The 288,358-nt window shown below is 39.2% G+C and overlaps 3 protein-coding genes and 1 long non-coding RNA gene across 12 annotated transcripts; 2 read left to right on the top strand and 2 right to left on the bottom strand.

Annotated features, from left to right (window-relative positions):
• Positions 1-2,243: 2,243 nt before the first annotated feature.
• Positions 2,244-39,340, bottom strand: BDNF (brain derived neurotrophic factor). Of its 5 annotated transcripts, none has more exons than XM_048307868.1 (2): positions 39,221-39,340; positions 2,244-3,218 (listed from the first exon to the last, which is right to left on the bottom strand). In XM_048307868.1, the coding sequence occupies exons 1-2, from the start codon at positions 39,221-39,223 to the stop codon at positions 2,457-2,459; spliced, it is 765 nt and encodes a 254-aa protein (XP_048163825.1). In that variant the 5' UTR covers positions 39,224-39,340; the 3' UTR covers positions 2,244-2,456. The 5 variants fall into 5 exon arrangements, with proteins under 5 accessions (XP_048163825.1, XP_048163827.1, XP_048163828.1 ...); XM_048307870.1 differs by lacking the exon at positions 39,221-39,340 and adding an exon at positions 38,329-38,543; XM_048307871.1 differs by lacking the exon at positions 39,221-39,340 and adding an exon at positions 20,781-21,038.
• A 144-nt stretch (positions 39,341-39,484) lies between these two features.
• LOC125327866 lies at positions 39,485-71,014 on the top strand. 2 transcript variants are annotated; one of them, XR_007204405.1, is made up of 5 exons: positions 39,485-39,744; positions 69,495-69,572; positions 70,039-70,127; positions 70,316-70,469; positions 70,830-71,014. It is a non-coding gene; the product is annotated as an uncharacterized LOC125327866 (long non-coding RNA). The 2 variants fall into 2 exon arrangements; XR_007204404.1 differs by having other exon boundaries at positions 70,039-70,469.
• Positions 71,015-147,482: 76,468 nt separating this feature from the next.
• On the bottom strand, positions 147,483-179,665 carry KIF18A (kinesin family member 18A). 3 transcript variants are annotated; one of them, XM_048307035.1, is made up of 17 exons: positions 179,302-179,378; positions 178,189-178,575; positions 177,365-177,522; positions 176,340-176,444; positions 175,265-175,375; positions 168,489-168,686; positions 167,064-167,237; positions 166,095-166,169; positions 165,736-165,845; positions 161,847-162,009; positions 161,110-161,274; positions 160,557-160,678; positions 160,140-160,375; positions 153,145-153,628; positions 152,528-152,632; positions 149,782-149,891; positions 147,483-148,075 (listed from the first exon to the last, which is right to left on the bottom strand). In XM_048307035.1, exons 2-17 carry the CDS (start codon positions 178,514-178,516, stop codon positions 147,927-147,929), a joined length of 2,793 nt encoding a protein of 930 aa, XP_048162992.1. In that variant the 5' UTR covers positions 178,517-178,575; positions 179,302-179,378; the 3' UTR covers positions 147,483-147,926. The 3 variants fall into 3 exon arrangements, with proteins under 3 accessions (XP_048162992.1, XP_048162991.1, XP_048162990.1); XM_048307034.1 differs by lacking the exon at positions 179,302-179,378 and adding an exon at positions 179,572-179,665 and having other exon boundaries at positions 147,484-148,075; XM_048307033.1 differs by lacking the exon at positions 179,302-179,378 and adding an exon at positions 179,504-179,630 and having other exon boundaries at positions 147,484-148,075.
• A 56-nt stretch (positions 179,666-179,721) lies between these two features.
• Positions 179,722-274,128, top strand: METTL15 (methyltransferase like 15). 2 transcript variants are annotated; one of them, XM_048307037.1, is made up of 6 exons: positions 179,722-180,427; positions 181,102-181,381; positions 220,254-220,390; positions 265,495-265,686; positions 267,748-267,926; positions 273,570-274,128. In XM_048307037.1, exons 2-6 carry the CDS (start codon positions 181,118-181,120, stop codon positions 274,013-274,015), a joined length of 1,218 nt encoding a protein of 405 aa, XP_048162994.1. In that variant the 5' UTR covers positions 179,722-180,427; positions 181,102-181,117; the 3' UTR covers positions 274,016-274,128. The 2 variants fall into 2 exon arrangements, with proteins under 2 accessions (XP_048162994.1, XP_048162993.1); XM_048307036.1 differs by having other exon boundaries at positions 179,723-181,381.
• The last annotated feature ends 14,230 nt before the right edge of the window (positions 274,129-288,358 follow it).

The raw sequence follows: 288,358 nt of genomic DNA, 5'->3' as shown, positions 1-288,358 counted from the left end.
CTAGATGACTGATTTGTTATTCCCACATGAGCATCATCCTTTCCTTAAAAGCAACCAACCCTTGTTTTGAGAGGAGCCAACATTATACCGCTTCTCTGCTGCAGATTAGGAGTATTGCTGAGAATAGCTCCTGACTCACGTTGGGTTTACTAAATGCAAATTACAATACACACACAGGTACTGGCCCCAGGGGAATGAAATGGTCTAGTGGAAGGTGTACTTGCCCATGATATAAATGATCTTTAAGGTCCCTTCCAACACAAAACATTCTTTGATTCTATGATTTAATTTGCACGAAGAATATCGTAGATGAAGTTTTGATAATATCAGTAAGGTTTGGGTTTGTTTCTGGTTTTTTTTGTTGTTTTTTTTTTTTTTCCTCCTGTGTGGGAAATCCCCATCAGCAATCGATGGGGAAGGCTGAACTTTGAAGTTCAGGTGGGTCACACAACCCTCCTCATTCACAGTCCAGTGTGCACATGGCCAAAGCCACTGGCACTTTGACAGCCAGTTATTCTCAGGAAGGGGCTGCCCTTCTACCTGAAGTAGAAGAAATCACTAATGTGAAAGTGTCTGTTAGCTTCTAGCATGGGTTTCTACCAGTGATGACATAAAATCAGTGCTAAATATGCTCTTCAAAGAGCATTACTGAGGGCAACATATTTCAGTAAGCTTTGCCCAGTCAAGGTTTTAATAAACACAGATTCTGCAACATTCAGAAGCAGATTATATTTTGCAGTATTTTCCTACTTGTTCAGCTACTTTTTTTCTTGTCTATGGGAATTACAAATATAGCATCAGCCTTCAGTGAGCTTACTAACAAGCTATTTCTGTTCTCAGCCCACTGTAGCCAGTGCAAGTGCTATGCAGAGCTCCCAGCCTTACAACCCGCCTTTTTAGCAATACTTCTGTCAGGGAATGCAGAGCTAAACATGTCTCTCAGAACCTAAGCAAGTTAAGCCAACTCCTCCAGCGCTTGCTCTTCATTTACTTCAAGAGTGGTTTTTTAGTGTCAATATTTGTTTCATAAAATAAGTCTGACAGCAGAGGCAGAGCCACATGAACACAATGCTAACTGCTTTCTACTAGAGGCAGGGCTCCTTTCTGTCTCATTCCCAAGACAGTTTCCAGGGCTCCTTCAGGCAGAAATGCCCACCAGCTTTGCAGGCCTGGGGCCACTGGCACGCTGTGGAGGGGAAGGGCATCCATGTACATGGCCAAGCTCTCGCTCTCTAACATAATGCACAGGACCATGTTCAGTAATGACTGCAATTGGGATAGCCTCAGTCAACCCAAATCACTGTTATTTGTTCCCAAACTGGCTGAGCTATAAAGTCCCACAACCAATCTGATTTCAGATCCACCATCATCTTCTCTAGACCCTTTTTCTAGTGACACTCTCACCGTGCTTCACCAAGACATTTGATCCAAGCACAGTCTTTTATTATATGAAAATCATTGCTCTCAACATTATAGAATATTCTCTATATGACAAGCTCCAGTTCTATGGTAAGTGAAATACTTAAAGATCACAACCAATGTCCCTCCAGAGGGAGAAAAGGGGGAAAAAAAAATTTCAAACACATGCAAACATGGTATAAGCAAATGCATGTCTCAAAAGACTGAAAATTGAAAAAGAAAAACCAAAAAAACCCCCAACAACAGCATCCCCCCCCAACAACCAAAAAAGCATGTTGTCATACAGTTAAATAAGTGTTGTCTTTAAGCCTGAAGTTCAACAATGTGAAGTGGAACATCACCATTCTTTTTCAGTTGCCTCTTTTTATTATTTTTTGTCAGTAGTTGGACTGCTATTGCAAACACCTTCACAACATACAAAAACCAAATTTGTTTCTAATCCAGAATAAGGTAATGATCTTTTTCTTTTTCAATCTGATGGGAGTTCAAAAGTAAAAGAGAAACAGTAAAACTATGACAACAGCACCTTGACATTGTTTTAATTTCAACGCTATCAGAAGTTAGAAGCAGTAAACATATATACTAACAGACTAAAGATACTTACTGTTTAAAATGTAAACAGAATGTTTTGGTTCAATTTATTTTTCTGAAAGAGGACAGTTTATCATTAATTCACAATTGAAGCAGCATGCAATTTTATCCTTTTTTTTTAAAAAATTTTTTATATTTTCAATTCTTGGCAACGGCGACAAACCACAATGTTATGGAGGAATGTAATGCAGACTTTTTTGTTTGCTTGATTTTCTCTTTTTTTTTTTTTTTTGTTTGTTTGTTTGTTTAAACTTGTGCGCAAATGACTTTTGTTCCCCTTCTGGTCATGGATATGTTCAATAAATAGACTGTGTAACCACTGTACTGTATAAACTTCAGTCATACATGCAGTCCATAAAATTATTTTTTACCGAATAATTTACCCTGTTATGTATATATACAAATAGATAATTTTGTCTCAATATAATCTATACAACATGAATCCACTATCTTCCCCTTTTAATGGTTAACGTACATACACAAGAAGTGTCTATCCTTATAAAGCGCCAGCCAACTCTCTTTTTATTATCCATGGTGAGAGCTCTCACGTAAGACTGGGTAGTTCGGCACTGGGAGTTCCAGTGCCTCTTGTCTATGCCCCTGCAGCCCTCCTTTGTGTACCCCTTAGGGTTGCATTTGGTCTCATAGAAGTATTGCTTCAGCTGGCCTTTGGGTACTGGAACTTTTTCCAGGACTGTGACAGTTGCCCCAGACATGTCCACTGCAGTCTTTTTCTCTGCTGCTGTCACCCACTCACTCGTGCTGTCACATACACTCAGTTCCCCACGGCGAGCTGGATCAGAGTGGCGCCGGACTCTCATGGACATGTTTGCAGCATCCAAGTAGTTTTTGTACTCCTCGAGCAGAAAGAGCAGTGGGGGTTCCAAAGGCACTTGACTGCTTAGCATGACTCGGGATGTATACAAGTCTGCATCCTTGTTTCCCTCACTGGGCTGGATGTCCTGGTCCTCATCTAGAAGCTCCTCTATGACATGTTCAAAAGTATCTGCCAACGATGTCAGTCCTCTTGAACCAGCACTGGGCCCATTTAGGCTCTCAAGAGTCCCGTGGGTCCGAAGACCTGGGTAAGCCAAGCTGCCTTGTCCTCTTAGACTAGCTTCTTTCATTGGGGCAGCTTTCATGCAAGTGAAGTATGAGATAACCATAGTAAAGAAAAGGATGGTCATCACTCTTCTCACTTGGTGGAACTGTTAAAACCAAGAAAAATAAATTAACTTACAAGATTTGGAGTAATAAAAATTCACCCAAGTTGTCACAAGACTATGTATTTTCTACAGACATGTGCTGCATGCAGTTGCAACTCATTACCAGTGATAAAGCATCCTCTTTTAAAAGAGTGTTCTTTCATTTAGAGTTTCAGAAAAAACGTATGCTGCAGCACAGGCAACATTGATCCCAGCAAGTCTGTTCTTACATGCTAAAACCTCTCTGTAGCAAGTATTATATTAGATGCTATGCAGAATCCTTATTTATTGACCAATTACACCTATTTCAAGTAACAGCAAAAGCAGAACTGCTATTTAGCAGTGCAACATTTCAGCAGTAAAAGACAGCTTCACAGCTGTGAAAGCCAAAACTTCCATTTCAAGTGCAAATGTAAATACTTGATTTTGAAGATCTCTTTATGGCAAATAATAGTTCGTCATTCTGCCCACAAAAAAACTGAGCAGCACCAGGATAAACTACATTTGTATTTTGAAAGTAATCTTCAAAACATAGAAAGAAGCCCTATAATTCTGAGGTCTCAGCAGGTCAGTTTCTCATCTAAATGTAGAAGGTATATATATACATAAACAAAGAACAAGAAAATGGCCTGGAACAGTTTACTAAGCTTGAGCTGGACAGATAGCTTGCATCATGTGAACAGCACGGAAAGGACATGCTGGATTACAGAGCTGGTAAGAGCTATACTGAAGTGACAGTAGCAGAACCACTGTTTTTTACTTTTCCAGGGCCCCACACCACCTGTTCTCAGGTGGGCAAAGCATTTATTTATGCCTAATTAGAGCCCAGAGGCCATCATGAAACCCAGCACAACCAGGTCATCTGCCATACTGAAACACAGCAGTTTGCCTGTTTCTCTCACATTCTGCCCCAAATTCTGGCACATGTTAAGGGTCATGCTTTGATGTTTATGTGTATGCTTATTTCTGCCCTCAATGAGAGAGGAGGGGTAGCACCAGAAAGGAGTGCTGGTAAGGAAATTCCTCACCAGGCTTGGAATCAGCACAACTCACTCCTATCAGGACTCCCAACCGCTTGGAGCTCATATGAACTCCTTCCCAAGCGCTTTGCTAAGTCTCCTCAGGGTAGAAGTTGTTTCCTCTTGCACTATCTCAGTGCAGAGTAGATACTTTAAGTCCTGTTACAAGAACCTCCCCCCAAATCCTGCAGTGACAGAGAGCTATGCTTTTTGTCTGATCCAAAGCACCACTACAACATCTATCACATGCAGTTGTTATTTTTTCATCTTTTGATCCCTGTTCTCACCAGTTCTGTTTGCTAGAAAGCAATGGCATTGTTCACATTTTTGAAAAAGCAGCTAATGTATGTTTCAGAGCTTTTGAAGTTCATTTGGAAGTACCTCATGCTTGGCAACATTCATTGGAGTAAATGCTATTTCTGTTTGCCAACAGGGTGCTGTGTGAAAATACTTACTTTATCTTCTGCAAAAATGCTGTGGGAATCTAGTACTCTTATGACTTAACACGGAAAGACAATTTATCATAAAACATACAAATAAAATGAAATGTGTACTAGAAAGGCAATGCCCAAAATGTAGGTCTTAAAGTACTTAATGAAGGCAGGGTGGGAAGTGTTCAGGTTTATGTCCATGCTCCCCTCATCTCCAGGCCCCCACAAAACAAGATTTTCGCCAAGAATCCTTTCTAACCCAGCACAACTCTTCCTTCATCCCTTCATCTCTCTTCCTGTTTAATAGTGTTGTTGTGGCATAGATTTACTAAGATTAAACAAACGTGACATCTATGACTCACAGGAGAGTAGTGTTTGCTCTAGCAATGCAGAACATTAATATTTTGCAGTTTTTTTCATGTTGGGATTTTTAAAACATTCTACAGGGAGTATCAGATTTCTTCCTCAAGGGGAGGAAAAGAGGCATTCCAGAGGTGATTTACAAAACAAGGAAAAAGATTGCTAGTCTTCCTTTATCAAATGAGAGACAAGACAACTAGTCTTGAAAATGGGTGGCTCAGCTAACATACAAATGCAGAGCCAGTGGAACAAAAAAATAATATTTATACACTCTCTTTTCAGAGAATTGTTTAATACAAAATCTAAAATGAAAAGAACCCCAAGCACCCACATCACACTTTGTGGCCACCAGAGCAGTGAAGAGAAAACAGATCTTCTGGCTCCTAACCAAGTTCCTGTTATTTTTATTGAAGCAGTGCCCAGAGGTCCTGGCCAGTTCTTGACTCTGGTGGACTCTGAGCACATAGGCCCCCCAAGACGCCTTCCAGAGCAAAAGAAAGAGGGCATGAGAGGCACCAAGACAAGCACAGAACAGGGAGAAGTTTGCACCCATCAGATAAGCACACCAGCTGGAGTTGATCAGTTGCTTTTCAAGTTAGATAGGCGAAAAAAGGAGAAGAATCCCTGGACCAGGCCACATCCTTTGGTACTGTCATTGGGCTGTTTACCTCTCAGGGATGTGAAAACAAAATAGTGGCTGTGCAACTTCACTCATGTGGGTGCTTTTCTTCAAAGGAAGACAACAGAGGACAGATTGACTTCGATAAGCCCTCAGCATCCTCCACCAATAGCTGGTTGGTAACCAGATTAACAGTACTTTATATATCACATTAAATCTTCCTTAATCAATTCTGCCTTCCATTTAGCAAGGAAACTGCTGTCAAGTTTGATCAATTTACATCCCATCTAATGACACAACCACCACTATTATCTGGGATGGCAAGAAATTGTGTACAACTGGACTCTGAAAACCAGCATTTTTTAGACAGGCATTACCCACGTAACATACTGATGATACACAAGAAAACATATCTGTTTAAAAGCCAATCCTCTTCCTCCCATTTATAACTGTAGAAGAGTATGTCAAAGTAAGCTTTAACAGCACAGATACAAGGAATATTGCCAGCAAGCAACCACAGATCAAACATCTACTACTCTGCAAATGAGTCCCAGACTAAGCTGAACTCCAGAAGCAGGATGTAAAAACATTCTTCTCTCTTTCTTGACAGTGACATGAACACTATACACAGTCCTTATCTTTGGCAGCAAGATTATATCAAGTGATTTAATATAAGGATGTAATATTTTATCACCTGGGAATTATCTTCATTTTAGATACCGTAGCAGTTTTTATTAGCAGTTGCTCAAAATCAACTAGTTTAACATGCTATAGCAGAATAAGATATCTCACTTCATGGGTAGAATCACACAACCTTTCAGCTATTGTTGAACTGACACATGAATGCATGGTTCATCTCTTTCTTAGTGAGGCAGGACTAATATCCCAATGTAGCACCAATACGGTCATTGGAAACACTTTGGATGGCAGCCTCCAGTCCTTTTCCTCTCTGTTCCCCAACTACCAAATCTTCATTATATTGCAAAGATTAAAGGTATTGCCTGTCCTGTTACAATAAGTGTCTTGTAAGCACCAAACCTTAACATATTATTATACATCCTTCTGATTATGAGCCAGTCAGTGTGACACCCTGTGTGGAAGAGGAACTGGGCTGGGAACATGGGAGAAAACTATTTTCCTATTTTCCTAGCCTGTTACTACCGAGCAAGGTATTGACCCTTTCTGTGCTGGGCATATCCACCACTATGAGACCTTGCACGGAGATGCCCCAGCATTTCTATGTACATCTATGCCTGAGGCTACCCTGGTAGACTGAGAAACTATTTCCCATGGAGGCTCACCAGTGCTGAGTTTTTCTTAACTGCAGCAACCTGGTTGATAATGCACGTTCTGAGGGTATCAATACAACTGAATACCAGACAAACAGAGTAGCCATGACTAGCTGTAGTAAGATATGCATACAGAAACATACAGAAAAAAAAAAAAAAAAAAAAAAAAAAAAAAAAAAAAAAAAAAAATCACTGATGTTCCAGCATGTGTAGTCCTATAATACACTCATTCCTTCCCTTCTCAGTTGTAGGAGGTTCAGGTCTCTACTCTACACCTTCTAGGAACAACAAGTAAAGGCTGCAACCCTTTTGGACTCCTGTTCAGCCATATCTCTGGACATAAAAGATTGAAGACCTTTCTAGGAGAAGAAGTTTTGGTCCAATTGTTGTCCCATACACTGTACACTCACTAACTTGTACAACATAGATATACACTAGCCTCCCTGAGAGCAAGCCTTAACCTATTCCCTCAGGACATGAGACGTGTCTGTCAGAAATCACGTTTGAGACCAGCTTCGTGAACACCATCCATTCTCACGGCCGCAAGAATGCCTCTTCTGCTTTCATGCAGCAGAGTGAAGCTGTAGCAATGAAAAAGAGGTCACCCAGAAGATCGGATCTCAGGAAGACGTTACCTACTTCGTACTCCAATAAAGTCCATAAAATTACAGCTAGAGTAAGGACACAATTGTGGCAGTCATCTCCACTAATGGGAAGGAGGCTCATTAAATGAAGGTTATGTCAATTATCTACAGCTGTTTACATATGCAGTCAATTACCTTGCTGTACTATTTATTTCAGTATTTGTATTTAATGAGGATTGACCAGTTAATTGTTTTATTTCATTACTTTTAGTTATTTTAAACAGAAATCCAGTAGCTTAACAGGTTGCATTTCCAGCAGACAGACCCAAGGAACAGCTGAGAACATGTACTTACTTTTCTGCATCCCGATATGTGCCAAGCAAGTTGAAGTAACTTTCAGTAGTGAATAGATTCATGCTTTATTCTCCAGAAAGGAGTGTGTGGAGGAAGATAAAATTAGCAGCAAGTGACATTCGTTTTGTGCCTTGCCATTTTCTAAGATCTTTACACAAAAGTTCAATTTAGTAAATACTACTGAATGCCACAGGCATGAGTTTCTGCTTTATGCATCATTACCAGAGTGTGTGAACAGATATCAAAATGGGATGCATGTCAGCACATGATTTGCAAAGACTAAATGTACTGCGAACAAATAGTATTAACCTTTATCACATGCATAACTGGATGTCTGACACACGCTAGTTATCCTTGAGGCTATTTATGCAGCAAACTATATAATTATTTTTTATTACTGCAAATAAAGCACCCACTCCCCAATAGATATACATGCACACCCATATCCAATTTGTATTCTTGTAAGCTGTTGCTTCACGTCAGAAAGAATAAACCTATTTCATTTTTATTCTCATGTTGGTTTTCCCTGAGGTAATGAAATCTACTTAGTCTTAATGGCAGAGATAGCCGAGACTATGAAGTATTTTGAAGCCCAAGATAAACAGCAAGCAAAGTTACAAGTAGTGTTAGCTTTAACTACAACTTTTAGCATGAGAAATTTGCTTTTATCTTATGTTGCTGAATGTTGTCTGAGGTACAGCTTCTGAGAGCAAAGAAATGCCAGCAATGGCTCTGGAAATCATGCATCTGTCTAAAGCACTAAAAGGCATTTTTGGTGGGGTTCCAAGGTTTTATCGGACTCTCTCCCCAATACATACAGAAATCACAGCTTCTTCCTCTCACCAGAGGTGAGAAAGAACCCAAAGAAAATAATGGCAAAATAATAATGCCATGACATCACAGTCCTGATCTTTCACAGAGCTGTGTATCACAGTTTCCTACAAACTTTGCTCACACCTTTCTAGACACTCAAACAGCCTGCTTCAAAGCTCTGAGTGGGAATTCAGTTGCTTTAATGGGTGCAGAACAGACTCATTGTAAACATGCTTATATTATACTTAAATTGGCTAAGTTCAGGACTACAAGGTGTTCCCAGCAGGTTCTCTGTTGGACAGATCTCAGACCCAGTCTGCCCATACCAGTAAACAGGAAAGATGAGTTTTGACAGTATGTACAAGTGAAGAAATAGCAGACCAGATTCACAGATGGTATCACAGATTTTCAGAGAGACAATATCTTTAGAAGAGATGTGCACTATTTTTATACTTTGATAATCGGAATTGATTGTTGAACTAGTGACACACTCACTGCCTTTCCAGCTGTTCATACAGCATACCACACTCAGGGCACTCAAACTACAGCTGGAATCACAACTTCCCGTGCAAACAAAGAAACTTAGCTCCCAAAGGAGCTTGTGTGTGTGCTACCATTCATATCAAACACAGTATGCTTCACCACAACAGTTTTCCCCAAAATTTCACGTTGAAATCCCAAGATATGCAATGAATGTCCTCCACAAATAAAAGCACTACCAACAGGTTTATTTCTGCTTTTCAAAATATCATGGGTAGAGTAACATGCTGCACTTCTATTGCCATATCAGAAATACTGTACAGTAGGGATGATACTTCTAACCCCAAAACCTGTGCATTAGCAAATGCCAATTTCAAAACTGACTTCATAAAACTGCCTGAATCTTTTTAGCATATACGTCAAGGTATGTTCATGCCATTACTGTGGTCATTCAGAAATAACATTAAAGCAACCTCTGTGAAAGGAAGGCTCACCTATAGAATAGAGTACATACTCCCGCCGCCCTCCCCCCACCCCCCCATGAAACTCCTGAAACCAATCCATTAAGTAATTACTCCATGTCAAGATACTATCTGGTTCCTCCATGGGGGCAGATAATTACAGTTCTCTGAAATAATTTGCTTCAATAGCCACTAGAGCTTTATAAAATGCTAATTCAACCTGTGTGCAAAACAACAGTAAGGCAGAACCTCAGACCTTTGAGCAGCATCTGTGGTTTGTCTTCCATTTCACTATGGTTCTTTGGTATGAAACACTGCACTGAATCATCACAGGACTAAGCTATTCTGCCAAGTACACACATGAAGCTCACACTGAAGTAAAGGATAATTGGCACCCAAAAGCAGGAACAGATCATGTTGCGTGCAATCTAGTACGAGCTGGATCCCTTGAACAGTGACATGTGTCCAGCAGCCCTGGAACAACCCAGAAGTTCCTGCACCAGCTGAGGTTGGATCTCACAGACTGCCTATAAACTATTGAACAGCATGTAAAGCATCACACACATGCATCAGTTCTGCTGTAAATGGCAGCTTCCTTAGGACCTACAGAACATTATGCACTCAACAGAAACATAAGTGAAGATTTGCCAAGGAAAAGCAATAGTTAAAAAGCATAATCAGACGGTGCAGTTACCAGCGGTTTGGGCAGGCAGTGTTTTCAAGAGGGTGAGGGGAGGAGAGCAAGGGCTACACCTGCTTGTTGCAAGACTCTTACCTTTGCCAAGACCCTGACTGTATGTGGCACTGCTGTAAGAGAATACCTTACTTTTAGCCATAGCCAGTACTTGAAATGCAGCAGATTAGTACATTGTGATGTGCATGAACCAGAAACCAGAAATGCTTGTTGTAAGAGCCCTGACAGGTATTAACAATACTCCTGCATTTGCCAGTGGTGTTTCAATCATCTTTTGGCTGTCTGCCCTTGTGTGTGGATTTTTCTTGACACATGCTCAGTCCAGCTGTCAGCACAGCATCTCCACGGAAATAATTTCCATACACAGGGCAAAGAATAAAAGCTTCCACTGGGAGTATTCAAGTCCTAAGTTACATGGGAGCAGAACCAAAGCAGAAGCAGAAATTTGTAGGTTTGCAAAGTCACCTCAATCAACGTTAACGGAGTAATGAGAACTTTGTATAAGGATATGCTCATTGGGAGTCTAATCCAATTCACTGGGCAGTCAGCCCTGCATGTCTCTTGCTGTGACAACAGCTTTATCTTTGGAGATAACACTATTGGAAAATTATGTCAGTATGTTAACACAACTGTATTGAAAACACTTTGGCAAGAAGTGCTCTTTTACCACTGATATTTTATAACGACAATGCAGCTTACCACAGATTTCAAAGCATTATAGATGTCAGCTTTTTTTTTTTCCCCACCTTCTAAGTGGTTTCATGCTGAAACAAGACTTTTGCACTTGCTATGGCTGGTACTCTATCCCTAATCTATTTTAAGTCTGGGGGCCAACTTCAACCAGATTCAATAGAGGGATACACAGGGTCACATTGTATAACCAGCATGCGACTGACCCAAATAAGCTCCTCTCCTCCTCCATCCTTAGGTAAACATCAGTAGACTTACGGACTTACAACACTTTTTTTGTATCTTTGCTTTCATTCCACAAGCTCCACAAAGGGAAAGGGTTTGGAATCACAAGAAGGAGTAAGGAGGTACATCTGGCAAAGATGCAAGGGTTTGAAAACAAGCTTCATTAGTTGTACTGCTCAAGGTACAAACATTTAATGGAACAAATAGAAAAAAAAAAGCCCCTGCAGTCTTACAGGAAAAAATAATTTATCCAACTCCTGCCTTCTCCCAATTGTATAATGGCGTAATTTCTTTCACCAAGGAGTGTTACACTGTGATTTCTGTGAATTACATGGATATTAGGACCTTCCCTTCCCTAATTAAAAATGAAGTTATATGGTTCCTGACTTTTCATACTTGCCACCAGATACAACAGATTGTGGCATCATGGGGAATTATTTCCACAAAAATTACTGAAGTTCCTTGAAGCAGTAAGTTCCAGTGGACCTAATTCTGGTGGACACAGTCACTGCCTGGTATAAATCCACAGTGTTCTGTTCATAGATTTCTATCAGTTGCAAAGGTGACCCAGTATTTATGTGGTCAGAAAATCAGATGGGGTCACAACCTAAACTATAGCTAATAGCTGTATCAGAACAAAATGTGACAGGTTTCAGCAAAACAGCTTCCTCAGGACTCCTGAGGAATACACGCATATTTGGTAATACAGTTTAAAGAGGAAGGAAAAAAGCTTTCTAGGTGTGCAGGCTAGCTCCTCTCTTCCCTCACTGATATAAACACACAAACAGCCCAGACATGTCTATAACGAGAAGTATGCAAAATCCAGCCCAACACCACCTAATGTTTCTCACTTGGGTGTCCTGTTTCATGCACAACCCCCCACTGAAGAAAGTGGCTTTGCTGCCAGCAAAGCACTGTTCTCTCTGTAAGAGCCCTTAAGCTCCAAAGGGTAGGTTTCTATATGAGATTTCAGTCATTAAATAAACACGTCTCTAGAAAAACTTCAATACCTGTCCCTTCATGTAAGCAGATCCTACTATGCTGCAGGGAAGGACAGCTTCTCTTCTAATAGCTGGGGGTGGGGGAGGAAAGAGAAAGTTAAAGCAAGAAACATTAAATTACACAATTAGTCTTGGAAACAGCTAAGTATTCTCCCTTTCCAATACCTCTACAGCATAACAGACTAGCTAGAAGTCACCATCTTATTCAAAATCAAAAGCAAAGCTGTCTTACCAGAGATTATTAGTAGTTATGGAGAGGAAAAGAGGTTGCAAAAGCTAAGAAATCTGGTACTTAAGCTGCTATGACTCTCCAATTGTACAACACTGTTTGGAGACCATGCTATCAAAGCCTCCAAAATGCTTTGCAATCATTTGCAACATGCTTAGGTGAGGAGGAACCACATCAGAAACCATGTTTTCCCCCTGGGTAGCCTAAAGCCCACAAGTATGTTAAACATTTTACCCTAGACTGCACAGCAAATCACTGCTGAACCAGAGGAGAACAGGGGAGTTCTTGCTCAGAATCCCTCAGTTCAGCCACTACACAAAACTGTCTTTACCATGTGTATCCTACACATATTTTGCAAATCACTCCATGGCAATTTAGATGTCTACCACAGAAAGATGCTGATTAAAACCTTAGGGGTATTACTTTGAATACATATGCTAGCTCGCTTCCATCTGTGTCATTAATTAGTTCCTGACTGTAGGTTAACTATAGGGCATGTTGTCACGAGCCTAAAGGTGGGCTGGCAGGAACTCCTGCTATTGCCATATGGCTTTTCGTTTCTTCTTTCATTCTTCAGCTTTTAGCCTCATGCTTCCAATTTGTGGGCTCAACCACTACATAACAAAGAGCAACAAGGAAAACAAAACTAGTGTTAAAATACAAATATTCTTCACCATTAAAACCTCTAAGTTTGATTTGAAATGCAGCACAAGTTTGTACCTCATCCAGACCAGAGTCTGCTTTTACCTGCAGCAAACTTGTTATGAAATTCGGGAAAGACCTATTCCCATAAAGAAGTACTATTGCACAAGTAGGTATTTACCAGCCTGACAAACACAAATCAGGCAGCTTTCCAGGTACCAAGGGTCATCCTTAACTTGGATAAAATGGAGACGAGCAAGGCTATACCTACTTGTAATATGGGTAGCAGCACCATCGCCATCAAAACAATAAAAGGAAAAAGGATGACTAAGTTCTGGTCATCTTTTTTTCCAATGCATCTCCACAGAGCCATCTTTATGTTAAAATACCAATGGCTCAAGACTGTCCTTAAAAACTGCAGGTCATGTTTTTTACATACGCGTGAACCTGACAAATTACAAGATACGCAGAATATCAGCAGTTCCCCTGTAGTCATTTTCTAGCATTTCTAAGCGCAATTTGAATACTACAGGTCTGGTGGTGCTTTGCGACTGAAGACTCGCTCCAAAGTGTTGAATTTAAAGTAGACATGGAAGTTATTTACTGTGTTTTCTAGGTCTCATTGCATACCTGTCCTTCCATTAGCTAAAAGCAGGGGAAATGATTTCCAAGCATAAGAGTCTGTAAGTTTCATAACAGTTACAGGAATCAGAGAAGGTTAAAAAATATACAACCATTTCCATGTTGAACAAAATTGATTAAGAACTAGGTGATATGACTTCATGCTTGAGGCTTATGGACTTCAAGATGTTTGTCAATCTCAAAGGTAGACTTCTTTGGAGGCTTAGACTTCTAACTAACTTCTTAAACAGTATTTTTGCCTTTTTTTTTTTTTAAATGGAGGCATGTGGAATTGACTCACTTATTCTTTTTCAACAACCTTGTTCATTGGTGACATTCCTCCTACTTTTGCAGTTGCAGTGGCAAAAAAGTTTTGCACAGGGGATAGCAGAAATTTAGCATTAGTGCAAAATCAAGAGAGAAAATGACTTAAATGAGTCTTTCAAGGAAGGCAGCTTTATTCCTTGTTTTAAATTCCTGTGCCAATCATTAACTTTTAAGGGGAAAACTCATTTTCAGATATCCTCTTGCTAGTCAAAAAGTTTGTATGTCTGTGAGAAGATGCAAAGAAGCACCTGCTTCTTCTCCTTGCACCTTTAATTGGCACCAATTTGCCAATGCCACACCAGTAAGTACTCTGCTGCTGTAATGACATGTGAAGCATCCTTCTTTGCCTCCCATAAAATAAAAACAATCCTTCACCAGTCTACAAGACATAAGCTGGCAACAACAAAAAAAATCATGACATTGACATAAACGGTAGTGTTTATATCTGGGAAAGCAAAAATGAGGAACTTCAGATGTGTTTATTTCTAGTTTTGGTTCAACCCATTATAAAGATAAAGGGTGGTCATGATGTTCAGAAGGACAGTCATAGCTCACCACAGTTTCCTGGCATGGGTTCTGGTTAAGTCACTCTTGCCAGCTTGAACTTGTTATTGAATTTGCTTCCTCCTCACACTGGCTCTCAGTACAAATTCTATCAAATAGCATTTTTCTCTCGGCATTTACAGCTCAGTCAAACTGGATTATCAACTCAGAAGGAATGTAAACAGCAAGTGAAGATCCAAGTCTTAATGGAGGCAGCCAGCAGGCAGAATTACCTAGAAATACTTCAGAACAAGTCCTGTCACTCATCCCAACAATATCCATACACTTCTGTGGTACAGTGACAGCTGTGGCTAAGGGGAAAGGTTGGTTTTACTAATCCAGCCTTTCAATAAAGTTTAGATTTAATTTCTTTTCTTCTCAGTGACTCATATACTGAACACTCAGTGAGAGCACCATGGCCATTGTAAAGATGGATAAACTAAACCATATGGATTCTATATGTTGCATCAAGCTTAAAAAGTAAATGGCATAACAGACTAAGGAATCCAGAGATCATAACCTTTAATTTCTTAATCTAGATGAAACAGCTTTTCTCCAGGAGCCATTATGTTTAAAGAAAATAGTGTTTAGATTACATTAGATAAGGCACAATATGCACTAGAATTAGCACAAGATTAAGCTTAACTCACTTTTAAAAGGTACGTAGTAGAGGATTCTGGGTCGAGTCTTTTACATGCTGAACTAATAAACAGCATATAACAGCATTTTGCTCAAGGTTTTGCCTAGTTCAATTTTTTTCCAGATTCTTCCTTCTATGCTACATTCATGCTACTTGTAACTCAGCGCACATACCAGAAAGGCTGAGACTGATGTGGAACTCCACTGAGCCAAGGATAATTTTTGAAACTCTACTTTGGTATTACAGCTCTCATGCACCCTGATATAAGCAGTTTGCAGTTGCTTCCTGACTTGCGGCAAATATCCCTGAATCATAGCTCCTCAGTTTCCCACAGGAAAATTCTGTTCCCTCAAAATTTTTTGATTAACCTCTTATCCCAATATAATTTACAATGACAGACTTCAAATATCTTAGGAAATTTAAAAAGCCATCACCTAGAAAGTTATGTAGTACGTGCAATTAGCTAGTGGATTGCATTTTCAGGGCTCTGTGAGATGATGTTATCAACTCCAGGTTTAGTTGTGTTGCCTTTCTTATTCCACTAGGCATTTGATAGCTGAGAGCTAGCAGTTATTATAAAAGCCCCAAAACATACTGTGTCTCTAAGAGTCAAACAGAAATAATTGAACGTGAGATTATGAATTCAGGGGGTAAAAAAGCTCACTGTTTCCCTCTGTAATCAGTTCCTCACAAATTAAGCAGGGAACACTGGTTCTCCCTCAAATGCAGAGGAAGAAACTGCTATAGCAGGTTGATGTACAAAACAAAAAAACGAGCTAGTTTATTTCATGTTGTTAGATTTGAGGTAGCAACAAATAGCTACATATTCAACTTAATTTTGATACTTAATTTTTAAATTGAGAAAATTCTGAACCTAGTGAAACCAATCTAAAGGCTGCGGAGTTGATACATCTGGGAAAATCAGAAATTTTTTTTCTATTCCAACAAGTATATACTAAAGGACAGTCCCCAACAAGGAGACTTCAAAGATGGGATAGGGAACAAACCTTCAACCCAACTCAAATCCTTAAGGGACTAATTCTACATTGCATATTATTAGTGTAGGCTTTACAAAGGCTATGAAGTCTGAGCAATAGTTGTGCAAAACCTGTATAAATTTGATTTGCAAATACTTCTTTAGGTGTAGTATAAATTAAATCAACAAACGATTTACTACAAGTGATGGTTCTTTGCTTACCTATTTAAGCCACACAAGGAAGACTGTATAAAATTTAGCTACCTGCATTGCTAGAACAGGATTCACAGGTAATCATCAATTACAGGGCTAAAAAAGATCTGCACTCATATACTAAATTTAAACTGTGGAGTAAGGACTGGGATTAACTCATTTTAATGGTGCAGGCTCCCTTGCCAGAGACAGCCCGAGCAGCCTATGTGGTTCGTCCATCTCTAGGTGGCAGTAGCTGCTCAGATTTTGAGATACTGTAAGATGCTGATCTCAAATTTAGCAACCAGTATCCTTCCATCCTCCTAGAATTGCCTTTCCTAACGTGAAATGTGACCCCCTCCCCCATTTCTTCATAATTTATAGTAGTCTGTAGCTGAGTCACAAGGATTTCTGCATTTTCCTAACCAAGTACACAAGAAAAGAAATGAACTGCCAAAGGATTGAGGTAATTTATAGCGTAAAGCATTGAGAGTTTCTAGTCGATCAAAGGACTCAGAGAAACAAATATAAGAACAATCATGCCTTCTGTTCTCTACAAATGCCACGGCCAGAAATAACTGTCCTAATTAACTGGTTTCAGAAAATGACTTCTCTGAAAAATACAATATTCTTACCAAGGAAAGTATACAACTGCTACAGCCTTATGGCAGCTGTCAGCAGAGCATGAAAAATCACTAAATGAAGTTTCCTTTTGCTTCCTCTGGGTGCGCATAGTACCCATCTTTAGACAGCTGTATCCATTCACGATGCCTAAATTATGCTGTAATGGGACATTCTGTTACCACTAGTATCAGCGTTACCAAGAATTACAATCACATCAGGTCAGTATCATCCCAGCCAACCTTCTGTTCACTAGTTATAAAGGGTAGACATCGTACTTGAGATGACGTTGGCTTTTTTTGTCCTTTGTAAGACTGTTGCCTGGTCAGACATGTCCATGGCATTTCCAGTATTTCAGACTGTTTCATGTTCATTGTTGCTGTTGGGTATAGCAGTTGAACTCCACCAGTCTACAGATGCCTGATAATTAGGTCCTGAATGTTGAAAAGGAGGAAAGGCTGAGCCTAACCCTACAGATCACCTACACTTTACACATAAGACTGTTTGCCCTGTTCTGCATGGACAACTCTTGCAAACAGTGTTCCTCACTGGACTGCTCGGCACCTGGAATTGATAACATGCAAGTTTAAGGTACCATGACAGAGTTGCCTGTATGCACTGCACAGTTATCTGTTATTTATTGTTTGTATTACAAAAGCAATGATGAGTTCTTGTTGGGTACCAGAAAGAGAAGACAAGCAAGACTGTCTCTGCCTCAAAGAACCTGCAGTCAAAGATAAGACTGAATAATAAAGGGATAAGGAAACAGTAAGATTTGTAAGTTGACAGACAGGGGACATAGCCTACCAGCCCCATCCCAACTCATATATCAGGCAGTTCACTCAGTACACACCTGTGCTGCTTCCTAATGGCGTATCACAGCATACAGGAGTTGTTACAGAACCTTCCCAACTGGAACTGAAGATAGTAGGTTATTGGTTAACACTTCATTTCAGCAACACACAAAAATAGCTTAGCTTCAGTGCCCTTAAAAGCTTCCTTTTAAAGGATGTTTACAACTAAGCATTACCAAGAATGCCAGTGCATGAACTGATCTAAGAAATGATTGAGAGCTTCCCAATTAAGCAGCGTTTCAGCTGTTTAGGAGGAACCAAGTGCTCACAGCATGTGCTTAAAAACAGGTCAAGACAAGTTAGCAATTAACCTATTAAAAGCACATATCCTTCTCTAGTTCTCCAACAATTCACACAATGCCTAATGTGAGATTTCTAGTGTAGGCATGGGGTGCATTCTTAGAAGAACTTTTCAGCCTTTTATACAAACCAGGAAGGCAGGTATGAGAAATAACTTTTTTTTTTTAATAGGACCATACTTATTACACAAGTCACTCAGTAGTTTCTCCTCTTCATGCAGTGCTTACCCGTAGAAGGGTTGAGAGGATCTCCTACTTCCCAGTTTCTTGTGACCTGCTTTTATATGTGCACTCCCTCAGAGAATTATTATCTGAGCAAAACATGCAGCTTCTTGTGTTTTCCTTACAGAAAAAGCAGAGTAAGAGTTGCACAAAGTGCTACAGCTACTGCAAGGACTTTTAAGCGCAGCCACTTTCAGCTCAGCACTATCATGTATACAAAGCTTTTACGCAAAAGCACAGAACCTTTTTTTCCCCTATATTTTTTTCACATGTTAACGAGTCTTTGAAAACCTTTGCATCTGTGCACTACGTTTTGTAGTATTCCAGCATACTGCAGTACTTCCCAAGCACTACTGTTATAACATAATGCCTTGGTGCCTAAGAGCATGCTGCTTGAAGTAACACTTTTTTCAGTTTAGTCTTACTCCATTCAAGATAAAGGTCCTTTCCCATCTTCTTCCACCATTATATCTGGATTATTCAGATAAATGTTCTTCATGTTTCTGACTTGGTTTACTCTGATTTCACAGCCATATAATAACAGGATCTACCCTGCAGTTCCAGAGAGCACTTGCAACATGAACAGAAGGCACACTACTTACAAATGGGTTTTCCCAGACAAGGTTCAGTGAAGCTGAACATTAAGTGGTAGTACTACAGCAGAAAATACATATTTTAGAGTTGAAACAGAGTTGTTGCTTTACTCTGAGACCCAGGTGAGGGATGGCACTCATTCCTGCAGAACATCACTGTCTGTCTTCTCCCTTTCCCCGGGTCTGTTTACACAGCCAGTGCCCTGGAACTCTGCACACAGGAAGCCGTAGCATCCCCCTGACAGCTGCCACCTCCTCTCACATGCCAAACTACAGGATTTGCAGCATGCATGAAGCCAAGAGCATCCCCTCTGCTTATGTTCTTTTATACCCACACTAACTCTGGGCCATCACTGGGGTTGAGTGTTCACTTGAGGGCTTGCAGACAGCAATACAGCTTTGTAAGCAGGGCCTTTGATTTACACGAACGCACTACCCAACACCAAAGACCAGGCAATATGACGATCTTCTTACTTAGGACAGCCATCCTTGTGTAAACAGAGCAAAGTCTTCACTTTTGTGACCAAAAAGCCATTAAAAAGTGATGTGAAAGTTCCTCCTGCCCACAAGCAGGCAGCTCATTATCCAGCCCTTTGCTCATATCTACAGACAACCAAGGAAATTCATTTTATCTATTTATCACCATGAATTAAAGATTACAGAAATACTGGCTGAAGAAAAATGTATTGCCAGGATAGATTCTTTGCATTCATTAGAACTGTGTTACTAGAAACATAAATAAGTAATAACTATTGATCTTGCATAACCTCAGAACAGCAAACTACAATAAACTGAGAGGAAAAGGACATATCTTAACTGGAATGTACAGACCAAGACACCAACAGCACCTCTTAAAAACAACCAAGAAAAGCAAGCATGGCTCACAGCTGTAACACCTCATGCTTTTAATCCTACGGAAAAAAAAAAAAATCTGTGGGACAGGACAAGGTTTCCAAGGTATTAATTAAACCTCTGCCAACCAAATTTACCATTGAACCCCAGTTTTTTTCTGGGTGAAGACGTGTCTGACCCCCCAATACGAATCCACAGCCGGTGGGTCGAGGCCAGTCGCTGCTCTTTCCTAAGCACCGACACCTTCAGCCGCTCAAGCCGCCGGACTCCCTCTTTGCACCGCCTTCCCTTCCCTCCCGGCGACACCCGGCGGGCTTCCCGCGCCCGGCGGGTGGTGGAAGCCGGACAGGCAGAGGAGAAGGCGCCCGTGGCACCGGATCCCGGTGACGGTGCCCTGCATGCTTCACATTCCAGCGACGGTCCAGCTTCAACAAGTGCATCGCGCCCCTCCCTGACGGCACCTCGGCCGCCAGCGCCGGGCAGCGCCCGGCCCCCCCCCGCACCCCGGCTCCTCCGCGCCGCCCGCCCCGCGGCCGGGCCCCGCCGCCGCCGCCGCGCACGGAGGGAGGAGGCCGGGGCCGGGGCCGCCGCCCCGCCGCGCGCCCGCCGCCAGGGGGCGCACCCCGCCGCCCAAGGGCCGCCCGCCGCGCCCCGCGCCCGCGCCGCCGTCGGGGAAGCGCCGCCGGGTCCCGCGCTCCGCTCCCACTCGCGCCGCCGGGAGCGCGCTCCTGCTCCCGCCGGCCCCAACAAAAGCCCCGCCGGGCACCGGCTGGACCGACAGGTGCGGAAACAAAGGGGCGCGGGGCTGCCCCGGCCCTCCCCCGCGCTTAACCGCTCCCCGACGCCTCTCACCGGCCAGCGCCCGCCCAGCCCCTCAGCCACCCGCACCCCCTGCCCCCGGCCCCTTAAGTTTCCTTGGCTGGGTGCCGCGTACCTTGTCGTCCACACAAAGCCTGTCCGGGTCTCCTCCGGGAAGTCACATCCTCTCCCGGGCGCCCAGTCCCACCGACCGCCTCCCGCTGCCTCGACAACACAGGCGGCGTCTCAAGTGTCTCATCAAAGCTTTATGAGGGGCGGGAGGGCAGCGGAGCCGGATCCCCCACTCCCGCCGCCCAACCGGAGCCTCCTGGCCCAGCTCCACGCCTTCTCCTCGCCGAGCGGCTTCGCCCCCGGCCAGCGGCTGCAGCGGCCGTAGGCACCGCGCTGCCCCGCTTAGAGCCTCCGCACCGCCTCCCGGCCCCGCCACCGCCCCCGCCCCGCCCGCCCGGCCCCGCTCCGCTCCGCTCCGCTCCCCTGGCGCTTCCCGAGCGGGGAGCCGGGCGGGGGGGTGTCGGTCCGCCCGCGGCGGGATATTGGTTTACTCCGCCGGGTATTAAGCAAGCCCGATCCATTTAAATATCGCTCCCGCGCTGACCTCTCCGTAGTTCGCCTATTAAGAATGCAATCAAGATAATAACAGGCATTGCTTATTAATGAGCGCCCCAGGTAACGTTACACCGGTGACTTTCTGCAGGCGCCCAGCGGGAGCTCAGTCCCAGCGGTCCCGAGGCGGTTCTGCCCAGCCCGGGAGCGGGACGGGACCGAGACCGAGACCGAGACTGAGACCGACAGCGGGACCGCCCGTCGCATCAGCGCCCGCCGGCGGAGACAGGGGCAGCCGCGGAGCCCGGGGATCTCGGACGAAACGCCCTGCTCGGCTCTGCCCGGCAGCCCGCGGGGTGGATTCTGTACCCCTTGACGAAAATCTGTTTGGCCATCTACTCCTTCTCCGCGTGCAGCAAATACAGTAAATTATTGATAGTGGAAATTGAATGGTGGAGGCAATAATGGTATCCCCTGATTGACTAGCTCCATTTGATCTTGGTAAAGACAGAGAGATGGCACGCTCCCTGGCTGGGCTGGCTGCGGCAAGTGGGAGTGCACGCGTGTGCTGGCGGGGCATAGCACCTTGTGCCACATCCCACGGCAAGAGCCAGCTGTGGGAGAGGCACTGGCTTCACCCCCTTCCTGACCTGTCACCTCTTTCCTTCCCTCCTGCCTCACAGGCAAAATTGGAAGCAGTTGATTTTCTGAAGAAGATAGCACAACTCTTTTATGAATCTGTTAAAACACGTATTTTTCTACACCTCAAAGCCTGACTGCCATCTAATTGCAATTAATGCCAAAGGCCCGCCCATTCACTCCACGCACTTGTGAAAATTTATTTATACTAGGAAAAATGTGTGCAACTCATTGCTGCCCTCAGACAGTCTGATTGCCTGTGTGCTTTTGCTATGAAACACCTGCATTGATCAGTAAAGAAAATAACCCAGGTGTTTGAAATTCGAGTACACCCAAGGCCTTCCATATAAATCAGCTTTTAATATATATTAAAGGAAAGATTCCTGGTGGTTAATAACCTTTGCAGCTTTAAGAACTTTTTTAAAAATCATGCCTAAGTACCACATCACCATCCTTCTGGCACTTGGGGGTTTAGCTTTGCGTGGTTGAACTAAAAATGTCAGCGCGTATGAAGACAGTTCTACCTCTTTTGTCTCAGTGTTTTCCAGTCCAAATCTACCCAATTTACGAGAAAGGAGACATTTTCAAAGTCTTCACTAACAGCCTGGGCCTATTTCTGTATTACTCAAATTCTGCCTTTACGGATATATCAGCCATTCCTTTTCCCACTCTAATATACCAATATAAGTTTATATCTCTCAGCAATAATGCCAGGTGGATGTTCCAGAGGTATTTCAAACACATGATTGTACCTGGAACTTGCTAAGTGAATGTGTGCATTTTATTTATCAGTTTTAGACTTCACTCCACAATACCATTTAACTTTCCAGATACAACTGTACCTGATTTCACTAAGGCAGCATGTTTTCAGCAGCCTTTTTGTGCAGTCATAAAACAGCACAGTTTCAATATTCTGTGTTTATAAGACGATGCCTGCAAGTATTTGGATGATCTACCAGACAAGTTAAACAGTAGCAGGAGAGGCTACTTTAATCAGCTGTAATATGATACATTACACACTTGTTATTCCTGGAGGAAAGACTCTTCTGCTAGTACACTAAACATGCAGATGAGCAGAAGCAAGTATCATGCTTTAGAAACACTGCCGGCTTTTTCTCAGGAGTGAAGGAGAAGGGATATACTCTGAAAAAATCTGCTTGCAATCAGAACAAGTTTTTTAATTTTTGAAAGGAAGCATGTTACATACTGCCTGACAAGTCCTCACTCTGTGGGTAAGCACTTCAGCTCAGCTCTGCTAAGAACATAGGAACCATTAATTCTGTGCAACCATGAAATTGCCATTTTTCTCTGCTACAAAAATGCTGCCTTTTGCATCTGTGTAGAGATTTTCCCGGGGAAGAGGTGTGGTCAGAGAGCTGCTGTTTCTTGCTGGTATAATCAGCCCTTTGGGCATTATTACCAGCCAGTGCTTGATTACTGGGAAAATGAAAAAGTAGTATAAATAATTACTTGTTTGGATTTTTAATGCACATGCAAGCTGGGCTCCATATTTTTCAATCAGACCCTGACTTCCAAGAGAATTTTGTATGAATGAACCCCAAAAAATTGGGTCTTCAAGGTATTAGTTTGTGAAGCGACTGATAGTCCTCACATGGATTTTGTGGGAGACATAGGATGCAAAGATCAGGCATCCTGATGTTTTCTTGGTAGACCCAGAAGGAGTTTTCTCTTGTTGTGTCTGAAAAAAGACATCTTCCATCCTGTCTCAGGAGCAGCTACGTTTTCCCCACTTGGATTGTACAGATGTCAGAAGTAAGAGGCACTTGAAAGGAAAATCACACCATGATGGCATGGGGAAGAAAAGGGCAGACAGTCCCTTTTCTGGTGGTTTCAGATAATTCAGTGTATCAAGCCTCTTGGTGTTGTCACAGTATGCCCACTTTATAGCATTTACCTTAGAACCAAATGTTTTTTCTATACATGACTAACTAAAATTATTTTTTGCATACACAAATCAATCTTCACTCTGTCTTAAACAGCAACAGGGAAAGAGTATGCGTTGTCAATCAACAAAATGTTGATTTATTCCTGCAGTAATATTGCTTGTAGGAGAGTAAGACCATTGCCTCTTGCTCAATTCAATTTAAACTGTAGCATAGGCACTAATGATTCTGTAGATACTATAAAGAAGAAAGCAGAAGCACGCACATCTGGTTTCTGTCTCAGTGGAGGTTATGCATTATAGTGATTGATGTACGAGGTCCAAATTTACTGATAAACTAATTATATGATAAAGTAGTTTGTGGGGCTTCTAAATTCCCCCATTGCAATTGTAAGAGAAGCAATAAAAAAGTCAATATTTGAAAAGAGTAGCATTCTTAAAAGGTCCATAGTTAGACAAAAGGTAATGGGTGATTGAGTCTCCCCTCCCCCAAACTGTGTTTTTACACTCCCCATTTTATTCACGTAGTATCTTGACCTGTTTTTGAATGAGAAAAAGGTCAAGAAGCTACAATTTGGAATGCTTCTCACTTGGCTGTCAGGAATAGAAACTAATTCTGGTTACAAAAAGGACAATGCTATTGATGTACTTGGGTTTTGATGCTACAGGGTTTTTTCTGTTAAAAATTTTAATTGGCTGAAGTCAGTTCCTATATCATTACAAGCATTTTATGTTTAATTATGTTTATTCATGTTTCCTACTTACCTATATTTGCTATTTTTTTCACATTAAAGGGATGAAAAATTAATGGAAATAAACTTTTCCAACTCAAGTAATGCTAAAAATTGCAATGGATTATATACACAAGTTATATACACAACCAGGGTTGCAGACATGGTGCATTTGTAAGATGACTGGGCTGTGATGCCGCTCTACAATGATTCAGTGATTGCAGCACACACAAGAGAGCCCCTCATGCTCCACACTAACATCAGTGGCACTAGAAAAACCTCAGCATCTTTGAGGACCAAAGCCAAATTCTGCTTAACTTTGTAAAATCTTTACATTGTAGGGGCTTTGGCTGAGTGAGATGTTGAGAGAAAGATGGTGGTGATCACTTCCCCAGCTTACCCCTTGCATCCAGGGGTTGGCCAAGCTGTGACCACAGCCTCTCCTAGGCATCCCTGTTGTATGTTAATGCCCTGGGGTTGGTGGTTCTTGGATCTCACAACCTTGAGGTTTACATTGTGTTCAGCCTACAAAGAGTTGCTGATGTTCTGGTCTGCAAGCGCTTGCTGGGTGACTAGAATATACCCTGTGCCTTAAATAGTGCAGTGTAGTTGATCTAAATTTCAAGCATAATTTCACCTTCAGTGAACAACATTTTTTAAGAGGCCTTTCATCCTCATTTTAGCAGGGAAAATATTAAGCAAAACAGCAAAGACGGGAACACAAACGCAAAGATCTTTCATTAGACATGGTTTGTAGGCTGCATGTACATAGGATAAAGCAGGAAAACCTACTCTTTGAACCACAAGCACCAAAACCACAACATTTTTCCTGAAGAAAATACCACCTAATAGCTCAGAATTGCCACCCTGCAGCTACAGCAAAAGTGATTTTAAAACTCTAGCAAACAATTAAAATAATTGGTTTCTTCTCATGACTGCTAGAGGTATGCCAGCTTTCCATCACATGGCAGCATCTGTACCCTGAATCTTGTCCCATGCCTTCCAGTCAGGGATTTCAGCACAATTTATGTGCATGAAACTACCTCTCTGACAGAGTTCTGTGGTAGGTGCAGATTAGCCTTTTGCAAACAAGGAAATGCATGGATCTATTACACATGAATCTATTAAGCTGCTCATGAACATACTTGTCTGGTGAGCATGCCAATTCTGGGTTTGTTCCTTGCCACTACTCATATATTTGTCTCTACTGGCATCAAGTGTTGTAGAAATAGAATGTATCATATGTGGCAATTGCCATATGCAATGATGTGCACAGACACACACATGCACACACACAAAATCCTTCTAATCTAAACCTCTAGGCTTTTCTTTTGGGGTTTTGCATCAACTCCATGCACTGTTTGGTCAGTGGGACTCCTAAACCACACATGAAATCCCTCTTCCCTGTGCTGAAGGGCTGGGGGAAGCCAGGAGGATAATTCACCCTTCATTCTGACACCTGGTCCCATGGCCAGTGTCCAGCCATGCCAGGCTTGCCCCACGCTGTGGGGTGCAGGGCAGCTGTTGAGGATGGTGGCACAGAAAAAAAGGTGAAAATAAGAAACAAAAGTAAGGAGAGAATGAATCCAACCCAGCAGAAACATTAAAAGCTTGGTTTGTCATTCCCTGATGCTTCGACATTCACTAAAACTGGCAATTCATCTCCTGAGTGTCTCTACCTTACTGCTGTTGTTTTAGAGGCATTAAACACCCATTACCTGAGCAGAGAGCAAAGTATCTGGGTTGTGCCCAAGAGTATCCTGTGTACCAGGTGTCTGGTGTATGGTGCCTGAGCCTTCCTCACTCACATCTGACCTTCCTGCTAACAGCCCAGCCAAGGCTCCATCACAGCAGACAGAAAAGAGGGCATGGTACAACAAAAATGCAGACTCTGAGGGAGAAGCAGACATGGGAAGGGAAAAGAAGATCCCCTCTTCCCCAAAGAGGTTGTGTGTGATTCCTTGGGATGGTGGAAACCTGAGCTGAGTGTGGAAAGATTAGATGGCTGGAGATGCACTCCTGTGACGAATCAGGCCATTGGAGCTCTATGATTAAAGAAGATCAGAAAACTGTCGGTGCACTTGTGGGTGAAAGGTGTTGGGATTGACTCATCTCTCCTTTCCTCTAAGTATTCAGTGGGTTTCAATTAGATGCAATATAGTGGATTATTTTTAATATTTAAAGGGATCAGATTCCAGGGGGCTTATAAACTTAGCCAGGCATCTTACTGGAATAGGTATATGCCTTACCAAACCCTCCTCAGTGCATAACTTTGGAGAGCTTATTTTGAGTGTGTCCTAAAAATAAGCAAGCCCCAAAATCCCAGGTCCACAGCCCTGTGAATGCCCTTTTGTAGTTTATTTCTATTTAAGCAACTAAAATCTCCTCTGACATCAAGCTCAAACACTCCATTTGCCAGGTGCAGCAGCTCAGCAATATTGCCCAGAGAGTGATGGGCGATAAGAGATCCAAAGCAAACAGTCGGGGAGGGGAGATGGAAGATGGTGTTTGGCACCAGGGCCAGCAGCTGTTCTGGGGTGCCCACCACCCACAGGATCCCACTCTGGCCAGGAACTGGCAGGAGGGATCCTCCTTGGGTACACAGAAATCCTTGGGAATGAAAAGCATGTGTAAACATTAAATAGTTCTTCTGGCTCTCCTGCCCTTCAAGACTTTCATATTAATATATTTTACACTGCACTTAGATAGTTGTCTTCATCTTCCCGAAGAGGTTAAGGTACTTTGGCTCCATCCTTTTTCAAAGCAGAGCCACATCAATACTTTTAACAAGCTGATGTGTTTAAAGATGAATTCAGGATATTTTTTCTTTAAATAGCGTATTGAGCTATTTCACCTAAGAAACAAAACATAAGAGTTCAAAACACTTTCCATGTTAACCACCTAAAGCATTAAAGAGAGAAGTATCTGCAAAACAGTAGATATTTTTGTTAATTGCACACTAAAATTATCAGTGCAGCAATAAAAATTAGAGTTCTCAAAATGAAACCCAGACCCCATCATGTTCTCCTCCTCCAGTTACTGTGACTTGTGGCTCAAGAAACAAGTACTGGATTAGTCACATTAAAGCAAAAATTTCCCTTGACTAAAATGTTTCATTTGTATGGTGTCATTTCTGTTTACTGAATACTTGGGATTGCTAATCCTTCAGTAATTTAATGACTGGAACCAAGTTGTGTGTAAACTTTACTACATTACACTTTGGAGATTAATAGGCAGACATGTGTCTGTCCAGTTTTCACTTGTCCAAATAAAAGGTATGGTCTGTTCATCTATGACAGTGGGATGCCCAGGTGGCATGTGAGCACTGACAGCAGCAAGAGTCATTATTGGGTTATGTGCTCACCTATTCCTCAGGGTGCGCTAATACACAGCAAAAGATGCCAACAAAGAGGGTACTGTCCTCACTTCCTCTTTCCTTCCACTGTGACACCCAGCCCCAAAGAGTGGGAATTGCACAGGGGCCATTATTACTCTGCATTGGCCAGATGAAATTATTTCATTGATGTGCATGGCAGAATTGCTTTAAATGGTAACTAGTGCCAGATCAGCTGGTTTTTTGGTACTACTACTAAAATATTATTTTCCTCCTCGCTAGTACAGTATGGGGGTAATTGGATGCATAGCTGGTTCTCTACAGCATATGATGTGCTCAGACGATCATTTATAGATGCAGAGAGATGGGAACAAAACATAGGGTGGATGTATGACTACTTGGGAATTCAAAAATCCTGAAATATTGATTCAGAAAATCAATATAAATTTAAGCTATTTTAAAATAACTTCCCTCACGTTCTACACCATTTCTCAAATGGGAAAACATATTGATTTCTCTGCCCCAGCCTGCACAAGGTCAGGGTGGCTCTTGAGGGGTGGTTGGGCAGGAGCATCCAGCAATGGAGCCATGGCCACCACCACAAAACCCATGTGAACATAACCTTAAGCAGGATGAAAGAAATCCCACATTTTCATGCTCGAAGCCCCTGTATTTTTAGGGTTGGATATGACTCAAAGAATACCAAGTAAAATCTACCCCTGGCTTTGGCAAGACATTTAGTGGAGCCTTGGTGGTTCAGGACTTGTGCCATTAGAGTATAAATTCATAAACAACATAATATACATTTATTTTCTGGACAATGTTTATTTTTCATGTAGTTTATACATCTGAAACATAAATGCTTACAAGGGAGTGTTTTAAACACCTCTTTGTATTTCATTAGTTAACTGTTTAATCTGCTATAATTTATTGCAAATTGCAGTTGTACTATATGGCCTCATGGTGCCTTTACTTATTTGAACATAAACACCACTGAAGTCAGCAGGAATGCAAAGTTTTTAAATCAAGGGAGCCAAATGCTAGATTTTCAGCAAGGACTTTGCACCAAGGCATTAAACCCCTTATTTTAGACTTTTTTTACATTTCTGTTTGATGCTTTACCCTGCTACGTGCTTCAAGCAGAATCATTTTCCCTTAAAGGCATGCATAGCTTCTTCCCCCTTGGTTTCTTAATTTGGGTTAGACCCCGTAATACGAAAAATATACTCAGATATTGCACCTAGAGCACATTGATGAGACCTAAAGAGCTCTTCTGTGAAGGGAATTAAGATCAAAAAGAACGTGGAATTTAAATATTCAACATTTCTTCTTGGATATGAAATAGAAAAATTGTTTTGATGCAAAAGTTCTTGTGACAGAATACGTTACTTAGACTCTGAGACCATATTAGGATAAAATGGCTTTTTTATATAGGAATTGCACTCCTTCATATGGAAATTATGACATTTTGTCTATTGCCTCTTACTACAAATGTTTAAAGAATCTGCTAAAAATATTCTTTTAAGAAGCTGTATCAAGATAAAAGAAAGTAAATAAGAGCCAGTAAATTTTCAGGCTTATTTCTGATCACTTTCTTGATTTAGACCCTGTTAACCACCTGAAAATCGCACCAAGTACCAGAGTTGTGGAAGCATAACTGACAACAAAGTTTATTTTGCAGTTTTGGTTTGCTGTGCTTTTGTCAGACCCTCACCCTCACAGTAAATGAACATTGTGTTAATTCCAGGAACTGATGGGCTTTACAGAGACTCAGGAAAAAAGGCTCAGCCTGAATGCTAACACAAAAGAATGACAAGCAGATGAAATACACATTCTCATTGTCTGACAAACTGGTACTAGACCTCCATCTAAATTTAGCTGATTGATTTTTAACTAACCATTAATCTTTACTAACACAACACAAAATGCATGGACTTGGAAGGCAGTGGACAGCTTCCCTCATCAAGGCCTCAGATAAAGCCGGGCAGGACACGCTTGCAGAAGGCTGAGGGATTGCCAAACTAGCTTGCTGGGACGGTAGACCTTTCACCCTGTGCTCTTCCACACTGGGCAAGACTCATGGCTATTTCTATTCCATCCAAGCACAGCTCCCCTAATGTGGGCCAGCCTGGGCCTGCCAGGACTCCAGCACTATCCACCGCTTCTGGTTGCCCTTCACCTTGGGGTGCTCACACACCTTCTCACTGGTAGAGGCCCCATGGGGGTCCACAGGAGCCATGCAGGGCTTCCCTGCAGGGAAATTCTGATGCTAATTAGAGCCCCAGGCAGCTGTCACACAATGGCCTCTGGTGGCTAAGGAGGCGAGTCAGTACCTTGGACAGGCTAACAGATCCAAAAGAAAAGAATTTGGAAAGGTCCATCATCTTTGGCTTTTCTCCTGGCCTGAAGTGTATGCCTCACATTAGTCTGAATTTCTTCTCTGTTTTGTCTGGAAAATCCCTACAAAAAATGAATAGGAAATTCTGGCCCTTTCAAATTAACTTTCTAGGTTTGTCTTTGTAAGGACTTAGCCTCTTGTCAGATGTTTTGGCTTCCTTAAAATTTGGGAGCCAGCAGAATTTTCTTTAGGGATTGCTGCAGAAATACTTTGATGGGAAAGTAGATGATAAAAATAACTATTTGGTGTCAAAGGCAGTAGACTGGGAATTAAAAGCTCTTCTTAACTCAGAGACATTTGGGTATTTAAAAGAGTTCAGAAAAAGAGGTGAGAAAAGCAGTGGGTATCCAGGGCTATGACCATGGTTGGGCAGCTGAGTCTAGGTGAAGGATTTGGGAAAACAGGTGGTGGGCAGAAAAACCATGAGAATCATATCTGCCTGGGGAATAAGAGGTGGATAGAGTGACTGACTGCTGATGTAGGATCAAATGCGACACAGAAAGAAAAGAGGTGAATCCATGATTAAACCTCTACCTCCTGCCACCACCAGGACCTTTGTGAAAGACTTATGCACAACAATTAACCCCCCAAAAAACCAAAACTAGGGAAAAATCCTAGAATTAAGTACTTGTTCCCTCCGAAGAGGATGAAAACAAAACATGTGACAGAGGTTAGTCATGTCACTTAGAAAGGTGTTCAAAAACCATGATGAATGATGAGTGTGGTGCAAGAACTTAAAATACCTTAGTCGATAAACCAAATTTGGGACACAAAAAGAGATTCATATGGAAAATACTGTAAGAGTCACTCCTTCTGTCGATGACTCTATGACCAATAGACACATTAGGGTTTTTTTCTCTCTGATGCAATAAATTTTTGGCAATAGAAAAAAGGGTATCACACTTCAGGCTACAGCAAAAGACAGTAGCAAAAGACATTTGAGATGTATCATCATCCACTGGAAGATTTCAAACCCAGAATTTAGCCTCATTTATAAACTGCTAAATCTTTTTGTTTTCCTTGTCAATACTATTTTATCAATTTTCAATTTTATCAATTATCAAACTATCTGTTTTCAAAATTCAGCCACATATTCTCTCAAATGGTGTGAGTGAACATGTATTTGACAGAGCAAACCAACACATGAGCAGCTCCAGTCTCTTGACTTCTGCTCATGTCTCTCACTTCATCCCATTCTCAGCAGAGTTGGTTGGGTTTCAAAAGGTATTCACTGTTAGAAATCAGCTGCTTTTTTTTTTTTTTTCTTTAGTAACCACCTGTTTTCCTGAAATCCATTACATCCATTGTCTTTTCACTATATAATTTGGGTTGGAATCTGAATATTTTATCAAACGTCATTGTCAGACTATTGATGATAGCTTTAGAGGGAACTACTGAAAACCTCTTTGAACAACATAGAACTGAGTTTGTGTTGAAAATACTAGAAAAAAATTAATTTTAAAATGTCAAATATTTTCCCAACTCTGTCCGCCTTGACAATGTGTGGCCTTTTCTGATTCCTGAGAGAAAATCTGAATGGGAGCTAAGTGACAGATAGAAAACTACTTGTGGGCCACCATACAACCTCCTTCTATTGCTGTTGTTTCAAGGGGTGAAACATGTAAAAGAATAAAGAAACCTGAATGCAGGATCCGGGCTGAAGTCAATATTTTGACATTTCCATAGCTGTACAGGTTTAGTGTCTCTAATATTAGAATAAAACACTGCAAGAGTTAGTATGTTAAGCTATACTGTTATGTCTTGTCTTAGACTTGAGCAGTAACCATCTAAACAGTCTCCAGCATTCTCTTTCCATTCAGAAATGTTTCTTAAAAACATATCCTTCAGATGAAGAACCACAAACTTTGTGGTCGGGTTTTGCTTTTTTTTTTTTAATTTATGGTATATTTCATCTTATTCAGTGCTCAGAAGGGAGCTTGGTAACATCTCTGTATTGCTGATGAACAAACGGAGGTAAAAGAGTTGGGAAGATCTGTCACACAACACCCAGCCTGCATAGGAACTAGGCTTTACTGTGGGTTATCAATGGAACTAGCCTCACTGGTCTTCCCTCCTATCTGCCTTTAAAAAACACATACACAGAAAGTGAACCCCCAGACCATGTGCTTCTACTCTTGCGAAACAGGTGAGAAAAAGGTTAATGCTGAAACCTTCCCACTGCCAGGGTCCCTTCCTCCTCAGCAGGCCTCACCTTTTTTTTTTAACTGCTTCAATTTGTATTTTACCAATTGTATAATAATGGAGTCTAGTGAGAAGCTTGTGGCCCCATAAACTTTGGACATAATTTTAACTGTGTCAGCTTTAAAAAGTCAGTATCTGCCTCATCAAAGGGCAATCATGTCCAATGTGGGTGTCTCTGTCAATTGTGTTTTGAACTGCAGCAATAATCCAACTAAACCATGCGAAGAGCTTTTCTACACCCACATTTCTTAATTATCATCATGAGACTGAGGTAGCTGAGACCAGATCTATAATGTTTTCTGGATGTCAAAATGCCCACACACCTTCTGTAATCCTTGTGCTACCAGCCCCCTTTCATATTGCTTTTAGCTGGTCCATCTAATTATCTACTACCATAACTTTTTACTGCATTATTCCCAAATCCCACAAAGGCTCTGTTTAAGAAAAAAGAAACAACTGGTCTGATGAGACCTCTTTAACTGAACAATTCTATAAACATTCTAGCAGATGATAAACTCCTCCTCACCCCTTTCAGAAATGAACCATTTTTTTACAGTCAGGTAAGACCTAGGGCCTTAAAAGTCTCTGCATACATTGTATCCATAAACAATGCAATTTCTTGGGAGCTTTGGGGTCCACTGTCCATTTGGAGAATAACTAAATTCATTATTTTCACATGTGCTATAGTTAATAAGGATGTGGAATGGGAAAGTAGCGAAAATGTTATGACTTAATGAACATATTGCATAATCATTCTTGCCAAATGTCAAAATAAATTGGAGGCCACAGTGTATGGTTTATGCTTGTTAAATTGGGGGTTTGTGTGCTATTTTGGGATGGGGGAAAAAAAAAAAAGACAGACCAAACCATTAAAAGGCAGGGGGAAGAGAAAATATACACTTGGGCACTTATGGCAAGACCTTGGTCCATTACAGTCCCACCACTAGTGCTCCCCGCAAGAGACAATACAACAGCCTGTGACTGTGGAGAAACCACTTACTGACAGCAGAATTGGCTCTGTGGCAAGGTACTGGCCCCAAGGCTCTCCACTAGATAAGGAGGGGAAAGGGCCAAGCCCCCACAGCCCAGTTATTTCACAGACCAGACATGGCTAATCCCTGCCTCTCCGGGAAGCACCAATCTGTGCCAGGGGTGAAAATGCGTCACATCCATTAGCAATTTCAAAAGACTTTTTCCTTCAGGGGACTATGAATTTGCACTCTGCCATGAAGTTCAAACGACAACAGGAATAACATGACTGGAACCAGATGCACTTTTTCTGGACACTCCTGTGAAATGTCTATTCATTTCCACAGGTATCCCATTGATTCCACTTTTGACATAGAGGTACTGAGAAAAGCAGGTTTTGCCTATATTGCAGAGAGTTTTCTGTTTGTCCAAGTGATGAGTAGCTTGAAAGGTCTAAGTTTAGAATATCTACACAGCTGAGGACCTGATCCTTTGAACACTAAAGCGTGTCACAGCTATTTTCCCCTTGAGACTGCCTCAGGAAAAGATCAATTAGGATTACATGGTAAGTAAAATTATTCCCATACTTACACGGTTAGGAAAATAGGTCTCTCCAATTGCATATTCAAAAGGAGATCAAAGCAATATTGGTCTTTTGCAGTTAGAGTTTGACTTATTTATGGTTTTCCCCATTACGTACATGTTCCAGCAGCACCAAGAGGCCACAGGCATGTGCTTCTTATTCACCTCTACATCTAGTAATGGGAGTGCCATGAAAGTGACTGTATTTCTTGCTGCTTGCATGAAATGTGTGGATACATATATGTGGCTTTCATTTATTTTGTTTCACGACACAAGGAGGAGGGAAAAATCCTTTTCATACACCTACATATATCACAAAGCAACTAAGAATAGAAGCAATATTGAGACAGATGGAAATGTTAATGGTGACAGCTCACAAGCAAGAATCACACATTTGTGAAATAATGAAATGGGTGGGCAGTTGTTATATGAACTCCATGTCAGTTGGTATGTTTTCCTGGCTATAATTTTGCAAAAGCATGTCTCAGAGATATTTTCAGTTCATGGGAGAAGTCAGTGCCCTACCCTACACCTTGCTCACACGTGGGTGTAGGAATTCACCAAAGGTGATGAGCAGCTTGCAAGCGAACCTGCTCATTACGTGCCTTGGGGGCTGCAGGATGTCCCCTGACATTTCCCTGCCAGGGCACTTTACTATTCCTAACAATGTGGTGGGAGAGATGCAGAAAGGAAGCGTAAAAATATTTGGAAACCCAAACATGAGAGAAACATGGAATACTCACACGCGTTTCAAAATCTTACTTCCAGGCATACAAGCACTACCTTTTCTTTTACATTTCATCTGCCCATATTCTGTAGTCCTTATTATTAGCTGGACTTGCTGACCACAAATGAAAATGAGCATTACAAAACCACTCCTGCATTTCTCCATTCTTTCTTTCTAGTTCTTCATGCCCCAAAAGCCATCAAATCCATTTTAAGAACCACTTTCACAAGCCTGTTTTTGCTAGCCCCAGTTTCTTAGCCCCAATCTAATGTTAGCTCAAAGGGGAGGGAGCCGTGAAAGTGTCTATTCATATGTATTTTACCTTGCACTACCTGTCTCATTCCCAAGGTCTAGGGAATCTACTGATTTTCAACAACTTTCATAGGTACTGTTTCTTGCAGATGCTGTTTACTGCACTTGATGTTACTATTTTTTGCCAGAGTTCTCCCAAAATCTTATGGATGCTCTCTTTGTTTGCATATCTGATTAAAAAAATTCTAGCAGCTACATCTTCAAGTGCTTAGTGGTGATTTACTACAATGATTCATGGTAAGACTTACAGCTCCGAGGAAAATCTGTCCCTTGGGATTTATCCACCTTTACAGAATTTCTCATGGCAGGGCAACCATATGCCACTGTATTTAGGAAGCAACTTATGGTTACTGAAGGGCAGCCAGTCTGCATTTTCTTAGTGCATTTCTAAAAGCTCAACAGCATTAATGTGATAAAGGAAAAAGAAAAGGACTTGCCAAATGTATGCATCCAGCCACCTTGGATTAATGAAATGCTAGACATTAATCCACCAGCATACATGCCTGTGAATGCTGGCCACTAAAAATAAATAGTGAGAAATATCAGACCATTTGAAATAGGAAATTTTTGATCAATCCTGAAAATCAAAAGGTTATCCAAATGGTGAGCTGCTGAGAATGGCAAAGTTGCATAGAGATAATGCCTGTGTCAAATACCGTATTATAAAAACCATCTGCTGGACACAAACACCTGACAGACACCAAACCACTGAAGACAACACTCATGGTACCAGGTAAAATAAAACTTAAAAAAAAAAAGGAAAGAAAGGCTGCCATGTCAAAACTTTGGAGGATGAAGAGATATTCAAAGAAGATCAGACATTTTACAGTATCATAACTGTAAGAGATGAAAGGTGGCGATGAACCGCCACCAAAGCAGTGACAGCTCGTGGAGAAACAGTAGATACTAAAATCAATAAAACTACTTGCAGATTAAGGTATGAGTCACCATAATGCGACCAAATATGGCCCATGTCATTTGTTAGCAGCCGTCCATCCCATGCGTCTCTGCAGAGAATGATTAGAATTCAACAGAAACATGGCAACAGAGGCAGAAAGGGAAATGTTGGGAGTTTTTTAGGACTTGGTAAGAAAGTAATGGGTGCAAACTCAAAATACAGAATATATATAAAATTACGCATGAAGTGGAAAATTCATATAACTAGAAACTCCTTGACAACCTCCTAGATAACAGAAAAACTTATTTTGGGAAGTGGATAGATTTTTAGTAGGGCTCATCAACCTCTAGTTCACAGTGGATGTACTGAAACATTAGCTTTACTGCATAAATTTTTCCTAAGTGAAAAAAGGTCAGAGGACGTTTCATTATGAATTTAATGAAACCAATACTGCAAATCATGAGTGTTTGAGTTTCACCCAGCCCGCTGACGACGGATGCTGCTGAGACCTGGCTCTTCCCGGGCTCCTCTCTCCTCGCCTTACAGCTGCTAAGAACTGCCTCATACGGCACCCTGACAGGTATCCCCAGCAAACGCAAGTTCTCCAAGTGGAAATGAAAAATCCACGAAGGGATCCTGCCCGCTCCCTTCCCCGGCCGGCCTGGGGGCTGGGGGGTAAAGGAGGGCGGCGCTAAGTCAAGGCCGCCTGTAGCGCATCTCCTGGAGAGGAGAGCGGCTGCTTTCCTTTAACGATAAAAACCCCAAATCTAGCCACCCCAAACAGATACGACCGCAGCAGAGGCGACAGGTGACCGACTTTCGTGCGAGCCCCGCGCCGGCGCCCCTCCGGTGCCGTCCTGCACCACCTCCATTTTGGCTGTGCGCGCGGCGCCGGTGTCCGGTCCGGCTCCGGTGCTGCAAGCGATGCCGTCCGGGGGCTGCTGACGAGGAGCGGAGGGGGCGGGAGAGGGGCGGCATCCCCGGCGCCCCCATCCCCGAGGCACCGCGCCCCCATTTCCGCAGGACGGTGCCTCCTGGGGGAGGCGGTCGCCGTAGCAACCACGGTGGGGAGGGGGGGAGGGAACACAGGGGGACGCCGGCGGGGGGAGGCCGGCCCGGCCCGGCCCGGCCCGGCGGGGCGCGCGGTGCTCTGCGCGGCGTCTCCGCCCTGCTGCGCGGTGGGGACGCCGCCCCGTCCCCCGCGGCGGGGCCAGCCTCCCGCCTGCCGGGGGTTCCCTATTCGGCGGCGCTACGTGCGAGCCGAAGCGGGAGCCCGGCGGGAGGCGGGGGCGGTGGGGCCCCGGGATCCGCCCTCCCTCCCGGCGGGGCCCCGGCACCGCAGCGGGGCCGGCCGCGGGGCGCCGCCGGCTCTGCTGCAGGGAGGGCCTGTCGCCCCCGCGCCGTGGCTGTGGTGGGGGGCTCGGCCGGCCTCCCCTCGGATCCGCCGGGACGGGGAGGAGGGGTGTCTCCCCGTGGCCGGGATTCCCCGGGTGGAGGAGCGCAGTCTGTTTGGAACGGGGCGGCGGAGACAGCGCAGCTCCGTGTGGACTCTCCTTCGCAGGAACTCACTCCCCCCCAGCAGCGCGGGGAGCGGGGGAGGGGGGTGATGCACAGCCTCCGTGCAGAGGAGGAGACCCCCAGAGCCTCTCTACCTGCGAGCACTGCTGCTACCGCCGCTGCTCCGCCAAACTGCTGACTTTCCAGAGCTTATTTTTAGCCCGGAGACTAAATATTATTAGCTACATTTCTACGTAGGAAGAATCGGAAGCGCGGGGAGGGGTGGGGGGAGGCACTAGAGATAGGGAGGGAGATGAGCAGAAAGCTTATCCGAATGATCTCCAGTTGGGGGGGCTGCGTTTGGGTTTCAGGCTTGCCAAACACACACACACGCACGCACGCACGCACGCACGCACACGCACACACACCATTAATTATAGCAAAGTAGATGCGGATATTGGATCATCAGCAATACATGCACGGCTCTCCCTTTGAGCCGTAGGTTGCGTAGACAGAGGGGTCAGTTAATCTCCGTGTAGGTAAAGATCAGCTGCGTCCCTTTATCTATGAAAGATCAGTCGTGCACAGTGCCAGCTAGAGCTCAGCTGCATTTCTTGAGCTATGCAAAATCAACTTGCATCGTTAGCCAGGAAAAAAATCCGTCGCATCTGCTTCTCTAGGTAAAGATCAGTTGCATCTCTGCCCAAAGCATGCACACACACATAGACGAGATTCCCAGGTTAAATCAGGCACAACTTAACTCGTAGTTAAATCTCATCTAGCTTTTCCTTCCTTCTCTAGCCCTCGTATACACCAAGCAGCCAACAAGGTAACAAAACTAGGCAAAGACCAGGCACCCATCCCCGCACCACAGAGAGGGAGAGGCAGGAGCCAAAGGGGCCGCAGGGGGGGTCCCCCCTCCGCTTACCTTGGTTACAGCTAACACCACGAGCAGTGGCTAGATCGCAGAGATAAATACTGGCATTTCCCAAAGTTGACACCGTCAAACCAACCCCCGGAGCTTGCAAGACTCTTTTTTTTTATCCCTCCTCTCTTGTTCCTATTCCAGTCCGCACCGCTAGGAATTCAACTTAGCCCAGCTCCAGCGGGGCGAGAGGGCGGCGGGCGGGGAGGGGAGGGGAGGGGAAGGACCGGGGGCTGGCGGGGGAGGGAAGCCGGTACCCAGTGCCAACGGCTCCCCGAGCCCGCTGGGTCGCGGAGCGATGCGGAGCGGTGCGGAGCCGCCTCCGCCGGCCCCCCGGCGCCGCTGTCCAGGGTGCTGCCACCGCCTCCCCGCTTCGCTTCGCTCCGCCGCCGCGCCCGCTGCGCGCCCGGGCCGCTCCTCGCCCCGGCCCCCCGCGCTGTCACGTGCCGCGGCCGCGCAGCTCCGCGTCTCCCCCTCCTCCGGGGCAGCCCCGACCCTCGCTCCGCAGCGGGGCGCGGAGGCGCCCCCCCGCCTCCAGCCCCCCCGACGGTAGGCGGCAGGCGCCTCCTGTGCCCGCCGAGGGAGAGGGCAGGAGCGAGCCGGGGAGGAGAGGCGAGCGCCCGGCGGCAGCCCGGCCGCGACAGCTCCAAGTTTCTCTCTCAGACGCGCTGTTTCCATCGCAGCCCTAAATCAAAGAGCGTCGCAATTAAAGTTACACTGTCTAAAACACAATTCTCCCGGCCTCCGCGGGTTACGCTCTTTGGCGTATTAAGTACTAGAAAGCCGAGCCCGTGATATTACATACTGTCGTTAAGCAACATCTCAAGCTTTTTGTTGTAGTTGTTTTGTTCTTCTCTCCAGGTATTAAAAACAAGCTTTTTTTATAGGTACTTACCATTGTTTCTTTGCTGTCCTGGAGACAGAAGTGGTTTAAAATCCAGTCTCTCCAACAGATGCTGGAAGGTAATGTGTCTTGTTTGAAGTCATCATGTGAGAACTTCTGCTTTGCTCAGTGGATCGCCCACCACTTGGTGTGACTTATGAATCTAATAACCCTTTGCAATATCCGCAAGCTTAAACTCTCCACCACCTTGGTGCCTACAGAAGACAGAAAGCAACTGGCAGGGAGTTTTAAAAACCTATAGATTTACGCAAACGCCTTAGCTCAGAGTCACGTTTCCCTCTGAGTTCTTACGTGATCTTAATGAATGAGAGGGGTTACCAACCAACTCAGTATAAAACGTGATCGCAGCCTCCTCCCAGGAAACCGGAGCGGGACAGTAAGTTCCCGAGGAAAGTCCTGGCCGGACGGGCGCACTGTGCAGTGAGCCCTGATTCCCACCGCCCTCCTTCCACCTCCCGGCTCGCACCTGGGGCCGTGCAAGACGAGCCGGCTCTGGAGATTTACGTTCGGGACAGGTAAGTAAGCATTTGTTTTTGTTTGCTTGTTTGTTTGTTTTTAATGTCACGTTCACTGCGCTCTCACGGGAAGTGCTGCAGGGACTTGTTGCATACTAGGTCCTGCCACAAGAGGAGCATGGCACAGTTGCTAATCCAAAACCCCTGCCTTTCCGGAGCCGCAACTTCCCGGCACACTTTCCCCCACCCCCTCCCTCCACCCTCACCGGGAGGCGCATCCCGGGGGAGGGCTGCTCCGCCGGCCCCGCACTGAGCCCCTACTGCCGACAAGGCAGAGGGGAGTGGAGCGCATCCCCGGAATTTGCCTTTGCCTTCCCCTTCTCCCCTTCTCCCTTCTCCCCTCCTCCCCTCCTCCCTCCCCTCGGGGCCCCAGCAGCTCCCTGACTCCGCCCGTGATTTCTATCGTTAATTCCGGTCTCCTTGCGTTGTGAGAACACCCGCACACCTGGGCGCAGCTGCAGTCTCTTTCCCCGAGATAGGTGGCCGAGCCCCAGTATTACTACTGCCAAGTCTCACAAAGTCCTCGTCCCCATTTTTTCTTCGTATCTCGGGTTTATTCTCAGGGACTGCCCCGCCTCCCCGGCTCAGAGAACCCCGCGGGGAAGGGGTGCAAGAAGGGATGTGGGAGATGGTGGGACGGGTTTCTTCGCCTTTGAAGGCGAATTGCAGTCAAGTGAACCTGGACTTGCCAAAATTTGTGAGTGCTGCCTCTCGTAAGAAAAAGAGACCAAGACTGAGAAGCTCCTTGTCCACTCCCGTTCTCTCCTGATTGACTGTTGGAATTGCATTTACGGGTCATTTCTCTCCAGAGTGCCCGTTTCTCCCGCCCTCCGAGTCCCAGGTACCTCTGCCTGGGAGCCAAAGCAAGCAGCCTCTTCCATGACAACCATCTATGTTGATCCATGCAATAACCAGCAGATGCTGCCCTAAGACTGGTACAGCTGGTACTTTCCTGTCTTGGCTGTCCTGGGGACAAGGTGTTAGAAGAAAAGTCAAGTGGTATCCAGCAAAGCTGCCCTGAGGACAACCACTGAATCCCTTCACCTGCATCACATACTACCTGTATGCTATGTACAGGCAGAGCTTGTCAGAAAGCCTGTTGCTGATGTAACACTGCACCCAACAGATCACCCTATCACTGATAGGGTGTCACCCAAGATACATCCTTAAATACTGATCTTCAGTTAGGAAACTGAAGTTTTCTTCCAACATTTGGAAATATTCATAGTTAGTGTTAACACTGGTCAGGAATACCAGTTTTAAGTGGCATTAAAGTTTAAAAAAAAAAAAAGCCTAAGTGTTTCAACAAGTGGACTTGCAATGAGTTCTGCTTTCTCCCATTCTTCTAAGCAATTTGCTCCTGCCTCTTCCTCAGGGGAATAAAATAATTTGGTAATACCTACTTTGGGTAGTAAGTTGCACAATTCATGTTTTGACTACATAAACACATATCTAAATCTTAAAGGTTTCTGACCCTGTGGAGTCCTCAGATTTGGGGTTTTTTTTTAATAGAGAGAACTTTACAAAGATGCAATATAATTTAAAACATATTTCTACATACTTATTTTATAGCTCAAGAAACATAGTCTTTCACTGAGAAAGTAATTCCCTCTGTAGCACTTGTAAGAAAGTACTGTGTTGCAGCACTGTTCCTCCCCTACTTCTCATTTCATTAACTTCTAGATATCTTCATTTTCTGATGAAGGTTTCAATTGTTAGAGATGCCCAGGAGAAACCTTTGGTGGGTCATAGTATTATATTGATGTTATAATGTTAAATTTACAACAAAAAAATCCTTCCACAAAAGCTTCCCAGGAGATCCACAGCTGGAAGCGGCATGGTGTAATTTCAGCCCTGTCCAGATGCATTTTCTAGAGGAAACTGATGGGGTTTGCCAGCAGTAATGAGGCAGGGTCATGCTGACAGAACCACAAGCAAAGATACTTCTTTAGAGTGCTAACTAGAAGAGCTCCTGGTCAGTATTTCTGCTTAAGAACTGGACTCCACCCACCTCACTGGGGATAGGTGACAATTGATAACCCACCTCATTCTCAACAGACCAAATTAAACACATGTTTGCTGAAGGGATAGTTTGCTTTAGATTACTTCAATGTAATTAATGGAATAAACAGGCACAGTAATCAAGGAAATGATACAAAAGTGTATGAAAAAAAAAAGGTCATTGGTAGGGTAATAGGGGATGCTATGGAGAATGGGAATTATCTGGCAGAAGACGAGTAGGAGGAGGTAGTATAAAACGATCACAGTTATTTCCCTGTAGAGACATTCACAGGTGAGAGAATAGCCCAAGTCATTCTGATGGACCTGAGGTGAAGTTGAGACAAGAGTCAATGCACAAAAATGGTAGAGGAGATTCACTCCTTTGTCAGGGATTCCTGAAAGAAAGGCATTAGAAAGGGGATGGACTTGAATTAAACCTAAATGTCTGTTGAGTTTCTAGACATTTTCTTTCCCTGCATCTTGTTTCCAGCTATGTAGCTATGTTTTTTATCTCTAGAAGAGCTTATCCCCAGGCCATGGGAGACCCAGCCATGAAAAATCACTTGATGTGAGTCGGTGTGGAGGGTTATTTTTTCTTACTACCATAGAGGGGCACAAGTGACTCAAAGTTACTCACTTGACAAGTCATACACTTCAGTAAAAGCTGGGACTAGTGAGTAGAGTTTAGCCTATTATTTAAAACTAATAATCAAGTGGTCCATTTACAGGGTGTTGAAATAGGATAGCTGTTAGCATTTGCCAGAATGACATGGCACAGCATTTGCTGTTTGCAGGTAGTTCATACATATAAGGCAATGTACATCTCTTGTTCCAAGTCTGTATACATTGTTACCAGATGAAGTATACAGCTGCAGGACTTGACTTCAGTGGGGACTACTCATATGTAAATAGTGACATAACTGTTTAGCAGAGGAGGCCTAATTAAGTGGGAATCAGCCATACATTTTCCCTCCCTTAGACAAAACAATGTGAAGAATACTGCAGGAGCATTGCTAGAAAGTCACAGTGCCTTAAACCAACCTGTGAAACACCCAGAAATCCTATGCAAGCTGCAAGTGTTCTTTCCCTGCCTTAAAATACCTTAGAAAATGATGAGCTGTTACTGGTTGGCTTTTTCTCATAGTTGAAAGACTACCAAAATGCATGGATAGCTACTAAACATGTGCGAAAGGCATCTTCCATTCATTATGTACAGCTGCTCCTTCAGAGACCACTGAAAACCCGCCTCAGACACCAACATTAGCAATCTGAGCAGAATCAGATGATAGCAGTAGCTGTCAACTTTACAGAGATGCTTCTGAAATAAGAGCTATGTGACATCATTGCTAGTGTGAAATGGGGTTGCCAACTTCTCTCCATGCCAGCAATCTAATGGCGTGTTTGAAAGAAAGGTCCCCCAGGGTTATGGTGTGCTAGTTTTGCTGGTAACCTCCTGCTTCTTCAACAGGCGGATTTGGCACCTGCCCTGCTACTGCCTGGAGGGTAAATACCAGCCTCCCAGTACGTATTTAGGGTAGCCTCCCATCAAGTGTTGATTTTCTGTGCCTGATTTCCTCCTCCTGCAGATTAGCTTGCTCTGATATTTCCATCTTTCCCCTGATCTTCGCGCTGCAAGTGTTAGCAGTCTTTCACTCTGCCTCCTCCCTCCCTGAAAGTTTTCCTTTCTTTCTGAGCCTACTTGTCTTCAAACTGCGTATATTCCATGCTGGTAACATGCAGATGAACATCGTAGTCATGATCCCACTCAGATACTAAACAAGCCTCCCACCAATGCCTTGTCCTCCTTTAAAGTGCTGGAACATTTCAGCTTGGTTTCAATCTCCTGAAAGTACCAGGAAATCCTCTGGAGTAGACAAGCAGCAGCACATGTGCTTGTTGTGGTTGTACCTCAGAGAACAGCTTGTCACGGGCTCATCTCCAAGCACATGTTTGCAGGGAAAAGAAGGTGAGACTCCCACAGGAGAGTGGTGGTCCCATAGCCAGCATAGAGCTTAGGCTCCAACCCACCTCAGCCCACAAGAGAAGGGCTTCAGTGGCAGCATCAACAGGAGGTATTTTGCACATTGACTTCTTTTAAGATCACAAATTGTGCCAAGCTCATATTCATTCACATTTGGTAAAACCAGGAGAGAGACCCAAGGGCATCTCAAGCTCGGTATGCTTAAGGAAACCCAGCCCTGCTACAAGTCGGGATAAATCAGGGCTTCCATCATCCAGATTTGTCTGAAGTAAATACCTTGAGACAGATGCCTTGGCCAGCATTCCTAATCTGTAGAGGTAATAGCTCCCAGTTACAGTGGGAGGACATGCGTCAGGGCTAATAGGGGGTCTGTCAGCATTGGGTCACCCACCAATTTGCTGATCCTGGGGAAATCCTCTACTCTGCACTTTCAGCTGTCTATAGGTACCTCCACATCCCTCTCACAGTGCAGTGGGACTGTAGCAGGGCTTCAAGAACAGGTCTGAGAGTTTTGCATTAATTATTTATTTGCCGTCAACTATGGTAAAAAAGCACTATTGTAAAAAAGTTTTGCTTAAACTGTTTTCTGTCATTTATGGAAAAGGTGTATTTCAGGAAAACTTCTAGAATTAAGGTTTTGTTTTTCTCAAACTACCTCACATGCAAATGTAGTTCAGTGCTTGCATGGCACTCATTTAGGTTAGCTGGAAAAGACAGGAGATTAGATAAATGTAATGGAAACTATTGGCCCATGTAAGTTCTCCTGCCTGACCTGAGCAAAATGAGACACCGGGTATCTCTTACTAGCAGAAAACCAGAGATAGGGAGAGAAATCAGAACCTGGAGAAAAAGAAACATGACAGCTGTAATCTGTTACTATTGCAACCTGATTATAGGATTCGTTGACAAGGTGGGGGACCCTTTCTTTTGGCATTGAAGTCTACACCTTGCTTCATGTAACCACAAGAAAATATCTCCAGGCATGTCAGCCTTTAAAAGAGATTATTTCTTCAATCTTCTTTGAAAAGAGAAAACATACAATGTGACCATGAACAAAATAAGCAACAGCCCTGCCTCATCATATTTTTAAATGCTGTTATGTGCAGTCCTGAGTTAGTAAAGAAAACCAGCACTTCCAGTACAGAAATACCCTTATAAAACTATAGGGGATTAGCCTTAATTGTATTACAAGTGAAAAGTAAACACATATTTTAATTCCTTTCTAAAGTTAATGTTTACAAGAAAACTGCCTTCCAAACTATATTAATCTACTTCTCAACAGTCAAATACCCTATCAGCTTCCATGGAAGCTTGCAGTAACAGCTTGATGTTTGAACCTTGTGGAGCATGATAGAAACATGTTATTGTTAAGAACAAACTATCTGTTGGAAAAATTATACACTGACTTAGCAGAGAGCAAGAGGAACTGGAGGCATATCATATAAGGATTATTAGGAGATGCTGGCAAGCTCTGAGTAAGAGTGACCCTTGACTTTGTCTCTGCATTCATATGATGAACTCTTTCAAATATAACTGCGTTTTCTGCAAGGCGCCTGTGTAAAAGAGGAAGAAGGTGAGATGACAACAGAAGAAGAGAGGAACAGGGAAATAGTGATATAGGGTAAAAATGCTGAAGGAAAGTAGAAATACAGAGAAACTCTTATGAGGCTACCACTGAACTGAAGGCATTTAGTAAAATAATAACCTCCATCCAGGCTCTTGCAACAAGTTAGCTAAAAACACCTCCGTACCAGTTATGTATGAAATTATCCTGTCTATTTTTATCCTGTCATTTTCAGACTAAAATGACAAATTCTCCCCTGAGACAGTATTCACAACAACCAGGAAATAGTGCTAATGTTGACCTAAATAAATAAAGCTGCTCCTATGTAAGAATTCCTGCAAGGATCCTTTAAAACAAGATACTTTAAAAACATTTGCTGCAAAATGCATATGAAACCCTGGGGGACAAACAGCCTGCTAGACACTATGGTCTCACCATCCCAGTTTGGCAAACAAGGTTGAGAGCTTTATAAACACACTGCTGAAGAAAACAAGGGTACTTAGGGTAAGACTTCGGATGCCGAAACACAAGGTGCTGGTACACCTTTCAGTTAGGGCACAAATAAATCTTCATAGAAAAAGGTATTATTTTGTGGAGCTGTACACGTGTTTTTGAGCTAAGGTGCACATGAAGTTTCAACTATGTCTTATGACAATTTGCATGATGCTTTCTGTCTCAGGTGGTGCTATTACTCCATCTTAACTTTTTGATAGGGTTATTTATTGCTGTTAAAGAGAGCAATTACACACTTAAGCAAACAGATCTCTTTAGATGCACTGTTTATTGAGATGAATTAGATCTATTGTCCTTATTCAATCTGCAGCTGTAGAGCTAAGATCCATTTCCAAAACCAAGCTTCGCAAAGATAGGGGCAAGTGTAGGTGAAAATTTTGTGGAGGTTTGCTTAGGATTTTGTGGAAAACTCATCAAACGCAGCAGTGTTAGAGGTTGTTGGTAAAAATATTATTGCTACTCCTGCTTCGTATTTGCATCACAGGTTTGAAGACATCTTTTCCATTTGCAGCCCACATACCGCTGCAGCATCCTTTCCTTTGCTCTACCTGATAACCTGTCAAAAAGGTGGGCCATTAGAAAAACCTCCACTACATAGCAATTAGCAGGTCTTCTGTTCCAGCAGAGATGAAAAAACTGACTTTTTTTTCCCCAAGACCTGAAGTTAGAATGGCAAAAAGGGGCCATTATTTTCATTTAGTCCCGCTTGTAATGCTGCCCATCTGCCTTAAAGAAGTTCTGCATGTGCTCTATGAGTCAGTACCTTTCTTAACTGCAACGCATATATGGAGACTTTGGATGCACAGATGTCATTATGAATTAATCCACTTCAGCCAACAAAGGCCTTTCTACCTTTCCCACCTCCACTGGAATTGAACTAGATATAATCTATACATTTTCTCTTCCACTTTCATTCCTGATGTGCTCTCCTGTTCTAACTACTTCTCATAGGAGCCAAAGTAACTTTTGTTTTTGACTTGGGGAACTTTGAATAAATATATCTAGAAGTGTTCCTAACACTGAACAGCACACAAATTGCATGATTACTTTTAGTGTCTCTTATTGAACTGAAAATATTTTAATAACCTGAAAGATTCTTCAGTGAACCATGCTGGATCTGTGCAATTTATAGCATATTTAAATATTTCTACATTGGTACCCAAGATTGAATTCCAATATTTCTCTTTTGTATCTCTGTGCATTTTAATACACTTCTGGGAACACTTACCTTTTATGATGAAACCAATATTTTCTAACATAAAGTGGTGATTTCAGCTTAAGTGGAACCATATGTATCTTAGGGCAAAGGCTTTTGGTTCTAAATAACTGGTTAATGTTAAGCATCTTTCACAATGAAAATGTCACAAACTACCATATACTAGCTTTCTTAAAGAAACAAAGATAAAACACAGAAGAGTAGAGGTTCTATAGTTAAGGATAAATACTTTGAGGCATAACTACAAATCAAGATTTTTTTTCAGTGAAAGTGGTATAACTACAGAGTTATGGGGGAAACACAAACCAAGTCTGCTTGATTTTATGAGCCTGTCTCTCTTGGTATGAATTAGATGATGTCCTATTTTAGTTTACCAGTCTGATAAATGGTGGGTAATAACACCACTAAACATAATTCTCCAAAACTATGCATATAACTTATTCCTGAATCTGTACAGCATATATCCCTTATCAGTAGCAGCACCACATTTGATTATTTTGTTTCAGGCACAGATCTCAAATCTCTGAGAAACTTTGAGGGACATTTTTGTGTCCATTTTACAAAAAGACAAACTGAGGCAGAGACCATTTAAACTGCCAGTAAATGACTCTGATAGTGCAGCTTGGTCCCTAGGCAGTTTACCCACAATAATAATGCCGGTCAAGATTTGGCAGTCCCAACACTTTTTTCTAAGAAATATATAATGACTCTTCTCCTGTGCCTGCTGAGTATATTACTTTGACACTGGGAAAAGATCCATGTAAAAATATTTGTATCATAATATCAAGGATATGCCATATCATTCATATGGCCTAACAGCAAAACACTGGCGAGGAGTAATTATTAATTTGTGGTAAAATTACTTCGGTTTTTTGAAGTGCACATAAATTAGAAGAAAAGGCAGAGAACTTGAGAGAACAGTGAGGGAACAGCAATCAGATTTTCCATCTCTTATGCCTTCTCAGACTCACACTGTCTATCCTAAATGTTAAGGGTCACCTGTGGGTCACAACATGTTTCTTGTGCATTTACTACATGGCCTGCACCCTGGGGTAGTGAATTTGGAAGTTTTATGGAGGAGCTGTGAAATCGTAGAACAGAATCCTAGAATTGTTTGGGTTGGGAAAGACCTTTAGGGTCATTGAGTCCAACTGTTAACCCAGCACTGCCAAGCCCACCACTAAACCATGTCTCCAAGTGCCACATCTACATGTCTTTTAAACACCTCCAAGGTTGCTAACTCAACCACCTCCCTGGGCAGCCTGTTCCAAGCCGTGACAACCCTTTCCATGAAAAAGTTTTTCCTAAAATCCCATCTAAACCTCCTCTGGTACAACCCAGGGCCATTTCCTCTTGTCCTATTGCTTGTTACCTAGGAGAAGAGACCCATCTCCACCTTGCCACAACCTCCTTTCAGGTAGTTGTAGAGAGCCTTAAAGTTTCCCCTGAGACTCCTCTTCTCCAGGCTGAGCTCCCCAAATCTCTTTCAGTCACTCCTCCTAGGACTTGTGCTCTAGACCCTTCCTCAGCTCTGTTGACCTTCTCTGAATGTGCTTCAGCACCTCAGTGTCTTGTGATGGGCCCAGAAGTCAACACATAATTTGATGTGTGACCTCACCAGTGCCAAGTACAGGGGGACAATCACTGCCCTGATCCTCCTGGCCACATTATTTCTGGTACAGGCCAGGATGCCATTGGCCTTTTTGCCCACCTGGGCACAGCTGGCTCACGTTCAGCTGCTGTTGGCCAGGAACCCCGGGTCCTTTTCCACTGGGCAGCTTTCCAGACAGTCTGACTCCAGCCTGCAGCACTGCGTGGGATTGTCATGACCCAAGTGCAGGATCCAGCACTTACACCTTGTTGACCCTCATACAGCTGGGCTCAGCCCATTGATCCAGCCTGTCCATATCCCTCTGCAGAATCTTCCTACCCTCCAGCAGATCAACACTCCCACCCAACTTGGTGTTGTCTGCAAATTCAGTGAGGGTACCCTTGATCCTCTTGTCCAGATCATCGATAAAGACATTAAACAGAACTGGCCCTGGAGAACATGACTTGTTACCAGCTGCCAGCTGGATGTAACTTCATTCACCATCATTCTTTGGCCTCAGCTGTCCAGTCAGTTTTTACCAAGCAGAGAGTGTATTCATCCAGACCGTGAGCAGGCAGCTCCTCCAGGTGTCAAAGGCTTTACTAAGGTCCAGGCAAACAATATCCACAGCTTTTCCCTAATCCACTAAATGCATCACCTTGTCATAGGTTAGACCTGTAGACCACGTTAGGCAGATGGTCTGGGAGCACATGGTCATGGAGACAGGATGTTGTTGCTTGTGAGCCAACAGCAGTTGTGCTCCTCACCTGGTGCCTTCTTTCCATTCGTGGCTGGGTATCCTTCTGAGCCCTACCTTGCCTCAGAGCTACAGGAGCCTAGTAGCAAGATGAGCACAGGGCTCATCCCCCAAGTGCCTATGGAGCTGGGTGCTGCTGTGCTGGGTGGCTGGAAGCATACATGCCTGGGCAGGTGCTGGCAGCAAGCCTCAGCTGTGAAGCCCTGCAATGCTGGGGGCCTTCCATGCCACAGCAGCCATCCCATGCTGTGCCACCAGCCTGCTCTCTTTAATCAGGCTTTTTATCAATCAGCACTTGGGTCAAAGCACAGGTCTGAAGAGCAGATAATGCATGCTAATGTTTTCTGATCTTTTATGGGTGAATCATTTTCTGGGCAGCCTGCCTTCCATGAGGAGGAGAAGGCAACCCAGATACTACCAGGGAAGGAAGGTGGGCAGATTCAGATAACTAAAATAAATATAATTCCAGATTATTTGTTGGGGTAACTCAAGATGTCTATCGTTATTAATAATTGGAGGTCTGTGCAGTTACGTGAGAAAAAAATGAAACTTGGCCTAAGGTTCCTCTGGCTTTCAGTGGGTTTGATTTTTGGCTTAAATATGCAGTTCCTGTGAAATTGCTGTCTTTCATAATCTCATATTTATCTTTTTTCTTGTATTTCTCACAAGTCTTTTGACATTCCTTGCTCAGGAGTAATCCCTACTAAACCTGAATTATGTGGCAATACTTCGAAGGAAAAAAAAAGTGACTAAAATCTAGGAGATAAACCATAAGGTGAAAAAGAAATTATTAATTTCAAGTAAGTAGGTAAGAAGAATGTAATGGAATACTAGTACCTCTCAATTACTTATTCAGGAGCATATAAATCACTGCATCTAAACATGACACCTTCCTGTACTACCAAGTCTCTCTAAAAAATATATATTTTGGTTATTGGTCTAAAGAGCATTCTTAGAGAGTAGAGCAACATAAGCCAAAACAATAGCAAAATGAAATGATTCCAACAAAAATTATATAGTTAATTAACAACATAAAAAGCTTTGAATGTAATTTGAAAAGTGCAGCCCAGATTCTTAGTTGCTTAAATTGAAATAGCACCATGGCTTTGTGGAGCTCATCCACCTTGCACAAAGCATCTTGCAACCTTAGATCTGTCTGATGTACCTTGGGCCTCTTAAAGAAACAAGTCAAGAAGAAAACCAAACAAAAACTGTTCAAATCACTCCAATGATGGTTTGACTATATTGGTTACTAAATGAAGCTAATTAAAAACTTTCCCACCTAATTCTTTATTATGATAAAGACTTTTTATTTTGAAAACTGATTAGTAGAGCTTATTCTCTGTCATTTATATTTACTAATATAAATAGGCAAAAAGTGCTGATAAATAACTCACAGGCTCTGAAATTCATCAGTATGGTGAGGCCAGTGTTCACAGTTGTGTGAAGTAAATAAGTACAGTGTGCTCTGCTGTCAACATTGCCCATTCTTACAGGTGCCATCTTATAAATTTGATGTCTTTAGTTATTCTTTCCATTGCAGCTACATTGGCACCACCTGAAATAACTGTTCCTGATGTCAGAGCACACACTAAGCCCTGGGAGGTTGTCCTGTGTTTTATGGAGGGTGGTAGGAAATTGGCTCTTCCTGGACCAGCCAGAGATACTGTTGACAGACTGCAGGCTCTCTCTAGCAGATTCTCTGGAGGAAATAGGGTAGGATTGGAGCACATGGAGCCAGAAGGGATTAGGTACAGGTGACACCCTCCCTGCAAGTTTGTGTCTGGAAGGCAGGAAATGCAGATAGGCAAGGACGTGTGTTTGTTGGGGGTCAGCAGGCAGGGCATGATCCCCCTTCACCACTGCATATGCCTATCAGTGCCCAGGATGCCAGGCAGAGGAGTGGATGGGCTAACATCTGCAGAAGTGGCAGAAGGGCTCTGACAAATGAAAAGGCTGAGGACTGTGGCTGTGTAAAGGAGTGTCATATCCCAGAGTGAAAGGTTGGGCATCATATCGACCATACTGCTTCCCAATCTTTTTTGTACGCATATGCATAGATGAGTAATGTAAAATTTACATGCACTTCTATGTTTTTTACATGCAGACCAAGACTGACTAGAAACCAGAATAGAAATATGGCAAGTTAGAGAATAAAAATTAGACTTTGGAGAATGACTGACAGCAATGGCACAAGAAATGGTCCTCCTCAGCTCCTGATGCCCTGTAGGTTGAAAAGAGCTATCTGAAGACTTTTCCCTGGAGGTACACTAAAGGACCACTGCCAGCATGGGTGCTGCAGTGAAACCATGTTATTTGTATGAGATAGGGTGAAAAACAGTCAGGAGGACTCCATGTCTCAGCCATTCTCTCTTACAGATGTGACCTTTTCACATGCAAAGCTCTTGGTTTACAGGCATAAGTGAGATTATGAGAGCAAGATCTGAAATGCTCAGTATTTTTCCTCAGTATTATCAAAAGCAAAGCAACTTCAAAAACCAAAGTTGGAAAAATAATTTTAATCCATTATCATTATTTCCTACACATAAATTATGGCTAGATTGGTAAAAACATTCTTACTTATCCACTCTCCCATATAATGCATAGTTCAAGGGCCAACTGCTAAGAAGTGCCAGTACTTCTCCAAATAAATTTAGAGCAGTTCAGGGTGTAAAAACCGTTGTAGCTATGCAATCTCAGACTCCATTACCTTCCCCTCCTAGACATCCATGGTCTATAGAGGATACAGGTATTGGTGAGACTGGCAGGAGCATGCAATGTGAGGCTAGATACCCCAGGAAAACTCTAACCTCAACCTACTTCACAGTTCCTCATACCCTCCTGGACAAGCAACCTGATCCCTCCTCTGAGAAGGCACCGAGAGCCATGTGAGCTCCTTACCTCCTGGAGATATTGGGAGGATGTAATCTTCTGTCAGCAGGGCACACAGGTCCTGCCACCATGGAGATTCACTGGTCAGACACACCAGTGAACGGAGCAACAAATTTGTACAGATGTAAGGTGCTGGTTGTGTAACAGCCCAGGTGATTTACATTTTCTATCTGCAGATAGGGCTGAGACATGTTGCCTGCAGTATGTTTGCACGCTCATACATGTACACCCAGAGGGAGAGTAAAGTGGAGCCCTTGGAGCTCAGTCAAGGGAGTGATTCAGAGGCAGAGCAGCACATGTGGGATGAGTAGTTGCTAGACAGGTACTTGTTGGGTGGGCTTGGGCAAATTAAGCTGATTGGAGAAAGGAATCAAAGACTCAAGAGTGAGAAGAGAACAAAAATGCAAGTAAAAATTCAGTATCCATTAACTTGATGTGTAATTTTATGGCAGTTTACAGACCTGTGCATGAGAACAAAGTGGAAAGCATCTATTTTTATGTTGTTGAGGGATGCTGAGCTGAAGATGAGACTTAGTTCATGAAACATAGTTTGGCTTTTTAGTCTTAATCCACCTCCTGTTACACACTCCTCTGTTCAAAACACCCCACATCTTCATAACATTCCTTGCATGCAGGGTAGTCTTGTTTTGTTACAGGACTGGGGTCAGGGAGTAAATTGGTTTCTGATGCTTGGAACAGCTTTGTAAATGAATGATGAATGAAGATGCAGGCAAACTGCATATAGGGAAGAGAATGCTGTGGAAAAAACCCCAAGAGTATCTAAATTACTTACACAGAAGACACTAGTAATTTGTGTGCTTGTTATTAGGTATCAATGGCATCTCTCTCCCTGCTGCACCGAAACATGCTTTATGTGCACAAATAAAGGAAACTGCCATCCACTCCAGTGTTTCTGTTAGTTGCAGAGAACCCCCATATTTAATTTTCAAGCTTAAAAGGAAATTAGAAATCTGGAGCTCTAGAAATCATTGCTGTTTCCTTTCAGAGCAATTCTACATGTTTGACATCTTATCTGTTGTTTATGTCAGGCAAACAGAGACTGGACAACACAGAGCGGGCTGAAGCAGTAAGATGATGAGTGAATACCTATGAGCCTTGGTGATTCATCGCTCCAAGGAGCTCTTGCTTTAATCACAGAGGGCTACCAGATGAGGTAAACCATGAGGATTTATGACTTTGGGGCAGAATGACAGCTGTCCTAGGCATTTCAACTCAAAACTACAAATCAATGCTTTTATTAGAAAGTGATGGCATTAATGCTGAAGGATTGAGCAGCAACCAAACATTCTCCAGGACAAAACTTCCATGTGAAAGAGCAACACTGTTTGACCCATGGAAAAAATCAATCTGAAATTAAAGCTTTTCAATGGCTGAAGGATCCACCTGTAGTATTCTCTCTAGCTAAGGTAATCTTGCCTTTCTTACTGTTGGTCTGCCTGTTTTGTTGGAGACACAAAGAAGCATAAAGTTTAGTGCTAGGACCTTGTAAGCAGCAGTTAACCATGGAGCATCGCTCAGCCCTGCCAGCATCCCTCCATGGCCACTGCACTTAACTGCTCCACTTTCACAGAGACCTTTTTATCCCACTCTGCTGTTTTAGATGATGTCTATATCATGTTTTACGTAAGACTGATGCTCCCTTCACAGCTGCACTTCTCTACCACAACGAGATATGTCCTGTCTGCAAGCAGCAATCGCTACAGGTCATGGAAAAATGAAAGCTCCCCTTAAAACTTGTGGCTGGATTGTATAGCTAGAAATTAGGAGAGCTGGGCTCTATCATCCCTTACAACACTCACATGTGCAGGTGAATAATTTTGTTATCTATGTGACTTGGTTTCTCCATCTCTGAAATGGAAAATCTGCCTTTCTGGAGGGATTTTTCCCAAAAATGGATTTGAGTCTTTCAGTCAGCAGGAGACATAAAAGTACAAGTATGGGTAGCAGTCATAGCCTGATTACACGCAGAAATAAAGAGAATGAACTAAAGGACGTACATAGCAAATTCCTTCATATGCCTCCTACTGCACAGCCTTCTACCTAAACCAAGAAATGCATTTTATTTTAGCAGAGGGACCTGCCCTGGATAGAGCAGGGAGGTACAGGGGAACCTTATGCAGAGCCTTCTCCCGGACTGACCCACTCCAGTAAAGGTGATACCTGATTTCTAGCCTCAAAGAAATTTCCACAGGAATCATGTCCCCTTTCCAGTCCTATTTTAATCACTTAAAACTGGGAGACTTTCCTGCTTGCAAACACTTAAAGATCAAGCCCATACCTGCTGTGAGGACTGAGCCACGCAGTTGCTGAGGTGGCCATCAGAGCTCCATCAGGGTAGTTTAGGGCTGGTTGATCTGTCTGTTTGATTTCAGTTTTCAGTAGCTGTGTAAAACAGCACAAACAATCAAAAGGGGGGGGGAGGGGGCAGAGAAAAGACCTCAAATACTTGCTTTCCAACTGTACTTGTTTTCCTGCAGAGTTATTTGTAGAAAGCAAAGTCAAGAGCAATTGTGTTCACAAGCCAATAACCATTTTGCCATCATGAATCTGTGGAGCTGAGAGCTGATAACAGGATAATGGTCACCTAGTACTGCAAAGGCAATGCTTTTCTTCAGAGAGAACATGAAATCTTACGTGAAGCCCATTATGACACTGTGGTGTCTGCCTAGCCATCTCTGAAGAATGCTTAGAAAGAGGAAGGTCACCACTCCCAGAACTTCTGGAGGCTGTCACTTCTCACTCTGCAATAGCTATCATTACCTGGTGGGAGACCAAACAACACACTCACCTCCTTCTGAGAAAGACAACCTACTCAAAGCCTTAGGGCTGTTTGTAATAACACTCTCCTACTAGACTCCATTTGCTTTCAAGAGTGATAAATGTAGCACTGGGAGAAGAGAGACTTTTGAGAAATTCATTAAGCACTTGAGATTTTGTTTGTATATCATCCTCATGGTATATGTTTACCATTTTATTAGGAAATACTGCTATTTTTTTCTTGAACTCTGATCCATTAGAGAGGTAACATCAGTATCACAGAATCACTGCTCATGTTTCTGTATGGAAGTCTCCTCACCTGAAACTTTCAAAATGTTATACCAAAATGTTGGCATAACATTTTCCTACTTCTACTTTCTCTTCTGCAATAGGTCACTCTATGCACCACACATGCAAGATCAAGTGTTATTTCTGAGGATGTGATTTTTTCCATCATTGATGGGAGAGATGAGAACTATATTCCAAGTCACTACTGTGTCTATACTCAGTTATCAAGGAAAAAAATTAAAAATATTCTGACACATATAGAATAGAACAGTATCAAACAACTTATTTGAAATGAAGAGAAAGTAAAAATAACAAGTCAGCAGCACATTTGAAATTCCTACAATAATGTGAAATACTATTCTACCATTTCTTTGGAAAAGGATTTTCTGTGATGTTGCCTCTGTATGTGCAAGGCAACTGTTTACATGACTAGTTCCTAAACTCTATGTTTCCAGCTAAAAGATCAGAAAAAAATGGACAAGTATGAGAACGCACCTCAGGTGGGATTTTTGATCACAGGAGGTTCTTAGTAACAACGATGGTTCATAGGATAAGATGATGGAGTGCTTGAAAGAGAGGAAAAGGTGATATTGTCAAGGTATTCCTGTTGACTTGAGGAGAGTTTTGCAAAGATACAACAAAGCTGATATTGTTGTGAGCTGTGATGCTCCAAACCATCTATCTGCTTAGCACTTCTGGTCTGGAGAAAATTTGAATTATGACTGTTTTCCTGCTCTCCAAAAGGGGATGAATAAGCAAGCTTGGAAAACAACAGATTCCAAGATCTGCCATTAGAGTATTTCTAATGTTTTGAAGACCCGGGAGGCAACAATTTTTTTTTTTCCTTCTTTTTTTTGGCGGGAGTGGTTGGTTAGTATTTCAGTAACATGCCTCATCTGTTTTGCTTCACTCCTTAAGGTCCAACATGGTACAGCATAGCCAGATACTTGCAACACATATTGTCACAGACAGGCATGAAGAGTGCCGCATATACAATGGAAAAAATGCAGCAGAGACACATACACGTCTATAGCTATATACACACACTTGTTACCATTCAGGTGAGCTCAGGCATCCTGAATTATCCAGGCTGACATGTTATTTACTCTTCTCTCAACTGTGGAAAGTTTTTTCCCAGAACTCATGACCTGCTCCTTTCTACCAAGCCTGGGTCTGGAGAATAGACCTTCCATGAGTTTCTTCCAAGAGGCCCCCAGCTCACCTCCCATCCCAGGTGATATTAAGTAAACATTGGGTTTTAACCCCTAGAGAACTGAACTTTGTAACCACTGCAAATACCTTCCTAAATAAATGCTTGAATGACAAGGGAGGAGCAAATGACGAAGGATTCAGGAGAAAAACAGCATATGCAAAACTCAATTGAGATGTTTGGTCACTACATCCTTACACAAAGGTGATTGGGGAGGTTTTGTGATGGATGGCATGTCATTCACAAGAGCTCTGTCTGTAGTTGTCAGCACAGAAAGAGATCCTTAAAATTCCAGCAGCTATAGCCTCGCAATCCATCAGGAGAGAACACAGACATCCACCCTCCCCCTTGGCCAGCACAGGAGCTTAAATGGCAAGCGTAAGTCACAGTCATTTTGTTTGTGCAAAACTCCCTGCCCATGAATTCACAACCAATGCCTGGGTTACTGTGTGCACACTCCTATTTGTACTGACAAGTACATCTGTACACAGGGGCTCCGAAACACCCTGTGTCCAGTACTTCTCCCACCTGGCAGCATACTGGTCAGAGGGAAGATTCTGCTGCTTATGGTGGGATCACTCAGTCATGGGAATACAGTACATTCTTACATGTGAGAATGATTGATTTCATAAAACATCTTGGAAATGAGATCACTGTTGTTCAAGTTTCCATTTGTAGGCATAAAAATACTATTGTAACCCAATTAATCTTTTTTCCCTTTTGATTGTCAGCCGTCACATAGTGTGCAGAGTGGTTGTTAATTTTTAATTGAAAGCCATGCTCCTACACCAAAAAAAACAGATGAAATGGATTTGAACTTCAGTCCTTTGACTGAGCTTTGAGTACCTTATATTAGTTTACACTGAAGTAAAAAAAAGGGGTCTATGCAATGCACTCCCTCTTCAGAATGCTTGGGGGGTTTTGCAGATTTTCCCAGCTTTTCCCCCTGCAGCTCTTGGTTACTTGGTCTGGTTCCCATACTGCTCATTCTGGCTTAATGCAGACTAATTTCTATCAGAATAAATAGCATTTCTCAGTCGGTACAAAAGCATGTAACTTCCTTGCCTGAATTCTAAATTCTCCACAGGTTACACCTGTGTCCAATATGGCCTGAGGGATAAAGCAATATGAAAGCTGATCATTACTTGGGTAAACATGAGATGATGCCATGAAGAAGTATTTGGCTCTCCAGGTGGCAGAGAGAAACAACAGCATTAGTCTGCTGCTCTGCACTTCTTCATCAAACTGGGCACCACTGGCCATTTTTCATATCACACAGCTGTCTTCCCTCATCCCCTATGACTGAAGTTGTGGTTTCAGGAGTGTTATAATCCAAGCAGGAATCTGATCTCGAAAGCTTTTTCTCTCATTAGTTTGAGGCACCAGCTGGAGAACACCTGTGATTAATAGGACGAGCATTTCAATACAGAGAACACAGGGCAGTTGACAGAGGATGGTACATCTCATCATCCTCATTTTACACAGGAGTAACCAAGGTAGAGATGTTCAAAATGAGGCAGATACAGTGCCTCAGCTCAGAGTCCCTATCATTTAATATTGACTTTTCTGTGTGGAAGGGGAGCCACCTGATGAAGGGAGAGGACTGGGGTTGGTTACCAGTCCCCCTCCCACAGCCAGCCCCCAGGCTGGCAGGATCCGCTCGCTGACCTTTCCAGGAATGAGCTGCATGTCTGAGTGAAGACTCACTCAGATCAACCCCCGTGACTCTGGATAAATGAAACACTTTGCCGTCTGGCATATCACTCAGTTTCCCACGAATGGCACAAATAGTCACCGCGGCATGTACAAACACAAGGAATCTATTATTGGTGCCTCTTCCTTGGCTCGCCATCATGACGTCCAACCTGGAGGCAAGTGTTAATGCCCTTATAAGGCTCCTTGCATACATTTAAATATGTTATCCTTTGGCCGATGATACAAACTGCTATCTCAGTAGCATACGGCATGGGGAGGTGGGAGATTTTCTTGGCTCTGTGGTGAGAGAGAAATTAAAAAGGAGCCTACAATGCTGAGTCACTGTGACAAATAACTTACTATGGAATGCATTCAGGCTTTAGCAAGGAGGCAGCTGATAGTGAGTCAGTGACTGACTAGTGCCTCCTAGATTTTCCTCCTTGGGAAAGATTCAATTTAATGGGATGAAGTGCCAACAAAAAGTCATTCTCACTGTTACTGAGACAATATCACTAATTATACACATGGTTAAAACTGTCAAGTTGTGTTATATGTCACATAAGATGTGCATTTTTTTTTTTTTTGTGAGTACAGCATCACCCTGTTATAAAGCACTTCAATGTCTCATTAAAAACAGTGAGTTTTAGGAGCTGGAAATTTTGCTAAACTTCAACTCTTTGGCTGTGTTAATTCAAGAATCGCCTCTCTTTCGGTTCAGCTTGGCAGGCTTATGGATGTCCTATTTAGTGTTCTGGTTTAGCACTGCATGGCACAATTTAAACCAAAATAGATAGTATAGTGTTAAAAAAAAAAAACAAACCTTCTAAGTGCAAAGTGGGTAAGGATTTGAAGCAGAAGGTAGAAGAATGTCACAATTCTTTTGTTACCAGTAAAGTCAAATTTGTATTTGTTTAATCAGGACCAAATTATCATGTCTTCTTTTCTCCTCCCTCCAGTCTGACAGACCTACCTGCTGTCAGGGAATCAGGATCTTGCCCAGAGAAGGAGCTCACTCAGGACCATGGATCCTAGAGGAGGGAAAAAGAAAGGAGGTCTGGGCAGCTTTGCTCTGGTCCCTTTCCCCTGGACCCCTAGTTGTGTACCTGCCAGTGAAACAGCAGAACCATCAGGAAACAAAGCCTCTCAATATCTGAAAAGCTGCAACCAAACCCCCTTCCTATTCACACACCTTTCTGTTTATGCTGCCTGGCACAGCTGCCAATTATTCTCAAATATTCACGCAATCTCCTACCCTCACTTGGCTGAGGCTGCTCCCTATAGGAGACAACTTGCTGTCTTGATGAATGTAAAAAATATGGAAAAAAAGTTAAAAGGCAAAGCTGTCACCCCAGAACCAAGCATCAGATCCTTTTTAGCCAGCCCATCCTTAGCAGCAGGGGATCAAGGGACCAGAACAACATGATCCCTTCTGTGTTTCCATCAGGCTGCTCATCCAGCTGATGTTCCCTTCTTATTTGCCTGTGCTCTTGCTTTCAGGGAGACCCCATAGCATCAACCCTGAAATTCCTAAGATACCATGCTAACCATTACATTATGGGGATTATTATAACTATTCCCAAGCAGACCACAACCAGATGGAAAGAATCTTCTGCTTCCACCTGCACTCCAGGAGGAGACATGAAGCTCAGTCTGGCAAGGGGAACATTTTCCCTGAAGTAATTCCAGCTCAGACACTGCAGTCAGGCTGCCCTTTCTGAGCACACGTATCATAAAGGCATAGAACAATCTACTGCTTGCTTAAACTGTTAATTGGCAAGTGAATTATACTAATGCTCTTCTATGCTAAAGATTGGCTGTTGAAGTGTAACATCTGTTGCCCAGCTCAAATGAGTTACAGTGGTCCACTTGCTAGTGAATAGGGTTCATAAAACTGGTCAAATATTTTTGCATAATACTTTTGTTTCCTTCTTGGACAAAAGTGTATTTTTTTGCCTCCTAAAACAAAATTTTTCTTGCAAAATGGTGATATCATCAACAATTTCACTGTCTTTTTTTAGCCCGGTGCACCTCTCTCCAACCCTGTGGGACAAAGGGCCTCCTTATTTCCACCACAGCTCTATTAAATCCAACTATTAAAGCAATTGGCATTCTTGATAGAAGAGCGGAAGGGCAGCCAAGGGCTCTTTCAGGCCAGGGGAGAGGCACATCTAACAGGGCTGCAGGGAACTACTCATTCCACCAATGCCAGTGTTAGATCATTTGTGGTTGCTGAAGGACTTTGGAGTGAGGCTGTCACTCACCCTGAGATGGTGAAGTGGTCTTGAAGTGGATGTGAGCATATAGTTATGATCAAAGGAGTCTTCTTCTAAGGAAGAATTATCTCTCTGTGAAAAATCACACACAGACTCTGCTTTTAAAAGGACCAAGTTCATACAGTTTTAAAGAAAAAAAGGTAATCATGTGGTTCTTGTATACTTGTCAGGAGAGGCTCTCAGATATGACCTTTCCAAAACACCTGTCAATGATCAGCTGTAAAACAAGAGATCTCAATAATATTTTTTCTAATGCAGAGTAAAGAGCAGCCAACTTCCCATAGGAAAGGAGGAGGGTTTTCTCCAACTAATTTTATTTCCTTATCTTTAGTCATCTGTTGAAAAGAAAACACTAAATATATTCCTCAGTCTACTCCTTCCAGTGATAGCTCGAAGGAGTAAAGAACCATATGGTCCTTCAGCTGATCATACTGTCTCCATGACAATGCACATTTACAAAGTTTGCTTCTAACAACTTGGTAGTATGACATCCAATTGCTTGTAATTAAGGGTACGAGGAAGCCTTTTGGGAGGGAAGAGCTGCTTGCTTCTCTGGCTGGGTTCTCTTCCCACCCCTGCTGGAGGGGGCTGCCTTTGGGCAGAGGGCTTTGGTAAGGCGACTATGCTTCTGTACAGAATTTCCCAGCCCTTCAGCTGGAGGAAATTAGTTTATCTTCAGCTTTGTCAGTTCAGTTTCAGCCAAGAAGCTGATATACTTAATTCCTTCAAGTTCCATACAAGTTTTAATGCACAAAACACCTTAAAAGAACTTTTATTTCTCAGGAAATCTGGGATTTTCAGAGTGTCCTCCTTGTTAATGCTTATGCATTGTTTTAATTCAGTGAAACCAGATTTCCCAGAAGTTCCCCACTCTGGGCTACAGTGGGATCTTGAAGCCATGACCTCCAGGAGCAGGACAGAAGAGTGGCACAGCAGGGGCTGAGCAGGGGTACCCTGCACATGGGCACCCACCACAGCTGGGACACAGGCAAGGGCAAAGGTAGGAGCTGGTTGGCAGGGAAGGAAAGCAGCATACCAGAAAATAAATGGGCACGATATTCTAGACATAGAGATATTTTAAACTAGGGGGAAAAAAATTACATCCTTGTTCGATCATCTTTCCTTTACTTAAGGCAGAGTGAAAGTTAGAAAGCCCTGTATTCATGTTTTTACTCCTCTCTCTGGGCCAGCCCTCCTCACCCCAGTACAGTGGGCCAGCATTTCTTCCCAGGCTTATTGGGAACATCAGGAGAGGTGTTCCTAGCCCAGGAAGCAGGTCACACCACTCCAAGGAGAGAAGATGCTGCCTGCCTGGCCATGCCACCCTCTTTGCCTTGCAGGGAACGGGTACTATGAACATGATTTGGGGTCCTGTCACAGCCTGCTCAGGATCCAGATCCCAACAGTCCAGGATGTGTCCTGAGACCTGTGGCACTGCAAACTCATCCCAATATGGATTTATTTGGCTTATTGACATTTACTGGTGTGCCTGTGGTTAGCAGCATGCTCTGTGATGTGAACAGCCATCCACAAAGGGCTAGGGAGCCAACCAGCAGAGCACTTAGGTTGGGGCACCTCTAAAATTTAAGGATCTTTTCCAAAACAGCATTTGGAGTGGCCAGGTTCAAGAAATCACTTTACTGCTCCAAATATCTCATATCAGGTATATCCTGTCAGTATATACATAACCTGCCAGTAAATACAGTAAAGGCCTTTTTGGTCCTTTACCCTTTGCAAAACACTGGGCAATATCTGTTCTGGAATATCTGAGAGCTATCCAGGAAAGACATCAGCCAACAAAAAGTCAGCCAGTAGCACTCTTCCTGCCCCACAGCAATGTCAGGGCAATGCCAGGGAGAAATACAGGAGACGTGGCGACACAGTGGCAGATTTTACATTTTGGCCCCTTAGACCTTTTGTATCTTTCTTAAAAAGAGTAAAGAAAGGATCTGAAGTGCTAGCAGGTGGGCAGTAGCATGAAACCGACTGATGCCATATTTATGGGCACAAAGAAGCAGACTGCCCATGACCGGGACCCCCTGCACCTGGAGATACAGGTGACCGAGCTGAAACAAGGTCTCACCACCAAAAGTGTTGTGGACCTCTTCATTCTCCTTTAAATCCATTCTGTTTTTTCCCAGCTTTCTTGGGTTTTATTCTTTTTAAAAAAAGTAGTAATATTTTATTGTTTTATATTTTTCATCTGCATTAAGAGGGGTTTTTTTTATCACAACTGCAAAAATAGCTTCCATTTGAATACATCATTTGCCAGAAGGTGTTGACTTTCAGAATACTTACAGAAGCCACTTCACATACCAAACAGTGTACAGTAGTTTGGATTTACTTCTAACCAAGCAAGCCAGGATGTCCCACTATTTTAACGGACAAAAATAATCTTACACAGCAATATAACAGCAGAAAAGTGTTCAGGCTGCATCTGGGCCACAGGCTGTCCATTGGCAGCCTCCACATAAACAAGTGCAGAAAGATGTTATATTGTTATTTTCAGAGCCTGTGTATTTCACTATTCCTCGATCGGTACAATAGCTGTCAACACTCCCGTTTTGAATTTCACACATTTGCTTATAAGAAACCAATAGAAATATACAACCAATTGAAGTGGTGCACAAGACAAATGGTTGGTTTTTTTTATCAAGGAGTAGCCCAAAATATGGGTTGCAGATCAGGTTAGCCCTACAGTTTCAAATGGACCTATAGTACATATTTCTACTCAATAAAAACTCCAGCTGGCTAAGATGTGACTGTAATAAAAAAAGTATTCAAGAATAATGATACAATTATTTTGAAATAAACCTGACACATTTATTTGATTTGTCAGAATGAAACATTTAGAGCTTTTTCTCTTTCTGTAGTTTGCTACCCCATAAACTGACCCAGGCAGCAAATTCCTATGAATTTATCAGGTATTTGGATTTTTTCTAGACTGGCTATTTTCATGAAGAAACTTCTACCATTAACATTTTCACTGTTTGTATATCACATTTAAACACAAACAGGACTTCAAGGACCTGGCAAACCCCTACTCCTTTGAGCAGCTTCCTGCTGCTCTGCTCCTCCCACCACTGGCCCTCCCAGTAGTCAGGCTCAGGACACTGCTCACAAATCATCACCGCATCCCTTTGACACCTGAAAATACATGCCAAGTTCTAATTATGCTTGACAACCCTCTAGAAATTCAGATTTCTTTCTGCCTGACCTGAAATTGCCAGATTCCTCCTGAAGTCTATTTAGGAGTGAAGTTAAGGCTTTTCTAATTAGAGCTGAATCTCCAGATCTCCCTTCACCCCATATATCAGCAGTGAAGACAAAGCTTGCCAGAAAGGAGTCACATCTAGACTAGTCTACCATCATTATGCAATGAAAGGAGGCGTACTGTGCAAGGAGGAGTTTCTGCTGGAAAGAAAGACAGCTCGGAGTCACAACTTCCTCTTTAAGACTCCAAAATTCATGGATTCAGAAAGATTTGGTTTCTCTAGTAAAAAACACCCTTCTTTTGGGGAAAAAGACAGCCCTGCTTGGTCTTTGCTAATCTCCCCATTTAGTGCGAAAGCACACAAGATCTGGTGTGCCAGGAGCTTAGGAAGCACCACTTAAAGCTATTTGGTGCCTCTGAGAGCTCCCTGGTGAATGACAACATAAGGGATTCAATGTGTGCGTCCAAGTGTCAAGCAATTGCTGCCTATTAAAGGCTTTAAGGACAGGAAATACTTTCCAGACACACAAGCCTTTTCTAAGGGAACTGCTATCCTGTAGGATGTCAGACACATAATGCCAATGCCATAAGTGTCACCATACAGCAGTTTTCTTTCAGAAAATATGATTGATGTCAAGAAAATCCAAAGAAATATATCTCCTTTTTAATTCCTCTTACCTCTGCATTTTTCTCCAGAGATTTGGGAAACAGGCTTCAGGAGAAGCTTTGAGCAGTCATGCAAAATCAATTGTCTCCAGATTTCAAAGGGTGGAAAACAGCTAAAAACTTTCCACATCTTTTTTGGGCACCAAGAAAGGGGTGCAGAGCTAGCATATAGCTCCAGCATAGGCCTGGTGCCTTCAGAGCCTGGTGCCCTGGCCCACTGAACACCACAGAGCTGCCAGCACAGCCTGCCCTTGGGAATGAGGAGCTGGTGTGTCCCAGGGATGTATGAGAGTTTTTTTGCTAGGAAGGATTTCAAAGCAGAAGCCTGGTAGGGAAGGAAAGTCCTCAGTGCAGGCAGAAGAGTTGCTTACTTCCGGCAAGATTATTGTACTTTAATAAAAAACCAAACAAACACAAAGGTATTTTTTCCTATCCTGTTTGGGGCATACACACAACAAAGAGCAGATGGAGCCAGGGGCATCTTACAAGACTGTGGTCAGACAAACCCCAAGGAGTAGGAGTGCATGGATGGCAGCAAACCCTGAGCCCTGTGGTCAGCAGCACCTCTTGGCTCCTGTAACACTGACTTCAGGCTGGGACTGGAATGCTTTTCCTCACCTTCCTTAGGTTTGGGAAACCCAATGGGCACTCCCTTTCCCATGTTTAGAAAAGCTAATCTATTTTTCTCATTCCTATTTCCTAGTTGTTTGCTTTACATTTCCATAAGCCAGAAAGCACTTCTATATTTATTAACTTTGATCCCAGAGGAGTTTCCCTGGAGGCGCAAGGTAGGTGGCTATAGATACGCTGCCATAGCAGTGAGAGGAGCAGCTCTCTTTGTAGGGAGGTTAAGATCTTGGTTAAGTTTATTTAAATGCCTCCAGCTCCTTTTGTCAAGAGGGAAAGACAACTCCAGGGGTGGCCCAAACCAAGACGGACTAAACCCCCTGGAGGTGAGTCTATATAACACATTATAGCAATGACCCTCCTGGTTTAGATGTGTTAGAGAAGTAGGGTTGCTTCAGGCTTGACCAACAGCTCAGGGCTGCATCCAGGCTTGGGTTCAAGCTGAAAGCTGGCATCTAGAAGAGGAGTTGTGCCCATATCCTTGAAAACTCAGACCAAGGTCTGGATTGAACTATCACCCAGTCCCTACTTTTTACTGTTACTGTTGCATTTTACAATCACCAAGGTGACTTTCTCCCCCCTCACTTCCCAAGATGTGACTCCCCAAGTGGGCTGTTTGTCCCCCCAGCAGAAAATAGAGTCACACCAGCAGCAGAGGGTGTGGGGGCAGACGCTTTTTGGGCATAAGAACTGGCAGTTTTTAGAGCCTCCAAAAGAGTAGGCGACTGTGCTGAGGCTCTTTCTCCCACCACAAATCACGAAGCCAAATATCTCAGTTGCACTGCATGTCTGCAGCAGTTCCTTCTCCAGTGCTGGCTAGTGTGGGAAGGTCTCTGTTGGCACACAGCTTGCCCAATCACTTGCCTATGTGTGGTCAAACTTAAGGTGACCATGTGTTCAAGATGAACATGTGGGCAGAGCCCTTCTGCCACTTATAGCCTGCCTGGCTTCACAAGGACACCCAGAGCACACCAAATATCAAACTACATGCTATCAGCCAAATCCTGCAGGGATGTTGGCACCTGGATTCAGGGAGCAGGCAGGGCAGCAGAGTGGATATCTTGTCTGCTTCTTAGAGAAGGGAGGGCAACAAGTTAACTGAAGGTAATAGGAACAGATAAACTTATGTATCTTGTACCCTACAAAAGAAAGGCCTTTCTAGTGAAACAGATGGGTTTAAGTGCCATTTAAAGCAACTCCTGCTTTACCCAAGAAAGCCTCACAAACTCTGAATGTGGATTACACAAGCAGTTTATACAAGAGAGAGTCTGGCAACACATCTCCAACATCACAGAAAGCCTTCTTAAGCAAAGCTGAACCAGAGGAGTCAAAACCAGCCCCTATATCCTTGAACTTCAAGCAGTGCTACTGATTTAAGCTACCTGTGGTTGGGAGCTGAACTTAATTCTGAAACTGCTGCTTCTCCTTCTTTTTCTCCACTCCCATTCTTGATAGCCCAGTCACAGGGAGACAATTTTTAGGAACATGTAACAGCATGGCTCCATTGTTTCTCATGAATTGTAAAGACCATCACAAAAGTGCATAGGCAAAAAGTTAAGAGGTTTCAGAAAAACAATCACACAAGCAGAAGTTGTCATTGGTGTCATGACTCTAAACTTTTGATTCGAGCCACTGATTTAGCATGTACTGCCTCAGTCTCTTAGCACCTTCCTCTACATAACTTTTCTTGAAGGACCTGAGCAATGAGAGCTAAGTAATAGCTGTCAGAGACTTCCTTTTTCTTCCTCCTTTCTTTTGCAATTATGTACTGAATACCAGAATTATAACCAACATGTACATTAAACCTGCAAATGGTCAAAAGTGCAGAAGACAGGTAATTTCTCATCATGTTTAGTGAAAAGGCACTACACAGAGAAAAAAGATGGAATTATTTGTTCCCTCCTAGTCAAAGCACTACTTAAAAGAGAGAACCTCAAAAAATCAAAGCAGTGAAAGTGATAAGACAGACTTTGTTAGAATAATCAGTATGGACAGACTAAAGATTAGCTTGAATGAAATTTAGAGAGAAAAATATCCTCTCATCCTTCCTCCATACAGAGTAGCACAACCACTCAGTTCACACTGCTGCGGCCATTTCAGAAGTGATAGCTTTGGGAAGAGCCAGGGCTGCTTTTCAATACTAAACTGATGGAAACACATGTATGCAACAGGTGAACACAAAAATGCAGAGTTTTTAAAAGGAAAGAAAAATTAAACCCAGGGATATAAAATAGAGTGGAGGAAATAGAGTCAAGCAAAAGGCTTCCAACAGTGAAAGAAAGGCTGAAGTTTTGGCTCATTGCTTAAACTTAAGAAAGTTTGGTACTGACAAAGGGACATCTTCAACTACACCACGTTGCCCAAAGCCCCACCCAACCTGGACTTGAATGTTTCTAGGGATGGGGGGGCATCTACCCCTTACTCTGGGCAACCTGTGCCAGTTTTTCACCACCCACACTGTAAAAAACTTCTTCCTCATATCTAATCTAGTTCAACTCTTTTAGTTTAAAACCATTATCCCTTGTCCTATCATAACAGGCCCTGCTAAAAAGTTTGTCCTCATCTTTCTTTTAGGCCCCCTCTAAGTACTGAAAAGACAGGATAAGATCTCTCCAGAGACTTTATTAAGTGAGTGCAAACCACAAGGGTAAACATGAGTAAGTCAGCAAAACTGATGAAGCAAACTGTTCTCACACATTTGAAAGCAAAGTGACTAAAATGTAGCTGCTGTAACAGGATGGGACTATACTTTAAGGTATTTTCACGGGAGAACAAATTTTTACAAATTTTCAGTCTTCGTATTTCCCGTTTCTCAGACCAGATTTTTGGTGGCTCTTTCTTGGACGGCATGTTTCCACAGTTGTTCTTGATCTTTCCAATCTTCCTGTGACAGACACAAGGGAAACAGTGAGATAATGGCAAATAAAGAATTTTTAGGGGCAGAACTCTTCTTACCTTAGCATGGCCACGTCTGACTTATACCCTAGTGAACTGGGGCTGGACCTTCGTTACTGGTTACGGGATGCGGTCAGTGCTTTGCACAAGGCTCTGAACAGCATTGCCTCCTTCCAAGAGAACAGGAAGAGAGTCCTTTCGACACCTGTGTCTCGTGCCATGCAATTCAGAAATGCATGCAAAAGTGCAAATACCCAACCACCATTTAAACAAACTGGAGGACCATTCCTGAGGAGGTATAGGGTAAGGGAGGAGCATAAAGATGAGGGCAGTGAATTTTGTGACTGTAAGCTTAAAGTAAATATTGAATAACAAACTGGAATTCAGACAAGTCACGCATTTTATTCAAAAGGAAGTATCTTAGGGATAGCTGAAGCTGGCATCAGGGTGATACAGAAAATTACAAAGGAAAGACGATAAAATATGCAAGGCTATTCACAATGGAAAGAAGGAGTTATGAACCCCCCTGAAGCTCAGAGGAAAATCAGTTGCAGATACGTGGGTATTACTTAGTGTCTGGCTTGAAAATAAATGCTGTTGCAATGACTCCGTAAGAAGATGTCATGGTTTAGGAAAGGTATTTCCCAATTTAATGTTTCCCACTGTAACACCCCAGGCCACGCCCCCTTCCCGTGCTCCTCCCCTTGTACTGGGGTAGAAGGGGGAACTGGAGGCACAGAAAGGAAAAGACCACAATTTGAGATAAGGACAACTTACCAGAAACAGCAACAAAAGAGGGAAATGATCAGTGACAACAGCAGTAGTAATAGCAGAGTGTACAAGAGAGGTGAAGGATATGCACACAGTGCTCACCTCACAGAACCCAGTACCACTGACCCCTCACCCTGCAAAACCAGAAAGAACCCTGATCCCGCTCCAACCCCCCTGGTGCAGTGGGAGGTGGTATCCTACAGCCTCTGACCCTGACCCTCCTGGCTGGCAGAAGAATTAACCACGTCCTGGCCAGACCCAGGACAGAAGGGTTTGGGCAAAGCCAGGGAATGACTGAAACTAAGGTATGAGGAAGGAAGATACAGTCACAATTAGATGTCACTTCAGGATGATGCTGGTATTCAGACCAAAAATAAAAACAATGAATCTTCCAACTGCGTATGCACAAAGCATAAAAATATTAGAAAAATGTTTAGGCAACAAAAATTTATATGAAGGCAAAAGAAGACTTCATTACAAATTAAATCTATGTTTCTCTGAAGGTAGTTGTATAGCACCAGTGGTTCCAGTGGAGCAGGCATTCAGGCTATTTGTTTTAGCCTGAGGGTCCACGGGAACAGGAGGATGTGGTTTTCATGTTAGGGAGTAATGAATGGGTGATCTGTTCCTAGAGCCACTTCACCTCATCCCTTCTAGGGAGTCAAAGAGAGAAAAGCTGGTTTTTTTTTACAGTTGAATTGGAAAAAAATGCCGGTTTTGGGCCATAGGGATGGTTCTATTTTGTGTGCTTGTTCTCTTTGGTTTGAAAAGTAGTGGGGAAACAATGTTCTCTGGTTTTTGGATGCATTCCTTTACAGGTGTAGAAGGATGGAGCTTGCAGCCTTTGACAAGGAAGACAAACAGAACAGAATCTACAACAGGAGCAGGAAACACTTGTAAGTTTTTTTCCTTCCAGATGTTCATTCAAACATTTCAGCTAACATTTAAAAAAGCTTAAAACAGACTAACCAAAATCACTTTTAATCAGGTTTTGTTTCCATGGCACCTTTGATGTCATAAGCTTAATAGCTCTTCAGTGATCCATAGAGTCTTCCAGGAAAAAAAAAAAAAAAAAAAGGCTAGACAACCTGAGTGCCAAATGTTGAATACACCTTTAAAAATATCCTGTCTGAAAAGTTTTCAGGCCTCCCTTCTCTTTTAATAGCCAAGAGAAACCAAAAATCCAACCAGGAATTTCCCCCTCCCATAAACCCCCACCCGGCATATCAATGGAAATCTTTGAAGAGCAGTTGGAAAATATGGAGACCCAAAAATATATTATTAAACTGCAATGGAAATGCATAAAAAAGGCTGTTATAAAAATAGCCGTAAACCTTTTTTTTTTTTTTTTTTGTTCTATAGATGCAAACTCTCAAGAAACATCTTTCTGTCAAAACTGAAACAGATTGTGGTGTTCTGCAGCACATTTCTCTGCTAGGGAAACATTCTTGGTACAGTATTTTTGCTCTTTGTATGATGTTTTTTCCAAGGATTTTCTGATAAAACATGGTGATGAGGGGTGATAGCAGTCATGTTATGGTTGCTACTAACACACACAAGTCTTACCAGAGGTGAAGTAGATGTAATTTGCTTTTATTTAAAAGCTTTTGCTCAGTAATACTTTCATGTCTTGATCTAGCACTTGTAGTCAAGCAACATTCCCAGTCTCATCAGCCCTTAAGATCCTGGTCTGATTTTATATGAAAAAAAAGGGGCAGATCTTTGGCTTGATGGTTTTCTGAGATCTCTGCAACAGTTTGGAGAGCAACATATTCCTCTACCTCGTGGTTTTGGTAAGTATAGGAAAGGGAACAAATCTTCAGATGGCTTGCTGCTGGAGAAATGAAATATCATGAAATATACTAAAAAATCATAAAAATCCTAATCCTGATTAGAAGACTTGCTTCTTTGAAGGTAGAGTGTAATGATTTTTATATGCTGATAGTAAAATACACAGCAAAGGTATACTGTACTAACTTTAATGGAAAGAACAACTAAAAATTTTGAATTTTAAAGGGAAAACTTGATAAAACTGAGTAAGAGATGAAAACATGCATATCAAGTGATACTCATACAACATGGTATGAACAAAATAAAATAGTTCTTTGAAATAAAAGCCACTAATCAAGTTACTTTTTAATTTACGTTTCTAGAACAGAAAAAGGAGAAGATACTGTATTTTTCATACATCTGGACTTGAATTCTGCAATATATGTACTAGTGAATCTGGATGCTGTCATATGAGCCAAGATACTAAGCAACCATAATTTCTAACTCATTCAGCAAAATAAGTAAGCTTTTCATATTGAAATAATTATCATATTTTAGAAGGATAAAATCTAACAGAATTTTAAGCATAACTTAAAAAGTGGATGTTCCCTCTGTACATGGAAGGATTTGAACTCAAATCCCAATACTGGTGAATTACTCCAGACTTTTGGTGATCTTAACTGAGAGTGTAACAGAGTCTATGGTACCTTAAATAACCTGTGTACATTTCATAATTTGGCCCCATTAAACTTTCTCTGTTACAAAACATAGTGAACTGTCTATTTTTGGTCTAGGGAAGCTAATAAATAAAACCACAGATTTAAAAAACCCTCAAACAACAAAACCCCCACATATTCTTCCAGATGCAGTAATCACATATTTGGGTTTTTGTTTGGGTTACTGGCCTGTTTGTCTCTCTAACCTTGTTTAATTATGGAATAAAAGAAGTACGTAGCTACAATGTATTAAAAGACAGAAAAAACCCGTTCTTATATTTTGATAATACATCTTTCTTAGCTATCTTGTGTGGCTTGTGTTTTGCATAATGGGACAGATTTATTTAGATATATGTTTATTTACTCATGTATGTATATGCCCTTTTTGAAAATTATGTTCTATGAGAAATACCAGCAATTTTCTCACTGGGAGTTCTTCTAGGTAAAGTTCCCCAATGAACCATGCAGACATTCATGTACAGAGTCATGTTCAAATTTTAATATGTTTCTATTTATCCCGTTTAAAACCAAATATTTCCAGACAAAAGAGACTGACAGACACATTCAAGACCCAATCAATGCAGATATATGAAGTGTTGTGTAAACTGGAGCATGCTTAACTCACACTGCAGAAAGCCTTAGAAAGGTGCTTTCCAAAATACTCTTGGATATGAGAACATGCATTATAAATTACTTTATAAGAGAAGGAAAATGAAAAATTATTTTATCTCTGTACCTGATATTGGAAACAACTGACAGCTGAGCTGGGTGAAAGCTGGTTGCTGATATGCCTAAAAGCTCTGTTAGATATGGCACTTACAAGGCAAAGCCAAGCAAAACATGCCTCTCTATTAAGCTAATAAGAAATGCATATAACTATAAACCTTGTGAAGTTATACGTATCTATCTTCTATTTGGAAAGTGGGTCCCTGATTAAAGACGGGGGCCAGGACCTTGAAGGATCCAGATCCATGACTGGAGCAAGTGGAAACCCCAAATAATCCAGAATTTTTAAGAGCATGTTGTTATCATCACTACACACACCCACTTATACTGACTTTGTTAGGATTCTTTACAGGTAATTGGAAATTAAAAAAAGGGTATTTTAAAAGGAAAAAAAAATAAGTCTTACTGAAAGCTGTTAACTTTTCCATCTTGAAAATATTATCCTCCTTTTTTTCTTCTTAGTCATGATTTCTCCTTCCTCAGACTTGTCTTAGCCACTCTCTCGCTCCTGCTTTCTTTCTGTCTTGGAGATGAATGGATTTCAGAAATGAATTTCAGAGGAGTCTGAAAGAAAAAATCTCTTCCAGATTGGCTATTTTTTGATTAAATCCAGCAAATGCATATTGCAGGCAATTCAGAAAACTGGCCATAAAATACACAGTCTTTCATCTCTGTGCTACCTTTTCAGCTGCAGCTCCAGTCAGATCAGAAGTAGTTGGTAGACTTCAGTCAGTGAGTCAGAGAGTCCTTGAGGATCCAGGACTTTTTGCAACATAAGTTCACCTTTATTAAAAGATGTTCTTACAAGCATGCCACTTTTTCCCATTCTTCCATCACTTATTTGTTTCTGCTGGTGTTTTGTTTTTTTCCTTAAGAGTATATTAATTTTTTTCTGTTTTTAAATCCTCTCTAAAACAGAGCAGAGTCAACCACCCTCTGGTTTCATAGTCAGTGATGGGATTCCAGCATCTTTTCTCTCTGCATCACTCATGTAACAGCACTTTTTGTCTCCCATAGCATGCTCCTTTGAAGACCCCAACTTGGTCTGCAGTAATGCTTCACCTTAAAAAACCCCCTCCTTTCCTTATCCATTCTCCACCCCTTCCTCCCTTCCACCCAATCAGGAGACTAACTCCAGTATTAAAAGCAACCTGTTTTTCTCAAACCCACTCAGCATTTCTGCCCAAGTTAGTTAAACAATATAGGTTTTCTGTTCCCATTTTTAAGTTTTTCCTTTAAACTACTATTTACAATTTCTCTTATGTTTAATTACTTTCTGTCCTAAAGTTCAGTATAAGACCAAATATTCAAAGGTACCATGTAGCTCCCAGTTATCCCAGATTTACATCACAGTAACAGAGAAAAATCTGAACTTAAAGCCCAGAGAGATGTCTATGCCACAGCTGTCATTGTTATTTGCATGTGTCCCTGATAAAAACCACACGTCTCTGATTTACGCAGTAACTTCAGAGTTAGCTTTTTCTTCCCCAGACACATAAAATGCACATAAGGAGAAAATAAGGGCAAGGCTAACATAAAGGCAAGCAGAATGGCAGCAGCTTTAGGCTCAGCAGTTTCTGTTTGTTCCACTTTTGTAGGAGATCAGTGGCCAAGTGAAAGACAGAACACACCAACTGCACCGCAGCCCAGCCAGGAGCTCAGGAGTGCCAGACTGTCATGCAGATTTTTGCTTGTTTGTTTTGAAATTAAACCCAACAGAGCAATAAATGCTCAGCTTGATACACCTCAGATCAAATACTTCATTGTTCTCCATATATATCATGTACAGGACGGATCCCACCACAGCACTTCACCTTTAGAAGAGCAACTTGTGTAATGATTACAGCAAGGAATGAAGAGCTGAGAGCCTTAGGTTATGGTCTTAGCTCTGTTTGAAATTCCTCCACAAAAAAGAAAAAAAGAAAGGGTTTGGAGAGTTTGCTGGCAGGGTACTCCACTGACTCCTGGAGCAGGCTGTGATTTACACTAGCTAGTGTTGTGACCAAGGCTCCACTTCTCCTGCTTCACAAGCCCTGTTTTATTTACTTTCCTAGTAAGAAGAATCTCTGTGCTTCTTTGCTTAAACTTGCTAGTTTGAGAAAAAGTACAAGCTGGCCACTCTCCTGGAGGAATGAGACCACAAACTCCTGTGAGATAGAGGGGTCAGTCTGTGCTTCTAGCTCATGCCTGCAGTATTTGTCAGGATGAAGAACAGGATGATACATCCTGCAGGGAGCTTCCTTTTAATCATGGAACTTGAGCATGGTGACAGAATTCTTTTGAGCGAGACCTTTACACAGGTACTCAAAACTAACCATTAATAATGGACTAAATTGAATTGAACATTGACTGGTGTACTATCGCAGTTCTTGTGCTCGAAGCACGAGCTCTGGCATGCCCCAGGTCAGAGAGAGTCCAACTGCGTTCTTCTGTGCATCACAGAAGCCACTTTGGGATCAGGAAAAGGGCTGCTGGCTGAGCTAGCTAGCTGGCTTCTTTGCAGAGGGAACAGGCAGGAGCCGATGATATCGGCTCACATTAGCCCGGAGACAAAGGAGGAGAGAGGCTGTTCAGGTCTGACTTCTAACAGGTTTATTGTTAGAAGTTTCACAACCCGCACGAGCTCGAAAGGGATGGAATGCGATGGGATATGATGGGATCCTCCCCGGAGGCTTGTCCTCAGTTTTATAGGGAGTTTGAAAACCGTGGGGAAAGGGGGAAACAACCAGTGAGTTACAAGCCAAGGGGAGGATACAATTTAACAAGAACCACTGAGGGGGGAAACCGAGAGGTGGGAGTTATAACGAAGAACCAGTGAACAGCTGAGTAACCAAGAATTTTCCCGAACCGGGGGAGGTGGCTTGGAGCTGGGCACAGCCCAGGGGGTGCAGCTTAGGCTTCTGAGCCGCCCCTCGACCCACCCTCTGAGTCTGCCTCTTCGGGAAACTCGATCCAGGGGATGGGCTGGGATTGATTGGCATCACGCTGCCCCAGCCCCGCAGTGGGCTGGGTCACCGCAACATCTTCCCCTTCTTTGTTACCTTGAAATGAGGGGGAAGGCTTAAGGGATTTCAAAACCAAACACTTAAAAATGGGAAGGGCTAATAAAATTACCAACTCCATAAAGAAACCCCATACAATGTCCTTGATAATGAAAGGAATCCAGCTGCTGGAGCTCCTAGTGCACAGGAAGATCTTCAGCAGCAGGTAGGACAGCAGCATGTAGGATGTCATCACGTTGTCATGGGTGGTAACTTTAGGAACAGTGTAACACAAATAAAACTAATACAAATACAATTAACTTAAATAACAATGGCTCCCTTGGACTCCCCCTCTTTCAAAACAAAACTGAGGGGTCATTTTGGGAAGGGAGACACATTTTAAGGAGACTGGGAGGTGGAAGGTTTGTTTTTCAGGCCTGGAGGAGGAGTCTTTTTTCCAGGTGGCTTGGTTTTTCTTCTTTTCCAGGCTGTGGCAGCTTTTTTCCTTTGCTTGGTATCCGCAGGTGGTCTCAAAAAGGGTTTGATCCACTTCCCAGGGATCCATCTTGGACCCTCTGGGGTGGAATCACACCCGTAGCCTCTACCCCGGGTGACTAGGGGGTACGGGCCACGTATCTGTAAAGTGTCAGGGTCTTTTATTAGGACCTCAGGTCTCTCAGTCAGTTTATGTTTGGCAGAGTTTGTGAAGTGCCTCATTATGGGAGGATCAGGTTCCTCACAGGAACAGTTTAAAAGGTTCAAAGTGAATGCTTTGGACAGTCTTATGATGGGGGCAGCGATCTTATTGCCGCCTTTTTGTTGTTCTAGCAGTCTTTTTAGTGCTGATGTTTCCTCTCCACAATGGCTTGGCCTGTGGGTGAGTGAGGGATGCCAGTGATGTGATCCACACCCCACTCTCATGAATCTGTTTAACTCTGCAGAGGTGTATGCTGGGCCATTGTCAGTTTTTATTTTATTTGGTGTCCCCAACACAGCGAAGGCCTGTACCAGGTGGTTGATGACATCTTTGGCCCTCTCCCCACGGTGAGCTGAGGCAAAGGTTGCACCAGAAAAAGTATCCACAGAAACATGAATATATTTCTGGCTGCCAAATTGGGGGAAGTGGGTGACATCTGTTTGCCATACCTCACAACTGCCTAGGCCTCGGGGGTTAACCCCTTGACCTAATGATGGAAGCTGATGTGTTGGGGCATGTCGCCACAATGGCTTTCGCCTGGTCTCTAGTGAGGTGGAACATTCGAACGAGATCTGGAGCATTTTGATGGAACATTGCATGGCTCAGCTGGGCTTGCTGGAATCTGTTAGGCAGATTTGCTAACTCGATGGGCATAGCTAGGGCATCTGCTCTCCTGTTCCCTTTGACAATAAATCCTGGCAGGTCAGTGTGTGATCTCACATGCATGACATAGAATGGTTGCTTTCAGTGGGAGATCAGTTGAATCAATTTTGAAAGCAAGTTACAAATTTTTGGGTTTGCAACCTCCTTTAGTAAGGCTCTCTCTGCACTGGAAACTACACCTGCTACATAGGCTGAATCAGTTATCAAATTAAATGGTTCACTGAACCGCTCAAATACTCTGACCACGGCTGCAAGTTCTGCTACTTGTGGGGATCCTTCAACTACCTGCACATCAGACTCCCACTTCTGAGTGCGAGAATCCTTCCATGTGATGACAGACTTGCGAGAACAACCAGAGGCATCTGAAAAGATAGTCAAGGCATTTAATGGTTTTCTGCTTTGAATTTGTTTTGGAATCAGTTTGAAGACTGGAATAAACAGTTTGTGTTGTGGATGGTGTATAGAAATTTGGCCTGTGTAGCTGTCTAGGGAGTATTGGAGGTGCTCATTGTTTTGAAGGAGGTTATCAAGTGAATCGGTTGCCAGTGGTAGGTAGATGCATGTAAAGTCATACCCTGCAAGGGTACGGAGGCAGGATCTAGCTTTCATCACCAACTGAGCCATGAGCTCCTGTGGCATTGTGATACTTTTGGACAGCTGGTGCGAGAGGAAAACCCACTCGATGATTAAGAGGGGATCACTCTGCACCTTGTCCCACTGAAACATCAGCCCGTGAAGGTATGGCATTTCCCCTAATACAATAAATTGAAAAGGTAGACCTGGGGTGCAGCGGTGTGCCTGCCAGGATGACAGCGCTTCCTGTACCTTACAGATGGACTGTCTCGCCTCCTCTGTTAGATGCCTGGGTGATGTGAGGTCATCTTTCCCTCACAGGAGGTTGAACAGAGGAGTGAGATCTTCTGACGTCAGCTCTAGGAGCGGCCTCACCCAATTTATGGACCCGCAGAGCTGATGGAGTTCTTGCAAGGTCTTAGAGTTATCATTAATTTTCACTTGTTGGGAAACCACAGTCTGTTCATGGATTTTCAGTCCAAGGTATTTAAATGGAGGGGGTTTCTGGACCTTTTCAGCCTGGATCTCAAATCCATTTGCCTCTAAGGCCTTGATTACCTTCCCCAATGTCCAGTCTAAATACTGCTGGTTAGGAGCACACACCAAAACATCGTCCATACAGAGGAGTACCATTGCCTTTGCTGCTAACTTTCTGATAGGGGACAGAATGCGAGCAACATACCACTGGCAGATGGTGGGTGAGTTCTCCATGCCTTGCGGCAGAACTTGTCACTGGTAGCGCTGCATGGGAGCCTTTCGGTTGATGGAAGGGACCGAGAAGGCAAACCTGGGAGCATCGTCTGGGTGGAGAGGGATCTGGAAGAAACAGTCTTTAATATCAATGACTGGTACCTTCCACTGCCTGGAGAGCATGGAGGGTGAAGGCATTCCGGGCTGCAGGAGTCCCATGTCCTCAATGACTGCGTTTATTTTCCGCAAGTCCTGTAGGAGGCATCACTGGTCTTTCCCCGGCTTTTTGATTACAAATACCGGGGAATTCCAAGCGCTATTGGAGGGCTCAGTGTTACCCTTTCTCAATTGCTCCTCCACGAGTGCGGTGAGAGCCTTTAATTTGTCATTTTTCAAAGGCCACTGATCCGTCCAGATGTGCTTGTCAGAGATCCAATTTAATTTCTGGAAGGGGTGCTCCGCAGTGGCCTTTACTAAAAATTTTGGGGTTGAGATGGAATTTCGACTCCAGCCCCCCACTGGGACATGAGATCCCTGCCCCACGATGTAAATCCAGAGTCAATTACAAAAGGACGGACTGATGCTATCTGTCCCATCCCCCTCCAGATGCTATCTGGACCCTCAATTTGGACAACTGCCTCGCTTCTCTGGGCAGATATAGATCCCACCACACCCGTCACGATACGTTCTGCCAGCTGCAGCTCCCAGTGTGATGGCCAATTGTGGGAAGAAATGACTGTCACGTCTGCTCCTGTGTCCATCATTCCTGCCAGGCTGATGTCTGAGCCTTGGCAAGACAGTCTGCAATTAAGCATGGGTTTGTTGTTCCCAACTACCTCAGCCCAGAAGACAGAGGGGTTGTAGTCCTGTGGTGGACTACTGGGCATGAGAATAGCTTGGGCTGCAACCTGGTTATCAGCAAGCAAATAGGGAGGGTTAACACACTGGATATTGACAGTAAAGAACCCTTGTGGACCCACTTGAACAATTTCTGGTGTAACACAAATGTCAGCTGGTGAATGTACAACATCTTTTAACACAAGCAATATACAGTCTCTCAGATTCTCGCAACTCACGATGATTCTCTGGGGTGTCACCAAGTCCATTTGAATTGCAGAGGTTGTGGTGACCATTTTCCTGGTGGCAGTTTCTTGATTCATTCTCCCGCGTGGCCCTGCCACTCCACGTGGTCCTGTCAGTTTTTTGGCTGCATCCCATCGGCAGTAGGCAATGACATTTGCCCTGGGGAGACACCTTGGGAACCCTGATTAATTGGGGCCGGAGCTCTGCAGTTTCGGGACAAATGCCCTGGTTTGCCACACCTGTGACAGACCCAATTAGCATTTCTATTGCCCTGAGATGCTGTTGCATCAGCAGCGGCTGCAGTTTCTATTAAATTTTTCCCTGTTTTTAAATTTGGCTGGTTAATTGGCACCAATGTCGTGCAAGCATGAAATCATTTGACTTAGGGTCGGTGGAGGTTCGAACGGAAGACCCAAAATTACTCTTTTACAAGCATCACTGGCATTAGTTTTTGCAATTTGCGTTATAATATGCTCTCTTGTTTTCGGATCTTCCACTTGTCTTTCCACTACGAGCCTCAGTTTATCCACAAAATCAATAAATGGCTCATTTTGTAATTGCTGAATCTCGGTATAATTCAACTGAGGTGCTAATTTAGGAGGCATCATTAAGAATGCTTGCTCAGCTGCTTGCTTTACAGCATTCAGGACTGGCTCTGGTGTATTTTGAGCCTGGTTCTGGGGCTTGGCTAATAACCCCTCACCGGTAAGGTGATCCATAGAAACCCCCGTGTTGTTTGGATCCTGCAGTAAAATCGGGAGGACCTCTCCCAGTTGCTTTCTCCAACCTTCTTCCCACATTTGAAACTCGGATGGGGAAAGCAAGCAGAAGAAAATGCTTTTGAGGTCATGTGGCACAAGAACTGTACTGGAGAGAGTTATCTTAAGAAGGTTCTTAAAATACTGACTCTCCCTCCCAAATTCTTTCTGGGCTTTGAAAAGCTCTTTGAGCCCTGCAGAATCAAAAGGTTTCCATGTGGGATTATTGCCAGTTCGATCATATGTTACAGGAGCAGCAAAGGGATACGAAGGGGCTGAGGGGACTCCCGGACGCGATTTCAAGATGGCGCTGCTTCCGGTCTCTGCCCCATGGAAACCGGCATAGGAGGCATGGGAACCAGGAAGTCCTCCACAGGGGGTGGGGTTGGAGGACCAGGAGGTGTGGTCACAGGATGGGCGGGGATTCCCAATGCAGGGGCCGGTACCCATTGCATGGGAGGAACCCGATGACATCACGCCCAGGGGCGGGGATAGGAAAGGGTTGGGGGTAGGAGGGCAAAAGGGATTGTGGGAAGAAGAAGAGCGGGGAGGCGTGAACTGTGCCATGCGGTCGGCGCCATTGTTCAGACACGTGGAGTGGGGGGGAACAATGGCAAACAGCATTTAGAACAGTTTTCTGGGCGTACAAGTAGGGAAGGGTCGAGGCAGCCTGGCCAGGCCTACCCCGACAGGGTGGCTGAAGAGACCAAGAGGGGTCAGAGAGAAGGTAGCAACTCTGCGCCTGTGGGTGTATCACCCCATTTGGTTTTTCCCACGAAGGGGAAGTGGGATGAGGAGCAGGAGGGAAGGAAGGAGGGATATGGGAAGAACTGCGAGGGGATTTGTGCTTTTCTTTTACTTTCTGATCCATTTTATGCAAGTCCCAAAGGACTAGAACTAGAGGAAAGAATTTTTCTCCAGAGGAGTCCCCTTTTCGCTTTAAATCAGTAATCTTATCCCCCACAGCCTGCCAGAAGGCAGGAGATTTTAAATTTGCAGGAGACACTTGAGGAAGGTAAAAGAAAAGCCAGCGACTAAACTCTTTTAACAGACCCTTTGAAAATTTAAAACCACTAACTTGAAGGGATTTCACAACTTGGAGAAAAACCTCTCTTTGGGGCTGAGAGAGTTTTGATCCCATCTCTCTCTCAGCACTTCTTCCACCCGCCACCCATGAAACAAAAAAAGAAACAATGTATCAGGGACCGGGGATACTCACACAAGTTTCAAATCAGCACACAGTCATCCGGTCACAAAGTAAAAGGCACAGGTGGGGTTCTCCTCCGCACGGCTTTTCTCCAAAGTCAGTTTAGTGCAGAATCAGTGGGAGTTAGCAGCCTTCTCTCAGGACACTGCTCCTAAAACAGAGCAGACTGCTCCGAGAGACGTCGGCAGTCCAAAGTCGCTTCTTATCACTGTCCACCGACAGCCACGACGTCGCAGGGATCCACTTGCGTGAGTCCCACGCTTGGTGCGCCAACCTAACGCAGTTCTTGTGCTCGAAGCACGAGCTCTGGCGTGCCCCAGGTCAGAAAGAGTCCAACTGCGTTCTTCTGTGCGTCGCAGAAGCGACTTCGGGATCAGGAAAAGAGCTGCTTGCTGGGCTAGCTAGCTGGCTTCTTTGCAGAGTGTGAAAAACGAGGTTCACTCTCCTGTGAAATTTAAAGGGTTTAATATAAAGACAATAAAAGACACATAAAATAAAGCAAAGGGATAACAGCCGGGTGCCTTGGCACTCTGCCAAGAGCACACCTGATGCTCGAGGTGAGTCCTTTTTATACCATTTTTACTGTCTGTTCTCTGTTCATATTAAAACTTTTCCTGGAGCTGTTCTGCATGGCCACTTCTTGGGTCCGCCTTTTTAGAGCATGTGTAGTCTTCTGCCTTGTGGTTTTATTTCTTTTGATTCTTGGGGTTGGGCCTGCTAGGTAAGAGTCGATGGTAGGGTGGATCTCTTAATTCTCCAGACAGTCAGGGCTGATGGCAGCTTTGGGCCTCTTTGCCCCCCGGGCAGAGCGGTGATAGCGGCTCTGCCCCCCCCCGGCCTCCCCGTTCTCTGGGCAGAGTAGCCTTTGGGCCCTTTTGTTCTCTGGACAAAGTGTTGATCAGCAGCTTCTTGGGCCTCATCCTCTGTTCGCTTGGAGGTTATCTTACTTGCTCACACTTGCTAACATTCTTGCTAAAAAGAGAGAAAACTACATCCACACAGCAAAAAAGCATTTCTAACATTATATAATATCTATTCTACTATATAATATCTATCTACTTTATACTTTGCGAGAAGCCAATATTATAATATATGTTTATAACACAGAGGGAACAGGCAGGAGCCGATGATATTGGCTCACGTTAGCTCGGAGACAAAGGAAGAGAGAGGCTGTTCAGGTCTGACTTCTAACAGGTTTATTGTTAGAAGTTTCACAACCCGAACGAGCTCGAAAGGGATGGAATGCGATGGGATATGATGGGATCCTCCCCGGAGGCTTGTCCTCAGTTTTATAGGGAGTTTGAAAACCATGGGGAAAGGGGAAAACAACCAGTGAGTTACAAGCCAGGGGGAGGATGCAATTTAACAAGAACCACTGAGGGGGGAAACCGAGAGGTGGGAGTTATAAGGAAGAACCAGTGAACAGCTGAGTAACCAAGAATTTTCCCGAACCGGGGGAGGCAGCTTGTACCCAGGCACAGCCCAGGGGGTGTGGCTTAGGCTTCTGAGCCGCCCCTCGACCCACCCTCTGAGTCTGCCTCTTCAGGGAACTCAATCCAGGGGATGGGCTGGGATTGATTGGCATCACGCTGCCCCAGCCCCTCAGTGGGCTGGGTCATCGCAACAGTCTACTGCTACTAGTTTCACACTCCCAGCACCTTCTAAAAGCTAGAGTTTATATAAATCCTCTTTATCTGACTCATGATGGCTACAGATCGATCCCAACAGCCTTTACAATATTTGAATACTCTAATTTCATTAGTCTGGCTTTTTTCATAGATGTGTTTGCTGTGTTCTGATGATATTAGAGTAAATCTTGCAACATTACACTGGCTTTTTGGTGATGACCATCCAGCAAGTAAAACAACAACAAAAAAAGAAAAAGCTGAAGGTAACAGACTGTGGTTGCTGCTTTTTAAAGTTTTTCTGTGCACAGGATGTCAGCCGCATAACTTCTACCCATTTCAATGGCCTTACGTAACTAAAGCCCTTTTCACATGTTTGGGCTAGTATTTATAGCACTGTAATGTATTTGTGGGACTGTTTGTCCACACAACAAATATTTCCTAAAATATGCTTAGGGGTCTGAATGACAAAAGGAAATTATTTATTTTATGATCCTTTTTTGTGGCTGCTGTCTCCAGTTGTCCTTTGAACATCTCTGCAGAGATGCCTCAGATAGTCACCAATTTGCAGTGAAAGAAATCTAGACTTGGTACAACTTTACCTCAATGCAAACTCCAGACTGTGAGCAGCTGCCACATGGAGAGATGAGACAACACCATAGCAAGTGTGGGAAGAAGGGCAGCATGGACCTCTGCCTGAGAAATCACTATTCATCATAGATTGAGTCATCTGTGTTTATCAGCCACAGCCCTTTGGGTCTAAGTTGTCATTTAACATACTTTTACACAGGTCCAGAGGTCTTTGGGTAACTATAAATAGGATTTGTAGCTATGGTGAAGCCCCTTTTCTTTGCTAAAGAGGTGAAATGAGGTTTATTGTAAATAAACATTCAGGTGAAAGCTTTTCAAAAGCCACAGTCTTTGGGATTTTTGACAAGAGATATAATTTAAATAAAGTGGGTATTTTCTAATCACAGTATTTTGTTCTCTGTGTAAGGGGCATGCAAAACATGAGTAAGTCACTGAATAATGGTAGATTTGGTGGAATTTGCTTTTTTTGGATGTGTGCCCAAGTAGTCTAAATGATGTGTACACATACTGGCATCACTGGATGTGAGATGACAGAAATGGCGACTTAGATCTGCCTTTTTAGTAATTAAAATTTCTATTGTATTAGGTATCCTTATTAGGAGTCCCTGATCCCTTTTAATTCCCATTGTTAGAGTCCCTGTTGCCTATTTTTAATATTCTTGCAATGTAATTACATTTTCACTTTGCTTTAAGGACCTTATGTGAATAATACCCAAATAAACAGAAAATAGTTAATCATATAATTTCTGGATATTCCACATGCAAGTAGTATGAATTCAGGTCATGGAGCACAGTGAATTTATGGGGATGCACACTGGCTTGTAAGACCAATTAAACAAAAGGGCAGAGTAGATTGCTTTAGCTGGTTTGCAAAGAAAATTTTGAGTATTTCATTTGCATTTTGTTTACCAGGAATTCCAAGTGAGTTTCAGGCAGACGTGTCCTCATGAGCTAGGCTGTCTCGTTTGCATTTTGGCACTGCCATGTTGCTGTGGCTGGGACAAGCAGGAAGAAGAGACCATTCATGTAAAAAAGGCAAAATACAATCTTTTGCAGAGATGGCAGTGGGCTGATGCTGTCATCTGCTCCACTGCAAAGTGGTACCTGCAACCTCTGAGGGCTGGGTGAGGTCATTAGCAAATGACTAACTGACTAGGTGAATAATGCACCATGGTTCTAACACCATCTTACCTTGCTAAACTGTCTATGCACCAATCTGTCCATGCAATCCAAGAGGAAGACTGCACTGTGGCTTGGCTCCTACTTTTCCTGTGATTGAACAATGCCCCAAGCAAGAGCCTTGATGTTCCTGGCTTGGTGGTAACTATGCTGGATGCCATTTTTAATATGATTTCTATATATCAAACTGACATAAATCTAAAATCTCATGATATTACCAAAAGTAGGATCTTGGATAGGCAAGAAAGGAGGAGGAGCAAGAACTTTGTATATACTGCAGTTGCATATCCAGCTGTACGTGATACTAAGTTCAAATTAAATATCACTATTAACTAACACAAATGAAGTGTTTTACTGATATTTTGTATTTTAGTTCCATTCCTCTCACATTTTGCTTGGCAGATATCTCAAATGTCTATCAGACTAACTTGTCTTTTGCACTGGACCACTCATTATTGTGTTTTCACCAACAAAAGCCAGTAGTTGCCATAGTAAATAAACCTTCTACTATCTCTGGAAAACATCCGTCCTAGTTATTAAGCATTGACATGTTTATATTTTACCCTGCAAAACTGAGATGTGTCATGAGAGGTGAGGTGAGTACTGAAATTCTTTGCCTTGTAGTTTTAGGAGCAGGTGCTCTTCTAAGTCTTTGCCTGCAATTCCCAATAAGATGGGGCAGGCTCAATGCTTCTTCTTGGCTTCAAGACATTACAAATGTTTTGTCACAGTGACCAGGACATACCTGCCAACAAAGATGTGACATCATATATCTTTCTTTCAGAAAAGCTCCATTCGCCATGTTCAACAATAACTCCTGGAATCTGACATATTCCTGTGAAAAGAAATTGTCTTCCCTGGTTTATAGATTCCCCCAAATATGCTGTATATATGCCTCAACAATGAGTACAAAATTTCAGTTACGGACAAAACAATTCAGAATACTGGATGAAAGCAAAGACATTGAGATTTCCCAAAGAAAAAATCCTGTGATGTTTTCTTGTTTCGATCAAAGCAAAAGTATTTTGAGGAACACTATTTTAAATAATGTGGGGGAAAAAATATATTACTAAAATCTCCAATATGCAAAACTTTTTTCTGCCCCCAAACAGTTGCATTCCTTTTGGTATTGGCTTACTTTCCCAAAGAGTTAGAAGCAATACCAAACAATGTGAGTGCATGTTGATCATATTTTTTCTGGGTGTCTACAGAAACAGCATCATCTTGCAAAGTGTTTTTCTGGGGAGGTTTCAACACTGCATGTTTCTGCAACAATTTCAAGCATCTGGCTATGGATCATATGGCCAGCTTCCTCAACCTCCTGATAAAGGCTGGGTGACATTCCTGGTTAGAACTTCTATTGGTGAAAACTGCAGGGCTGTGTTCCCACAAGGCTTGCAGATGACTCTCACTTCTGTCAGATTTTTCATCCAAGTTCAAAAGAAACTATTCCAGGGGCAGAGAATTTTATTTGTACAGGCTTTAGAAAGCTCAAAATAAAAATGAAAATTTTCTTGTTGAGAGAAATATTTTGTCCAGTATGAAACATATTAATTATTAACTTTGCTGCCCTTCTTTTTTTTTTTTTTTTTTTTTTTTTTTTTTTTTTTTTTTGTGAGTGAGCCAGCAACTCTAGAATCAACCTCCTTAAGGTAAAACTTTCCCTTTCCAAAAGCACTTGAGAGGCAGAGAAGCAAATCAAGTGCTCCCAGATTGTTGAAGTGACTTAGCAACATTATTTTTCTTTACCTCAGGCAAAAGTACAAACCAAAACACCTGCATATATGCCTTTGCATACCATGCAAATGGTTTAGGGTCAGGTGAGGTCTCTCCAGAGAGACAACAAAGTATTTTCCTTAAGTCCTTCTCTTTGATGCAATTTGTCTTCCTGCCTCACCCATACCTCTCTGGTCCCCTCAGCATAAATGACAGGGAGAGCTGCTGCTGTAGTCCTCTTGAGCAGTCTATGTTCTGATTAAATTTAAGAGATACATTGCCATGCTCCTTGAATATTCAAGAATAAGGGGAGAAATGAGCTTCTTATTACAGAGATTTTTATATAATAGAAGACTGTCTGGCTTTAGTCACTCCTTGCTCTTTAGCATGACAGTTCACCATGGAAATGAGACTTCCTCAGCACATGTGGCATCTGTTCCTACCTCACAAGACTAAGCTGCCCACAGGTGGTGTGCCTGCTCATCACACAGCACCAGTAGAAGCACAGGAAAAAGCAGAATCAGGAAAAGTGCTGACACAGAGCTATCATTAAAGAAGAAAAAAGAAACATGCTGACCCAAGTCATTAGATGACTAGGCCATTTAAGATGAATGGAAATAAGTGTATTGCTTACACTACCTGCTCACCAAGGTTCAGCACTGGCTTCCCATGCTGTAACCAAACTGGAAGTGCCAGAGCTAAAAGAGACATCTCCCAAATTGTGGTAAAGGAGAAAGACGGTGCTGCAATTTCAAAGCAACAGCACATTTACCTTCCTCCATCTCCTTTACTCTATTCAACTTCTGTATTTCCTCACAAATTGGAAGCAAGGTTGTGCATTAAGCAAATTCACTTCCCTTGGATGTTGTTCTATGCAGACTTCCACTTTTTCAGATATTACACCAAAGTAGTCCCTTATTATTGGCCAGCAGGACTAGGGAAGTGATTTTTCCCCTGTACTTGGCACTGGTTAGGTCACACCTTGAGTGCTGTGTCTAGTTCTGAGTCCCCCAATTTAGGAAGGATGTTGAGATGCTGTAGCATGTCCAGGGAAGGGCAACAAGGCTGGTGAAGGGTCTGGAACACAAGCCCTGTGAAAAACCACTGAGGGAGCTGGGGTTGTTTAACCTGGAGAAAAGGAGGCTCAGGGGAGACTTTATCACTCTCTGCAACTCCCTGAAAGGTCAGGGTCAGTCTCTTCTCCCATGCAACTAGCAACAGGGTGAGAGGACACAGTGTTAAGCTGCACCAGGGCAGGTTTAGGTTGGACATTAGGAAGAAGTTCTTCACAGAAAGAGTGATTGGGCACTGGAATGGGCTGTCCAGGGAATTGGTGGAATCACTGTGCCTGGAGGTGTTTAAGAAAAGGCTGGATGTGGCACTTAGTGCCATGATCTAGTTGACAAGGTGGTGTTTGGTCATAGGGTGGACTTGATGATCTTAAGGGTCTTTTCCAACCTAGATGATTCTGTGATTTTCAGATTTGTATCCCTTACCTATTGCCATGACATCTGATGAGATAATCCAGTGGGCAAACTTGATCAAAGCTCAGGTTTTTCCCTTCCCCCAACACAGGGGAAGAAGCAAATATAACTGCTTCCATCTCATTTAACAACAAAAAAGCCCAACATTTTACATGTAGGATCTGGAACCATAATTTTCTAATGTCAAAGTTCACATGAAATATCTCTAATGTTGTCTCAGCCTATTTCCTGGCATAGAGTTGTAATCTCCGAGAACACATAAATGTTTCAGTGTTAGTACTAAGAAGCCACATGAGGGAGCATTCAGAGAATTGAAATGCTTTCCTTGTATCATTGTAAATAAGAGAGGGAATCAAACTTGATCCCTCTGGAATATATGGAATTCAGACAAATCTAGATGTTATTATTCATTTCTCCATTCATACTGGGATGCAGAAATTGTGATTCCCACTGAAGACAGACGGGTTTTTTCTTGAAAAGCCCATTAATGGTCTGAAACAGACAATTTCTTACTCTGGCCAAGGTACGCTGTGACTGGTATACCTGAAAGGGTGCACAGATAAATGGGTTTGCATTTCAGCTAAATGAAATTATAAGACACTCTGTATAGGTTATTCCAGGCTGAGTGTGACAGTAGTGCCAGTTTTCCCAGATTATCAGCAGCCTCGGCTGACAGTGGCAGGCAGTGGTAGCTTTCCCAGTTCCTGCAATATTCTGACTGAGCAAATAGCTCAGCCTACATGCTTCTAAATTACTTTTACACCTAATACTTTTGTATCTTAGAGCTTATTAAAAAACGAAATCCACAGGTATACAAAATTAAATTAAACCCACTATTCTTATAAACTGACTCATAATTTTTTGAATATTTGGGGTTGGCAATAGTGAATCAAAATGGGAAATAAAAACAATGTCCACGTGAACTGTAATGGGAAATGTGTATACATTTGTGCTCTGTACTCTTATCCCAGAAAAAAATCGTCAGCTGCAACTTGGGCTATCCTCATTGACAGTCAGCTCAGTCAAATAAGATCATATGACTTTACCAAAAACATTTTTGTCAGTAGTGCTAAACAGGTGTTCAATAAATAAAACATTTAGCACTCTACCTCAAAAGTCAACATTCATAGGACTTGTTGTCAATCAAAGAAACTCATATTAAAGGTAATTTTGAAATCACTGGAAAAGGACTCCACCCAGACCCCATTTTTTCCTTCATTATTTATACCTAAAATTGGCTAAAGAGCAAGTATTAATGAATTGCATAAAAATCAGGTTTCAGCTATGATGTTATGATCACACATTGTTGTGAATATTTGACTGCAAAATTTGCAACTCTTTTTAAAGGGCAGAAGTTCCATTAGTCTCTTTGTTCCTTCTGCCTAAATTATATCATCAACTCCAGGCTTGGCAGAAAGGTGAAAGGGAAAGAGGAAAAAGAAAGGTAAACACAAGCTTTTAATCAAATATGTTTGCTTGGACCTTGTGGAGGAGTTTGGGAGTCTCCTCACTGCAGTTTTGGTGGAAGGCATGATGGATGCCAGCTGAGCCATGCCAGGTCCAGGGAGCCTGATGGCTATCTCCAAGCTGCAACAGGGCTTGGCTGCCTGTCTGCGGGGTGGCCCTGCAAATCACAGTGCAAAACTGATCCACACTTGAAATAATCCCTGTTTTTCTGAGGATTAAACTTAACCCAGATCACTCCAGTGAGCGGTTTACAGCTCTGTCCCCTGCCAAGTCTTTTTGTCGCAGCCAAGGGGGGAGCAATCTCTTGCACAGGAGCATACATCTGAGGGCAGGATCTCTGCAAGTCTCCGCTGCCAAACCCAAAAACCTGGACATGCACAGCCTGATGATGGAGGAGAGGCTGTGCATTCATCTGCTCTAATTTTTACCTCTCTCACTGCTTACTGATTTTCTTTTGCATGAGATCATCTGACCATTTTTATTAAACCAAAGAAGCTCTGAAAGTCTGGTGCTTGCCGATATCCTCATCTCCAGAGAACAATTCTTTCCAGCTCCAGTAAATAGGACTTTGAAGGTAAATGGTATTCTAGTGTTAATTTCAAAGTGAATTATTCAAAAAGTGCTCCATATGTCAACAAGCATCATTTTGTGGAACTATATTAATGTCTTAAATACAGTTCTCCCTTTCTAAAAGCTGTTTTATAGATCCAGGAAATATGTCTGGTATGAAGAAGTGCCTATTGTAAAGGATGTTTTAGCAGTTGTGTCCAATTAATGAGGAAGGCAGGATGTAGTCCTATATAAGAAATAGCACAACAGAAATAATTCCTTGGGGCTTGAGAATCTTCACACTTTCAGATACTGCACAGTTATCCATTCATTCAAGATACCAGATCAGTTTTGTTTCATAGTCTTATTTTAACTAAAAAAAAAAAAAAAAAAGAAAAGAAAAAAAAAAAGAAAAAAGATAAGCCCTCCTTTCAACAAAGGCTCCATGTACAGAATTGAGAAGCTGACAATAAGAAACTGTTGCTTTTCAGCAGAGATGCCTGAAAGTAAATCACTCAGAAAGGACCTCAAAGCTTCCAGGATCAGCTGAAACAAGCAGAAGACTCCCAATGATGACAGCAATGGCCATTCAATAAGGAAAGGACCAGACTGCAAGATTCCATTTTATCCCTGCGATTCAACCATGAGCTCCCTTACTTCAATTTCTCAAGTTCAAAAGATGGAAAGAAGACATATGAGCTGCAGAAAGCCCCCTCCTAGATTTCTCCATATTGGCATGTTATTGAACACTTCTCAGCAAACAAACTATAGCCTTATTTTAAGGGAGAATGTATGTTCTTTGAAATTGTATAGCCATAGGGAAGTGCTAGGAATCTGAGCATAAATCTTGGTTTTCTGGATTGCTCCCATTCAGATGAAAAGGCCAAAACTTCCCATCTTTTATGTCCCACATCCGTTACATGAATTCTATGGCACTGAGGATTAAAAACAAATAAATGCAAATATTAAGAGGATTTAAAATGTCTGTGAGGTGGCTGTGCCCCTGTTATCTTCAGTACATAATGGCTGAATCTATCTTTATTTGTTACCAAATTGCTTAGAGGCTCAGCCAGGCTAGGAATCCTACAGTGAGGGCCAGTACAGACTGGGACATGAAGGTGACAGCAGGCAAGGATTGTTCTCATCCCTATTGTACTGACAATAATTGCGGCGTGGGGAGATTACACCCAACTGAGCGCCAGAAGCAGTTGCTACCAAAGGTAGTTCAAGGGCATGGCAGAAAGCTGAAACTGTTACCTCTGTGTCTAAACAGTGTCATAGCTATAACTGTAAAAATCAGTAGGTCCCCCTTAAAAAACAACCTGCCTCGTTTAATTCATGATTATACTCCCTGAGCCTCCTCAACGCACTTCATTTTCTTCACAAAAGAACTGGTAACTGTGATGTAAATGCTGGGAGCTCAAGCTTACTTGGGAGGCTGGATTTAAGATCCAGGGTTTGGTCTTGGCTCTCCATCTCTTACTATGCAGGTGAAAAATCTAGTCAGAGTTTATTTATATTTTATATACGGTTATATTTGTATCAAACACTATCTGGATTATTGCATTGTATTACTGGACGAGTGCTATTATTCCTGCTATTATGCTGTTTCTGCTCCTCACTCTCAAATTTTCCTCTCCTGAAGTGTTGAGTTGATCTACACTGTTCATACTTAAAATATAGAGGAGAGAACATTTGTGGTGACACTTTTCAAATCAATTAAAGCCCTGTAATATTCGGCTGTCTTGCGAACTGCACACACCTGCCAGTTCCTGTAACCACAAGCTCCTGCAAATCGCACTGGCTGTTTGTGACGGAAAACAAAAGAATGAGATATCTTCTGTTCAGTGGGTTTCAGGCCTTTTTTTTTATAGTGACTCTTATGCATGACATCTTATGCATTTGAGCTGACCACAGTGTTGTCCTTTCACATTGCCAGTTAATATTAATAAGATATTAGTGCAATATTTTGTTATTGGTGATGACTTGACTTTAAATCCTCAGGTTTATTAAAAAATTTAATACCTCTCAAAACTTATGGTCAAGTCAATAAATCTTAAACTGCTTTTCTTTGTGAAAAACACCCATTGGCATATTCAGCTACCTTACGAAAATCACCTGCATAGCAAGCAGCCAGAAAGCAACAAAATCTTAAGACATTTTCTTGTGGACAATTAAAGGATGAGAGCTTAAAATCCAAAATTCATCTTGTTGGCTAGCAAGTCAAACTGATTCAGAAAAGGACTTGTGCCACACATTCACGCCTGGGTTATGCTAGCATTATGGTCTCCTGACCATAACTTTACTGCCATACTGTCAAAGCCTAACTACTACTACTACTACTACTACTACTACTACTACTACTACTACTACTACTACTACTACTACTTCTGAATATTCTATAGGAGAACTTGATGGGGGAAAACTGGAGGACAGCCCACCACAACCCTGTCTGCCCAGAGTTAGAGGTGCTGTGGAGAATTTCACCACTGCTCACACATGCTGCTGAGAACAAACAAACAGAATTTTTTCCCTGGGATTTACAAGTTGGCCAAGTTTCAGCAGATTTTCATAAGGCTGGCTAAAAGAGCATCATCAACATGAGGCTGACAGACCTGCTTACTTACCAAATAACACTTAGCCAATTTTTGAATTCCTGTTCTCAAGCAGGAAGACACAATAAATGAAACAAGTTTTCCTAGAACAAAAATAAAGTCCTAAACCAAAATATTTCTCACTATCTTAACTCCACAGGTTATTCTGATTTCTTTCTCACAAATATACAAGTCATCTTTACATGATCTTCAGCAGAGAAAATACTATTCCCAGTAACAAAACTCTACCAAAGTTAAAAAACAGATAAAGATGGTCCTTATCGGGCCATGTCAGGCAACTTTCATCATGGTGCTCCAAGCTGAGCCAAAAAAATTTGTATGTTTAAACAATGTAAGAGAGAAAACTAGCAGGAGAAATATATCTGAGACATGTCTGGAGGTGAGATTTGAACAAGACAAAATTGCAAAGAGCTTTGGCTCTAAAGGTAATGTGTGGGCTGAATGATGTATGATAATCATACCTTTCTTTACTTTTTTTTTTTTAATCCACACATGCTGCTTCTTATGAGCTAACTTCTCTGGAATGAGCATAGTTGAAAATATAATTCTTACAGTTTTTAGTGATACAGGTATTTTTAAGCGGCTACCATGTCCATGCTGTCTGACTGAAAAGAGGCGACTGCTTTGTAGGCTGACTATTTGTATGGCTCACCAAAACAGGTCGAAGTGCCAAACATAATTTCAGTTAATTTGTACAAAGCCAGTGAGAAGTCTAACTCTTGCTGTCCCTCCAGCCATGTCCTGGCACATCTGGGGAGGGTACAATAAGGGCTGCTGGAAGGTGTATTTATGAGTGCCAGGGTTTGTTGCTGTGCCTTATTCCATCTGGTTTGCTGGCATAGTGGAGGCCCACAGCCCATGATGGCCTGCAGAAGGCTATGTGTGGCACAAATTGTAGGTGAGCTAACTGGTGCAGGGAGGGACTTGGTCGCAGGCTTTCACAAGTGCATCCACTTTGCTCAGGAGCAATTTGCTCAGGGGCACTCTCTGTGCACTGCAACTGCACAGGCTGGCTTTGAAATTCCATAGAGAGACTATAGTATTTTCTTCTTTCTTTGGGCTTCCTTTCGTGGGAGCATTAGAAAGGGTCTGGGGAAAGATTTCCTGAGTCCTTTTCCTCAGCTTTCTTGGCCCCTCCTGCAATCAGAGGTGTTTGGAACCTGTTTTCTATCTCCTGAGTGCCATCCCCCAGAATGTTTGCTCCCACACATGCTTTTATTCTCCCAGCTCTCTACCTCTACCCTTCTAGGAGTAATAGTGACTGGCACAGCAGCCAACCTGGGTTTTTTCATAGCTCTTGGCTGCTGAGTTACATACTCAGACTGGCCCAACTGCACTTGCTCACCAAAGGTCTGCTCCCTCCTCACTAAATGCAGTCATTTCCATGAAACTTCTAGAGGGAAAATAGGTTTTTCATGGTGTTACTTGCAGTCTCTCCACCAAAGCCGTAACATATGAGCTTAGTATCAGCTCTTCCACCACCACTGAAGAAAGTTGTACTGACCTGGTTAACCTGTGTCAGAGGCTCTGTCCCTTACTCCCACAACAAACTCTTTTGGACTACAGGAGAAAATGGATAAAAGCAAAGCAGAAAGAAGGAAAACATGTGCTGTAGTCTTTAGTTTTCATGATCTCTCTCTTCCTCCCTTGCAAAATAAATGCAAAAAATGCGTTGTCTGTTCAGCAGGTAGGTCAGCAGAGGCACTCTCTGCCCTGGACGTTCTGCATGAAACAGGGTATGAGTTTACATTTACTGCATGTGAATCTACATTTTGAAGTGAATTCACAAACTAGTGCAGTTACAGTACCAAAACCAACCACATTAAGTAAACTTCTGTCCCAACAGTGTGAATACCAGTGTCGGAATCGTAATTGTGGTTGTATTTTCAGTTGCCAAAACCCAGCAGATTGAGAGTTTTATAGATCCTGAAATTGTCATGCATGTACCAAACCAATGGCAGGTCTTCAGTGATTTTCTATCGCGCATAGCTTGCTCACAGGATAGCATGTTTAACTGGAATTTGTCTAGTAGCTGCTTAAGGGATGTAAAAAAATGACTGAAGAGCACAATGGCAGCTGATCAAAAAAGTGACAGCTGATAACATCATTCTCCACTTTATTATAAATATATAAACCCGTATGGGCTCACTGGGATTAATATCTTAAAACCCATACACTGTTTTTTCAAAGATAGTACAGATGGAGTCTGTTCTATTTGTCTGTGCTCTATTTATCTGTCAATGGCTATATTCTAGAAGGTCACATTTCCTTTCATTTTTTTCTCTAGATTTTCAGATTCTAATTAATGAAAAATTGGTAAGAATTTTGTTACACCTTTTTTTTTTTGTTAGCTGTCTCTTCCAACCTCAGAATTGCATACCACCAAGACAGCCCAGCTGCCATTCTAAATGCACTGTAAAGTACTGAAAGATGTTGCTATGTCAGTTCTAAATTAATTTGGTTTTGTCTGAAAGTCCATCATTTTCCTCTTTCATATCTAAATCACTTCTACTTCAGATGTCTCTTTTTTCGTGTTTGGTGTAGTGACAAGAAATAAAAATGACACTTTCGAAAAAAAAAAAAAAGGAACTGACTGATTTCTAAAATAGAATCATATATTTATACTTTTCCCTCACATGATTTATATTGCCTGTTTTTCTCATCCCTTTTGGGCACAGCTTGCCAGGTTTAGATTTAGAGCAGCTTCTAATTTTTGGCCACTAACCTCTTTCAACTGAACAGCACTTTACCTCTCATTTCATGCTTTCTCTACTTCCTTAACAGTCATTTGTGAATATAAAAAATCAAGATATTAAAGAGGCACATCTTTCCTCCAGGCAAAAAAGAGGCTGGTTTTCCTTTCGGTTCATATTCCCTGCTAAGTGTTTTGAACATCCACATGATTGATTTTACAGGTTTTCCTAGAAGTAACAAAGAGCAACTTGTACTTCATTGGGGTGATCATTCCTTTTACAGGACATTGAAAAACACAACTTTAATTTCCATTATAAATGCATCTACTACATGCAGATACATGTAGTACCATATAGGTACAATATGCATCCAATACATATTGATACCCTTACATGGTAATGTTTTAAGGCTTTAAACCTAGGCTTCTCTGGAGTCAAAGTCCAAGTCCTCAGGTATTTCACTGACTAGCTGTGGCATTTTGTTATCCCACAGCTGATCTACTTTTTTTCAAAATGTATAAAGCAGCACCTCAGTCCCAGAATGTGTCATCTTTGTTGCCTGAGGAAAATTGGTGCCTCTCCGGAGCCTCCCCTGAGAAGATTGACAGAAGTACATTTGTGAGGTCTTTAGCAATATGGTTTAATTACCTCTCACCTTTATTTTCTGTTTTTTATTTTCTTTATTTTCAACCTACTTGTCATGATATGATCTTTATTTTTCTCCTCCAAAGAGTTCCTTGTTTGTTTTCACAGTTTGACCACCTATTTTCCACATCTGCCCTTATCAGTCAGAATTTGAACGCTTTATTGGCTCCACAGTCTGCCCAAAGTACCTTTGTGATTTAACCATGAGAAAGTTTTTGTTTTGTTTGCTTATTTTTGTTTTATGTGCCCAAATACATTTGCGGGCCAATTAGTGGCTAAACATTTGTGTTGATAACTCTGCTTCACTCTCCCATCTTCTCTGATTGTTTTTCATCTTTCCCATTCTTTGTGGCTTTCTTTCTGATGTTTGCAGCTTATTTGTAGACTGGAATTCCTGGTTCACACCCAAAAATAAAAATATTGACCTATTTTTGCCTGCCCCAATACTCTCTTTCTTCTCTCATGGATCACTCCCCTCCTGTTTTCTGAAGATACCCGACATCTACCTATACTGTAGAGTTCAAACACTTCCACACCTGCTGTCTTACATAGTCAAGTTTCACATCCACAGATAAAAATCTTTAAAGGCAGATTAACACCTAATAACAAACTCTGAGGAATGGACCAAGTCCCAGACCTTTGATGTCTTCCCCCTCCATAGTAATGAAATCTTTAAAATGATGCTAACCTTACAAATCACATTTGGAGTTACAAACAAGACAAAGATAACTTTGTGCACAGCTTGATCGAATGGATTTCTGAATAAACAATAAAGTTATGGGATATATTACACAAAGATCAAAATTACTGAAGTTTTCTCGTTTATCTTCAAAACCCAGAAGCAAATACTAAGCTCATCCAGGATTCATTCAAGGTGAAGTAAAAATTTCTCTGCTTCTGAAAATAAAGAGCTAATCAAGACTGATATGAATCTATATGATTTCCAAAGAATTAGGGAGTTCTCAAAGTATATTACAGACATAATGGATATCCAATTCTATTCAATGTACATCATGAACAAAATAAATTAATGTCTCTAGTTACATATAGACAGAAGTGCTGTTGATGTCCTAGATGTTTTTACCACATAAGATTTATAGGACGTGTTCCTATTAGACTGGGTTAGAGAGGCCCTGGTATTTAAGATATATTTCTAGATTGGAAGACAGTACAGAATCTGAAAATTTTATTTGTCTTCAGGCCAACCAGAAACCAATGGAATTGTTTTAATGCTTTAGTAATTTCTCCTGACAGAATTTGATCCATAGGAAGTTTTGCAGAGTAAATTGCATGGGAAGAAGAGTAAATGATAGTGTTAATTAAGAGGGATGGGGACATGGATTATGTTGACTGTTGTGTATATATCACTGTGCCATGTGCATTAGCTCAAGCATCTACAGTTACCAATAGGTGGCAGAATATTAAAAAATAAAAAAAATTGAACTCACCTTTAAGCAGAGATTCAAATGTAAGCACATTTTCTACATCTATCCCACATCTGCATGGAATTAGATGCAAAGAGAAAAATATTTGTGAAGGTGACACATGACTTGCTCGGATTTTCCATATTTTTAAATAATCTCAGCAATTTCCCTAGAGTGTGTGAAAGCCCACAGTGCAAATTATTTGATCCTTGTCACTGTTTATCTAATAAGCCATAAATTCCTCTGAACTTTTGGAGGGTTTAGCTCACTCTGGATTCTGAGAACACTATTCTTCTGCCATGTGATCCCAAACAACACCCTTTCATACTTCCAGAGGTGAACAAATCTTGTAAACTGTGAGATGTTAACTGAAAAGAATTACTCCAATAGAGGATACTCAGAAGACCAGCTGAATTCTCAATGAAATAGATTACTAATGTTTCTGAAGAAGGAAAACGTATAGAATTTTAAAATTTCATGTGTAAAATAATTCATGGAAGTAAAATAAAGTCATGGTAGCCTGTTATGAAGTTTGAAATACTGATCATATCAGCAGTTGGTATATCTTACCAGGGGATATCTGTTTTAGGTAACATAGTACAGTGGCTCTACAGTTTTCTACCTTGTTATATCAACCAAGAGATCCAGAAAATTTTTTAAAAAGGAGGAATATGTAGTTAATCAAACTTAAGTCCATCAGTATTTCTGATTTATTTGTTTCCAAAAATGTAATTACAATCACCATGTTCTTCATTTCATTAGTGGTAGCTATTAGATTTGGATAAAAGAAACAGAGCCAGATGTACTGATGAGAGAGGTCTAGGATATCTGGTTGCAGGTAAAATTGCTAATGCAACATTTTTAGCACTAAAATGCATTTATTAAAGTTCTTTTCACATCTCCTATCTGTTCCCATCACAGTCAAATGGACAAAAAAAAGAGATTGGGCTAATAGGATTTAACATTCAAATCATCAAGAACATTGCCATCAACTATAAAAGTAAATGAAAATATTTATACCCACAAATGTAGGCTAAATTTTCTTTTTTTCCTGAAGAAAACAAGACTGTTCTGAAATTTCCAGTACTTTATATTTCTGAGCAGAAATTGACTATGTGTTTGCGTCAGCTGTTGGAAATCAAAATACAGATCCATAAACTATGACTGGAATGAGAACTGCTCTGAACATAATATTTAGTACCCTGTGCACTTTGTGTCCAGGATATGAATGAGACTTTATATGCACTTAGAGCTAATTTGAAGAACTTCTACTTTAAGGCACGTTGGGCCAAATAGATGTTTCCCAGGAGAGCTCAGACTCAAGTATTTCAAATATTTGTAATGTGCACATCCAGTTGCGTCCGCAGAAACTTGCCACTGACACAGCTCAAACCCCACTGTCTTCACTACAGGCATCCTCTAACACAGCAGGTCAAGGAACGGCTTTATTGCATCAATGTAGTGAATTCTTATAAATCTTATGGATGAGCTGCAAATGGAAAAATATGATGCACCCAGCCATCTGAGAGGAAGTAAAAGAAAAAAAATATAATGTTACAGAGTTTAAAATATTTTTTTTAATTCTCAAAACAGTTGGAGAACCCCATGGTTTTTCTATCTGCTTCCATTTCTAATGGGGGATTATTTCTATTTCCTACCTAATTGTTTAACAGCTAACCTAAGAAACATGAAAAATGGTAAAGGAAAAACATATTTAACTCTGCTTCAAAAGTTGGGGTTCTCTGATGGTGTTTTTTGTGTTTTGGGTTTTTTTTTTTTTTGTTTTTTTGGGGGTCTTTTTGGTTTTTTTGGGGTTTTTTTTTGTTTTGTTTTTGTTTTTGTTTTTGTTTTTTACTTGGTTTCTGTTTTGTTCTGTTTTAATTTTAGAAAAATTAATATAAAGAGAATTTTCTCACCAGGACTGTTTTTCTAAACTCTTGCTGCTTTGTTACTCACAAAAAAGAAAATAAATAGGGTAATTCATAACGTTATCATGTCTAGAATAAAATAAGGCCTGAAGATTTTTCCCTGCATGGGCTTCATGCTCATTCAAAGATCTAAAGCTGAATAAATGTCATGCAGTTAGGACTAAATAACCCCTTAGGAGCTGAGGGGATGATAGATATGCATGTGCCATCCAAAAGCCTCCAGTAAGCATGGAAAGAAGGAAGATAAGAAGAGCACTTTTCAGCTCCAAAAATCTTCTAGGCCCAGGCACAGAGATGTTTAATGATCTTAAAATAGAGCGTAGTCACCCTCCACCTAACACTCACGCATGAACACTCAGCCAGAGGCCACCCCTTCTCTTTTCCACCAAAGCCCTAGGATCCCAAGGGGTGACCTGAGCCCTGAGCAGTGTTTTGGGATTCATACTTGATTTATGAAGCTTGAGTACAAAGCTGAGCCAAAAATTGGTGGTACTGTTGGTGTCCTTTACCCAGGTTTCCTTTTTTTCTTCTGAGTTGTTTTGAGTAACAGTATGGAGTTGGGATGAACAGTTGTAAGTGACCAATGCCAACACAGAAACACACTAAAACAGAGGGGTAGGTGATACTCTGTTAGCCTGATTCTGACATTCTTATTTCTCAAATTTTTCCCTTAAGGTCAGTAGGTTAATGTAGTACTCCTTTCTGAATGAGTATGTCAATAGTTTACTCTAGGATCCAAAGTTTTCCCCCATCTACAATTTTCCAAGCCTTTAAGAATTATTGGGCTACATTTAATTTCTTTGGATATGCTCAATTGTTTAATCTGATTTACCAGACTGGGGCATTAGACATTTATTCTTCATTATTGTCTGGTTAGAGCAGTCTGGAAGTTGCTCTCGACTGGGGGGAAACAGCAACTGCAATCTGCTGCTCTAGTAATAGTAACATTCCCAGGCAGACACTGAGAGAAAGAGGGGAATAAGAGATGAAGGGTGCCACAAGTCAGACAATAATGTCTCTCCACACGCTTACAGTATTAAATTTCAGGAACAAAATGCTATCATTTTGAGATGTTGTTTTAAGAGACAAATATTTAAATAGAAGAAAATGGGCTAGAAACCATGCAGTGTAGGCTTTTAGCCACATTAGCAGGCAGTTTGATTTTAGCACAGTATCATTTTATAGAATAAGGTTAAAGCTGCCACAGGTGACAACAAGAGGCTGTAAATAGCTAATAGGTGTGCTTGATGAAACAATAGCATACCTGGAGGAAGGACATTAATATACTGCTAGCAGCTTTTTTTTTCAAGTGTCTACAGTTCTCCCCCCAGCTCCTGATGTTCTCATCTAATTTCCAAGTCATGCTTCTGAGGCCTTAGCATCCTTTTGCAAATGTCAGTGTTAGATTTTCCTCCTTGCAGAGGAGAAAGGCACTAAATTTGAGGGCAATGCAATGTGTTTGGATAACACCTGTCATAGAAAATAAAATAATAATGCTAAATTATAAAATCAGTAATGCCAATCTATGTTACCTGTAGCACCAAATATCCAAGTATACGTGTAGCTTATAATGCCTAGGGTAGGTTTTACATCTTTTCAAATTGTACAAATCCCAAGGCAAAAGAAAGTATGAAGGCAAGAGGTCTCAAATCAGGATTTTTTTATAGGGTTCATCAGAATCAGCATTATTATGTGGGTTTGGCATATGCAGCCTCTTGTGTCTAAAAAAAATTCCAAGATTCTTATCACCAACTGAAATATTGTGCCAAGAGAAGTTTCTATCTTATGTGTAGCTGTGATGGAGACACTCATGGCACGTAGCTAGTTACAGCAGTAAGGCAATAACAGAGTGTATCTTCACCTCTATTTAATCACAACATTAAGAAGCCAAGTCTGCTCAGAGGATAATTTTCCCTATATTAGTCAAAAGCAATAAACAGTAACAAGCATTTAATTTCTTTACAAGGCATAGACAATCTCTGAGCCAGCCTCTGTCTCTGTTTCTGCAAGCTTACACAACATTGTCCCAGCTAGATAATAAAACTAAACATTTTAGGGATAAATTCTTGCAGGTAAATTAATTTCCCAATAAATCAAAGAAGGTATACCCAAATGTTATCTCACTTTATCAGTGATTAACACAAAGACATTTCCTGCAATGCCTCCTTCCATTTTGCCTGCTCGAATTCCAAATGATGATTGTACCTACATTGCAATGTGGGGCTCTTTCCTTGTCATCCTCCATCTCCATTTGATTTACCACTAAGTATCTAAATTTAAGGGAAAAAAAGTAAAATTATCTAGAATTGAATTGGACTTTCCCCCTTGAATATAGTCTCATTGGGTTGGACAAAGCAATAGCCATAGGCTTTTTGGTGTGGTGTGGTTTGGTTTGGTTTTGGGTTTTATACTAGACACAGTTTTTTTCTGATTTCTACAGTTTGCTGTGGAGTTTGGCAGTTTGATTCAAAGGGCAAAGCTGAGGAGAGGGCTGCTTTCTTGCTGTTCTGGTGCAATAGAAAGAAAAATGTTTCCTTTAGTGTTCACCACCATGTTGGGGGTTTTCTTCCATTGGTGGATGAGAAGGTTGAGAGATAAGACTAAGACATTTCAGCCCCTCCTTTTGCCAGGTCATTATGTTTTCTAAAGGCAGTTTATTTCACCTGCCACTTCTAGGAAAGGTGAATAGTGACAGGAGCAAGAAGCAAACCCAATGAAAAGCCATAGCCTAACTTTCAGGATAAAAAATAATAAGATAAAAAATTTTTCAGGATAAAAAAAAATTTTGAATATTTAAGTCAATTTTTTTTGTCAGTTAAATTAATAACATCCAAACCAAAATAATTTATGCCTGGCTCTTGTAAGGTCCTTGAGAAATCAAGAAAATTAGTTATGTTGTATGTTGAACTGTCAATTTAATCTTCAAGTAGGCTAAAGAAAAACTAAAAGGGAAGTAATGAAATACTATTTTTTCATGCTGTATAAATCTCCTTTCCACAAAATCACAGCCCTCTATACAAAGTTGTTTAGCAGGTATAATTTATTATTTATATTATGTTACCAGCTCATTAGCTTGCTTCAACCAAATCCAACTTTTACTGTGCAGAGCACTGCACAAATATATATAAATGACATTTCCTGGAGCTATGTGTAACAGAGACCATCAGTCACACTGTACATATTGAAGTGGAATTACATCCAACTGAAGGCATAGGGGCTGTGTCACTGATTTCAGTAGAGGTGGAATTTCACTCACATAAATTAAGCCACAAAAATTAGTTGACTTATTACCTTGAGGCAAGATAGAAAGAATCTCAAAGTGCAGTGTGGAGAATTTTGTTTTCATTGTTTACGTGGAATTCAATGAACCATGGATCAGATCAAACATTTAGTTTTATATATTCCCATTTATTGATCAAAGCCTGAGATTATCCATGTAGTATAATTTTCCAAGCAGAAACACAGGACTGTATGTAGTGGTTTGGTCCAAGATACTCATTACTGTTTATCTTCTGTGAGATAAGAATTAGGAGAAACGCAAAGCAGGCCCCAAACTTGAAAGAATATAAAGAAGTGTATTAACAGACCTAAAAGAAGGAAAAAGAAAAAAAAAATTATACCACACCTTCAGAACTCTTCTCCTCCCCCCCACCTTCCTCCCTTCTCCCACTGACAATGTACAAAGACAACCCCTAAGATGTTCAGTCTGTTTACCACTTCCATAATAACCTTGTTCAGTCCATTTAGAAAGAGAAGTCTCTTCTTGCTCGTGCTATGAAAACATTATCACACTGAGACAGTCGCCCACTTCCAAATATTGTTCAGTCCATGTAGGAAGAGGAGGAGTCTCTCTGCTCGCATGTGAGTCTCTTCCCCCGACTTGCAGCTTTTCCCACAACTGCTTTCGAGGGTCCACTCTTGAAGTTTTTGGGCTACAATTTTAAGGTTGAGCCGTTCAGAAACAAAAGTTCTCTTCCCCCATCTCTGGGAGCATTTCATCTCTAAGAACAGAGGCCCTCCGCCTTCCCTGGGAGCAAAGGATCTTCCTCAGCATCATCTTTAGGACTATCTCTGGGAGCATCTCTAGGGACTGAGGTTTTCTCCTTTCCCGTTTGGAGCAGAAGTCCTCATCGCTTCCATCTCTCCCTGTCCAAACTTCTCATGAAATTACAGCTGCGTCAGCATCTGCCTATCTCAGCGCAGATGCTTTTGCTTGCGAGTTGAACACTCCATCCCCCATATCTTCATGAAATTACAACGGGTATTCTGATATATCATAGCTTCACAACAGAATTTCATCTTTAAGCATCTCCTCTTTCTCTTCCCTCAGGTTTTCAGCTCTTCACAGCACTAAAAGGGTTAATCTCACCTCGGCCTTGCAGCTGGAATGTGGCTTATCGCAGTGGAGAGGGGGGAGAGCCAAGCTGCTCCGGCTGCCCACGGCAAGGCAGTGGGGGAGTGGGGGGGGTTCCATGGCTGGAACAGGGCCCATCGGCTCCAGGATGGCCGTGGCCCGGCCCAGCCTGGCCCGAGCAGGGCCTGGACCGGGCCCGCTGGCTCCCTCACAGGGCCCGCAGCCACCTGTCCCAGCACTGGAAACGAGAGAGAGCTTGGGGGGGGGGAGTTTGTCTATTCTTAAATGTGTATCACAGAGGTGGTCACAACTTCAAGTGGCTTAAAGCATTGTCCATATTCAAACTGGCCAGCTGATAGGTTCTATCAGGTCACAGAGGAAGCTGTAAGCACCCCTTTGCAAGAACATCACTTTCGAGACTATGCCTGCTAACCCATGACATTGTATTACACAATATAGCAATTGAAAACATTTTGTGTGTTCACCTACATTCCACACATATAAACAAAATATACAAAATGTAGTTAGTAAATTGAAAAAATTATTTTTGATGATGAATATATTTATTTGGTATTTGATGCTTGCTAATTAATATATTCATGTTTCCCTTTTGGGATAGCTTAGAAATTCTGACCATTTGTTGCTTGCATATATATGTGTCACACATTGTATACTGTGTAACAATCCAGTAAACCACTTAGTCTAATATTACACAAGACTAATAAATAATTTTCTATGTTTACACTTAGAATAGAATAAAATATATTATTATATAACAATGAATATTTTTATGTGTTCTATTATTTTTTAAACATTGAGAATATAATTTGTATCTTTTTGCTAATAAGCCTGCATTCCAACCCTGTACCTTTGTTTCAGTATCTCGCATTTGAAGAAAACAAGATTAAGGTAGGAATTCTAGTGTTGTAGGCTTACTTGCTGTTTTGCTAGGCTGAAGCACCTAGAAGAAGTGCTGTGTAGGACATCCATAAACTCTACATAATAATTATATGAAGTTAATAAAATGATTAATGCACATGACAAAAAAATTCAGGCTTTACAAAAAAAATCCCAAATCCACAACTTCAAATGCTTTTTAATCTTTTTTGTTGTGGTGCAATGGTATGAAAAGTTGAGATTTTTTTTTTGACTAGTTTGTTTTGTGCTGGTATTGGCTCAAAAGAAACTTGTTTTTCTCTTCCAGTTGCTTTTGCAAAGCAACGCTAAACCAATGGACAAATGAAAATTAAATAGAAGTCAGCTGGACCCAGTCTTCTAACTTTGCAGGGTGGTTGTCTTTTAAATCAGGCCTCGCTGGGTCACTACAAAAATACTGCAAGAGCAGCAGGCACTATTAGCTCTCCACACCACTCAGTGGCGCTTGGAAAAGCCCAGCCTGTGTTCTTAATGGATGAAGGCACACGTGGGCTAAAGAGCTGAGGCTGGGATCTCTTCCAGGGCATGTTCCTAGAAAATTAGGCCTGTGGCAGAAAGATGTTTGCGTGTCACTCCGAGTCACAAAATCCAAAAAGGGCACATGTAGGAGTTTGTAAGCATGTGGATGGTTGACCACTTTTTACATTGAGGGCTGAGATGAATAATCCTGACAGGAGGAATATGGCCAGGGTCCCCTTTCAAGAGATCACAAAAGTTCCATCTGAAATTCACATGCGATTGTCATAGGGGGGGAAAGTCTTATGCTATGAATATTTCATTATCAAAGTGAGAAAGCATTTTCCCCTCAAGCAGATTTTGTTAGTTAGCACTTTTCATCTCTAGCCTTTGCAGCAAAATCCCAGGTTGAATTACATGCTCCCTGAAATACGTTGAAGGAATTCCCCTCTGCTCGCCACAAAGTCATTTTCTGTGGTAGAGCATGGAAAGAAGGATAGAGAAAGAAAAATCAAAGATAATTAGAAGGGGAAAAATGAATAAAATATCACTAAGAAAATTCCTGCCATGGTGCATCAGGGAAATCAAGGAGAAAATCAGTATCTCAAAGACCTCTTTTTCAGTGTATATTCTTCCTTATGAAGAAAATATATAGACAGTAACCCATGGATTAGAAGTTAATGATTTTGAATATAACATGTAAATATAAAAATATTAATTATTTCACCATTCATACCTGAAGAATTCAAAACACTTTCTAACATTTTTTCTCTCTCTTCTGCTTTCACAAATGCAGTATGTAATATTAAAAATGTCTATGGACCATTGTCAGAAGATGGACTGCAAACAATATTTGGCCAGTTGTACACTCGTCTACCTATTTCACACACAATTGTATGAGCACTGTCACTGCATATATGTCCCAAAACATTTTATAGACTGCAGTGTGCAGAATTTTAAAGGGAATTTTTAAATGGATCAAGCTTAAATTTTCCATATAGTTGCTCTTTGAGGCAGTCTTGAATACAGGAGATTTGCTCTAACCACTAAAGGGCAGAGCAATTTTTTCATTTAGACATCTAAACTAATAACTCATATCAACCTTTTTTTTCCTCTAGACAGAGGCTTTTTCAATAATCATAAGCCAATACTTTTTTTTAAAGTTTCATTTGGCTTCTTATATGTAGACTTAAGAAAATGTTTATATAAGTTTGAAATGTAAAGTTACTCTATGAGATGTGGAGGGAACAATCCTAATTAGACGATTTTTTATCTACAAGGTATGTGCTCTGAGATAAAAAAGTGCATAAGTAATGTCATCATCTATTGTTTTGTAGTTGTCTATTTTGTAATCTACAGTTCAGTGCTCATCATTTATAGGTTTTTTTTCCTTTAAAAACCCTTTTAAGTCTTAACATTAAACATTAACAATAGGGTCAAACTGAGCACAGAAGGTGCACTTGAAAAAAAAAAAATTAGGGTGGCTGTTACCATGAAAGAAATTTTGAGGAAAAAAAACATTCAGGAAGTGTAGCCTCCTCTGGAAATGTCCCCCATAGATTTCTGTATGCAACACACATGGGAGAAACAGGAACTCACAGTGCTTCCTTCTCTAATTTGCAGGTCTTCATAAGGCTATGCGGAGCTGCCAGTTTTTGGAACATCCCTGGTATAATTACATTAACCTCATCTGGTGAAATCTGAATGTAAATTACATCTTCACTTAATAAGAGGATGTAATTGAAGTGTTCTCAGTCATTGTGTCAGATTTCTTAGGGAAGATTTGATATTATATACATTTTAAATGGTTCTTGGGTTTTAGAAAAAGTCTGTTGAAAAGGAATTTTACATCTCAGTGATTTTTAAGAATGAACTTCAAAGAAGGCAGGAAATATAAGTATTCTTGTCCTCACTGCAGCTATAAATGGTTGGGATCTTTAGTCATGGTAAATGAGAACAGGCATGGGGATTTCTGAATTAAAGTATCAGCCAGCCAATTAGCTGTAGAAATAACATCCTTCCCCTCAGGATGGAGTCATCTCTTCCCAGTTATAGCAGCCCAAATGTCAAATATGTAGTAAATGTTGTGAATGAGAAAATCTCAACACCTTTTTGCCTTATTTTAAACAAAACCAGTTAGGTGTTGCTTTTTTTTTTTTTTTTTTTTTTTTTTTTTTTTAGTAATTATGTTATTTGATCACCCAGCACAATTTTCTTCCTCCTCTGACATTGTCAGAGGTGGCAACAGGGGAGGGGACCAAAGCACTTTTCAAAGTGGTTAAAGAACACTATAATGATTGGCTACTAATTTTCTTCTCACATCATTGAATTTTTAGATGCCTTTGTACAATACTTTATTACTGAATACATTTAGTGGTATTTATTTCCCCTTAATAGGCCTCAAGGTGATGAAAGACAAGAGAAAGAACTATAACAGAATTTTCTCTAGCTCAACACTTTTAGCCTTACAGAAGGTTTTTTATTAATTTATTTTTATTTCTTTTAATTTTATTTATTTCTGAGCTGAAAAAACCTGTTAATAACTTCTTCCACAGATTTTTTTTGTCAAAAGAACTTTCTTTTTGCTAGAAAATAGTTAAAGATTCTTTATATAGAATTTCCCCCCCCTGTTTTGTGAAATATTGCAATGAAAGGAAGACATGTAAGAAGTAATTTCTTATTAAACTGACTACTTAATCGTTGGTCACAAAAACCTCTTGGCATCTCAGGGAAGTCTTATGTGTTCAATTTTTTATTCCATATCTCCCCCCCCATTCCTCCTCAGTCTGTATCAGTTGGTCTAATAAAGCATATGACCATACTCTATGATCCTTATGTCTCTTATGCCTCTGGATTATCAAAGACAAATCATTACTACTCTTTTAAAAAATACTATCATTTTAAAATGTTTTAATAATTCCAAAACACTTCTTTATTGTAAAAAGAAACATGCTGAATGGAAAAAAACAGTGCTCTGGTGAAAAGATTGGTGATGTTGTCACTAAAATCTTACTGAAGGAAAAAAAAGCATGTTTAATTACAAAACCTCCAAAGTAAAAACATCTTTCTGAAAACAACACAAAGATAATAAACTATAACTGGAATTTGACACTAGACAATTTTCATCTAGAAATAAGATGCAAATGTTTAACAGTAAGAGTAATTAACCATTGGAATAAGTGACATTAAAATGAAGACAGGATGTTTCCTAAGAGGTATCATTTACTTCAGCCGTATTTATGGAACTGGAAGCAAGAATTAATTCAGGGAAGTGCATCCATTAGATGTCATGGATGAGTCAGCAACATCTCAGAAACAGCAGCATCAATCTTCTCATGAAACTACCATGTAGCACTTTGTCTATTACAAGCAGATCATTGACCACAGGCATTAATATCTGCCTTGCTCTGTATTGTAAAATGTCCTGAAACTAAGCTGCTAATAACCTAAGAAATTCAGATGGACTCTGAATCAGACCATCTTCACCATAATTTTTCCTAGCTAGGAGTACTCATGAAAAACAGGATCCTGTTGGGCTTGTTAGCATCAGGTGATGGCTGTTTAACAAATCTCTCTTATTTAAGGGTAGCTGGCTGCCCCAGAATGAGGCATGAGTAATGCCATAGCAAAAAACCCCCAAACGAAACAAACAAGGAAAGCAAATTTAAAAAGGAGAAATGGAGAAAAAGGAATCCACCTCACACCCTGTTATACTGTCACAAGCATAGACCAAAAGTTTGTGCCAGTACTATTTAATATAATATTTTTGGGAACCATTAATGTTGGTTTTATTTTCCCTTTGTGTACCAGATATGCTGCAGGTCTTAAGTGCAGCAACAAGGAGTTTTCTAGGTGGTCAGCTGTGGGATATGCCATTATTTCCCTTCTGAGCTCTCCCTGTAAATTCAGTCTGTCAGATGTTTGAGACCTACCCAGATACTGTGACTCTTTATTGCTGCACAGTGACAGCTAACAGGTTTTTAAAAACAAAAGAAACAGTATTGCAGATGCAGCTGGTGAGAGTTGAAGCCAGTGAGACACAATGTTTGCAAATAGACACACCTCTGTTTTTCATCCTCCCTGTCAGTCCTGGAGGTTTCCTGTGACATATTGCATTGTCTCGTTTACTGCAAAGAAATCACAAGCATCTTCAAAATACAGTCATATGGAAAATGATATAATAAACTAGTATGCTAATCTCAGTCTAACCAGATTCCTTTAAAATAATACTTCTGTTCAGAGTGAGACCTTCCAATCTCAGTCACAGAACCCTGGTTCCATGGATGAGCTTAAATAAGTTATTTTTTTGTAAATCAGGATGAAGAAGTTTCGTTAAAATGGAATTTGTTTAAACTACTAGTCAACAAAATCCTGCAAAGCATATGAGTAATGCCTTTATTTTTTTTTCTCCAACATAAACTTCTACATATATGTGCAGAAACACATGACCAAATGCCAGTCAAAACAAATAATACAAAAGCAGACTGTGCCACTTTTCCAGACACCTTTGTCCAAGACCAGTGGCTCCCCTGTAAAATGAGAATTTAATGTACTGACAAAAGCATGATGCAAGCTGGTATTTTCTACCCTGAAACCAGGAGGTCAGCTGAGTCAGGAACTGCCCTTTCATTTACCGTCAGTGGAAATCATCCTGCACAACATGCCACTGCTTTTACTGGCCACTGTCATGGGAATCTGTAAAGCAAGGCTCCATTTTCTTTAAATGAGAAACTGTGAAACCATCTGTCTAATAAGAGCATTTTACTTACTATTATTTTTATTTTTGGACAATATAAAAACCATTTAAATACAAAAGGTCCGAAGCAGCACCTTCAAATTCCTTCTGTTCACTGCAGAGGGATTATTTTATATTCAGATACATCATCAATGTTGTTAATTTGGGAATAAAATGACTTAAAGTCTTGAGTAGCAATATTGATGCTTCCTTTTATTCTTTTTGTAATCAGACAACTGAATTCCAGCTACAGCAATGTGTGCAACTAAACAAGATTATGTTTGTAATTTCTGAAATTATTGATAAGTCTGAGCTCCCTTTAGTATGATACTTACAACTTTTATTCACATTATTTCATTAGCTGTAATGGAGGATAACCAGAAACAAGAAAAAATAGTAGATTTTTATTCTCATTTTTTTAAACAACGAGACTTTATCATGATAGTCACTATATTTTAACATAATCTTCTGACATAGGTCATTGTGCTGAACATTACAGAGAAGTGCCTGGTGAAGGAGCGATTACCCTGACTAAATGGATTTCTAAGCAGGTTCAAAGAGAAAGATATCAACACGCAACAAAATGTACGTTAGTGAAATAAAGCTAAATCAAATAAGGTTTTGAAGACACTAAATGATCCTCAAATAATGCAGTATTCTAACTGCTTAATTAAAAAATGGTTTTCATGTTCAAGAGACTGTGTTACATTGTAGTTCAGCCATAGGATGTGTGAAATTGGCTGATGGGCTTCCTCTATGCCCAGCTTCTCCAGTTGTAACAATCAAAGGAGAGGCCACTGTAACAGAAAAAGAACTTGAGTTATGGCCCATGTGCTATCACCCTGAGGAGAAATCTAGAGAGAAGTGGGGACCCTTGTCTCACAGCATCCCTTGGAGGGATATGGCTGTCCATGGATGTGGCTTCATGCTGACTCAATGGCAGCAAGGGTGGTCAATTGTGGTGCTGTGTGGAGCAGCATGGACCAAATTTCAATGCCCTTCAGCAAGCAAGGTCTGTGATGGGATATAAAACCTATTGAGTTTCCTAATATCATATAGTGATTTGGGTTGGAAGGGACCCTAAAGACAATCTTGTTCCAACACCCCTGACATGGGCAAGGACACCCACTAGATCAGGTTGCTCAGGGTCCCATCCAACCTGGGCTTGAACACTTCAGGGATGGGGCATCCACAGCTACTCTGGGCAGCCTATGCCAGTGTCTCACCACCCTCACAGTAAAGAATTTCTTCCTAATATCTATTCTAAAGCTACCCTCTGTAATTTCAAAAACATTCCCTGTTGTCCTATCATTACTTGCCCTTGTAAACGGTTCTCCAGATTTTTTGTAGGCCCCCTTTGGGTACTGAAAGACCACAATAAGGTCACCCTGGAATCCCCTCTTCTCCAGCTGATGCTTAGTTCTTTCTCCTGATGAAATGAAATGCTCAACATTATCAACTTTAATGTAATGCTCAAGTTTCAAAAATTTGAAACTTGATTGCATGTATTGTAATATTTAGCAAGTATTCATAAAAGTGTCATACTGCTGAAGAAAGGCCTGCGAAGTTTCTTTCAGGTGTTCTCAGGCTTGTGCAGTGTTTTCACTGCACAAGCCATTTCACTTGTTTCACTAGAAATCTGTCTTTTTACTGATGGAGAAAACTTTACATTTGACATTATCACATTTTTCGGTATATACATTTACATAATATTTATTTCTTTAAAGAGGTAAAAGAAAAGAATTGCTTGGTAGGAGCTTCTATATCCATTTTATAGATTTTCGTCAGACTAGCCCAAGGTGCACTTGTATTGATCATAGACTCAACACCAAATCCTGCTTCCCTGCATCATTTGGGAAGCCCCACTGTCCAATATGAGACAAACTTGGGCTCTACACATACCAGCTTAGGCTGATGAGGGAATTATGCTTTTGCAGGTTAGGGGCTGAAATGTTGAGAGGATAAAAGACTGATATTAAAGCTCATTTAAGGAGTGTTGTACCGCCCTGCTTCCCTCAGGCCTGCCATTCCCCAAAACAGAAAGGGAGAGATGTAACCTCCATTTTAGTGAAAAGGAGGGCTAGGTGGCCAGCCTGAGAAAGACTCGCATAGAAATTGGGTCTAATAGCATATAGCATAGTAACATTTTAGGCAGAAGAGGAAGTAGAGTATGGGACAACATGCTGCTCAGTTTTATAATTTCTTTTGTTCTGAGACTTTGGGCCATCTAGCACATAGTCCAGACTATAAACATAAGTATAGTCACATCAGGCTTGTGCCTAGAGCTGCTAAGCCTCCTGAAACAAAATGTCCAGGTGACAAACAAGGAATTGGGAATTTAAGCTCCAAGACCAAGTAATGAATAACGTTCTGATTTATCTGATCTTATTTTGACTCACCAGCTACTGTAAGAGAGGAAGGCTACTGACTCCACAGCCAACTCTGTAATGAGATTATTTGTTGGAGATTTTCTTGAAAGACTGCTGGATTTCACTGAGGCTGCAAGAAGTTGGTAGACCATGTAACATCTGTGTGACCTTGGTCCAGATTTAGCAGAGAAGAAAATGTCAAGAGACCCTCCATAGCCACCAACCTCACTGCAAGTTTAAAACCCAATTTGTTATTAGAATTGATAGAAAGGAAAGTCATGCTGTACCCTGAAGGAGACGTAAGATATTCTCAAACTGAGGTAACACAAGAGATTTATGCAGCTGACTTAAAGCAGGGCTGAGCTTTTACACATGCTGCTAATTTACACAAAACAGCTGTTCTATAGTCATGATCAGGAAGTGTTAGGATGCATTTATAAAATTAGACTTTGGAACACATTGCAAAACCTCAGAAGCAAACAACAATTATTCAATCACTATGAAACTGTGTTCATTTCAAGAGAGAACATTTTGTTTGACATGCCAGCTCAAGGCTTCTGCATACTTGACTATGTTGATCCTTGAGAAATTACATGCATTGGAGGTTTGAATAACATACAGCAGATTAGCTAGAAATTGGAAAGCATTGTTTGAAAATGAATTTCAGACTACAAAAGGCTGAGATGTGTTGGCAGGCATCCTTGAATTTGACAACTGATGCACAAAGGACAGGAACAAAACACTTTTTTTTCTGGGGGGAAATTCTCTAAGGGAGTTGTCTAAGAAAGTGTTACAGAAAGTACAATAATGAAAAAGGAGTAACTACATCTTGTTATCAGTGTGAAAGCAAGAAGAGAATTAATTAGAGTCTGTTCTCGTTGTTTATGTCACAGTGGCCTATAGACTCTCATATCAGTTCACATCCACAGTATATATGGCACTGCACGGAAACAACACTGTGTGTGGCTGTGGGAAGGAAGGAGGGAGAGAGTTTGCTCACGACCTCCTCAGCAGCACTCAGCACCTTGAAAGATTTGACTCAAGATTTTTACCTGAAGTACCATGCTTAAAACAGTGTGATGCTCTTTGAATATCTGAGCACTAATATCAAAATTTGACTATAAAATATTTTCATTTGTCCATTCAAAATTAATTTTGAATATTGAAACCACATTTTTGCAGCTATCATGTGAGCTTAAAGGGGTTTGGTGAGAGAGAAGAAAGAAAAGATGATAGAGGAAAGGGATAGATTTTTGTTGACTACATCCCAAAATGATTACAAACTTTTTCCTCTGCAAACCTTATTCCTTCACTTAACCCTCCCCTATTAGCAACCAATCCCCTGAGATGGGATGACTTCTGTAACATATTTTAAAAGGTATCTTTGAAATCTACAGAACCATTTTATGTTCCAAATTCCATGAAAGACCACTGATCTCCTGAAAGATATTTTCCTGCTTTATTGATCTTCCCAGGTTTTAGTGGAATCATAGAATGAATATGAGTTTAAACTCTATTTTAAATTTAGCAAATTGTTGAGTCTAAAGAGATAGTGTTCTAAATTTTTAGCTACTTAAACTCTGTACTGTAAACTCCTTTCTTCCAGCTAGTTTCAGGGGACCTTCCCAAATAACACCTGCATTGCTTGACATCATTCCATTCAATGAAATGTTAACTCCTAATCAAATGGCACTCACATGGATGGGTAGTAAATCATCTTCCCACCTCATTCCACTACAAAATATATTCAACCACTATATAAGAATTCTTAAACAGATTAATTGAATATACTGGTTCTTATTAGCCATATGAAAAGGTTTCAATAAATTCAAGGAGAAACCTTTGCTGAAGACCAGAGGATAAAAGAAATTAATATTTTAACATTAATAATGAGGCATTTCTAGATGTTTGCTATTTCGAAATATTTTGCATATGCATATACATTAGAAGAACTGGTAATCTATGCTTTCAATGAGTTTTGGTATCCAAGGAAAAATAGTTACCATGATAATTCATTGCCCTATGCTTAAGCCAACACAGAGTAAGTTCAGTAATAATGCCAAGGGGTGATAATTAAAATAAAAAGAAAAGTTGTTGGCTTGGACATCTTAGTCCTACTTAAGTATTGTTGCTGAACCTAAGATGACAATTCTCAAAAGTTTCATTTTATCCTGTCAGTCCTTGCTCTGTTAAGCTTTTGTCCTTTCAACTCATTTGTGACCCACTTCTGCCTTTCACTAGACCTTTTCTCTGGAGATGAGCAGCACCAGATGAGGAGGACATGGGTGGAACATCCCAATTTCCAGAGCAATCATTGGATGGGGTGAGATGTGTGTAAGAGATTCAACTGATAAATTCCACTCTTTAGGCACCATGTATTCGCCTACAGTCTTCTGAAACAGATATCCACCCTCCAGTCCTTTTGCTGAAGCTTTCTCTTAAATAATGAAGAGCTGGGAAACAAAGTGTGCAGGAACAGTGTGGAGCAAAACCCCGTAACTCCAGCCCCAGGAGAGGGAGCAGGTTCTGGCTTTCTTTCCAAAACCCAAGTGTTGTCTATTATGAGGGACCCTCAAGTGAACCCCCACTGTGCCCAGGCACACAGCCACAGGGCTGAAGTCTGCATGTCCTTTTCTCAAAGCTCAGATTTTCAAGGACATCAAAATAGATCTGATATTGGCATTTTTTATAATGCAAATCATCAGCAGTGGTATTTCTTTTTTAGTACCCAGTTGCTGTCATTCCTTTTGGAAGCAGTGACTAATAGACAATAGACTTCAACGTGAATTAACTTGATATTAAAGCAGCTCTCAAGTGGGGCTCCAGAAGTGTTCGTTACAGATAAGCAGTATTAAGACATTAAGGCAAGTCATCCGTTGTTTTAAAGCAATGTGACGTCCCATTCACTCTGCGTATTACATCACCTCATGTTGTTTCAACATGGAACTTAACAGAACCTTGAAAAAAAAGAAAGAAAAGTTATTTTTAATACTAATTTCTCTGGTTGTCAGAATTTATCTTGGAGATATTTTTCACCTAATGAGATATTCATTCACTGCATCAAGATCACTTATACAGTCAGACAGCAAACTGGGGACAGGATCCTTTTCTCTGAATAGACATCATTCCAGCAGCTTGGACTGTAGGAATTACATTTCCAAAGTTCTCTGTATGTTCTCACATTACACTCTGGTATGTTTTACAGTGACAGTAGGATGGATTTGATTACCCTTTTGGGTGAAGTATCACTTGCTTAAGTCTTTCTAGAATTTAAACAGAACTACCTGAGAGAAATTTACATTTACATGGTATATGGCAACTAAATAGTAAGATTTTATGATACTATAATATTTTATATCACATAACAAATAGCTATATTGTCAAAAGCACAGCATGTACAGTTGGGGTTAAATTCTCAAAAGAGCTCAATTGTCCCTTTGGGTACACAGATTACTCTTTCTTTTTTGCTCTCCCTCCTTTTTCAGACAGGTTTTAAAATCCTGGTCCTTGGTACTGTGTTTTTGGTATATATTTGGCATATTGAATACTTAAGAGCATAATACCCAGTAAAAAATACATTTGAACCTGACTGTTGTGAAAAAGATGAACTTGGGGGAGCAGCAGAGTTATGTCTAGCTATTTATTTTTACGTAGGAAATAATACAAATTCTAAGACTGAAGTTGAAGGTATGAAAATAGGGCAGGACATAATATAGGACAGAACGAGTTAAGTTATGAAAAATCCAATTTTTTTCCTAGATAAAATGACATTTCAAAATCAGTTATGTGTCTAAATCACATCATTTATTCCATATGAATTAAGCAAAGAATCTAAGTGAAAGTAGTCATGAAAACTGCTCTGTAATTACCATGGAAAGATACAGCCTGCCTATTTGCATTAAAGGGCCAAAAATCTTTTGTGTATCTGATACATTAGCTTCATTGTTAAATCCAGCTTTGAGGGGGTTCCTTTTCTCCCTTTATACTTTATATTAATATAAATTACACTTCAATGGATCTCTTTCAACTACTTTTGGTATTGGCAAATGGCCATTTGAAATCAGAGGAGCTGGAAAGAGATTGGCATCCCTTCACAGGCAGTCCAATCTTCTAGAAATACAAACAACTTAGAATTCAGAATAAAATATGAAATGCCAGTGTCTCCCATAGGGTAAGTTTCAAGGAATGTTTTAACATACTTTAGAAATATTTCATATAGATATCCAAACTAAAAGATTAGAGATACACATTTGTGCAGTATATAAATAGGGGATATTAAAGTTACTAATTTTTAAAATCATGCTTGTCATAATGGAATTAGTAAACAGGATTACCTTAAGGTCTGTACCAGTTTTTAAATATATTTTTTAACACTTATTCTAGGACATAATCATGAAAAATAAGTATGGATTTTTTCTCAAAAAAAAGGAAGCACTGTGAGTCAGAAGATCTGGCTCTGGCCCCAGATACATCCTGTGATTAATTGCTCTGAATGCATTCTCTGTGTATCAAGGTTCTTCTTCTCTAAAATGGGAATAGTTACCTAACTCTGAATAGTTCAGGTTTTGAACAGCAGTTCAAATTGTTAGTGAGTAGAAGCTGAGGGAATACCTTTGCACATTCCCTGAGCATTGTTTGTGATGCACAGTGATAAATCTAAATTAATGCATTTTTTAGATAGTGTGAAATGATTGTTGTTAAAATAGTTGTCTCATTCAGATTTACTCTTTAGGCACTTTATTATACATTAGGAGAGAAAAGGTTTTCAGTTCCCCGCAACGAGAAACGTTAATTTCCTGAGCATGCCTTGCAAACACATATATTTTACATTCAGGTCATGGTTCAGAGCACATTTTCTGAAAGACTTTCTTTAACAGCTCAAGCCATCACTACCCAACAGCCACCCTTGGACCTCCTCCTCTCACACATACTCCATGGAGGAGTGCAGCATGCAGGTGGCTGCACACTAAAGCCCGTCCAGGAGGGGATTTGTCTGAAAAGAGATGTTTTGGTGGGTTCCATTTTGCTTCCTGATCCAATGGGATTTCCACCTCTCGTGCCCACACATTTTGGAAGATAGCATGGAGCAGGAATGAGCACCTTTGTGTGCTGGGATATACAATACTGCCACAACATGCATAGCCCTAGCAAATGCTATGTTTGTGAAACACATTCAACCACTGGCACTTATGAAGCAAGACAGACATAAATGCTAAAGTAAAATCTTACCTAGGGGCTGTGCAGCCTGGGTCAAGTGGCGTGCAAGGATAAGTACTGAAAGGGGCTTACGAAAAAGAAGGAGAATGATTTTTTCACAGGCTGACAGTGACAGGGCAAAGGGGAACAGTTTTAAACTAAAAGAGGAGAGGTTTAGACTAGATGTAGGAAGAAGTTCTTTACTCAGAGGGTGATGAAGCAGTGGCGCCAGTTGCACAGAGAAGGTGTGGAGGCCACATTCCTGGAAGTATTCAAGGCCAGGCTGGATGGGGGTTTGAGCAACCTGGTCTAGCAAAAGGTGTCACTGCCCATGGCAGGGGGATTGGAACTAGATGGGCTTTAAGGTCCCCTCCAACCCGTTCTAGGATTCTATGAAGGAGAAGGAACCTTTGGAAGAGCAAAAGGACAATCACATCTTCCTGCATCTGCACAGTGTCCTGTCAGCTTTATGGGAGTTGTGCATGCAGCAGGCACTTTTCACACATTAATATTGCAGCCATGGGATTAGGACCACGGGGCACAGAAACTTTTACATTTTATCACGTCTTAAATGCTGTGGCGTAAACTGATGACTTCTGGAGTAGTATATTTCTTTTCATGTTCAGTGTTGGTTGACTGGCAGCAAAAAATATAAGATCTGGTATTAGCTATTATTTGAAGACAAGATTTTTTTTTGGTGTATGTTGAATTAAGTTTCAAGTGAGAATTAGAGCTTTTTGTAACTAAGAGAGAATTTGATTTAAAGTACAAGATGTGTATAAAGGTCATATGAGAAAAATGAGGCAACTGTAGATTATGTATTATTTATGGATATAGAGAGGAATAAATATTCATAATTCAGGGAAAACAGATAACATGGGACTAAGTTATTGAGTGTTGTCTACTAAGAAAAAGAGAAAGTCTTTTTAAATGAAGAGAGATTATTCCTTCCCGTATGTGTAAAGACAGTTAGAAAAGTGTGATTTGTTCGACTGTGACTCATCCTTTCAACATTTGACGGATATGAATCAGATGACCTTCCCCTGGGAGCATATGCTGAAAACAAACTGAAGTTTCTGATTGTTTAGAACTCTTCAAATATAGTTCTTGCAGTCAACAGGATCATCTTCATTCAGTGCTCTTTTTTGTGGCTTTTTCCTTTTCCTATCAGCCACAGTCAAAAGAGTATTATTCCTTGATAATGACTTGTTTCTCCAGTACAGAGTGAACAAGGTACTTAAACAGATTATATACTGGACCAGAGGATGGGAGACATGGAAGGGGAAGGACTCCAGCTGAGCGTGTTGATGGTTGATTTGACACCACTGTGCCACAAGAGGAACATCTGGGGGCAGCAAGTCTGAGTGAGAACACTTGAGCAAACCAGTAAATTGTCCTGTGAAAAGGTCTGATCTTCAATTCTTGGACAAGTCACTTACTGAGAAGGTCCCCCTGGAAACCTATTTTAAGTTTTATGAAATGTTCTCCATCCACCTAATGGACAATGACAAAGTTGATTTGTAACCACTCCAGTTCCTCTGAGGCATTTAATTGACCTTGGGAAGAGGTCAAAGAGTCAAAGGAAGGAAGATGCCAGTAATGAAAAAATATTCCTTTTATTCCCACAGTTACTGTTTTGTCTATTACACTTTCTGAAAGTCAGCCTATCATAGTTGACAAATCTAATTAAAAATCAACCACAGAAAAGTTGATACTCAGGTTGGGATCTCCCACAGCCGTGAAGAATGCAGCTGTGGGACTGAAGAAGTCCATGAGAAGAACAATTTACATTCAATAGGTAGACATTCCTAAGCATTTCCATAAGGTTACTCACATCCATGTGGCTCTGGATATATATACCTTGCACTGGAGGAAGTAAATCCCAACTGTCCCATGAAAGGCAAAAGGCTTTCCAGCTCCATCTGTGACATTTTATATTCTCTTGGTCATAAAAGACAAAGTGCTTTTCTGCCTTAGTTATCTTAATTTAAAAATGAAGATGTCCAGAAACTGAAGCAGAGCCTAAATAGATTTTATTACTATGAATGAACCCAAAACAGTAAAGTACTGACATTTTTCTCAGAAGGTGGGGGGGAAATTTGAAAGCAGTAATCCTGAACCAAACCTAAGAGAAATATGGAGGGCTAATGGAATGAGAGTTTACAATGAAATGTGGCCAGGGAAATGAAGAAACCCTCTTTGTACTCACCCCTGCCAAGGCACACCATGGAGGACCATGGGCTCCACATAGCATTTGGATATGCTGCAGTTCCCATGGAGGTTTGCTCAGCCTGTGCTTGCTGATGTGGATGCTGCACAATCTAATCTTGGCTGCAGTTTGGGAAAATTACAGGTGCCAAATAACAGTCTCTCTTGTCTGAGTGTCTGAAAGGAGAAACACAGTGGAGGGAGAAAAATTAAGATGTACACAACCCTATCTGGAACAGGATGCAAGGAAGAGAGGACTATTTTGGCTAACTTCACAGGGAAAATATACCTAATAGTGAGATGTTCTGGACCATATTGTCAGCTCTGAAAGATACAGAAGTATCTCTCTTACTTGAGATATTTTAAATTGAATGGAACAAAATACCACCAAAGATGCTCTGGGAAGTAGATTTCTTCAAGCAGGAAGATGTACAAATGTAAGAGTTCTTCACTAAGTTTGATGGAAGAAAGGAGAGATACGTAAGATTTAACAACAAAGGGCAAAAATGCTGGTTAATGAATTATTCTAACAAAATTACCAGGGATTTTCCACAGCTTTTCAGAAGTGAGAAAACACATCATTAGTTATTCATCTTTGACAATTCATGCTAGTATAAATCCCAGAGCATCACTTTGTTAGCCCTATCTCCCTTCCTTTTTGACAGATTACAGCAGTGCCTCAGCATGTTGCTAGAAGGTGATGAGATAGTGCAGGAAGCCCAGAAACAGAGTACCATAAAAGATAGGGAAACATATAAATAATTTACAGCCAAAATAACACTGAAGAGATTTCTTAAATTAAGATTCAGGAAATTCAAAAGCAACAATTTAAAACATAAATATAAAATATTAAATGACTGGTTTCCTCTGCCGTTCAGATACTTTTGTCCTTTCTACATCGCCTTTTGCTCCCTCCCACCGAAATAGTAGCTTGCTCTTTGTCAGCTACCTGAAGTAGGGTGAGGGAATCAAGTTTATTTCTGCTTATGAATAAGAAACTGATTAACCTCTCATTTTAGTGGTTGTAAAAGTTGGCATCTCTACTGCCAAGCAGTGCTGGACAAGATCAACAGCTTTATTGCTTATGTACCAAATGAGTCTCAGCTCACAGGTGTTGATGTTAGGTTGAAATGCTAAATTAGTTTCTGTTACTTCAGGACATCAATCACCATTGTTTACATGTGAGAACCATCTGAACAACTAAATCTAGCTCTCTTCTATAGGCTTTAGCTTAGTCATTTTGTTGCAACCTGGTGTAGTGAAAGGTATCCCTGCCCAAGGCAGGAAGTTAGAACTGGATAATCTTTAAGGTCTCTTTCAACCCAACCCTTTCCATGATTCTTACTTTATTTTGAATTATAGGAGCACAAATAATTAAATACGAGCATGGCTGATGAAAAGTGAAGCAAGTCCAATGTAAAAGAGAGGAAACCTACATTGTTCCTATTCAGTCCCCTTGGAAAGTAAGAAAATTCCCGCACCTCTGCTACCACTTCCTTTGCTAACCAAGCCAAGTAAAATAGTTTCTAAAGGGTCTTTCTCAAGGCAATGGGTTGGTTTGCTGTAGAGTAGAAGGTTGTGTTCAGAAAGATTTTGGCAGATAGCACAGTTAATAGAGTGCAGCAGGAGAACCCATACAACTACTGACACTTTGGAATGTGGTGTCAAGCACCGTGAGTGTAATGGCTATATTCAACAATGCAATTTAAAAGATATACCAATAGACTGCAATTTCAGCCCCTGTCATGAGAGGTTAGGGAGCACATGCTGATTTCAGAGTCAGATGGAGGCACAGTATTGAAGATGGAAATGGTACTGGATTAAGATTATATTGAATTCGTTTAGAAGGAGGTTAGAGCAAGAGATGTGAAGTGCATAAAAAAATTAATGTTTAATAAAGTAAACCCGTAACCTTTGAGGGCATGCAATCACAAGCAGCTTCCAGAGGTCAAGAGCTTAATTTGCGCAACTCAAGCCATGTCTACCCTGCCCAAAAAAGGTGAACTCTTAACTGGAGTCAGTTGAGTAAATATCCTGGCAAAGACAAGGCAGTCTATAATTTCCCTGTGAATCATCAAGCAGAAGTGAAGTTTCTTGTGCTGTGAGCTTTTGATTCAACCTGGTAAATCACACAAAAATTACATCATGCTTCATTGTCCATACATTGTCTACCTGACATTAAAACGCATAACTTTTCACAAAGTGAAGATAAAGCTCCATGTGGAAGACAGAGGTAGCTTCTGCAGGGATCTAGATAAGTATTAACGAGTCTCATTTTTAAAATCTGAAGATTAAACCATAAATTCTTAAGCATATGTGAGTGCCCACACAAATAGGTAAGTTTTGTATAAGCCTAGCTTTGGAAAAACCTAGGCTTTCCTTTCAGTTTTGCTGTCATTTCAGTGTGGAATTAATAAACAGATTAATGAGATCATCAGGTAATTTAAAGTTTGATGGTTCTTTAGAGATTAAGGTGTCCCTGATCTACTAAATTCGTAAAGCCATTTTTTCAGGTGTAAAGTAGCAAAAATATATGGGGAAACAGCCTACATTTGCTGAGTATAGAGACAAAAGGTGTTCCTTCTATGAAGGACTTTGAGAGGAAACCCTGTGAGGAGTGGCCAAAGGCACTTGGTCTGTCCAGCCTGGAGAAGAGAAGACTGAGGGGAAACCTCATGGCAATCTGCTGCTTTCTCATGATGGGAAGAGGAGGGGCAGGCGATGATCTCTGCTCTCTGGTGCACAGTGACAGGACCCAAGGAAAGAGCATGAAGCTGAGTCAGGAGAGGTTTAGATTGGATATTAGGAAAAGGTTCTTCACCCAGAGGGTAGTTGGGCACTGGAACAGGCTCCCCAGGGAAGTGGGCACGGCACCATCCTGGCAGAGCTCAAGAAGTGTTTGAACCATACTCTTGGGCACATGAAGGGATTCTTGGGGTGTCCTGTGAAGTGCCAGGAGTTGGACCCAATGATCCTAATGGGTCCCTTCCAACTCAGCATGTTCTGAAATTCTGTGATACCATCTGTAGCTATCTAGCACAGTATGAAGATGCCAAACATTCTTTTAGGAATTTGTATCTACAAAAAAATACTATAAAGTAATATTGGAATGCTTGGCTGAAAGGCATTGATATTAATATGCTGACCCATGTAAAACTAAAACTGGCATTGCAACAATGCATGTTAGCAAATAACAGGGCTATATAAACAAATATGTACAATGAGAAACAATGCTAGTCTCAAGTATTCAGAAATCTCTAAACAGATGAAAAAAGAAGTCACAGAAATCAGTTAAAAATTCAAGAGTTTTATCAAGGAATAAATGCTCAGTTCTAATTCAATTCCAATTTGCTGCACAATTTAGCAGTGTTTTTCAGCTTTTAGTGAAATCCTGAGTGCCAGAACTTCTTAAAAAATCACAGCTGATATTCGTATGAAGTTTCTTGTTTCTGGCACCTCATTTGAAAGTTTAGACAGCAGTATTCTGAGTTTTGCCATAAAACTGACTCTTGTCAAACCAACATGTTTAATCCAAACCAGTATGATAATACAATGGAATCGTGCTTTTTCAGCCTGAGGCTAGAAATGAACTAACTCAAAAATATTAAAAAAAAAAAATTTAAAAAAAGAGGTTAATTGTCCCTCCTGACAAAGGAAAGGAAGCCTCATTCTAACTTTTGATGTCCAGTTTATCTAATAATATCTCTCATTTCTCTCTGTACAATACCCCTGAAACTGGAGTTTATTCAAACAGACAGAGCTTTTATCCAAACTCTTTTATTTATCTCAAATATTGCAACCTCCTACCTTGACAAATGCAGCCTTGCCCCACTGATTTCCACCCTGAATGATCCACCAAGAGAATTTTTCTGACTCATCTGCCCATGCTGCTTCACCTGCATTGTTTATGCTAGACACTCCTCTTACCTCCAGTGCATCAAGCCTAAACTACTCACTCCAACTGCTAAGGACATTTCTTTTGCCTACCAGTCTTCATTTGTTGGAGTATCTGCTGCCATTCAGCAGCAGGTACATTCTTTTACATGATGCCTACAAAACCAGAATGTGGGCTACTGATGTGTCTAATTCCAGCCTGCTGTGCTGACCAGTACTGTCTTCTTTCTTGGTATATAAAACCACAGAACTATTAAGGTTGGAAGAGACCTCTAAGATCATCCTGTATCATGCCATCTCACCTTTCAACCATTTTGAGGCAGGGGCTTTCTCTCTTTTGTATATTATACTGGTTTTGGGTCCTGTTCCATGTTAAAACTCCTGAGCACTACCACCACAGAAAAACATATTTAATAGCAATAGGTAGCCATTTAGTAATGGAGAACTCTCAGAATACAGAGTAATGCACTAATGTGATAATAGGCAATGTTCTATCCTTTACAGGGGAGCAGTGGAGAATGCACTATACCTATACCATCACTTTAACCCAGAATGAACATAAGCAGCTTTATGCAGTAATGCTTGTAAACCTTTTTAAATCCTTGCAGAGGGTTCTGTAAGAGCACAAAATTCTTGGTGCTTTTAATGAAAAGGTAGCAGTAGGAAGTTATTAGCTTTATGCCTTTCGTTTTCTGTCTAGAAATACCCATCCATTCAGAGTGCAAGACCAGGCAGAATGTACCGGGTCTCCCTGAGAAAGGCATGCACCTGAAACAGAGCCAAACTCTGCACAGCTGTTGTTTCTGTTCAGCAAATCCTAATTTTCCAAAATGCATAAATATAGTACTTTAAAAATCATAATAGTGGCTACAAATGCATGAGATTTTGATGTTAAATTATCTAAATGTGTATTTAGTGCTTATCCTCTAAAGCTTGAAGTCTGTCTGTTTCATCTGATACTTTTTCCTCAGAGGATTTTTCATAAACATTAATAGAAAAAAATTAGAAAAAATCTTTTTACATTGATAAAGAGACACATGTTTTTGTGATGAGACCAAAGCTAGCAGGCACCAAAGCATTGAATGTTTTAATTGCAGCAAAATCCTTTGTTCTTAAATTTACTTATCTTTCCAGGACATGAAAATTACCTTGTATTGCTTTAACACCTTACCATTTTTTGATACTCTGAAGCTTATATAATGGACTCCACTACTTTGACTAAAAAAAAAGCAAACCATACCAAAAAGCTCCAAAAAGCAGAAGCTGAAGTTACAAAGTTCTTAAGACTGAGAACTCACGCTCATCTTTAACTTCTTAACACACATTTACATTTTAAACTTCCATCATATTTCTGAGCTGTTTGAACTCTGGGATTTTAGTGTGAGTTAAGATTCAGGGTCTAAGGCTGAAAATTATTTCCCCTGGAAACACATTTACCTCAGAGCATAATTTCTCCTAGGTTGGAACTTCTTGTTGAGCTTCTTTCTTCTGCTGTGCCAAATTGGAACTTGAGCAATGCTGTGATGATGTTACTGAGATGAAGCTTTACTTAATCTAGTTAGGGTAAATTAAATTTGAAAGAAGAAAGGTATAGGATGCTGTGCCAAGTAGTTTGGTCAAGGTACTGAGAACATAAATGAAACACCTGTTAAAAATGTGTGTGTGTAATCTTTGAATGGATGTGCATAGTATTCATGGATGTGCTGTTGTATCCTCCCCAGTCTCAGCTAAAGCAGTGTCATGGTTTAGGAATGGTATTCCCCAATTTAGTACTCCCAGTAAAAGATCAGTAAAAAAACTCTCCTCTCCACCACTCTCCAATGGGAGACATAAAAGGCAGGGATCATGGGCTGACATAAGAACAATTTACTGGAAACAGGAATGAGATAAGAAAAAGAACAGTAACAGCAACAATATTAATAACAAAAGTACACAAAAGAGAGGATGATTCGCATGAAAATACGCTCACTGAGAACTTTGGGTGACAATGAACAAATGGCAGACGGCTTCCCCTGCCACACTTTGTCAACTGGAAGCCCTGCTCTTCTTATCAGAAGCAAGAGGGTCCCCTGTCCCCAGCAATGATGTGGGGTGTTTTTGAATAACAGGGTCTGGACACACCCCCTTAGCCACTGCAAAAAATTAACACTGTCCTTGGCAGAAACCAGGACATTCAGTATGCTGTGCTAGGATTAAGGTGAGCAAACCACAGCCTTTGCTCACTGCATGGAGTAGAATTGTCACTATGCATACCTGTCTGCATGAAATCATCACTTCTACTCATTAGTGCCCATGTCAGAGAATATTTTGGAAAGTCTTAGTCGATATAAGATTGGAGTGTTGGAGCCTGTACCTGCAGGCAAGGTGACAGAAACATGAAGTATCTGGGCTTGTAGAAATGCTGAATGCTTGGAGAGGAAGCAGACATCACAAGTATGAGGTGTGAGGATACCCTGCAAACAAGTTACAGAGTGTGCCACAGCTTGCCTGTTATCCAGCACACAAAACACAGCTCTTCCCTAGGTGGCTTCAAGCTCCATCAGGCATGTACATGTTAGGCAGAAAACCAGAGGAAGACCACAGCACCTGACAAAGAAGAGTCATTCATATTTACAGCAAAGGCAGCTAATATGTAGTCACACTGCCCTATAACTGAGGAAAAAAAAATTAATCCTATGCTAGGAAATAAAACAGAGAAGTTTCTCATGAAGAGACATCGTATAGATCCCTTCCGGAGGAATCTGGATAGACTGGAATGTTGGAGAAAGATCAGTGTGATGGAATTTAACAAGTCCAAATGCTGGATTCTGCATCTGGGATGGAGTAACGCCAGACACAGGTGTAAACTGGGAGAGGAGGGTCTGGAGAGCAGCCCTGCAGCCAGGGATCTGCGGATGTCTGTCAGCAGCAGCCCACTGGAAGCCAGCAGTGTGCCCTGGCAGCCTGGAGGGCAAACTCCATCCTGGGGGGCATCAAACGCAGCTCAGCCAGCCAAGCACAAGAGGTGATTATCCTGCTGAGTCCAGCCTTGGTGAGGCCTCACCTCCAGTGCTGTGTGCAGTTCTGAGCCCCACAGTCTGGATGTGAAGATCCTTGAATGCATCCAGAGAAGAGCAACAGAGCTGGTGAAAGGGTTGGAAAGGATGTCCTATGAGGAGCCACAAGGATTTTGGGTTGGTCTAGTTTGGAGAAAAGGAGGCTGAGGGGTGACCTCATTGCTCTCCACAGTTTCCTGGGGAGGGTAAGAGGAGAGGATGGCAATCTCTTCTCCCTGGGACCCAGTGATGAGTAGAAATGGTTCAAAGCTGTGCTGGGGTAAGGTCAGACTGGATATTAGGAGGCATGTCTTTATGATGAGGTGGTCAAATGCTGGAACAACTTCCTAGAGAGGTAAGTGATGCCTCAGGCTTGTCATGGTTTAGAGGCATTTGGACAGTGCCCTTCCTATATGCTTCAACTTTTGGTCAGCCCAGAAGTGCTATGGGGGTTGCACTAGAGGAGCATTGTAAGTCTCTTCCAAATGAAATATTATAATCTATTCTATCAAACTTATAAGTAATAGAATAACAGACACATAGCATAGCATATCTACAACTCTTGTGTCAACAACTGCTATTAACTGCAAGTATTTCTTGAAATGAATACTCTGTGTAACACAGCCTTCAGTAATTGATCAGAAATAGAAATAAAGGCTAGCAGTCGTTTTAGTTCCTCATGTCTTTTATTTACATTCCTTTCTTTCCCTATATGCAGATATAAGTGCCCATATGCAGATACTCAATCCCTACACCTATATGGAATTATGTTCCCACTCCCATCTAGTCTATAGCATTGCACCTCTAAATGGCAAGAGTAAGACACCATTTCAATCAAACCACATCTTTTATCTCCGTTTCCAGAGAGATCATGTTGGCACTATTGAAGGTGTTTGACCACAACTGTTTCTCGTGTCATAATCTCTTTCCTTGCAATAGCCTCACTTCTAATTGCACAGAGACCTTTTCTTCCATGCACACAAGACTTGCAGAGACACACTACTTCCCTAGACTAAGTGTTGGTGAGGTCATATTGCCTCATTTCCCATATGATGGGTTTAAGGATTTGTCAGAGGATGAAATATTTTGCAAACAATTTACTCAGTGCCACTGAGTGCATGTCAAATCATGGCCCAGACTACTGAAATAGTCTGTTATGACACTTTTGACAGCAAACCCCAAATTTGAAACACATTTGTGTCTGCACAATTTGCCCTAGACAATCACTTAATGATTGAGCTGTACAAGGAATCTTGTCTTGTACTGCTGCTTTCATGTTATATTACCTAAAGTGTTCAATTATTAGTTTACCAGCTTAGGTTTCTCTCACTTTCATTATTTATAAAGGCTCAACCTACTAGGGAAAAAACCCCAACATAAAATTTGAGGAATTCAAAGCCTGAACCTGAAAGAGTACAAAGCAGCACCTAATCTGAGGCTGTCTCATCTTAGCGTCCCTTCAGACTGATCCACAAAAGTACTCTAGGAGACAGATAGAGAGATGCTGGCAGATAATATTTCATTGTTCCTTTGTTGTTCTACATTTAAGTAAACCATGGCAAATGGTCCAATGGCAGCAGGACTGCAGCCCATGACACTGTAGGCAGAATTTTTTTGTTAGCACAGGGAAGGGCAACACATAGTAAGTTAAGAGAGTGGAATGCTGCCTCAGTATCAGTCCATCAAGGAGAGCAGCAGGTGCAGTATAAACACATACCTCCCATCTCATGGATTGATCGTCTCATGATATGGTACAAAGAAAAAGAATCACAGGAGCATTTGGAGTACTTCTGTCACCAAGCTGCACTGTGCCTGAGAGCAGCAAAAAGTGTTTGCTGTTTAGAAACAGGACACCACGAAGCAGGTGTGCCTGCCATTGTATGGATAACCAGACCCCCCTCCCAGTCAGGGAGATCTTGGCTCACTTTCCTCACGCTGAACAAGAGTGACATCTGAAAGCTGGTGAGCAAAGCTATTGCACAACCAAACATGCAGCTTTCACCCACTGCCAAGGCCAAAACAGCCTGAAAACACTTGTGTCCTTGTGACTCCAGGCTCAAATTACACCCATCTGAGCTCAGAAACAGGAGGAGAGGAAGTGTGAAGCAGATGGACAAGTTATAGGTCACCTGAAAGTATTTAATGAACTGAATGTCTCATATAAACAAGAGCCTAATGCTGAGAAGTATTTCTGCCCTCTGCTTTTGCTCTGCCATCAGGCTCCTACATGGTGATGCTCTGATGTTATGGATCAGCGCTGAACGCAGAATCCTTGCTATAAAGTTAGGTATGTCATCAGGAAAACAAGACAAACACAATTTTAAAGCACATTCTTGCACAGCAAGAAAGACACTTTGCTTAGTGTCAATGGCTGAAGATCCCTGGTATTCCTCCCTGAGCTGTCATGGACCCTATGCATGCTTCCTAGATGCACAGAAGCTCCTGCTTCTCCGTCGCCCCCACACACTGAATCAAGCCTATCCCAGTGCTGTTTTTCATTGTTTTCCCACAGGAGAATAAGGATAACTTGGGCAGAAACCTTGCACTTCATGAAAATTAGGAATAGATGTCTTCCTTTAGGCCAACAGGAAGATGATTTTTCTGAGGCCAAACAAGCATGCAGCAGGTACCATCAGGCATTGCTCTGATGCCAGCAAAGAGCCCATCTGTTGGCACTGAGAAACTGGTCTTCACAGGAAAGGGTGTCTATAGTGGGGAAAGGTACTCACCCAGTGTTTATCTAAGAGATGAAATGCACAAAACCTTCACATTAACATTATTCCAGTATTATTTTGCCCATTACTTTCTAAAGATTCCTTTCTGGCTCTAGTATCTTGCTAGTTAGCCCACCTTCACCTTGTCTGCATTAAAATAGAAAGTAAATTTGCTGTCGAATACTAACCCGAAAAGAATGGAGATAATGCCTCTTTAGCCATGTTAAGAATATCAGATGCTAAGCTGTTGTAACTTACAACCAATACCTGTTATTTGATGAGTGAAACTAAATCCACTAACATATATCTGATCAATTATTTTTCAGTACGAATTAACAAAAAGCAAACTTTGAACACTCTGAACAGCATTTAGATATCAGCAATTGCTCTTAGCATAATGGTTTTATAAAATAGGTATGTTTGCAAAGTAAGGAAAAATCTTGAATGACTTCTGAGGGATACGAACTCCCACATATATTTATGTGTATATATATATGTATATATACACACATACATACACACTCTTCATTAGTTCTTGCACGCCTGTTCAAACAACCCCCATCTTCAAGGATCACATTTTCATTATCCATGTTAAAGCACCAGAAAAGAGTGAGAAGGATGACATGGTGTTAGAAGCAAGATCTTGTGTTTTCAACATAAAATACTTTAACTTGTATTTTGGATGTTGCCAGATATACTCTGAGACTTTAGCCAAGGCATTTGATACTCCAGCTTGTCACTATGCATGATTTTTTCCATCTTCAAAAGAGAAATAATACATCCCTACCTTATGTGGTGTTTCTTTCTCATTCCATACGGGAAAGCTTTGAAGTCCAAAGCAAATTCCAACTGAGAGATGGAAAAATATTTTCAATGAAAGTAAAGACCATCGAACTCTACAGAGACACTATTTTTCCCTTAAAAACAATCAAGCAAAAACAAAGTGAGAGGGAAGATTTCTGTGCAGAATAAACCCCACTAAATCTTACTCTATCTTGGATGTCCTAAAGCTCTCCTCAGAAGTCTAGTTATTGGGTCCTCAGCAGAAACCTTTTGCCTCTCTTGCATCTTCCTGACTTTATGAAAAAAACGGCCTTGCAAGCTAGAATTCCTGTTCACAGCTGAAGTGTTAGTACATTCACTTGGAATCACCATGAAGCAGGTGGGGTTTAGTTCGGGTGTCAGTTCAGATCCATAGCTATGCTATTGTCTGCCAACTCGGCAATCACAAGCTTTTTCTTTACTCTCTTCCTTCTTCTCTGGATAACAGCAGAATCAGTCAACTATCCTGGCAAGGGAGGAAGGGACAAGTCTGTTGGCCACTGAGTCACTGAAAGATGTTAGGTAAAGACCAGAAAGTCTTTTCACATATGCCATATCACTGCCATCATTTAGTCATAGTATTAAACCCTCTAACAATACCAAGCTATGACCTGTGGAAGGATCAGACTTCTACCCTTAGACTTAATAGTACTAAAAAGCCACTGAAATGGTTAATGTCTACACAAATAAATATGGCCAGATATTCAGGTGTATATAGTGACCTGATACACCTTTCATGTAACATTAGAAATCTGAACTTGTGACTAGGTTTCAATGACAAAGCGTGTTAGACATCACCCAGACAAGCGATGATCATCTGCACTCCTTCTGAAGCAACGAGAAAGGCCTGTCCTCAGGCCTTAGGAAAAGTCAGCTCTTGAAAATAAGTACCAGTTATTTCTGCAATAGCACGTGGTCGGTCTAAGCATTAAAAATGTAAAATAACAACAATAAAAAATAATCTTTAGTTATGCCTGTTTTTTACAGAATAACATCATCTTACATAAAGAAACCAAGAAAGCAAATGGCTTAACAGAAGATGTCACTTATGGATAGGAATGCTAAATAGGACAGTTTGCATTGATTGAATTTTAGTAGGAACGTATTCAGTAATTGAAAGTCACAAAAGATTTATTTTGCTAATTGTTATGCATTTGTTTTTCTCTGTTTCACAAACTGTTAATTACTTGTGCATGGTTTCAGTTGGCACATGTCAGTATATTGAATCTATGTTGGTTATTCTGCTGGCAAGCAAAGATCTTCAAATGCTGCAATTGTTCTTCTTTGGCCATTTAGTGACAGCAGATAAAACGCATGTCCTAGCATTCCAATGTCCAAATGAGGGAGCCAAGACATCTTCAACAGTCTTTATTTGGCTGTTGAATTGAAGTTAACAGTAAATATGTAAATATACTGGATCAGCACTTCAGCAAATTACGGGCAGTTAATACATGTGTAGAATATTTGCCTAAATAAGGGGAGAGAAGAAAGAAAAATAGGCATACAACAGCTAGGCAGAACAAGTTGAGTTCTGATGAGCACCAAATTGCAAAGATAGCCAGTACAGTCGTTCAGGTATCCACCCACTACAGTTGGCACTATTTACAGATAATTGTTCAAAATCCAAGTTTATACAATTGGTATTCTGGAATGTATATTAAATTTGAGTACTAGTAAAGTGAATACTGTGGTAAAAGACATTTTAAAAATGCATTAAAAAAGCATAATACAAGCATTGCCTAGAAAGCCTTATCCTCCTACCAGGATTTCATCACATCTTTTGAAATACAGGAATTCCTGATGCACATTTCACTTTCTGTCTGTCAAGTATCTGTTTTCCCTTAATACATTCCATCTTCCTACTCTTACCTTATAAAAGATAATAAAACCCCTACATTTATTTGGCCATTTGTGCAGACCTCCTTCTTACAGAGCTTTTCCTATTTCTGGGAACCAAGGACTGGTATTTATAATACATTAGGAAAATGCATTGTTGATACATTAAAGGTCTGGTCTTCTACAGACTTTTGCTAGCTTAGACAAACAATGTTTCACCTCCAGAAAAAACATACATATATAAAATTTTACTTACATTGCTAAGGTCTCCACACATGAATAGCATAAACTTATCATTGCATTTTAGTAAGAGGTTTATGGAACAGAATATACTTCTGGGCTTAGAACATAACAGCCTCAGAAAAAGGCAGTCAATGCTCTCCTCCTCTTCCTCCAATTAAAAAATCCAAACACAAAGGCAGAGAGCCATTAGGGAAGGTATGGTAAAAGCAAGCATTGTTATTTGTCCCAAAGTCACACTCAAATAAGAGACAGAAAGAGAAATCCTGTCATGTGAGACCACAGCTGGTGCTGACCAAAGAGACTGAATCATTTAATCATTAAAAATTTGAAAAACTTTGAAACTTAAAAACTTGTTTCCTAGCAAGTTCCAAAATTAGAACCATTTGCATAACCACACTAGTTCACAAATTATAGCAGTCTGTGATATACTTATTTCCACAAAGTGAGATTACTGAGGAAACAGTGCATGTGCTGTATCCCTATGACAAGAACGAAGGGTCAAATAAATGGCATCAACTGTCCATCTCCCAGCAAAACCAGCAGTTATTATAAATCCCTTTTTATTCTAAAATTGAGTCTGGAATCCCACATCCAAGTTAAAAATAACTAGGGCTGACCCAACATGCTGTTAAAAGTTAGTGTTTATCTTTGTGAATGTTTATTACAGTACAGATAAAGGGAGGTGTCAGTCTTATTGACACATTATCAAGAATTTATTGATGACTATCAAATACTCTGATTAAAGAAGACAAAGAATGCTATTAGACCACACAGAAGCATTATACTTTAACAGTATTGGCCACTTACAAGTATACCAAGGTTCCCAGACTAGCAGCCAAGAAGACAAGAAATCAGCCCCTTTTTCACTTCTAAGAGGAAACAAAAAAATCCGGTATTATAAGATGTTAAAATTCTTGACAAACTGTGTTTGTATAGGGAATGAAGATTAGAAAATTGGAGCATCCTCTGAAATACCTCCCAGTAGGAGACAAGAAGACAAGACAGAAGTTAAGCAGTCCTCATTGAAAATATTTAACTGCATCAAAACTTAGTAACAATTTAGCTGTTTTTAAAAGTATTTTTTCATTATAGGCAAATAAAGAGATTGCAGTACTAATGAAAAATTAATTCTGACATTTAAGAAAATTTTGAAAGAAACATTTATTTTTATGATGATTGACATAAGAGACCTGTTTTATGATGGCTTTGTTAATGACAATGAAAAACACTTCCTTTATAAGAAAACCAGGTGAACAAACCCAAGAGGGGACCATACACATGTTTGCTTTAATTCTGCTCACTGCAGTTATTCCACACAATTAAAATAACTGCCTCAGTTGAGACTGGACACTATTTTCTGTAGTTCAAATAATGAAACAAAAAAGGCCATAGAAGTTTCGTTGGAGTAGGATGAGCCATTGGTTCACAAATTCATGCTATCAAATAGTTAATTGATAAGAAGATAACCCTGTGTACCCCATTGTAGATGTAGAGAGGTTGTTAACATAGAGACAAGCGGTTTTACCATTATGACACTGGAAACATCAGTCCTGATGGAGCTGAGCTTAAGCCAGCTCAGTTTGCCACAGTTTCAACTATGCAGCAGTTAACATTTGTCCTTCTTCCATAGGTTATGCTTCCTGCTTAGCTTATCCTAGTTCTTCTGCTATGCATTGCAAAGCAGAGTTCCGAATTTTTAAAGAATTAGAAGTTTTAACTGACTGAGTTCCTTCAAGGTTCTTTTATTCTCCACAAAATGGACTAAATGTAGTCCTTTTAGTAAGTGTTAATGAATTAACATTCTGCCAGTGATGTCCGTATATAATCTTTTAAGTGTGTGATATCTTCAAACTATTTACACACTGCTAAAGCTCAAAACCATATAATTCAGTTCATTATACAAGCATACTGTGATAATGTATGTAATATTTCAGAAAAAAATCAGACCATAAAGGTCCATAACAGCTCTTCTATATATAGAATTTGGTATACCAAAAAGCAGAAAAACTCACAGTAAAGGATTAAAAGACTGTTAGTACAAATACCTAAGTTTTACTGCAGCATTCTTTCCTAAAGCTGAACACATGTTATTCATGCTTACCTGCCCAAGATGAAACATTTTCTTGCCTCTAAAAGTAGTCCAAAATGTAAATATTGTTTCATATGTTTTTTTAGTGATATATCTTATCAGCAAATTCATGTCAGTGGATGCCCTATTAATCATAGGGAATATTTCATCCATTGTAAACAGTTCTATCGACTGAAATGCTATTAGTATAGTTGCAGATTTCAAAAAGGTTCCTGTCTTTAAGCACATGATTATGGTAAATGCTATGGGAAATGCACAGTGCATATTCTTTTACATATGTACATTAAGGGCTGATCAAACAACCATCAAAAAGTAATTTCTGAAAAACTATTTAAATACAAAGGATCTGAAATTTTTTGCATTCTCTTCTGTTGTTGCCTTAATTTTACATCTTTTAAATCTATACATGTTTACGAATATTGTAAAATATGTTTATAGCCTTTGACATACTGAAAATGTACTTTGTGGCAAAATAATTTTTAAAGATTATTTTAATTTTAAAAGAATTTCAGAAATTAGTATTTGAAATAAGGACAAATTAGAATTTTGCCCTCATAAAAAAAATGGAAAAGGAGGCTATTAAGCTGTACCGCCTCCTTTTGTTATACTTTTTTCAATAGATCCATATATTATTTAATGGGTTTTGTAGAGATACACTTACATGAGTTCTATATCACATTACAGCTGATGAATGCCCAACACACAGGTATGTTATGAAAGGTCATCAGTTACAAGGGAAACTGCATAATGTATGCCTACTGAATACATTGCAAGTTCTCTACACTGAGACTCTGTAGCTACGTTGGCAACAGTGAGCAGGGAAACTTCGGACACGAATGACCCATGAACGTTGTTTAACTTTAGGGAGTTACTAGTAAGTCTCTTGACTGGGAGGTTGCATTCAGCACAGGCAGGGTTAGGTCCAGTGGGCATTTGGGCTCCTCTCAAGAAGAGCAAATGAAAATGAATCCCAAAGTACTCTAATACTACATCCTAAAATGACCACTGGAGAAATGCCCAGAGATTTCCATAGTTATTTCAAAAATTTCCCAACTCCTAAATTTTTCAGATTTTCTTAATGTGAGAAGACCCAAGGAACCATTCTGCATATAGATGAGAATGAGGATGAAATGACTATGACTTCTGCTGTCTCGCTGTAACTATGTTCTGCAGCAATTTTTTTGTACTGATTATGAGAATGCCTTGTAACTTGCTCCTGACATTAGGGATGTACTCTCTTTTGCTGTCCAATTTTATTAAGAAGAAAAATCAATTGCCTGCACTCTCCCCTCTGCTACTTGCCACTGCTTGCACTCATACAAACATCTTCCAGTCTGACCTACTGTTTCAAGGAACTCTTGAAGCATAAAAGGGTAGCCTTAGGGAGCTACAGTCACTCATATTTTAGTTGGGAAGGATTTCCACATGCCAAAAAGCATAAAGATATGCAAGTAAACATATGCTCCATCATTCATTAGAAGATCATGGCTATACACAATATTTGAAAACGGAAATTTGATTCTGAAAAAAACCCTATATTCTGGAGAATTTTGGATGAGATTAAGTATTGTATAAAGTTCTCTTGATTGTTTCAGTCAACATGCTTGTGCAACCCTCCACAGAGCCAAGCCTTGAGAGCCCAAATCAGGTCAAGTGGGGCTGAGCACGTGGGGAGAAAGTGAGGTTAAAAGCAAAGCCACCCTGACTGCCCATGCTCATCTTACCTGTGAAATCCAGCAGCCCAGGAGGGTGCAATGCAAGTTGCTCTTTTTCCAGCCTCTGTAGGCATCAATCCCATTAGGACTGTGAAAGTCTGCTTCATTATCCAGACATCTATTTCATTATGAATATCTGTCTAGACGTAGTAGAGATCAGAGTACAGCATCACTCACGGTCCAACACACAGTGCAACGGCCACAAGCAAAAAGCTGCACAGTGGCCTGAACTAACCTCTGTTATCTCCTGCCTGCAGAGAAAACCAAGGAGCAGCAGAGCAGCTGAGGACTCCTCATTGCTGGCATGAAGAAACTTCCTCCCAAAGACTGAAATGAAGACTTGACAGTATGTCTTTGCATACTCTTGCATTCAGGGAGAGCAGAAATTTAAGATGTTTTCTCCCTGTAACAATCGATTTGCATTCAAAAAAGAAAAAATTAAAGTCTAATTAAAGAAGAAAGCAGATTCTGTTGCCATAATATGTCAGTTTCCTATGGCTTTCTAAAGGATAAAAAGGAAGAAACATGGGTTAATAGCTTAGCATATGCCTGAAAGCATTAACACCTTCTCAGAGTAATAGCAGCAGCAGTAACATTGTTAGTGACAGTGTACACAGTGCGGCTGTAGGAACAGTTGTGCATTTTATCACCTTCATTCTCCTCAGAAGCCCCATCCAACAGTTTGTGTTAGTTCTTTGTTTTACCACACAGGCTTCTAAAAAATTGTGTGTTGAAAAAAAATCTTGTGATAGTCTGGCAGCCTTTTTTAATCTCTTGCTTCATTACCTTGTGGATATAATAGAATCTAGTAATGATATATTTACCTTTTTCTCCTACAAATTGTAGACGCAAATTGTCAGTGTTCCAAGTCTACTCTTAAAGTTATATTGAAACACTTCCAGAAATGGATAGCCACTAATTTATAGCACAGTTTTAAAGAATACAAATTAATTCTCCCTTTGTTAACTTCTACTACCAATTTAATTAACTTTAAAAAAATCATTTATTTGGTGTTATATTTTAGCATTTATTTGTTAATGAATGTGATACTTTACATAATAAGTAAAGGCTATCTAAAAATATTTTCTGGGTAACTGAGATTGTCTACAGTGGAAAATCTAAAACGCTTTTAGAAAATAACAATGATGATGCTGAGAGCAAAAAGACTAATTGTGCATGAATCTGTAGGGGCAGTGTCTTACATGATCTAATTCTCTTCCTAAAAGTGAACAGCATCTAGAAAGTATGTTCCCTTTTCTGCTTCAGGTTCCCCTTAGGAACTGAAAAAGTTGAGATATTTTTGGCTAATCTTTTTATAATATAATTTGGTAAAACTTAAATAAAAATTAAAGCCCCCGAAGAGAAAGTTAAATTAGGACACTTGGACTCTCAATTTTACTCTTTCAGTCCTGGATTCAGTGGTATCTTTTGGCAGGGATGCATTATACAGCTATTATTCTTGTTGAGTGTACAATTTAAAAGAACACATATTTTGTCTTCACAAAAAAAAAAAAACCAACTTGACTCATTGAGAAATAAATATTGCAACATAAAACTCTTGGTTTCAAAATTTGTCCTTTTCCTTCACCCCTTATTTTTTTGACATTTCTATTACTGAGAATTGGCAGGTGTAACTACCATTCTTCACAATCCTTAGTGCCTGCCTTACAGATGAAAAATCCACTTGTTTTGCCACAACATAGCATCATCCACTGAAGATCCTTTATTCTTCCTTCTGACAGCTGACAGTGCTCACAAACACCCAACAGAACTTAAATCTCTCAGAATTTGCCCAGTAAATATATATTTCTTAAATTCTCAAGTCAGTTTTGAGCATCTAATTGGCTAGATTGCCTAAATGCAATAGTTCAAGAAATTAACCTTAAATTTCTATATGAATGACTGTTTTGACATCTTTATATAATTGCCAAATGATACTGTGTTTGGTGGGTTTTTTGCTTATTTGTTTATTTTATTTGTTTGACTGTATTTAGATGGTCAGTATCTGTACTGTGTTCACTTTACCGATCTCTAGTCCAGACTGTCCCCACACGGCCAGTTATTGTAGCATGCATTTAATCATCTGACTTTCCACTAGTAAACATTCTTTCTTAATGACTCTCAACTGCTGCACAGCTGTCACCATTGGCTTGAACATGTCATGTTTCCCCCAGCGGTTGTGTTCCCCCACCTGCCCTTCCTGCCTCTAATTTGTGCCAGACTGATCTCCCACAGCATCAGCTTCTGCAGCCTTGCTCCTTCAGCTGAGGAATGTCCTGACCACATGGATTAATATCACCTACCAGTTTCCACTAATTTTAATGCTTTCTTACATTCTTCACTATTTAAATGTACACATTTAAAGGAGATGTTAATAAGGTTACAGAAACTGTGCACCTTTGTTATATCCACTTCTAGACTTCTATCAGCCTTCTGATTTCATCTTCCATTATAGCAGCTAGACTGGAATCAGCACAGCTGTTATCTGGAGCTCCTGCTTAAATGTTTACAGCTCTTACAGTTCTGAATAGTTTGAACAATTCTGAGTGGCTTTTTTTTTTTTTTTTTTTAACTCCATGAAACAAAGAAGTTTGGTGTTGCCCAATCTCTAGATCCCCAGATTATCTGTTTTAATGGGATCCTCAGGTTCATGACAGCAATTATAATGCATTTCCCATGTTGTTTCTAGAAATCTACATTCTTTGCATTCACTTTGCTGTGTAAAGCTGACAGGTACTTGAAATATGGTGTGTTAGGTTCAAAAAGTGTAGGGCTGCTTTTAAACCATATTAACAGGATTCTCTCAGTGGATGATTAAGCATATATGTTTCAGTTACTTTAACACATATTAACAGCACTAGGAGATTTTATACTAAGAGAATGTTTGACTGTCAAATCAAAATCACATTTTTAAGAGTGCCTATGCAATATGAATGTGTCTTTGAGTGTCCAGTCCTACAGTACAGATGCCTTTCCCCATAGCTTCAACGTTGCTTTCTGTACTGCTCCTGACACACGGAGTGCCTTGAGTGGACAGCACTCACAGAAGGAAAGACTACTTTCCAAAAAAAAAGTTCTTTTGATACCCCTTTCATGCAGTATATAATCTTACGTGTTATTGACTTACCACAACCCAAAGCCTACAATGAATACAGAATTATTAATTTCCTTATGGGATTTTGTATGGTGATTTCACTACAGCATCTGAATTCTTTGAAAACATTAATGAACTGATCCTCCCAACACCCTTTTGAAGTTAGAGGATATTTTTATCACTATTTTACACAAGGGGAACAGAATATTTAAGATAAAAGCCAAAATGTTCAGAGTGTCAGCTAATTTTGTTTGCCAGTTTTGAAAGTCTAAGGTTCTGAGTTTTCCAAAAGCTAAGGGGTTTTTTAAGCCTTTTTGTATGTTCAGAGCAAAGAGCCTGATTCCACCAGTTGCTGCCGTGAATGCAAATTGTTGCACATGTTCAACATTATTTGATATCAAGCTTCAGTTGTCTCAAGCACTCAAAATGGAGGAACTTGAAAAGGTTTGTTGTGAATGGTGAGCCCACTTCCTTAAAGGAACCATCACTCTGGCCAAAAACTAAAAGAACATTCTTTCTCTTCCTTTGTGTCTTTCAAAAGATTACTTCCATCTTACACAAGAAATGAGATTTTGTATAGAGCTCTATCCTCTTCGCTGAATGGCTCCAGATCATGACTAATGCAATTCCATCAAAAGGGCTAGATATTTAAGAAAAAATATCAATCTTATCTGTTTAAGCTGGAGACTAGGTAAGATGCCTGTGTGCAAAGGGGGAGAGTTGGAAACACACAAATTATCACACATGGGCATTCTGATCATCATTGAAAAGTCTTAGACCAGGGACTGAGGAATGGGAATTGATTCATTAGGAAAATATTCTATAATTTTGATCTATTTCATCATATTCAGTATATACTTCTGTGAGTTTCCATAGCACCTTTAATTTCTGGATGTATGAATTGTGTGAAGGCAATACAGCTTTTAGAGCTTTCCAGTGGAACCTTCAGTGCTTAAAAATTTCTTAATCTTTAATGTTTCAATGAATCTCAAATGAAATATCCTAAAGCAATCACAAAATTAATCCCTCTGTATCTTTCAGAATGTTCAACATATATTTTCTCTTCTATGTGAACAAGAACAGAAGAGTGCCACAGAATGTTAGGAAGACTAGGAAATGCATGATTTAAAGGTCAGCTGGAGGGAAGACAAACTGTGAACCAGATGAAAAAGCAAAGCTAGACTATGCAATAAGATTATGATGCAAGACGAAAATCACTATTTTCAAGTTTTTTATATATGAAGATTCTGTTTTGGTTTTTTTTTTGTTTTTTTTTTTTTTTTTGTTTTGTTTTGTTTTGGTTTTTTTTGGTTTTTTTTGGTTTTTTGGGGGGGGGGGGGGGGGGTTGGTGGGTTTGTTTTAGTTTGTTGTAGCTTTTTTCTGTCACTCTCCAAAATGGGAATTCCTAATTTACATGAAGCTATTACTCTGCTGAGATCAGAAACTAGCACTTGGAGCCCATTACGGTTCCCAGACCTCTTTATCTCAACTAGGGTAGACTCTAATCTAAGACTTCTAATCTCAGAAAGATGTCCAAAATAGGCTATAAGGTCAGAAACTTTAATGTATTTTTCATTAGGGTGCCTTATTATAAATTCACACAATATATTGAGAGTCAACATAAAATTCACTTGGGAGGAGATATCCAGAGTGCCAGACTTGAAGGTCCTCTAAGACTTACCTGCCAGGTGCATGTATTGCCAAAAGAATCCAAGCCAGCTTGCCATTCTGAGCTGCCTTTTGGAAGAGAGGCTCTTCCACGCTCTTTTGTGCTGTTGACTACACAGGATGTCAGGAAGACCACCCTCTTGGTATTAAGAACTTAAGATATTGAGGAAAAACTCAGAATAGACATACTAGAGTTAAAAGTCCCATAAGCCCTGTCTCCTCTCTTTACTAACACCCCTTAGCAGACACTAAAGGAAATACCAGAACCAAAGATAAGAACGACACAGAGCATACTCTCCTGCCTCCCTATTTGTTCACTGCCCTGAGCACCTGTAGAACCAGTCTCTCTGTATTCAACAGCTCCCCATAACCATTTCTTCCACAGATTTGTGTAATCAGTTTTGAACTCAACTCTTTTCACATCCACTGCATTTTAAATTCCAGATTTTGTCAACAAATATGCTATTCAGGGAAGAAATGTCATGTGTTTTGAACCTGCCATTTAGCTCTCATACAGTAAGAAACAGTGAATAATTGTTGCATAGTCCCTTTTTCCACGATTCGTTATTTCATATGCCTTAAACACAACTCCTCAATCACCTACTTTCCAGGGTGAAGTGCTCCAAAACTACCTTACTTGTATTCAGGCTGTTCACTGCTTTAATTATTCCTCTCATCCATCTTTATACCCTTTGTAATTCAACTATATTTATTTGAAATGTGTAGGACAACACCAAGATTCAAGCAAGGAATTTACACAATGGTTTGTTCTCTATCCGTTCCTGTGCTATTTTGACCACAGAGATGATGTTTTCATGGCATTTTTACAATAACTCCAAGGTCTCTTTCATGAGTAATATTATCTATTTGAGAACCCATTGCCATATACGCACAGTTTGGGCTGTTTTCCTTCTTGTGCATTATTTTGCATTCATTGACACTGAGTTTCATTTGTAATTTTATTGCCCAGTTCTTCAGCAGTTGACATGGTCCTCCACCTCTTCATAGTTAGCTTTTGATTCAGCTAACTGAATAATTCAATTTAAATAATTTTAGTCAGTTTACCCCTTTTTGAACCCCTTTTTGAAATAATCTGTGAATATATTAAAGCCTATAGATCTAGCATGCTTACCTGGACTGCACCAGTATTCTTTCCTCTGTTCTAAAAACTGAGTATGTATTCCTACCCCTTGGTTTTGACTTCTAAAACATAAATTAACTCTTACATGGATCCCCCCGCCTTTTCCCCAAAGCAGCTTTATTTCCTTAATAGTTACCATGAGCTATGTTCTGGCAGGTTTTGAAAATATAAGTGGACTACACTGTGCAGTTACATCTCAATTATAAGCTCAGAGTCTGTGAAGCAATTTAATAGATTTGTGAGACCAGACTTCCCTCTAATGAAAGACTAGACCATTAGACATGTTTTCTAACAGATTTCTTATTACATTCTTTATTTCTTGTATAGAATACTAGAGCTTCTAAAAAACCCAACCAACAAACCAAACCACAAGAACAATATTGCCTATTTACAAGTCACAGATACTAGGAACAACTGAAGCAATAGGTTTCATATTGTAGTTATTCAGCTGTTCTAAATTTGACTTTTAGTGCTTTTGGCTGGTGAGACAGCTCTATTAGTACTCTTTACAAAAATTGTCAATAGAGTATCTTCTATTTGATCTTCAGTCTGAGAATTCTTTCCTTTCCTTTGAGTCATAGAATGATTCAAGTTGGAAGAAAGCTTGTAAGGTTCATCTAGCTCAGCCTCTAAGTTTTCAATGCTCAAAGCAAGGTCAACACTGATTGAGTCCAACACGCTTTTGTCCAGTTCTTTCTTGGCACCTTCAAGGATAGACATTTGACAGCCACACAGGTAACTTGTTCCAGTGCTTAGTTATCTTTACCATTAGAAACACCTCTGGTTCAATTTAGGACCACTTCTTGATCTTCCACCATGCACTGCAGCAGACTATTACCCTGTCTTCTCAGCCCCCTCTGATCTATGCTGCTGTTGGCAGCCAAGCTAAAAGCAAACCCTACTCTCTCAGCCTTTGTGTTGTACTCCAACCCTGCACTACGATGGCCGCAAAGGCTCCTGCTGGTTATTTCCTTTAACTCCAAATGGCAGTCCTGCCCTTGAGCATGTCAGCTGCACCGCCCACCCCATCCCTCATCTTGGTGACCCCTGCCAACTTGATAAGGGTGCTTTTGATATGTTCAAATGACAAATTTACCTATCTCTTGCCAAGAAAAGTTCTGCCAAGTCTCATTTAACATATCTCAAGAATTCCTTTCCGATTTCTACCTCCTTTAAGGTCTCTATCATGGCCTTTTTTCTTTGACTACTTTTTTACTGAACCACTATACACCAGCCCTGAGACAGGGGAATTATTTAATTACTAACTTTCACTTCTAGCAAATGATTTGAAAATTTTATTTTAAATTATTTTTGGTTTTCCTCATATAAATACAGATTCCATGCTTTTACTTCCAGTATTGAAAGACTCAGACTTTGACTTTTAAGCTTCTCCTTTATTTGTCTTCTTAAGTATTTGTTCCCTTCCCTGCCCATCCCCACAAAGGTTGATTTGGTAGATACTTAGGGTGAACAGCTTCAGCATTTATCTGCCTCTTACAGACTATTTTTAAACATTTTTAATTTCCCCTCCCCTTCCCACGTTAAACACTCTAGTGGTTTTTCTGGGCTTCCTTCCCCCCCACCCTGGCTTACAAAAGCCACTGAATGTGAGCATATTAAGAGGGTGATGTATAAACTTTGAGGCATCACCTATGTGCTGCTCAGGCCCTGTTTCTGGTGTCTAGAAGTGTAGTCTCCATCAGTGTCAGGAGGGACTATTGGATCTAGACATGATTAAGCCTCTAATTACAATGGTGTTTTCTCATTTTTAAAGACTGTTTTCCCTATGTCACAGTCTTTATGCAGTTTGGGATGAACAACAGGAATTTAGCTATTCAATTTCAATACAAATATGTTACATGTTAATCATATAGTTAACTCATTCACTGGTTTCGCAGTCTCCTTCAGAATACAGAACTGCTGTTATATCTAAAGTTAGTCTAGCTGAATATCTTTTCTTTTTGGGGACATCTTTAAGTAAATGAACCAACTGCTTCACTGAAATTCAAGGTACAGTAGCTTCTACATGCATTTGCTAGCTAGTGGTGAAAAACTGTAATACTTTGTGAAATATAACTACAAGTATTCAGTTAACAATAATGCCAGCATGTACCAGAATAAAATTTGAACACAAAATGAAAATTGTTTTAGTTAAACTCTTTTAAAGCATGAGTCATTCTACTGTTAGATTCAATCACTTGCTTGTAGATCTAGATGTACAATAGTCATGCTACATAAAACCTTTAGACCTAATGCATATAGCACAATTACATTTCAAACAACAGGGAAAACAAGAATAATTTTTCCAAGAGCACTACATAGTAGAAAAATTAAATAGACCATTTGCCATTACATCTATTCCCTATTAAGTCAGCTCTCGGAATTTCCTGCAGGGAACACTACATATTTTACACCTCCAGTGGATGAATTTTCTAAGAATGTTTACTTTCTCTAGTTGTTAAAACTAATTTCCTCATGCCTGTTTACACTCACATTTTCAAAAATCCAGTCAAAGTGAAAGAAAACTAATAGAAGTCCACATGGTTTTCATGGTGGATCACTTTGCTAACAAAAATCTATTTTTGCATTATGTTGTCAGGCTTCGAAATAGTACCTGCTGTCTTCTGCAGCCAAAGTACCCAAACTTACAGGTACAAGACACTCAGTTGCCTCAGCAGAGGATATCCCAAAACATTTGTTCCAATGAGCAGATGCCTCATTACCTTCAGACTGTTATGGAAACTTCTCCCACCACCATGAATGACTTTTTCTAATAATCCAATCAAATTACTGTGCTTTGTCAGTTTGACAGGACAGCAGATATAGTTATTTTGTTTGTGATCTTAATCACAGAATATTCTGAGTTGGAAGCAAACCACAATGATTACCAAAGTCCAACTCCTGGCCCTGTACAGTGCAGCCTCAAGAATCACACCATTTCATACAACCTTGTTCAGACAACAGAAAGATTGATGTCTTGAGACATTTTGGAATGCATGTGGGGGTGTAGGGAGCAGGCAAGGCCTTGCCATGGTGAGGTACTGAACTGCCCCACGGCCCCCAGCCCTGGAGCCTCTATCCCAGCCTGGCAGTGGTGCCAATCACAGGCACACCAGAGGCAATGCTCCTCTCTGCCCTAACTCAGCTCCTGAGTGGCCAAATGACAAGAAGTCCCAGCTGGGGGAAAGGCCTACGAAGACCAAGGGGTATTTAAGGCTGAGCACAAGGCAAAGCATTTGTCTTGACCCTACCTTCATCTTGGAGTTTCTATCTGAACACTGCTGGAAGCCAGAAGAGGAAGCTGTACATGTGCTTTTCTGTCTTTCTTCTTCTAATTCTCTCTTCTTGGAATTTCTTGAGTAACTTAAAATTGAATGGGCTTAAAGTTTGCTAAGTTGAATGGGCCAAGTTAATGCTCTGAGAAGCGTCTTACGCTGATTGAATGTTGTGCTAAACCTTTTGCCAAAGTTCCTTGATTGTGCCAGTAAACTTTTGTGTTGTTTTGGCCTCTTGAGAATATCTTGTCAGTATTTCTCCTGTGTGTTAAACTCAGAGTACATAAACCATTGTAAGCCCTTTTAAAAGTCTTCTTGAGCAAATTGATTGGGGCCTTACACTTGTAGAAATCTACAGGTGTCTCTGGATAGAAGTTTGCACAAGTCTTTATTATCAGGTAACACAGGTTGTTACACTTCTATAAAAATCAACAGAAGTGATTTTTGAATTGATTTTCAATATGCCTCTGCACAAGGCAGCAAGACACTGAAGCATAGCTGTGCAGGCCCATATGCACAGCTAAAGGTAGTTACTCAAAAGGAGTCACTAAAATACTTGCTATTTGGGTGGAAATGAAAATAATGAAAATAATGTTTTGCAAAATGGGTATGAAGACGTAGAGCCCGTTAAAAATGGCCCGGCCTCTATAGCCTCACTGACAACAGTATTGTTCCCTGCATATCCTCTCTCCTGTATCCAGTTCCATCCCCAGTAAAAAATACTCACAGCTTCTCAAGCCTACACTTCAGATAACTCCTATAAATTCATTGGTCCTGCAATGACAATAAGCAAGTAAATGAGTAATAGTACAAACTATACCCTGCACCCTGTACATGTTTTTGTAAGAATTTCCCAGTGGGACAAGATCTTTAACATCCTTTTCACACTTGCAACACGGACACAATTTAACCCTGCACAGTACAACAGTGAAATCAATGAAATGTGTACTTCAGATAAATGCTATTACTTAATTTAGTTTGCAAAGACAACCCAGCAGGTAGCAGTCAAAGTAGATTGGCAAGAAAATTAAATAGGCTATATCATACCTCCACTACTTCCCAGATACCCTTTGCTTTCTACCTAACTGGCAATCTGACAAAAAAACTTATCAGGCAATGAAAAGTTATGAAAAGTTTTGTGCCAGCAATGTGTGTGGAATGTGCTGTGAAGCACTTTCTGCTTATGAAGTCTAGATGTGTTCACAGTATGTAAGAAAACAAATGTATGTACAATTAATAGTGCAGAATATTACTCAAGAGCAATCTGAAATACAAAAATCCCGCTTCAATCTGTTATATCTCTGGAAACACTTCATTTACGATAGTTATAAATGGCAAATACCTACCTAACAAACGTATAATCAACTTCTGATTGAATCACTTCTCATGTCAGTTTTTAATTTTCTCAGTATTTTTCTTTTAGCAACACCCTCCAAGTGTTGCAATTCAACCAATTCCACTCAAGGGTATGCAAAAGACATTAAGAAAACATGAGATTTATCAGTTTTGTGTTTTGGCTGACTATCAAAATGGTACATGCACAAGCCTGTCTAAAAACCTTTCAAGGTTGCTATGAACATCTATGTGTAAGTCTTACATGCCACAAGAGCAATGACTGTTATAACTATATTTATAAGCAAAACCCAACATGCCTCTTGTATACATGATATCAACAAAAGAAGCTCCCTGTATACATTTTATATTAAACACTGAGAATCTGAAGAAAATCCCATAAAGCAAAAATGGTCTTTACAACTTAAGCCGTATCAGGTGCCAAAATCATAAATGAATTCCAAAATCTTGTTCATTATGATAGGGAAATATTAAAGTGACCCTCCCTCTTCATTCTACTGAAATTACATCACCCTGCTACATGGACAAGTCCCACATTCTAGTTTTTAGGCTTCAAACAAGCCTTTTCCATGGCCAATTGACATTGAACCATGCCATAAATCAAATCCCTCCTGATGGGAGAGAATTTTTTAAGAGTCCTTGCAAGGAGTTTCAAAACTGAGACTTTTCCTGGAGTTTCAATGCTGCCAGATAGTTGTTTATTAAGTCTTATCAGAGGAACAGAGCCACTAGCATGACCCAGGCATAACACAGAGCACAGAAAGCAGGAGAGAAGTCTAATTATCAAGATTTACATGGCCTTTTAAAGATATTTTAACCAACAGTTACTAAAAACGTCTATTATTTTCACTTTCCTACCAATTATTCAGTAACACGGCCAAGAACTGCAGAATTCTCTGTCCAATCCTTCCAAACTATTTTTACTGCAGAATATGGAGTAGTAAAGGAAGAAGGGAGAAAGTTTAGAGAACAACAACAATCCTCCATTTTGATATTTTTTACTCTTATCTATTTTACTAAAAGGAGAAGCCCAAAACCTCTGAATTTTTCACCCTGTGACAATCTTACATAGTAGTCTATCCCCAAATTCACACCACTGTATTTTCCAGTTCTTGTCTGATTGTTGGTAATTTTTTCCAAGGTTGGAGGTTAAAACAGTGTTGTTCAGGGGGGGTAAAAACCCTTCAAAACAGGCAGAGAAATATTGGTTCCTACAGCCAGTATTTTCTCAGTTCTCATTACACTACCAGCAAGATCCCAGGCTCACCAGAACTATATCACCTATACTCCTTTTAAAATGCAACTAAGAGGATTCAATTTATCTCATCTCAGTATTTTTAGCTAGTAATGCCTATTTCTTAAGAAATTATTTCTTCCTCTTTGAACTTCCCCAATGAAGACAGCTTCTGCAACATTGTCTGCTCCTTCCACAAGTGGTCCTGGAAAGCTTTTGCAGGCAGCTCCCATTTCCTTCTTCAGAAGCCTCTGAAAAATGCTCCTACAATGTGTCAAATATAAATTCTGCAGCATACTTCATATTACTGAACTGATCAGGTTGGAAGCTCCTTGTTTCAGACAGCTGTCTGACACCACTGAAACTACTTACTGGACCTTCTTCCTCTGGCTCTCCCTAGATTGGAGAAATTCACATGCTTGCATTTGCACAGACCAAACACACTAGGAATGACATTCTGAAGGCTGGGAAGGCTGTCAAGGTTACAGTATAACTATATATAAATTGCTCTGTCTCTGAATATTAATAATTTACTAGAAGATACATTGTAAACTACACATACTTATAACAATATTTGTCAAAATTGATTTAGGCATTTTTCGTAAGAGAAGAAAGGAACATTTTTGCTACAAATACATTTCACATTATATTGCTCTTAATAATATTAAAATTTATTTGAAGTAATTAACATAAAAACAAATTTACAGCTGAATTAAATTGAAAAAACAGAACAGGAACATTTACAACCAAGTAACAGACTAAAAACTGGAAATATAAAAAAATTTTAAAAATTTTGTAAATATTTTTCTGTCTCCTGGAACTACTTATGTCACCAGTAGATGCTAACAATCTAAGAACAAACTGGCATGCTAATGCTAAGCATGAACATGTTCTAATATTAGCATCTGCTTTACCTGCTTCAAAATGAAAAATAATGTTAACACAAGGAAGCTACTCCAATAAAAATAATTTAGTGGGTCAAAATAATTTTTCTACGATTTCCATCACAAAACTCTCAAAACTATTTACAAGAGGAAAAGGCAATTCACCCTATTCTCATTTGCTATCCATCCATCCTGCTGGAAATATGGACGAACTCAGAACTAAATCCTATTTTTTTTCTTGGAAACATGAAGTAAAAGATTTTTTGATGTCCTTGATTTAACATCCAGCGGCACATTTCCTTGAGAAAGGCTTCTAACAAAGTTTCTTGACATATTCTGTTCTTGCTTCCTGCTCTTTATTTTCATTCCTAGTGAAGAAAGAAATGCTATTAGAAATAGGGAGACATTCAATAAATGTAAGTAGAATTTAGCCTACATGGACCACCGTTTCAGAATATGCTCAAGAATTTTTACACATTTCTTTCCTTTACTGAAAGCCTAATTTTAATATGCAAAAATGTAATCAATTTTAGCTCAGCAATCCAGTGTTTTAATTGTCTAGAAAGTCGCATGCTTAGACCCTCAACTGGCTTGAGATGCTATCAAAAAGGCACAGTGGTCTATACAAAGGTGTAGGAATATGTAAAAATGTCATTAAGCCTTCTTATTATAGAATAGGATTGAAAAATGAACACTATGTCATTAGAGAAAGTTTTGTCTTTTTAATCTGTAAACAACTTTTCCTCTTAGGTATTTGGTTATGGTTTATTCTGCTCTTGTAATGCACGCTCTTGAAAATAAAGTGTATTTCATATTAAGTTAAACATTGAACAATCAAAACTTTATTCCCATTTCAAAACATGCTTTGCATTACATAGTATCTGAATTCCAGAGTCATGATTGAATAGCGCTAACTTCATAACCTGGTCAGTTGCAGTAGACATTGATACTGATATAACCATGTATGCAATTTGCCAAATAAGTAACTTGGTTAGACAGAATTTAGACTCAGATATTCAGTTTCCAGAAAGCTTCTTGTAATACAACCTCAACATTTCTCATGAATTCAGAATAAGACATTTTCATATGTACTTGCTTCCTCAAAGCAATTTTTACTTAAAAACATGTATGTGCTGTAAAACTGGTGTATTGCCCATGCCGCTGGAAAAAGCTACACAAAAGAAATATTTTTTCACATTGCTTTTCCATTTCATAAGAAGAGCAGACAAAAATTTTAAAACTAATTTTGGATCTCCTCTAAACAGCCCAAGAAGATCATTAAGTGTATCATTGAAAATAGAGAGGAAAAGGAGACAATTGGGTAGAGATGAAGGAAAATTGTACAGATTTAGCACATTAAAATCTGCTGCAGGTGCCAAGCAACTTAGTCCCGTGCACTAGAAAAGGCAGAGGTTTTTATAAAGTTGTGAAGACATTTGTGAACATTCACTGAAAAAATTATTTGTAACTGATTTTATTACAGAAAAGATTTATGCACCTCAGAGAGAAGCCATATAATTGAGGCAAACTTTCACAGAATAGAACTTGCTAATATTATCAGCAGTATGTTAGAAGCAAAATAACTTTTCCTCAGTTATTGTTTTTGCCCAAAATAGCCCCAAATTTTAAGACCAATAAGTCTCCGAAAAAACCTGTTATCTGTTAAAACAAATCAGTGTAGTGTTGCAAAATAAGGCAAACAATTAAAAACAGGCATGGAAATTATTAGAGAATTTTATTTCCTGATAAACCACATTTGGGCAAAATTGGTAATTAAATTCACCAAATTTCTCAACAAGTACATAAACTATTTTAGGTGGAAGACCTTGGCTCTTGGGGAAAAGGTTTTCCCAACAACCTTGTTGAATTTTGATTACATACTATCTATATAACTGACATTCTGATTTTTTTTAAAATAAAGGGATATACTATTCAAACCAATGGCTTAGTATACTATCACAGCAATACATGCTATTAAATTGACAAAATAAATTGAGTAGCAATCTTAATTTTGCACTTGCTGTACAATCACTGTTACCAATGCAGTGTCATCCACTCAAGCTCTGACACTTACCAGACACTTGGGGTACTCGCAAGGCTGCGTGGCTTAACAAGATGTCCTGTCGAATGCGTTTTGCAGAAACCGGGTCTTCCCGGCTGCCCAACACAGTGTTTGATGCAGAACTGGAAAAGTTGCCAGAAAGGTAAAAGTACAGTCATTAAGCTTACTACAGTAGTTTAGGCCTTGCAGTGCAGAAGTACTTTAAATATTATCCAGTGTTCATAGAATCATAACAGAATGCAAACAATAAACTAATTTATTATGTATATCTGTGGATACTAGTCCCTGTTTTCCTTTTTAAAAATTTACAAAAATGCTTCAACTGTGAAAGTAAGAACTAATGTTGCCACTTGTATTAAAAGGCAAGACAATATGTCATATTTTTTTTGAAACTACAGAAGTCAGTTTGATGGTCATCACATACAAATTATACTAAGAAATAATCTTAAGGCATGTTACAAAATCCTTGAAATGACCAAGCTGTGTTTATTGAACAAATCACATTTTTTTATTGCTACAATAACTTTTCTAGGGCCTCCAACACAGTTGGAGGGGGTGGCTTCATTGCAGACAATACTTTTTAACTAGGCTGCAAGAAAACTGTTACAGCTTCAAATTCATTAAAACAAAACCTCTATATTTTATCCATAGCATTTTATGTGATGGACTTAAGGTCTACAGCAAAAATTATGAACCTATCTGATCTCACCCTTTTGCAACTGCCTCACAAATTTCCTCGGTTCCACTCAGCAAGACAGCCTCATAAACAAGCTAATTGTATTTATGTTCCAAGTTCCTATGCTTTTCCTATTCCTGTAACAAATATTGTATTATTTCCACTTTATAGTCCCCTAACTCACACTTTCTTAATAATAATTTTCTGCCTAAATAAAAATATACAGCAAGCAGCAAAGGCTAAGACTTGCCTTGTGCCAGTCCTAAAAATCTACTCATGCATGCTTCTTGCAAGGGAACTTATGCCAATAAGAATGTAATTTGGTAAAATAGTCTCTCTTATGACTGACTTGCCTCTTACCCCTTTATCCTCAAAATACGACTGTTTCAAATTATACTTCTAACGTGGACAATATGACTGAAATTTATATTTTTATTCTAACATTAGAAAGAGATGAATGACTGGAGAGAACCACTTCAATCAGGGAAAGCACGGGAGAGAAAAGAGGGAAAAAGTAAAGAAGAAAACAGAATGAAGGCACACTCTGAAAAGTAGGAGCATATTCCTTTCCTGCTTCACAAACGTGTTTTCATCCCTTCTCTTCATCATCAACTGCTAGACAAAACCATAAAGAATCTCAGTATACAGACAAGTTACTGAGGCAGAATGATCTCTATAAAAGGAATAGAAGTTGTGGGATTTTTCTGTAGTGGAATTCTAACTTGGAAATTGGGAAATATGTTTGAGACACAAAAGAAACAAGGTGAGCAGAAAGAGCTAGTCTTTTGGGAAGAAATAAGCATATACATACATGTTTTAAAATTATTACATAGTTATTACAAAAAAAAGTACTTTAAAAGCCTGTCTGAGAACTTTTATCTTAAGACTAGATAAATCAGGCTCCAGAAGTTCCCACCTCTCCCTAGAGAGAATGTAGAAAAAACTAGCTTGGTTTCAGAAAACAGGTGATTTATTTTGCTAAATTCATAATCAGCTCTTTGAAAATGTGAGCAGTGCCTCTTTTCTCATCCTAGAGCAAAAGAGTTTATTCCTCATCCTAGCAAGATAGTTTAGAACAGTAATTGATAACAATTGGAATAGTAACATGAAACTAGACCAGCTGAATGTGATCTCCTAGGATAATTCTCTATTTTGAAGGTGCTAATAAACAAAAAGGTGCTACTAAACAAAAAGGTGTTTAAGTTTCTTCCATGTCCTGTGATCTATCTATAGACTTGCTCCAACATTCTTGAGATATTCACCATAACACCTGTGTGATGGTAGCTCTACTCACTGTCTAGCAACAGGTGACTCATAACATGATTTTAAAAAAGGTTGTATCAATTTTTGCTTTTGGAAATAGGAAAAAAAAAAAAAGACCAGCTGTTTCATCAGCTGTTCCATAGCTAATCAGGTTTTTAATACATTAAATAAACCCAAAACCAACCAACCACAGAAATACATACACAAAAAAATTACAATTCAACTTATTGTCTATTCAGTTTCAGCTTTTCTGGTGCTCCTACTAACAAGCCTCTTTTAGGGTCATAGACCAGAAGTGATGATATGAAAGTTCTTCCTAGAGCAGATCACAAAAACTAAGTCACAATATATGAGACAGAAAATGAATTATCAGAAAAACAAAGTTGATCATGTAACTATCATCATGTATATTTTTTTCCCTGCTTTTTATTTTGGTAGTTTCTAATGTGTTCCAGAAAAGGCAGAATGCTTTCAAAAAACTTAGATTTTTAATTGATGACGAAATTTCTCTTTTCAGAATTATGTGCCATCTTTCTATTTTGAGTAGACAAGCAGCTACACAAGACATGATATTAGCTTGTAATTATTAAAACAGAAGTTCTTAAACCAAGATTAAAAAAAAAAAAAATCTACTGAAGTTACCTGGAAAAGCAAAAAAAAATTCAATTGAATTCAAACATATTTGAATCTCAACATGTCACATGCAGGTCCAAATGAATTGTACAAGATGCTTTCAGATTTAAAATAGAATATAGAAACTGAAGTAAGAACATAAGAAATGAAAACTCATTTTGTATAGAAGGGTTAGTTTAATCCTACCTTAATACTTTTCTTTTTCTCTGAGCAGCTGAAGTCATTGCCATATACGAGGGCTTCTCAAATACCGGAGCAGAATTTTTGTTTCTTAAGGAAGAAAGATCAAGTCTGAAATAAAGGAATTACATTTTTGTAAAACATATTCTTGGTAAAGTCAAGTAAATTTGTTCTTAACTGTAAACAAATATATGGTAAGTTGAAAACCAAAACTGGAAATTCATTTCATTAATGTTGAAGTAGCTTTGCAGAATTCAGACATACACAGCAGCTTTAAGCATGGCATTTCACAATGTGGTTAAGTATCCATTTTACAGACAGGAAACATAAGGCCTAGAGAAAGTAACTTGCCTGAGGCATCACAATCAGTTTAAAAAATGCTGTATTTTCTTTTTGGTACGTATCTTATAAAACAGGAAAAGCTTTCAACTTCATTTGTTGTCACTAACACACTGTTTTCAAATAATGGCAGAATTGAATCTAATGTTGATCAAAATTGAGGGCTTGATTTTCAAAATGTTGGGTTTATTTATAAAATGGATATAAATGGAAAAACCCACCTGTAAAGACAGACAGGATTAAATTATTTGGTAATATTTCTTGCCCATATAAAAGGAAAATACCTTTGCACAATGCTATTGCTGCATGGCTGTGACTCCTTTACAGATGAGTAAGTAGACATTTCAGTTGTTTCATCTGTACCTTCATAGAGAATTACTGTTGAGTTCATGACGTTTTCATCACACTCTGGGATTACATCACATGTAGTGTCCATAATACTGGCCTTTTTGACTGGCATATCTGTACTACATGCACTGACTTCCTCTAGGCCTGCAAGGTGTAAAGCCTTCTTTATCACAGTCTGAGTATAGAAGCTTTGTACTGGCTTTCTGCAGGAGTCTGGTGTATAGACTATAGGGTAGACTTCCTTGGCAAGAGAATCCTCCAGGTGCTGGAGGCTGCATCGGTTAGAGGCAGGTGGAGTTGGAGCTACGACTGGAGAGTCCATCAGCCTCCTCCTAGTTCTTTTCTGTGGTGGTTCTGTACATTCTAACACTTGTTGTGTATTTTTATTCATTTCTTGCGATGGTGTACCAAAAGAGGTGCCTGTGAAGCGTAAGTAACAATGGTTAGCACATCTAACTGTACGTACTACTTAAATCTTGCATTTTCCCTCCTCTTCCCTACTGAGATATTAGCAGAAATTATTACAAATCCTATTTATTTCATATTCACATCAACTTGATCATATAAGTGAAATTATTTCTATTGCTCCTTAGTCCAAGATGGTATTTGCTCTGTGACACTCAAAGTATTATAAATATGCATAGGTTGGTATAGTTAATCCCAGAGGTTATACAAATAATCACAAGTAAGATATGACACATGCAAGAGGGAACGGAAGAGTAGGGGTATTGGAAATTATTGCACTACCACGACAAAACTCATATTTTAAGGTGGAACAATCAAAGTAATCTACGTCTGACTCCTGATCATAGCCATTTTTTCCCCAGCAAGTACCTTGCAGAATATTGAGAGACTGTTGAAAAAGGAATGACACAGAACCATTTAGAGGGAAAAAATTATCTGACACTGCAAATGAGAAAGCAGGGTTTTGGAAAGGGGGAAGCAAAGTTACCAGGATTCTCTCACCCCACTCTATCAACTGTGGGGAGCAAAGCTCTAGAATATAACTTCCCCCACCCTCAAAAATAAAGCAAGCAATACAGTGTAATTGGCCATTCTCATTCATCCTGATTTAAACTATTTTTCTTGAAGTATCATAATGTTTTTCTTTTCAGGCAGGTGGTAATAAAGGCAATCTACAAAGTAAGACAGAAAAGGCCTTTCTTTTATTCAAGCTTTCAGTGAAGGAGGATCATTTTAAGACACAGCTCACTGTTCAAATGGGTAGGCAACTGGTGACTTACACAGTTAATAACAAAAAAACTATGGAATTTCTTTTTTAAACAAATCAAGAGCAGGAGAGGGCTGTCAAAACCCCAAGTGCTTTTATATTTAACTTCCAGTGCAAATTTAAGAAATGAAGCCTAGTATCCTTAAAATACCTGTGGATTGGCTCCCCTTCAGCTGGCAGCCACAGATTCATACTTCTCCTTTCTGCATTGCCTACTCCATGCCTATGAGCAACTAAACTGCAAAAAGAACCCCTGCTTTTTAAATTCATGCAAGTTACTCAGGAATTAGGTACGGTATTCCTAGTACAGTGTTGATAAATATTTATTTCTTCTAAATTTCATTCTATTTTTGCCTCAGACTAAGAAAGCTAGTTTGAACTCCTCAGTCTGAATGCTTCTATAGTTCTCTCTCATGCGTTAACACTTAGGGCATTTCAACTGTTCTGAAAACATTCTTTGAACAGGACAAAGACTGATTAAAAACATGTATGTATGGTATTATTTCACCTCCACAAGCTTGATTTGTTACAGAAAGCAAGGCTTAAATAGTTGCAGTTTTTTCTCTGCTTACCATTTCTCAGGCCCCATTTAATTTTTACCTCATTGACCAGTTGCAACCCAATTTGCCAAGATGCTTTAAAAAAGCCAATTCCCCAAGTACCCTGAGAAATCAGATGTCTTGGGGAAACGGCCCAAGTAAGATCTTCATTGAAGAAAAGCCAATGAGGGATGATCTCGGCACCGTTGTTGCCTACACACTTCGGTACTAGACATGCCATACAATTGGATACCCAGCTACATGAGATGATGCCCAATTAGAAAATACAAAATAGAGCTATAAGAGACAGCAAAGGATTTAAAAGATCACAGTGAGACCTATACCTGTTCCAGGAGGATAGAACAGGTAGTATCAAAGTGTGTACAAGGAGTAAGTAAATGAGATGGTTAGATATAGGCCACATGTCTATTCTATGTAGTCACAACTTAATTCAATATTGAAAACTTAATTATTCAACTTAGAAAAAACAAAGCAAACATTTATTCCTCACTTAGGGGCTTAGTGTCAGAATGAACAATGTTTAAGTTCCTTATGGGAAAAGTAGTGTGGACAATTACATGAATGATTACAATTTTAATACATGAACGATTACAATTTTATTACATGAACGATTACAATTCTATTATGTTGCTTCCAGCTTTGAAGAAACAAATACATAGAAAACTTGGGCCTGAGAGGACTACATGAAATAATTGAACTGTGAATTTGTCTATGTGTGCACCTATGTAAAGTTCACTTTATGTATGTAAAGGACTTTTTCTCGGTTAAAATGCAAAATATATTATTTTCTTATACCACATCTAATCCATGACCAGCTTTCACCAGGTGAAATGCAGCAGGTTGCTGACATGCAGTGCCTTGATTGTAATCTAAACACTAAGTTAATTCATATATTCTCCATGAGTAGTGGAATGGAAATAGCAGTAAAACAGGGCCTGAAAGTTGCCCAAAAAATCTTTACCTCCACCCAAAATAAAATAGGCCCATTGTGATAAAGATGTATTTCTCCAAGACTTGGTAGGATTTAGTAACAAACAAGAAACTTACTTATGAACAATTTAAAACAACTACTCTCTGACACTATCAACAATGCTATGCCTCATTACTGTGCTTGCTTTTTAATTTTGTTTTAATGAGTACAACATATACTTCAGTGTAATAGACTAACAGATCTTTAAAAAAAAAATTCAAGTCATCACAACCAAAAATTGAATCCAAACCTTTTTTAAAAAGACTTTTGATGTCTTATATTCGTAAATACAAGAATAAGGTTTATATAACCTAGTGTTTGAAATAACTATCCATTAAACGCCTCAGGACATTTAAAATATTCATTTATTAGATTTTATTCCTACTTATATGCATCTGAATGTCTGTTTCAGGAAAAATAATGGTTAGAATTCTATTAGTCCATTGTTACATTAGGACAGGGAGGTTTCAGTTTCAGAAAGTTTGCTTACTGTAAGACACTGAGGTTTTGCTAATGTCCTAAAGTTACTAGAAGGAAGTCTGATGGAGAAACATTTTGGTGGGAGTGCCAAGGTTTAGAAGCTTCTACAGGCCTAAATATTGGAAGCATTTTAAAATTAACTGTAAATGAAAGCATTTAAATCATTAACTAAATACGTAAAGAACACAAAGATACTGCCAACATAAATAATTTGATGAATTCCATTATAATGGACAGCATTTTGTACTGTAATACAAGTAAACTAATAATGATAGTTGCAGGAATTCTATATAAAGCAACTATAAGCTGTTAGCAAAAACAAAGACCTATTTTTAAAATTTATTTATTTCTGAATAAAACTCGTTGTAAAACTAAGTTAAAACACAACAAGCTTTTCTTGTCATTAAAGTGTTAGAAATCATATAAAATACTTAAGAAGTGTCCCTCCCCATAGCTTTTTGTGAAATTATTATGTTGCTCCTAACACAGTAAACAGGTAAACAAACATCATCAGCAGTATCGTACTTAACTTGGCTTCACTAAGTAACATAAACCAAATACGATGCAACAAAAACAACTCCAAAATCCTAATTCCACTTTAGCTTGTTGTTCTACTGTATATAGCTCCAAACAATTACAATCTCAGGTAAATAAAAATACAGCAAGGAAAACATTTGGACCCACAAAATAAAGAATTGCCAGTGTTTCTATTTCCATCTTATTAAGGAAGCAAGATACTGAAGCTTCTTTTTGCAAGTGCTTTTAAAAGCTACTATTGAGAAGTTTATGCAAAAGGGACTCAGACAACTGAAGCTGCTACAGAAACTCTACTATATCCATAAATTTCTAAATACATGGTACTGAAGATGATACAGTGGAGAAGCAAGTAGGGCTATTTATATTTCCTTAAAGAACAAATCTAAACAGTTCCTGAATGGATGTCTAAGGGTAATCATTAAGTATTGTCATTATTTTCCTACTGAAAGATAAACAACATGCTCCAACTTTAAAAAAAAAAAAAAATTCAAACCTGTTCCATAATAAGGCAGAGAAATTATGTTTATAGTCTATATTTGCTTCATGTTTTATAGCTACCTCAATCTTTTGCATCAATGTCATCATAATAATCAGTAATATTTTTTATTTCATATACAAAAATGAATCACTTATGTACTTTACAGAACAGCCAAAGTTAACCTGATGAAGTAGCTTAAAAGAAAAATTTGGAAGTTTTATTTCTGTAACTAGTACTTTCAGCTACAATGCTTCTCTTTAAAAATTAACATTATACCAAACATATTTTAGAGTAGAGATCACATATTTGCTGATCCTTAATTTCAGGCTGATGTTTATAAAACACAATTGTCAAAATTCTTTAAGATACTATTTAAGAGATTCACTCAGAAATTAAACATAAAAGCCATCATCCACTGATCAACCACCAGTGATATGAGGTGGTTTTGTTCCGTAGTTTGTTGTATCATTTGTCCCAAAAGACTACTCGGAAGTACTGATTTATCTGACAAGAAACACAGCAATATCAGATATTTACAGCCCTGTGCATTAATACAAGAAGCAGAATGCACTATGTGTGAAACATGAGTCACAGCAAAAGTGAGCAGAGCTCATGGCAAAACTACTCTGATGAATTGAGTTAGTTCTAATTGACATTAGGGACAAAATAATGGCCAAGACTTCTCTTCTTCTGGAACTCATGCTAATACATGCATAAGGGGATTATTTCTGGAAACTGTGCTAAATTAAGTCTACCAGGTTGTTCTGCTAAAGTGAAATTAAATATTAATGTATGCATTTCAATAAACATTTCTGGGCTACCACTGATTGATCAAATTACAATTCTAATCATACATTTTCATTCTTTAACAACTGACTCATGGAATTCCAAATTGCAAATGAGGTCTAGTCAAGGCATTTCAATTATTTAATATTCCTTTGACCCAAAGGCATCATCACTGTGATGGCAAGTTTCACAACAGTTTCACAAACAACAGCTGTGAACTGAAAAAGGCCCATATCCAGGCTGCATTCTTGCAAGTCCCAGTGATCAGGTGTACTGTTTTACACAGCATGAGAAAAAATACTTAGAAATCACATAAGACAGTAAGAAAGAGCTGCTTAATAAGACAAATCTTTCCTATTCCAGACGTGTTTTTCCTGCTTTTAATCAAATCTTTTACTATGTACAACTATACCCCAATTTTTTCTGCCATACAAAATAAAAAATTGACTTTTCAGATCAGAATGTTTGTGACAAGGGGAGGCAATAGATGCCTTTTTTTCTTCCTCTCATAAATCAATTCCATTCTCTCAGTGGTAATGTACAGTAAGGCTTCTGGAAATGAGATGCTTGAAACAGTGCCAAGAACTTCCCCATTCACAGAAATACTTGCAAGTACCAGTCAGAGCTCTCCAGCCCTCAGTCTGAATTCTGAATACTGTATGGCTCCCCATTAATGAACACTTCAGAATGGATGCCCAAATACATTCTTAAATGAACCTGTTTCCATAGCTCGTGCTTTCTTTTACACAGTTAAATTGTTCATCACATTGCACATTTATGGTTACATGAAGCGTACAGAAGCTTAATCCAAATTTTTAATGTATGTGTCAAAAAAGAGAGAAGATATTGGAAAGCCAGCATTTTCTGTAAAAAGCAACAATTTTTACTTTTAATTAAGGTCAGAATTTTAAATGAGGTGTTTAAAGGTTTCAAACGCTAAAGGAGAAACAAGATAGAGAAGGAGGCCAAGTCCTGGAGTAAAGCACTACACGTGCTTTAACAAACCATATGAACTTGAATTATCTTTCACTCGAAATCAAGAGCTGATTCACAAGAATTGACTATCTTGATAATTTGACCATAGAAACAGATATTGAATGAATGGCCAGAAAACATCTTTATCTTTTCCTCCCACACTACGACTTTATTATATTTAAGAGACTCTTTACACAGAAGAAATCTTCATTAGAAACAAAGATTTAGGCATTACTGGAAATCAGCTGAAATTCTTTGCTATTTAGAAACTCCTGATAGGAAGAAGGATCTTATAACAAGATAATACCAAAATCAATTAATACAATAAAGTAAGAACATTTAGAATTATATTCCAAGAACCTACTTCATAGAAGACCTTTAACAAAACCTAGAACAAATCCCCCTACCCTTTCAGTTTTGCTATCCTTCTCTTTACAATTTTTAAATTCCTTTTCCACATCAATTACTAGTTTGACTTCCTTCTTCAGGACCAGCTAGCAAATGCAGTTAATTCCAAAGAAACACACAAGAAGTTAAGGTCTTGGTTTCATAGTTTTACCTATTCTGCAGAAATTATGTAGCTGCTTTGACCTTTGGGAGACAGTGCTTGTAAACAGAAAAGTTATTTGTGTGACTTAAAATACTTTTTATGTGAGAACAGCCAATAGCAATTAATTTGCATTTGAACATTGTCATGGTTCTCCGAAAGAACTGCAGGCAAAACTTTAGTGTCATTAAAAAAGTTTCTGCAATGATTACTGCCTCATGTTCTGCAACACACAGAATTCAGCACCGTCTTTAAATACAGATGGTTTCCTGCATCACTACCAATTTAAATACATAGTAACTAAACAGGGACCTGTAGTTTGTTAATTACTGAAACTTCCAAATATGGATAAGGCACTGATACTTACGGCATGGGGTGTTTGGTCTGCTCACAAGCTGCGGGAATGAAAAGATAGCTGACATTTCTACTTCATGGTTTTGATTTTGATTCTTTTCAGTCTGGTCAGCCCAAGCTACCGATTTTTGTCTTTGAATCAGTTGCTCAACCTCTGCAAATTCAGTCTCACTTAAGTCATTTGTCAACCCAGCTTCTTTCAAAATCAGGTATTGCTTGCGAAGAACTGGAAGTGCAGTATTTAGTACTCTGTAAAACAGCAAGAGGCACGACAAGTTTGCTTAAGAAAACATAATTTTAACTCAGAAAACAAAAAGTTTGAGAAAAATCTTACTTCTGTTTCAATTAAAACTAAATTCTCTAAATAGGTCTTCTCAAGTTACACGTCAGAATGTAAGTCTTATCACACCTGCCCCAAAACCATACTTACTTTTCTGTTTGCTTATAATACTGATCTTGAAGGGAGACCAGAGACAACATGTGTTCAATCTGGGCTTTCAGGTCCTGAACTTCTAGGTTTAAATGCCAATACTGCAGATCTTGACAAAGTTCCTTTGGGAAATTAGGAATAAAAATGAAAATCAAACAGCTATACATCAAACTGGTAGGAAGAAACTAAAATTTAAACTAAAAATAATATTAGATCACCCTATATTGAAAACTAAAGATGGAGTGGAGCTATATTACTGTAATAAAGTTTTATGGTAGAAAAGTATGAATTATTTGATTTTTATTTACATCCATAAATATAACTTTGTAGAGTCCTTTGACCAATAGTGTGTATGGTGCAATTAGCATTAAGAATCCAACAGGCACACATGGATGCTTATCTATGCATACCAAAGATGTTTGCCTCTGTCTGTTTACTCTCCCCATACATTTTACTTTATTTCACTTACTAAGCTGTTCTTAACTCAGAGGTTTTACCCTTTTACCAATTCTCCTCCCCATCCCCAACCATGACAAAGTGAAAGGCATTTTACTTTTGGAATACACCCTTCTTGACCCAGAAGGCACATTTCATTTTCAACACGGTGCAGCCATTTGGTATTTTCCTCAAAAAGATTGGTCTCCTCTTCTTTTTTCTTCTGCATGCGTACATAGTGGCTATTAAGTGCTGCAAGCCTTTGATCCCGCTTGCAAGTGGCCTTAAAGAAAAAATCCCCCCCCAAAAATAATCAGCATTTAAGGTGGAAACTTTCAAATTATGTTCACCAAATTCTCTTTATATATAAATTTTTTTTTCCTTACTTTTATATAACATAACCAAATAGTTCCTAGTAACTCAAGGATGAATATGAAGAAGCAATTTTTCTGTCTTCCTTATGCAGTATGTCCTACAAAAAGCCTGCTAAAGGATAAAGCATTGGGTAAAAGGAAAATCCTCTATCTTCAAACATCAAATTCTTCTGATGTTTGTACTGTTTCTGAAATATGAAAACTAAAAGGCACAAAACCAGCAACAGCAAGTTGGATATGAGCAAGATAGTGTCCTAACAAGGTAAAGGGCACTCTTTTCTAGTCAGAAGACAACTATACTCTGCTGTTACCTCAGAAATTAGGTCACTACATCAATAGTCATAGAGGAGTGATAATCTGTGTGTCTCATTTTTAATTCAATATTTATGCATTAATTCATTACACAATTACTTAAGCAAAATTTACACAAATATACCAAAATGAAGAGATGATACCCTGCACTACATTACAGAAAACTCACCTTTTCTACTCTTTCTTCAGAGCACATCAGTTGAATTTGTTCATGACATTGATTCTGGTAATATTTCTTTAGTGTATTTTCTTTCAGTTTCATTTCCACGTTGAGGTATTCTTTTCTGATTTCCTCACGGTTTGCAAATACATTTTTAAGGATTTCTTTGTATCTAAAGCCGAAGAATAATAATTAATTATGTATTGATGACTTTTTATGCCCATCTCCTTTGGTAGGGGAATTTTCAATTCCAAGTTAATAAGATAAGTATGAAGAAATTAAAAGGAAATTAGTAAAGCCTATTATAGATGAGCACTAAATAAAATGTCAGTAAATCTGTAAGAATGTTTAAGTATTTGAACTGAAAATGGGATGTGAAATTTTGAAGGAGTCACTAAAAATAAACCTTGTCATACTTATGAAGACAACACTGGGATTTAAAAGAAAAGACCTATGTGAAGAAGCTTTAGGATGCCTTTCTCTAACTCCAAAAGATACTAAACACCTATGTTCTCTACTTCTTACATCAATTTATTAAACAGATCAGACTACTGTTGCCATAGACACAGTGTTCAAAGAACCTGCTAGCTATCCTCAAAAAAAGGAAAACCAGAAACATCTTCAGTTACTCACTTTCCCTGAAGCAGCTGTACAATTTTCATCACTAACGGACAAGAAAAATCAGAACACTCATCATGTTTTAACACATGATAGGCTAATAGGGGGGAAAAGCAAAGTAGTGGTAGATGGTACTCAAGGAGTTACTGAGTAACCAGTTTTCTGGTTACCCCTAGTCTGCAACACAAGTCAGAGTAACAAGAATAAGAAGACCTGGAAGCATTGCCATACTGCAATATAACTTTCACTCGTGGTACTTTTTCACTTCACTCCTGAATACTGAAAATGTTTCAGTACAGAATGGCCAAAAGATACTGTATATCTCAATAATGACCAACCTTATATACAAAGTATTTCATTACACGCTATGTTGTTAGAAATTTACATAAAAATAAAAGTACAGCTTAACATGCAACTGTTCCAAAGACAAGCAACGTTAGAGGTTACAGAGTTTTTAGTATTAAAACCCCCCCCCAAAATTAAAAGCTGTAAAAATGCTAAAAAAACCCAGGTTCAACTCCAGAACAAGTTGAAGAGACATTCTTGTCATGTAATTGACTTCTTGCCAGTGTCTCAGAAGTAGCAATTCTATTTCATAGTCTAAAGTTTGAATAACTGAGTCCTTTATTCTAGTGTTTTATTACTCTCCTTTTAAAAAGAAACAGAATTAAGAAAATAATTCTTCTCCACAGCTTTAGAAATACAAGTTTTCCCCAAGTGTCTAGAGGATGATGCTGTTGATCTTGGTAAAAAAGTGTACTAGAACTCTCACAGAATTTAGAAGTATTATTTCTTTAAGGAACTGATGCCTTTTCCTGGTCTTAAAATCAAGAATCAAACACGGTTAGAAGGGGAAAAAGGGATTTTACCTTGGTATTTATTTTAAGGATCCTTAGGTGCACACATCCTGGTGGAATGCACCGAAATGCACCCTGCAAAATGCCCACCCCAAAACATTATAGGTTTTACTAATTAGCATATCTATCAAAGATTCCCCAGTGGGAGGCTCAAGTGAGCCCCTCTCCCCAAGGAGCCCTCTCCTGGATGGTTCTATCTTAGTTTACAGAATGTGTTCTGGAGAGGACCTTGGGGTCTGGGGCACACTGATCCCTAGCTACGAAGCTTCTAAAATGTTTAATCTCTCAGCTTGACAAACAAGTCCAAGAATGTAGGCAAAAAGCACTATGAATACAGTTGTAATAAGGTATAACAGGGGTATAAAAGAAAAGGCAAAAAATCATCATGGCATCAGAACAGTAACAGGTTAATGGACTCTATGATCTTTGAGGTATTTTCTAACCTAAAAGATCCTATGATAATGAAACAGTCAGCTGCAGAGTATCAGAGTTCTTACCCTACACTGTTCCTATCTATACTAATATACCACCGATTGCACACTGCTTGGAGAATTTTTGTCCTCCATAGTATTCATAGAAACATGGTTCCTCCCAGCTGCTTGGGAAACACAGCAATACGGAACCAAAGTGAATCCTCTCAGTTTCCATCACAGTAGAAAGCTGGGTATAATTCAGACAAGGGTGCAGATTCTGATTCTATATACACTCCTTATAAGGAGCCATGACTGGTAAACCAACCTCTTGTGTACATATATTCACCAGTGTTCCAAATATAGCATAAAGTATAGAAGCCTTTGTGAAGTTCCTGCCCTGAGCTGGATTCAGTCTTTCAATAAGCACACTTCTGTTCTTTACTTGAAAAATTACAAAGTTATCCTGTAGGCATATCCAGGGTGTGAACCCCCTATACTACCTAGTGTCAAAGAGGTCAAGGTTGTAGCTCTTGAGACAATGTCCACTGTCTACCTCAACAGGCTCAAGACTTGAAGGATTGGCAGACGACACATCTCCAAGCTTTAGGCAGAAGGAGGAATGACTTTAAGGTTTGAAGAAGCAAGTGGTGTACCCAGTGAGTCTCTTTCAGATAAAAGTGACACAAATCATGGGTAGTTGGACTGAAATACAAGATCATGGATATGGCTCTCTTCCCTGTCCCAACTAGAAGGGAGAAGGCAGCACAATACCTTCAAAACCTGTGGGAGAAATCAACTCATTACCTACACCATCAGTATGATGAACCTGGCAGGATACTCATCAGAAAGAAGAGAATGAGACATCCACATCATTTCTGATATCCAGAGGGAATGGGATAGGCTTACATGTGGCCCTGTGGATATTCCGTAACAATAAAATGCAAACAAACACTCTCTGACCAGAAAATCTTGGCATAGACTATGTCCAGCCTTTTGAAGAGGTATTTTAGAGACCTTGCCTTTGACTGACTCTTCCCACACACAAAGAATGAAATAAAGGGCAAATCACAGGAAATTAAATCAATCTTAAAGACATACAGTGCAAAAATATGCAGGAAAACTGTCAGAACTATCAACATGACTTAGAAACCCACACTTCTTTTGAAAATTCAATTTAAATAACCTGAATGAAAGGGTTTATTGAAATGTCTGGAATGCCACTAAAATAAAGCACAGTTAGAAAATATCTTGCTTCGAATGGTTTTTTACTTCACCTCAAAGTTTTCCAGGTTAAAAAATAGCACATTCAAAGGGCTAAATAAAAAAAAAAGTTAGCTGAATCAACTTAGGTGAGTAATTGTCAGAAATATGAGATGGGATATGCAGAGACTCATCTCCTGAAAGTCTTCTGCTCCAAAACCTACCCTCTTCATAGAATACAGTGGCTTCTACAACAAATCGATACCTCACATTTTAGTTCGTAACTTTTTATGTTCTCTCATGAGACGGTCACATGAGAAAAGATAGACAGGAACATTACCAAGAAGAAAAAGAGGCCAAGAAATATTAAAGCAGTAGAAAATAAGGAATCTACAAACATAAATTGAACTCTTTGTAGAAAAATTTCCAGGTTTTGTCACTCTCAAACCTTGCAGGAAAGATACCACTTGAATTAGTGTCTGCCAACAGTCGCAAGAGCTGCTGTCATTTATGCAAACTACATTCTGCCTACCCACAAACACAACCTGCTAAGAAGCTTTGCTGGAAGTCAGCATTCATATGCTCCTTCCTGTCACATGTCATTTCCTGCATCCCCCTCTTTCATTTTAAATCCACCACCAAATTGCTGTAAAAAGAAACAACATGTTAAGCAAAGCCATACCTAGATCTAAGTAAAGCAATGTTAAAATGAGGAAACCAATATTGAAGAGAGTAGGTTTGTTTTACAAATGCTTTTACAAGTTAGACAAACTCCAGCCTGCAAGCAAGCTCATGATATGATTCATTTACCTTTCTATTTCCACTTGCTGGTTGTTTGAAAGTTCTGCAGTATTATGATTTTCAGGAATGCTTGCTTGCTTTTCTTCGTATTTTCTCAGTTTCTCCTTCAACATTAGGATCTAAACCAAAAGAAGCACCTTTTAGTTGAAATAGGTTGTTTTTTCTTTTTTTAAAAACTATCATTCTGTGCTGATATTCAACAGCTTTACAAATGGCAGCAGGTGATACTCCTCTCAGAAGACAAAATTCTCTTACTTAAAAATACATTAGAACCATATTACCTTATAGATTCAATCCCATAAACTACTTTTTATATTCAAATAAACAGTTAACCTTTCAACTTCTTAACAACAGATTTTTATACATACCTCTTGCTTTTGTTCATTGCAAATTTTAACATACTGGCTTATGTAACTGTCCAAACTAACAACGTTGCTCTTCAACTGTAAAGAAACGAGTTAGAATTTAAAGGCAGCTCCTTTGTGTTTTCATGCATAATAAACACACTGTGTGTAAGCACTACATAGTTACACGTACACTATATTATGAGGAAAGAGATTAATAAAATCCTGACTTGCACAACAAGAATAAGACTGTCAGCTTTTGCTGTCATCTGTTGCACACCCATGGCCAGGACATTTCCCTCAACAAACTGAAAATAATCACATTTACATGTGCAAGCATATTTTGCATTTATTCAGATTAGTTTCACTATTTAATGCCTATCTTGTGCATTTTATTATAAAAGCTGCCATTAAGTATGCAACAAATGGAAACTACAGTGAACCCTGTATTACATAAAAAGAATTAGGAGCTACAATAAAAAAAGATGATGAAAACTAAAATTAAAGCAATAGAGAGCAGAAACAGGACACTCCAGCTTTTCATCTATCAATACAATCTCACTGAGCTACTTGACTCCAGCTGAATTCTACCGGTACAAACCTGGACTGGCTCTTGTACAACTGGCCAGAAATTTCTTTAATATACTTTACAGTTCTCTGAGAAAGTAACAGCAATATACTAAAAAAGGATGTGAATTCTACCAGCTAAGGATTATTTCTAGATTTCATGCTCACAAAACAAACTGTTTCAAACTGGCAGCATCATCTCATTAACAAAGTTATGTTGCTTTTAGGCCAGATCTAGGATCTACTATATATCTACTACACCTATCACTTAGATAAGGAAGAGTTGACTGTAAAGAAAGAAGATGTAATGCAACAAAATTTTGACACAAAAGTGAAGAAAAATATAATATTCCAAAAGAAATCATTCTTCTTTTAATACTGCATTATTGTACTTTGACAAGAGATAATAGATACCAATATACTCACAGATGACTTGATATCCTTTGCTCGGTTTGCATACTTAAGAGTATTATAGGTATCATCATAAAACAAAGAAGATGGGCTAATAGCAGCTATCATTATTGTTCGGCAATTTCCTCCAAGAGAATCTTTCAATAAACGAGTAAGCTTGCTGTTTCGATAAGGAATGTGTTTCTTGCTCTAAAAAGAGTAATATATATTTTTATGGTTTAGTCAACTGTACTTTAAATAAAAGTCTGCTTAGAATTTCAAGAGTGACACAAAACATGACAAACAGCCATGAAACTTTTCTTTGACATAAGTAATTTTTCTTAAAATTATCTATACATCTCAAACAGTTTAAATCTCTTGGAACTGTTCAACACCTTTACAACACATGTATTAGCTAGATTACTTTCTGATGTCTGGATATGTAACTCCTATTTTTGTGATGGGGCAACTAACAGAAAAAGTAAACTACATTAAACTACTTTCAGTTTACAAAATCATCCAGATTGGGAAGGACCTCTAAAATCCCTCTAGTTCAATACCTCTGCTCAAAGCAGGGTCAGTTAGAGTAAGATGACAAGGACTATGCCCAGTAGGGTTTTGATTATCTCCAAGGATGGAGAGTACACAAACTTTCCAGGCAACACATACTCTGCTTTACGAAGCTACAGAATTTTAATTTCATTCTGCTAAGTTTGGCCACTAGGAACCCAATCCCACATCAAATAAATCAATATGAAGATTCTTTCTTATGTCCGTGGTAGATTATAAACTCCACCTTCCACTCCAACAAGATAATGAGGACATGCAGCAACAGGAAGGGAAATAAAATCTGATTTTCTCCTGGCATATTTGAAGGAGGAATTTGCTAGTTGAGGAGGACAAAGAGTGTCATGGTAGACAATGCACTTGACTCTATTTATGCAAAAGTTCAGGAGGTTTTGCCATTGTCCTACACAATCATACCTATTCCTTGCCTTGAGCTGGTGAGCCAGATCAAGAGATTGACTCACTGCTTTGAGCAGGGATTTGAATGCGAGATCCCAAAAGAATAACTTGGAAGAGGGCCTGTTTTTGCCTGTAAAAGCTTCTTCCCCCCAAGATTAAAGCTTAATTTTAAGGTTATTCATTTACTCATGCAAGCTTCTCTATATATGTTTGATTTTGAAGAAGGTCTATAAGAAAAACAGGTACCATTCATCTTTGACACTATCCTTAGGTAGCTGCACATCATTTTTAAGAATTCTCTCTCTTCAGGACTGTCTTTCAGCTATCACAGACATGATGGTGGAAACCCTTGAGACAATCTTACATGAGAATGATGATGTGAGTAGCACTGACAATGTAAACTATATTATTCAAGCAGTTTAGCACTTTTTAAAACGTTTTCAGAACTTTTATCTTTACTAAAAGGTAAAGACTGCATGGGAAAGCAGCACATACCTTTGGATCTGCCAATGCATTAATGACATTTCCAAGAGCAAGCAGGGACCTGTTAATATTTGTTCCTTCTACAAAACGAGCCCCCTTGGCATTTGTTGCATTGGCACGTTCGGATCCTGCCAGGTCAATGAGAGACATCTTGGCAATACGAATATTTTGATTAATACTAGCTGTTTTATCTTGCTGCCGTAGGTAAATCTACAATTTAAAAAAAAAAAATTAAAAAATAACCACTTACCAATCTAAGCAATAAGTTAATTTCATAGTGTAACAACTGTTTTTGGACATTTATATTGGAATCCTTGTAATACAAGTTAAATCTTGTAGTACATATCTAATGTCAACAGTCAGTTTGACCTAATGGAAAATAGTCAATCCATTTCTGACACCATTTAAAGTTCCTTGTTTCATGCATTAGTAAGGAAAGAAGCAGAGTATAGTTGCACTGAGTTTGACTGAGGTAGAGTTAATTTTCTGTGCAGCAGCCCACATGTTGCTTCCAGACTTGTGAACAGACAGTGCTGATAACACACACTGATGATGAGCTTTTGCTGAACAGCAGTTGTATGGTGTCAAGGCAGTGGGCAAGAGGTTGCAAGCAAACAGCTGACCCCAACTGACTGCAAGTTGCTCTGAGTAGCCATTGCTTGAGGAATGACTGGGCATTGGTCTGATGGCGGCAAGTAATTGCCCCCCCGGCACTTTCCCCTCACTTAAGTGAATCACAAGGTACCTCCCTTCTCTTGCTTCTGATTCTCTCCTCCGTCCTGCTGCAGAGGATTAAGAGACCAACTGGCCCAGGCTCACAAAGCAGCAAAGATAAGTGAGTTTTTTACCAGGAAAATTAATTTCACAGCTCTTGATTCTTCTGCACTAAAAATGCTTATCACACTCCTGAACTTTAAATTGAAAGAGGTGTTCCTTTTTCAAATGCACGTTTAAGGGGTATGCCATAAAGATATGTATAGGGATAAACCAGGAAAAGGCTGGCCTTTCAGTGATTTAGACTTAATTGTATCTTCCATTAATAGGAAACAACACTCATTTACTGCTGTGAAAATACACTCCAGGATTTTTTCAAATGTGATGCCTCCTGAGGCCAGTTGTTCCCCTCCCATCTTTCTTGAAATTTTCATGGTACCAAGATGTACAAAGAACCAAACACTTTTGCTTCCTTCTGCTGGTGAAGATGTTCTTTCTTCAGGTTTATAAGGAAGTAGGCAAAGCAGGAATATACGGTCAGTAAGAAGAATCAAAGTTATCCTCACATGGCTTTATACTCTTTCAGGATTCTCTGTATATTTCCCCTTCTTCCATGTTGAGTGCCTTGCCATTTGTTTATATGGCTAATGGTTACTGACACATTCATGAACGCCCTTCTGGACAATGAATTAGGAAAGAGCTGTCATGAATACAAGGTGACTGACTAGTAAAGACAGTATCTCTCTACTTCTGTAGCTTTAAGCTTTGTGCATGAGAAATGAAGTCTTCACAGTTACCTTGTAACAGGAAACAGATTGACAAGAATTGTGAATGAATAAAATAAAATTCTTATGACTTGCCATGAAATGTAGATCTATTTCAAATACATATGTTTCTATACCAAACAGTACAACTAAGTTCAGCTGTACTATTTCCAGTATAACAGACAAAAACCCCAAGAACCTCAGGCTGAGAACCTACTACCAGAACAACACAGTAACTATCGTTAATGAAGTAGGGAAAGGTGGAGTGACAGCCAAACTACGTTGTACACTCAAGCTTTTGTAAAAATTCAAAAGATACAGGAAATGCCCCAAAACAGAACCCTCTCAATAGAACAGTGTGGCAATTTGGATTTTCCTCTCAGATGCAGTGATTGCCTGACCCAGACAGATATTTTAAACATAAGACACGTGTTACAGTAAGGCAAAACTTGCATCTCTAAAATCAGCTCAGAATGTCCTGGGCCAATATTTAACCAATTTCTGAGTCAGTTTCAGAAAATATCCTGCTCCCATAAAGTTAACAAGAAAAGTCAAAAATACCGTATCTCTACAAAAAAAGCAACTCTTAATAGAAACATTAAAAACAAAGGGCAGTTATGACAGCACTGGGGACTTCTCATCACTTACATCTCTGGAAACAATGACAATTCTGTTATGCAGAATGTCAGGGATTTGTGGAAATAGATGAGAAACTGATTTATTTAATTGCTTGCCACTTTTAGAAATGTACCAAGAAAAATTCTGCTGGTAATAAAATCCAGAGCTTTTTCCTGAGTAAAGGTAAGGGAGATAAGACATCCCAGCCCAGCAAGTAAACAAACAGAAATCAGCAGTTCACTCTGATCTGTCTCTAGCACTGTATCTTGAGTCTTTCTAAAGGCAGCACACATGCACAACAATGCAGCTCTCAACCCAAAGAACTTCAAAAGAAGTCTTTGTGCGATCATGTACAATGCACAACAAGGGCAGACCTCAGGGGAAATTAAAAACAGGAAAGGCAATTTCAAACATAAGTTTAAGGTATATAGGAAAACAGAAGCTTTTAGAGTGCCAATGACCTTTGTTCTGTGACATATTTAGAAGCTATTTTTCTTTTTTTTAAACTTTGCTATAGTTATTTAGCATTATCTAAGTCTGCAGATAACTGTTAAAAACTTCCCAACGGTTAAATGCTGTAAGGCAAGGACCAGAATCAAATTTATTTTAATATTTTTCAACCCAGAGTGGATCAAATAAATAATTCAAGGTATTGCTTTGCAGTATATAACAGCAAACAGAAAAAAACCCAAAAAAAAGACACTGCTGATAACAGGACTAGTTTTTAAATATCACAGGTTATATTTAAAAAGAGAAGTCAGAAGAATAAGGCAGTATAGCCAACACCAAAAATCTTTGGAGAAGTCTTTAAGTTTTAGCATATTTGTGATGCCTAGGTTTTAACTTTCATATTTTCCTGATTCTGTACTGCTTAGAGTGTAACTCTGAGGTTTCTTGTAGCTTGCTAATTTCTGCTCACTTGTGCTGGGCAGACTAACAAAGCCTCTCCAGACCTGCTCTCCAAGGTCACCCAGACCATCCTAGGCCCAAAAAGTATAATCAAAAGAGCTTCTAAGGAGGGCCAGCAGAAGAGAAATTACATCACTGAACTGAACCTTTAACTGGAGAATTAACCCTGATATGCAAATGAACCAAACCTATAAAGGTGTGAAGAACTCGTGACCTGTTGTCCATCTCGGGGTCTATTTTGGCAATAGCCTGTGGCTCCCAGGGTGTACCTTTGAAGGCCTTTCAAATAAATACCTATTTTATTCTTTTACTCCTGTCCAGTCTCTGTTTCTGGGAGGCCTCTTAAGGCATCAGTTCTTTGGCACTCCAGATGGGACAACGAGGCTTCCAAAAATCCTCTGGGACTCAGAAAGATCCAGCTCAGCTCCCCCCCCCCTCGGCTGGCAGCCGGGGGGGGAGGGGCAGTTGCAGCAGTCCAGGAGGCAGAGGAGCTCCAAGAGCCCAGAACTCTCCAGATCCAGCACAGAAGCACATGAGTAACTGAATAAAGGTGGTATTCTGTTGTTAACACCTGAATTAGGTGTTAAGAGATCTCTTGTAGTTAGTCTGGGGACTCGGGAGGGTCCAAGGGGGTTTCCTTTGGTGTTTCCCCTTTCTGTTAGCTTGGTAGCTCGTGAGAGCTTATCAGGGAACGTCCCATTCAGGGATTTAATTTTCCCTGTGTCAGTTTGTTCCTGCCTTGTGAAAAGGTTAGGAGGATTGTAGCCAACACCCTTTGGTACACAGCCAGGTGGTGCAGAGGCTTAGGGCTTAGATCGTATTTCCAGCCACAGTTTGTATCCCCAGGATTGTGGGTTCAAATCCTACCTTCTTTAGTTTTCTCTCTTTGCTTTATAGAGGGTTCTTAGATCTTGTTGCTTTATTTTCGCGAATTTTCTGTTTATAAGCATAAAACCATGGGTGATAATATTTCTTGTATGGGGACTGAAGTACCGCTGAACACTCCTTTAAAATTTGTATTAGATAACTGGGCAAAGTTGATTGGCAAAGATAAAACCACTCTAGAATTGGGAAATCGCTTTGCTGATGAAACAGCAAAAAGGGCTGCAGAAAAAGGTGTTCTTCCAGTAATTCCACAAAAAAAGATTGACTTGTCAGGTTTCACCCCAAAATATGATCACGCAAACCACAAGTTAATTAATTAAGTTTCTTAAGGCTGAGATCACAGAAAATGGATGGGCTGTCACACCCGCACATCAGGTTGTAGTCCCACCTCTTACCCTTCGAGAGCTAGCTCGAAGAGAACATGAAAGTACACATTTCGGGGCTGAAAATCTTCTGAAACATCTAAAGAAGGTAGTAATAGGAAAGGGAATGGCAGATATTGTACAATCAGTAGTGAGCAGGTGCGAAATCTGCTGCAAAACCAATCCTGATACAAGGAAAAGAGTTGTGTTAGGAGTAACAAAGGCAGGGGATCTTCCTGGAGATTACTAGCAAATAGACTTTGCTGAGTTACCATGCAAAGAAGGATACAGGTACATACTGGTGTTGATTGACACTTTCAGTGGATGGCCTGAAGCTTACCCCTGTCACACTAACACAGCCAAGGAGGCAGTAAAGTTTTGCTTCATCATATAATACCAAGGTTTGGGGTTCCTTTAGGTATGTCCTCAGATAGGGGACCACATTTTGTTCCAATGTGATTCAAGAAGTTAGCCGAATTTTGGGAATTGCTTGGGGTCTGCACCTTACAGACCGCAAGCAAGCAGTAAAGTGGAACGCATGAATGGGACCCTTAAGGCACAAATTAGCAAAATTTGTCAAGAGACATCCATGACATGGGTTCAGGCCTTGCCTATAGCTTTGCTGAGGATCCGCATACAACCAAGGCGGAGGGATAACATCAGTCCCTATGAAATACTGTATGGCAGACCATATCAGATTCCACATGTTCCAGGTGAAATTCACATGAGGGGAAAACTTGATTTGCAAAGATATCTAATGGCTTTAGGTTCTACTTTGCAGAAGCTCCAGAATTACATTGTGTTATCCAGACCCATAGGACTGGACACTCCTGCACATCCCTTCCAGCCTGGAGACTGGGTCTATGTCAAGTGGTGGGACAGTGATCCTCTACAGGCCAAGTGGAGAGGACCATTCCAGATTTTGTTGACCACCCTCACCCCAGTCAAAGCGGCTGACAAAGGACCCTGGATTCACTACTCCAGAGTTAAGAAGGCTTCTGCTCCTGAAATAACTGAGAAAACAGAGACTGATACAAATGAAGATGATGTAGTTCAAATGATTTTTTCCCTGTGCTTATTATTTACGCAGTTGGTAACACTGACTCAGGTTTGGAACCAAATTTTGCATATGATTCTAGTCCAGAGTATATCCAAAGACATTCCTTTGGATACAAAATTAATAATTGACACGTGAACTGAAGTGGAAAGATCAACAAAATTTGTTTACAATTTGAGAATCAACTTAGATCTTACATTGGATAACATTCAAAGATGATTGTATCTTCCACATCCTGGTTTCATGGTTACCAAACTGACCCTAGATCACAGACTGTTTGTAATGATTGTAATCCTAGTTCTTGTTTATAGATATATACTGCTGTTAGACACATATTATTAGTGGATATTAGAATATTTAAAATAGAGTCTAGACAAGGTAGAGGCCTTGTTAAGCCTCTAAAGGGGGGAAATAATGCCTAGGTTTTAAGTTTTATATTTTCCTGATTCTGTACTGCTTAGAGTGTAACTCTGAGGTTTCTTGTAGCTTGCTAATTTCTGCTCACTTGTGCTAGGTAGACATAACAAAGCCCCTCCAGGCCTGCTCTCCAAGGTCACCCAGACCATCCTAGGCCCAAAAAGTATAATCCAAAGAGCTTCTAAGGAGGGCCAGCAGAAGGGCCTCCCCAGGGGAGGGGAAATTACATCACTGAACTGAACCTTTAACTGGAGAATTAACCCTGATATGCAAATGAACCAAACCTATAAAGGTGTGAAGAACTCGTGACCTGTTGTCCATCTTGGGGTCTATTTTTGGCAATAGCCTGTGGCTCCCAGGGTGTACCTTTGAAGGCCTTTCAAATAAATACCTATTTTATTCTTTTACTCCTGTCCAGTCTCTGTTTCTGGGAGGGCTCTTAAGGCATCATTTGTACAACTCATTTCTGAAAACTAAGAATCATGATTTAATTTTCTAAAACTTGATCCATACCAGGATATTAGAAAATCACTTTACTGTAAAAATTAACATTAACCAAAAAAGTAAAATAAGAAAGTACTACTTGAGATTCTTATACTCAGACATATAACTGCATTCTGTAAATTATTTTTCCCAGAGAAATGCTAAGCAACTTCATGAAAACAGAAAGCATTAAAAAAGCCACCAATAACTTTCAGTTTATAACATTACAATATCGAAGTATATTAAAGCTCAAAATTACCATTTTACATAACAGTTATTTCCTCTAAGGAACATATGTTAAGAAGGTATAAGTACATATTTTATATATAATAAGTTTGAACTATTGGAACTAGAGACCTTTTCATTGAATTCATTTTTTCAAACATAAACACTACGAACCATTACATACTTCTAAGGAATAAGGAGTCAACAAGAAGAGTAAACTGGAAAACTTCAATCCTCTCTTCTCCAAACTAAGGTTCAACACAGTTTAAAAGTAAAAGCTTCCACTGTATCCAAATTTAAACAAAAACTGCAACTCACAGTAATGTCCACCGTTTATTGGCTATATCATCTTACCTGAAAGACAGCATGGGACCGGGAAGAGGAGGCATTCACATCTGTGGGATGCTGAGTTCTATTTTTATTTCCATAATCCAACATCTGAAGGATTTCCTCTGCTGATTTAGGCTTTAAGAGTAGAGCACAAGACAAATGGAGTTTTCTTTCCATCAATTATAGGAATACACTGATTCTAAAATACATTTACATTAATATTCACCTTCAAAAAAAACCCCACAAACTTAAAATTTTAGCTACCTAGCAATAAGAGAAATGGAGGCACTTTTGAAATGGAGGCACTTCAAACAAATATTCTCAGCTAAAAAGTAGTAAGGTATGAAAAGCAAGCACTTAAGCACAGCCACTTAAATCAGAAAATATTTTTAGTAAAGAATTCAAACAAATCTGAAAGATTCTCCATAGTTAGAATCAGCCTCTTTTAAGAATGTCTGACTTAAATTAGTATATCACTATTTAATCCATTAGTACAGGAAAAGTTCTTTCCTCACAAGACTCAAGGTTTGGGAAGAAGGATGTTTATAGACCTAGCCAAACTTAGAATATTGTTTCCTGTCACAGCATGTAACATACACTAGAAAGCTGCAAGAAAATAGGTCCATAGGAATTGATTTTCAGATTGGACAACTAAGTTCTATCACTGACCTTACCAAAGACTTGCTGTGCTGGCCTGGAAAAGTAATTTAACATGGAACTTTTCAAACATGGTTATTTACAAACAGAAACAACCTTTAGTCTTCACAGTGGTGTAGAGCACTCCAAGATGGCAATGATGGCAAAGCCAAGATGTTTTAGCCAAAAAATAAATCTTCCAAAACTTGCTGGATGAGCATCCAGCCAAGGGTACCCTTTTGATAATAAGGACTGAATGCTTCTATATTTGCATTCAATAAGATTAGCAGGTTTTTTCCACAATGTGCTTTTAACTAATTAATTAGGTTTGCAAGTTACTGATGCTTATGGCCAGAAAAGAAACTCACTAGGAAATTACCAAATTCCATACAACTTTCAGAAGAATGGGGATGTTTCTCAATCATCTCAAGCACATTTTAATTGTCTATTGATATTTACATACCTGATGTAATGTCAGACCTTGAACTACCACCCCTTGCTGGCCATCTTCACGAACAGCCAGAGGCCCAGAGTTGACCAGCAGATCACGTATCTGTTCATTGTAAACCTTTGAAATGGAATTTAAAATACTTTATTAAAATATCCTCCCATAGATGACAGAATTAAACTTAAATAAACAGAAATCACCTGTCTGTTTTAACACTCCTTTAAGACAAAGTAGTGAATTCATGCTGTAATTTTTTTTCAAACATTTTTCCTACAGCGAGCTTAAAATATTCAATTCACTTGATTTCTTTTTAGATTTTAGAAGTAATTCTTTCTAGTAAATAATCTTAGTCGTTATTGGAAAAAAAAAATTGCCTTTTTTTAACAAACCCCAGTTTTGCAACAAGCATGAATCCAAAGCATTTATTTCCCTCCATTGTTCATCACAACCCATACTTCAGCAATATTTCTTAGTTCAAATCTACTTCCATTAAAACTGTTAAATGTCTTATTACTTGGTCTGTGGAAGTATATGGCAATGTAAACTTTCTCCATCTCCTTCCACCCCTCCCAAATACCAACTGGAGTCCATTAAGACTTTGAGGGAGCTCAGAAGATAACCATTTTACTAGCACTGCTCAGCAGCAGTGCCAAAACATTTACTTGTAGAAACAGAACACCACTTTGTTGTGCTTTTACACAATGCTTATAGGATGTTATTATGCAGTCCTAAAATATTACCCTGAAATGATATTTTCTTGTACACATCAACACATGTTTAGAGGCATGTAATTGATCAGCAAGACACAAATCATGAACATTCAGTGAATATATTAGAAGCAGTTGTCCTTTATGGGCAGCCTTCTGTAAAACAGTAACAGGTGCCTAGGAACACCAAGTTTGCAGAGCACAATACAGTTCCACTCCTGTAAGGACACATTTTGTCAAGCCCCAGAAAGGACCAGTGGAAAGCAAAACCAGCTTGTCTTTATTTATAAAATATGACTTGTTAAAAGCAACACACCAAATGCAGGAACTCACCTCTAAATAAGAAACAGCAACATCACATGTTTTATCTTCTTTTATTTGATCCATGCGTTTATAAAGTGTCATCATAGTTAAGTACATGACTCCAGGATCTTCAGGAGAACCTAACATTGTATGCGTCTTTCCAGCTCCTGTTGCACCATATGCAAGCACTGAATTTTCCCCACAAAAACAAGAAAGTAAAAATAATTTATTTGTAAGCTAATCAGGAATGCAAAAGTCAAATGAACATTCAGAGACTTCTGTCATGCTGCACAACTGTTTCATAAACAGATCAAGGTTCTTACTTAGGCTTCACCTTTCACATCTATAATTAGAGAGAGGTGTTTCAAAAAACATTTTTAAGTTTTCAGTTCAAAATTCATTCACTGACATGTTACATGAAAATATTATTTACTTACTCTCGTAACCCTGAGCCATCAACTTACTGCTGATAGCCACTTCATTTCCTCACCACATTCCAGTAGCTAATTAAAAAACCCCAAGATCTTAAAGAGCTCATAAAGTAGGTTACCACACACTCAGTGACACAACTGCTTCTGCTTGAATAACTCTATAGGACTCCCATTAGCACATATATTTCAGATAAGACTCCCAAGGCTATTATAACCTTGACACAAACTTCTTTTAAAAGGAGTAGAGCTATCCTAACTTCCATATACTAAAAAGTCAGCCTTTCATACCTATGAATTAAAACACAATGCTTTATTTCTATCTCAGGCTTTTTTGAATGCCTCTGCAGCCATTGGATACAATGGTAGAAACTTTGAGAAATTTATTGAAGTTTTTTAATTAAAGAAGATAAATAGCAAAGTTACCTGTACAGTTATATCCATTTAAGAAGCCATCAATTAGACTTTTGGTAGTGTGCTCAAAAACTTCCAACTGGGATGAACTCTCATCAAAAATGGCATCAAACATAAATTTAAGATCTTTCCTTTGTCTTTTGTTAATGTCCCTATGGATCAGTCTCTTCCTGTTAAAGAAGCTAACTTCTTCCTCCTTTGGGTCAAAGACCAATACATGCTGGTCAATAACATGGACAACCCTGCTAAAGCTGCCCTGCTTTTCCTTTTGGGTCTCTGGACGGACACGGACTACCACTTTCACATGATTACAGACATCTTCTTCCTTAGCAGGAGTCATCCCTTCTGTCCCTCAGCTTCACTTCGAAGACTCTTTCAAATCGAACAGCCGAATCTTTTCTGCAATTGACAAGATAGGTTTTATTTGCAGTATAATGCCTTTTACTCTTTCAAACAGTTCACACATTTGATCAGGCACCTATTCTGGATCCACCCACCACTTGTCAGTGGACTGCTCCAATGGCAGTGCGACTTTGGGAAACATTATAACTGGCCTGAAAGGTTGACTTAATTCAGCACAGCTTTCAGAAAGCCAACTAGCACTTCCCCAGTAAACTCTTAAGTTTATTTTAGAATTTAAACTACTAAATTACCTACATGCTTTCCTTTATAACAAACCAAGCTTTCAGATGAGATATCTGATATTTCAGATTTCTGTAGACCAAAGCGAGTAGTTTCTTTGTTCTTCAGCTGAAAGAGGAGCTGCCTATGTTGCACTCCCCGGCTTATTGATATAGTCACGTTGCACGTAGGTTTAAGGAGAGCTAAAGCGGGATTTACGTTAACGTGCCTTGCATGGGATACAGTAACCGATACCAAAATGGAATTTCCTCTAAATAGCCCATTTTTGTTGTTGACAGGGCTGTTCGTTCACCCTTAGAAGTGAGCAGTAACCTACACGGTAAACGCTCTCAGTGACGCTTTTGCCGCTCCAGGGCCAGCTCTCTCAGCCGAGCGGCCCCCCGGCCGCGGCATAACCGGGACACGGGGAGAGGGAACACCCGGGGCAGGTGAGCAGCGGGGCCGCGGCCCAGGCCCGCTCGGCTCTCTCGGCCCCCTCCTTACCCCATTGCAGACAGCTCTTCCACGGGGCATGCTCCAGGCTCGGCCCTAGGAGCCAGAGAATTGCCCCTCCATGCCCGCCACAGAAACGCCTGCCCCGGCACACACCCTCCGGGCCGCGCCCACCACCGGTCTCACCCCGGCATTCACCCTCCGGGCCGCGCCCATCCCTGGTCCCATCCCTGATCTCACCCCCGGCACTCACCCTCCGGACCGTGGCCACCGGTCACGGTGCCCGGTCTCACCCCCGGGCCGTGCCCGCCGCGCACTCACCCGCGGGCCGCGGCCGCACCAACCGCCATCCACCGGCCGCCGAATTCAAACACAAGCAGGCCGCCCTCCTCGCCTTCTCATTGGCTGCCTCCCGTGACGTCAGCAGAGCGACGGCGCCAGCGGTAAGTGCGCGGGGTCCGCGGGGCGGAGGCGGCGGCAGCGGCAGAGCTCACGGGGAGGGACGGGGTGCGCTCGGGGCTGCCGGGCGCGTGGTCGGTCGCTGGGTCGGTCGGTCCGCGTGTCCCGCTAGCCCGGCTTGGGCGGGGACAGCCCACAGCCTCTTCCTCCCGCACCCCGCCGTGGGGCCTGGCGCGGGCCTGGGTGCGGGCTGCTCACGCTTCTCCGGCTGCCTCTGATAAAAAGTGTTAAGAGGTGGAATTTTTATCCTCGCTGCCTTTACCTTCTGCTTTAGTACAAATCCCGATCTTCAGGCGGCAGCCTGCAGTTGTGCTCGAGTGCCGCTTTAGACGTGTGGTGTTATACGTTTCTTGCTCACTTCTAAGGAAAAGATCTCCAGTTGTGTAGAATGAGGGTGGTTGTAAGCAAAGTGTGTCTCTCGTGTTAACCACACGTCTTGGGCTCGTACCAGTGTCGGTCAGTGTGAGTAGGATGGTGGAACACACCTTTAGTGGTCTAACCCCAGGCAGCAGCCTGGCCCCAGGCAGCCGCTCCTCACGCCTTCACCAGTGGGACTGGGGAGAGAAGGGGAAGGGTAAAAAGGTAGAAAACTTGGGGGCTGAGATAAAGAGAATTTAATAGGGAAATCAAAAGCTGTGCAGACAAGCAAAGCAGAACAAGGAATTAGTTCCCTACTTCCCACGGGCAGGCAGGTGTTCAGCTATCTCCAAGGATACAGGTAACGGTTACTTGGGAAGACAAATGACATCGCTCCAAACATCCTCTTCCCTCCACTCGCTATACGGAGCATGATGCCATTTGGTCTGGAGTATCCCTTCAGTCCAGTTGGGTCACTTGCCCCAGCTGTGTCTCCTCCCTGCTGTGTTTGGCAGAAATCCAAAACACAGCCCCATATTAGCCACTGTGAAAAAAATTAATCAAATTAACCACCCCAACCACAACCAGCACAGCATACCATGGTAAATATGTGTGTTTTCTGTAGACGCACTGTGGTTTGTTGCAAAACCTCACATCTGTATGTCTGTTCAAAGTTAGAATGATATGCACTTTCAAACTTAAAGTAGGGGGAATTACTGCCCAGATGAGGCTTAAATTATCAGGAGAGTAACTTTCTCAGCCTATTCTTATGCAGGCAAAATACTGGTAGCCACTGGCAAGGTAAATTCAAGAAAAGCATGTATCTGATAGTGAAAATAATCTGCTTATTGCTTGAACATGATTGATTTGTAGATAATATTGAAAGTTCTGAAAACGTTTTGCTGACATCTATAAAGCTGCCCAACTTGGAATGTGTATTGCTTTACCTATAGCATTTCCACTTTATTATTTAAACAAACACACTATTTCAAATACTTGTTTGAAAGTAATTCCTGACATCTACTGCTCTTATAGGTCGATCAACTCCAAAATGTTATCTCAATATCTGTGCCAAGTTTGCAAATGTTTGTTTCTGCGCAACTTGAAACTGGAGTCAGTAAAGGTGGCTAGTTTGGCCAGAAGGATCCATTCTTCATCAAATAAGCTTTCTGACTCGGAGTCAAAGGAGCAAACTGTCCGGAAATGTGAAACTGAAGAGTTGCCTCAGAGTACAGAAAACAGTAATTTTGGAAGACTTCACATACCAGTGATGCTGGAGGAGGTTGTTAATTGTTTATCCCCCCAGCCAGGTCAGGTGAGTTAAATGATTGATTAACATTTGTGATCCATTAACAGTCCAGCAGAAAAATTCGTGCAGTGTAGGGATAACTTTTGTTTAGAGAAATAAAGGGATGCTCTTAAACAATCAATTGTAGCTTTTAAAGGTTCTAAATTGTTTTGAAGTTCGAATTAAGACTCTGTATTAAAACTAATAAAGTTCTGGTGTCTGTATGCCTGAATCCCCAGGTAGGTGGTATTTGTTAAAACTGTTGAATTTGACTATTCTGTTGCTTTTGTGCTTGTCTTTCTGAATTGCACTTGTGTATTCTTGCGGTTATGTTAATTACTCATAGTAGTGGGAAGTTCTCATATAGGGTTACGTCATCAGTTTTTGAAGAACCCTCTTCCTCTTGTATAAGAGGTGGTAAGTATGTAGGTTTTAAAAATGGTCATCATCCCTTGTTCTGAGACAGTTATTTCCATGGTTGGAGGTATTTCCTTAAGATATGCTTTCACTGCATGAGGTGTGCTGCAGAGGTACTGTAGGTATAAAATGGCTCTGTGGTACCAGAAATGGTTTAGCCTCATTAGCATGGAACTAGTACAAGCCTTCATATTTGGGTATGGTACTGTAAGTAGTGTGCTTTTGTTATCTAGGCTAGTTCAGGTCTTTACACTGCTGTATTGATATAGCTACATAACGTGTATAGTCCAAGTATATGGTTACACACGTCCTTGAACAAAAATGATACACAGTGAAATGTTTTTTGTCTGGGTGGTCTTACTATTCATTTGAAAGGATTTTTTATATAATGCAAATTCTTAAATAATGTTCACATTTCACATACTTTCATCTGGGATGTTAGTGCTTATGTTAGCTTCATAGAATCTTACTAATTTAGGCCTATCAATGTGTAGTTTTACTACAAAGACTGAAACAATAGATAAAGAAGTAGAAAGGTCAAAGTCTGTGTATGTTTTTATTTTTATTTGAAAACGGCATCATCCAACAGTGGCAAGTTTGAGGTGAATTCAGTGATGAAAAATTTGCAGTCAAATCTTGTTGTGTTGCCTTGTGTATCATTTTAAGTCTTTGAAGAAACTGAAAATGCAAATAGTGTTGATACACGTTTGTCGCTGTTGTACCGAGGACGGCGAGAGGAACGACACAGAATTCAAGTCCAGGACAAAATGGGATTATTTAATTAATTACAAACTTGCTTATATAACTTGGTTTGCAATAGAGGAATGATATGATTGGCCCATTGATCAACCACCTACCAGAGTGATTGGCTGAATGGTATAACACCCATTTCCAAAATATTTTTCCCAGTATACCAAAACATTTCTGCACCTGCGAGACAGTTTACAAAATCTGAAATCATTTCCCAGCTAGTCTGCGTGAGAAAGGAGACTTTCACAGGTGGCTGTAGAAAGCTGGAAAATTTCTCTGCTAGCTTTTTAGTATCCACACACATTAGCATACACATTGCTCTTGCATGTGTCCTACTGTTGAAGATACCTAAATTAGAGAAATACATAAGGAACTTTTAGTTCAGATTTCATTCTCATGTCAGAACGATGGTGACGTTTTCACACATTAAATGAACATATAAACTGTGATACACTATGTGAAATATTTTTTCCAGTTGCGTAAGTTTTTACTTAGATAAGACGAGCCTGATGAAGTGACTGTTCATTAAGCTCTGTTGATGTAGAAAAACCTTACCTGGAAACAGAACTTGTAAAAGAAACTGTTCAAGGTTACGAACTATGGAGAATAACTATTACTGCCCCTGAAGATTTTTTTATAATTTAAATATTTATGGATGTAAAATAGCTTATTATTGGGGTGGGATTTTTTTCAGGTCTGTGTATACATGGTTTTGCAGATTCCTAAGCTAGTAGTGAACCACTAATGACTGCTGTAAGAGAGCCCAAGTGTGTTTACCTCAAACAGAAGCATTTATAATACTGCTAACCTGTTCAGCATGACTGAAACTGGAAACTGTTCAGCACTTCCATTTTTCTTTTTCTGTATGTATTTGCAGCACTTTCTGAAGCCTTTAAAAATAAGTAGTGTGCAAGAGGATGCAATGTGTCAACTGAGTTTTGCTAGTGTAAGTGAAAGTTTTAACACAGGTTGAGACATTTTCTCACTAACCTGAGTGGTGGTAATCAGTTTGTATTAACATGGTTATCAACTGTGAGTGTCATATAAATTAACATGTTTATAGTCATGACAGGGAGGTCTACGAACACTTTATTTTGTGGGCAGGAAAGGTAGTGCTCTGATCTTGAATTTAGTTTTTCTGCTTTATTCTCTCCTATGCACATAAAGATTTCCTTTACTTAGCTTTAATAGAGTTATATTCTTTGTTATAAAATAGCTGATTTGGGCCTCTATTTCTTCTTGTGTCCTAAGACAAGGAGTTGCCAATATAAAGAAAATCTAATTAGAAAGATGATGTTCTCCCTATAGTTATGGTCACTGAATGGGATTTTCATTTTACTTATAGAGGTTCTTACAAAAATAAATGTTACTTAAGAGTGAGTCACTGCTGAGATAAAATGTTAGTGCCCTCCTACTGAATATTCTTGTTGACTGTGTCCTTTGGGAAATCTGTTTGTCAGGAGTTTGAGCAATAATACTTCCATTTATCTTTGAATCTTCTTTTTATGCCTTGTTTCGCAAAGTCCCTGTAGTAGTCCTGTCTTTGAAGCAAAGACTACAAATTAGTTTTTACTAATCTACCTCACTTCTCAATGAAAAGTCTGTTGCAGTAAGTCCACACATAAGTAATTTCCTCTTTTAAGTTTACTGTATTGATTACACTACATTTTAATCTTCTCAGTCCACAAGTGTTGTTTGCAAATACCTGACCAATGTTTTTGCAGTTGTCTGGACAATTCTCTCTTCTCTTAAAGAACCCAACATATTTTAAATCAATGTGTTTGGGCATCCAGAAGCATGTTTCCCCAGTTTTCAGCCTGCTTTTTCCTATTTTTTTCCTTTGCAATAGTCCCTTGTCTTTTAAACAGAGATGTGGATCTTTTCCACACACTGTGGCTATAAAGTTAAGTAAAATAATTTAATTAGTAGTGAGTTGTTGTATGAATGCCAGAGGATGAAACTCTGAAATTTTAACTGTTCTTAATGAGAATCTTAAAGGTTTTTGAGTTGGGAAGCTCTAGGAAATGGTAGTGCTCCAGCACCAACAAATACTTCTATATATAATATTTAAACTCCAACTGGAAGAAAAGCAAATATTGTGCCCTTCTCAGATTATATGGGGAAGCCTGTAATCTGGTGACATCTATGGTTTTATATGATTGATTTTATCTATGGTTGAGTATGATCTAGAAGAGACTAAAAGGGCGATACTATAAGGTCTGCTAGTATTATTTGGTTTATGATAGTTCTAGAATTTTTTTTTTTAGTATCTGTAAATTAAATGGTAGGTGGTCAAACTTGAGGTGAGAAACAATGAATGAAACCTTTCATTTTCTCCAGTGTTTAAGTGGTTCATCAGAAGCAGTTATTAGTAGATGATTTTTTACCTCATTATGTTAATTTGTGTCAAAAAAAGGAAGGCAGTTAATTTTCCCCAAAGAGATCTTGTCTGACATCTTCTTGAGTTAGCTGGGACTTACTGTGGATATTTCCCTTTTGATTCTCCATAAAGTTATTCAGATTATTTTTGCTACTTGACACTCATTGAAGAAGGTATCCTCTTTGTCTTGGAAATAACATGTTATGCCTAGTTTCTAGAAAGAGACAAGTATTTCCTGAAAACATGCAGCTTTGCCATGAGCTTTCCTTTTGCTCTTTTGGGTACATATTGCTTTGTTTACAGGATAGTTACTATTTTCACACATCCAAACATCAAATGATTCTTTTTCAGAAGGAGTGTGAGCATGGCCTTCTAAAATAATAGGAAGGAAGTATAAGACATTGCTGACAGTCAGACATTGTTCTGTTGTGAGTGAAGTGCTGCTTGAGCTCTGGAGTTCAAGTTTGAAGACAGTAGCTTTTCACCTCCTGGAGGTTCTGTTGCTCTGTGGGATGTTGATCTGGAGCATGGTCATTTCCTTCCTTTTCTGCAGAGTTAGTTAGTCAAGTAAGAGATGACACTTGAAGGAAGCTGAGGTAGACTGCTGGTGTGAGAAAGCAGAGGCAGTTCTAAAATTGTTGTCTTAGTTTCTGTGTATTCTTGACCATATATCAGTATTCTCTTTCTGCCTTGTACTGAGTATTTGCTTTAAGGCAAAAATAACCTTTCTCTGTACAGCACCCTGCAGAGAGGACTTCTGTTTTGTGACAAAGGTTTCCAAGTACTGTGGTATATAAATAGTTATATGTCTGTGCTGGTGACCAGGGTTCTTATCATTGTATCTCCAAAGCTATCTGCAAATAATTTATAACTGGAATGACCTGTTTACACTAGAGGTTCTCAAAATTGAAGTTTTCTGCAGGGTGTCCAAAGTAAACAGGAATTGAAAAGGGATCTGGAAAAATTAATTCTGAGTTCTCAAGTTGTTCTCTGAGTTTTTTTGTGAAATGCAACCAAAATACCAAGTTTGGAAGGGAATATTAATTGCATCGTGATGCAATTAATATTCTCTTCCAAATACTTGTTTCCAAATACTTGTTTTGGAAAATCACAACACACACATGGACATAGTAAAGTTTTCATTGTTTTAGCCTGTTTTTCACTGGACTTGTAAAATGAATAAGGTGACATAAAGCAATTGATTTCCATAATGTTCTTTATTGTAGAAACAGCTATATTTTTTTTTTTTGGGAAGCATGCTGAAAATATCTTTCCATATGCAAATCTTATGGCTAATTTTTCTCTGTCAGCTGCACAGTGATCTCTGCAGTGATTGTTGTGAAAAAGGAAGATGCAGAAACTTGTGAGAGTCAATAACTTAATACAGAGTAATTCTGAAAATACTCTGGGAGCTACAGAACACACTTTTTTTCCCATGATACTTGACTGTTACTGAGGCATATTGAGAGTTATTTCAGTTGATCATGTAGTTCCTGTGTATTCTTTCTGTCACTCTTATCTTGCCTGATGTCCTGGCTGCACATATTGTAAATTTGCGGAAGAGGCTAGCTGGGCTTCAGATCACAGCTGTGTATGGAACTGTGTAATAAAATGTGTATTGAATGTATATATATGCAAAGTGTACTTCTTTTTGGTTGTATCTAATAGGAAACTACTTAAATGGATTCTCAGCAGATAGCACTGTTTAAAATACTTGGCTAAAATCATACTTTAAGTGGGATTTTTTATTGAAGTTAGCATTTGAAGCTAGTACATGAAAATGGAACACATTTTTAAAACAGTTTTGATTAAGATAGTACTTCAAGTATTTATTATTATTTTAAATAATAATATTGTCTGGTTTTATGATGGTAGTATATATATGCAGATTTGAAAAAGCAGACCCCATTTGTGTACATTCCTTGACTTATAGCCAATTGCTCTGCTGTGACATGCAGTCAAAATAAAATGTAGTAAGGTAGAAGGAGTATTATTTAACAGTGTAATGCCAACAAATGTCATACATGTTTTACAGTATCTGCATCTGTGTGAGTTCCTTCATAAGATCAGAGAGGAAAGAAGGGGACTGGGAAGAAAACAGGACAGGAGGTGGTATTCACAAACAGCTTGCTAGCTGACGAGGCAGAGAAAGACAGTCATGCTCTTCAGTTGTCTTGTTGTTTTGCTGTCTTCTGTAGTGGGCCCTCCAAAAATACAGGGACCTTAGATTCCTTATTGACAGATGACTTAAAACACATGCCATTTATTTGAGAGCACTGCATAACTGTTCTCTATGTTGAAGCTCCTACTGTTGAGTGATTAGACTGTGGTACTGGGAAATGAAAAATGATTTGAATCTGAATGTTGGCAGGATATGAATGAGGCATGGTGAAGAAGACCCTTCAGATTTTACATTTTTTCCTTCAAGAATTTGGTCTTTAGAGAGAAAATAACTAGAATACTTGGATGAGAGGAAGAATAAGTTGATGGCTACAGCTGCACAGGAAGGAATCTTCAGGTTGTAGTTCTTGTGCATCTGCCTGACCACTTCATCTTCCCACCTGCATCATGGCTCTCTTGCAGGCATGTCTAAGTGTTATCAGCAGCCACAAGTAGAAGAGCTCTCACCAACTTTGTTCTGCATCTTTATTGCAGTAGAGGAAGGAAAGCCTGCAGCTGCTATATCCAAAGAGACCAGCAAGGGAACAGGGTCTGCCTACTGAAAACGACTCTGCAGATGTGCAGATTTCGTTTTATGGTGATACTGGGCTAGCTTGCTGTTACGGTTCCATCACATAACAAATGATAGCGCTTCAGGAGACTATTTAAGATGCTGTGTTATAATAAAGCAAGATTCAGTGCTTTCGGGTGACTCAGCTTGTAATGACGCTGTATATGCTCTCCTTTTCTGTTGTGACAGCATTAGTCTTTGCACCTCTTGGGGAAAACTAATAAAATTCACCAGAAAGTAATCTAAGCCCTTTAAATTTTAACTTGAGTGAGCCTGTGTTCTCAGAAAGGGTGATAATTAATATATGTAGCTACTCATTTCCTCCTCATCTAGTACTGTGTGTCTTTAGTCAGCCTTTTGGCTAAGCTTTCTTATTAAATATTTGAATTTGAGTTTGCAAACAGGAATGCAGACTTTTTCTATCACATAAAATATTACTAGCAATTGAAGATCACAGTTGGAGTATGGGAGATATCTGCAGGTTTTGTTTTCTTACTTTGTGTTTTATACTGTTGGGAGTAGTTTTGCACAGAATTGTTCTGGATAAAGAGGTGATTAAAAGGTTAAGCTATTAAATTTGATGTTTAAACGGGTATCTGAAGTCATGCAAATATATGGTCTGATTTTTTTTTAATATTTTTTCTTTTTCCCAGACTTTCTGAGCATGTTATCTTCATTATAGTGATGTTTGCTGATGCTCAGCGTCTTGGGAAAATACTTTTCTAGTAATTGTGTTTTAAACACTGAAATAAATCAGTATTGTTTCAGGCTGACTCTGTATAAAAATAGTATTATTTAATGTCAAATTGATGTAGGAACCTGGGAACCAAAACTTATCAAAAACATGTCCATGGCTTTTTTTGGGTTGACTTACCATAGATAATAAAGAATTAGATTTTTACTTGAGCCTTTCTAAAATTTTCATTGCATCTTAAATATCTCCTCAGTTATAATTGAGGAAGGAAGTTTCTTATGAGGTAGCTGAGGAAGTCAGCTTTTTCTTTTTAAGTCTGATGATTAGCTGAAGTCATTCAGACACTGAAATTTTAATTTCCTATGGAAATGTTAATAATGGTGTGCTTGAGTCATAATGTCATTAAATCTAATTCCAGACAACATTACTCTTAGGAAAATGAGTGAAGTAAATAATGCATAGTGAAGCGAGGTTTGCCAGTGCTGTCTAAAAGCAGGTGACAAAGGCAGGTGGTGGAGGTTTTTGTTTGCTTCTCTTGCCTCTTATGCAAGAGCGAAAGGGGAAGGGGCTTATCTGTGTTCTCTTGCATGGAAAAAACTTGCTCCCAGTAATCTTTCTGGATGTTTCACTCAGCTATGTGAAATGCAGTGTTTGGCTGCAGGTTTCTCACTAAGCAAGGTGTGCCACTTGGCATACATGAGAGGGTCTAGGACATGGCTCCCTTTGCTTCTGGATGTGTGAGGATTAGAGTGGTTTGCCAGTGACTGGACTTTTGCCAGGCTTCTGTGATGAACCTACAATTGATGACTGAGAAAGATGTCATGTACTTTTAGATAAATTGTAGATGTCTTCAGGTGATGTATTCCAGTATGTTCTGTGGAATCAAGACCACAAAGTAAGGTATGAGGCTTTAGAAATAAGTGAAGAGGGCAAAACAAAGAAGAGGTAAAATACCTTTTTATATGTTTTTGTACTAAACCTGTTCTTTGTGTTCATATGTTGTTTCATATTTAGCTGTAATCGGAAAATTGAACCCCTGTGAAGAAAATACATTGGAAATTATTTTGAGGCATTAAGTGGTTATGATTGATGGGTGCTTCAATATATGTTCATAGCAATCTTTTTTCTCCTCTATGTGAAATGATGAAGAGATGGTTGGTAGTGAAAGTTACTGCAATTCTTGGATATGCAAACTTAGGGATTTTACAGATATTTAACTGTACACTAGTATAATTTAGTAGCATCCTCTGTTAGTGTACCAATGTGATGAATGTGAAAAATGGGAAATAATGGTTATGTTATGTTGAATTGTTGAATAGACCAATACTGGAAAATCATTTTATATTGTACTTAATACATGATCTGAGAAGGTTGTTTTCCTACAAAATGCCACCTATTAATTTATATTCTCTTTGTGATGTAGATTGTTAGACTTGGTGTGTAAACAACTTTTTTATCATTCCATATTCTGTCAAAAGTACTTTCGGAAAAAATTAGTCCAGTTATGTTTTGGCTATCAGTCCTTATCTTCTTAAATTACAAGTGATAACTTTTTATGTAGATGAAAGACGTGTACTGTATAGAATTGATAGGAGGTATCTTTTGCTTGCAACCAAAATTCTTCTTTGCTGTGTACTGAATTTGATTTTTTCTTTTTAGTAGGTGCCAGAGAAAAACAGGTTTTATGGTGTAATATATTACCATTAGCAAAAATACAGAACTGTAAATTTTCACTTTTTTGGTCAACTTTATTTTCTGGCAGGTCATGTCATCCTGCACAATACCTTTTAATCCCTTTATAATATTTTCATTGACAAGTTCAGCTCTTGTATTCTTGAGCAAGCTTTGAATGGAAATTACGCCTGTATAGATCAGTAGCTGCTCATAATTTTCATAGTGGTGTCATCAGTATCATCTTACTGGTACTGGGTCTATAGATTTGTATAAAGCTTGTTTACCTTGTGTAGGTTTAAAACATTTTCAAGTTTACTGCAGGGAAGCCCGTAATGAGGCTTTGCTCTACAGGGTAACCTTAACCATTTTTTGCCACAGATGTTTTTATTTTCCAGAAGTTCATTTTTTATTCCTTTTTATTCCTTTTTATTGTTAAGTAATTTTATGTTACAACATGTCAATATTTCGTTACTGATTGATGTTGAGATGACATCAGAACATACAGTCATATAGTAAGTCATCTTTCATTTTTAGAGTTCTTACAGAAGTAACAGAATGCAAATGAAAATTGCAACTTTTCAGGATGGGAGTATAGCATATCTAGGTGTCTATAGACCATGTGTGATTCACTGGATTTGTAATAATATTTTCCCTTCTATGAGGCAATGATTTTGGATAGATGATTAAAAATCAAAGTGCTCTAGTTTAAAAACAGAGATCAGGTATGTCTGGTTTACTTTATGAAACTGAACATATTTGCAAAATATTTTGAATTCTCATAAAAGAAAGCAAAGGTTATAAGCATGCTAAAGCCTAAATATTGCTTCTTACTAAATCGGAATAAAATAGTATAAAAATGCAAGAATATCTTGGTCTCTTTGACCTCTTATTTTCTTAGTTCTAGGATAGTTTTTCTTATTTGCATGTGAATAGCAGCAAAGTGAATGTTTTAATAATGTTTTCTGCTGAAACTTTGTATAGTTTCTTAGTTAATTTAGGGAAATAGTTAGAACTCTTCCAGCATTTCTGTAAAAGTACATTTCTCTACTAACAAATCTTTGTTGCGATCTCACAAGTAACTTAGATATCATGTATCACGATGCCAATGATTTTTATCAATGTGGTTTATTTAACATAATTTTAAAAACCTTGCCTGTTGTCAGACATAAAACAAGGATAGTGTTTTAATTTTTGTATATTTAATGGAAATTAAGGACAAATTCTTGGATTGTTGTGCAAAAATTAAAATATAATCCTTTCTGTACATGGTTCATCTATGTGTGTATTAGGTAGGACATAGTGCTAGGTGCAATAAATAATTTTGAGATAAATTGGGAGGATACAGGATACTTATGCATTTTAAGTCACGTCTTGAATCAGCCAAAGAAACAGTGCTTAGAATGGAGAAATATAATGGAAATTTGTAGAATACATGATTTGGACTTGATCGGGGTAGGCAGACTTTGATTTTTAAGATTTAGTCTGAAGTCCTTGTTAAATGGCTTTGAGAAGCTGCACATATTTCAGCCTACATGACTTACATTCATTCAGCAAAGGTGAATAGCGGAGCAGAATAGAAGAAAGCTTCGTGGAAACTTTGTTTTCTCCCGTTGGAGTTTGAAATGCTGACAAGGAAAAAAAAGATCTGCAATTTCTAACTCTTCTAATCAATATTTTTGCTTTAGCAAAAGTAGTTCTAGATTTAGAATAGTTCTAGAAACATGATCTGATTAAATAGTTTAAGTTTTGATAGATGCCATTATCTAAAACCAGCAATATTGCCATTGCGAGTTTGGAAGCGAATGTACATAGTGTATATTTTGTTTGAAGAGAGAATGCTTATCTCTTTTTTTAATGAAGAATTTTGTACATGGGTAATTGTTCAGCAGGATTGAATGCTGACCTCTGCTGGCATTGAATTTGTAAGCAAACTATTATCTAGAGAAGGTATTAGAAAAAGAAAATGACCTTGGAAAATGGTCTGGAGTAAAACCTGCTGGCCTTTGTGCAGGGGCCTGGACAAAATGGTGGTTCTGTCCTTTGAGAATCTCCTTCCACTGGCCTGTTCAGGTAGATATAGCCAGACAGTGCTGGGGAGAGAAACTAAATATGTTGTTTTGTTCTTGCAGACGGACATGTCTTATATGCTATTTACTATTGAAACTCTGCTTTGAATTTAGATTTTTGTCTTTTGAATTATATCCCTACAACCTTTGAATCATTCACAGATTATAGATTAATTCATTCAAAGTCATTACACAGAATTTATGTTTACAGCTCTCTTATACAGTAGCACAATAGTATTGCTTCTACTTCGCAGAATTTAGAGGCAAGAATACTGAAATTATGCTTTGGGTGCCCAAGCAGAAATGCCTCTTTTCCTGGTTTTTCGCAGAGGTTAGCATTTTGATTTAGAGCTTTGCAGCACATTGGAGGGACATCCACTTGTAGCTGTTGAGGTCACAGTGTGTCTGGGAAGCAGATCTGAGTTTCTGAGTTTTACAGACAGAAAAATGAGAAACACTGTGACCGACCTGCTTGGTGTAGTGACCTTCTGAGAATCACAGGAGCTGGGTGGCCGAAGTTCCAGTGTCCATCTATCAGCTGAGTGCATTTCTCAATTACTGTGTTGGATATTGCAATTTCTAGTGTTATTTCAATTTTGGAAAGAAAATTTAAATTGTAGTGGTTGATTCATTCCTTGGGATTTGCTGGAAGAGCCAAGCTGAACAGAAAGCCAGTTAAGTGTTGTGCTGCCACTGAAGGAGACAAGTCCAGCATCCCTGCTCCTCCCATATCACAATCTCCCTAAGCTCCTGTCCCTCCCTGACTTTTGCAAATCAGTTAAACACACTAATATGTCAGAAAACAATACAACTTTTTCTCCTGTTTTAGTTTTCTGGGCCATGTTTAATTGGCTTATGGAATTACACAGTAAGCACCTGTGCTGAGAGAAATGAACTACAAGAGAGAAAACACACATGAGAGAATAATTCCTAATTACTCCTACAGCTAACACTTAATGTCTTGTGCAACCGTAGTCTTAGTACCAATCTTTGGTAGGTTGTTGCTCTTTGACTTTGCTGTGAGAAGGTGACATATGCCTGTTCTGAGTTATAACTTTTTCACTTGTTAAAAATTAATGTTAAATACTGAGATTTGTAGGTTCTAGTATAGTTCTGGAGAAAATGTGCTTTAATTTAAAAATATCTCTTTAATTGCAACATTTGTGCTCATTTTAACCCTCAGGAGCCTTACCTGTTCCTCCCTTTCCTCAGGCCTAAAATAGAACTCTTACGTTCTTACGTGTTAAAGGCTTAACACATATCCAGCTGCACTGGATATGCTGCTCTCTCTTGACATACATTCATGCTTCGTCTTCCTCTTCTGGTTGTGCAGCCATGGAATGAGCTCACACCAAAACTGTCCTTTTCCTTGCACGTTGTTTTCAGGTGAATAAGCCTATTTAACCTGTGAGAACAGGGCCAGTGTGCAGCTAGAGCTGAAGATGATAGTGAGCAGCCATCTGTTTTCAGAAACAATGAGCTGTTTGCATCAGCTGGTACATATGAACTGAAGGGCTTCTCAACAGCTTGTCTGTCTTGAGTCTGGACACCTCTCATCTACTCACCTCTTTGATTGCTTGCACTGTGTCGGCACCATCATACCACAAGCTGAGAGCAAGAAATACAGCTTGCCTTTTCCAGGATCCTGTGCTTTCAGCATTGGCATCACAGCCTGAGCATTCAGAAAGAACAACTGGGACAGAAGTCTTACTTTGAAATCTAACATGTTTTTGGAGGTCCATGAGAGTATCAATAGAAGACTCTTTCACCCAGGATTATCTTCTTGTTATTTTCATTGCAAAACTTGAAAATGTCATTACTGCTCTAATGTCAGTACTGCTTAGTGCAATGGTAGAATTGTTATAACTCAAAAATCTAACCAAAGATTTTTTTTTCCCAAAACAGGGAAATGACTGAAGACATTTTGTCACTCTTTCCCACCCCCTTCCATCAGCTGATGACCTTACTTCTGACAGAAAAAAATTCAGCCTTCAGTTGTTAAAGTCAGCCAGGACTCTTAAGTGACAGAAAACAGCATTTTTCAATGGTAGATATTTTTATTTATAATAAATAGTGCTACTTGAGCAGCTTGTAAAAAAAGAAGATTTAAAATGGGCTGCTTCAGCTTCAAACTGTACAAAGCATTATTTGTATTTTGATTTTTTTGAGATGTTTATCTGAAATGGAGTTGAAACAGTGCTCCTGAAAGTCTCCTTCAAAAAGCCTACTTGAGCAGTTGTGTCAGTATACACTTCTGGTCATCTAAATATAAAACAAGACTTTTGCTAAGAAGGTCAATGTAACTACTTTCCTTTTGATCTTGCATCCTTGTGGGTGCCTGGGTAGTTCTGTAGGAAAAGTTTTACTGAATGAGTCAGTGCACTGAGTCATAGGCAGCATGAAGCCTGTAGTGCTGTAGACTAACTAATTGGTAACAGTCTCAAATGTAATTAAAGCACAGTTGTCAGCTCTGTGTTACTGATTGACATCCCACTGAAGTATTTTGTTTTTAGCAACTTAGATTAATTGTTCTTTGCTGTTAAAATTTGTGTGTTTTAAGAAGTTGTTTCTGTTGACTAGACCTGCCATTGCCACTATCTTTTACTATCCCCTCTGATTTTTATAGTACTCGGTTTGAATTTTTTCCCTGTGTTAGGTCACATATTCAGTAATTATGCTTTTTACCATGCCTGTGCATTTACAGATGTTTAAAGTCCTTTGAGGACTTCTTAAAGTTTTCGTCATTAAGAACTGTCCTATTAATACTGATTAATGTTTTTTCACTCTTCCTAAACTCTTTAAAGCATCATTCAAAACTTTTTAAAAATCAAACTTAAATATATTTTTTGTGTTGACTTGCAGGTTACATTTTAAATTTTGCTAGTTTTCACTTGTATTGTGCCCTGTTTTATAATAATAAATGGCTTTTCTTTATCCCAGTGCGTGGCCACCATCTCCAGGTGATGGCAGTGGTTTCCAATATCATTGGAGCCTTTCTTTCTCCTGTTCAGTTGCTTTGTGTGTGTGTTTCTTACCATCATGCAGCTTGAGGCAAAGGGCTCTATGGGGGATGTGGGAGGACATGTCTTGAAGCTGTCTCTTCCGTTAAGGAAAATAAAACCACCTTAAAGTATTGGGAGAAAAGCAAGGTTTTAATTTTTTTTTGGTCATTTGCATTATTAGAGAAAGCAAACCTTGCTGGCTTTGCGCAGTACTCCTGCTTGTTCCCACAGAGAAAAGAGGAGTGAAAACATGAATGGATGGTTGCAATTGAGTTTCTTATTTCTAAAAACCACCAAGACAGTAATTTTGAACTTTAAGAAAGGTGCATGCTACTTCCATATGTGATGAATACTGAAGCTGGGATGGTGAACAAATGTCTTTTTAGAGATTGAAGGAGGTAGAGGATTCTTTGATTATATATTCTTTTTCTCTTGAACAGTTTTTATTCTCACTGAAGCTCTTTAAAGATACTGCTAAATCACAAGACCATCAGTAATACAGCACTGGTTCACATCAGGAGTGTACCTGACCAGCTGTCCAGTCTCTGGCAGTGCCCAACAGCAGGTGCTAATGGAAACCTAAAAGAAGGGGATGGGAGAGAGTGATTATTTTCTACCTTGTAGTTCCTTCACCTGACAACAGTAATTTAAGGACTTCTTGCAGGGGAAAAGTTGAGGGTTGTATTTGTATAATATCATTGGCATTATGTTTTTTCAAGTTTGATCTCTCTAAAAAATGTGTTAAATACTAGACTTCTCCCCACAATGTTATTCATAGTTTCAATATTTGCATGAAAGGCACTTTTATATCTGTTCTAATATGATGCTTGATAATATCATCAAGTTCCCTGAGCTCTTGTATTTTGAGATAAGTGAATCATACCATCTGCTACAGCTGTATAAAAACAATGTTAATAGTGCTCCATAGAAAACTGCTGGAGCTTTCGGATGTTTTATTGGACCAGAGAGATGTGTCCTATGGGAATCCTTTTCCACATTTCCTATTTTCTTGTCTTCATCTAAGCCCAGTTTCATATAAAGCAGCAGTGATAGAAGGTGTTCTGTTCTCTCCCAAAATGATCGGTTGGCTCTGAGATTTGTTCTTTGAATGTGATTTTATTGTTTTTCTGGACTGTAGATTTCCCTCATATCAACTTTCTCCTACGAATGCAAGGCTTACTGATGCAGTTCTTTTTCAGTCTCCTTCCTTTTTAAAGGATTTCCTCCTTCATGGATTTTTCCCTTGTCTTTTATCTTGGTTTTATCTGGTTTTGCTCCTTTTCTAACAGTTTTTTATGTTTCCCCATTTTACTCTTATTGTCCATCAAAGTGTTTTTGCATGTTATCTAAATTTAAAAAAATAAATTTTTAAATAGATTTATGGCTGTAACTCTTTAATGTAGGTATTTGTTCTATTTCATCAGTTTGTGAAGATGCTTACATGTTTTGAATATGGTCACCAAAATCATATTTATCCTAGAGACTAGCAATAAAATTAGTTCTTGAAGAGTAAAATGCAGCATATTTCAAAGCGTCTTTTTTAATTTGAAAGAAGCAGTAAAGATTTAAAGCCAAGCTTTCACCTGCCTTACAGCCACTGAGGAGAATAAAGCTCTACTTGGAAGTATTCTGTTTCTAGATAATATCAGATAAGTTTAGCTGAAATGGAAGATTTTTTTCCTGCTCTGTGCAGGAGATTTAAGAAAAGATTTCTGTGGTGGAGACTTGTAGCTTGGATTTTAAACTTAGTAATTTGGGAACTACTCTATTGTGCAGTAGTTTTGGTGATAAAGTCGATTACTTTGTAAAATACTATTCATATAATCCTGATTATAGAGTTAAAAGTGGTGCTGGTTTCCTATTTGTTCTCATCCCATTTCTCACACACCATTAGCACATACATTTTTTGGGTTTTAGCACTTCACAATTCTTTGGATTAAGTTATTGCTTGGCAGAATCAGTCTGGTCTAAGTTGTAGTACTGAAGATGAAGAAACAAGATTCCTCACCTGTTAATGGCATTTTTGTATCTCAGTACAAAAGTCTGGAAAATCTCACCAGTAGTGGGATTGTCATTTGCTTTAGGTAGAACTTTTCAGGAATGTTTACATACACTAATTAATAAATCATGCCTTTTGAATTGTGTGGGACAATGCTTTCTTCGTAACACAAGCAAATAATTAATGGTGATAATATACTTAGTAGAATGCTTAAGTATTTAGAGGTTGTCTTCTGTGTACATTGACATATTGCATGTTACAGCCAATGGTTTTGCCTTACTGCAGTAGATGGATTTGTTTTACAAATGTTGCACAAAATTCTACTGGATTACTTTGTTCTTCTATGGAGAAAAGGAAAAAATTAAAATCGTTAAGTGGCATCAGTAGCACCAGTCTTGGAAGTATTTGTTAGTCTTTTATGGTAGAGAGAATAACTAGCGACTCAAGACTTCATTTCAGCAAAGGTTATTAAAAAATTTTGTCTTGTTGACCTGTCTCTGAGTGGGCATGAATAAGTGCTCACAACCTGATGGAACTGGCATTTAGAAAATCCAGAAGATAAATTTTAACACCTACTAAGGCATGAAACAATTAAGGTACCAACTTTAGAATAGTTACAAAGACTGTAACAGTTACAATAATTTAACAAACAGTCCAGTAAGTACACTTGGAAATATATTCTTAGTCCTGTGTTTTTTAAGGTTCTGTAAAGCATTTTCCCATGCAGTTTAGGAATGTCATTATTTTTGCTCAGCAAGTCAGGTTGCTAGTTTTCTATTTGAGTAGTATATTAAAATATATGCATGCTAAAAGCAAAAGAGTGGAATACAATGGTCAAGTTATCAAAAACAACATTATTTTTAACCAAATATTAAAAGTTGTATAAAACAGTGATTCTTACCAAAAGCAGTGTATACCCATGCTGTTTTTTTAGGAGCAAGAGCTCACAGTTACAAGTGAACATACCAAGCTAAGTTTAAAAATACTGCCCTGGTTCTGGCCAGAACAGGGTTAATTTCTGCAGTAGCCAGGAAGAAGCATGACTAGGATATGGAGGTTATTCCATACCACCTCATGTCACTGTTGGGGGGAGGCGGAAGGGACTCACTCTCTTCTGGGAAGAAGGGGTTCCTTTGGGTTGAGAAAGCATGGTGGAGGGAGCTGTCTGGTATTCTCTGTTATCGGGGATGTTTGTCCATGTAAATAATTTCTTTTCTTATACCTTTTGTTATTAATACTGTTGCTGTTAATGTTTGTTTTCTTATGTTGTTGCTGTTTCCAGTAAATTATTCTTACCTCAACCTGTGGTCTTTACTTCTTGTGCCTTCAATTCTCAGTGCCTCTTTACCTCTTCTGCCTTGAATTCTCAATTCCATCCTGCCACAGCGGGGAGGGGAAAGAGGGAGCGAGAGAGAGCACCGTGTGGTTTTGGAGAATCTCGGTGTGGGTACTGAATATGGGAGCACCATTCCTAAACCATGACAGCGATATTTGGTGCCCAGTGTGGGTCACGAAGGGTTGAGATAACAACAGAGTCGGTTGGAAACAAGTTTGATCTAAGCATTTGCTGTATTAAGTCTGGAGCCACTGGTTACAATGTTTCTTGGTCTGTTCATGTGGGTGTGGCACCTAACCCTGTATATCTTTCCATAAAAGCACTACGTGCCCATCATGGAGCTCATTTTCAAAGCAGGAAGAGGGATCAGGATTGCTTTGCTGTGCTGTGGAATATCAGTCTATGACACGACATCAAGGGCAATTAGGGTATTTTGAGATGGGTATGCAGTGCTGCTCTCCTGCCCTTACCTTGGGCACTACCTTTGGGAGTCCATTAATAATCGTATCCAGTCTGTGGAGGGAACAGGGGAGGATGATTTTCCCCAGCCTTTTACCCCCTTTTCCTCCATCACGCCTGTTACAACAGCTTTTGAGACTTGAATTCCCTTTGGATGTTAAGGAAGGCATATTCCTGTTGCTACGTCTTCCAGGTCTCCTCAGTGGGGTCCACACCATGCTTAGAGTTATGAAAGACATTTCTAGGGAGATTCAGAGATCTGCCCCAAGAGTGGATAGACATGAGTGGCATGGAATGTGGGAGAAAATGGGTCATCTTTTGAAGGATTATTCTGCTCCAGTGGTTTGGAAGTTCACCCCTGAAAAACAGCAGGACCTTGATAAAATGGCAGAAATATTTGACTGAAAAAGGCTGTGGTAATTCCAGAGAGGAAAAGGCTGTGGTAATTCCAGAGAGGCATGAAGGTATGCAGTCTGATAGGCCTTGGCTACTACTTATCAGACACTGCCTGATACTAGTCAGCACCCTCAGGGAGGAGGAGGAAGGCAGAGCAACAGGAAGCATGGCCATTCAAACTGCAGCTGAACCACAGGAACAACCTGTGCCGGTAGCAGTCACACCTATACAGCTGAAGAAATCCAAGACCAAATCAGTTTGCCTAGTGAGGGATGAAGAGGAAATAAGGCCCTCAGGACAGGAGGAAGAGCTGAGCCAGAGGTAATTGCCTGATTCCTATCCCCAGGTGAACTGCAAGATATGCAGAAAGATTTCAGCTGCCAGTCACATGAGCCCCTGGTGACCTGGCTGCTCCAATGCTGGGATATCGCAACCCAAAATATGAAACTAGATGGTAGCCGAGCAGCTGGGGTCCCTGTCCTGGGATGCAGGCATTGACAAGAGGATCGGGAAGAGGACACAAACTCTCAGCCTCTGGAGGTGACTCCTGTCAAGTGTGAGGGAAATGTATCTTTTCAAGGATGATCTATCAGTGCACTGAGACAAGTAGAACACTGTGGAGAAAGGTATCCAGTCCCTGAGAGAATTAGCTGTGCTGGAGATACTCTATAAGGATTCAAATAATGAGTAGTCCCCTGTAAATCCAGATGAAACCCAGTGTAAACAAATAATGTAGCAGATGTTCCAGTGGAGTGCACCATCGCCATATGCCAGCTGATTGGCAGTGATGTCATGGAAAGAACAACAAAGTGTGTATGATTTTGTTACCAATCTCTGGCTATATGAAGACTGTCTCCCTCTACAGGCCTGTGTCTCATCTGTGGAAATAGTGTCCAAGGACTTCTAGCAATTTAAAGAGGACTCAGAGCAATTTAGAAAAGAAATGTCCCATGCCTCACCAATACAGACCGGAGTCTCTGCTATTGGGAAGAAGCACCCCCTGCTCGAGAGAGAGGGTACACACCAAGAGGTAACCTGTGGATTTACCTGCCTGAGGAGAGGAAGTGGAGTGGAAAACCCTCCTCTGCCCTAGCAGCACAGGTATGTGAGTTGAGAGGAAGAAATTCTTCAAGGATAAATGCTGCTCCAGTTTCCCGGGGGCAAGTCCTCAGGTCCTCAGACAGAGTAAAAGGGCTGATGTTACTTCTGATCCTCTTGAAAGGATGTCCAGTTCATATCTACAAGAAGTGAGCAATGAGCACTGTGACCAGAACTAGAAAGGCCCCGCCTGCAGCGAGGTGGGGGAAAGGGAAATCAGATCTATTGGATGGTGTGGATCAGATGGTCTGGCAAATCAGACCCAGAGTAGTATAAGGCTTTAGTTGACACCTGTGGGAACAATGTACCCTGATGCCATCAAGATCCGTAGGGGCAGAATCCATCTCTATTTCTGGAGTGACAGGGGATCTCAACAGCTGCCTGTACTGGAAGTTGAAGTGATCCTGACTGAGAGTGAATGACAAAACACCCCATTGTGACTGGCCCAGAGGCCCTGTGCATCCTTAGCATAGATTATCTGAAGAGAGGGTATTTCAAGGACCTAGAAGGACATTGCTGGGCTTTTGGGATAGCTGCCATGTAGACAGAGGAAATTAGACAGGTGAACACCTTGTGTGGTCTCTCAGAGGGCCCTTCTGCTGGGAGATTGTTGAGGGTCAAAGAACAACAGGCACCAGTCACTACCACAGCAGTGCACCGTCGACAACACTGCACCAACTGGGACTGTGTAGCCCCCACCATGAGATTATTTGTGAACTGGAGAGCCAGAGTGGTCAGCAAGCCTCCCTTATGTTTTAAAAGTCCTGTACGGCCAGTGCCTAAGTCCAGTGGAGGGTGGAGACTGACAGTAGATTACCGTGGCCTGAACAAGGTCACGCCATCACTGAGTGCTGCTGTGCTGGACATGCTGGAACTTCAGAACGAGCTGGGGTTCAAGGCAGCAAAGTGGTGTGTAGTGGTTTGGCCCAAAATACTCATTACTGTTTATCTTCTGTGAGATAAGAATTAGGAAGCAGGCACCAAACTTGGAAGAATATAAAGAAGTATTAACAGACCTAAAAGAGGGAAAAAAAATTTATACCATACCTTCAGAACTCTCTTCCTCCCCCCCACCTTCCTCCCTTCTCCCACTAACAATGTACAAAGACAACCCTTAAGATGTTCAGTCTGTTTACCACTTCCATAATAACCTTGTTCAGTCCATTTAGAAAGAGAAGTCTCTTCTTGCTCGTGCTGTGAAAACATTATCACACTGAGACAGCCGCCCACTTCCAAATATTGTTCAGTCCATGTAGGAAGAGGAGTCTCTCTGCTCGCATGTGAGTCCCTTCCCCCGACTTGCAGCTTTTCCCACAACTGCTTTCGAGGGTCCACTCTTGAAGGTTTTTGGGGTACAATTTTAAGGTTGAGCCGTTCAGAAACAAAAGTTCTCTTCCCCCATCTCTGGGAGCATTTCATCTCTAAGAACAGAGGCCCTTCTCCTTCCCTGGGAGCAAAGGATCTTCCTCAGCATCATCTTTAGGACTATCTCTGGGAGCATCTCTAGGAACTGAGGTTTTCTCCTTTCCCATTTGGAGCAAAAGTCCTCATCGCTTCCATCTCTCCCTGTTCAAACTTCTCATGAAATTACAGCTGCGTCAGCATCTGCCTATCTCAGCGCAGGTGCTTTTGCTTGCGAGTTGAACACTCCACCCCCCATATCTTCATGAAATTACAACGGGATACTCTGATATATCATAGCTTCACAACAGAATTTCATCTTTAAGCATCTCCTCTTTCTCTTCCCTCAGGTTTTCAGCTCTTCACAGCCCTGAAAGGGTTAATCTCACCTCGGCCTTGCAGCTGGAATGTGGCTTATCGCAGTGGAGAGGGGGGGAGCCGAGCTGCTCCGGCTGCCCACGGCAAGGCAGTGGGGGGAGTTCCATGGCTGGAACAGGTCCATCGGCTCCAGGATGGCCGTGGCCCGGCCCAGCCTGGCCCGAGCAGGGCCTGGGCCAGGCCCACTGGCCCCACATGGGCCCGCAGCCACCTGTCCCAGCACCGGAAACGAGAGAGAGCTTGGGGGGGGAGTTTGTCTATTCTTAAGTGTGGATCACAGAGGCGATCACAACTTTAAGTGGCTTAAAGAATTGTCTGTATTCAAACTGGCCATCTGATAGGTTCTATCAGGTCATAGAGGAAGCTGTAAGAAGAACATCACTTCCGAGACTCAGCTTGCTAACCTATGACATGGTGCCACCATTGACACTGCTAACGTGTTTTTTTTCCATTCCTCTGGCAGCAGAGTGCAGGCCACAGTTTGCTTTCACCTGGAGGAGTGTCCAGTACACCTGGAACTGACTGTCCCAGGGTGGAAACACAACACAACTGTTTGTTTTGAAAGTTTAGGAGTCTCTGTGATTCCTTTGCAATTCTGGTGGCCTGTGTGGCATTCATGGAACATGTTTTATTTGATTCCTTTCAGGAGCAACTATTAAATCTCATTTCTGGAACTGACTAGATTTTCATAGCTGTGGTTAAATTAAAGCAAGTGTTAATGCTGAAAGAGCAGAAGTACTAAAAATAATATTCCTTTTCAAGCAAATTTACTTGGTAAATACATTTTGCTGTCTTTTGTTAATTTTATTGGTCACATTCAACACAGTTATCTGCTGAAAAGTGCGAATATCTGATGCATTCAGTGCTTTCAATATATGAACTTTATTCATAATTTGGTGGTAATTAACGTTTGTGTGGTGTTGGGGTTTTAAGAGTTCTAGTTTTTTTTTCTGTTAAAGGAATTTTCCCCATACTGTTGCTAATTGCTGGGTACTTAAGAAACAAAGAGTTACCCACTGGGGGTGGGGTGTGCCTGGCTACTCTTTTGTTTCACCTGGGTGTGTGGTCAGTTTGCTCTAGGCTTTTGGAGAGAGAAGCTGTTGGTTCTTTTTGGCCGTTTTTCTTTCTTTGGAGAAAGATCCCAGGATCCCCGGGGGCCCACCTTCCCTGCCCCGCTGGAGGCCGGGCTGTGGCCGCCCTGCCCCGCCGCTGATTCAAGCCTTCGCTGCGTTGCAGCCGTGCTCACCCTGCCTGCCCAGACCTCCGGGGGGGGGGAGGGGGGTGTTTGGGTGTTTCTCGGTTTGGATACTCCTCGACTGCCATCCGGGATTTGTGCTCGTCCCTGCCGTTCCAGCCTGCCGTTCCAGTCTGCTGTTCCCGAGGGTCCGGCCGGACACCGGGGCCAGCTGTCCAGGGGTTTGTGAAGCCTTTGTCCCATCCCTTCCCAGGATCCCAGGCCACCGGTGCCGCGTGCTCCCCGAGCTCGCTCCGGAGCGCCCCCTGCAGCCGCGGGGGAACCATCGCACCTGCCCTGCTCACCGGGAGCCGCCAGCGCCCCTGCCGGCTGCGAGCGGAACTGCACCCGAGGGGAAAGGGCCTGACAGCCGAGAGGGCTGGCACTGGGTTTGTGTTTGCTGTTACTGCCATAGTTGTTGTTGTTTTGTTTGACTGGTTATACACATACAGATATATAATAGTGAAGAACTGTTATTCCTATTTCCCACATCTTTGCCTAAAAGCCCTTGATTTCAAAATTATAATAACTCGGAGGGAAAGGGGTTATATATGCTGTTCCAAGGGAGGCTTCTGCCTTCCTTAGCTGTCTTTCAAACCAAGACATGTGGTGTGGGGCTTTTTTTGTGATTCTGTGTGTGATGTTTACATTATGTTTAGAGATGTCCCTTTTTTGCTGTTTGTATTCTTAGTTTCAAAGATATTAAATGCCTATACATCATGACCAGAATAGTTGGAGAATGTATTTGTGCTTATCTGTTAGTTAAGGGACCTACTGGTCTGTTCCACGCATGGTACTTAATTTTGCAATGCTTATGTAAGTGCTGTCTCTTCATCAAAGTGAGGCATATTTTCTGTGTTACTGTAGTGTCGACATTTGCAGTCTTTGTTCTTATATAAGTTTCAAAATTAGTTAATTTCCCTGCTTTCTTCACCAGAAGCTATACCAAATTGCTTGGATTTTCTGGAGGATCTTTGTAGGTTCATATCCTGCAATGTGACATGCTAGTTTTTTTAGCTGAAGTACAGTATCTGTTGGATAGGGTAGGGTGAAATTTTCTGTCTCTTCTGTTTTTGTTGAGATGTTTTCATGCAGATCCTTGAGAATAAATTTATGAACACTGATGCTGTCAAAAGTAATTTGCAGAGTCTGGGGTGATAAGGGATATAGATTTTTGGTAAAGGGATGTGACCTCTTAAGAAGAATTGCCAGTGGTAATTGTAGTGTAGATGTACATGTGACGCTGACAAGCTTCCCTCCCATGTTGCATCCTGTAAAGAATGCTGATAGTGAGACTTGATCAAGTTTTCATACCTGATATCCTCTGGTTTGTTTCATTTTAAACCTGAGCAACTGGAACATAGCAACAGGGTCCTCTAGCCTTTATGCCAATTTTTGAATTAAATGTTATTTAATGGTTTCTGGAGAAAATGTCCATAGTGCAGGCATCATATTAAAATTAACCTTCCAACTATTTTCTGTTGTTAAATTTGTACTTCAGCTTTTTTTAGGAAGCAGAATGAGATTGTAGCATAGAATAAACATTCTCTTTTTGAAGTAGGTTATTTTTAATGGCATTTAAAAATCTTGCACAGTCATTTTTTTCCTAATGCTTATAAGAGAAAATGCTGATTAACAGGGTCAGCTGAAGTTTCAGTAATGTAAGAGTTTGTCAAAGTGGACTCAATGAAGCATATACTTCAGATTCTTGTGGACATAATTCCATTCCTCAGTGATATGTAAGTGTATATATATATAAGTATGTATAAAATAGTATACTACCAGGAAGAGTGGACAACATATACATTATTTTTATGGAAAATAAGTTTCATGTATGAATTGTAGGTCATGACTGGTGTAGTAGCAAACATGACTATCTTGTGCATTGCTTTTAGAAAAGCCTAAACTATCTGAAGTATTAGGATTTGGTTGTTTTTTATTCAGTGAACCTTCATTGAGTTCTAATTTGCCTTTAGACTTGTTCAACTGCACTTAGGTGATTTTTGTGACCTCCCCACCCCTCCTTTCTGTTTTATCAGTAGTACTTGACTTTGCCATTTTTTTTGCATGAATTTTGGTACCATTTCTGAGCTATTCCAAGTTGTGCTGTTGCCCTCCTCTGTAACTCTGGTATGTTGTTGTTTTATTACTTGCTGCTGAATAACATATGCAAGACAGTGAATGATTTATCATAGGCTTTGACAGTAAAGAAATAATGGTTCTAGGGTTTGCATTAAAGTATTTAACTTTTTCATATAGTGATTTTTAGGATGATGACATACCTATGGTATTTAGAGTAGATACTGCTATCCTTGAGTGATGCCACTCATTGAAAGAAAATGGAAGACAATTCAGATTGGTCAGCAACACCTCGTACGTGCTCTCTTTTGTATCGTGTTTGTACAGGCAGAGTAACTGGGTGCATCCACATGGATGAGGGTGTTGTGTGGCTAAATATAGTGTGTATTCAAAACAGAAGAATCCTTCCGTCTTAAAATAAGCTTAATAACATAAGGAATTTTATGTAAGAGTTCATTAAGAAAAAATGAATACCACTAGGATAAAATTTTATTTTTAATCCTGTATCCTGTTTGAGCTGTTAAATGTCTAACATGGATTAGACCACACTTGGTGGCTCAGATTCTGCTTGTCGAAGACATGATTTAAAACTATAATTTTTTTTAAATTTTTCTTTTCTTGTGCAACTTTTGGATGAAAATACAGGGTAAAGCTAACAATTACAAAACTCACAGACCCATCTAGTTGTGCATGTTGATTCCAAGGCAGCTAAGCACTCTAGGTCTGAAGATAAACATGTTTAATTGCTTTGTGCTGAGGGAGATCTGCTTATCTGCAATTACATGGAATTGGTACTGTTATCGGTATGGTCTTTTCTACTCTGTCATACTCATTTGTTTGCTGTTGGGTTAGATAACAGATTTGTTTGAAAAGAACTGTATTGCATGTGTGTACAGTTCATAAAGCCAAGTTAGTTTTGCTAATGGTAATTCCTTTGGTCTCTAATAAAGGATTGTGGCATACAGGCATCACTATAAAAAAGAGAGTAAAACAATTTGTTTGCAGGCAATAAATAATAGACAAAGGGGAGTAAGGAAGTTTACTGTATTTATACTCTTTCTTTTTGTAGTAAAAGCTGTCTTATTTTCTGTGTATTCGTAGGGATTTTTAAAATAGTTTTTTACAGTAGGATGTTAAATATCATTGGGCCCGTTTGTTGTGTTTTCAAGCAATGCCGTGTTAGAACTGGTTAATAAAACTGTCTATATCTAACCTGTGTAATTAAGTTAGACATAGTTGCTCTATGCTTCTTGTTTCAGCCGCTAAGAACTAACAGAGGTGAGCCAAACCAGCTCCTCCTTGTGTAACATGTTGCCACAGGCAGTACTTTGTTGGTAAACAAAGCATTACCAGAAAGTGAAGTTTGGTATGTTGCCTCTTTCCAGCTTTTGGCGTATGATAGTATCTATACTGTCATGTTGAAATGCAACCAATTAGTTCAACAACTTCAGTGCAAAATGTGATTTATTATGTTCTTAATCTACTTGTTTATTCTTTTTGTAATTAACAGCTGAATATCTTATTTTTAAAAAAAATAAAACCTCCACTCCAAAAATTTGCATAGTTAAGTCATGCCATTGTATTCTGTGATTTCCACCCTGGCATTCTATATTGAAGTACACAGGTGATAGAATTGAGAATGTTTTTGCCTTAAAATGGAAGTAAAGGGGCCCTTGTTCAGACTGCAGATTGTGCATTCACATTCTTTTTCACTGACTTATGTCAACACTTTAAAGATATTTTATTACTATAACTGCATGCTGCTAAGACTTCTTATTCTACTATTGAACCACCTGTACAGTTTCCACAGGAGGCTGGGAATTCCTGGTGTTTGATTTTATGCTCTGAAGAGTAGGTGCCTTCTCTAATCAATAGATTATATGAAAACTGTATAGTTCTACAAGGTCTTTATGCTCATTATTTTTTGTCAGTGGTGAATGACAGTTTTTCTCAGGGTCTGTATTGTGCTTTGATTGCTGTATTAATGTAATAAAGAGTATAAAAGTAAATTACAAGTCATGCTGTTCTCACTAGGAGTTTGAACTCATATTTGTGGTAGGAAATTAATCTGGTTTTAATTGCCTGTGAGTCTGAAGTATGTTCCTTTTTGTAAAGCTGATCTCACATAAATATAAATCAGTAACTGCCTGTTCTTTAATTATGTATTAGTGTATTGTATCTGCATACTAGATGAGAATATGAACATCTCCAGTTACGGTGTATTGGAGGTCATTAAATCTTCTGTCTTGATGAAGATTTGCATTTCTAAATACTGAAAAATGAACTATGTTGCTACTTGTTTTAGAGTGTGACTGTGTTTAGCTACAGTTAGAGTGTTACTTTATGAGTAGTCATAGGGTTTTTTTACAATGTGGCAAACAATTGCTGTAAAATACCCTATAAAATTGAAAAAAAAAATTTAAGTAATTGTAAATTTTTTGAGGTATTTTAATGTAAAAGAAATAAACCAAGTATTTGAAAATATTTTTTGTTATTTCATAACTATATGGCTGAATTCTACCATGTATTAATTTTTTGAAAAGAGGACTAATGTAACCTGCATTCTTGGTAGCAGTCTCTTCTTCCCTTGCCATTTCATACTTGGTCTTGCCAAAGACAAATATCATGGTCCTTTCTGAATTCGTATTATGACAAAGACTTCAATTACATGATAACTTTCTTATGAAATGGGACTTCTGTTGCATGCTTCAAAGAAAACATGGTACTTCATGTTGTTTGGAGGCTAACATTTCCAAAAAGATGACAAATGCCATGTTACTTTGGGTTTCTGCGTGTATGATACTTTCACCTTTGGATAGTGAGATTCAGAGTTTTTAGTATGTTCGCATATGAGTTACAAAGAATGAAATTAAGTAGAGAGAGAAGGAGAGATGAGAATTTGCCGAGTTGGTTACTGGAAAAACAGATAATAATCTTATTGCATGAATGATGTTAAAATCAAATTGGAGATTATTCCCAGATGACTGCCTTTTGACTTTCTCTTGTAGAAGAATAATCTGTTTGAAATTTATTTGAAAATCTGTTGTGGTTTTTTGATTTTTTTTTTTTTTTAATAGCAATTACTTAATCAGTAAGGAACATTAAGTGAAATAATATTACTACTAGAAAAATGTTTAAAATGTTTGGATGAGTAGATTTTTTGATATTAAGAGTAAATTACTTTTAACAGCAACTTTCATTCATACTGTAATTGAATTGATAACTTTGTATAACTTATGATCTTGGATTTACACTTCAGCCAAATATGAGCAATAAAAATACATAATTTTTCAAGGAGATTTTATTCTTCTGGAGAGGGCTGTGGATTTTGATTGTGTTTTTTTGTTTGTTTGTTTGTGATTGGTTTTTGGTTTTTTTTAATTGGTTGGGTTTTATTTCATTACTCTGGTATGCTCAAAATAAATTGAGCATATATTTGCATTGTTATTTTCCTATAAAAGTACAATTAGAAGAAAGGACTGCTATCAATAAGTATTATTTATAATGTTACAAAAATAACTTTTAGCTATTGACAGGAGAATGTTTGTGAGATTTCTACGCACTGTAGGGTTTTAAGCGTGTTAGTCCGATCAGAGTTGTAAGCTGAGTCCAGCCATGAACTTCAGTTGACAGAAAAAAGACTCCATATGTCTTTCAGACGAAAAGTGATCCTACTTCCATTAGTGTCTTTTAAATAGATTATTTGTTACCATAATAAGATGTTCCAATGTCAACACCGACCTTTTGGATTGTTTGATGTAACTGAGCTGGTGTAAGTGACTTTACCTGTGTGTGACTTTGCACTGGCACTGCAATTAATAGGTTTGGTTGGTTTTTTTTTGGTTTATAAATGTTCATTTACATAAGTTTTAAAGATGTGCTTTTTATTTTTATTGTTATTTAAATATGTTCACAGCGACCTAAGGGGAACGGTTCAAAGTTCCTTTTGTACATTTGCTGCACACAATGACCATCATAGTTTGTTCAGAAATAATTGTAAGCAACTTAAAATGCAAAATGATGCCCGAAATAGATTCTGTGTAAGGAGATTTGGAATTATTTCCTTTTTATCTCTGACAAAGTTATACCTTAGAAGTGCCTTCAAAATTATTACACAATTAAAATTTAGCTTTCTGTTGGTTTTTATAATTTTCTGGTCTGTGTTGTTCAGAACATGTGTTAAGAAAGGACAGTCCTAAATTTTTTTTTTCTTTTCTGGTATATTTGGTCATGATCTGTCCAAACTGCTCCAAGACATGTGGCTTCAAAAGTGATGAGCTGCAGAACGAAGATTTTCTGTAGATATCTCACATAATATCTTTTAGACTCATATGTTTTGCTGTGCTTTGAAATTTTACTGATAGTAAAATTTCTTTAAAAAAAGCTCAGTCCATTTAGGAAAGAAGATGAAATGATGATTGTCTGCTTTAGTGGGAAATTACCGACAGAATGATACGTAGTGCATATATAGTCCTGTAAGAAATGCAAATGTTGAATGCATGCTAAGTGTTTAGGAGAAATTTTTTTCTTCAATGTAAAAAACTTGCCTTTTCAATTACTGTTTTCAGGATGTCTAAACAATACTTTTAACATGTTTGTCATGTCAGAGAGCTCCAGGGGATAATCTATACTGACATAATTTGATTTAAAATCAACAGTTTGTGGAAATCTTGATTGTAGGCTTGAATTGTGCATGCCTTGGAGGTGATCTGGAGAAAGAGGGTAGGAGATTGTGGGTGCTAAAAAGCAGGAGCAGAGGAATTTTCCAGCTGCCTTTGCATTTTACGACGTTTCTTTCTCATACAGCTAGCTGAGAAAAACAGCTGCTGAAGCACTTTGTGAAGTTCTTCTTTCTCATGCTTTAGCTGAGAAAGAGTGAAAGATGGTTTTGTAAACTAATTCTGTATTTTGCACCTGGGTTTGTTTTCCAGCCTTGTTTTGGTACTCTGGAAAAAATATTTTGAATGGGTGTTAGAGAACGTCAGCCAGTCTCTCTAGGGGGTGGCTGGTCAAGCGACCAATCGTATCATTCTCTCTCCCGTACAAAGATACATGACCTAGTGTGTAAATAATAATTCCTTTTCTCCTTGGATTTGGATTGTGTCGTTTCTCGCTGGTTCTTGGTAAAACAGCGACTGGAGAAATGTACTGTTTATTTTGTTGGTGAACAATTTCAGCAGCAAATGAGGTTTAGATCAGATATTAGGGTGAAAATACATAAACCTGACACTTCTGCTTTCTTTTAAAATACTTTGCTACGGAACAGGTTTTTTTCCTTTCATTCAGTTTTTTTATGAAAACATCTGCTTTAGAGCATAACATCATCTCAGAAACATTATATTATCTGTTAATTGAAAAACATTTTCTATAGCAGGTATAGGGTTTTGGTAGTGTGAGAATGCTTTAAATCACCTTGGTCCCAGAAATAGCTTAACTGACTTATGTGTGTGTGGGAAATCACACTGTGAAAGGCCAGCATCCACAAAGGAGACAGAGGAGTCTTGCAAGAATCAACTTTATTCGAATAAAAAGAGAGTGTCCACTAGGCCATAACCTTTGTGAGATCTCTCTCGAGGTTTTGGAGGATGCAGCCTCCTTTAATCCTAAACTCCCGGCTGCATGTTGCCCTCCTCCTTTCCTCATTGGCTGAGGGACTAGGAAGGCGAAGCCTTCCCAAATTGCCTACCAGATATTCCTCCTTGAACATGTATCCTCCCCACATCGTGCATTGTATGACCATTAAATGAGCTTTCAGCCCACCCTGGGCAGAGAAGTTAATATTCATAAGTCTATTAAGCCTGCGCACTTTTCCTCTAAAGTTCAGAAATTCACTGTGCTGGACTATGCAACAAATGTGCTCAGCTTGGTGTTCGTAAAGACCCTCACACGCACTCTTCCAGGGCCCGATTGGTCCTTTCCGATCAACTCATTTGTGAAGACATTAACACCCATTTCTCCTGTCACGTGGAACTAACACCTTGCCATGTTAAGGCAGTGGGGCAAAATAAGTTTTAGAGCTCCATGGTACTTGGTTGTCCAGCTTCTGCAGCTTGAATTGATTTTCATTGTACAGCATATAATGCATGTATATACAGTTTAATGATAGTGAAAAGCATTAACTTCAGTTTTTGGAGATTGTAAATTAAGTTGGACAAAATAGCTTAGTCTACTTTGTTGATATAGAAAGCTAGTTGTATCTTTACATAGTATTTAAAGTTACTGAACACCATTTTTTTAGTGTTCATGGGTTTGCATGTACTGAACTGAACTATATATATGTAATCTCCTTGTGCATTAAAAATAGTATTAAAAAAGAAAATAATAATATTTTTCTGTTCCTAAAATTATAATGTAATATGTTGCTGCATGTTGCAACATGGGAAGTTTTTTTCTGAAAACATTTTTGTTTCTCCATCCACTTGGACATTTATCTTAAAGCACTTCAATATCTCCATAGATTCCTGGTTTTTAAGGTGCATCATGGTAAATTCAAAGCATTTTGATGAAGTAATAAAGAAGTGGAATTAAAGAAAAACCTCAACAACATGCAAATCCTTGTACCTTTTGGCTGTATCCCAAAGAATGTCAGAATAGCTATTAGAAAGGCCTGAATGAAATGTTAGTAACTTAATTTGGGTAAGTATTATGGATTTCAAAGCAACAGAACATTTTTCCTGTCTTCTGCCATATAGACCAGATGCGTTCTAGGATGAAAAGCCTTTGCTCATCCACTGAAGTTGTAATTGGTCTTCTGTTGAAATTCAGAAAACTAGTCAGAATATCATGAGGCATATTTATTGTCATTAATTACTACTGCTATCTGGGAAGAAGGAGGCAGCAGATCAGAACAGTTCTAGCTTGATAAGTTTTGTTTTTTAAGCACTAACTTTTTCAAATGGTAGTTCTTCCTGCTAGTAAGATTTTTGTACATGTGTATGAATTTATGTGTGCACTAGCTGTGTTCTTATTGATAGTCTGGTGGGGTCAGAATTGGTGTATTTGCTCCCAGAGGTTTCCCTTTGTTCTCCATGCATACCAGTCTTAACATCTGTAATTCTGTGTGGAGACTGGTTGTGGAGTGAGCTGTGGTTTTGGGAGGGTTGCCTTCTTAAAGAAGTGTTTCCCACTATCTCCTACCAGATGCCTGTTTAGGATTTTGGGTATTATAAGTCTGGCCTGTTGGCTGGAATAGGATTGGAAGTTCTCTGTAGTGTAAGTTCTGTTTCATGTTGTTTTTTAACAGAATCCCTGTATTTAGATGATTGGAAGAAAATAAGCTGAAGTTTGCATGTGTTTTTCCTTCCTCTTAGAAGGAAAAGATTATAGATTTCATTTGTCCTTCTGATTAATTTTCTCTCTGTGTTTATTGAAGCTATAGGTTCAGTGAGGTTGGTTTTAACAAAGGCCAGCACTGAACATTAATTTTCAATTTTGAGCTTTGCAGAAGGAAAATAAATTACTAAGGAGCTAAAGCGGACTTTAAAATATGTGCCCAAACAATGGTCTGTGTGCTTTGTTCAAGAAACACTGACAACAATAACTATTTTTAAAATGTCTCTATTCATACCTTTGCAGTGATTAGTTGTGAAAGATGTGGTAATAAAAGGATAAAGCAGACCAGCTATTTCTTGGAAAAGTCACTGCTAGAAAAAGACTCCTGTAGAATTTGTTGTCACTACTCCCCACTTCAATTCAGCTTGTTATACTTAGTGTATATTAAATAGTTGACTGTCTTAAAATGGTAAGCTGTAGAAAATTCAAGGTGTTTGATTAAGAGGTCAGATATATTTTATTGCACTTAGAGTTGATATTTGAAAAGTAAAACAGAGTGGAAAACAAGTTGTGTTGTGACAATGAACAATTTCTGTTGTGAATAACAAGGAAATTCAGACAACAAGTTTAGAGAACATGACTCATCGTAGACACACCAGAAGAATGAAGTAGCAAAAAGCATCTTTCAATGTTTTGATTATTTTGTTTCTATTACTTTTCTGTTCTCAGGACTTTTTTCCACAAAGAGGTGGAAAAGATACAAATAAAATAAGAGTAAATACTTTGATACGGACCAACAGTGCCTGGCAATGCAGTAATAAATATTTACTGTTAGCCTTAACAAACATCCTAGTTGTTTGACCTTCTTTGCATTTACAAGCATACACTAGCTCTCATTTCAAGTATGAAAAATCTGTTACTGCGAAAAATGTTGGCTTGACATCCCACTGAGAAAGATGAGTAAAAGCAGAGAGAAGCACTTTGACCTAGCTTTGATTGGCTTGGAATACACTAGTTGATGGTGGCTTTAATATTACAGAAATATTACAGAACCTATTTCTCTCATCATGTAACCATTGCCCTCATCATGTACCATTCATTTTTGTGAACATACTTTTGTTAGACTATTCAGTATAATAATACTCCAAGAAAAAATATTGTTACTTTGACATTTGCATGAATGTCAATTGCATGAAAGAGTCTCCATTTTATTTTTCTTCCTTCAGGAACTAGTTTCCAGGTGTTTCCTTTTCTTCTAGCGAGCTAAAAATTAGGCAGCATAGGTTGGATGCTGGATAGCTGTTCTTCAGTTTTTCTTTGTAGTATGTTTTAAATAAATCGGTATTCTGTTTTTGGGTTTTTTTTCAAGCCTGTAAAAAGTGGAAAGAGTACCATTTTCAAAACAAAGATGTTATGCAAGTTTCTTGAAAATATTCTAATTTCATAATTGATAAAACTGAAAAGATACTGATTTCATAATGGTCATTCTTTGTAACTCTTGTTTTTTCTTCTGGAAGATGAAATGTGAATGGTGAGGTACTGGGGCTGTGTTCCTGGCTGTTGCAGCAGGGTTTGTGGATATATTTCCTTTCTCCCACAGGAAAGTTCTAGTTTATCGTTTGTGAAACCCAGTTTTGAGTGGAAAGTCCTCCATCAGGCATGTCTCACTGTTAAAATGTTGTATATAGTAATGATACGATACTGGCAAAGTGTGTAGTTTTTGCAAGTTAATTTTTCTTCTGCTCATATTTTAAACTTGGTATTCATATTTTTTGCTGTTCTTCTGCTCATGTTTTAAACTTAACATTCATATTGTTTTCTATTCTGAAAACAGCATTACTTGTTTTTTTGCAACTCAGGAAGTATGTCTTTCCCGTTACGTAAAAGAGGTAACTGATTAGGTAGGATTCTTTTTCCTTTTTTTGGCTATTAAGTAAACTTGGAGTAAGGTTCTCCTCTGAAAACTATACCTGGACCAATTTTGATACATAATACTGCAAATGGCAAAATTTAATGAGTTTTACATTATATAGAGGTCATGCACTATAATTTATGTCGTGTCAGTTTGTCTTTCCATGACATGATTAGCTGTCTTCATTACCTTCTAAGTCTGGTGATTCTTATGAGCGTTTAATTTGGGAGGAGTACTGCAAAATCTTCTACTCACTATACTTGAATGGCTGCCATTCAATGAAACATTTCTTTAGACAAAAAGGGGACAAATGCCAACAACAGGATATAAGAGTATCAGAGGGGAATAGTTGTACAGTTGTCTCTTCTGTGGTTGTGTGTTAAATCATTGAAGGAAGCGTGAAACAGGACTGGAGGAAGGAAAGGCATTTTCCCAGGAAGGTTGTTTTGAAGTTGATTTTTATTTATTTTATTTTTAATCAGAGAACTTGGAGGTAAGATGGTTTAGGTGATTACACTTGCTGAAAGCAGGTGAGATGGTCATTGTCAATTCAGATTTTTAATTTGTTTTTTTTCTTTAGTAGAAAAAGTGGATAAACAGGACTGGGGATTGAATAAATAATTATGCAGTGCAAGGTCACTTTTTGGGGAATAACAGGCTTTCTGTTTTTACAAGAAATTAATGTTACCTGTTGGAAAGAGCTGTGGCAAATGCCTTGTGTGCTAGTTTATCATAATGTATTAATGATCTTTTGGTATTGTGTAAGTGTGAACAAGGCTATACAATTTGTCTAAAAAAAAAGGTAAATGGCAGGAGTTTGTCGCATGGTCGACAGTGGAAAAGAGAGGGACTGCTCATGAAGTACTGATACCCAGGACAGAAGATTGTTTGGCATAAGACTTCATGTCCTATATTCTAACTCAGTATGTCTTAGATATTTAGTGCAATTTACCAAAGTCTCTTTGAGATGTTGTTGTCCAATATGTTGAAGTACTCTTTCAGACAATGTCAGGGTTGTGAGAGGAAGAAAAAATGTTTTTTGAAAGATCGTCTGATGGAGCGCTTGAAATAATTAAGGTTAGTAGGGGAAAATAAAGTTATGCACCTAAGGGATCAAATTACTTTAAAAAGGGTATAAAGTTCTTGCCTTTAAAAAGATAGAAAGAGCAGAGTGGAAAATACTGAAATAGTAAGTTTTTTAAAATAAGTATTATGTAGTTTCAATTTATGTATGTCACGTTTGAGTTTCAATTTTGTGTAAGTTCTGCAATCTCATTTTGTTACACAGCAAAGGAAAAATAATCACAAAGGCTATTAAGCATTGTGGAGTAAACTTTATTACATATGGAACATAATCACTAGAGGAATTACAGATCAGTCATAGTAAAATGAAATACTTAAAAGGTATTTATTATTAGAGCTTTTCAGTAAAAAGTTTTGTATAGTAAAATGGTAAACTCTTTGTATTTCTATAACTATACTAGAGCTAGTTGTAAAATGAAAGCTGTGAAATGTTTGTTGTTATCTGTATGTCATGAAAGAGCCAAATTGTTTCTAAAATGTACAGTCACAAACTGATTATAAAATTCCCAAGGGGACTCTGATGGGACTGTCATAACTTAGCAATGGAATGGTGAGTCACTGCAGGAGAAATTCATGTAATAATCTTTTCCAGTATTTATAGGACCAGGAGGATAAAATGTAGTTTAATTTTATTTGATTAAAAACTAGTAGGCAAGAGAGAAAGAGGAAGAAAAAATGAAGCATCTTTTATTTCAGGCATGAAAGATGGATGGAATATATAAGAAGCATATTATGAAGCAGGATACTATAGTGATTAATTTCAAATCTGATCAATGCTCCAAAATGGTCATGTTAATATCCTAACCATTCTATTTGATAGCTTAAGGTGATAGCTGTTTTTTTTAGGTTCTGGATACAAAGAGTGGCTTCTGAGTGGAACAGCTAGATTATGAGAAACTGAATGTGGATTGAATCCAAGCTGTATCCTCTTGTATCTAGTGCCCTCTGGTTAAAGATCATGTCTACTGTTGCTTAAAGGTTTGGCTGGTTTTTGTTGGTTCTTTCAGAAAGGGCAGTGGAATTCAGTGGGCATGTGTTCATTCACAGGTGCTTGCATGGATTCTTAACTAAAGCTTTTCAATGCTGTCAGATTTTGAGAGTTTGTCACTGTGTCATGGTACAATGACTCCTATCCTTCTCTTCTCTACTTTGCATTGCTAGTATTTTCAAGATCTTCTGTATGGTTCATTAATATTCAGCATGTATAAAGGGCTTATCAAGCTTAAAGTTTATCAAATTTAAAATGAATGAAAGCAGAAGCAGATGTCTGTGAGGAAAGGTGAGACTGTTAAACAAAATATAAGTATTCTTGAATGAGCTATAAGATCTTCAAAAATTCATCTGGAAAAAAACCCCCAGTATTACATATTGCTTAAAAAAATCAAAATTGTCTGGAGATTTGGCCAAAAAGGTACCTAATTTATCTTTTCATATTCTGCCGTTCAAACGTGATGAAACAAAGGACTTTCTCTGTGGTATAGAAGTGTTGGTGAAAGAAGGATCAAATCTGTTCAATACTTTCTGGAGATGACCAAAGAAGAGTTAGATGTTTAGAAGACAGACATGCAAGAAATAAACCAGTAGTTAAACATATTAGTGGGAAAAGACTATTTCCTGGAAATTAATGTTACTAGTGAGTTTAAGTGGAATAAAATTATTATTCCAAAGTATTTTATTTTAAAGATCGAAGTAGCTCTTCTGACACTTCTATACCTTCTGTGACTCTTTCTGCCAACACTGTAGGTCTGTTTTAGGAAAGATAATATTGATGTTTTTGAAAATTTTCTTCCTAGTTTTCTAGCTATGATAAAGAATAAGAGCATTTGTTTGTTTTTTTAAACAAAACAACCAAACCTAACCATGAAGACGTGACTCATGCTGATTAAACTTTTTTTTTTCCAAGAGGAATTATGATGTAATTTAGATTGGTTTTGATTCTAATGTGTTGCTGCAGAATAAGTGCAATCCTAAATTACACTTGGGACTGTTGTGACTAAGTTTTTTGAGTGCATTTCTGAGTGGGTTAATCCTATACAAAAAAAATAAAAAGGTGGTTTTAATTTTCTGTTGTTCCTCCACATATTTCTGAAGGGATTTTTCTAAATGGATTTCCCTACAGAATTAGAATTTAAAAGTTGGAGGTCTCTTTATTGCTTATGTACATTACTTCTGGTAAGGATTAAATGGAAATAACTTGAGTGGAAATCAAAGCATATCAGATTTACCTTGGAAATTTTAAGAGTAATTTAAGAGAATTTGTATATTTTCTAGAACTCATGTTCATTTTTGCAATTTTCTAAGCTAAATGCAGAGTTAACAATTACATTTTTATATTAATAATTTTCATTGAAGAGAGATAATTAAAAAGTCGCTAATTAGTTTAATATCCCTTTCAACAGCCAGTATTGGATTTTTGCGGGTGTAGTAGAAGTAACAGTACAGTGCAAAGAAAGCCCAAACTGATTGGAACCTTTGTCATAAGAGAGCTTCTCTGAATCTTAGTGGTATGTGAGAACTTACAGAGAAAATGCTTGGAATTTTTAGAATATGCAAGTATGTTCAAACTCTAGCTAAATTCTTATGTTCAGTTGTATTAAAGAAACAACCACATTTTTTTAACTGTTTCAGTTTTGTGTTTATAAATTGGGTTCAATGAGTATACTTTTGTTTTTGTTATGGCAGAAGATAAATCAGAATGCTTAAATAGGTTGTGGGAGCATTTATATAGTATGGATGGTATGTCCTCTGTAACATAGTTTTGTCTTATAGATATTGCTTACAAAAAATTCTGGGTCAGTGCTTTATTTCTTCATAGGAGTGATGCAATTTAATATTGGGTGATCACCCAACTAAATTTTGTTTCCTTCATTAACTTTGTAAAACACTGTAGGAAGTTTTTCCTTCTAGAGCATAAGCTTAGGAAACGTGATAGTATAGCACAAAGAAATTGTGTTGAATAATGCAGCCTAAAGATCTTAGAAGATCATAATTTGCTCTTACTTTTAGCCTCAGTAGAGTTATATTATTAGTCTCATAAGTATTATCATAATATTATTATTATTATTATGGGATTTCCATATGTAAGTCTTTATGTTTTCTAAAATATGTTTCTGGAAAAATGTTTGGCTCTTCATTGCCTTTGAATTTCTGTTCTTATCCAAAGGAATTTGTGGTTGAATCTTAGTTCTTTCAAGAGTTAAATTGGAAAATTTCACTTAAAATGTGCTTATCCTTTGGGTGTATAATTTGTGAGAATAAGTTTAGGTCATATTAATTTCTATTTAATATGATTGTAGCTGATAAGTAGTCTTCAAAACCTGCTTCACATAAAAAATAATTTGAGAAGTGGGACCCCCCCCCTCCCCCCCCACAGATATTAATATTGAAATATCTGGAGAATTTGTTTTTCTAGTTTAGCGTGAGTTTCCCCAGTCAACAGAGGTCAGTTCAATCAACTGAGAGAAAAGTCTTACGGGAATACCGAGGTGGGAGAGTAAGTCACATTTCTAGTTTGGTTTAGATACATTGTCATAAAAGCAATAAAAATCCTTTTCTTTCTGTGCTCCAGTATGCTTTCGCTAGACTATAGAATTATAGATACTTACTTAGTAATTTTTAAAGAAAATATTTCCTGAGTGGAATTGCGGTCATACAACCACTGCATTGCTAAGTGACGAGCCAGTTATTTCTGTCAACAAAAATAGTTCCTGACTTTTAATCAGTCAAGTACCAGTATTGTTAGGCCAAAGGAAGAAGGGGCATACGGCAGCTTCTAGAAACACTACTGCTCTTTTGTAGGTGAAAGAAGACTTAAAACAGCATTAAGTTCTACTAATCTTCTCCCCTTAGACTTACATAGCCCAGCCTGTCTTGGTTCAAGGTGGCTGACTGTGTCCCAAGTCACTGTTTCTTTGGAAGGTCTCAGGAGCAAAGCCTCCTGGTCAGTCTGTTGGTCAGATGGACACTGACTATAGAAACTTCTCTAGAATGAATCTACAGAAACTGCAGAGCTGTCAGGAGAGCAGTGTTCACCTTTCCAGAGTCTTATCTCAGCTGCCTTTCTTCTTCTTCCTTTCTTTCTCGAGCTGGGACCAGTTGGAACTTGCTCACCAGTTCCCTAGACTCCCATCTTTGCAGGCAAACTGTTTGCTCCAGACATTCTCTTCCATGATGTGGCTGGGAGTTAGCAGCCTTTTCCATTCACTTTATCTCAATATGAAGTTTGATGTCACAATCACCCTTCCCAGGTACGAGAGAGAAGGCTTTTTTTTTGTTTTGGTATTGTTTGGTTGGGTGTTTTTATTTTTTTGTTTGTGGGTGTTTGGTTTTTTTGGGGGTTTTTTTTGTTGGTTTTTTTTTTTTTGGCAAAAGATTATTCTGACACAATTGCAATTCTGCACAAAATACAAAAATATTTCCAAAAAGGCAATGGTATATTTTCCTCTAGTATATTAGGGAGATTATCAAAATAAGTTTTAAATCAACCATCAGTTTATCACTGCTCTAAGATAAAAGGTGTTTGTGTTTTCACTCAACAGCGCTTCCTCGATATGACGTTTGGAGCCGGAGGCCACACAGCAGCTCTTTTAGAGAAAGCCAGCGACATCACGGTGTATGCACTAGACAGGGATCCCACAGCTTACAAAATAGCTCAGCAGCTTTCAGAATCCTACCCGTAAGTTGTCTTCACCTGTCTTATATATGGTTAAGATTGATACTTCGGTATTTTATACATAATGTAATATATTTTTATTGGTTTTAATAGCATATGGTAGAATAGCATTCTATGCTGCATGTACCCTGTAAATAAGAGATCCAATTCGATTTGTTTGAGTATTTGCATGCAGCTTCTTCTTAGGTTTTTGGAGTTAAATGTGTATTTTGTAGTTTTAATTTTAAGCATGCATCAAGAAGCTAATTTTATATTTAAAAATAGATTTTGAAAGATTGATGTGTTCTGCTTGCCTTGAGATGATTCTGATTGCAAAGTAGTACAAAAACTTATCTTTGTGGTAAATATTTCACAAAAATGATGGAATAATATGTTTTAAAATAATTAGGTCATTTAAATATGGATTATGAATATTTTAATTTAAAAAACCCCAAAATAATTGTAATTCAGTATTAGGTTTGCTAAGTACTTTGCCACTGGCTTCAAAAACTACTGAACAATTTAATAAGTTACGATTTCTGTGTATAGCTTATGCTTCGATTTTTGTTTTAAATAAGAGTGCTGAATTTGCTAAATGAACAAATGCTAAATGCAAATTTTTTACATCTTTTTTAGTTATGCATAGTTCTTGTTCCTTTACTTAATTCAAGAAAGAACTCAGTCAGAACATCAATGCATTCATGCAAAAGTGTGCAATATAAAGAGTTGAATATGAGCTTTTCAGAAAGTCAAATTTTCAGATCTGACCAAGAAGTGAAAATATGTAGATACGAAATTAAGTAATAGGAAGTAATCAAGACTTAAGAAATTTATGTATGGTAGTAGAGAGAGAATACTCACTGTCAGGTTGAAAACATTGTTTACTTCAAAAGAGCTTTAGCATGAAGAAAAGCAAATATTTCCAGTAAGAAGAAATCTGGAAGAGGCAGATAAAAACACCTGGTTGTTCAGTCATGTTTTCCCACATAAAAAGAAGTTCTAAGGCAGCAGTAATCTTTAAGCAATGCAGAAGGTGTTCCTCAACTTTTCTAAGATAAAAGGCTAAGCTGTGCATTCCTTTCTTCACATGTGTTTGACAGAGGCCCAGTGGGAGAAATGCATGCATGTGTCAAGACAGCATAGCTCAGTTTCTAATCATCCTATTCTGCAAGACCACTTACATGTATTTCTCTAAATTTTCAGCTCTTTTTGGGCTGAAGTGACATGCAATATATACTTACAAATTTGTGGAATTCCTCTCTCTCTCTCCAGAGAATGCTCTTTTTGACAGAGTGCTGTGGAGAATTTTGTCAAGGGAAGTCCATTTTCTTTTAAACTAAGCCTGCAAACATGTTCTGCCAAATGTCATGGGAGTTGTAAAGTCTTCTGTTCTTTGTGTCATAGAAAGAACCCAGTCTTTTAGAAACATTCACACAACGTAAGGCAACAATGAACAGTCCTCTGACTCAATATAAGTCTATCTGTAAAGTATCCTATGCAAACCTGGATGTGGAAAGTTTATTTTCCAAATAGACTAAGAGATTTTACAAGTGCTGGATGCTCTTCTGCCAATGATCAGCATCAGTAATTTTCTGCTTGCTTAGGTTTATGAAAAGATGAACTTTGTATAGCAGTTGATGTAACTTATTATGGTTTAATAGACAAAGGAGGCCTCAGTTCTTATTTTTGATGGTAGTGTCTACCTTTACAGATGCAAGTTATCCTTAGAATGAAGTGGATTCTTGAATAACATAGTGGTGTTGGTGAAAAATCTTAATCATTGAAAGATGACCGTATGTCACCTGGATATGTATTGTAGGATACAGAGCTGTATTCTTATTTGCTCTGGTGTTTTCCCTCATTTTCTGTCTTTCCTATTAGAAAGAACAAGTGGGTCCTTTTCCAGAAGGTAAATATATCTTTTCTCATAACAGTTTGTGTTGAAAATTATTGCAAAAGAATGTTCTATATGTGCTAATTATTAATCTTCTTTCCCTGAGAAGTCAGTTGCATAAACCATTGTCAAGTTAAAAGGAGAAAGGAGGCATAAGAATGTAATTTATAAACAGGTAAAGCTAATGTCTGCTTACAAATCAGTTGAGTATAAAGGATTTACTTACGAGATATGGAGCTTTTATGAATTTTTTTAAGTATTCATTAAAAGATGGTTGGTCTAACATTATGGGATTTTATTGTCTATTTCATGCACTGTGTTAGAAATAAACCTTGTATCAGTTCAATTCAGATCTGTGTGGGCATCAAAATCTCAGGGAATTCATCCAGTTGACATCTGTATCTGGTCAGGTCTATTCTCACATTAAATAGTTGCCTGGCTCACCAGGGAGCCACAGAAATAGTTGTGCTATCTGAAGAATGGCAATGGCAGCATGCAGTTGCAGTCTAAGAGAAATGTAGGGCTACCCCTTCTGTAAGATGCACAGCCTTAGATGTACATGACTGAATAACTGCAACACAGAAGTATAAATATCCTCCACTTTTTTCCTGTTCTAGGTTTTTGTTCACCTCTTCTGTTTAACACTGATGTTCTGGGAGAGGTTATTTGACTTGCTGAAGTGGTTCATTTGCTTTGGAGGTGACAGCACAAAGTTGGGGAAGAGGCTGTTGTGTGACCATAACCAGTAAAATTTTATTCCCACTGTCTGAAACTGTGAATGCAATGGGCAAACTGAAAGTCATATGAACTGAATTTTCTGTTACCCTTTGTTTCCTACTTTCCTACTATTCCTAACCAGAATACTGCATGTGTGAGTTGGTGATGTTAATACCAACTGCATGATGGATCTTGAATCTTGCAGTAATATTTGCAGTAGTCCATTTTACCATAAAAAATTAAAATTCTAAATATACAGTGTTAATTGTTATTGCTTATTCTGGTTAGATCACATTAATAATCTTAGTAAAATTATATAGTTCCGACTGTTATTCACTATGTGGCTTTGTTTGTTAATGTAATCTTTTTGGATTTCAGTAAAGTTTTTTATACAGCTTCTCACCATATTCTTCTGGACAAAATGCCCATTCCACAGCTGGATAAGCTCATCATGTGATGGATGAGCAACTGGCTCACAGGTTGGGCACAAGGAGCTATACTGAATGGGGTGACATCAGGCTGGTGAATGGTCAATAGAGGGGTTCCACAGGGTGTGAATACAAATATGCTGCCAGCAAGAATTCTTTCCAGTCCCGTGAGATAGTTTTCTCTCTCACGGAAGATATTAGTAGAGTTCTATAAACTATGAACACCTGCGACCTTGCAGAGCTTTGTTTATAGTACAGTAGGAAAATATTTTGACAATGGATGTTTTAGGATTTTAGCCAATCACCCCAAGGGGTGGCTGATTCTTTGACCAAATAGACTATGAAGAAAAAAGTCTATAAAAGAGTCGTAAAATAATTAAATAATTAAATCTTGCTGCACAATTCCTGCCTGCTGGATGTCTCTCCTCCTCCCTACCACTGCAGGATATCGCGACAACAGGGCTCCATGTTTGGCCCTGTTATCTTCAGCGTCTTGGTAAAGGGCTTGGGTGCAGGACTTGACAGGATACTAAGTGAGTTTGCAGATGATGCAAAATTGGGAGGAGCTGCTGATTCCCTGGAATGCAGAGTGGCCCTGCAGAGAAACCTGGACAAATGAGAGGGCTGAGCAATCACCAATCATACGAAGTTTAACAAGGGTAATGTGAGGGACTAAAATGTGATTGGTGAATACTCAAAACAGTTGGCCATTTGTGGAGGCACTGCTGCTTTGCTGACGATTGCATGGTAACAGCCCAGGTGCAGAGGCATGAGCACCACAGGATGACCATGACAAACCCACCTTTGTTTATTAAGAATCTGAGCCAGATAAGGGAAGAGGGCAATAAGAACCAGATGTGCAAGGCCAAATAGTGCTTTTTATCATGGCAATGTTCTCCCTTACACAACTGGCTCAGTTGTAAAACTTCCCCCCAAGGGAGATAGTGAGACATGTAGGCCTGAAGGCATTCATCCTTTCTGAGGGTGTGTTACTGGCTCAGCTACACTGACCTTAGAGATAACTGCCGTATCTTAGAAGGTGTCATAAACCATCAAAGACCCCTGAAGTGCCCCCAGACTCATTTCTGGGGCCTTCCACCAGAGGACTCCATGTGATCCACAGTGTTGCAACACAGTGTAAAATTTCCCCCCCAGGGGATGTACCTGGGCATTCCCACCTAGCCTAAGCATATATTAACCCATTGTACTTTGTGTTTTGCGGGCTTTCCCCCACCCCCAACAGGTCAAGACAGCAACCATCACTTCGACTAATGGACATCAAAATTGCAACAATCAAATCTTGTTGCTGGATCCATGAGTGATAATATTTTTTTCCACTGTTATCCTTTCTTTCTCTCTCTTTCTTTCCCTTACACATTTTCTTAAGTGTTATTTTTATGCTCTTATATTACTGTAGGTAATGATAACCAAAATGGCTACATACCTCCTTTTGACTGCAGCCAAATTCTTATAAAATACACTCTCTCTCTCTATATATATATATATGCATATATAGATATTTAGATATATCTATACAGATATATATATATATATAAAAACACTGGTCATTTAATGTCATTTCACTCTAATCCACCCCAAGGGATCACAGAATCACAGAATTAACTAGATTGAAAAGACCTTTGAGATCATCAAGTCCAACCTGTGACCCAAAATCATCTTATTAGCTCAACCATGACACTGAGTGCCACATCAGTCTTTTTTTAAACACCTCCAGGGACAGTGACTCCTCCAGCTCCCTGGGCAGCCCATTCCAGTGCCCAATCACTCTTTCAGTGAAGAATTTTTTTCCTAATGTGCAGCCTAAACTTCCCTTGGCACAGCTTAAGACTTTGTCCTCTCATTCTGTCAATGGTTGCCTGGGAGAAAAGACTGACCCCCACCTGACTACAACCTCCTTTCAGGTAGTTGTAGAGAGTGATAAGGCCACCCCTGAGCCTCATTTTCTCCAGGTTAAACATCTGCAGCTCCCTCAGCCACTTTTCACAGGGCTTGTTGTCCAGACCCTTCACCAGCCTTGTTGCCCTTTTCTAGATATGTTTGAGCATCTCAATGTCCTTCCTAAGTTGGGGAGCCCAGAACTGGACACAGTACGCAAGGTACGGCCTAACCAGTGCCAAGTACAGGGGAAGAATGGCTTCCCTGCCCCTGCTGGCCACACTATTCCTGATACAGGCTGGGATGCCGTTGGCCTTTTTGGCCACCAGGGCACACTGCTGGCTCATGTTCAGTCAGCTGTCAACCAGCACCCGCAGGTCCCTTCCTGTCTGGTCGCTGTCCTGCCACTCTGTCCCCAGCCTGTAGCGCTGCCATCTATCCAGCTGTTCCAGGTCTCTTTGCAGAGCCCTCCTACCCTCCAGTGGATCGGCACTCGTTCCCACCTTGGTGTCATCTGCAAATTTACTGATGGTGGACTCAATCCCATCATCCAGATCATCAATAAAGATGTTAAACAGAACCATCCCCAACAGTGATCCCTGGGGGACACCACTGGTGTCTGGCTGCCAGCTGGATGTGGCACCATTTGCCACCACTCTCTGGGCCTGGCCATCTAGCCAGTTCTGAGCGCAGTGACAAGTGCACCTGTTCAAGCCATGGGCTGCCAGCTTTTCCAGGAGTTTACTGTAGGAAACAGTGTCAAAGGCCTTGCTGAAGTCCAGGTAGACAACATCCACAGCCTTTCCCACATCCACCAGGTCATAAAAGGAGATCAGGCTGGTCAGGCAGGACCTGCCCTTCCTACAGCCTTGCTGGCTGGGTCTGATCCCTTGGCTGTCCTGTAGGTGCTGTGTGATGGCACTCAAGATGATCTGTTCCATTATCTTGTCACGCACTGAGGTCAGGCTGACAGGCCTATAGTTTCCCAGATCCTCCTTCTGGCCTTTCTTGTGGATGGGTGTCACAGTGGCCAACCTCCAGTCATCTGGGACTTCCCCAGCGAGCCAAGACTGATGGTAAATGATGAGAGTGGCTTCGCAAGCTCATCTGCCAGCTCCCTCATCACCCTAGGGTGGATCCTCTCTGGTCCCATAGATTTGTGAGCATCTATTAAGAATAACCTGAATTACCCTCACCTTCAGGGTCGAGTTGTAACAGTATGTTGATGGATTCTGCACCTGGGACAGGGCAACCCTGGAATTATGTACAGAGTGGGGAACGAGAGGCTGGAGAGCAGCACTGCAGAAAGGGGCCTAGGGGTCCTGCTGAATTGAAGTTCAAGTTGAATTGAAGTTGAAGACCTGTTGAAGATGGCAAGCTGAAGACCTGTGTATCCCTGTGATCAAGAAATCAAGCAAAGGGGGCAGGAGAGCTGCATGGATGAGCAGGGAGTAGTAAAATCTCAAACGAAAGAGAGAAATGTATGGGATGTGGAAAAGGGATAGGCCACATAGGAGGGCTATAGGAGCATCATTAGGTATGCATAGATGAGACAAGGAAGGCTGAAGCCTACTTGGAATTGAATTTGGCTAGGGATACCAAGGACAACAAGTTCATTTACAAATACATCAGTGGCAAAAGGAAAATTAAGGAAAATGTGAGGCCACTGCTGAGTCAGATGAGTGTAACAAGACACAGAAAAGGCAGAAGTACTGAATGTCTTTTGTGCCTTAGTTTTTACTGCTGAGAATGTCCCTCAGGAGTCCCAAACCTCAGAGGTAAGAGAGGAAGGCCAGAGAAAGGAGAACTTCCCTTGGTCATAGAGGGTTGGGTTAGAGACCGGTTAGACAAACTTAATGCCTATAAATCCACGGGCCCTGATGGGATGCACCCATGGGTGCTGAGGGAGCTGGCAGATGTTGTTGCTCTGCCACTCTCCATCATCTTTGAACGTGGAGAATGGGAGACATGCCTGATGACTGGAGGAATGGCAATGTTATTCCCAGATTCCAAAAGGGCAAAAAGGAGAATTTGAGAAAATACCGTCCAGTCAGCCTCACATCTGTCTCTGGAAAGGTGATCAGATCATTCTTGAGGCCATCACAAAGCATGCAGAAGAAAAGAAGTTCATCAGGATTAGTAAGCATGGATTCACCAAGGGGAAATCATGCTTGACCAATCTGATAGCCTTTTATGATGGCACGACAGGATGCGTCAGTAGGGGGAGAGCAATGATGTTGTTTGCCTCGACTTCAGCAAGCATATCCTCATAGATAAGCTCAGGAAATACAGGTTAGAGGAATGTACAGTGAGGCAGATGAAGAATTGGCTGAAGGGCAGAGCTCAGAGGGTCGTGATCAGTGGAGCAGAATCCAGTTGGAGACCTGTACCCAGGGGCGTTCCCCAGGGATCAATACTGGGTCCGGTCAGCCTGTTTATCCACGGCCTGGATGAAGGGATAGAACACACGCTAAGCAAGTTTGCTGACGATACAAAACTGGGGGGCGTGGCTGCTATACCCAAAGGCTGTGCTCCCATTCAGGGGCACCTTGATAGGCTGGAGAGTTGGACAGAGAGAAGCCTAATGAGGTTCAACAAGGACAAGTGTAGGGTCCTGCACCTGGGGAGGAATTAATCCAAGCACCAGGACAGGTTGGGGGCTGACCTGCTGGAGAGCAGCTCTGCTGAGAAGGACCTGTGAGTTTTGGTGGATGACAGGTTGACCACGAGCTAGCAGTGCATCCTTGCAGTCAGGAGGGCCAATGTTATCCTGGGGTGCATTGGGAAGAGTGTGTCCAGCAGGTCGAGGGAGGTGATCCACCCCCCTCTACTGAGCCCTAGTGAGGCCACATCTGGAGTGTTGTGTTCAATTCTGGTCTCCCCCAGTTCAAGGAAGACAGGGAGCTGCTGGAGAGGGTCCAGTGGGTCCATCCATCCGGCTACAAAGATGGTGAGGGGTTCTGGAGCATCTCTTATGAGGAAAGACTGTGGGAGCTGGGCCTGTTAAGTCTAGGGAAGACTGAGAGGTGATCTCATCAATGCATATAAATATGCAGATGTGAAGAGGGTGGTGCCAGATTTTTCAGTGGTGCCCAGTGACCAGACAAGGAGCAGTGGCCATAAATTAAAACACAAAGTTCCACGTCAACATGAGGAAGAGCTTCTTCACGTTAAGGCTGGCAGAGCACTGCAACAGGCTGCCCGGGGAAGTCATGGAGTCTCCCTCTGGAGACATTCAAAACATGCATGGAGGAGTTCCTGTGACATCTGCTTCAGGTGACCCTGTCTTGGCAGGGCAGTTGGACTGGATGATCTGCAGAGGTCCCTCCAACCCTAACAATTCTGTGATTCTGTGAAATATGCCCAAAGATATTGTGGCAAGAGGAGATAAATATGGCTAAATTAAGGGATTTTTCTATACTCAGAACTTATAAATGAAATCCTCCATGTATTTAACTGAAAGATAGCTGGAGTAATAAGTCGCTGGAGGAGAAAACTGAGGAAAAATACATTTGATGTTTGTATTTTAAATGTGTCTCTGTTTTTTGATAGTGATTTTGTCAGAACTTAAATCTGAAGAGGGTAGAGTTCCAGCTGCAGATCTCACATTTATTTAGTGTCTCTGTTTATTATTTTTATTTTTAAAAATATGTAGTGCTGCTTTAATAAGGAGAAAATGGGTCAGGGTCTGTTAGATATTCAGTGTGTGGGTGGGAATCCTTTGACGTGCTTTCTGGGGAAGCCGCTAACTTGGGAATTGCTGCTGAGAATCCAGGAGAACAAGATAAAATTCAGTCAGTAGCAATATATATTACAAGTAAACCCTTTCACACCCACTGAAAGGAAGAGGCTAGAGAGGTGGCTGAAATCTGGCAATTAACCAATATAATGGAAAATTTTTAAGTATGAGAAACTCATGCAAAGCCAATGCAGAGGAAAAAATACGTGCTTTGTAGTTCTCTGAGCAGAATAAGAAATTGTGCCCCAGAAGTATGGATAAATAGTATAGAATTCCTCATACAATTTAAATACCATTTTAATATAGTTTTAAAGTGATTTTGAGGTGTGAGGGTGCTTGTGGAATTCGCTTTCAAAGTTACACAAAGTTTGCAGAAAAAATGTGGTAGATCAGCTGTGTATGCTCTGGGGAAAATAGATCTTTTCCCCAGTCCTAGGGAAAACAGAGGGTTTTTTTTCAATTTTGATATGCTTTTTTTATGTGCTTATGAATTGTAGCTGAGTATTATATATTGGTGCTTTTTCTTGCTATATTATTATTTTTATTTAACTTTTAACTGTAGTGCATAAGAAATACAATTAATATGCAATCAAGGCATATTCATTGTAATGGTGCCTTGACTACCTATAAGTATACTTAATTAGTTACCTATAGGGTTATTTCTTTCTAAAGAATTCTCCATGTATGTCAACATCTGGCTGTCTCTCAAATGCAGGCAACAAAGATAAGTGAGTTACCTTAAATATGAAGTGGAAAAATTCAATTGAGAGTAGTAAAAAGACCCTCAAATGCCATTAATATTAAAATACTACTTTTCTGATGTTTATTTTGCTTCCCGAAAGATTTGAGTAGGAAACCCAAATGTATTTATGTATCAAAACATAAGGAATAAAAATTCTTTCTCTTGTTGTTGAAGTTGCAGCTGTGCAGGTTTCAGAATGACTGGAAAACTTTGCTTGCTTTCATACATACAGTCTGATCCTTCAATACACTGAGTTGCAGGTTTAAATTTGGTTCAAATTCAAAATTGCCCTGACACAGAAAACACATACAAAACGACTGGTCTTTACATTGTTGGATATCTTGTCTAGTGCTTTCTTAAAACCTTGTCAACTTTCAAGTGAAAGGCTATGCATGTCGTTTACCTGGACTTTAGTAAAGCCTTTGACACTGTTTCCCACAGAAGTCTCCTGGAGAAACTTGCTACTCACGGCTTGCAAATGTGTACTCTTGTCTGGGTAAAAACTGGATGGATGGCCAGGCCCAGAGAGTGGTGGTGACTGGAGTTAGATTAGCAGGTGCCTGGTTATGGGTGGTGTTCCCCAGAGCTCAGTATTTGGGCCTTTTAATATCTTTATAGATGATCTGGACAAAGAGATTGAGGGTGCTCTCAGTCAATTTGCCGACAACACCAAGCTGGGTGGGAGTGTTGATCTGCTGGAGGGTAGGAATATTCTACAGAGGGATTTGGACAGAGTGGATTGCTGGGCCAAGGCTAGTTATATGAAAGTAAACAAAATGAATTATTTGGGTCACGACCACTTGCTGCAGCGCTACAGGCTAGGGGCAGAGTGGAAAGCTTCCCTGCAGAAGAGGACCTGGTGGTGCTGGTCAACAGCAGCTGAACATGAGCCAGTGTGTGCCCAGATGGCCAAGTAGGCCAGTGGCATCCTGGCCCCTATCACAAATAGTGTGGCCAGCAGGACCAGGGAAGTGATTGCCCCCCTGTACTCAGCACTGATGAAGCTGCACCTCAAGTCAGTTTTGGGCCCCTCATTACAAGAAAGACATTGAGGTGATGAATCATGTCCAGAGAAGGGAATGGAGCTGGGGAAGGATCTAGAGAGAAAGTCCTATGAGGAGTTGACTGAGGGAGGACCTTCTTGCTTTCTACAACTACCTGAAAGGAGGTTGTAGACAGGTGAGGGTCAGTCTCTTTTCCCAGGTGATAACCATAGGACAAGAGGAAACAGCCTCAAGTAGCACCAGGAAAGGTTTAGATTGGATATTAGTAAAAATTTTGTCATGGAAAGAGCTGTCAAGCACTGAAATGGGTTGTCCAAGAAAGTGGTGCACTCATCGTGCCTGGAGGGATTTAAAGGCTACATAGATGTTGCACTTAGCGACATGGTTTAGTGGTGGACTTGGCAGTGCTGAGCTAATTGTTGGACTCTGTCTTAGAGGTTTTTTCCAATCTAACTGATTTTGTGATTTGAATATCAGGCTTCTCTTACATAGCATAATTACAGAAATTTCCCTACAGCATTATATTGTTTGAAACTGTAATTAAATAGTTTGTGTGTGCCCTTCTTAATTTTCTTTTCGTCGCAGATGCAATGGATTTTGATTCATTGTGTGGGCTGCAAAATCTTTACCTGTAGACTGTGGTCTAGTAAGTTCAAGTTCAGAAAGTTTTTCTGCCACTTTGTGCTGGGATGACTACGGACCGTTTCCAATATTAGTTGAGTTTACATTTCATATACTGGTTACATAATAGACAAGTCCTCATTTGCACTTATAAGAACTTACAGGGTACAGTTGCCTGTCTCAAACACTGTCAAAGCAACAGAAGGAACTTGCCATAAGAAAAGCCACCACAGCAGGAACTTGAGATAAGCACAGAAGGGAGGAATTTGTGACGGGAAGGCACATTCCAGGCCTGGTGGAGGTGAGATCTGGTTAGTACATCCTGGTTAACACATCCAGATAAAACTGGGAAAGGAAGCAACTTCTCATTACACATATCACCAGTCAACCAAGATCACCCCAAGTTATGGGACAGGTGGCATCTGTGACCACCGAAGTACCCCCAAACTCATTTCTGTGGGGTTCCATCAGAGGACTCTACATGATCCACACTGTTAAAACAACCCCCCAGGGGAGGTGCCTGGGCATTCCCACCTGAACCTGAACATGTATTAACCTGTTGAACTTTTTGTTTCATGGGCTTCCCCCATCATGACAGATCAAGACAGTGACTATCTCTTCAGCCAAAAGACATCTGAATTGCAACAATCAAGTCTTGTAGCATGGTGGTGATATTTTTCTTCTCTCCTTCCTTCCTTCCTTCCTTCCTTCCTTCCTTCCTTCCTTCCTTCCTTCCTTCCTTCCTTCCTTCAAATTACAGCTTTATACTTTTATATGGTTTTATTACTATAGATAATAATGACCAAAATGGCTACATATCTCCTTTCCATCACAACCAAATTGTTCTAAAATAAACCCTGAGCATATATATATATACATACATACATATATATAAACACCAGCCATCCAGTGTCATTTCCCTCTCATCCACCCCAGGGAATCTTTTCTTTTAACAAGAACCTTAATTACCCCATCTCAGTGGTGGGTTGTAACAGCGCTGTTTACATCTAGAAGTAGTAAAGTGTCTTTCAAGACGCTGTGCCAGAATACTGCCTTTATATACACGACAGTGTTAGTTTCAAGGCATGTGTTTATGCTGACATTCCCAGTAAAGCTTTTCTTTAGCAGTAGATACATATCAGTTCTTCAAGATTCATTGTATTTACAAGATTCTATCAATCTTTTTGATGGTATATATATTTTATTTTGACAAAATTATCTAATAGTTATATTATTAAAATTATTTTGGATTTCATGTTATAAAACTGGGGTTTTGTTTTCATACATAACATCCCATAGGTCAGTGCTAGATTTAATACAATTTACAGTCAAATGAGTCAGGACATCCCTTTTACAAGTTACTGATTTAGGAAAACAAAGTGATATAATTTTGATCTTAGTGCTCTTGAATAAGCTGCTTAATCATATTATTTTAGTAGGAAAATCTTAGAAGAGATATGTTTTACATTAAGTGAAGTTTAGAGTTTTATGCATAACTGATGTTTATCAGTTTTGAATTTAGTTTTGGTTTAGGCAGTTTCTCTTCCAATACATCCTGATTCCCGCCAGGATGGTTAAATTTTGCAGTAGCCAGGAGGGGCATGGCCAGGACCTGGATGTTATTCTGTACCACCCCACATCATGTGCAGGGGGTGGGGGGGAAAGGGGTCTCCTCCAGTTGTGCTGGGTGTGGATGGGTCGGGATGATGTCGAGTTCCACGTGGTGAGAATTTGTGTGTGAATCATTCACCTCTCTTGTACACTCTGTTAGGAATATTGCTGCCATTACTGTTCGTTTTCTTATTTCATTTGCTGTTTCCAGTAAATTGTTCTTTCCTCAACCTATGATCTTTATCTTTTGTGCCTCCAGTTCTGCTTTCCATCCCACTGCAGCGGGAGGGGGTGGCAGAAGGGGGAGTAAGCAAGCAAGCGGTGCATGGTTTGGCACTAAACTGGGGAGTACCATTCCCGAAGTGTGACACAGTATCAAAACCATTTCCATGGGAAGAGATCTTAGGATGTTGTCTAGTCCAGCCTCATGCTTCAGACATATCAGGCAGTCAAGTATGATCCATCTGCTCATATATCTGAATCATCTTAGACATCTTTAGACATCCTTAGACAATGGAAGTATAGGTTAAGTAGCTTAATTCCTTTCTGGCCTGAGAAGCTACACCTTTTAGACCAAGATGTTGATCAAGAAACAAAGAAACACTCAGCAGAATGTTGGTTTTCTTCCATCACAGTTTTTCATCGGTCTTTCTCTAGGAATACTCTAAAATGCTAACTCTTTTTACAGAATGAGAGGACCATCAGTTAACTTGATAGAGAGGGGTAAGAAGCTTCTGAAATAGTTTCAAACAAATGCTAACCCCTCTACGTGTTGGTTAAGGAGATGGAGATAACTGTGGGTGATTTGAATTCCTTTTTAATACAAATGTCCAGATCTTTAATGTATTTTTAAGGACCTGGTAGCTCAACTTCATGGAATGCAATGTCAAATGTTGCTTTACATGTTCATTAAATTATTTTTCTTTTTTTAATTCATCTATATCAGTGTGGTATAAAAGTGCTCAGAATATCTTTAAAGTTTACTACTATAGCTTTTAAACTAAGAGTATTTCCAAGAACAGGTCTTTAAAGCTTCATTTGGGTTGTAGATTTTTTTCTAAAAGGAAAAAATGTTTTCAGTCTCCATCAAGTAAATAATTATCATGCTGAATTAATCTTTGAACTCTTTTGAACTGTAAAGGAGACTCAGCTTTTTCTTTCAGCCAGTTTCCTTCTTCTTGGTTTTGATGAGAAAGTTTCTTATAGGTGTTTAGATGACTTAAGGATTTTTATATTGCTTTTGTAACCATCTTATTATTAAAATACATGCAAAAGATTGTAGAACTTAAATTCTAATTATTAACATTTTATAATGTATGTTTCAAAAATATTTAGAAATATTTTTTATAAACAGTTAAAGCATTTTTTTTGCAGCTGAACAATTGAGTTCTGGATATATTTTCATTACAGTAACAAGCCAGTTTGATTTTTATAAAAATAATCGTTGTTTCATGAGGGAAACTGATACAGTACTGCTTTCATATTTTCTAAAATATAGTTTTTCATAATAGCAAAACTCCTTCTGATGAGAAGGAGGAGGGGAAGATAATAATTTCTAATCAGAAGGGTTTTTTACCTGGTAGCTGGTTGTCTACAGATCTTTTTGTCTTAATGAGAAGATAGTATTTTCATATTCCTTAGCAAGTTTGTACCAGGCTGTATATTTAGTTTATTTTTGTTAACATTTGCAATAGGAGGCATTAAGGCACTCTGCACAAATCAAGAGGACATAAACTGTATTAAAATACTCCTTGTATCAAACAATACAGACAAAAATTTATTTCATCAGTAGATAGATGATAATTTTTTAGGATAGAAGATACCAGCATTTTCCTGTGAAGATGGAAATTATGTAGATGTATAGACAAAAAAATGCTTGTGACTTACTAAGAGAAGGTAAAGACTTGTTGGTATTTAAGATAAGTATATAATTTACTAAGTAGCTAAATTAAAAAAAATAAAGCTGATAGTCTCTGGTTCATGATCTTATTTCTTCTACTTTGATAAAAAGGAAAACAGGTAACTAAATAAAAATATTTGTAAACACATTTTTGTATCAGAATTGAGCTTCACACTTAACAATGAAATATAAAAATGTATAGAGAATTTCAGATTATTTTTCTGATTGAGTCATTTGGCTTCAAATACTATTACTCTTAGATGCATTAGGATTATGCATATAGGTGACATAGACCATAAAAATGAATTACTTTGACTACATAGTTTTATTTTTTTCTTGTCATAATAATAAACATAATTTGCATTTTAATTTGATTTTAGTCCTGGTGGCTCAGCTGTGCCAAGTATTGTACAGAATATTGAAAGAACTGAAAGTAAAATCAGGCATTTAATTGCTGCTTTGTATTTGGATGCCGGAAAAATACATCAACTTAGCTTGATCAAGAAGCAAAGAGTTGGATAGAGAGATTTCAGAGAATTTCTGTATAAAACCTCAGTGGAGAAAACCTGTAACTTGGAATGGAAGTTCCTGTGGCCTTGTCACCACTGAATGGTGCAAGTGTTTGAGACCAGTATTGACTACTAAGTGGTCTCAACACACACAGATTTATAAGAAATAATACAAGTGTCATATCTCAACAGCACAAACAGTCTGTAATATTGATATTGTTTATACTGTCAGTCTTACTGTGGTCATGAGAAGTTAGAGGCTGCTGGAATTTAAATATTTAGATATAAATCAGAAAATTGGCCATTCATCTTCAAGACGATCTGGGCCACCTACCTGGCTGGGAAAGGAAAGAGGAAGATATGGATCACTCCTTTCCCCCAAGCCTTCTCTGGGAAAGCAGGTTTTTTTGGTTTTTTTTTTGATTCCTGAAAACCAGCATCCTTGGTCCTCAAAAGAACTGGGAAGTACTTCTGCAAATCTTGGAGACCAGCTGCTAAAAGCCCCAACTTTTCTGTGTCAGGGGAGGTTTAATCCACTGCTGCATTGTTGCTGCCCACCCTTTCAGATGACATGTACTGCATTATCTTATCTTCTGTCAGTTTAAGGTGGTAGTTTATCCTCATCTCCTTCATGACTACTGCTCTTCCTAATGAACAGAGTGATTAGCAGCAAAAGACAAGGCAAAAATCTCATTCACCTGACTATTAGAATGAGTTTTGGTTCCTTGCAATACAGTCTAGACTAAGCGTGACACACTAGGAATGAGTGATGTGTGACATCCAGCATGTAAGTAGATTCAACCCATCCTACAGTCTGCCTTTAAGTGAATGTTAGCACCTGGTGAGTACAATATTAAGATAGGACTTTCTGGCGTTTAGTAGTGTTTAAGCCAAAAACTGATAATACATGAAATTTTGCAAGTATGTTTTCAAATCCTAAAATGAATTATTAAAAATAGTCTTCTGTAGATAAATAAAAATTCTGTGTCACAACAGAATTGAATGTGCAGTTTGTTACTTTTCCAACTAGCAGGACCAAAAATGTGTGCACATTTTGAATAATCAGTGCTGTCACTTTGTTAAACTTTATGCTGCAACAAAGCTCATTTCACTTGGAGTGAACTGACCATCGTGGATACTGCTTCGAGAGTATAAAGGGAACTTCTTATTTCAAGCTAACAAAAATTTGGATATGTAAGGTGAAATTTTCATATGCAGAAATCTAGTGGTCTTAAGGTGAATCTGTTTTTTGTGTCAATACCAGCTGCTAAGGAAAGGCTGAGTAAAAAGGTTAATGCTAGTGTTTTATTCTTTATCATGATAGTAAGGGGGAACCCCACAAATAGGTTTACTTTTACAGTATGCTTAAGGTAGGATTTTTGTGTTGTGGTATATGACTTGTGTAGTGTGAATGATCTTATTTCTGCCTGTTTGGAAAGCATACTGTGCCATGAAAAATATTTAGATTTCCCAAAATAAAATGCATAATTAAAATACTTTCTTTTTTTGCCTTCAAAATAACCCATTATAAACATTCAAATAGATTAATAATATTAGCTAAAATGGCTGGTAATAATGAGAAGATATATATGACAGGTCATAAAACCACTTTGAGCTGGTTTTAATATTTGTTGTATAGAACAAAGTAGATGAAACCTCTCAGGTCATTCTTGTGATAGAAAATTTCACAGAATCACAGAATAGGTCAGGTTGGAAGGCATCACAGTAGGTTTTGTCCAACCTCCCTGCTCAAGCAGGGTCATTCCAGAGCACATTGCACAGGATTGTGTCCAGATGGCTCTTGAATATCTCCAGGGAGGGAGACTCCACACCATCTCTGGACAATCTGTTGCAGTGTGTGGCCACCTGCACAGGAAAGAAGTTCTTCCTCATATTCTGGTGAAACTTGCTGTGCATCAGTTTCTGCCCATTGCTTCGTGTCCTACTGTTTGACATCACCGAGCAGAGCCTGGCTCCATCCTCTGACACCTCACTTCAAATACTGACACACACTGACAGGGTCCCCGTCCCAGCCATCTCTCCTGGAGGCTGAACAGGCCCAGCTCCCCTCAGTCCATCCTCATAAGAGATGCTCCAGTCCCTTTATCATCTCTGTTACCCTCCACTGGACCCGCTCCAGGAGCTCCTCATCTCTCTTTGTCCTGAGGAGCCCAGGGCTGGACACAGCACTCCAGATGGGCTTCACCAGGGCTGAGCAGAGGGGCAGGGTCACCAACCTTGACCTGCTGGCAGTGCTCTCCTTAGTGCACCACAGGACACAATTGGCCTTCTTGCCCACAGGGCACACTCATGGACACTTTGTTGTCCACCAGGTCCTTTTCCACAGAGCTGCTTTCCTGCAGGTCAGTCCTCGGCCTGTACTGATGCATGAGGTCCAGGTCCTTCTGGAGGGATGCACAGCACTCTGGGGTACTGGCCACTTCTCCCATCTTTGTGTCATCAGCAAACTTGCTGAGGGGCCATCTGCCCCTTTGCCCAAGTCATTGATGAGTAAATTAAACAATATTGGGACCAGTATTGAACTTTGGAGGACACCACCAGTGGCAGGCCTCCAACTAGACCCTGTGCCACTGATCACAGCCCTCTGGGATCTGCTGTTCAGCCACTTCTCAATCCACTGAAATGTCTGCTCATCCAGTCCACAGTCCCCAGGTTTGCCTATGAGGATGTTGTGAGAGAGTGTTGGAAGCTTTGCTCAAGTTGAAGTAGACAATATCCGCTGCTTATTTCCATCTTGCTGTTCCCAAGTATTTGGACTGTTATGGCTTTGTGGGGAATTTAGCAGAATAGAGCAGCAGACATGGAAGACACTGGTTTTCTTGGTCTCATCTCTTTCTTTGTTTTGCGTGGTCACATACTTGATGGACAGGGCACCAAAGCTATATCTGAAGGAAACCTTGAATTCTGTTTCCTTGAATATTTTGCAGATAAAAAATGGATTGAAAAAGAAATCTCTGTAGGCTTTTGATATTAATTTGATGTCTTGTTTCATAGCTCTTTAGTTGAGATACTAGTTTATTATAAATTCAGATCTATTGTAGCAAGAATTATGAATAAAACAAAATTTTATTGAATTTTAAAACCTTAAAATTCTATGCTCCTTTTGTGCAATGACTTCATGGCTTGAAACAAGAACTGAATCTCGTATAATCAGGGGAATTTCTTGCTTTCAAAGGAATATGTTTCCATTTTTATTTCTCATAATTAATAAGATATTAAACATTGAGAAATAGAAGTGTGCAGAACTAAAAATGTCTTGTTCTCCCCTCTGTCTAACTATTTCTACGGAAAGAAATGTCAGTATTTGGGTGCCAATCTGGAAGCTTCTCAATGAGTCAGTGTTGCACATTTAATAGAAATAGATAAATATATAATAAAATTATGGTACATAAAAATGTTTATCGATTAATTCTGCATTCAGAGATGCAGTGTAAACCCTTTAATTACTGAATCTTGCTTTTGAGTTTTCAACTCAAAACTGCATCCCCCCGGCAGGTTGGACAGGTTTTTGTCTCTGGAAGGAAGCTCTCTTCTCCTGCTAGACTTTCAGGTGCAAGTCACACATTGATCCATTGCACCAACAGCCCTTGAATCCAGCTTTTTGCCCATACATTGTTTGTGGCTCTAATGCTGCCTAGCAAATAATAGAGGAGAAAAAGCTCTATTAAAATGAAATTAAATATACTGTTTACCTGTTACCTATAGAGGCAGATACTTTGTCTTAGAAATAAATGAGGTTGATCCAGGTGTGTTTTACCTTAAATAAATCTATGTTGTCTGTTCTCATCTTGCTCTTCAAGTGCTGGGCAATAGTTTTCATGAGGACTTCATGTGTAAATTCTGCAATGATGAAGGAAGGTCTGCCAGCCTGTAGTTCTCTGGACAATCCTTCTTGACATTTTTTTGAAGTTATCATGGCACTGACTTTGTCACAGTCATCAGGGAGTTGCCTTAAAGCTGACAGAGGAGCTTCCTGATAACATCAGCCACATTCTGGTATGTGTCATCTGATCCTGTATCTGTGTGCGTATCCAGCTGCTCCATATGACCATCTCACTTGGTCCTCCTGCACTGTGGTGTTAGCATGTTTCCCTCCTAGTCTGTGAGAGTGGGCACTTGGGGCAGATTTTGCCAGTAAATACTTAGGCAAAGGCTTTAATTGCCTTTAAGTGAAATTTATTACTGGGTCACCTATGCCATTCTCCAGTTTTCCATGTCTTCATGGCATATCCCTTTCCAGTTTTAGCTTCAGACAGATTTAGGTATTCTTAATTCCAGCCCAGTGCAATCCAGCTCAGGATTTCTCTGGTAGCTTGTCCTGCTTCTTCCTCTTGGCCCTCTTTTCTTTGACATTGTCAGTATTTCCCTGTTCAACCAAGGTGGCATTTTGCTGTGGCTGCTGTGGCTTTTTGTTTTCATATGGGTATGGATTTCCTTGCACTTTGCAGAAATTGTTGATGGAATTTGACCTGTTGTCCTGAGTTCCTTCTCATGTCTGGAGAGCCTCCTGTTTACCCGTTCCCTAAAAAGGCTGAGGTCTCCTGAATCCTGGGATTTCTAGTTTGTTGTCTCCTTCGCTACCATCATCGTCATCAGCAATTTTGCCTAAAGACTTAGGTTGCAGAGTGACACTGTGTAGCTTAGATCTAGGATCAATATTCAAAAGTATTTTTAGACACCTGTATTACTTCCATGAAAAATAATCTGTTAGTGCACCCTTCACTGTTATTCCTCCAAAATCTGTTTGAGGCTGTGTCAGGAGCTGTGACACCTGAGGTCAAATATTTGTGGAATACTTATTTCTTATACCAGAAGGTTTTTACCAATTCCTTATTTTTGTTGCTATGGATATTGTATAGTTTACTACAAGTATTCCGTCTGGTGCTATATTAAACTGGCCTAGAACTTTCTTACTACATAAACATACAGCCTTAATCCAGTTTTCATGTACTTCTGTATTTGTTGTCTTTTTTTTTTCTTCTCCTTTCTGGAAGGGTTACTGATTGTCAGAAGGCAGTTAAAATCATAGAATCATTCAGGTTGCAAAAGATTTCTAAGATCACTGATTCCAACCATTAACCAAAACACTGCCAAGTTCACCACTAAACCATGTTTTAAGTGCCACACTGACATGTTGTTTAAATACCTCCAGGCATGGTGACTCAACCACCTCCCTGAGCAGCCTGTTCTAGTGCTTGACAACACTTTTGGTGAAGAAAATTTTCTTAATATCCAATAAAAACCTCCCTTGATGTAACTTGAGATAATTTCCTTTCATCCTATCGCTTGCTGCTTAGAAGAAGCAGCCAATCCCCACTTTGCTGCAACCTCCTTTCAGGTAGTTGTAAGGAGCAATAAGGTCTGTGCACCAGAGCCTTCACCAGCATCACTGTGGAATGCAGATTCTAAGTTAATAAATGTATGTGAAAGACCATTTCTGATTAATTTAATGAAGTATTCAATTCCATTCTTAAGTTGTAAAATGAATATAGTTTCTAAGACTCTTAGTACTGAAAAGTTTCAATTGCTTTTGAGAAATGGAAATTGTAATTTATTTATTTGTTTTTGAAAGATACTGCAGAGGAGAAACGTAACTTGCATAACACATCAATTACTAAAATGATCTCTTAGAGTTAATTTAAGTCAGTTGTGTCACTGACAAATTTGTTTAAACTCATTAGAGAGCATTATACTTGTTAGAAATGAAGCTGGACTTAGCTTCTATTTCTTTAAAAAGTATTGGTTGTGTTGTGAACATAAATACTGGCAAATCCGCAAATAATTATGACTGACCTGAAGCTGTTTGAATATGCCCTTTGAAGAAAAAAACCCAACAAACCAATGAAAAGCAAAACTTGTGCTGTAAATAATAAGCAACTTTATGATAAGTTGAAAGTCATTTTTTCAAACAACAAATTATAAGATTTTCTTCTTTGAATTATTCGGGGAATTTTTTTGAAGGTTCCTGTGTAAAGCAGGGAGTGAATGGCATCTTAGAACTTTGTTTCTTTACTACCTGTGATAAGATCTAGAAAAAAAGAGTTGTGGTTCAAGGTTCAGTGCCTCTTAGTAAGCATTGCTGTATTAGCCCCTCTCTAAAGTAGCATGTGGTCTTGGCATGTGCTCTTACCTAAGCTAAGAGGTTTGACTTTATTCTAGAATTAAATGATTTAAAGAGAAAAGGGAAGTATAATTTACTGGTTTAGGTCATACCCTAAGTCAACAAGGTTCATCTGCAATGCTCAACCCAGTCACAACTTGTTATAGATTGAACACATATCTAAAACATTTTAGTCTTTGACTATTTTAATCTTGATTGACAATTACAATAAAAGTTTGTATGAAAAAGATTGTGCACCCTTTAACTAGAATCAGAATGTTCTCATTGTTTTGGCTTTCTGATGTCTTTCTGCCCCATAATCAACTTTAGGAAGTACTGCAGGTGGTTTGGAGGTTGACTGAGTTAATAATTAATAAGGATTTACGTGGCCTTCTGTCACTTTTTATTTCCAAATCACTTGCTAACACGTCACCTAAGGGCTTAAAATTGACCAGGACAATAAGCAGCAGGAGCCTGTGGTGCCGCTGATGCTGATGAACAAAGAAAATAAATTATAGAAGTCAAAATAAGTGTTATTGGTTGCACTTAATACCATAAAAAATTGTTTCCTTGCAAGGAATACAAAGAACCAATTCAAATAAAGATTTTTTTTTTGTTGTAATTTTATGTAGAACCTAAACCTTCCTTTTTATATGTAATGCAATGATTATTTAATTTATCAAACGTTACTGCATTGCTTTTGCTCAAGAACATTCACTCAAATGGATGTCAGTATTATGTAATTTTTTCTTTTCTTTTTGTCTTTTTCTCTTATTCCTAAGTCACTCTGGAGATTGCCATTACAGCAGGAAGGCACTTATCATCAAGTATTTTCAGGACTAGAAGAGCTCATCTGTTTCTATGACCTATTGAAGGTTTCTACACAAGAGTGTAGTTTCTTCTTGTGTTCTCCCTCTTAAACTTTGCTATCCTTTCAAATAAGAGTAAATCTTTAGTAAACTTTTAAGTAATGATAGCTAGTTCCTTGAAAGAGACAAAACTTTGTTGAATGTGAAACAAGGGGTTTTTTTTTTCTTTTTGCCACACTCCGCTCCAGGTTACTTGACTGCATTCACTTATACACAGGCAAATCTTGGTTTTTTGAACAAAACTTGGGCCAAAATTTCCTTTCTCACTCCAAAATTTTCATCATAGATTTCCTACAGTAATACTTACATAATTTGATTACAAATATAGATTACTGCAGTTGGTGCCACAGTTTACTCCCCTGCTTCTACAGACTCTTATAATTCTTAAATCTTTCCTGCTGAAAGTTTAGGCAGTGTAGGTAACTTGTAAGTCCATCAGCAGCCTTTTATAAGAGTGGGATTTCATGTATGTGATCTTTGATCTGCAATGCTGGAAGCGCTTTGAATTTCCTTTGCTTTGGAAGCTGCATGTAATCGTATAAATGTCTTAATATTCTTGCACTAAACGTTGGAGAGCCTACAGATCAAAATGACAACTATCCCTGTTCCTAAACTACACTGAAGTTAATGTGGTTTCTTCACACTTCTTTCTAGCCTTCTGTGTTACCTTGAGAGTATTGTCCTTTCCCTTCCCTGTGAATACAGCCATAGTTTGCACATCTAAACCTTTATTTTTGTAGACAAATGTTGGGGTCCCTCCCCTGCCGTGTAGCCCTGGGAGAGGGGCCCTGAGGGGACAGACACGGGGTTTCCCTGCCCCTGGTCAGCCTCGTTCCCATTGGTTGGTTTGTGTTCCCTGCGCGGGCAGAAGGACCCTTGGTCCCGTGACTGGAACAGTTCCTCGGCAGAGCTCCGGCCATGCGGCTGGAGAAATAAACATCTCTGAAACAGCTATCAAGAATCTGTCTGTCCGTATATATTTCCTTTCCACGGGACTCCTGGTTTGATATATGCGTGTTGCAGGATCCCCACTGCAACAAATGGTGGAGATTTGTGAGCAGAACGATCCCCGATCCCTAAGCGACTGATTTGTGTGAGTAAACCCTGGAAACTTTGGATTCCTCTTCTTGGTTTTGCTTTGCTATTCCATATCTAAACTATGGAGGAACCGTGGGAAGACTCTTGGCTCTCAGAGCCGCATATGGACATTTATCTTAAACTTAAAATGATTCTTGAACAACGATTTGTAAATTTTAGCTTGATTCAAGCTCAAAAAGAACTGAAACACTTCCTGGCATGGTTGTTTAAGAACTTTTTCTATGTTTCTTGGGATTTAATTCTTACCAAGGGCTTTTGGAAAACCGTTTGGACACAGTTAATACTGGAGTCAAAATATATGCCGATGGAAGAATATTTTCGTGAATATTATTTAGTTACCGAGACTGTTGAGCAATGTCAGCTGTGTCCTGGTGAAGGGAAGCCTGGCGCAGGGACCGTGCGGCCCAGGCCACGTGCACCGAGCGCTCTGCGAGCAGCAGCGAGGCAGTTCCCGCGCGCGGGCGGAGCCACGCGAGCCGCAGTGTCGGTGGTGGAGCAAGGAGCGGCGGGAGCGGCGGGACCCGGCGGTGCCCGAATGGCCCCGTGCAGCACGTGGTGGAGCGAGCCCCGGGAACGCCCGACCGAGAGGGGCAGCGCGCGGGCAGCGGCTGGCGGCGGTGGCGGTGGAACGGAGCCGCGCCCAGCCGAGACGTGCGCTGGAGCAGGGCGCAGGGGGGTCGTCGCTCGGGGGCCCGGCCGAGACGTGGGTGCAGCGCCCGACAGCGGCAGCGAAGCTGCGACCAGAGGAGGCGACGCACGGAGAACTGAGCGGCACGGCCCGGCCCGGCCCGCACAGCCCCGAACGCGACCCCGGGAAGAGCGCGCAGGCACCAGCAGCCCCGACAATTCCAACACGGGAGCGACCGAAAGAGAGAACAAAGACGCAGCGAGACAGAAAACAGCAGACACTCGGAAAAAGGAAAAAATCATAGTAACTAAGATCTTAGGGATAGTAAAATGGTATAATGTTAAGCAAAATTATGGTTTTATAACAAGGTGTGACAACCAGCAAGACATATTCGTGCATAGAACTGCTATTAAAAGAATAACCCTGAAAAATGCATCCCAAGCTTGGGAGATGGAGAGGTGGTGGAATTTAATATTGTACTAGGGAGAAAAGGGTTACAAGCATCGCAGGTCACTGGGCCTGATGGTGTTTCTGTGAAAGGCAGTATATATGCAAAAAATCGTAGTCATGTTAGACAGTATCTCTATTGTAAGTCCCCCCTACAGTTTCCCTTTCCTAATCCCACCTTTCCCTTTTACCCTATGTCCTATTACCCCCAGTGTATTCCCAATCCGTTTTTTCATCCATGGTTTCCCTCACAAAACCATGCTTTTGCCAATTGTTTCCCCAAAAATCCCTTTCCAATGCCGAGTGGGGGATGAAAAGGGGGAGGGAAGAAGTTAAACCCTCTCCTGCCTCAGTTTCCCCACAAAGCATGCTCAGAGAGTCGTGTCTCCCTTCTGTCAGCCCTAAGATGTTCCACAGAATCTGTTTGGACATTTAAAGACTCAGGAGGGTGGCTTGTTTTGTTTTGAAACGGTTCTTGTTATGTTTATCCAGTTGTTTTCATTCTCCTTTTATTAAAATAAAACGGGTGAGGTGTTGGGGTCCCTCCCCTGCCGTGTAGCCCTGGGAGAGGGGCCCTGAGGGCACAGACACGGGGTTTCCCTGCCCCTGCTCAGCCTCGTTCCCATTGGTTGGTTTGTGTTCCCTGCGCGGGCAGAAGGACCCTTGGTCCCGTGACTGGAACAGTTCCTCGGCAGAGCTCCGGCCATGCGGCTGGAGAAATAAACATCTCTGAAACAGCTATCAAGAATCTGTCTGTCCGTATATATTTCCTTTCCACGGGACTCCTGGTTTGATATATGCGTGTTGCAGGATCCCCACTGCAACAGACAAAAGATTAGGTTGGAAGAGACCTCTGACTGTTAACCCAGCACTGCCAGCTCCGCCATGTTCCTAAATTCAAGTGTTAAGCATTATGTATTCAAGTAAGTTCCTAAACTAAATTCAAATATTCAGCTCCGTACATGCACCATAGTTTTGTCCCTCATCTGGGTGGCTGAATCACTGAACCATTAAACTATTAGTTATACAAGCACAGCCCAAAGTTTACATCTTTTGCAGAATGAAAGAGTATTTTGTTTAATAGCTGCACTACAGACGGAATTGAAAGACAAGGGAAAGCTTCTTGCTACTTAATGTGTTTATTCAAGTGGGACTTAGAGATCCATTGTAATGCAGATTTTTACAACTTGAATTTTACTATACTATCTTTTGGCTAAGAGTACTATAAATATTTTTAAAATGTCACACTCAGAATTACTTACTTTGGTTTTGGCCATATGTTTTGAAAAACAAAAGAAAAATTATATCTGCCTTGTTTTGTCCTCTCAAATCTAAGTGAAAGGATATTATAAGGTAGAAAATACTACTTTTATACCCTCTGTCACCTTTGTTAACATTTTATTAGACATAAATCATGTAGTTTCAGGCTGCATAGTGGCAATATGGTTCACTGTGTATTCTATTTTTATAACTTTATTTAAAACTGACATGTAACTTGCTGTACCTGAAACCCCAAGTGAGCCAGTTATTGGAGTGTAACAAAGTTTTGACGTCAGAACTGCTATTTATTCCACTGGCAACCATTAGCAATGCATTACCCTTTGGCACTCGTGTTTTAGAAACATGGTTAAATTTTTATGACTGGGTCTAGCCAATTAGGATTCTTTCTCAAGATAGAAATAAGGGAAGAGATCTTTTTTTTAACTTACTAAATGTAGCTTTCCAGAAACAACAGAATAAAAATATAAATTATTGCACTCAGAGTTCCCAAAAACATTCTACTGAGCCACACCTCAGTTTGCCTGCTTGCTGTACACATGTATTTGGGAGGCAGGGGTTAAGCTGAGCTGCCTTGTCAAATGCATGAGCCTTTATTAGAGTTTAATGTAATTACAGCTGAGTCATCCTGTTAGGTCAGTCTGGGAGCTTCAGTAGGATGTTAGAGGGGACAATGACTTAAAGGTAGAGAGAACTGGGGAGATACAGGAGGTGTGGAGGAAAACCAGGTGGAGGTGGTGGGCTTGTCAAAAACAAATGGAGAACAATTTCAGTAGAGGTTTCTGTTGCTGCCTTTTTCCTTGAAAAGCTAAGCTTAAGCAACACCAAACTTAAGAGTGTGTATTTGTAGGCACTACATACAGAGTGGGATGGAGCAGCTGCATGAGAGGGTGCTATAGGATGTGATTCCTGGTTGTTGGTTTGCTGTGTGTGTTCTGGCAATAAGAAATGCCAGTGTCTACAAACAGAACCTACAACAGATATGTTTTCCTTCTATGTAATTTTTGGTGATCTTCTCCTGAGGGCCTGGTAATATGCACTGTGTGTTCACACATGAATTTAGAGTTGCATGTCGACAAAAGTTACAAAACGCTTGTTTGTACATGTTACTTTACTAGTGTACTGTAGATCTGTTTTGAAGGGAATGCTCTTTTATATAAGGTTATTATTCCGTTCCTGCACTTTATTAATGATTTTGTGTTCTTTCTATCAGTAGTGAAAATATCGCCAGCTTTTGTCATAGGTTGTTTCCTGCAAAAGATGCTTCTCTTTAAGGCTCTGATCTTTATTGTAATAGGGCAACTTTAATATGATGCGTAAAAAGTTGTGGCTGCAATCTAAATTTGGCAGCTACCTCCTAATTTTCCAAATAAATAGAAGCTGCTTGATCTTAAAGTATCAGCTATCTTCATTTATGTGTAATTTAGTTATCATGGCATGATGAAGTTTGTAACATCAAAAAACTCCGTTGTCTTTCTGTATGATCCTTTCAATATTTTCTTTAAAGAAATTTTATGGTGGAGAGACCACTTGTTTATGCTTTTGAGCTTCATGAGGGAGATCATGAACAGTCGTTGCTTCTTGGCATATGCACCTTTTGAAGCTATCTTTTAGTTAGTTGCTTATGGCGCCTAACTGGGAATGTGAACACAAGACTGACTACTTCTGAAAGGTGAAAAACTACTTTAAATCTCAGATTTAAGAATTACACTTTAATGTTAATCCAGCTTTAAAATTACAATTAAATATTTTACCTGCATTTTCCTGAGCGCTTACAGATATTTAGGCAATATTTGGAACAGTAATTTTTGGATATCTGAAGAGTGATTGTAGACTTTCTCCTGTTAATACACATGCAAAAATTGAAGAAAAGATCTGTTGCAGAATGTTTTGTAGAAAAAGGAAATTAGAGTAACTGTTCAAAATGAATTCGTATTTAGGCTGCCACAACCTGCAAAATCTATATAGGTACCCTAATATGCAAGGTTTTTTTAATCATGAGCTGAGGTTCTTGAATGAAGACATTTTCAGTGCAGGAACTACCTGTAAGTACAACATGTGTTTGTGAAAGGCCTAAACCAGTAATTTCCTTTCTCATATTATTCTCATATTCTCATATCTCTCTCATATTTCCTGTATTCCTTACAATACAGGAAACAGTTGCACAGTTTCACTGTAGTTTTAATTCCTGGGTTTTTTTCAGCATTCCTTCATTCCTTCCCCCTTCCCCTCTTCCCACAAATAGGCAATTTTATCACAAATGCTAGCTTTTTAGATTAATCTGCTGAGAATATTAATCTCCTTCAATACACTGTATTAACCTTTATAAGAGAGTATCTGTAATTGAGACACCACTTATTCTCACTGTCACAGGAATGAACAAAGTATGTAACAGAAGAGCAGTATATGACAACGATAATACACAAATTAATTTCAGATGGATTTTATTTTCTTAACATTTGCCGTCTCATCGGCAACTAGCTTAAGTGATTATTTAAAGTCCAGTTTGTGAGGTATTGTAGTGGAAAGCTTTTTGGGAAGAACGGAATCATACCTACAAGTCAGTGTTTGAGCCCTCTAACTTCAATTGTTGGTTGGTAAAACTTGGTTTTAGTGCAATGAGCAAAAGAGGTTGATTTTCATTTGTGCAGAATTGTAAAATTTCAGTGATTTCATATAATTTAGGTGGGATTTATTTGTAATGAACATGAAAGTATTCAATTTGATCACTGTCTATCAATATAGTGGAGAAGAAGCCTGGCTCATAACTATTTGCGTTATACATTGGTAAATGAGAAATAATGGCAAGAAATAAGCATCCTAAGTAATGACAAAATTTCTTACCCCTAGGAAGTAGGAAAAGTTTTCTATGTGATGTTTTCTGTGGTAAAGACCTATTCATTGTTGACAGACCATGGAAAATACTATGTCGCAAGAATACCTATGGGATTGCCTTGATACTTGTAGAAAAGCAGTGGGGAAGAATATGGAAGAGAGCAGGAAATGAATGAACATGTGGACAATTGGGAAAATACAGCAATTGAAGGGTAAAAAGCAAGTCTAGAGGACAGGAGCTATGTGTAAGTTCTGATGAAAAAAATGGAGCATCAGAAAAATTCCAAAAAGACAAGCAGTTTGAATAATTCATGATTGAAGGGAGTAGTATGAATCAGAGATAAAATGAATGGAAGAGATACAAATATGGAATGTGACAGGCAAAATACGAAGAACAGAAATTAAATATCAATTGACCATTCAACAGCAGCAGTTAAAATTTATGGGTAAGTCAGGGATAGCCAAAAAAGAGCTTTTTATGAGCTTTAGGGTACATCTTCAGGATGTCTAGTTCAAGGTGGATGTATTGAGTGAAAGACAGATTTTGGTCTTCTGTATACAGGGGAAAAAACCCAAAACTGGGCATGATTGTGCATTTCAGTCTAGCTTCATCTTCTACTCTACAAAAGTATATATGGCATGTCTTACAGTTGCCATGGAAAGTACTGTGGCTTTGCACTTCTCTCTCCACTTCAGCATGAAATCAATCAGTGAAAATGCTTCTAAGTATACACTGGTCCCTTCAGACTTGACTGGAAATTACCCACTTTTTTTTTTGTAACATTTATGTTCATCTATGCTCAGCTTTGAGATAAAATTTTCAATTTCAAAAAGAAATATGGGTTCTGTACGTTGTACCTGTTTTTTAAAAAAACCCAAATAATAACTCATAAAATAGTTTTGGTTGGAAGGGAGCCTTAAAGACTGTCTAGTTCCAACCCCTCCTCCATGGGCAACGATACCAACTATCTACATCCTTCATGTAATATGTATTTGTTTATATAAACTGCAGTTTATTAGAGGGATACTGGCATTCATGATACTGAAAGATGAAATGTCAAAGAGGACTTTTGCAGACTCAGTCAGAAAGGTTTTTGTGTATCTAAAATCTGCATAGTTAATGCACAATACCACTTTGCAATAGACTGAAAACAGCCAGCATTATGATCTCTACCTTTCAGAAGTTGTATTTGGGATACTGTTGACTACAGAGAGAAGAGCATGAAGGGGACTATTCTGCCCGTATTTCTAGTAAAAAGAAATAAAATATTGGTAAAATAAAGGACCCCCTGATGCAGTTACAGTAGTATAAGGAGATAAGACAGAAGAAAGAATGGAATGATATAGGCAAAAATTTGATCAGTCACTTTTCTGAAGTCATGAAATCAGATGTTACCAACTTGAAATTTAACTGCAGATTTCCTGATTAAACTTAGCAGTGAAACAACTTCAACCCTGAACGATTTCCAAAAGAAAATGCAAATAAAATAAATCATGGGTGTTAGAAACAAGGAGTTTAAGCACTGTTAATACATTGTAAAGTTAAATCAAAATCTAATATACTTTTGGAATTCCTAAACACTGTTTGCTTTTCCTCTTCCTAGAAGCATTCCATAATAACAGGAATTGCATAAATAATATGTTTCGGTGATTTCTTGTGGTTTATACATGAAGAAATTTTCCAAATGTCTAGCTCAGAGCTCTTTTTCTGCCGTTTCAGTCAAGTATTCCTTGACTTGCTCTGGCTTGGCATGCAGAATGGCTGAATACTGATGTCTTTTTAATAACTTCTTATAGAGATAACCATCAGATTCCCTCCAGCCTTCTTATTCAGAAAGAAAAACAAAACAAAGCACAACTTGCAGTGTTTCCATATGAGTCATGTTTTCTGCCCACTTTTTTGTTGGCCTCTGGATCTCTTTCAGCTTATTGACTACTTGATTTAAAGCACTTGATGTAAAATTTGGCCCAGTACTTCAGGTGATGCCTGATTAGTTCTGTGTTGCATGGAATAATACTTGACTCTTAATTTTGATTATCAGACTTTTGTTAATTATACTGTGAAAGTGTTTGCATTTTTTCCTAGTGGATGCATCTATAAAGAAGCTATGCCAGACCCTTATTGTGCAGAATGTGATTCTACTCTTTTCTTCATTTCAAACAGACCTTAATGTTCGTCAGAGTGATCTGCATATTTTGAGAAGACCCCAATGTGGTCTTGACATGATTTAAGCCTTTGCCTGCATTGTTTGGGTCAGCTCCTTCTTTGTAAGATGCGTGATGCAAAACAGCTATAATGAAGTGAACGTGCCTTTTATCCTCCTATCTAGTAATACTAGAACTCTCTGATAATCTTTTTGGCAGACAGTGTCTTCCATAAGGTGTTAATCTGTGTATCAGATAATTCACTCATTTTATGGACAAAAGGACTATGACATCAGAACTGCTTTACGTGGAGAAGTCAGCACAAATGCATGAATGTTAAGCAATCAGACTCACAGAGGAAGGTTCCTGGGCAATAGTTTCTGGATTTTTTTTTAAGACAGAACAATAGCTCTGTGAGCGCTTGAGGATTACTTTTATAAATCAAATTGAGCTATACACTTTGTAACAAATCTAATAACCATACTGTGAATATAACACAAAAGTCATTGGTATTGCAGGTGGTGTGTGGGGATGAAATTTACTGCACCAAGTTCGTGGCAGTGCTTTGCAGAACAAAACCAAAGGTTTGCTTGTCCTGACATTAACAACTTCTAGTGGATGGTAATATTGAATTCTGTTTGATTTTATTTGATATTTTGTTATTGGAGACATGGTGTCTTTTAAATTTCTTTCAAAGAAGTTTTTCAAATGGAGTTATACTTACTCCTATAATATGCCACCTTAGGGAAGAGTATACTCTAGGTAAGGCATTATCCTGCCAAAATGAAATAGTAAGGTGTTTCTTTAGTATTTCCCATGGGTGATTTGAAATGTTACCAGAGCATGTTGTAGGAACACCAGTGGAGCCATCTACAGTATTTTGAAGAATTTAATGAATTACCCATGGTTTTGCATTGGCAAAGAGACATTTATTCAAAATAAAAGGTGATTTTTTTCACTTGAAGTGCTGGTATTGGTATTTATAATGATTTCAGTAGTTCAGCTTGTGAATGGGAACACAAATATATTTGTATAGTAACAAAAATGAGACCTTTTTCCAATGAGAGTTGTTCTACTCAGCAATGAATTTTTTTTACTGAAAAGTACTGTAGCAAGTGGAGAGCAATGAAATTCAATTTACTGGCACTTTCAAAGAAAACCATAATAGAACTGAAAAATCAGCTATTTTGAGAATGTGCAAAAATATTGAGATGTAAACCAGATTGTGTTGAGAGCTTGATTCTTAAATTTTTCATGTCATTAGGTAAAGATGAGCAATTATTTTATATCCTGCCAAGAATCCAACATCAAAAGCTTTTAAGTCGTATATTAGTAGCCTGATATGGAAAATGAGCCTGCTTGTAGTAAATATGTAAATGATTCCGGAGTAATTGTTTCGCTTTCTATGTGACAAAATACAACTAAGAATGATTCCAGAGGTATGTCAAACTGCTCTTGTTTTATAATTTGATTAAATAGACAGTTGCTATATCTTAATTTCAAGTTTGTCTTAGTAATTCAGGGAAAAAAATTAAAAACAGGATCAATGATCTGTAGTATTTTTGAAGACTTAAATAATTTAAAACCCTTTGTCAACTTTACGAACAAATTGCACTAAAGCTTTTCACCTGCCTGAAGGGCTGCCATAGATGTGGAGTCTTTTGGAGTTTCTGAGAAACGACTTAAAAGGCAGGAAATTCCAATTAGGTGTTACAGTGAAAAAAATGGCCATAAGGGCTGTAGTACTGGAAGAGGTTTCCTGGAGAGCTTGTGGAGTATCTTGGAGGTGTTCAAGGCTCAACTGGACCTGGCCTTGAGGAACCCATCTGATTAGGTCTGCATTGGGCTTTGGACTGACCAGAAGACCTCTGGAGGTTTCTTTTGCAAATTATTATCTAGTTTTGTGATTTGCAGGTAAGAAGATGGCACTTCAAAAAAAAAATTCTCTATAACAGTCTGAGCATTTGTGGATCAAATGCTAATGTGGATTCTTGCCTAATTCCAGTTTTGGAAAACTTCAGTTAAAGTAAATGCTGAAGTAGACTGTAGTTGCTGTCAAGATCAAGTTGTGTATTTTCTAGCAACTGGAAGGGCATTCATCTTGATGTGAAAATTACCTGTAATTATTTTACTTAGCCTTTAATAAAGCTAGTAACATAATAGAAAGTACTTGTCTAATTGAGGTATTAGCTACTACACAAAACAGATAGAAAACTGCTCATAGACAGAGAAATACAGCCTACAAAGTCCCAAGCCATGGAGCAGAAGGTTAAAATGTTTTTCTTAGATATGTCTGTTCTGCCTTATTCTAGTTGGATAGAATTATACTTAAAAATACCACTAGAGTATTGGGTTTTGTTCGGGGGTTTCTTTTTAGAGTATTGCAGAACTCTCCTTTTATATCACATTAAGTTAATGCCTTTAGACTATGTTATTGCTCTCTGTGGAAAAGCAGACACTGACTTTTCCTTCAATAACGATCAAATGTTGTTGATCTTGGGATCCTAATCATTCTTTTGTGGCAGAAAATGGGTTTGTAATTTCCTTTCTCATATTCTGAATTAAGAAATAAAAAGAAGCTAAAAATAATTTTATCTGAGAGCAGTGTATTTTTTTGAGTTTTCTATCAGAAAATAGCAGTTTTCAGTCAATATCAATGTTATGTTTGCTTAAAAATTCCCCAGAAACCACTTTGGGAAAAATTAATAGAAAGAAGCCTTTTCAGTGCCAATATTGTATTTATGCATTCAGTTTAGGCGTTTCTAAAAATAAAAGGAATCGTTTATACCTAAGGGGTATAGTTATTCTTAGGTTGGAGTATGTTTATACACACGTAAAATGTGTAATGTGTATATGTCTTGAAAAGTTTACATAAACAGTTTCAGGGTGAACTTTTCAATGGAGAATTACAATAGCTGTTCAAATATAAACATGCTGTAAGAGACTTCTACATCACTGAATCCAATTGCATGGTATTATAAGCCACTGCATAATTTAATCTCCTTCACTGTGCTCTATCTTAAAAGTAATTAGGAGTTCTATATGCAGTGCTCCAGCTATTCCAGAGTCTAATTTTTCATTATATGAAACTTTTAAAAAATTTCCTGTTAAAGCGGTTACCTAATTTAATTTTAATTGAAGAAAATTAACTAATAGTTTATTAATATCTATTAGCTCTTTTCTCTCCTTGGCTTTTAAAATACTCACTGTAGGATACTGACATCTATTCTCGCCCTTCTTTTTTGTATGCAAAACAAGTCTGGGGTTTTTTTTATCCTCTCATCTCATAATCTGTCATTTCTACTCATCCTGTTTTAGCTCCTCTGTGCCAGTTCCACTTTGAGTTGTTCTCTTTTAGATAAGGCTCCCCTAATGACATACCGCGCTCTGGATGAAGTCTTACCATTAATACTTTTCTATTCCGATTAAAACTTCTGACTTGTATATTGTAGGTTTTTGTTTCCCTTTTCATAGCTGTGTTCCCGCTACTGTTTACTGATCAAATGGTCAACTAAATCTTCCTAGTCCTTTTGTTCATGATTATCTCCAGATTAAGAGCTTCCAGCTCGTGCAAGGGTTTTTTTCAGGCCCTTCAATACATATTTTCACACTTGGTGCTTTGAACTCATCACATTTTTCTCTGGTAGTATTTTAGGAACTTTGTCATCCTTTACTGGGGTACATGCAACAAATTTAGCTAGACTGACATTGCCCCTTCTAGGTTAGAAACTTCCTGCAAATATTTTTTTTGATTATAGGTTTGTAAGGATCGTCTCATGGTACTTTAGATGGAATTATGCAACAGCTTCTGTTCTCATAGTCTGCCATATTTGTATACTTCCACATTACTTCTTCTATATGGTATCTTTTTGATTATGTACTGTTTAGTTAACTTTCATATTTGGTAGAGCTGACTCACAGCTTTTTTTTTTTACCTCAGGATGTTGTCTTGTTTCACAAATGGGGTGCCTTTTTGTTCTTTTTTTTTTTTTTTTTTTTAATTTATCTCAATTGAATATATTTTCCCAGTAGAGAGAAGCAGAGCGGTAATTTAAAATTGCATGTGTAGTTTCAGGAGCAAACATTATTCAATTAAAAGTCCTCTTACTTCTCCAAATACTTACAACTTCTGACTTTATGTTGTAATCTGCAGTGACAAGTAATTAGACGGCATGTAGTCTCTGTGCATAACAAAATACATTGTTGAGACTAGGGTATTTCAGTAAAAACAATAATTATTATTTCTGATCTTTACTTTAAAGATAATTTTCACAATTTCTTGATGTTCATTTTGTAGGAGGGGAGTTCATTCGAATGCAGCATTTCATGACTTGTATGATGTAAAAATGTACAGGAAACACTGAATGTCAGGAAAGAGCCTCATTGGTGAAATGCATTTAAATTTCTCAGCTTTTATTACAAGCTACTTAATAAATGACGTAACAGAATTAGAATTTAATATAGAATTGTCTGTATGATTCTACATGGATGCTAACTGGTGGTGTCTAAAGAGCGGCAAGATGTTCATGTTTCCTGAACAAACTAGTTTTATTTTTATGATTGCTTTATGAAATTGAAATTTTTAAACTAGAAAAAACGTCAAGATCACTGGGAAAGTGAATTGCTGCCAGCTTGTGTTTTAAGACAGCATTTTAAATCACAAGCATTCTTAGAATTTTTAATATTGTATTATTTTGTATAACTTCAGTGGTTTTTCAAAATTTAATGCTCACTAGTGTAACTAAGGTGATCTTAGGGGATATACCTAACTTTGCATATGCAGTATTTGAAAATAATGACTTTCTTGAGGTTTTGATTTGATGAACTAGTAAAATACTCCCTTTTAAGTATGCATATGTTATAATCTTTAGTGTGATTAAGCACACTACTCTCTTCCCAAGATTGGATTGCAATGTTATGAGAAACAAAGATAGATTTAATTTTGATTTTAAGTGTTTCATAATTTGGAGCAAATTTTCAGAGTTTGTAAAAACAGAAGTAACAAGTATAATATAACGAGGTAAAGTTGTGTAGAGAGTGAGTAGCAGAAGCAAAGCAATCTTCTGGTGTAGATTTTCTGCCTGGTTATAGGGGTCACTCTGATCTCATTTCAAAGCTAGGAGCTCACCAGTGCAGTACGACAAGGATACGTGGGTAGAGCATGCAACTTATTTATTCATAAATTATCAAAAAAACTCAGTAAATTGGTGGCATGATTGCTGTTGGGTTTTGGTTAGGCTGTTTCCTAATACAGCAAAAATGAAGACTTACTCTGGAGAACTGCAGAACCTTACAAGGCAGCAGGTGTAAAGACATGTAGTTAAGTGGTGTGCCAAAACACATTAGGTTTACTTATGTAGGCTATGAGCTGACCAGTGAGTAGTGAAATACTGAGCTTGTTCTTGAAAACTTAATGAGCGGTGTTCACTGATGGTTAGAAGAGTGTGCTAAAAACTACTGGGAAAGAAATATAGACAAAATACTCAGTATTAGCCTGTCTTTTAAACCCATTATATGATTACGTTTTTAATTCTATGCAGAGTTTGTGTTCCCTTGTCTGAAAAAGGGCAAGACCTGGTATGAGCAAAGGTACAGAAGAGCAAAGGCTTCTGTAACTTCTAGCTGAGTGATACCCCTGTTTCACTTCTGTCCTTATTGCATTCCTCTTATGTTCTGATTTTCTTATTTTTCCTTCCAACAGTTATAAGCATATAGCTGGGAGATGTGATGCTGTCCAAGTGATTGAGAGAGAGTTTAATGCTTGAGGTGTGAGTCAATTAAAAATGTAGACATCTTCTTCTATGACATAGCTTAGAAAAGAATGACAGGAAGGAAGAAAAAGTTACTTGTTTCATTTGTAATAAATAGTTGATGCTAGATGTATTTATCCTCAGTGTTCTAAGGTTTAACTACTGTTTCAAACAAGGAAATGGTTTGTCACAGAAAGACGAGTTAATTACTCATTTAAGTAAGATAGAAACATTCAGAAACTGAAATGTTGCAGTGGGGGAAAGCAATTACTAGAGAAATACACTCTTTTTTTCTGTTCATTTAACAAGTGGGGCAAAGGAGAGGCAAATGCTTGTCTTTTTAAACTGTAGTGTTTTATATATGGAATTTTGGTCATTGTACATACCTGATCACAATTAATCAGTAATTGATCAGTAAAGCTGTTTGAATGATAAATCTGTTTTTGTGCCTTGTCTCTAGTCTGCAACACTCATTACAGTTTCAGATTCCTCTGAGACTGGGTGTTAAAACTGGGAAAAAGTGATCTGCCCCTTTACTGCATGTTGAAAAAAAATCTGCCGAAATGATTGTTGCTACAGATTTTAGTATTCTTATATTCATGGACTGAAATGTGTTCATATATAGCTGCTATGTTCCTGATGTCAGTTTGTACTTTTCAACTTGCTGGTGTATATCCAGAATTTCTTTCTGTATTCTACTGGTTTTTGACAATTGATTTAAACAGAACTTTTCTTCCTTCTATGGCCAGTAGCAACATTTTTTTGGAGTTCAATAAAATACCATTGTGTCTTTAATGAAAGTGTGAATTTATATGTGAGTTGTTGTGGACTGGAGAGGCAATTTTTATCAAGATATCTTAGGATGCCAGTAGAAAAACAATAGGGGTATAATTATTAAGATTTATCAACTCTAAGAAAACTTGCTTTGCTGTGTTTTCTTACAGTGAAAAATGTTCTTAGAACTTGAATGATGAGTTGGACATTCACCCTTAAAAAGTGGTTGTGCAAGCTGTCATCAGAAATGTCCAACAAAAGTCCAACAAAACTTCTTGCAGTAATTGTTAAAGTGATAGTGTTTATTGGGAGAGGTGAAATAACAGGCAGATTCAGCTGGTATGTGATACATACATACTGGTTGTGATAGGGCACTTAAAATTGGTGGTAATAAAGCTGAGGGTCACAATGGATGTTTGGTAGTCCTGAGGTAATGATACGTGTATTCAGCTGTTCCTGCTTATGTCCAATGATCCTCGTAAGACTAGGCAGTCCTATCTGTTGCTGTGAAGGCTAAACTAAGGTATACCTCCAAATGAAATCCCCAGATGGGGCGATGTAAGGTCAGAGAAACATTTATGACTTTTCTGAGGGTGGTATCTTACCCTCTGAACTGTTATGAGTGACAAGCAAATCATTCTGACAGCTTGGTTTTCTTTGCACATCTGAATGATGACAGCATATTACATATTCTACATATGTAATAAAGGTGTCATGCATAACAATGTTATGTATTTTATAGCAAAGGCTTTAATGGCTGGATGCAATTGCATAAAATTTGCTCTTATTATGCAGCAAAACTTTGTGTTGCTTAGGAAACTTAAAAATACATTTTTCCAAATTTTGGTGGGACATGTAATATTGAAATTTGCCTTGATCACTAGTCTTACTCTGTTAGTCTTCTGTGTTCCCATAAAAGGAAAGGAATTCCTTCCTTAATCTGTAATTTAGCAGGAAACATTGTTCATTAGGAACTTAAATTTTCATGTTTGTTTTAATGGGATTGAGTATACCTGCTATGGAAGATGTCTAATATCGCAAGATTTTGGATGTACTCAGTGGAAACCATCTTTGATATTTGTGCTTTTGGTTTAAAAATTGTATCTTTTCCTGTAGTTGAAACAGTGTCTTCTCCAGTAGTTTTTGCTGAAATTGTGTTAGTGGACAGAATAGTAGAGTGCCTACTTAATATAGAAATAAAAATGAACATTTAAATAGTGAGCAATCTCATCTGAGCCATCCTGAAATTTCTTGCAGGTATGCTTGAGAGGTTGTTAGAAACAATTTGGGGGGGCGTGGTGTCAATGACAGAGGAGGAGTGAAGGATTGCATCATTTTACCGAATGTGGCAGTGTGTTGGGAGATAGTTAGAGGATCAGGGACATGGATCATTGATAGAATTATGGGATCAATAAAAGAACTATACAAGCAATAGGCCTGCAAGCAAAAGGCCTGTGTGAGAAAAACTCTGCATGAGAAAAATCCTGTGTGAGAAAAAAGCCTGAGAAACAGAGGGAGTTTTGAAGATTTACAGCTGTGTAGATAAGACCCGGAGAAGGGAGGGTGAACTCTGAATTCTTTTAATCGTAACATAACTGTAGAAGCTTGCCAATGTAAGTCCAATTATGTAGAAGTAGAAATTCGCTTTGATAAGCTTTAAGCCACTTAGGAGTTAACAAGCTGGGATACTATATAAGTGCCTTTGGATTGCTAATAAACGGGAGTTTGCTCTTATCAACCACATTGGTTTTGGACTGCAATTTCTCCCCCCGCCAGAGTCCACGGACTTTTTTCCTTTTTCCAACAGCAGAGTAAGGAGAAGAGGAAGTTTTCCTGGAAGCTAGAGGAGAACAACTGAAGCATGAAATAATTAGTTTCATGAGGGTTTGTATAAGAGAGAAAGGTGGTTGACAAGAGGAGGCAGAGAAAGACACTCTTGGGATAGCAGTTCTGACAGTGTAAGATGTTCAGTGTTCTACAGGTCAATGCAAAAAGGGGGATTTGTTGGGGTTATTTTGGTGTGATGTCTTCAGGTTATAAGGAGAGAAGTAGTTGACTTCAAACGTATGCATACCTTTTAAATGTTCTGTACTCTTAAGTGGGAATACATGGTAAATAAAAGTTTACCAATTTAAAAATACTTAAAACGACATTTCAGAGATCCTCACATAGAGTACAGTTATTATTGTAGCAGTCAAATTTGAAAATCTTAACTTGGTTCTATGGAAATTGCTTTTTACTTATGCTTTTTCCTGTTTTCAGGTCTTTGTTGATCAGTGGCTGAGATTTGAATTTGTAATTTTGTTGCACAAAACCCAGCCTAGGCTGAGTTGGAAGTTCTCAAGTAGATACTGGGCTTTTCATAGATCTGTAATTAATTTTTTTATAAAACTAGAAATGTAATAATGAAGTTTTTTTATAAGGTGATAGATGTCACAATTTGTGGTTTTACTTTTTTTCTTGGTGTCATGGGTTGACCCTGGCTGGATGCCAGGCACTCACGAAAGCCACTCACTCACTCCTCTCTGCAGCTGAACAGAGGAGAGAAAATTTGATTTTAATTTTAAGGGTCCATGGATTGAGATAAGGACCAGGAGAAATCACTCATCAAATACCATCAAGGGCAAAACAGGCTCATATTAGAGATATAAAGTGAATTTATTACTAACAAAATCAGAGCAGGATAATGAGAAGTAAAAGAAACCCTTAAAAACACCTTTTTCCCCAACCCCTCCCTCCTTCCCACCGACAGCACAGAGAGACAGGACATGGGGGTTTTGGTCAGTTCGTCACCCAAGGTTTTCTTCCGCTTGGCTCAAGGAGAGAAGTTGCTCCCCTGTGAGACTGTGGGGTCTCTCCCAGGGGAGACAGTTCTCCACGAACCTCTCCAATGTGGTTCCAATCTCATGAGCAGCAGTCCTGCCAAAACTGCTGCAATGTGAATTCCTCCCATGGGCAAACAGTCCTCCCAAAACTGCTACAGAGTGGGTCACTCTTCCACGGGGTGCAGTGCTCCAAGGACAGGCTGCTCCAGCCTGGAAGCAAGGGCCCCCTCTCTCCACTGGGTCTCCCACTGGATCACAGCCTCTTCCAGGCATCCACCTGCTCCGGCGTGGGCACCTCCCCCATGGGCTGTGGGTGGATCTCTGCATCCTGCTTGGATGCCCATGGGCTGCAGGGGCACGGCTGCTTCACCATGGTCACCACCACAGCCTGTGGAGGAATCTCAGCTCTGGTGCCTGGAGCACCTCCTCCCCCTCCTTCTTCACTGACCTTGGTGTCTCCATGTAGTTTCCCTCACAGGTTCTCACCTCCTCCTCTTCTCTGGCTGGAATTAACACTATACTACAACCTTTGTTTTGATTTCTTCTTAAATATGTTATCGTAGAGGTATTACCTCCATTTCTAATTGGCCCAGCTTTGACCAGCGGCATGTCTGTCTTTGGAGCCACCAGGGATTGGCTCTGCCAGACGGGTGGAAGCTTCCAGCAGCTTCTTACAGAAGCCACCTCTGTGGGCCCCCTCTGCTGCCAAAACCCAGGCCATGCAAAACCTATGCACTTGGCAAGCATGAAAACCATGCCAAATTTCCATTTGACAAAAGTGATTTAAAAATTTTTACAGAATATTCAGATACATTTTTTGAGAGGGATGTTACACTGAGGCAGAATAACATGGCAATTTCCAGGTAGGATGCTGAAAGTTCCAGGGATTTATGGCTAGAATACTTCATAATTTGCTTCTAGGTGTCCCTGAAGCATTGCAGCCATGAGTGAAAATTGCAGCTATCTGACAGCTGTGAGTGACCTCAGTGAGGTGAGTCAGTGTCAAACCAGGTCTGTACCAGTATCCTCATTACAGCTGGTGCTACTTGGCACCTTGATGGCAGTCCCAGTGGATTTACTGAATCAAAGCACCAGGTTGGTCTCCTTGTTTGATGTGCACTGCCAGAGTTAGCTGAAAAACTTTGTTTTCTGTTCTGAAGAAACCATTTATTCTGCTTGAGTAAAATGTAGTTTCCACTGCTGACAAGGGATCATCATGTGTTTATACATAGAATTTTTAAGTGGAGCAATAGTGAAACATCAAGAGCAAGTATTATTATGTATACATTAAAAAATTATGAAGCACCCTCAAAGTATCATTGTATATCTCTGTGAAATTACTTGAATGATTGATGTCATATCAATGTCTGTGACAATGGAGAGAAATTAGATGAGAGAAAAGATTCTATTTATTTTGTAGAAGTTGTGTTAATGCTTTACTTTTTTTCCTGTGCGGGTCCCTCTCAACTGAGTAAAATAAAAAATAAATATTTTTATAAAGCATTGCAGAATACCAGAGATTAACTGAAACCTGCAGAGCCTGAAGTATTTTAGGAGACATTGAACTCTTTCTCCTTCTACTCTTTCATATAGTTGAGAAGTGCAGATCAAGTCCTGTCTAGCAGAATTACTGCGCTGTGTGTCATAATATAATAAAATATTGTGTTATGACCTGAACAAAGGACGTGAACCCAAGGTTCTGTATTATTTTCCAACTGTGTTATTTCCCAAGAATTCTGCAAGCTTTTGAAGTTGTTGCACAAGAAAATCTATTAAGGCCCCACAACCTTAGTTGCTGTAAATAACTTTTTATTCTTTTTAAAATAGGTTAGGTTGTCCGTATTCCTAGTGTTCTTTTAAAATCTTATATATGTTTTTCCTGTAGAATGTCAAGATTACTAAAGAGGGAGTGAACATGTTGAATATTTTGAGAAGTTAGAGATTGCTTGTCTATAGCAGTTGGGAATTTATCAAAAAATTAACATGCTATTACCCCATACACACCCCCACAAAGCTAATATGACAGGTATTTTCTGCTTTTTTATATCCCCAGACCATATTCTCTGAAATTGTCTTAGTTTTCTACATGGTATCTTCAAGTCATTAAATATTAAACCCTGCAAATCTTGTTTCTCCATTTATAAGAGAGGAGCTAAAAGCTCTTCACAGGTTTTTTTTATGTTTCTAAAATATTCTGAATATATCAAATGCTGTTCAAGTACTAAGTTTAAATATTTTCTCTTAAGCAAGGCAGTTTGGTTTAGTTAGATTTTAACCTGCTAAGATTGCCTAAAATGATTACAATGCTCTCTATGTGACCCTTTGTAGTCTTAACAGCTTTCAAAGGTATCACCAAGACCTGATGAAAATCCCCATTCAGTCTTGCTAGGTAATGTTTTGATATGCTCTCTCATCTCAGGCTTCTTAGAACTATAAGCTTGGCTGTTTTTCTTGGTATTTACGGATGTTCCCTGGTTTACCTTTCCTGCTTTTTCCACTAATCACTGTTCTTGCAATATATTAAGACAGAAAGAGTAATAGATTTTCGCACTGGGTAAGTGTGGTCGTAGAACATAAATCCTCTATTGACCAAAGAAAACATTGGAAGACTGAAAAAGGAAGTGGAAAGAATTCTGCATACCTGGATGGAGCAGAAGGCATGTGACTGTAGGAAATAAATTTTTTTAACATTGTTTATTATTTAACAGTTCATTATTTATTATTTATTTGAGACTTTTCTGGAAAGTGGATTTGCAGATCATGTAAATGAAAACCTGAAGTCAAAAGGAAGTTGAGGGTAAATTAAGAATATTTTGAGAAATCCTGTGTGTAACAGGCAGTTTTTATTTGAGTATAGGCATAAAGAATGGTAGACTAGGGAAGAATTTCATTATCTTTTAATAAATGTTCTGAATTCTTGGTAAAATATTTTATTTTAAATAAATGTGTCATGCTTATAATCTAATAGATTAGTCCTTGTCATCATTATCATCATTGTTACTATCCTATCAAAAAAAGAGTTGATATTTGTATTTCCTTTCTCAAGGTAATATATCTTTCATTGTTGTGTACTTGGTTTTATTAATTGAAGTGTATGAGATAGCCAAGATACTTAAAATTGTGGTTTTTGTTCCACAGAGAAACAGAAATTCAGAGAACTGGCCTGAACATTGTAATATAGTCATTATAACCTTATAAAAACATCTGGTTTTAGTGAGGATTTATATTCAACAAGACGCCTGTATCCACTATTGATACACACAAGGCGGTGCATAATAAGCACATTATATAGAGAAGCTGTCATTTCACACAGCTGAAAGACTGACATCAAATGTCAACCTAATAATTTTTCAATCTTTTTTTTTATTTGCAAACTTCAGAATGTTTTCCACCTGAAGCATCTCTCTACCAAAGAGTAAATTTCTACTTACTTAAAATTTACTTCTTTTTTTAATTAACCTTTTCTAATCACAAAAGTTTGGCAGATCACAAATCAAAAGCTGTAAACATCTTAGCTATCCACATATTTATGACTTGCTTAAAGAAATGTAATAAAATTTCTAGTTATTCAGAATAATTTTTCAGATCGGTTGGTAGAGCACTACTTCAGAGCCACTGACATGGATTACTGTCTACTGGGGAACTGGACAATGGCAATTTATAATTTTATCCAGGTCTCATTTATTTTCATCTCTCACATATGGAATTTTAAAGTTCATTCATTTGCATGAGTCATGAAGTTAGAAACACTTCCCAGTTGGAAAAAGTGGTACATATTTTCAAGAAAATTCCTCTCATTATATTGAGGAGGAAATACAATCTCAAAACTATATAACTATATAGCTTAAATTGGTTTAAGTATCTTAAGTGGATCATTGTGCTTTTCAGGAACTGTCAGTTCTTATTATGCTGAATAGTTGTATTCAGTTATGGGCTGGACAGAAATCGATTCAAAATTGTGTGTGCAATCATAATATCCCTCATGGGAATTGTTCATTCACACTGTTTCCCAGGGTTTGTGCTATGTTTAATAGGTGGATTTGTTCTGCTCTAATGAGGAGAACATTGTGTAGCTGAGTGTTCTTCCATGTGGTTGGATTCATAAATGTCTTCCTTTTAACGGAGCTTTTTCTCTCCACATGGAGGCAGTGGCTTCCTGGTATGGGCAGAAATATGTTTTGATTTGCAGGTACTGCTTAAAAATGTTGATTAATCTTTTTAAGTCTGTGAAATTCATTGAGATTTTGAGAGACAGATAAAATAAATCGTGTAATTGTAAGTCACCTTATATACAGGCAAACCCCAAAAGTTTGGGATTAGATACCCAAGAAAGCATTGGAAACCTCGGAGATCATAGAATCATAGGGTAGCCTGAGTTGGAACAGGCCCATCAGGATCATTGAGTCCAACTCCTGGCCCTAGGTAGGATACCCCAAGAATTCCATCCTGTGCCTGAGAGCATTGTCCAAACACTTCTTGAGTTCTGTCAGGCTTGGTGCTGAGACCACTTCCATGGGGAGCCTGTTCCAGTGCTCAACCACCTTCAGTGGAGTTGGATACTGGAACCTGTGGAGAAGATGTGTTATCTTCTCCCTTGCCATTCCTCTTTTCCTTGCCAGTATGGGAATATTAAGAAACCACCACTTTAAATCTAAGAAAGCACAGTAAGTATAAAAGTGCTTGTAAAACTACTCCCTCCAGTGATCAGGTGCCCAAATCCAAATTACACTAAGTGTTTTACCTGCTTATGTTTCAGTGTACCTCGTTCTCCCAGTTATTTTTAAAATGACAAATATCACTAAAAAGGTGTTTGGTCCCATGGCAGGAATTTGGAATTCTTTTCCTGGTGGGTAAATATTAACCACAAGGTTCTGCACTCTTGTTCCATTTTGTCTGCTTCTCTAGGTCCAAGATCTGTTCTTTCTTTTCTGCACCTTGGCCTCGCTTGACTAAGGGGCATGCTAAGCAGGGCAGGTACCTTAGTAGTCAGGACATTCCTGCTGAAGGTGTCCTTTTGAGTTCCTGCATACTGAAAAAAAAATTTTAGTCAGGTTTCCCTTTCTTTAAGATCAAACAGGAAGGGAGTAAAGAGTTAAAGAAGTTGAAGTAGCCACTGAGGGGTGGTTTGGACCAGTTTTCAATGTTGACATATGAAAATATATAAACGATTACTTTGGGAATAGTCCTATTGCTTCTGAGACAAGTTGAGTTCTATTGTCTAATTCCTGCTATGCAAGGGGGAGAGATGGCATTGTTATAATTAAACTTGAGGCTATTTATTTGCTACTTTCTTACAGGAAACAGATTCAACCTCTTCTAGGACAGTTTAGCCAGTCAGAGGCTTTGCTAATCTCATCTGGGGTTGAGCCAGGGACTCTGGATGGCGTTCTCCTGGATGCTGGCTGTTCTTCTATGCAGTTTGATACACCTGAAAGAGGTTTTTCCCTGCAGAAGGATGGACCTTTGGACATGAGGATGGATAGTGACAGGTACATTATAATAGAATATTTCTTCTTGAACATTAAAAACTATCTGCTCAGCACCCCCTGTGCATTTCCTTTCCTCTTAAAATGAAGAATTCTTATCATCAAACCACATCTAATTTTGCATGAGTATCCTGTCTTTCTTTTGCCAAAAAGCTTTTTTCTATCTCAGTGCTCAGCCCTTGTTATTGTCTTTGCCTTCTTTGAAATAAGAGGAAAGTTCCAGGGATGAGTAGTTAAACCACTAACATTTTATTAACTGTACCTTTGAATTATAACATTTTTGGAGTGTATGGTATACAGTCACAGGAACATCTCCCTTTCAGAGGCTTATTATTTCTGCAGTTTTTCCACCTGCACTAGATCTGCAGGCTCACAACTTCTTACTGCAGTCCCTTTCCTTTTCTGCCACACTTACTATTTGTGGAAACTTCACTTGAGCAGGTTCAGTTGCTCCCCTAGGAAAGGAGCAGCGTCCCTCTTTTGTGCAATGGCCATCTGATCCAGTTTCTTCTCTGTAAAAGGAACGTAATAAAAATAAATAAGTAAAATCCTATCCATTGTATCTGCCAGTTTAAATCAGATAGCTACATTGTATAAAGTTGTCTTCCACGTCCATGTATTTGTTGTAATTTTTAATAGCAAAATTATAAGCTTCCTTTCTCTTTGTGTAGGAGGCACATCAGGCTTACTTAATTGTCAAATTAATAATTACTGAGTAAATAACCTGTATTTAAATTTGGATTGGTGTTTAGTACTTTCAAGAGCATGAAAATCAGTTGTGGAATGATGATTTCTGCTTATGGAATGTTTTTTATCTTCAGACAACCTGATGTGTTTCTGCAGCATTTTGCTTTTTGCATGAGCAACCAAAGATCCGTCTTGTATGGAAGATGGCTGTAATTGCATGATGCATTGCATGACAGAGAATGACAGTTTTTTCTTCGTGTTTTGATGAACCTGGAGTCTTAAGAAATGCCATTTGTTCTTTCACTGCTCACAGAGAGCCCACGGGAAGCCTCAATTTCTAAGGAATTAGCTTACCATATTAACGTTGAGTCTTAACAGAGCAAATTTCATGATACTTGCTTTTTCTGTTTTCTTGAAAATGCTCCCATGATTCTCCTGGGATTCAGTCCTCAGATTTCAAAAATCTGAACTCCAGGCTTAAATATAAGTCTGATGCATCATGAGAAAACAAACACAGAACAAGAGCATAAGAGCAAAGGATACCTGAGGCATAACAAAAGCTTTACACTATGGTTGTTGCTATGATACTACTTGCCTCTAAGTTTTGTTATCTTTTGTAAGATGCTGCAGGGGAGTAAAAAATGCCTGAAAGAGAAGAAGAGAATTTAGAAGAGAATTTATTAAGTAGTTTGTATGTTTTCTCTGATTAGTAAACCCAGAGATGATGTTCGTATAATACCTTGAACTATTTCAGTAGCAAAGTCACAGAGATTTAGATATATAGATTGAAGGCTTACACTGTCCAAATGGTAATAATTCCTGTAATTTGTATTACTAGGTCATTTCTATTATCTCAGAAGAGTAGTTATATATAAATTCTTATGCCTTTTATTGAAAAGTAATATTTAATTATCTTCATTAGCAATTGTTTTCATAGCAGGAGATGTGAAAGAAAAGATCCTTGAAATCAGTTCTGACTAGAAAACAACATATGATGCAAGGTGGCTAAAATGAACCCATAAGAGGCAAGTTTATATTCTAAAGCTGGCTAAATAGAAAGGTCACACATAATTTCCATCCTAGCATGATACTGGAATATATTTATTCTTGTCACCTTATTAAGCATAGCTTATGATAATACTTGGAAGTCAAAAACTGTTCTAATTGAAGTTAAGGAACGAACTCCATTTAGACCAGCAAGAAAAAGGATTTAAAAGGTGCAAGCTGTTTTCACAGAGTTGCCATCTCCTATTTGAAAACCTCAAAGGCACTTGTATGCAGTGTGTGTGTTTGACTTTATGTCTCAACGCTATGAAGCTTCACCTCTTGTCAATGAAAACTGACGTCAGTGAACTAATTGGCTCTTCTCGTGCGTAGGTACCCTGACATGCCCACTGCTGCTGATGTTGTGAATGCTTTAGATCAACAGGCGCTTGCGTCCATCCTGAGAACATACGGGGAGGAGAGGCATGCTAAGAAAATCGCTTCAGCCATCGTTCAGGCACGCAGCATATACCCCATCACCAGAACTCAGCAGCTTGCAAGCATTGTTGCAGGTACCCTCATTAATTCTTCACAGTGGCTGCTGAGGAGAAAAAAATATTAATCCCCAAGGTCCCAGAGGGATCTATTTGTACTTGAAATCATGCAGGATCTAATCCTGCCTATTCTGCTCTGATGTCAGCTCTCTTTTTCTTTTTTTTTAAGCTCCCATTTTTTGTATTGTAGTTTGACAATTAGTTTAATAATAGATTTAACATGAAGTGATTTATCATTTTGTCAACGAGGTTGAACCACAGAATGACAGCAGCCTTGGGTATTCTTTATCCTGGCTATTGATAAACTTTCAAGTATCAGATATGTCATATCTGTCTTTGTTTTAAATTTCTGTATTTTAATATTTTGAGGGGAGGTACCATGGCAGTTTTCAATTATGAGTGAAATCAGATAATTTCTGTCTTTTTAAAGAATCAGGGAGCACAAAGAAATACATGACTTGCTTCACCTGGTGCATGCCAACTAGATCAGCCTGAAGCGACTATTGAAACACTTCATCTTCCTTGCTCTTCACTGTAAACAACTTGAACAAAATGCAGTTAGGCAGGAACAGTGCTTACATCAAGAACCTTTACGTTCGTGTTCTCAAGTAAAAATTTTCAAGGAAAAATATAAGACACAAATCCTGTTCATTAACATTCTAATACGTAGTGTCAGGATGTTTTATTTTTTTTAACCAAATGGCGAAAATCACTACATCTTGTCATGAATAAGTCTAAACTGCTGACTTTGAATATAGACCTTTAAAATTCTAATCCAAATTTAACATTTGCTAAAGAACAGTGTAAAATATTTTATCAATATCCTGAAGAGTATTAAAAAATGTATGGTATACTTAAAAATTTGTATTACTTAAACTGGATGTCTAAGGCACTTAAGTTTAATGATGGAGAAATTAAAAGGTTTGGATTTGCAGAAGTCAGGATACTTTAGCAAAATGTCCAATAAACCAAGGCCCAAAATTTAGCTGATACGATAAAAGAACCTAAAGACACCGCTTGCTGTTGTAAGCTCCTGCTGTAAATATAGTGAATACAAGCAATCTTAAAAAAAATCACAGAGATAAAGCACTATGTGTCTTTTATAAACCTTACATTTTTAATATCATCCTTAGCAATATCCTGAAATAATAATTTTGGGCTTTGTCATATATGTCTCATGCTTTTTGAAAAACTATTGATTGAGACAGTGTACTACTACTGAGTTTGAAGCAACCATATCACTGTGTTAAAGATATAACATGTTATGTGTTGTAGACAAGCAACTCAGTAGTTCTGAAATAATTTTGTGCCATAGCTTAAACTAAGAAGATAAAATACTAGTGTATGAAAGAGAGCAATTGAAGCTCCCTTCATGTTTAATGTGCTGCATGTAAGTCATCAATTGTCACTTTCCTTGACAATGAGAAGGATTTTTTGTTCTCACTTGAAATTTTCTGCCGTCTTTGAAGAGCTTCTTGATACATGAGTCATGTATGCATCAGGTAGTGTACATGTCAAAAACAATGAGTCCAGCACACATCTGCCAAGACAATAAATATGTACGTTTTGTGTGCTTTTTTTGGAATACACAAGTAGTTATAACAATTTTAGAGCTGTTACACTGATCCCTGTTTGCCTAAAACTTCTTCCAATTTTAATTGGATTCATCCAGTAAGGAAGCACTATGGTGGATCCTATCTGTTTTTGAACTGATTAAGAAACCTTAAGAAAATTTTTGGTAATTGTGATATGTTTTGATTCATTTATCATCTATCATTAATATATATTATTATATTGGTGAAGTTATTGGCATAAGCCAGAGCTAGAGAGCCAGAGACCACAGCTACAAAAACCTCTTGATGGCACAGCCCAAAAACCACTGACTAATTCAGGACTTTACCAGAGTAAAATTTATGACCTAGTAGTTAAATGTTATGTCCTTTAAAAAATAAAATATTAATTAGAATAATAAAATCTTGCATTTTAGATTTTGCAGATTCTTTGCAAGCCTGATTATCTTCCAGAACAGAGTCATTATTTTTGCCTAGTATAGGAACCAGAACATAAGCAAAAAAATCTAGCCAGTGAGGCTGGATATGTGTGCCTTTTCTCTGCTGGTGTCAGTATCTGAGAATTTGTGTAGTGTCCATATTTCTTTCTCATGTTATTGATTACTATGGCTTCAGATTTTCTAGAGCTCTGAAGTTTTATCTTAAGGTCCAGCTGATAATCAGAATCACAGTGAATCTAGATTTGGACTAACCTGAACTTGGAAAATTTAATTTCTTTTTATAGAATGCTAGACTACTGGTCTTTCCACTACCCTCCAAAAGGTTAGAACATGTATTGCAGTTGCTAATTGATTGGGAGATAAAAGTGAAGGATGTAGTTTAAAAAAGCCCCAAGCAAACGAAACAGCATTAAAAAATTTGTCTTTCTTTTTGTGTTTATAAATATTATCCAAAAGGTTTCTGATCTGTTCAAGTAAGATCTCTATGAGCTATGAGGAGGAGTTTTTGGTTCAGTTTTGTGAACAGCATCTCTTCCTGCAGCACAGTCAAACTCTTCTAAGTGTTTGTAATTTTCACAGAGCTATTTGCAACATTGAATGCTCTGTAAATACTAAAAATCAGTAGTTCTCAACTGAGGGGTTGTGAACAGATGTGTGGAAGTCGATTAAGAAGCACTTCCTGATGTCTTTTGTTGTACTTCATTGAGTTGTTTGGAAACAATAGGTCTAACTGCATGTGCAGGAAAACTGATGATCTATTTTGATTTCTTTTCAGTGAGCAATATACCTTGTTATCTATTAATTTTTGTCCAAAACTTATTTTTTCTGATCATTATTTAGATGCATAATCTATTCACACACAATTTTGAGATCAGGTAATCATTTGGCCTTAACTTGAAAGGAGTTGATGATGACATGTTAAAGAAATTTGAAAAGTTTAAAAAGCACTTTAATCAGTAAAGTCAATTTCATTCAGACTGGTTCACTTTTATAGACTTTAATTATCAGTTTGGAATTTGTAGTATTGCCTGAATTTCAGCTGGGTGAGAATTAACACTGTACTGAGGGAGCCTAGACAAAAGGACATTAGTTGCGTCACAGAAACTTATTAAATGCAGTGCTAATTCAACAGACGAATTCCTGCAAACAGGTGCACGATCTGAATTAATTTCTAAACTCTCCCACTCTCTTACACTCTGGGGACTTTAATAGTTCATATTGACAGGCACAGCACATTGCTAATTTCATTCACAAGCTTTTAAAATTTCAATACATTTCAACCTGTGAACCTATTAGATTTTTTAAAGTGTAAGTATCATCAGGGCATCCTAAAACTAAAAATGATAATTTCTCTCACTGGGATTTCAAACCAGTCATCTAGCCAGAAGCGTGGTGGTTTTATGAATGAAATTCATTTTACAAGCTTCCCATACAGTTTTTTTCTAATGTTTTTGTATATACATTTTGTACAGCCAGTTACCAGGAAGGATTTTTCCAGGGACCTGGATGAGAGATAATGTGCCTGAGCAGAAAGCACAAATAGATTTTTATTTAACTAAACTAGAAGAGTAAGAGTGATAGGAGAATTTTTCATCATACACAACTGGCAGTCAATGGCTGTTCTAAGGGTTCCATTTTCAAAGAATCTATTTATAGGTATGTAAAGAAATAAGGAAACAGATACTGTGCCTGTTAGTACAAGCTTGGTGTCGGTTTCTTGGGACATCTTACATTCTGTAATTTTTAGTTCTCCTTTTAATTTAGGTCTCTCATCAAAATGAACTTTGTGACTTATACAATAAGAGTATATATTCTTTTTATGATTCATAGTAAATATAGAGGGTTATGTTCTCAAGAACAGAAATTATACTAACTAGCTAGTGTAACTTCTTCTAGAGTTTGTAAATGATGGAGAAGCCTAGCCTCCTGCAGGCTACATCTATTTACTCTGTTTTGTGAAATAGCTTCAAGCCACAAATTCCCATGCAGTCATTTGTTGGGAGAAGTCGATCCTGTTGCCACTTTCTGTCTTGAACGATTCAGATTATAAGAATTGGAAACAGCCACAGCTACAATGGGTCTCTTCAGTGAATTTAGGAGCTGTTAATTTGGAGATCAGAGGAGGTAGAGGCAGGGAAGGTAGTTAGGAAAATCAATTATGCAGAAACATATCTTAGGGACATAGCATACATGATAACAGCTTTATTAATAACGATTGAATTTTAAAATCCTATTATTTTCCTCTACCTTTGCTGAACACTGACATTGCTTGGGTGTTTGTGATATGCTTTGTGAACACTTAGACTTTTTGACATAAGTAAAATCTTACCTTTAAAACTCTCAAGAATTCCACTAATAAATTATTCTGTGCAAGCATGTTATGGATAATGATATCTCTATTAATTTTTTTCAATCACCTGTGCAGATGTGAATTTAGACAACTAGTTTCAGAGGTACAGTGTTCCCCTCTTTTACTTCACTATATAGAATATCAATTACTTGATTATGAGCTGCGTTTACTTCAAACTCTTTGCTTCTTGGGTTGCAGCTTAGCACTGACATGAAATTAGGGCATTCTAATACATACATACTAGTTGTATTGCCTCTTGTTTAGAAAAATAATTGTCCAGTTATGAGCTAGCATTGTTCATTTAATTTATCTTTTCCAGACTCCTGTGGTCCCTTACATAATAGATTAGAAATTTAGTCGGGTTTCACAGATCTTGTAGGATTCTTCCACTTCCGTTCCTCTGATCCATCAAATCAGGCTTCTCTAGCTTTTTGCTCTGTACTCATGTAATGAAAATTCAAGCCTAAAATACATTAAATATTGATATAATTAAGTTTCTATGAAAATTTCTGTCTCTACAGAAACTTGTTTAACTCATAATAATTGTGGGGAAAAGAAGAGGGAGTTTTCTGCATCTAATAAAAATATTTAATCTAGTGATTTTAGGTCTGACAAACCTTGACGCATTCAGCTCTATAGACACGTGAAAACACGACAGTATCAGCTGTATTTTCTAAATTTCTCAAGGTATTTTTGTGAACATTTGAAGAAACACAGGTTCTTCACAGGTGTAGTGTTCAACAATTGCTATTCCCAAAGAAGGATACCTCTTCTAAACTTCAATTAATTCATTGAAAGATAGTTATTACCAGGTAGACATTGTCTTCAGTTATATCTGCTTGTGAAGAAATGCAGTTACCTAAAAGGCAACAGGTAAAATTGTGTCCATCGTACATTAGTTTTTTTTCTTATAAGCATAACAAAACCACAAATACCGAACTGACATTGATTACACTGAGCTGTTAGGTTGAGACTTATCTATCCTATTTTTTTTTTCTTTATCTTGGTTTCAGCCATTATTTTGTAGTTTAAATTTGTGATGCTTTTGGAGAAGGAATTTCTCTAAAAGATTCTAGGGGAAAAAACCCCAACACTTAACAACAAACAATCTTCGTTTAATAGGGTTTACGTTCAGAGATGTGAATTCAAAACATAAAATAAAGATATGTTACCAAGAAAGAAGCTCACTACTCAGGGTTCAGCTTTGACTATGCTTTCCTTTAAAGTCATCTTGCATGAGTGAAAGTCAGAATGTAGAAATACTAAGTTATTAACATGCACCTTTTAAAATGTATGACAGGTGCTTTTCCAGCATCAGCACTCTATGCACGAAAGGACTTGCTTCAGAGACCCGCACATGTTGCTACTAAAACTTTTCAAGGCCTGCGAATATTTGTAAATGATGAGCTCCATGAACTCTTCATAGGACTGAAGACAGCTGAGAAGTTTCTAAAACCTGGAGGTCGCCTTGTAGCCCTCTCCTTTCATTCCCTAGAAGACCGTATTATCAAACGTTTTCTTTGTGGAATTGACATGACAGAAAAGTACAATCTTGGCTCAAAGCAGAAGATAAGGCAGGCTCTGAAAAATTCCTCCAAAGGAGAAGATACACAACAATCTCCCTGTGGAAAATTCAATTCAAAGTGGATTTTTATGCACAAAAAAGTTCTCACACCCCAGGCCAAGGATATTCAAACAAATCCAAGAGGAAGGTCAGCCAAGCTAAGAGCTGCTATTAAACTCTAAACCAAAATATGTGATTACATAATTGTTTAATTTCTTTAAATTTTATTTTCTAGAAGGCTAACTGGACAGATAGTATCAAACTGAAAAAATAAAATGAAGGCTGTTAGAAAACATTTCTTTCTTACCTTTGTGCTTCTTTTCAATTAGGAAGTAGTATAGAATATGAAAATGCAAAATAAATGCATATAAGTGGGTGTCACTAATTATACAAAAAAGACATTTTTTTTAAAAGACCATCAAACACAAAGTTTATAAAAATTGCAGGTTTGATGTATTTCTAGTATTCCCTTTAGATTAATTTCAAAATCCTGGCATTAACAGTCTAAATTCAGTAGCTAATTGAGACAGACATACTTTTATGGGGGTGGATTTCACACACCTCATTCAGATGTCTGGTTTGTCTAGAGTAAGTTGAAACTAACCTAAGAATTCTTGATATGTTCTTGATAAAAACTAACTTGTTGCATGAATGCCCATGGGACAAGAGCTAATTCTTAAATAAAGTGACATCAGTATGTCATGTTCTATCCAGGAATTCATAAATGGACTCTTACCTTTTTTTAAATAGATATTTACTTCTGAGTGCTCACCTGGTTGTTTAATGATTAATAATTTTAAATAATGAATGTATCTTTGGGTAAAAAGGGGTTCTTAAAACACCACTGTTGGCACTTGGACACTATAGTAAAGCAGTCAGATTTGTACTTGATCATCTGAATTTCATCCTGCAAACATAACTTCTGCATAGATCCACTACAGCTTTTAGGTGTTGATGGAATTATAATTAACCCATCAAAAAAGCAGTATTTTGGGTCTTACAAAATATTCTCCTTTGCTGGTGATCATTTATTAAGAGGTAAGTATTAAATTATTTTAGGAAAGGCCCACTCTTAACATCATCTTTGTGTGCTATACTAGATTGTAGAACATTTAATATAATTTCTTTTTTTAGTTAATATGAATTAAATTTAGTTTTGGTTTTATATTTTATCTTAAAATACCACTGGTTTTCTAGGTTTATATGCTAAAATGAATGGAAAATAGTATAAGTTTCAACTTCTTTGACCTCTGACTCATCTCTTCAGGAAAAAGCCTTAATTTAAATAATCAAATTGGTACCAGGATTTCATTTGTGATCTCTGAAACTTGGTTGGTAGAATAAAATAATGCAATTTCTGACTCAGCTAAATGACTACTACACTAGCTTCTGAACAACTGACTGGATCATTCTGAACTTGATTTTCATCAAGCATTCTCTTTGTGTTGATGTAAATGATTACTTCACGGTAGTTTTTTGGGTCATATTGACACAAGTTGATATTTAGTTTCACTGTCTGTAGTATACAGTATAGTGAAATAGCTGCATATTGTTTAATTCCTTGGTACAGGTAAGTCATATAATGTATTCTTAGGTATACATGATAACATCTATTGCTAATCTGAAATAACAGTTAAATGATGATGAGCATTTCACTCTTTGCTGAAATTTCAGTATTTTTCCACTAGCTTCATTATACATGCTACTTAAATAAAACATTCCACTTCAAATAATATTACTTACTCTTGTCATCTTTGAGACAACAGACTGCACCCTAAATAGACATTTTTTCATGCAAACATTAAATATAAATAGATGAGGTTATTTTTAGCTAAGATTTCATACTGACATGTATTTCAATTGTAGATTTGAAAAATTGTGCCTCCAACATAGGCTTAGAAGAGTTGTAGTGCCATGCTGTGCATCGTTCAGGACATGCTCCAGGGAAAGGCCATCCAGTATAGCAGAAGTTGAGTATTAGCACCTCAGAAATTATATGAAAGCATTAAAATTCCTTATGCTTAAAACAATGTTTAAAATCCACACTTCTCATAGCTAAATTCAAAGGCACAGTTTCTTAGGATAATTGAACTGCTGTATGCCAGGTTATGTAAATACCCTCCCTCATTTAGGGAAAGTAAGAGGTGTTTATTTGCCTTTAGGTTGGAGTTGCACAGCCATGCCAGTATATCATTTGTTGCGTTTTCCCCTTTGGAGGGTCTGTTTCTCTCCTCTCAGCATCTCCTCACTTTCAGATTTAAACCTGACATATGGCGAGTCCTAGAATTTTAACCTCTGCTTGCCTGAAAAAAACTTTCTGGTTTCCCAGAAGAACTTCTGGTTATATTTGATTAAAATATTCTTGTATCTTTAAACATTTAATTTAATTTCATTTCATAAAAAATAGGGACTTTTTACACAGGTATGCAGTGATAGGACAAAGGGAAATGGTTTTAAACTAAAAGAGGAGAGATTTAAGTTAGATGTTAGAAAGGAATCCTTTACTCAGAAGCTAGTGAGGCTCTAGAACAGGTTGACTGGAGGAGCTGTGGCTGCTCCATTCCTGGAGGGTTCAAGGCCAGGTTGGATGGGGCTTTGAGCAACCTGGTCTAGTGGAAGGTGTCCCTGCCCATGGTAGGGGGGTTGGGAATAGATGCTCTTTAAGATCCATTCCAACCCAAACCATTCTGTGATTCTGTGACTTAGTAAGTGACATTAAATTATGTGAAGGGTATTAGGCATTTATCTTGTTAGCAGAACACATGTCTACAGAGCACACCTTAAATTTTTCTAATGTGGTATATGTGACATGTTACTAAAACTAACCTGGTTTTTGCCACAATCGGAAATTACATTTAAGAAGGAGATGGTAGCTGGTGGAAAATGTCTCACTGAAAACTAAGGCATGCTGTCAAGGTACAAGTTGTGTATCATTTCTAAAAACTTCCATTCAACCTAAGCAATGTACATTTTAATACAGCCAAATGCAAGATTATCTATCAAGAAAGAAAAAAGATTGTAGACTATGTTTACAGGGAATATGACAAGAATGTGGTCCTGTGCACAATGGGAAGAATAGAAACATCCAATATATGGAATAATTGTAGAGAACATCAAGTAGTAGCTGTCGAGAGACAGTGGTGCTGCCATACAATATGTGCATGCAGAGCATGTTGCTAAAGAGTGTATCTTTTCATGTTAGTACTTTAGAAGAGTGGAAAATTTTTTAAAAAGATAAAACCCAACTATAAGACTATTTGTCTGCATTGCAAACATAATTTTAATTGAATTTATTAGACAATAGGATTTAATTAATTAATTGAAGTGAATGTAAAAGTTGGTATGCTGTCAGAAGTACCTGCCTGGTAAAGAAATTTGCATAGAATAATTATTTGAAAGGTAGACACACTTATCCTGTGACTAAGCTATTTATAATAAAAAACCAGTACTTCTTGAAAACATAATTTAACAGTATAAGCACAATTGTCTGCTTTTATAGGCTGTGAGAGCCTACTGACAATTATTATTTCCCTATTACTTCCTAAAGAAGAAGAATCAGTTTCATTGTTTCATAATGCAAGTAATATAATGAATTAATATCTCTTCAGTTTTGGTTGTTTTGGGTTTTTTTAGCTTTCACAGTTGAGTATTTTATCAGTAGTCTTTTATAGTCATATCTGCCAAGATTACCACTTGAAAAAATCCCAGTCTGAAACATGGGGTTTTGTAAAGATGTATGGAGGTATTTGATAGATGGAAGTTGGAAGGAAAGGATTCCTAATGGAGTACGAATGGGAAAATGCTGACTTCAATGAACACTATTAGCAAGTGCCTCTTCCAGTAGCAAGTGTTGTATTCAGATGTTTTGCATTCTGCTTTCTAGAGTAGCATTTCTATGATTATTAATGATTCATATAATTGCTCTAAGATTACTTTTTGTACTGGAGAAGACATGGTATTAATTGGAGAGTTTATGCTCGTAAACAGTGTAACAGCGCAGTGAGAAGAACTATGCCCTCAGGAAAGGTGATGTGCAGGGGTGGGAGCATCGCAATAAGAAGTCTTAGACACAGATTGTTGGTGATTTGATTAATTTAAATTTTAAAATAACTTAGTTGTTTTAAATAATCAGTCGTGACTCACTGTTTTGAGTATCACTGTGCAAAAGTACTGGTGAAAAATGAGACAAATTTGAATAAACAGAGAAGTAATGAACTCCTAAGTCAGTTTTTTGCTGCCCATCTTAACATCTTTACATCTAGCAAGAGTAAGGAAGGGGCTCAGACCTCGTTTTCTTGGGCCTCAAAACTTCTCAAGAAACTTCAGTAGGTTTAGTACCATTTACACCAGGATTTTGAAGATCATTCAGTGGAGTATGGGAACCAGTCTTTATATCCATACATTTATTTTTTCATAAAGCACTTGCTTAAAACTTATCTGTAAGTTAGAATAATATGAAATTAAATTTATGAGTCTTTCAGAAATATAATCAAATGCAGAGGCCTTTTTACACTGGAGTTACACTGCAATTAAAGCAGGATTTTGTGGATTAATTAAGACTTCATTGCTACACGTGAATCTTACAAATAATTTAAATCAATGTAGAACAACTTCTTCCCTTCCCCTTCACTCAGTCCCTGTAGAAGATAGCATTGAAAATTATGTTCAATTTAAAAGAAATATGCAGTAAAGTTGAAAAGTTTTTTAAAAAAATGTATTTTTGAGGTTGATACCCAATTTTAATAAAATTTCATATATGCAGTATTCTGCTACTTTTCTGTTCATTGCTTAATTTTGCCTGTTTGGGGATAAACAGTAGCAGTGAGAGAGCTCAATGTCTGTACATGGACATGTCTGTACATGTAGAGCATAGTTTCTTGTGCGTAATGAGCGCTGACAGTGGGAAGGTATATATGCTTCTAAATATGATCTGTGTATTTTTCCCTCTGTCTCCTTTGGAGTTAGAATTGTGTTTACCTTTCTGGATCCTCTTTAAGCTTATTTCAGGTGAATGAGAGGGAAGGGCTTTTCTTTTTTTGGTAAACTGTAATACCTATCCTTAGAAGTTTATTAAAATGAATGTTGTTTAATACTTTTCTACTTGACATATTTCACTGATGATATGCCATGTTTTTCAGTATTAATGTTACATCACTAAATCAGGAAAAGGAGAAAATATTTGTTCATGGGAAACAAAAGCTAAAAAAACCGAGCAAGCTATCAGTTGTCTAAATTTCTTACTTTACTGACATAGCTATATTTATAAAAACAAAAATTTTTTCATTGTACCTTGAACTTTAGGCAAATCATATTCTTCCTGTTGCTTTTACAAGCCTAATTTGATTGGTTGTAATGGTGAAAAAGAAGCTGGAGGGTTTTTTAAATTAATTTTTATGGTTGCAAGTTTAAACTTGACAGCTTGTTTAAAGATGTCTTTTTAAAGAAGAAAACTGGAGATACAGCTCCCTCTGTCTGTCCTGGGAGTACCTCTGCTCTGGAGTCTTTTGACAGCACCTGCAAATGATCATAGGAAGAGCATGTTTATTGTCAACATGAAGATGCAAGATAAAAACATGGGGATAACTTGTTTTACAGGTCAGTAGTTGTTTTAAGTTATGCTAACTGGAATTTTAAAAGAACAAAGGTCATGTTCCTATCTGAAAATACTTCAGTGAAGATACCTAATTCAAAAGACAGAAAACCAAACTTGTGCAGTTTCTCAAAATTTATAATTAGATTATTATTAGAATAAAATATATATATATAAATATTCTATCTATTCTTTAGTGCCTGTACAATTTTTGCAGACATAACAGTGGCAAATATACTTCATGTTTTTGACCATTCATTTTAAAAAATAGCCTAAGCAGTGAAACATTAGGGAATATGACAGAAACTGGAATGAAAATAAATCACACTATATAAATCACATCTTAAAATCCATACATGCTGGAATACCTAAATAAAAATTTAGGTTTTATGTACTCCATTGTCATCTCTTCAGTTCTAGTCTGTGGATGTGATTCTGGCAAAGAAAATGCAGTCTGTCTGTGTACTGAAGGTATACTAGAGCTCAGAATGGGTTTCTGCTCGACTTACAATGTTATTAGAACTTCACATTAGCTGTAATTATACTAATAATATTAACATAGCAACATAGCATTAACAAGGTTATACTGCAAGTTAGTGACTGTAAAAAAAATCTTGAAGCCTCATGATAACTTGTACACTAAAATGTGTGGAAGCTTAGTAACCACTTAGTCATCAACAATTCAGCATAGAAAAGCTTCTTTGGTAATTCAAACTGTATTTTAAGTTCATCCCTCCACATCTTTCTTGTAAATTGTATATATACTTTTTTTTAATCAAGTAGTTTCACATGGAAGAACATCTCTAGTAGACTTTGCTAAGAAATTAAATAAGAAGTATTGACAGTCTTGGCTGATAAATATCTGAAAATTGAGATATCATAAAATATCTCAATCTCAAAAATATATGTTTTGTAATATAGTGCAAAAATTATATTCTCAAGAGTAATGACACATGCATGCCAGTTAATACATGCACAGTCTGTGAGCCTAATCCTGCAGCCTTTACTTGTGGGTCCAGCTTTGTTATGGAATGATAGAACTGTTAAGGTTGGAAAAGACCTTTCAGGTCATCAAGTTCAACCATTAACCCAGCACTGCCAAGCCCATCACTCAACCATATCTCAGAGTGCCACATGTCTTTAAATACCTCCAGGGACAGTGACTCAGTCACTTCTTTGGGCAGCCTGTTCCAGTGCTTGACAATATATTTGCCTTATTTCTAAGATGTCCCATTTTTTATAGTTGTGATAGAAATAAAAATTGAAATCTTGGTAGGCAATGAGAGCTGGCAGAGCAGAGGTTAAGGTCAGTAGGCTGACTGAAGGCCTCTTTGGAAGCAGAAAGGACTTGAAACTCTGCAAAACAAGGTCCACTGAGTATGGGGCAGTCCAGGCTGACTGCCAGCACTTGTATGATAGTGACTAAATATGATAATGCTGAATTAAAACAGTTCTTGATGTGGAGGCAGGTTCACTGGTATATAGTATACTGCATTCCAGAATGGCTTAGTAATGGTGACAGTGGGTTTTAGAAAACTAAATTTAGGAAAATAATAATAAAAAAATCCTTGGAATTGAAGCTCATATATTTCTTTTAACTGCCTCTCTTTGGGAGGGCAGGAGGATGACAGAAGAATTATTTGAGAGGAAAGGGTATTTAGTCTCCAGTGTTACTGCGCCTATTACAGATAGAAGAAGTTTCCACTGTTCTAAAAACATGGGCTCGATACCTTAACAGCACATATCCTATAGTTATCACTGCTACTTGGGCTATTAAAAACTAACATGTGATGTGAAATTATACAATAGTATATTAATTAAATGAGCTTGGCAAATGCCCTGCCACGCATTTGTGCTGCACTTCATAGTATTCTAAAACAAAGGTAATTAAGGGATGACGAGGGAATTTGTCACATCAGCCTTTACACCAGGACCCTGCCAATTTTTCATGTGTGCATCTTAAGTAAACACAGCAGCGTTGGGCTGCAGCCCGCACACCTGGGCAGGAGCACTGCTGTAGCCGATAGTGTGATGACTGACATGGAGATTAAAATCTCAGCCTCCCCTTAAAGTGTTCCAATATCTTACTTTTTAGAGCACTGACTTAATGCTTTATTAATAGATCTCTTGCTATTTGGAAAAGAACATATCACAAGCTGAGCGTAGGGGGTATTTTCTGGTTGCTGTTTGAACTTGATAACTTTTGTTCCTCCAGGCAAGCTGACTATTGTTCTTTTAAAATGAAGTGAAACCAGCAGCAGCAGTCAACATTTGTCTCTGAGACAAAAAATAATTAATGAATTTAATTGCAGTGACCATTAGATCCAGTTATATACCAAAGGGAGCACAGCCCTCCATAAATACCACATTTCCCAATAGTTCAGTAATTCAGCAGCAAATTAAAAATACTCTTTCACAGTTTATACACTCCCATAGTTATAGTTGGCAAGTATTTTACTTGACCTAGTCAAGTTTTAGCTGTTGTCAGGATTCTGTTTCATTTGAGCACTTTTCATATAGAAAAAAAATGTTACAAAATATTTGGTTTTCCAGAGAAAAGGCAATTCAAGCCTTTTTTCAAATAGTGTTGAGCAAAGAAAACATTGCACTTTTTTTTTTTTTTTTTAAAGCTTTTAACTTTGATGGGGAAATAAAGATCTAATAACTCCTGCCACAGTTTCTCCTTTGAAGTAATTCATTATTTGTGTTAGGGATATACAATTAATATTGTCTTCTAACCAGAACTACTGACTATCATGTTCTCTCTTACACAGGGTGCCACCTGAACTGGCATTACTCCCAGTCGCTTCCCATAGCCTACAGAATAACCAGCATTCCTCAGCATGCATTCAGAGTTTGTTCCTCTTAATTTGATAGTGAGGCTGTATAATAACTGTGCTTAACTTAGGTTTTCTTTTCTCTAAGCAAAATCCTCACTTGTAATTTTGCTTATTCTTGCCTATAAAAATTATGATATGTTTCTGCATTCAAGTCAGTGCATCAGATTCAGTGCTGACAACACTCATTACCTTTGTTATTAATGATGCTCCAAGTTTTCCCATGGGTATGAGGATATCAATTTTCCTGAAACATTAAAGCTGAATTCCAGCCTTCATGGCAGCAGAGAAAACCATGCAAATTGAAGTCCCTTATCTTGCCCCTAACTATGTATGATAGTCAATATAATATTTCTGTATTTCCCCTTTCCATTTTCCCCATTTCTGTTTCCTTCTTTTAAGTTTTACTTTTTCCTCTTCTTTCCACCCTCCACCCCCTCCTGTTTCCCTCAGGATAGCCATGTCATTTTTGGAGCCTTGCTTCTGATTTTTAGATATTTCAGTTCTTTCACTCCTCCCTTGCCCTCTGTTTGCCACCCCAGAAGGGGTGTACAAAGGTTTGAAGTGGAAGAAAAGAAGGTTGTTGCTACATCCTGCCTATGTGTGATTTATCAGCTAATCAGATCGTCTTCAACAGAAATTTTTGCTCTCTGAAGCATAAAAGCCTCTCTTAAACGTGAACCTTTACAAATGCATCCATAAAAGTATTTCTTACACTTTATATCCTAGTAAGGTGATAGATTGTTGAATTAAACTATTGCATGAAAATATTTATAAATACAGCTTTGTAATCACAGTTTTTCCCAATGAGTAATTTCCTTAGTCTTGAAAGCCAGGTCAATACGTTTCCAGAGGAGATTCCTGAGCGATGGGAGGCACTTTGCTAGACTGAGACTGACAGTGCTTTGGGGAGCTGGAGATTTGGGGTCCATAGTTTACTAGCTTCTCATCCTGTCCCTAAAGCAATCCTGCATGACAAAGCAGCAAAACGTTTGAATGTGGCTGGATCTGGCTGTCAGCTGCAGCCTGTAAGGATTGTTCAGTGATATTAAGAGCTGCAGGATACCTCTAGCGGTACATGGTATAATTGGTGATTGTGCAATTTAAAGTTGCCTTGGGTAACGATAAAGATTGAGGGTTATTATTGGATAAGGAGAATCATTTCATCATTCTCAAAAAGAGTAATGCACATGACTTTTCTTGGGCAGGTTAAATTGGAGGGGTATATCTTCCACAATGGAGAGAAGTGTTTAATTTGAAAGATAGTTCTTTGGGAATATCACTTCCAGTGATTAAAGTCGAGATATAATTCAAATTGCCTGAGTCATGCTTCCATTTTTTTCCCCAAATTATGCTACACTGGTGGGCAGTTAGCAATTATATGGGATCTGTCTCTGTGTTAAATCCAGCAGCTTGAAATGCACTAAGGCTTTAAAGTGTTGTTGTTGGGAGAAAAGTTGAGAAATGTTAGAATGTATGACTTGTACCCAGTTGGCTTTAATAATTATTATTAGCTCTATTTGCATTCACTGCAGCCACTGCTTCCTTTCCAAAATTCAAGGAGAAGGGAGTTGTAGCCCACTGCATGCCCTGACAGCTTTTTGTGGCAAAAGGGGGCAATGGCATAAAAATAACATTTTCCTTATCTCAGCAAAATGCAAAGGTAAAGTATAGGCAGGCCTGAAGAGTTTTGAGATGCCTGAATGTGACATGAAAAGCTGTGATTTCAGTTAAAATAATGATCTTAAATACACATGATCTGTAATTACTTGATGTGAATTTGTTTTAATAACTGATTTAGTAAAAACTGTGCAGATGAATGTTACTCCTGGAAATGAAAGCAATTTAGTTAAAGCAGGGCTATTAATCCTTGTTCAACAAAAATTTATTAGCTTGGCAGAGGCTATGTTGCAGCTGGGGCAAAGAAACCATGTCTCTTGCACAACCTTTTCCCTGAACAGGCTAACCTGACTCTCTAGCAGCTTGTGTTTCTATCAGTGATATTCTACTTAATAGCGTGTCAGCTGACTTGCAGGTATGTCAAACTGTCATCGAATGCCAATTCATGCTTTATCTTCAACTGTTTTCTTTGCAATGTCTGCAATTATCCTTTTATAGCAATTATAGCAACTATAATTAATTATAGTTAATAATATAATTAATTCTACTATAATTAATCCTATCTAGAATTATTTAAAGTAGTATGTGATGAGCAACAGAGGAGCACACCACATTAAAATAATTCAGACAGAGGTTGACAAGTACGGTTTTGGCAAATACTATAGTTTGGGCTTTGTGGGTTGTTTTGGTCCAAGAAGGTTAAAGAGACTGTTAGAACCCTGTAGTCTTTCATGTGAAGTGGCAATGTAGCACATCTCCAGCAGCATCTCAACAACTATTTTTCATCTCTTCTGAGTTTAATCTACTGGAGGATTGGTCATCCGTGACAGATGTCTGTAAATACAAAACCCTATGGATCTAGGGTTCATTTTATGCAGATATTAGCTGGCAAAGATGTTTAGTTCTCCTCTGTAGTGAATGTAAAGCATTTTTTCTATCTAGAGAGAGAAAAGATGAAAGTTAAGGGGGTTTTGGAGCATTTCTGAATAGCAGAGGTTAATAGGCTGGGAGTGTGTGCTTTCCTTATTACCCTTGCTTCTTTCCTCTCATCTACGCTCATCAATAAATAAATAAGTTAATTAAAAAGCTGTTTCTAAGGGACGAAGTACAGATCCTTAAGACATATCAAAGTCTCAGTAAAAAAATTAACCACTGGCCTGAAGATATACACAGATTTATGGATGGATGAAAGCCCTCAGCTTTGCTGGTTTTTATTGTTATAATGAGCTGCACAAGTTGCAACAGTAAATGGAAGGTATATCTCTCTCCCAGAAGCTGTTAAAGCAGTGGGCCCATGGCAAGGCCTATTATGCTGAAAACATAAGATGAAAATCCTATGTGCAAAAATATCCAAATTTTCATATATATACTTCATCATAATCCTAATATTTTGGAAATGTTCTGGATCATCAGGATGTGTAGGAAAAAACATTCAGAATCTAATTAAATGCTCATAGGAGATGATCTGATATTCAACCAACAGTTAATGAAATGTGTGTGTCTGCATGCAGAAATAAGCATATTATTTAATATTTTAACAAATTATTTAATGCATTTTGCCATGTTTTATTTTTATGACCTCTCTTTTCTGCATTGCAGGCTGCCTGTGACTGTTTTGCTCATCCAGGCATCTTCTTGTCCATCATGACCTTTGCTGACCTAACTGCTGGTGACAATTCTATTCTGAGCTTTCTGCCACAGTCCAAGTTTCTGTGCCAGCAGGTGTATTGGTGATAAGCACTCCTCTTGTGAGGTTGGTGTGGATTGTCTTGTGTTTGGAGAGTAGGTGGTCAGAGGCTGAATAATGCAGGAGGTGTGTTGTGCTTCCAGCTCAGCCGTTATCTGGCACTTGTGGCTTTCCAAGGCTCGCAGCTGGTGAGTGCTCTGCAAGGCAAGCCCAAGCGAGCAGGTGGTGTGGGGCACCAGCCCACTCTGTGTCCTCAGCTGAAAAAGAAGGTGGGCAGCTTCCATCAGTGAGGAGTCACCTTTGTGTCCCTTGAGAACAAAGCAACGTTCTACTAGAAGTAACCAGTTCTGCTTGCAAAATGCAAGTTGAACTCTGGTGAATGTTTTGTTTGTGGTTGTTCCTTATTTGGCTTATCTGCAGGGAATCGATTAAGAAACTTGTGATTAACATGGGTCTTTGAAAGAGTCTTGTGAAAAAGTCCTCATCTCTATCTCTGCACAAATTAATAAATGAAGTTTATTAATACTATTAAATACTGATATCTGTAAGAGTATTATTATTATATTCAGTGGTGTTTACAGACAGGGTATGTAGGTGCTCATATTCAAGTACAGCCCAACACTGTGGGTAGATTTAGTGTACCTGGGTACAGTAATTCACTCAATCCACAACAATGCATTTTGTGAAAAGCAAATTAGAAAATGAGAGATGTTTATTTCTTAACAAGCTTCACTCATCTGAGAATTAAAGATTCACAGAATCTTAAACTGTTAAAAAGTATTTTCAGAATTAGTGTTTTCATTGGTCCTTCAGGTGGTCATTCAGGATGTTTAAGACTATGCAATAAATTAAAAATAGCTGTGGCAAAGAGTTGTGGAGAAATCCTCACTGTTGTTTTCACAGGAGTCAACACATACTCATTAGTAGAAAAATTTAATTTTGCCTGCTTAGCTTTTAAAAAAATAAATAAGCACTAGCAATCACAGAAAACAAAGAGTGGGTGATTGGTTCCTATTATTTTTCTTTTTAATTTGAACATGAGCCCTACAGCTCTGTGATTCAGTTTCATAATTTCCTCCCATTTAACCTAAGTGTCTGTTTTGGGAAAGATTCCTTTCCTTGAAGAATAGGTCATGTGTGGGTTTAATATGTTCTTGGAGAAATTCATTATTGTTTTCTTTTATAATCTTGGTGGAGTTTCAGTAATTATATCTTACTTTCTTTATTTAAACTTTCCCAGGTCTTAAAACTAGCAGTGTTATCACCTGTTTCAGCAGTCTACTTTCTTTAAACTTTCAGGTATTCTTTTTAAAATGAATTAAATTTGTATTTAAAAATAGAGTTGTGGTTCCTCTGCCTGTATAAACAAATTCTGGTCTTCCCATTAATAACAATCCATCTGCTGTAGTTATTTCCAGTACACTGTAATGGGGCTCTTCCTCTTCTCACAGGGAAAGTACAGTTGTCAGATTGAGGAAAAATCTGTAGAAAGGCAAGCCATTGCTAGAAGTGCTGCAGGTTATTCCACAGGGCTGAAGTTATCTGAAATAGCAAATAGAGTATTTTTAAATTCCCTCACCTTCCAGTGTTTGTTAGGGGGATGAGGAAACTTCTGGTGCACTTTAGCTCCTTTACCTTTTAGTCATTTCTGATGAGGAAAAAGGGTAAATAGCATAAATATGTAGTGATCATAAATATGGATAGACTTACACATTTATATAGCTATTTACAAATGGCATGCATATAGAGAACTGACTGGTAACAAAGCTGTTATTAATGTAGCTACAATATAGTTTCTCCTGCAAAATTGTCATGACACCAGCATAGTCTCAAAATGGTACCATAGTTCTAATTCCATCTTCATTAGCATGTTACTTTGTCTATAAAATAAAACTTTCATCACATTTCTAATAAAATTCTGGTTTATGTGTGTATGAAATACCTTCTGTTGAGTAAAGTATCAATTAAGAAATGAAGTGCAAACTCAAGTAACTTGTTTGCAATTATGCTAATTACCACTCTTAAGGTCTTTATTGATGCTAAAATCTTTAGATGCAAACTGAGGGGATAAACACTTCGTCTTACACAGAGCACCTGTCACATGGTAGTACCATTCAGTTACTGCTTCCCAAGAGCCAGGGCATTTCATCTCAAATTCTCCCTTTTCCCTATATAAGTCCTATTTCTCTCTCCTCTTCATATAACTGAAATAATGCAGAGCTTGTTGGAAACTACTTTACTTCTAATGAGAATATTGCACCTCTTCAAAATGATGACCATTGGAAAATGCAAAGTACTTTCAGTCAGAATGCTGAAGGAAATAGAATTGCTTGTGTATCTGAAAACAAGCATAGGGCTTTTTCAGATTTTAAGGAGAAGCAAAGAAAATTCTGCTCGTCTTTCTGTACCCCAAAATGAAAATGTAGTAAAAATAAATGAAGGAGGTTTTGGCCATTTTTCCATCTCTGTTTCATTTTTCTTTAAATTTCAGAGAAGCTCTGCAGGAATTTTATATCAAATTTCCATTTTACAGAGGTAGTTGTGGCAATATAAAGAGTGCTGCAATGGCAAATACCTTCTGAAGCCTATGAGTTTGTTTACATCAGAGGTCTCACACTGTAGGATTCTGGATGAATTCTACACTTACTGTTTACCTGAGCACTAAGTTTATATATCTGCGCTGTTTTAACCAAACCAATTGTATGTGTATGCAGGTGTATATCTAGGTATGCCTACAGACATATGTGGATGTATATACACACCAGAAATAAATCTTTCTTCCTTAATTAGC

The sequence above is a fragment of the Corvus hawaiiensis genome, chromosome 6 (genome assembly GCF_020740725.1).
Source record: "Corvus hawaiiensis isolate bCorHaw1 chromosome 6, bCorHaw1.pri.cur, whole genome shotgun sequence".
NCBI lineage: Eukaryota > Metazoa > Chordata > Aves > Passeriformes > Corvidae > Corvus > Corvus hawaiiensis.
Note: the sequence above shows the minus strand (reverse complement) of the source record. Positions and strands in the feature narration are given on the sequence as shown.

Coding starts and splice junctions, on each gene's coding strand:
- KIF18A (XM_048307034.1), bottom strand. CDS start 178,516: ATGACTCCTGCTAAGGAAGAAGATGTCTGTAATCATGTGAAAGTGGTA. Junction 177,523..178,188: donor AAATGGATATAACTGTACAG/GTAACTTTGCTA, acceptor GGGAAAATTCAG/TGCTTGCATATGGTGCAACA. Junction 160,679..161,109: donor AAGAAGGGTGTATTCCAAAA/GTAAAATGCCTT, acceptor AATTTCCCAAAG/GAACTTTGTCAAGATCTGCA.
- METTL15 (XM_048307036.1), top strand. CDS start 180,998: ATGTGTATTGCTTTACCTATAGCATTTCCACTTTATTATTTAAACAAA. Junction 181,382..220,253: donor TATCCCCCCAGCCAGGTCAG/GTGAGTTAAATG, acceptor TTCACTCAACAG/CGCTTCCTCGATATGACGTT. Junction 220,391..265,494: donor CAGCTTTCAGAATCCTACCC/GTAAGTTGTCTT, acceptor ACTTTCTTACAG/GAAACAGATTCAACCTCTTC.